We start from the raw sequence: 279,918 nt of genomic DNA on the forward strand, positions 1-279,918 counted from the left end.
CTTCAAAGAAGGAATTCAGTCAAGAGACAAAGTGCAGCAACTAAGTAAGAATTTATTGTCTGTGCGAGAATCCACTCCAAAGGGACTGGGCAGACAGCTCACTCCAGAGAATGAGTGCCCCGATGACAGAGCTTGGGTATTTATGGGTTTTTACTTCCTGGACTGCCCTGTTCCCATTTTTCCAGCTTCTCCCTTTCGCTTAGCTGTTTTTGCCATACTGTGCATGTGCCCTCCCATGAAAGATCTAGTCTTTTATTGGGTGTTGGGAAGAGAGGGAGCACTATCTTCTTGGCCACACCCCCAGAGTAGAGCTACTATAGCACTGAGCTGTGTGTCTGCGGGAACAGAGGGATAGAGAGAAGATAAGTTGGGCAGAAACTACACAAACTTTTAATGTTCTTACAGAGATTTAGGTTTTCCTGAATGTTTCATTTGTTGTATGTCCTTAGTACAATATGCAGACTTTAAATGGTGGTGTAAAAATTTTTTTTTCACCAGTTATGGTAGCTAAGGAGGTGAACAGGTCGGAGCTCCTTATGTAGCGATTCCAGAAGTCAGGTCCACTTATTAATATTATAGCTTATCTCACCAAAAATAGTTTAAACCAATGGAAATCTATTCACACCCCTTAGGATATTTAAAAATTGAAAACTTGTTAATTTCAAAACCGAAAGTACTATTAATTTAGTTATCTATTTTTTTATTTGAGAGGAGGGGAGATACAGACTGATTCCTGCATGCCCCCTGACCAGAATCTACCAGGAGATCCTCTCTGTCTGGGCCAATGCTCTGCCCATCTTGGGCTATGCTTGCAACAGAGTTATTTTTAAGCACCTGAGGTAGAGGCTCCAAGAGTCATCCTTAGCACCTGGGGCCAGCTTGCTTGAACCAATCAAGCCATGGCTGCAGGAGAGGTAGAAAGAGGAAGAGAAAGAGAGAGAAGAGGGAGGAGAGGAGAAGCAGATGATAGCCTGTCCTGTATGCCTTGACCAGGACTTGAATCCAGGACTTTCACACTTTGGGTTGATGCTCTACCACTAAGCCAACCACTGGCTAGGGCTGCAAAGTACTATGAATTTAGAAATGAATAAAAATTCTCAACAGATTTTTAGAAATTAAAAAATATTTATCATTAAGAAAAAAAATCTCAGTAGAATAAAACCACATTCAAGGTAAAGATATGAAGACATGGAACTATAAGAGAATATTACTTTGAACAAACTTTTCCATTAAGTACAATAACTATAATTGTTCTCTTGCTTGTTTGCACATTAGTTTGCTCTTTGATTTTTTTTTCACATCAAAGATTGTATTTTAATACACACTGTATTAAACCATAATGTCCAGAAACAAAAGTTACATCAGACAAGAATAATGCTCTTCACTCCCCAATTATCCAATTCACTCCCCAATATTAGAAAGAGTAATACCACTTTTTCTCCTTTAAATGCTACCCATGGCTGGCTACCTTTTAGAAATTCTGGAATACAAATGGAGTTTTCTTTTTACAGGTCATGTGGACTTTTAAACACATTACTTTATGTTGCTTACTACTGGTTTTATAAAAGCCATAGGTGTTGGGTATGTATATGTGTGTATAATTTTTTTTGATAACTAAAGATAATCAGAGAATATCAAATAAAACTTGGATTTGCTTTCACTATTATTATACTTCTAAGAAAGGAATTACACAAATTATTGTTAAAGGAAACAATCTCATGTACTTGGATTTCCAAGTAAAAAGTTTTGCTAATAACTTTAGACACCAGTTTCTTTACTGCAACGACAGAAATATTTTTAGCACACATAACAGGTATACAATTAGTAAACATTTAGATTATTTTACAAGAATTTAAAACTCCTGTAATTTGGAATTTGACAGTTCAAACTATGCAGCAGTTCAAAGTGAATATTATATTTGTATTATAAACAAGTAAAAATAGAATGGCAAATACTTCTATTCTAATCCAGAAACCCATTTCAAAGAATCTAAGTAGAACTGTTTAAATGTAAATGGTAAACAAAGAGCAGATGACCGCTGTCAGAGATATTTTACAAGAACATTTCTTTAGAGTTTAGAGGTTGCAATAGTGTTCAATAATTTCTAAGAAACTTCTAATTCTAAAATTCTAGTTTTCCTAGCAGTTCTATTATGAAACAGTATTTCTTCTCACCATTATTGCCAGATTCTATCACACACAGGAGTAATTTTAGTATGTTAGTATATGTGCTTAAGATAAATGTCACCTTTCAGAATATGCTGCAGTTCATGAGTCCGCTCCCAATTTGTTTCAGATTGAGACCTTGTCCCTGTTTCAGAATAAGTTTCACTATGCTTGAACAGACCTTTTTTTTTGTCTATGTCATAAATACTACAACAGACAAAATGAATTTAAAAAAACACTCAACAAATGTTAAATCTCACATTCAGAAATAAGCACCTGTACCTCAAAATCCCTATGTTAAACTATGATAAATTATACACAAATAGTTGGTATACATGTTTCATGTGCAGTTCTCTCCAAACATGGATTTATATCTGTTATGAAAAAAGAATAGCTTCAGGTTAGATCATAATGTTAAGATGCTATGGAATTATTATTACCACTTTTACAATTCAATGTTGGATTATTGTTCTGGGGACATGGACACACACACACACACACACACACACACACACACACACACACACTTTCTTTTACATAGATGACCATTTAGATAAAAAATACATACTTTGGCAAAATATTTACCAACATATCTTCCAAAACTTGCTAGAGATGAAATGTAAAAACAAACTACTTAGAGTATTTGCAACTTCCAAAACCAGTAATGAGATCCATTAATAACTAGAAAAAGTCTTCTGATTCATTAGTTTGTTCTAAATGTTATCAGACTATATAACTTCACCTTCTAATCGAAATTTTTTATTTTTGAAATACTTGTTCATCAAAAGGAAATCTTCATGAATCAAAGTACTATCCACTGGCAGCACGGCAGTGAATTACATCTAAAAACAGGTCTACAAAAAACACCTTTTGAACATCCTTGTCTCATATCTTTAATACTGCCATAAAAGGTCTGTTATTCTTCAAATACTCAGTGTACTTTGAAATTTAAAATAAGTATAGGTAAAAGTTACTTTAAATCTAAGTAGATAAGTCCTATGGCAGTATTTGTTTACTCACTCTCTCAGAACATATTTCAAATATACGTAAAACTTATCACAAAGTCAGAATACATTCACAGTTTGAACAGAAACCTCAGTGTTTTAAGTCTCAACATTCAGGAAAATAAACATAACATCTTAGGTTGCTTTTGAATACAAATGACTCATTTAAGTAAATGGGATATAATTTCTAATTCACATTAAAAGTGATGACATCTTTATTTATGTGAAGCCTTGACAAAAATCAATTAGTCAAGTTCAAGATTACCATATTATGGTACAAATGAAACTATTGATGCAACATATATATTTGTTAAGAGATTTGGATGCAAATATAACTACAGTTGAGGAACTGGATGTCCCTTACTTAGCTCAACGGTAATGAGAAAAAAAAGCATACTACGAATTGAGGCCCCATTTTTATTACTTCATTGATAACAATACCTACTTTGTTAAACATTGTTTCTTCCACTGGAGGAACATTTTTAATTTTATCATGCTAGACAGTGGAAGGAAAAAGAAGAGGGGCCCACTTAAAAAAAAAAATCCAGTCTTTATAAAGTTATTTGTGTTAATTAGGCATGGAATGGCTCTTCATTCTCTACTCTGAAGATATTCTATCTTTTTTTTAAAGTATTGACTTGCCAATTTATCTTGGACAAGTGATTAAAGAAAGATAAATCTTCTGATTTTACAAATAAGAATGTGTGAATAAGATTATATATACCATACTCTGAGAAGTTACGTCCCATAATCTAAGCCATACTTCATTTAAAATATAATCAAGTTCTTTCAATAAACTAAGGTCATTTTAAACTTAAAGCATCCTTACTATACTGTTTTCATTCTCTTTCCTTACTTTTACATTATTTCTATAAATATGCAAATTAAAAAACAAAAAACAGTCTTGAAACCAACTTAATTAAATCGGAGCTCTGAGGTTAATTTATAACTTTTAAAATATTTTGTTAAAATGTAAAAACCCTGAAATTACAAACCAAAAATTAACAATTTTACAGTATCTTACTTTTTTAAAAAAATATTCTGAATTGATTTTATACAAGTGTTATTTTTTTTTTTCAAATGAAACTCCTTTATAGGCTAGAAGAGGGTATGTGGTATTGCCCCATTAAAAACTAATACAAATTTTTCTATGCTGGTACTTCAACTATTTCAAAGTAGTTTTCTGGTAGAATCACATAACCTCTCTCTGAAATGTCTTTCTCTTTCTGGAAGTGTACGACCTCCTTCAATTTTTCAAGCTGTCGCTCTTGTCTTCTGCATCGCTGCTGTGCAGTCTTGAGCTTCTTTCTGAGCTTTTCGACTTGCTGTTCTAGCTGATGAATCCTTTTTCTCTGGTGCATTGTGTCCTCCACAGTGTAGTTGTGATCACAGAACACTGAGAGGTTATCAGGGGTCTGAAGAGGAGGCATTAGTAATCCAATAGCAGCGTCAGCCTGGGAAACGGGAGGTGTTAAAGGAGGTGGGGGAAGCTGTTCTTGCGGCTCCAGAAGGTCGTCCTTCTAAAACAATAATGCAAAGTAGGTTTGAATTTCATAACTAGAAATAACACTTTAAAAGAATTCATCTGTGGAATTTAAGAATATTAAGACTTTTTAAAATGAATCCTGGTCAAGAAACATTCCAAAATGAGAAAATAGTTTAAGTTTTAATTATACCTTTTTACCTAAAATAAAAATGAGATGCAAGAGACAGAATGATTAACAAAATGTACTGAACTACTAAGTATTTAAAACTGAGGGGGAAAATACTTTGAATCTGAATCACTAAAAAAGAAAAACCAAAACTGATCAACATACAAGGAGGGGTATAGAGTGATCTCAAAGTAAATCATAAAGCCTGACTGAGTTTCTTAGTGTGAGGATATTTAACTTTAATAATCTGCATTTTGTATTTTTTAAAGGTATTATCAACTGTTATCAGTGGTTATTTACCAGTGATAGGTTCCAGGTAACATTTATTTTCTTAACACTACTCTGAATTTTCCAAATTTTGTACAATAGACACATTAATTTTAAAAACAGAAAAGAAGCCAATATTTTAAAACACATATTACCTTGTCATGTGGTTCAGTATAGAGAAATATTGTGGGTACAGCATTCTCTTTCAGTAACTTGTTGTTACACTCCCTCTTAAAGCAATCTGGAGTAAAGTGTTCTGAACAAATACTGCTATACTTGGTGGGTTTAAAATTTTTTCTTCTGACAGCTGCCTCCCATTCTTTACAAAGACTGGGACGAGTAAGAGGAAACCTAAGGAGATGACATAATTCAGTACTCTGACCTTATTTAAAAAACAAAAACCAAAAACATGTCAAACTTGCCTGCTTCGGAAAGAACTATCTTACATTGGTGTTAGTGCACTAAGGAGTGTTTGATGAAAACACTAGTTCTGCTCCCCCCCCCCCCTTTTTTAAATGATTAGTTGTACCTTTAGTCACCTTAGTTCGTTCACCTTAGTTCATTAAAACTGTGCTTGTTTTAAAGACCCTATAAATAAAGTGACCACCACTAATATGAGATAAAAGTCACCCCTCCCAGTACAGTATTTTTTATAGAAATCTTACTGATGACAGTAGTTTTAAGAATGTCAGCTGTAATTACATATATAATCTAAAGAAGACAGCCCAATAAGAATTTACAGAATGTAACAATATATTGCCATGTTGACAGATGCATGCAGTGGGAAGAGTAGGAAACGAAAGGTTGAGTGTGGACGGTCCATATGCATAATATTGTTCCCTTTCTTCCCCTGCATTGCAGTAACTTTCACTAGCAGATACAGGTACTCCACACACATCTAAATACACAAGGGTAAATTGTGTAGCTCTCTCATCTAATTTATTATTGTTTAACTTTTTATATTGAAGACACTAAAAGTTTCAAATAAAATACATACTATAAGGTGAATTTATATTCATTTTTTTACCAGTGATTTTCTGTATACTGTAGAACAAAACTGCACGTTAATAGCTACAGGCTGAGAAAAGCTTCTAGTTCTCTTAAATTCGGCCTGACAAATAGAATTAATCAAAGGATAGTTAAATCACAATGATAAAGAAAATTTAAAAATACTTATTTTAATGTACTTCTTTTTTTTTTAAGATTTATTGATTTTTGAGAGAGAGGAAAGAGAAAGGGGTGTGGAGAAGCAGGAAACATCAACTCATAGTAGTTGCTTCCCCTCTGTTCTTTGACCCAGTAAGCGGAGTGCTCTGAACCAGTGACCTCAGAGTTGCAAGTCCACACTCTATTCACTGCTCCACCACAGATCAGACTGATTGACTTCATCTGCTGAAATATGTTCATTAGGTCCAGATAAAGGGAGGCAGGAAGAGTTTAAATTGATTGTGATTTTATTTTTCCAGGTCAGCTGGGAGGATTAGAAAGAAGCTAAAGAAGGATGTTCCTACGTATGTTCCAGTTTCTCTCCCATGTAAGGTATGCTTGAGCCTGTCTCTGCTATTATCATGAAGAGCTAACAGATCTTTATGGCAGTCCCCTTGCCCAGCATTGCTCTTCCCACAGCCACCATGTAGAAACTGGGGAAAGACAGAAGATCCTTGCTCGAAATGGCCTTAAAAGTACAAACTCTGGTAGCAATCAATCACTGGTAGAATTCAGCACCTAGCTGACTCAAGCACTGCAAGTGCTCAGGCTGTGAGGTACCGTCAAGCTCTTTCCCATCTACTCCCGAACAACTGTTCTTTTAGATAAAGGATGAAATGTAGGTTAGTTCCTCTTTCGAATCAATTAATTTTTTAATAGCTAGCAGAAAACTCTATTTCTGATGCGTGAATGTCATCCTTAACTCGTTTCCAGTGTCAATGAAGGATTTCCCTTATTTTTAGATACCTTCTGTGGTATCATTAGAATGGAGAGATGGAGAGCTGAATGAATGTGAGAGCGTCACCCACCACCTCCTGACCGATTCATACACTGAAGCAGTCAATTAATCTGTCAGAAATTCCAATAATCAAGAGGCAATATTAGTATGTACTGAACCGTGAAAGTGCTAAGTGTTCCATGTCCTTCCGGGAAAAGGGGAAACCACCCACTCGTGAGGCACTCGTATTTCTATATGGTCCCTCTCATACTGTATTAAAAACATAAAAATGCATTAACACCCGCTGTTACACATAAATGACCCTACCAACAAAATGGGAAGAATATTGACATTTTGCTTGTGTAATTATTTAGCTACGAATAATTCATGTAACGTACCACTGGTCCCAATGTCTTAGCTATCAACCTTTATAGTTGGGAATTCTTGCAAAAAAAAAAATTATTGTAAATGTAATAACATTTGTAAATACTGTACTGAATGAGACTGAAAATGATACCGTGTCACAATTGCTGACATTTAATTATCATCAAGTCATTCCCCCTTTGCGTTTTTTTTATAAAGAACACTTTTCCTCTAAGCCTCTGCCTGAATACCTAACGGATGAAACAGTCCTGAAAGATGTGGGGCATGCTCTTCTCCAAGGACTTTCCTCCATGCCTTCATTATGGCACTCCGTATCGCTGTCCATGTCACTACTGTGTGCTGGAAACAGACTATTCATCTTAGCAGTACCAGAAACTCTAAAACTTCAGAGGTCCTTAAAGGCCGGTTCCTAAAAATTGGACCATACACATCCTCCCTGAAATCCTGGCCAAAAACCAATCCTTAATTATCCTGACCTCCCATCCACAGCAAGAACGAAAGAGTGGCATTTTTCCCCCCTAAGATCTCTGTTTTTATTTCAAATTTACTTCTAAAGTGTTATCACCACCTGGCTTCTCCAAGAGCTGCGGGTGAAACCCAGACGCCTCCGGGTACTACCCGCGGGCCCGGAGCCCGCCAACTCCAGGAGACAAGTAAGCCTCGCGCCGGGGACAGAACTCGAGCACGAGAAATGGTCGCGGGCAGCAGCTGCGACGCGCGCCGAGAACGCGCAGCCCCGGGCGACGGGTCGCGGCCACCGACAACGGGCGGGCACGCCCACCGCCCGGCCCGCGGTGGACCCGAGGAGCGCTCGGCCGCGCCCCGCCCCTGCCTACGCCCCCTCTCGCTGTGTCTCGCGCGGACACGCGCCTTGCTCCGCCCCCGAGCCTAAGCGGCCGCGCGCCCCCTGCTCGAGCGAGGGTCGGCCCCGCTAGGCGGGAAGGGTACTTACTTGTGAAAAGATACTGGCTTGTCTTTATCATATCGGTTCTTGCAGCCGTAGGCGGAACAGGACTGCACCATCCTTCCGGTCCTCAGTCGTTTCACTTCTGCCGCCGCAGCAGGCAGGTGAAGCTGTTATCAATGTTGCTTCTCTCGGCTTTGACACCCTCGCTTCTTCTGTAGCTTTGGCCAGCAATTACAGTGATGCCAGCCTCACTTAGGGGTGCCTAATGTGCCCGTTTTGTTGTTTGCATTAGCAGAGGGACCACAACCATCTCCCCTCTCCCATCTCCAAGATGGCGGAGGCAGCTTCAACCTTACCTCTCGCGATGAGTTCGTCCTGCAGTCTCTGATTGCCTTGAGGTCAGAGGTAACGTTCCCTGGAAAGCAGGCCATTGGCTGAGGACAATGGGTGCCGTGTGGTGCGGCGGGCTCAGTGTTGCGGAAGTGGGCGGTTCCTCGACCTCCGGGAAAGGAGAAAAGAACTGCTGGGAGAGGAAGCGAGGAGAGCGCTGTGTAACAGGCCGGATCCGCCTGCGGTGCTTTTCTTGCGGTCATTAGGGGCGAACAATGACCTGGAGAACAATCCGATATTTCTGGCGTGAAGGAAGTCAGGTGTAAAGCTGAGGTGATTGTGAGGAATTCTTTAAAAGGGCGGGCACTTAAATGATTTGTAGAAATGCTCATGGAAACAACCCAATGCCCATTAGTCGTTGAATATACAAATAGTCGTGCAATGGAACACTACATAGCAGTCAACATAAAGAAGCTATGATCTATACAGTATGGATGTGCTTATATAATGAATAAGTCAGAGGCAAAATGTACTGCATGATTCTATTAAAAGTAGGTAAAAGAAATAGGTTACTTTTCGGGAGAGTAGCAATGAAGGGGGACTTAAAGGATGGTGGTAATGTGTTTTGACTGAAGTGATGGTTAAACTGTTCACTTTATGACAATCATGACCTTTAATGATGTATAAAATGTTTGGTGTCCTACTTTAATAAAAGTTTATTAAATAAGGGCCGCTTAAGATATGCAAAACTGCCTCTTTTTTTTTTAAGAGAATGAGATGTTTATAAGTTCATTTGACCTTATTTGACCCCTTCAATAAGTATCAAAAATAAATATACATGTATGTCTTACTTTTATATGACCATTTAAGGGAAAGACAACGAATAGGGAAAAACTGAAGAAGGGTAGTTAGAAGTTTGATGTTTTTCAAAGTCTTAATTCATTTATCATTATAATACTTCATAAGGAAAAAAAAGTTTAAACCTTGACATTAAAAGAGTAAGTTTTCTTACAGTTATTCTAGGATAAACTTTGTCTTGTTTGATGAATTGAAGAAAAACAAGCCACTTGTTTTGCCATGGGAGGGGGCTAAGGGCTAGAGATATTTTTAACCCTTTGAGTAGTAAGAACTGTCGTGTATGTCCTCTTGGGAGGTATGCGAGAATTGCATGAGATAATAAAAACTTTTATTTTTAAAATGTGTAAGGCAACATTAAAAAAAGACATGTATGTTTTTCTTGTTTCCACAAATTGGTTATCAAACATGATTTTAAGTTAATAAAACTGGAACTGGAACTAATTTCATTTATTTTTATTTTTTATTTTTATTTTTTACAGAGAGAGAGTCAGAGAGAGGGATAGACAGGGACAGACAGACAGGAACGGAGAGGGATGAGAAGCATCAATCATTAGTTTTTCGTTGCACATTGCGACACCTTAGTTGTTCATTTGACTGCTTTCTCATATGTGCCTTGACCGCGGGCCTTCAGTAGGCCGAGTAACCCCTTGCTCAAGCCAGCGACCTTGGGTCCAAGCTGGTGAGCTTTTTCTCAAACTAGATGAGCCCGTGCTCAAGCTGGTGACCTCGGGGTCTCGAACCTGGGTCCTTGGCATCCCAGTCTGATGCTTTATCCACTGCGCCACCGCCTGGTCAGGCCTAATTTCATTTTTTAACAACTCACTTCTGGGGGTCATTGAGCATGAAAAAAACTTACTACTCAAAGGGTTAAACTCACTGATATCTAACAGTTTAGATTTTCAATTCTACCCTACTGTGCTTTTTTTCTTAATCTAATTTTTATTCTAAAAAATACTTTAGCCTGACCTGTGGTGGCTCAGTGGATAAAGCATCCACCTGGGACGCTGAGGTCGCTGGTTCGAAATCCTGGGCTTGCCTGGTCAAGGCACATATGGGAGTTGATGCTTCCTGTGCTCCTCCCCCCTTCTATCTCTCTTCTCTCTAAAATGAATAAATAAAATCTTAGAAAAATAAATTAAAATAAAAGAATTTAAAAAATACTTTAGCATTCATTCCTTATATTCATTGGTGGAGTAAGGCTGTTGGACTAAATGAAGAATTCTTGGCCCTGGCCGGTTGGCTCAGCGGTAGAGCATCGGCCTGGCATGTGGGGGACCTGGGTTCGATTCCCGGCCAGGGCACATAGGAGAAGCGCCCATTTGCTTCTCCACCCCCCCCCCCCCTTCCTGTCTCTCTCTTCCCCTCCCACAGCCGAGGCTCCATTGGAGCAAGGATGGCCCGGGCGCTGGGGATGGCTCCTTGGCCTCTGCCCCAGGCGCTGGAGTGGCTCTGGTGGTGCGACGCCCCGGAGGGGCAGAGCATCGCCCCCTGGTGGGCAGATCATCGCCCCTGGTGGGCGTGCCGGGTGGATCCCGGTTGGGCGCATGCAGGAGTCTGTCTGACTGTCTCTCCCCGTTTCCAGCTTCAGAAGAATACCAAAAAAAAAAAAAAAAAAAAAAAAAAAGCTTAATTTGGAATCCATAAATGCTCAGATCTTGAATCCCTTGAAAAGGAATCAAAAGTATATATACATGTATGTGTATGCATTTTTCTGGGGAGCTATCCATAGCTTTCATTTGATTTTTGCAAAGACAAACACAAGCCAATATGTAGGGACCCTTTCATTTATAATATTCTAAGATTAATGAAACAAGATTAATTTGCATGTAGCTATCAATTACAGGTTTTCCCTAAGACCAATTAGAAGGATGAATGTTTTAATATTACTATCAGGTATTTTTAAATAGTTTTTTAAATTTTGTGCTTTTAATCAAATTAAAATCTAAAACACTAGTTGCTGGTGAGTTTCAAACATCTTTAGCCCTCTCCTACATCCTATATTATACTCCCCTCAAAAGGCCTACCTCTAAATACCACTAGTCTGGCATAAGGAAAGTATCCAAAAATGCTCAATGTTTTGTTCGCTCATGCACCAATCGGGGACATGGGACTAATCAGAGGATGCAGATGAATGAAGACAACAGTGGTTGGTTACATCTCAAATTTGCTCGCAGTCAAGGACTCGACGCTTAAAACAAATATTGATGCCATGAAAATGGTCTGGTTCTGACAGAACAACAAAATCTCAAAGATTGTCTTTGTCTCTGTGATTGTCAGCAGCTCTTAAAGCCTACTGGCCTATGTTGGGAGACAAGTCTTAGGGCCTTTGAACCTTGAGTGCCCTTTCCTATTCTGACCAGTCCCCAGGTTCATGGGCTGCTGTTTAGCAAAACAGAAGAGCCTGGAGTACATTTAGTTTTCAAAGAGAAGGGAAAGAGTGTTGATGCAGATATAAGGGCTCAGTGTCAGAAAAGATCATTTCTGTTACCGACTGCAATTTCAGTTACCAAGCATACACTCGAGGCGTGGGGACTCAGGATACAGGCCTAAACATACATTTCAGTTCCACCCTTCTTGTCCAGAATTAGTCTAGATCACCCGGATCAAGTAATTTTCCTCCAAAAACAAAAACATTTTACTTTAAAAAATTTTTAAACATCTGAGCAGTGGTCGGCAAACCGCGGCTCACGAGCCACATACGGCTCTTTGGCCCCCTGAATGCGGGCACAAAGGCCAGCTTAGCAGTACCCTAATTAAGTTAATAACAACGTACCTACCCATATAGTTTAAGTTTAAAAAATTTGGCTCTCAAAAGAAATTTCAATCGTTGTACTGTTGATATATGGCTCTGTTGACTGAGTCTGCCGACCACTGATCTAAGGAAAATTAATTAGAAATTAATAATACTGGATGTCCACTAGTGACAAAGAAAGCCACTGCAACCATTATATTGAGTGCTATTTCAGGAGTTCTGAATTTTAAAGGAAACAATATCAAAGAAACAGGAAAAATAACAGCTATTTTTAGAGTTTAAGTATTTTGCTTTTATTCAAAAGAATAAGTGACAAATTCTTAAATCACAAAGTTGGACCAAACCATCAGTCCTCTGCGACAACTCTGTGAGGTAGGTATCTGCGCAGCCACAGGACCAACAGAGTCCTTTCTTCCCCTGCTGCTTTCAGACGCTGAGAACTGGAGGAGCTGAAAACACTGTTCTAGTGGGCAGAGGGAACCGCTGTTGCCTTGTCCTGTTCCCTACAGACCTATCCAAGTTACCTGCTGCTGGGGTTGCTCCATCTGTTTTTGTGAAAGTTACAATATTGATGTTTACAAAAACCCAAATTGTTTGCTTTGATTTATAGGATCTCACTCTGAATCAGAGCATTTACTATGTTTAAAACACTGATTGACTCTACTTGCTTTAAATACTCCCTCAGATACTGTGTACATTTATTATTCATGATCAATACAGATGACACAATAAACAAGTCTAAACTGCTGAGATTTCCACATGTTCCCTTTTCAACTTAACAAGCCTTCATTCAGATCACACAGTGTTTCTGTATGTTATAAAAGTTGGTATAATACACTTCTACCAGTAAAGTCTTATAAGGAATTCCAAATATTACAATAAAATTATTGTAACTAGAAATGTGACACTTGAAGCAGAACATATGCACAGAAAATGAAATATTTTCAAAAATGACAGTGGTATATAACCCCACATGAAATTTGTAATTGGTAGGAAATGCATTCCTCCTCTGGTGTAACCAACTCCTACTCATTAGCTTTTCAAGTTACTAACTACAGCTGAAATTTTTTGTTTTTGTTTAATTGTTCGTTGCTCCACCCATTTACACATTCATTGGTTGATTCTTGTATGTGCACTGGCCAGGCATTGAAGCTGCAACCCTGCTGTACTGGGACAATGCTCTAATCAACTGAACAATCTGGCCAGGACCTGAAGTGTTTGTGTGTGTTTGTGTGAAGTATGCCCCCCTATTAGACATCTGACTTAGAGTTTTAGAATTAAGATTCACGAACTCTTGGTATGTCCTCTTCTGGACCCTAGGAGCACCTAAGCTGTTCTACTCTAGTGTGTTCCAGAAGATTCCAAAGGACCCTCATTTTCCTCCAGCTTCTCTTCATTAGAACCTTCACATTTATCTGAACCCATGCAGGAGTACTACTCAGTGTGATACCAGTTCAGCGACTTATCTGTATGTGGCTTCAGACAAAAAACACCCTGTCATCTGTAACAGGGATTTCACCTATGAAAAGGAAGACAATGCTTGCCTTCTTCACATAACTGTCTTATAAAACAAGAAGTATGTGAGAAACTGCTTTAATTATAATGTGCTATATTTAAGTGTTATTGTTTTTTCTCTCTACAAGCAACAGCTTTGTTCCCAGGCCCAAATTAGAAAACACTATTTTTGATATTCAGCATCTTATTAGTTGATTGTTAATCTCATCAACTTGGGAGACTGTTAGAGATTTCTCTCCCCCCCCCCCCCACTTATCTGTACATAATGAGGCTAATACATGAATAGACAGTATGAATATCAGTGATTGCAGGTGACAAAGCTAATGCCCCTGAGCATCAATGGCCACCCTGCTATCCAGTTCGCTAATGAGCAGTGCCAGCTAAGGGAGTTAGGGTTTCATTATACTTGCGGTTTTGGTTCTTCTCAAACAGAAAACTGTAGAAGACAGCGTTAGATACTTAGGTATGGCCATAAAAAAACAAGATAACGTTCCTGTTGAATCACAGGACATTTGCTCATTCTGCATACAACCTAATGAATCTAGGCTATCTGCTGCCATCTAGGGACAGTATTACAAGAGAAAACTAACCGAATTTGCCTACTCTGTTACTAGTCTAGCTCATCAGTAGTTTCTCTTGTCAAATTTAAAGTGTTCCTACTACCCTAAGGTCTTTTAGGCTTAAGCCATGAAGAACTAGTTTCCTCAGAAATGCATCAAACTACTATGCAGTATCACCCAGGTTCTGGAAAAAAAAAAATCCCTTTACAAATTACTTTGATACACTGTTCCTATAAAAGGCCCAAACTCTTGTTCAGATGCCATAACTGAGAACACAAGTGTGCCCCCTGGAGATAAAGGTCATATATCTTATTGATTCTTCTAATGTTCTGTAAACCAGAATGTGAATCAGATTATAAAGTTCAAGCTTCTTCATTGACTTTCACCTGATTACAAAGATATATCAGAATGGAAAAGCAGAACTGCTCCAAATGCACAAAACTTAGCTTGTACTAAAACACCGAGTCTCCCCCGATATTGTGCAATATTTTATTATAACAAAAATATTTAGATGAGTCTTATTGCAATATATTATCATATAGGTACTCACTGAGAAGGAAAAATTGGATAAAATGTACATTTAACAATATCTTATACATCCAATTAATCTGAGTAATTTTTGGGAAAAGAAAAAGATATAAAAGCATCCCTTTTAATATCAGTCCATGTTTTTTCCAGAGACTTGACAGACAACACAATCAAGATAAATTATTATAATTCTAACTTTAATATTAGAACCTGAAACATGTAAAAATTCCAGTCATCTATTGCTAGTTATTTGCCAAATGATAGTCAAATGTTTGTCATTCCATGGTTTTAAGTTTGTAAGATAATATTCAAATGCTTTATGTTGCCATGGGTCCTTTTGTTTGATTTTACACATGAGCTCATAATTTAGTAAATGTTTTTTTTCACCTGTTTAGTCTCTGTGTTATCACTTCTCGATACATAATAGAGATGTAGATAAGCAACAAAAAGATGACAAAGAAATCATCTAAAAAGCCTAGAATTCCAAACAAGGCTTCAGGTACAAAATCTAGAGGTGATATAAGATAGAAAAAAGCTCCCATTAAACAAAGTATTATCCTGATACGAAACATCCAGAAAAGGCCCCCGACTGAAAACATTTCCCTGAATGCATGTCTCAGTAAAGTGGGTAGATCCATAATTCTTTCCATAATCTGGTAGGGGGAAGAACAAATATGATTTGGCATCTAATGTATCAGACTTCAAAATATTATACTTTTCTTACAACATGCAGACAAAATCAGTTAACATAAATAAAGGAGTTTCACATATTGCTTGAACATCATATTTTCTAGTTATCCATTTTATTTAAGAATAGTTCTTTGGTTAATATGTTCTTATAAAATAGGTCTTATAGCAGATAACTGAAAAGCAACTAAGAGGTCAACAAACTTAAAATACAGGATGTGCTAATGTAAAACTTGAGTTATCTCTCATTTGAGTCAGTAAAATAAATGAAATGAAGACCTATTGTATGGGATTAGAGTCTGAGGTTTGAGCTCAAGTCTAAGCTTTAAAGTTAGATAGATCTAGGTTTGATTTCAAAGTTAATCACTTATTAGCCAAGTGACCTTGGGGAAAACTGTTTAACCTTCTAGAGATAAATTAACAGCTAATTGAGTATTTATGTACCAGGAGGACTCTGAAGAACTAAAAAGAGGTATTGTATATAAAAGACTTTTATAAATTGCCAGACAATATGTAAGTATTATATATTAAAGGCACATCAACCTTATTGCCTTTGACAGTCTAAGAACAGAAATGAAACTGATCCCTTCTTAGGATGTTTATTCTGCTCAGCTCAAGTTTAAGGGAGCCACAAAGATTTTTGGAATGCCAAGCCCTACCTTTCTGAAAATGATTAAGTTTCTGAATATGTACAGAAACATACATTAACCACTAGGTTTTTACATAAATGAGCATAATTTTCACAGCTGAAATTTAACAAATGACAAATTTTTAAAAATTCAAGGATGTGGAAACATTGGAACCCTCATACACTGTTGGCGGGAATGTAGAGCCCCTTTGGAGACAGTTTGGCAGTTCCTCAAAATGTAGAGTTATAATATCCAGCAAATGCACAATGAGGCATATGCCCAAGAGGAATGAAAACATACATCTACACAAAAACTGGTATATGAGTTAATGGAAGCATTATTCATAATAGCCAAAACGTGGAAATAATTCAGATGTCCATCAACTCATGAATGGATAAACAAAATGTGAAATATTATTCAGCAATAAAAAGCAATGAAGTACTGAATATAGTCAATAATATTCTAATGACTATGTATGGTGTCAGATGGGTACTAGACTTACTGGGGTGATCACTTTGTAAGTTATGTAAATGTATAATCACTATGTTGTACACCTGAAACTAATATAATATTGTATGTCAACTGTAACTGAAAAAGAAAAACAAAAAAAAAAGTACCACAGCAACAAAAAAAAGCAATGGAGTACTGAGACATGTTACAACATAGATGAATCTTAAAAACTGTATGCCAGCCCTGGCCGGTTGGCTCAGCGGTAGAGCGTCGGCCTAGCGTGCGGAGGACCCGGGTTCGATTCCCGGCCAGGGCACAAAGGAGAAGCGCCCATTTGCTTCTCCACCCCTCCGCCGCACTTTCCTCTCTGTCTCTCTCTTCCCCTCCCGCAGCCAAGGCTCCATTGGAGCAAAGATGGCCCGGGCGCTGGGGATGGCTCTGTGGCCTCTGCCCCAGGCGCTAGAGTGGCTCTGGTCGCAATATGGCGACGCCCAGGATGGGCAGAGCATCGCCCCCTGGTGGGCAGAGCGTCGTCCCATGGTGGGCGTGCCGGGTGGATCCCGGTCGGGCGCATGCGGGAGTCTGTCTGACTGTCTCTCCCCGTTTCCAGCTTCAGAAAAATGAAAAAAAACAAAACAAAACAAAAAACTGTATGCCAAATGAAATAAGCCAGAGACAAAAAGCCACATATCATGTGTTCCCATTCAAATAAAATGATGAGCTATCCGTAATAGCCAAATCTATAGAGACAGAAAGTGGATTAGTGGTTACCGAGGACTGGAGAGAGGGGAGGGGACGGGACAATGGCAAGGAACGGCTCTAAAGCTTTTGGGAGAATGAATATTCTAAAATTATATCATGGCGGTAATTAGATTATATTTACTCTATACTCTCATACAAATCGAATTGTATACTTTAAACCAGATGCATTTATGGCTTGTAAATTACATCTAAACAAAGTCTTAAAAACAAAATATAGTACTAACATCTACAGGGTGTGGCAAAAGTAGGTTTATAGTTATGAGTACACAAAACAATTTACTCTTGTATTATTTATTATTGTATTATTTCCATATGAACAACTGTAAACCTACTTTTGTCTCACCCTGTATTTGTATGGCCTTGAGCAAGTCAGTTTTTTCTCTGACTGCGAACCTCTCATTTGTACAGTATAGTTGTTAGCTGACTACATGTCTAAGGCCCTATTAGTAACGATTTACCATGACTCTTCAATATAACAATTATCTTCTTTCTCAGGAATTGGTAGATGCAAGATAAACTGACCAGAGGAACTAAATCACTTCCTGTGGTCATTCTACTGCCCACCACAACTCAGCTATTTTTTTTTGAGGGGTAGGAGGGAGAGAGATGAGAAGCATCAACTTGTAGTCATGGCACGTTAGTTGTTCACTGATTGCTTCTTGTACGTGCCTTGACTGGGGGACTCCAGCTGAGCCAGTGACCAAGCTCAAGCCAGTGATCCCGTGCTCAAGCTGGTGAGCCCAGGCTCAAGCTAGCGACCTCAGGGTTTTGAACCTGGGACCTCAGCATCTGCACCACCACCGGTCAGGCCACTCAGCTATTTTTAACCATCTGTATAAATATCATAAGTTGAACTCTCTCTATATATTTTACTTAAGAAGTGCCAAACTGAGAGGGAGATGAAGACAAGAATGGGAATAATTGTGCAAGTGATGAGAAAAGTTTTAAAAACACCAGATAAAGAAAATCTTTTAACTCCTTCTGGAAAACAGGTCACAAAAGAACAAAAATGGTCTTTTTAAGAATCACTTGCTGCCTGACCTGTGGTGGCACAGTGTAAAGCGTTGACCTGGAACACTGAGGTTGCTGGTTCAAAACCCTGGGCTTGCCGGTCAAGGCACATATGGGAATTGATGCTTCCTGCTCCTCCCCCTGTTCTCTCTCTCTCTCCTCCCTCTCTAAAATGAATAAATAAAAAATTGAAAAGACAAAGAATCACTTCCTATACTAATTTTATATTCTCTATGGAAGAAACTAATATTTAAAGCAAAACAGCTATACAGTTTTCACAAGGTCTATAGTAAATTACTTTAAATATTCTAACAATACTTTTCTGTCTATTATCAGAGCTAATTTTCACTGCTCATATGGTATACTTTATACAAAATCCTTAGACAAGAACTATGAAATGAGTTACTAAGAAACATTTGTCTAGTAATCACAATCTCACTCCAACTTTGAATGAGGTGGAATATCGAAGTCAGAGCTAAATGTCTTTATCATACTGGCATTTCTCTTACTCATTAAATATATATTTCACACACACACAAAAATAAGAATTAAGCAATAGTATACTTCACACTTGCAAATATAAATCAATATCTTAAAATGATTTTTTTTAAAGTTCAGTGGTAGTTCTTAAATTTGAAACGTTGATTTTGAAAGCATCATCCTATTGTTGTCAGTGGAGACACATTAAAAAAAATTGCTGGATCAAAAATAGCAGAAGCGACTCCCAAGTAACCATGGAGAACAACAATGACTGGGTTAAGTTTTCATGTTGCCTAAACATCTAAAAGATCTACTCATTATCACCCACAAAAGATGAAACTATAGCTTTAAATGTACATGACGTTATGGAATAAGGAACATGAACAAGGGAGCAGAGCACAGAGTTGTTTGTTACTAAAGCACTTTAATAGCTTATATTCTTGGCTGGTAGTAGCAGTATCAATTTTATCTTAAGGATAATTCATTCATTTACTCAGTAAACATTAAGGGCCTACTCTATCCTAGACACTGAATTTCACAATGAGAATCTAGTACTGACAAGATAGACAGTTTTCGTCTATGGAGAGAAAGACAGTAAATACGATCTGAGTGCGTTTGTGACTGATGTTATAAAGGAAATGTGCAGAGGGCAGTCCCAGAGGAAAAACTCTGGAGGAAAGTCTAGTAAAGAACTATCTGAAGGGTGAGAAGTCATCCATGAGAAGAGCTGAGGGACGAGTATTGCAAACAGGAAACGGCACTTGTGAAGGCATTAATGTGGAAAGACTTGGAGCTATTCTGAGAGCTGAAAGGAGGCCAGCGTAGCTGCAGCATGGTGAGGAAGGGGTGACACAAGATGTTAGGGAGGGAAAGAAGGAAGGAGGGAGGGAGGGAGTGAGAGAGGGAAGGAGGGACTAGGTCACGCAGGACCTTGTAAGCCACAATAAGGTGCTGGAACATTACCCCCCAAAATTGCAAGTTTAAAACACAAGGGCATCATGGCCTTGCTTATGTTTTCAAAATATTACTCAGGTGGCTGTGCAGAGAAAAAAGTCAAAGTGAAGAGGCCATGGCAATTGTTCTAAGCAAGAGATCATGGTGATTTTGATTAATATGATGGCTACAGACACAGGGCATTTTTATGAGGTAAAAATGACAGCATCCCCCTAGAAGAAATGCAACAGTACAACTTACAGATCAGATGAGGGAGAGGAGGAGCTCAGTAAGAGAAAAGAGTTAACTGAGTTAGGGAGGGAATCCATTTAATATTATACATGTTAAGTCTGACAGCAGTGGAACATCCAGGTGGAGATACAAGCTAAGCAGTTGAATATAAAGTCTAGAGCTTGGGGGAGAGGTCTGGGCTTTCCGCATATTAGATTTGTACTTAGTATATTCGGGTTTTTGAAATGCATATTCAGTTACACACACACTTCTAGAATTCTTTGTTAGATTTTGAGAAATATGGAATGAGATAATAAAATGTTACAGTTTAAAATCTATCAAATGCCTTTTTTTTAGGGGAGGGGTCAACTGTAGAATTGATGTTATTTAAAAATAGAATGCTTTTGAATAGCTAACATGGCATACAGGGTTACATAAGGGAAAATGTTGAACAGGGCCAGTTAAGTAACTTAGAGTAAAACACAATTGCAAAACTTCCTCCAGAAGGTCTCAGAGGTAAGTTTCTCATAAAACAAACCCGATTTTAAAATCACGTCAGAGTTGATCATTTTACATTTCCCTCCAATTTTTTCTTTTCTTTTTTTTTTTTTTTTTTTTGCTGGTATCTCTTTCATAAAAAATTTTTACAATGCCTTTTCTAAGACAGAAAAATTAGTCCTTAGGAAAGGCCTAATACTGTATTTACTGGAACTCAGTAAATAACAAAAATGATGAAAGTAAAAACTTAACACACATAAACAAGGAGGTGAATTATCATATCATTATGCTTTAATTGTGTTCCCTCTACCCTTGTACGTTCTATAATGTTACTTACAGATCTGGGCTGCCCTGAGAATCTCCGGTTATAATCATTAATATCTTGATGCAATGATACAACATACTGAGACTGGTCATTTTCACCAAATACTGGTAGCAATAAAGTTACCTGTATATTACAGAAAAAAATGGTTATACCTTTCTGCAGCATCAGTTTTTTCATATTGTGATAGTCAATAAAATAAGGGAAGCTTCTGAATTTAAATTTCACTCATTTCCTTTAATAAGGGCAACATGGGAGGAAAAGATTATTGCCTACAATAAAATTCAATGCAAAATGTAATCTGAAATCTGTAAAATAAAATGGGCACCTTATCCAAACACTGGTTCTAGTATTTTCCAGTCCACACCAAGAAGAAAGTATTTCTTTAGAGCTAAAGATATAAGAATGATGAGAAAACATGCAGGAGCAAAGTCACATAAAAATATCTATTACCTCGAGAGAGAAAAATAGGGATTCTCTTCTTTGATTAAAATCGTAATTCCAATCCTCACTGGCATTTGAAGTATCTTTGACTATTACGACCATAATACAGAGATTAATTTAGTGCAATGACTAAGGCTCTTGAGCCCCTATTCCTCCTATATTCAAAAAGGTAATTCTTGATAAATAATGTAATACATTTAACCCATTTTCCTCCATGGTAGAGGTAAGGACACACAAATGTCCCAGACCACGTTTGGGTAAGCTGAAGATGAGAGGCCTTGAAAAACCCTGATAGAAATGATCGCTGTAAAATGAGAGGAAGATGGGAAGGAGTATTGACAGATTAAATCATCTAGCTGTCGCTTTTGTCCTTCTTCAGGTCAGCTGTAAAACTAGGGCTTCCCGCTGCTCCAAACAGATAAAGGAGTGACTAACAGCAGTAGGTGGCAGGAAGAGCAGATCAGCATTATCTTTTTTATGAATTTGTTAATATAAATGGATTCTTCCAGTAAATATTAATTGAACACCTACTGTGGGCAAGGCACTGTGCTAAGTGCTTGATATACAAAATAAGAAGACATGGCCTTGCCTGTAGGTGACCACAATCCCAAGACAGACGGGGAGGCAGACCTGTTCATCAGCCTGTTCTAAGGCGTGGTGCTAGGTGTTATAATGATGCTTGAAAGCAAGGACTTCTCCCTAGTGTCCAGAAATCTTGAAACTTAAGCTAGCCCTTGCAATGCAGGCAGGACTGCTGGTGTGTTAGTGTATGCATCCACAGAGGGAAGCGGTGAGCTTGTCCTAGTCAGGCATCAGCCTAGGCATTATTATTTCCAGTGAAACAGGAGGCACAGCATGTACTGACCACCTGTTTTGCCTCCAGGATGAATTACTCTTCAGTTAGAAAACCAAAAGCTATTACATTAATACAACTTTAACTCCACCTTTCTAGACTCTAGCCACTGATGAGGGGTCCAAAGGATACCACTTGATAATGTATATATACCCTATGAAACGCCGTGGACGGTGAAACTAATTCTTCAATGCAAGCCCCTAGGGTCAGGTCTCAGGGCGCCTGGCAGATAGCTAAAGATGATGAGAGGTGATAACTGGCCAATACGTTTCATTGTTGACTGCGTTGTGTCAATAAAGAATCATCCAGGGAGGCAGTACAAAACAAAACCTCACAATTTTCCACCTGACCATGTGATAAAGAAGTAAATGTGAAAGAGACAGAGTTTGGGAATGTAGAAGGAAGAAGGAAAGAGAGAAGCCCTGAACCTTTCTCTACACCAAAAAGAAGGCAGCGATGGGGGGAAACAGCTAGAACAAAGGCTGAGAGTTAGTCAGGAGTGGGCAGAAGTAGGTTTACAGTTGTGAGTATGTGAGACAGAATGTATTCTTGTATTATTACTTATTATTGTATTATTTTCCATACCAACAACTGTAAACCTACTTTTGACCCCTGTATATCTCTGTGTGTATATATTTGTATTTAATAATACATACCATATGGTTTTATTTATATAAAGTCCAAGAATCAGGCAATACTAAACAATTTTAGAGGTGTACGCTAAGGTAATAAAACCATAAAGAAAATCAAGGAAATGCTTATCCTAAAAGTGAAATAGAGGTTAGCTATAGGAAGGGGGGGTGTGAAGATTTGAGAGAGCTCCTGAGGGGGCTTTTCTGGGGCTGTTGGCTAATTTCTGTTTCTTCATCTGAGTGATGACTGCTTAAGTGTTGCTTTGTGATAATTCAATGAACTCTAGTTTGTTTTGTGTGCTTTTCTTTATGTCTGGTTATATTTTACAAATTTTTGAAATATCATTTTGGTTTGTTTTTGGTTTCTGCAGGTTGATGGCTTTACACAAAGTCCTTTACTGTTGTTTTAGTGGGGTTGCAAGAGAGAGCAAAAGTAAGTACATGCCTACAATCTGACACCATTACTTGGAAACTACCCTTTTTAGGCCTTTATTTGGCACACGGGAAGAGTTCGTAAGGAGATGCTGTCTTTTTACATGTTTGTAACTCATCAGAAAGGTGTGTATTTTTATTTTAAGTGGGAAATTAAAAAACTATAAATGAAATGATTAAAACTCTACACACAACTGAGAGAATGTCCTATTTTGCTATATTTACTAACTGAAAAACTAAGAACTTTTTGTTGCTTTTTCCACTTTGTCAAAGAAATTGAGAAAATTTGGCAATCCCGTTTGTGCTGACATTTCAGTCTTCAATATGTTTATAAAAATTGACTGCCTCCCTCCTGAGGTAGCTTCTAGACTAACTATAATGGTCAAATCTGTTCTGAATAATTCAATGTGCTTATGTTTCCAAAAAAGACATTATAAAAATTATTTGTTATTTAAAGCTATCTGGACCCTTACCAGAGAAGGGCAGATTAAAAATAAGTTAAATTAAAAAAAATAATAAATTAAATAGGAAAAACAATTGTTTTTTCAAAAGAAGTACAGTGGATATTTGCTTAAGGCTGATTAGCTAGTTCAGTTATTCCTTTGCTGATATAACAACAAAGACTTTCTGGGATCTGGGAGAGGATTCATTTACCATTTGTTATTCCTACAATTGAAGGAGTTCAAAAGGAATTCCCTTTTATTTTGAGGTATCTTAAAGACATTTAAAAAATGGAGTGACATCATTGAAGCTTTGAATGAAGGCAATTCTGCTAAAAATATCAAAATAATTCAGAAGTCAGATACAGAAACTATAAAGATTTACAAAATGAACTCGTATAAACGATGCTTTCTGGATACAAACATTACCGTTTGTCTACAGATTGGACAACTGATGGCCCCAAGCCATGAACCGTATCGCCAGTACGCAATAATGCAGGTACCTAATAGGAAGAAAAAAACCCATTAGTACTGATTTTTAAATATCTGATATATTATAACAGTATCATCTTATTTTAAAATATTTTTTACTTCATCCAACATCTCTTTGGCAAATTCAATTCCCAGCCATTAAAAAATAACAATTCCCAGCCATTAAAAAAACCACTTTATTTAAACTACCAGTTAAGATATAAATATTTTTAGACAAAAGCAAGATTACTTCTATGCTATGAATCTTTCTAGAAAATACTACATTTCCAGCCCTGGCCGGTTGGCTCAGTGGGATAGCATCAGTCTGGTGTGAGGATGTCTCGGGATTGATTCCTGGTCAGGGCACACAGGAGAAGCAACCATCTGCTTCTCTTCCCCTCTCCCTCCTCTTATATCTTTCTCTCTCTTCCCCTTCTAGAGCCATGGCTCAATTTGTTCAAAAGCACTGAGGATAACTCCGTGGCCTTCACCTCAGTCACTAAAAAATGGCTTGGTTGCAGAGCAGCGGAGCAAGGGCACCAGATGGGCAGAACATCACCCCCTAGAGGGATTGTCGGGTGCATCCCAGTCGGGGTGCATGTGGGAGACTGTCTCTCTGCCTCCCCTCGCTCAGTAAAATAAAATAAAAATTAAAAAAAGAGAAAACACTGCATTTTCTATGTAAAATAAAATAGTAAGTAAACATCACTATATAAATGACACCAACAAATCACAGCCTAAATTTTGTTTGAAATTTCATATATATGTTATAAAAACATAACCTCTACCATTTTATGAGTTTAGAAAGTCAAGTTACTTAAGTATCAATAAGAGAAATTAAGTAGTGTGAAAAGGAACCAAAGTAAATATATAAAGATTACATGCTGTCTGCTTTAATAAAGTTTATAATACAGTTCAATTACTGAATCAACTTTTGTACTGGGTGGGTTTATTTTTCTGCTTGAAGGTGTTTATCAGCAGCAAAAAAGTTATACACAACCTAAAGGAAGCTCTCAAAAAGTAGTTGGTGAGCTAAGTGTAGAAGCACTAAATTTTAGCTCAGTAACAAATGAATAAGACATATTTTTAAATACTGTCTGTTGTTTAAGGGGCCAATTCATTTTCCTCTCTGCAGGACACGTGTTTTCAAAACATCCAGGTCCCATTGTGAATCTGAACTAAGTGCTTCCTGTCTCCTCCTACTGCCAGGATTTTCTCTGTGTTCTTACTCTTGCTTTGACAACCTAGCTCTCATATGTTCCTTATTCTGATTCTTCCAGATCAAACAAATGTCCAGAATTCGGAAGAAGCAATGGCAATCAAAGGTAACATACTTAAATCAATCAGAGGGTAGCTAAATCTTGAACTGTGTAATATTAATTTTAAGTACAAAAGGAGTCCAGGCCCTGGCCAGTTGGCTCGGCGGTAGAGTGTCGGCCCGGCGTGTGGGGGACCCGGGTTCGATTCCCGGCCAGGGCACATAGGAGAGGCGCCCATTTGCTTCTCCACCCCCACCCCCTCCTTCCTCTCTGTCTCTCTCTTCCCCTCCCGCAGCCAGGGCTCCATTGGAGCTGGGATGGCCCGGGCGCTGGGGATGGCTCCTTGGCCTCTGCCCCAGGCGCTGGAGTGGCTCTGGTCGGGGCAGAGCGTCGCCTCCTGGTGGGCAGAGCGTCGACCATGGTGGGTGTGCTGGGTGGATCCCAGTCGGGCGCATGCGGGAGTCTGTCTGACTGTCTCTCCCCGTTTCCAGCTTCAGAAAAATACAAAAAAAAAAAAAAAAAAAAAAGGAGTCCAGAGAGGGAGAACACTTGGGGATGTATTAGAGAGTAAACTTAAACTGCAAAGGAGAAAGGATTTGAACTTTGTAGGATAGCAAAAATTTAGATAGGCAGAAATCAGGAGAGAGGACACTCCAGGTTTTACGAATACCAAGAGCAAATGCCAGGGCAGAAAATAAATGGTATCTGAGGAAACTGGTGAGCAAACCAATGAGCTAAGCAAAGGCTGTCCAGAGGTGACCGTGGGGAAAACTGGTTTGACAATTTAAAGAGGAATTTAAAAGCTAAACAATCTTTATCTGATATTCTGTCCCTACTCTCAGAGTGTTGTGTTAATTAGATAATATTAAGTACTCTGAGTAATCTAATTTCATATAGACACTATATGAAAGCAAAACTTATTATAAATCTGTTAGTATTATTACTGTTTGTAATGATGCCTTAGATTTCTCTATTACCTTCTAACCCTAAAGTTCAGTGTGTTTTGACATATATTAATTTATTTAATCCCACATCCTTTTTTTCACAAATTGAGGTATAGGTGTCCTTGTATTGTAAATTATGTAACGGCCACTTCCTGCACTGAGAAACTGTGGTCCAGCAAATTAAACACGTCAGTTTATACACAGCTGCTATGAAAAGCTAGACCTGTTTCCTTTTCCTCAACTTTCTCCCTCTTTAAAAAGAGAGATCCACTTAAATAGGACAGTGAGCGAGATGACTCAATGACTTTAATCTTGGTCACGATCTCTCTAAATTTGTTTATATGTAAAATGGGACTAACACCTCATAAGACTGCTGGAGAATTAAATAAAATAATGAGGGCTACAACTGCAAGAAAGGTGAGGTCTGCTGCTGCATCATTCTTAACTCCCTGTAAAGGAACAGAACTACATAGTTCCATGCACAGAAATTGAGCTACAGTGCTCCTGATACACATGGTATCAATGTATTTTGAACTACTATTCAAATAAATACATTTCCGTGTATTAAGAACTTGAATAACTAGTTTTTTTAACCTTTGAACCTACAGACAGTAAATAAAAGTGTCTAACAAGTAGAGCAGGATATCACAAGCAATCTGCCCTATTACCTCAGACCCAAAGGTAAAACTAAGAACACAATACAGCCATCTTTCAATTGCCTGGGTTATCCACTCAGTGAATTACTTAAGCCCGGGTTGGCAAATAGAGTTCACCTTGCCTGCCAAACCTCAAAGATTCCTAACATTTGCCCGGAATACTGTGTTAGATGATGGCTGAGTCCATAGCCAGATTCAGAGAAAAGAGTGTCCAATTGATGAGGAATCTCTACCAGAAGTTTGACAGTGAGAAACATCAGCTTTCTCTGATGGCCATTTAATTCTCCCTATCTGATCTTTCATTATTTTGCTCCTCATTAGCATTTCTAACAGATAATTATAATTTGTTAGCTACTTAGGCAAAAACCTTAGGAAAGAGGTTGGAATTACTGGATGAGGCAATAACGGGGTTGGTCAGTACTTCCTAAATGAGCACAAGGTACAGAAAATCCTGCATTGCATGGATTTCAAGTATATAGATATGTCACTCCCAACAGCATAAACAGTAACACTATATGTCTAAGAATTCTATATAACGAATCTCAGACAAAAGTCATTTATAGGGTCATTATATGCTACATTTTAAATTAGTCTTTATATGGAAATTGTGTGCATTTTGGGAGCAAGTAGAACCCTATCTTCAATACAGCTGTTGAAACAGAAAGAAATGCAATGAAAAATTAAACAAATCTTCAGTAGAGAGTAGTTGTATAAGCCACCAATCAAAGAATAGAATTGAGCATAGGGTTTGAGGTTTAAAACCTGCCTCTGTCCCTTAGCAGCTGGATACCCTTTGTAAAATTTCTTAACATCTCTGAACATGGGTTTTATGTGGATAGATGAGATGAAGTCTGTAAAGTGTTGTGTAATAATTGAATCTCCCCAATCTCATATGACCATAACAAGCAGTGACTATACGGTATCTCATTATTCTCTATGAAATCTTTCTAGAGGGTAGAAAGCATCCCTTACTAATAATAAGTGTGAAATCAACATTCCCTTTTTGTCCCACTATATGCTTTATGTTTCTCATGAGAGGCTAAGAACTTCTGTGCTGACTCAAGAGTAAGAAAGAGTTAGCCGAGCTAAGGGAAGGTCTTGGACAGAGTCCTTTCTGCCTTAAGAAGGATGAATAATAAACGAAATTACTACAAAAGTGATGAACAATGAGTCAGTCAATCCATCATGGTATTGGTATACCTGAATTACTAGTCAAATAAACACATTTCTGTTTATTGAGAAGTTGAATAACTAGTTTTGTTTTTTTTTAATCTTTGAACCCACAGACACTAAATAAAAGTGGCTGATAAGCAGAGCAGAATATCAGGAGCAATCTGCCCTAGTCACGAAATGCAAAATGTGACAAAGAGAGAATTAGGAATCCAGCCTGTGTACCCACATGGGTCTTGGTGCAAACAGTCATTGTTACCAAGTGTTTCGTTTCCTTACCGCAGAAGAGATGTCCGCAGTTTGTTTCCACTGGGAAGGAGGCTTGATGCAAACAGATCGGACAGTACATGTCAGTGTAAAACTGCTGCCGGGCAGCAGCAGGTACATCCTGATGAGAAAATACGTGTATATATTGATACATGACACACAGGCTTTTCAAAGTTATCTTTATGTCAAACTATACTTAAGAATATGGCCAATACTTATGTAATCCTCATCAAATTTTACATTTGCAATAGTTTAAGATCTTTTAAGTTTGATAAAAGTTATAGTGTTGTATTATTTATAAACTGCATGGTCTCTACCTTCCTTTTTGAACACAATTTAAAAATAAAAAATCTAAAATAATTTAGTAGTTTCTCTTTTACTCCATTAAAATGAGTAGATTATTCCAAATAACACAAGACTGAGCTAATAAATGCACAACTAAAGAATAAAAAATGTCTATTTCCAAAGTATTAGCTTTTTTTAAATGCTTTTCCTGCTTTATTTATTTATTTATTTATTTATTTTACAGAGACAGAGAGAGAGGGATAGATAGGGACAGATAGGAACGGAGAGAGATGAGAGGCATCAATCATCAGTTTTTCGTTGTGGCACCTTAGTTGTTCATTGATTGCTTTCTCATATATGCCTTGACCAGGGGCTACAGCAGACCGAGTAACCGCTTGCTCGAGCCAGCGACCTTGGGTCCAAGCTGGTGAGCTTTGCTCAAACCAGATGAGCCTGCACTCAAGCTGACGACCTCAGGGTCTCGAAGCTGGGTCCTCTGCATCCCAGTCCAACACTCTATTCACTGTGCCACTGCCTGGTCAGGCCAAAGTATTAGCTTTTTTTCATTTTTCATTCCTGACAAGTGTTACATGTGTGCTGTATCTTACAAAAGACCAGAATTAAACTTTCAGAGAAGAATATTGGTCATTTTGGAAGTAGAAAAATGTAACACCACTGGTAACTTGAACTTAAACCCTCAAATAGTCATTATTGAATTTTAATGTATCTCAGTTATATCACTGTTGTGACTTAATAGAAATGTTATTAAACAGAATTATCAGTATAAGAAGCATCCAGATATCAAAATCCCATTAGACTGTAAGTGTTATGAGGATAGGGACTTTAATCTATAGGACTCATAGTAGTCCTACAAGAACTACAAAATTATGTTACTACAATGCAATATATATCTTAAAATATTTACCAAAACCTGTTTTTATAGCACCTGGCACACATATTATAAACAAAGTAGCTGGTATTAAAAACATCAAATTACCAAAATAAAAGTATCAAATTCACTAAGTATTAGTTAATTAGTTATAAACTAAATCAAAGATTTTTGTCACCCCAAATTAATAAATCATAATTAAAATCCAATGTCCTATGACAGTCCTAAAATACTAGAATATTCTATAAGCCAAGGTCGCACTTGATGTTATAGTCTTTTGTGTCAATTTTTTTAAAGACTTAAAAATTTATTGATTTTACAGAGAGAGGAGGGCAGTGGGGAGCGAGAAATGCCAACTCATTGTTGCTTCACTTTAGTTTTCATTGCTTGCTTGTTGTATGTTCCTTGACTCAGCAAGTCCAGGGTTTCGAACCACTGCACCCCCACAGGCTAGGCAGATGTCATTTTTAATGGTGCAAAAAAGAAAAACATAGCATTTAATCTTCCCGTCTTTACCTTTTCTCTTCACTACTATTCTTTGGAAACTAATTGACAAAAAATCAGTTACCAGTGCTATGCAACAGAACTTTATGCAATAATGGAAATTTTCTCTCTGTGCTGTCCAATATGGTAGCCACTTGCCACAAGAGGCTATTGAGTACTTAAATGTAGCTAATGTGCCTGGCCTGTGGTGGCGCAGTTGGACCTGGAATGCTGAGGTTGCCAGTTCAAAACCCTGGGCTTGCCCGGTCAAGGCACATACGACAAGCAATCAATGAACAACTAAAGTGAAGCAACTATGAGTTGATATTTCTTGCTACACTCTCCCCCCATAAAATCAATAAATAAAATCTTTTTAAAAAAATGTGGCTAATGTGACTAAAGTACTGAATTTTAAATTTTAGTTAACTAATTAATTTAATTTTGTTTAATTTTTTAAAATTTACTTTTAGCCACATGTGGCTAGTGGCTACCATGGAGGCAGCACAGTATAGGCTAAGTCACTAGCTTTATCCTAACTAGAACTATATACCATGTGTGAGGAAAAGCATGAGGTAGATGAATGGGACAGTGGAACAAAAAAAGTGGAAGATCCCCCTCAATTTGGTACTCTTGTGTATCTAGACCTAGTCATGCAATTCTAGTGTGAATTTAAGCAAATCTTAGTGATCTAATATGTTAAATGAGAATAACAGTTGCCTTACTATGTTTGAAGATTAAATAAGAATAGTGTGTGTGTGTGTGTGTGTGTGTGAGAGAGAGAGAGAGAGAGACAGAGATAGGGACAGACAGAAAGGGAGAGAAATGAGAAGCATCAATTCTTTGTTGTAGCAACTTAGTTGTTTACTGATTGCTTTCTTGTATGTGCCTTGACTAGGGGCTACAGCAGACCCAGAGACCCCCTGCTCAAGTCAGTGACTTTGGCCTCAAGCTGGTGAGCCTTGCTTAAACCAGACGAGCCCGTGCTCAAGCCAGTGACCTTGGGGTTTTGAACCTGGGTCCTCTGCGTCCCAGTCCGATGTTCTATCCACTGTGCCACCAACTGGTCAGGCTGAAATCATTTTGTAAATTAAACATTATTCCAGCATGAACTATTGATAACAAAAGCTCTGGAACAGAGTACTACTAACATGCTTAAACTATTCTGCATCAATGAATTTAAGTTCTATGAAGCAAGAATTCTTGTCTGTTTAGTTTACAACCGAATTCCCAATGCCCATTAGAACACTGGCATAAGGTAGATTTTCAATAAATATTTGGTGAGTGAACAAATGATAAAACCCTCTCTAGAGGCCCTGGCCGGTTGGCTCAGCGGTAGAGCATCGGCCTAGTGTGCAGAGGACCCGGGTTCGATTCCCGGCCAGGGCACACAGGAGAAGCGCCCATTTGCTTCTCCACCCCTCCGCCACGCTTTCCTCTCTGTCTCTCTCTTCCCCTCCCGCAGCCAAGGCTCCATTGGAGCAAAGATGGCCCGGGCGCTGGGGATGGCTCTGTGGCCTCTGCCTCAGGCGCTAGAGTGGCTCTGGTCGCAACATGGCGACCCCCAGGATGGGCAGAGCATCGCCCCCTGGTGGGCGTGCCGGGTGGATCCCGGTTGGGCGCATGCGGGAGTCTGTCTGACCGTCTCTCCCTGTTTCCAGCTTCAGAAAAATGAAAAGAAAAACAAAAACAAACAAAAAAACCCTCTCTAGAATTAAAGTTTGATTGGTTTGTAGGAAATAAATTTAAAAATTTTGTTTTTTGATGTTAGCTATCTTGGCATAATGGTGTATAATATCCTACTTAATCCAGCCTTCATAAAATATATTTCTGGTTGTTAGAGAGACCATCTGGTAATTTATTTTATTTTATTATTTTTTTTTTCTGAAGCTGGAAACGGGGAGAGACAGTCAGACAGACTCCGGCATGTGCCCGACCGGGATCAACCCAGCACGCCCACCAGGGGCGACGCTCTGCCCACCACGGGGCAATGCTCTGCCCCTCTGGGGCGTCGCTCTGCTGAGACCAGAGCCACTCTAGCGCCTGGGGCAGAGGCCAAGGAGCCATTCCCAGCGCCCGGGCCATCTTTGCTCCAATGGAGCCTCGCTGCGGGAGGGGAAGAGAGAGACAGAGAGGAAGGAGAGGGGCAGGGGTGGAGAGGCAGATGGGTGCTTCTCCTGTGTGCCCTGGCTGGGAATCGAACCCGGGACTTCTGCACGCCAGGCCGACGCTCTACCACGGAGCCAACCGGCCAGGACCCTGAGAGACCATCTGTTTAAAAGCAAAGAAGAGGCAGATGAAAAAAGTTTTCTTAACTTTGACCATTAAAGAAAAAGACCCCGGCTGGTTGGCTCAGTGGTGGAGTACTGGCCTGTATGTGGATGTCCCAGGTTCGATTCCTGGTCAGAGCACACAGGAGAAGCGACCATCTACTTCTCTACCCCTCCCCTTTTCTCTCTTTCTCTCTCTCTCTCTTTCTCTCTCTCTCTCTTTTTCTCTCCTGTAGCCATGGCTTGATTGGTTTGAGTACATAGGCCCTGGATGCTGAGGATGGCTCTGTAGAATCTCTACCTCAGGTGCTAAAAATAGCTCCGTTGTGAGTTTGGCCCCAGATGGGCAGAACATCGGACTTAACGGGGGTTGCTGAGTAGATCCCAGTTGGGGTATATGAGTGTGTCTGTCTCTCTATCTCCTCTCCTCTTACTTGGAAAAAGAAGAGAGAGAGAATAAAAGCTACCCTTTATAGTAATTTCTTTGTAGAAAGAATAGTTTTTCCACTACATTTCATTAAAGACAATTAGACTGATTATTTTCTCAAAAGTAAATAATAGGAAAATTGCTTTTTTAAAAAAGATTTTATTTATTCATTTTAAGAGAGGATAGAGAAAGAGAGAGAGAGAGATAGAGAGAAGGGGGCAGGCACAGGAACCATCAACGCTCATATGTGCCTTGACCAGGCAAGCCCAGGGTTTCGAACCAGCGACCTCAGCATTCCAGGTCAATGCTGTATCCACTGTGCCCATAGGTCAGGCCTGAAAATTACTGTCTTTTAAAGTAAGTTTCAGAAAAAATGAAAACATCTGAATATAATGATTAGTCATTTGCCTAATCTGAAAATATACAACTGATAGAATAATTTAAGGTAATTTAAAGTAGGAAAGAAAATTATGTTTCCAAAAAGTGATTTATTACTATTTCATCACAATTTCATATGCAAGGGGAGCAATAACATCTACTTCTTATATACATGCGCATGTTTACATAAATAGTACCTGTTCTGTTTGAAGTTGTTCCCGAAGCACCCTTACTAGTTCTTGGTTTTCTGGGTGAATGTTTTGATGTGCATTTCTGTTGAATAAAATATAATAAACTTTGAATATAAAATATTTTCAGATGAATCCGTTTTCTTTGTGGGTCTAATTTTTTACCTAGAACTAGTGGTAATTAAATAAAGTAAATTATGGCATATAACTGTACTCCAATTCCAGAACTCAACACTCTAGGCCAGGGGTTGGGAACCTTTTTGGCCGAGAGAGCCATGAACGCCATATATTTTAAAATGTAATTCTGTGAGAGCCATACAACGACCCGTGTACCTTACGCATTATCCAATAAAAATTTGGTGTTGTCCTGGAGGACAGCTGTGATTGGCTCCAGCCACCTGCAACCATGAACATGAGTGGTAGGAAATGAATGGATTGTAATGAGAATGTTTTATATTTTTAACGTTATTTTTTTTTATTATTGAAGATTTGTCTGTGAGCCAGATGCAGCCATCCAAAGAGCCACATCTGGCTCGCGAGCCATAGGTTCCCAACCCCTGCTCTAGCCTATTCTGAGATCAGTGATTATTGGCTCATTTTAGGTTTAACTGGTGAATGATGAAATCTAGAGACCTAGTACCTTGGGGATTTAATGTAATTTTAGGCTTACAAACAATAAAAGAATAATGAACATATTTAATTCTTTTGTACAATTTCTTCAAAATATGCAGCATACATTTGAACACTTTCCCATATCTAATTAGGTCCTTCTTCCAACTTTTTACCTATGAGGGGAGGGGGACAGAGGAAAAAAACTAAAATTATATAATGGAGACATGCCAAAATGTTAACAATTAAGTGGAGAATCAAAGGGCAAGAAGACAGTGGCTGATAGACTACATGTGAGTCTGAAAGTTAGAAGTGGTGGTTAGATGGGTAGGGTGGGGTGAATGTTTATATCTGAGTCATGGCTTAATTTCATTTGACTGTAGAAGTTTTTTCTGAACTGCACCCTCTTAACAGCAATATTTAAGTCCACACAATCCTGGTATTACTCTATGGAGAAGACTTTACTCTGAGTGAACCAAATCCCAACAGCAATAAGAATCCTAAATTAATATTATAATGGATAGGGAAAATTAAGGAACGCTATCCTACGATTATTCAATTTTTAGTAAAAATTCAAATTTTAGAAAAGCTGAAAAAATGTAATCATCAGTTCAGAGAGGACATAAAAGCAATTTCGAGTCAAATACCTAATCAGAACTTCAACATAAATGTAATGGAACTACTTGAGCTCCATTTAAACACCTTGCTTTTTGGTACTTTTTTCACTGGAAAAACACAGTCATAATTTTACAGAGCACAGATACAAACGATGTGACTGGAAGGTCTTTAGTTTCTTTCCATCAAAATTTAAACTTATATGCATCAAAGGACACTACCAAAAAGGTAAAAAGACAACCAACAAAATGAAAGAAAATATGTGTAAATCACATATTTAATAAGTGATTAATGCTCGAGTATAAAGAACTATTATAGCTCAAAAACAAAAAAAGCAAACACCCAATTCAAAGATGGGCAAAGGACTTGAATAAACATTTCTCCAAAGAAGATATACAAATAGTTATTAGTGAAATGCAAATCAAAACCATATTGAGATATACTTCATACCTATTAGAATGACTACTATAAGAAAAAACAGAAAGAAGTGAGTGTTGGCAATGATGTAGAGAAATTTGAACCCTATGTGTTTCTAGGAGAATGCAAAACCGCAACTCTGTATTACTGTGGACAACCACTGTAAAAAACAGATTGGAGGTTCCTCATAGAGTTAAACATAGAATTACCACATGACCCAATAATTCCAATGGAAAGCAGGGACTCAAGAGAGATACTTGTACACCAGTGTTCACAGTAGCATCATTCGCAACATCGAAAAGGTGGGGACAACCCAACTATCCATCAAAATATTGATAAAATGTGCGCGCGCACACACACACACACACACACACACACACACACACACAGGAATATTATTCAGTCATAAAAAGGAACAAAATTCTGATACATGCTACAATACACATGGACCTTAAATACATTATGCTAAGTGAAATCAGTCACTAATGGACAAAAATCATGTAATTCCACTTTACAAAGTACATAGAATTATACAATTCATTGAGACAGAAGGAGCAGGTGTAGGAGGAATGGGGAGTTACTGTTAAATTGGTAGAGTTTCTGTTTGGAATGATGAGAAAGCTCTGGAAACAGTAGTGATGGTTATAGGACATTATGAACATACTTAATGTCACTGAATTGTATACTTAAAATGGAAAATTTTATGATACATATATTTCCCACAACATAAAAAGTTATAAATTACAGAAGACAAAACATTTCTTTGTTTGAATTTTATTTTTTTATTAATTTTTAGAGGGGGAGAGAGAAAGGAGGGAGAAGCAGGAAGCATCAACTTATAGTAATTGCTTCCTGTATGTGCCTTGACCAGGCAAGCCCAGGGTTTCAAATCCACAACCTCAGTGTTCCAGGTAGATGCTTTATCCACTGCAACACCACAGGTCAGGCCTTTGTTTGAATTTTAAACTATACATGTTACCCTTCCCTCAAATCATCAGTAATTGATTACTTCAGTTGAAGTAACAAGATTACAATTGCCAATTGAATTTGAATCTTTTTTTTAATTGATTTTAATTTATTGTGTTTACACAGATTCTAGTGTTGCCCTGAATGCATCCCCACTCCCCGTATTCCCCTCAACATCTCCCTTGCCCCCCTTGAATTTGAATCTTAAGAGCTGGAAAGGAACTTAAACTGATTTCCTACTCAGTCATATGACAAATTCAAGACCATGTCCAATTAAGAGGGAGCAACTTATAGAATTGGAAAAGTTATGTCTTAGGTTTCACCAAAAATCTCATCATTTAGCGCTATGTATTGGCCCTGTGTGAGGTAACAAAATATAGTGATCTCTGTCCCTAATTCCTCACATAGAGCTCTTGAAACCCTTATAATTTCCTGGGGTTAGGAGTGTCTTTTGTCCTAATAAGGTGACTCTGAGTGTGCTCTTGAATGGCTCCTGTGTAGAAGTAATCAGCAGAAAGACCAAGTCACGATTAGCTATTATCCTCTACACCCCTATCTTCTACTCTAGTCCTAAACAAGCACTAATCTACTTTTATCTCTATGGATTTTCCTACTGTGGACGCTTATGAAGACTCTTATCTGGCGTTTTGTGTCCAGCTTATTTTACTTAGCATAATATCTTTTTTAAAATTATTTTTATTTTATTTATTCATTTTAGAATGGAGAGAGAGAGGGAGAGAGAGAGAGAGAGAAAACAGAGAGAGAGAAGGGGGGGAGGAGCTGGAAGCATCAACTCTCATATGTGCCTTGACCAGGCAAGCCCAGGGTTTCGAACCGGTGACCTCAGCATTTCCAGGTCGACGCTTTATCCACTGCGCCACCACAGGTCAGGCCACTTAGCATAATGTTTTGAAGTTTCATGTGATATAGCATGTATCAGTATATCGTTCTTTTTTTTTTTTTTACAGGGACAGAGAGAGAGAGTCAGAGAGAGGGACAGATAGGGACAGACATACAAGAATGAAGAGAGAGATGAGAAACATCAATTCTTCGTTGCGGCTCCTTAGTTGTTCATTGATTGATTTCTCATATGTGCCTTGACTGGGGGGCTACAGCAGACCGAGTGACCCCTTGCTCGAGCCAGCGACCTTGGGTCCAAGCTGGTGAGCTTTTTGCTCAAGCCAGATGGGCCCACGCTCAAGCTGGTGGCCTCGGGGTCTCGAACCTGGGTTCTCCGCATCCCAGTCCGACGCTCTATTCACTGCGCCACTGCCTGGTCAAGCTCATTCTTCTTTATATATAGTTGAATAATATTTCATTGTATGCATATACCATATTTTGTTTATTCATTCATCTGTTGGATATTTAACTTGTTTGTACCTTTTGGATATTAGGAACAATAAATTCTACTATGAACATTCCTGTACAAGTTGTTGTGTAGAAATGTTTTCATTTCTCATGGGTATGAATGCTCATGATTATATGACATTGTGAAATTGCTAAGTCATATGGTTATTCTATGTTTAATCACTTGAGGAACTGAGAGTTTTCAAAATGGTTGCACCATTTTTCCATTGCCAGCAGCAGTGTATAAGGATTCCAATTTTTTCACATCCTCAACAATTGTTATTATGTGACTTTTTTATTCTAGCCATCCTAATGTGTGTGAAGTTGTATCTCACTGTGGTTTTGACCAGTATTTCCCTGATGACAAATGATGTCAAACATCTGTTTCTGTGCTTATTAGTCATTGCATATCTTCTTTGGAGAAATGTCTGTTGAGATCCTTTGCCTGTTAACTGGGTTATTTGTCTTTTTATTATTGAGTTTTGTGTTCTTCACATATTTAGATACAAGGACCTTATTAGATATATATTTGAAATATTTTCTCCCATTCTGCAGGTTGTCTTTTCACTACAGAAAATAGTGATATTTTATTCAAAATATGGATAATAAATTTAAATTTTATGTGATAAGACAGCTGATGTCAGGAAAAATGTATGGTAGCACTTAGAGTCCAGTGGAAAATAAAAAAGCTTAGTAAATACATAATCACCGAGATCTATTACTTGCTTTTCTTATTAAGTACTAAACATCACTAGAAGCAGTGAGAAAGTCAGTGGCCCTTGGACATATATTTTATTTCAATTCTTTTGTCCTTTAGTCTCACCTGAAGAGTGCATATACCAGGGTAGCAATCAAAGCGAAACTGACCACAACTGCCACAAGTACTTGGTCACTTACTCCTTCTATGACTGAATCATCATCCAGTTTCAAACTTTGAACTTCACCCTGATATTTAGCCATTCCAGGTCTAAAATATAAATAAACAAGATGAAAGTTACAAATGATATACTGAAAAAAAAATTTACTAAAAAAAATAAGTATTAACTGACTTATAGTATATATATTCCATATTTTTGTAGTACCCACTTACAGTAGGTTGCATTAAGTACAACTCCAGGATGGACTGTCCCTTTAATGAGTTCTTTTAAATTTGCCAGACATTAGTTTGGAAAGTACAGAATTCTATTTCCTTCAAGGAAAACAATTACTTAATGCATCATCCATTTACATTTTTAGAAAACAAAATAAAAATATAGCCTTTTCTCTTCAAGCTTAGCTCCTTTAAGAAATAAAGACAGCCTGACCAGGCGGTGGCGCAGTATATAGAGCGTTGGACTGGGATGCGGAAAACCCAGGTTCCAGACCCCGAGGTGAAAGCTCACCAGCTTGGACCCAAGGTCGCTGGCTCGAGCAAGAGGTTACTCAGTCTGCTGAAGGCCCGTGGTCAAGGCACATATGAGAAAGCAATCAATGAACAGCTAAGGTGTTGCAACAAAAAGCTGATGATTGATGCTTCTCATTGCTCTCCGTTTCTGTCTGTCCATCCCTATTTATCCCTCTCTCTGTCCCTGTAAAAAAAAAAAAAAAGATATTCCTCATGTCCAACTGCTCTTTTTTCTTTTTGTGTGTGACAGAGACAGTGAGAGAGACAGAGAGGGACAGATAGGGACAGACAGACAGGAAGGGAGAGAGAGGAGAAGCATCAATTCTTTGTTGTGGCACCTTAGTTGTTCATTGATTGCTTTTTTTATGTGCCTTGACCAGGGATCTACAGCAGAGCGAGTGACCCCTTGCTCAAGCCAGAGACCTTGGGCTCAAGCTGGTGAGCCTTGCTCAAATCAGATGAGCCCGCATTCAAGCCAGCGACCTCAGAGTCTTGAACCTGGGTCCTCCGACTCCCAGTCTGATGCTCTATCCTCTGTGCCACTGCCTGGTCAGGATTCTTATTCTTAATACTAAATAAATTCTGCAGTAGATCAGATCCCTCTTCTCCTTCATAGCACTAAATGTACATCATAGAATTTATCATGTTTGTATCCATGATAGAGAAGGAAATTTTGTCTTTTCTGTACATAGACATATATTACCTAACGTAGTGCCCTGAACACAGTAGGACCTAATAATATATATTTTAAAAAGAGTGACTTGCCTTACTTAGAGTGTTAGTAATTTGAAAAGTGAATGACAATGAGGCTATAGGAAATTAATATCTATATTAAGCCTACTTGAATTCATGAAAATTCTGGTGCTTGAAAAACTATTAGCCCCACCTGTGACTAAGGTCAGCTTATGATTCAGAATTCTTTGAACTGCCTGGAATATGGAATCACTCTCAGACTGCATTTCCTTATGAAGAGAAAAGGGAGGATATGTAATGCTCCTTCTCAAAGACTAAACTAGAGAGAAATGGTAACACCAAATTTCCATAGGTATGAGGGGAGACAGCCCAACCACAGTGGAGGCCAAATACCACAGGTAATTCATGTTTTTCAGATGGCAAAACAGTCAAGTTAAAGGTTTATGAGATACCTAAATGGAAATAAAGTAAATACACATTCAATTAAGTGTATGAGTATTCATAATTAAAATAAAATTCTGTATTTATTTAACTTACTGCAGTGAAAAGAGTTTTATTCATTATCGTTAATCAGGATATTCTGGTAAGACGAATCTTTGAGTGTGCAAGTCTAAGACCTTTGAAAGAATCTGAACTGGCTGCTTGTTAAGAAAATTACCTCACTGAAGAAATTTAAACAAACAGATCAAAGGAAGTTTTCATCAGCTTTACACATAGTAATGGCCTGATATCTGAGGAACTTTCTAATTACAGGTTTCAAATATTCATGATGAAGGTTCACACTAGGAAACTAGAAAAGAGCCTTCAGTATTTTTATTCAAAAGAACAAATAAATTGCAAATTGAAATTGAAAAGCCTCATATGATCTAGGGGTGGGCCATGTAGTTAATGTAGATTTTTAAAAATTATTTATTTATTCATTTTAGAGAGGAGAGAGAGAGGGAGAGAGAGAAAGGGAAGAGCAGCAGGAAGCATCAACTCCCACATGTGCCCTGACCAGGCAGGCAAGCCCAGGGTCCCGAACCAGCGACCTCAGTGTTCCAGGTCGAGGCTCCACCCACTGCGCCACCACAGGTCAGGCTAGATTTTTATTTTATCAGGTTTCCTCTTTTTAAATCAGAGATGCTATGGCTGTGTCAAAAGTCCTTAGGGCAGTGAGAACTACTTGCATCTGCCCAAAGACAAGCAAAATGTTATCCACTGTGTTGAGATTCCCAGCCTGTAATTACTGAATCTAATTATTTCACAGAGTTGTGAGGATTTTCTCCTATGCAATACATTTAGGGAGTTTACTAATTTGTACTTTTTTTTTTAATAGGTTACATTTGTTTCTATGTCCTTCCAGGCGTAATTGGTGGTAATGTGACTATATTCTATTGTTCTAATTATATGTATTTATTCTAATATATATATATATATATATATATATATATATATCCATAACTACACCCTTAATATGTTATTTCATGAACATTTCCAAGAGCTCAGAGATCCAGGATATGTTAAGTATTGCATAGCTATATAATGTTATTTGCTATCATTTTATACAGACGTTCCCAATGTCGTTGAAATGAAGTTAATTTTTATTTCCACAAATTCTACAATCACTGAAGAAGGTGATTGGGCTGAGGAAAGGTAGGAGGGGAGATGGCTGATAAATTTCAGAGAAACAGAGAGATCAGTAGCATTTTCCTGTCATGTAGAAATCCTAGCTAAACCTAGGGGCTCTCACATGGAGAACTACTAATGATGACTGACCTACTTGTTGGGAGCTTCAGTAGTTCAATTCCATCAGTAGTTCTGCATATCATCAGGGTATAAAAGAGGAACTGTAGGAGCTAGTGGCTCAAAAATGAGGTATTATAATGCCCCCTCAGTTTGGAAAGAGGCCACTCTAAGATTACAGGGGATAAACAATAAAATTTTCTTTTTCTACTTGAGATGACAATATACCTCAATTTTGCAAATGAATTCCAAAGTCGATCTGAACTTCAACTGTCCAACTTTTGCTTTTCACAGTCAGTTTTTATCTTGAACAGAACAGAGCTATTGATTGTGTTCAAAATCACAGCCTCTCAACTGAAGCCCAAGCATTGCGGGGAGTTTAGCTCCAATTCTGCTACTACAACTGTGACCCCATTTATCTCATAGGACCTCTCATTTTCTGCAAAGTGTAAAAGCTGGACCTGAGGATTCCTTCGGTTCCTTCCACCACTACATTTCTCTGATCCAGAGGGGGTTTTTTGGAATAGAAACAAAAACAAAAACAAGGATCCAGAGTTTTTTAGATTAGAAAATATTCATGACTATAAATACCAAACTTTAAAGTAGCTACAAGTGGGGAGCAGGACTGGAAAAGCCGGATCTTCCCCTTCCCCAGGAAACGGTTTTATAGTCTGGGTTCTTTCCAAGCACGTATTACTTTAACAACAAAAATAAAAACAAGAGCCAGTGCCTGCTTCCTCCCGAGATGAAAGTTAGGGTTCAGTGCTCAGATTTAAAATGCCTGTCTCAGCTTCATTCTTACCTACCACCTGTTTCTGGATGCTGCCTTATAAAGATCTCAGTGAGTGCACGAACTGCAGCTTACTTCAAACTCAGAAACAAGGTTATTAAATTTATAGATAGAACATGGTACCCAATCTATTTCATAGAATCCTGTCAATTATGAAAATGTGTTACTAGTACTGTTTTGAACTATTAGAGATTTACAGAAATAAAACACTGTATATCTTGGAAACTGAGTTGATAATTGATAGAAGCAGAACTGGTTTCTAGCTTTGGCTTTGTTTTTGCTTAGCTTGCCAAGTCTTAGTGAGGAATACCTTAATATATCAAAGAAGCGTAAGCTTTGGAGTCAGACAACTGTATACTTATGTAAAATATGGGCCTCAGCTTTTATATATGTAAAACACATATTAATTTGAACCATATCAAACTGCCACTTTTTGGCAAAAAAGTTTTATGGAGTTTAGGGAATAATGAAGAAAAAAATACTTAGCATATTGCTTGACACATATAGGCTCTCAGTAAATGGAAGTTGTAATATTTTGATTACTGTTATTAACAACTGTCAAGGAATCAGCAGAACCATGATAAAACATAGCCATACCTTCCCCATAGTTGCACAGTGTAGCATCTTATACTATCTTTAATCAAAGCTTTAATTATATATTTCCTGGCAAGACAGGATAAACTTGGGAACATTGTCACGCAGGACACCACCATGTTTACTTGAATGTCATAAACAGCTATACATAAGAACTAGTCTCCAATTAACCAGAGTAAGTAGAGACAGCTAAGTTCTACTCACCTCTCTCTGCTCTTTTCCAAAGTTTTCAGGAAACACGCACGCATGCACACGCACGTGCGCACACACACGAAAATAAGGGAAAGTTAGGAAATTCCATAACTTCAAAGGATAAACTCACTGTCTTTGTACCCATGTAGGAACTCATGTAAAAGGTCATGTAGGAACGTGATGGCCACATGGCTCTGGAAACAATTACTGACGTCTAAGAAGCTTATAAAATAATTTCCTTCTTGGAGGGTAATTGGAGCCACACAATGAAACTGTCAAGAGCAGTGCAATATCATGCACACATCCATTAGGACAAGCAATCTGTCACGAAAAAGGAGGCCTAACTCAATTGTGTCAAAGCCTTGAAAACTTGAGCAGCTGGAGTTTAGGGGCTCATTATACCACAGTCCTTCAAGAAAAGGTTAGTTAGCATCTTGTTCTCCTCCACATCCAACAATGACTAGCTATAGGGGAGTCAGCTCACCTACTGACCTTGCTTGCCTAAAAAAGGTAATAGTCACTTAAAGTGAAAGAATTCTACAGAAACAACTTATTATTGAATGTAGGAAATCTGGTTTAACAAGGAATCACAAAACACTGAAGGAAACAAAGGCAGGTGAGACACATATTTATCATTTCTAAAGGTTTCTTGCCCTGGCTGGGTAGCTCAGTTGGTTAGAGCATCGTCCACATATGCTAAGGTTGTGGGTTTGGTCCAAGTCAGGGCACATACCAGAATCAAACAATGGACCCATAAATAAGTGGAACAACAAATCAGTGTTTCTCTTTGTCTTTCTCTTTCCTTTCCTCTCTCTTTAAAATCAATTTTTTTAAAAAAAGGTTTCTCTACCCTTAGTGTAGAAAAAGAATGTTTAAAAGCAAGACCATTGAGGAGACTTCAAGTAATATTTTTTTTTAATCAAGTGAGAGGCAGGGAGGCAAAGGGACAGACTCGCGCATGCACTCGCATGGCAACCCCTATCTGGGGTCCCTGCTCTGTTGTTTGGCAACTGAACTATTTTAGCTTCTGAGGCAGGCCATGGAGCCATCCTCAGCGCCCAGGGCTAATATGCTCATTCGAGCCACGGCAGTGGGAGTGGAAGAGAGAGAGAGAGAGAAGGAGAAAGGGGTGGGGTGCAGAAGTAGATGGGCGCTTCTCCTGTGTGCCCTGACCAGGAATCAAACCTGGGACTTCCACATGCAGGCCTACGCTCTACGACTGAGCCAACCCACCAGGGCCCAAGTAAGATTTTTTTACATTCACAAAACAAAAAATCGTCATATGAACTGTTAACTGGTACTCTATATCATTTTTAAAAAGTCAGTATCATCCTGATGGTTCTGAATGCTCACTGACAAAACTTACTTTTACTACGGAAAGAAAGGGCTCCAGGAACTGCAAACCAGAGTAAAATATGTGTCCTGGGAAATTAAATTTACTGCACCTCCAATAAGAGTTTGGCGTTATTTTGTAAAGTTACGCATACCCTAAGACTCAACAATTCTCCTAGGACTCTAAAGAATGCGTTCTAAAAAACTTACATAGTTGCACAAGTATGTACGTTTAAGAATGCCTATAGCATTGTTCTTACTATCCCCAAACTAGAATAACTAAATGCCCATCAACAGTAAAACGGATAAAGTTATATTCATACAATGTAATACTAGACAACAATAAGAATTACCTACAGATATACGCAGATTCACCATTAGGTCAAAGCCACAGAGTAACACAATATGATCCCACTCAGAAAAGTCCCAAAACAGGCAAGTAAAACTATACTGTTTAGGCATGCGTACCTAGGTGGAAAAGCTATAAGGAAAAGCAAGGTAAGTCAGTCTAGGGAGGAAATTGAGCTCAGCTGGGAATGCAAGGTGTGGGTGAACTCCTGTGGAACCAGCAATGTTGTTTTTACGTGGGTGTTTTATTAATCTTTAAATATGTATGTTGTATGCAATTTCCCTCATGTCATATAGCATAAAAATTTATCGGTAATCCTGCAGAGACTCACACCTAAGGTGAGAGCTTGCGGACCATCCACCCAGGTATTAAGGAAGAACGTCAACGCTTCGCAGCAAGACACTGGAAGAAAACAGGCCCTTGCAACTGTCGGTCCTCAAAGATCGGCGAACTGGGGCACACCCTATCACTACTTTAAGTCACTCAAGTTTTCAGGGGGTCGAGGATCCACGAAACCCAAGAAGGCTGGCAGGCTCTCCTCGCCGGCTGTCAAGCCCACCTAGAGTACTGAGACGCCCGCCACTTCGGCCCTTCCACCGTCTCCGGGGTATTCTGGGTGCGACCCGGCGACCCCGGCGCTTCGCCTAGGTATCCCGAAGGAAAGCGGGGTCCCGGGGCCCGAGGAAGCGACTCCCTAGCTCCGAAAAGCCTCGGGAGCGCCGAGGCGACCCCCAGCAGTGCCGCCCACGCCCGACCCTGCAAGCAGCTCCGCAGGCGGGGATTCGGGAGGGCGTGGGCGGTCGCGGCGCTGAGGCCGGTAGGGGTGGGGAGGGGGCGCGTACCTCTCCACCGCAGAGGATACCTCGCCAACTCCCGGTGACTGAGGGTACAGATTATTTCCGGGGACTGCCCCCGCCTCCCCTCCCGGGCAACCACTAGCTGTCTCCTTTCCACTTTGGAGCGCGGGCACAGGCGCACGCGCATTGCCGCGCTTCCGTGAGGACGCGCGCGAAGGAGCCGCTGTCGCCGCTAGGGCCCGGCACGCGCGCGCCGAGACACGCAGGGGCCGGCGTCGGGGCGCGCGCGCGGCGGCGGCGGGGAGGCGGGGCCGGCCGGAGCGCGACTGCGTGTAGTGGCCGGTAGGCCGTGGCTCGGCCTGGGCTGGGGGCGGGGACGCGGAGCTGCGGGTGTGGCCGGGGGCGCGCGCAGCGGACGCGCGTCCTGAGTGAAAGGAAGGAGGGGCACCGGGGCTGACGGTGCGGGAGCTGCTGCCAGCGCCGGACCAGAGTCGCCGGCCCGGCCCGAGGACAAGGTGGGCCAGAGGCCAGATCCGCTCCCCGAACCCTCCGACGCGGCACCAGCCCGAGCGGCAGCGGCTTCTGGCGAGGTGGGGAGGCGCTGCCAAGCCCCAGCAGGGGAAGATGTTCAACGTGGAGTCTGCGGAGCGGGTGGAGCTGTGCGAGAGCCTTCTCACTTGGGTACGTGCCGACCGGCGAGTCGGAGGAAGACCCCCTCCGTCAGGCTGCCTTTCCGGGATCCCCCCCATGCTTGTCGCGGGGGGCGAGCGCCCAGGACAGCGGTGCCGTCACATCCGGGGCCTGGGGCGGGCGGAGCCCGCGGACGCCGGTGCGGGCCGCGACTACCCCCGCTGCCGGGCGGGGGTCGGCGGGGAGCCGCGGGGCGCGGGAGGTTCGGCTCAGGGTCCGAGGTGTTGGCCTGGGTGGAGGCTAATGAGGAGGTGCAGGCGACATTGTAATTACAGTTGTTTGCAGCTGATGAGGCGCTGGCGCTTCTTTCTTTCGGCTCCCAGGGACACAAGCGTTGCTTCTCCCTGCCTCCCAGGCAGCCGATAGAGGCACTCGGGACCCCTGGTTACGACGCTCCTCGCCTTTGTTGTAATGTTCTTCGTGGATGGAGCGCAGCCCCTTGAGGGCTGAGTCGGCCCACTGGAGAAGGAGAAGTACTTTTAAGGGAGGGTAGGAAAAATGCAAAAAGGCACCTAGAAACACTAAAATGCGAGATGCACTTGAGCGATTAGAAAGCAAGCGGTGTGGAGGTACTTAATAAAGGTTGTGAAGATGAAAAATTTGGGAGGTGTTTGGGATCAGTAATGGAACCCGACATTTTGGGGGCAACGTTGTTTGATTCCAATGTTAAATTACTGAACCCTTATTAAAATCCTCACGTTTTAAAATAAGTATGTGTGTTCGATTCTGGTGCCAGCATTCGCGCCTTTAGCAGCCTCGTCAAGAACAGGACATAAAACCCATGCTTGTGCGTTTCCCGAACTGTGGTGTCAGTTCCTGTTACGTGCATGTATGTAGAAGTCTTCAGAGCCACGGGATAAACCTAGTGGTTCTTTCGGGAGCATTTGTTTTATTCATTGCTAAAAATGTTAAGTATCGTTTCTAGAATAAAACACTAGTACATTTATGGGGATGACTACTTAATTTGTCTTAGTGTTAAAGGTAAAACAAATGTCAAATCTTTTAGCGGTGCCTTGGGTTACAAGTTCAGATGATCCCTGGCGGGTGTAGATGTCACTCGCCTATGTCGAGGTACTTTGGTGGAAAGGTTAGAGAAGCATTATTACCTTAGGGTGGTTTTACCAAATATAATGAAAATACTCTGAGGTTTTCATAATTTGGCTTGTATCATGAATCAAATTATGTTTTCTGAAACAGTACATCCAATGGCAGAGCTTGATAATATATATTAACTTTTATATTAGCCAATTGTTGTGATTTCAGATGGTTTACAATAATAGCATACAGCTTACAACTGTAATGGGTTCCAGCTTGAGGCGGGGAGATGGATTTTAGAGGAGAGAAAAACTGATAAGCTGCACAATGTGGCCAAGGTTTGACTAAGCAGAGGAGAGATAAAGGAAAGAATTACCACATTCTTTGACACTGTGGAGGGAATAGGTTTGGCAGAGGTTGCAAACAGAAGATTAAGGATCTTGAAATGTGCGGTTTTGAGTCTGTACAAAGTGGAGCCTCTCTCCATGCTAGGGAAAGGGGCAGGAGGGCAAAGATGAAGAAACTAATTGAGTGGGAAGTAGGGCTACATTATTTAAAGTCTAGAAAGAGGAGTCATAAAATACACAGAGGTGTGTTTCAAAGCCCTCTGTCAAAAAGACAGTAGTGCAGTTATTTGAGTGAGAAATGCTAATAAATATAATTTAGGAAGAATCCTAGAGGGAAATTTGAAGGGATACTAACAGAAACACAGAATGTGAGAGGATCTATTTAGAATCTGGTAAAACGGGGGTCCGGAACCTATGGCTCGCGAGCCAGATGTGGCTGTTTTGATGGCTGCATCTGGCTCACAGACAAAATCTTTAATAAAAAAAAAAATAATGGCCCTGGCCGGTTGGCTCAGCGGTAGAGCGTCGGCCTAGCATGCGGAGGACCCGGGTTCGATTCCCGGCCAGGGCACACAGGAGAAGCGCTCATTTGCTTCTCCACCCCTCCGCCGCACTTTCCTCTCTGTCTCTCTCTTCCCCTCCCGCAGCCAAGGCTCCATTGGAGCAAAGATGGCCCGGGCGCTGGGGATGGCTCTGTGGCCTCTGCCTCAGGCGCTAGAGTGGCTCTGGTTGCAACATGGCGACGCCCAGGATGGGCAGAGCATCGCCCCCTGGTGGGCAGAGCATCGCCCCTGGTGGGCGTGCCGGGTGGATCCCGGTCGGGCACATGCGGGAGTCTGACTGTCTCTCCCTGTTTCCAGCTTCAGAAAAATGGAAAAAAAGAAAAAAAAAAAGAAAAAAAAATAACGTTAAAAATAAAAAACATTCTCATGTATTACAATTCATTCATTTCCTACTGCTCATGTTCATGGTTGCAGGTGGCTGGAGCCAATCACAGCTGTTCTCCAGGACAAAACAAAATTTTTATTGGATAATGTGTAATGTACATGGTCCTTGTATGGCTCTCATGGAATTACATTTTAAAATATGTGGTGTTCATGGCTCTCTCAGCCAAAAAGGTTCCCGACCCCTGTGGTAAAATGTCCAAACAGGTAATCCAAGTTATCAGTTGTAGAGGGAGGACAAGGAATATGACATTGTAGAAAAGGCTTTTTGAAATGCCACTGGAAGGCTCATCAGGCAAAAAAGTTCTGGAGAAGATAAGATTAGAGATTACCAGGGACAAAACTGGAGAGCAGAGTTCACACAAAGATGTACAATTCTAAAATTTGGAAACATAAAAACATTGAACATTGAAATGTTTCAAACCAAAGGAGTTTAAATGCTAGGTTTGTTCTCTTTTGGTTGTCATTATAAAAAGCAGAATGTTTATGTGGGAAATGTTTGAGGTAGCTGAAAATATACATTTAGTCTCATAGCTCCCCTGGTGTCTGGAAGTCAGGTTAATGCTGAACACAATTCTAAAATTAAATGGAAGGGGAAATATATAATACACTCCAAAGAAAAGACTCCCATTTAGAATAATTTGCTTTATTTTACACAAACTTACAGCCAAGTTGGTCGTGTGGTTTCTTTGCACACAGCAAGTTAGAGAGTAACTGGAACATTTGGCAAAATACAGACAGCCAGCTGTCAGTAACATAGAAGGTGCACGAACTCCAAGTTCAGCCTGGGTGACTCGATCTTTGAGCTGACAGCTTTAGATACTTCAAGATTCAAGAGCCTCTGTGTTCAGTTATGAAGATCATAGTTATAATCCTGAATCTCAAAAGTTTATTTTAACTATATACCATTTAGTTTGAGGTAAGAGGTATATAATATAATTTAGATATTCTTCCACTAGTAAGGGTAAAGCACTTGAAGGGATGAGTTAGTGTGCAGAATTCATTTCTGTGAAACATCTCATTGCCCTAAATGCCAGATATATTGATTGCTGTTGTATCAGAGAGCATACTAGCCCAAGAACCAAATGTTTCAAATTTTTGTTGAAAGAGATATGCTTATGAAAATCAAAGTATCACCCCACCAATGGGAAACATCTTAAGCTTAAATTCCAAATCAAAGTTTATGCTTCAAGCAAGTTCAGCAGGATGTGCTTGAAAATTTCCACTCTACCTCCTTCCCCACCCTCTGAGTCAAAAATGGATTCTTACCTGTTAGAAAACTCGCCCTGCCTATTACATCTGTTAAGCTTAATTTCTTGAACAGTACGTGAAAAAATTGCTCTTTCCTATTCATCACATATGCTCAGTACATTTCTTCTGGGAAGCCAGTAACATTAACATGTCCTTACAGTTTTCCTATTACTTACTTAGCAGCCTATAAAATGTACACTAGTGTGTAAAATTAAGAGAGGGTATAATTTTTTATGATGATATCTTCCCCATTCCATTCTCTGTGCTCTGCCTAAATTCATTCTCCAACAATGTTTTTTTCTTTATTGAACAAATAAATCAGATATACAAAAGTTAAAGCATCTGTTTTTTTTAAGTTTTAATATATTTTTTAATCGAGGGTCAATATAACGTGATAGTTAAGAATATAGGTTCAGAAATTAGACCACTTGAGTTCAAATTTTGATTTTTGTTTCATACTAACTTTGGACAAGGGATAACACCTCTGTGTTTCAAGTGCATTCAGCTTAGAACTAAGAAGTGGCACTTAAGCTTTAGCATTGTTAACTTCATCAGAGGACTTGTTAAAACACTGATAGTAAGGGTAAGCCCCATGTCCAGAGTTTGTAATTCAGAAGGTCTGGGCTAGGGCCTGATATTCTGCATTTCTAACAAGTTTCCAGGTGATGCTATTGTTAGTGGCCTGGATATACCACACTTTGAGAACCTCTGCTCTACAGTTGTACCAACTAAAAATGTCTCATAGGGAGTAAAATTGCCCCTGGTTAATAATCACTGCTTTAGAAATACTAATTCCAGGTGATTTCATGCTTTACTCTGCTCCTGCTTTTGTCAGGGGAGGGTGATAGGAGGTTGGGTGGTGTTAAAACAGCTTCTTGAAGTCAAAAGAGAGGTTATGACCCTTCAGGTAGAATATTATACCTCAATGCAGTAGGTGCAATTATCCTTAAATGTTATTGTGCTGCCTTCCTGAAATATATAGTAGATACGTAAGCTAATCGATCAAGGTCACTGCAAGGTGAGCAACAGCAAGAATTCATTTAATGAAGATACTGATTGTCAACAGAATCAGTGTGATCTTTATACAGGGGTGGGCAAAAGTAGGTTTGCAGTTCATATGAGAAATAATAACTAATTAATAAGTAGTAAAGCATAAAGTTTTGTGTATTCACAGCTATAACCCTACTTTTGCCCAGCCCGGTACAGTGCAGATCTCATAGCCCCACTCTCCTGCTTATGCCCTGTTGCTTTTAGGATAAAGTCCTAACATGGCTAATGAGGTTTTTTGCACAATAATGTTTCCTCTTTAACTCTATCTTTTACCATTTTACTCTTTTCCCTGTTTTATCTCTTCTTTCGTTTTCTAACCCCCACCCAGTCCAGCTGCTTTTCATTCCCGGATTGTATCCTTCTCATTTCTAATCTTTGTGCTTGCTGTTTACATTTCCAGTGATACTCTTTCATTTTACTAACCAATAAACTGACAGCAGGGCCTGTATCTGTCTGTCCTCGGTGATTTATTTCCTTTTGAGTCCTGGTTGCACTTCTGGGTGTAATCATTGCTGGCTCAGCTATATTATCTTACTCATGGAAATGATTTCTACTGTTTTTTGGCCGCATCAAGATGATCAGTACAAAGTTAGTTCTAATTCAGAATACATGGAAAATCAAAGTGAATTAAATGTTTAACCTAACTGTAGTGTGACTTATACATTTGTATAGATATTTTTGGCTGTGAGTAAAATAAATCTTAAGAGATTTATCTCACATAACAGGAGACTGCAGGGTTTTTTAATTCTAGTGGCTCAGTTTTGGCCTTCAGGACTTAGTTTTTCTGTAACTCTCCTCTGCATTCCACTGCATTGGCCTCATCCTAAGAGAGACTCCCTTAATAGTCATAAAATGACTGTTAGTGGCAGTTGAGGCAATATATTTATTCACATCAAGAGGAGATAAGCTCTTCTTTCCCAGAAGTTCAAGTAAGCATTCCCTTGCATCTCTTTGGTCCAGATTGTCTTTGCCTTGTGCATCCCTGTGTGAGTCATTGGTAGAGGGAATAGAGATACCATAACTATCTTAGATTGATCATCTGTGAGTAGAATGGATGTTGGGAAGTCACCTAGTGTCCTCCACAATTTCTTTTTTGCCAAAAGGAAAAACAATTACAGTAATAACCTGCAGGAAATTTCCCATAAGGGAAAATATTTCCAACTCTTCTGCCTTCTAAAATTTATTACAACTCGCAAGATGTGAGACTCACAAAAAGAAGCCTAAGCAATCTTCTATATAGTTAACCATGAAATATTTTTTCACTTCAGATCCAGACGTTTAATGTGGATGCACCATGCCAGACTGTGGAAGATTTAACGAATGGGGTTGTGATGGCCCAGGTTCTTCAGAAAATGTAAGAGGACATTCCTTTATCTATTTATGTGTGCTAATACATGGATATTCGATTCGATTAAAGAAGATGGACAAAAATAAAGTGCTTACATGGGACGTGTGTTGCACATAAAATAAGAACTGTAAGCAGTAGTGATAATTTTGATGGCATGTACTTATTTAGGTACAGATTAATTGGCTGTAAGTTTAATTAGGGCTCTAAAAATTATAATACTCCAACAGTTTTAGCAGAATTATTTGTTCTTATGTTTTTCAGTATAAGCTTGGTAGAAGTTTTCTTTAAAAAAAGTTTTTTTAATGATTGAATTTAGAGTGAGAGGAGGGGGAAGAGAGAGAGAGAGAAACATTGATTTGTTGTTCCATTTCCTTATGCATGCCTTGGTTGATTCTTGTATGTTCCCTGACTGGAGATCAAACCCGCAACCTTAACATATTGGGACAGTGCTAACCAACTGAGCTACGTGGCCAGGGCAGAAGTTTCATGTCAGTAACCAGATTTTGCCATTGTAGAAAAATCTAGGAGGCTTACTCCTAGTAATAATACAGTGAGGTCTTCTTGACCACCCATGTGAAATAAGCAACAACCACCCCCCTATGCTCTGTATCCCTTTTAACTGTTTGTACTCTTTGCAGTTTGTTAACACCATCTGATAAACTATATATTTGCTTGTTTATTTATTTGCTGCCTTCCCCCCCCACACACACACACAAGCTCCCCTGAGAGTCAGGGTGTTTATTTTGCCTAGTGTTGTGTCCTAGCATCTAGGGCAATGCCTAGTGTTTGTTGAACCATATGAAAATGACCGTTTTTGTAAATAAAAAATGGTCAAATATCAGCAATTTCTTATGGTCAGTCTGCATCATAGGTGCTCATTTTTACTGAATGACTGTGGAAATTAAATATTTATTTGGGATATTTAAGACATACCCGATTCTTTCCTTCTATGTACTTTGAAAACGTAATAGTTACATGGCTCTCATCTTTTGACCTGGGAATTTTTCAACTAAAGGATCGCCTGTGAATTGAAGAATTCATTAGGTTTGATGCAACTGGGGGATACTTTTGTCTTCTGAAGCCCTGAGTGCTTGTCAGCTTGATATGAAGAGATTTGCATATGACTAGCTAGGATTTCTTGCAGTTCTTTTGAGAATAGTTTCATTATTAAATGAATATATGCTGTTGCTCACCTTACAGTGCGCTGTAAACAGTTGTCCCTCCAGAAAGCAGCTCAAATACCTGCATTTTAGAGACTGTGTGCCTTTAGCCCTGGGGACTCATGCTTGAGAACCCGAGCTTGCCATTGCTTTCTTCTGTAACTTACATGGCACTTCTTTCCAGGCATACAGGCTCAGAGACTGTTTGATGGAGCTCAAGAAGGCTCATTTGAAACCTGACCAGAGTGATCTTGTGATTTTCATGGTCACCTCTGACTGGTGCCTAGTAACTTTAGCCTTTGAGTGGTCCATAGCAGTGTTTTCAACCGCCAGTTCATGGACTGGTTCATGAGAAATTTTGGGCCGGTCCACAAAAGAATTAACTACCCGGATGTTGTGTGAAGATTATAGACCCAGTGATGTTAGTCAAATTTGCTTATGCTCAGGGCGAGTCTGCCTTAGCAGTCCCCAAAATAATTCTCCTGTTTTCACTGATCCCCAGGTATAAAAAGGTTGGAAACCACTGGTCTAGAGTTTTACTAAAGTTCTTAATAAAAATTATGTGTCGCATGTGGACAGAACTAAGTGAGCTTTCTAGGTATATGTCAATAAGTGAACTTTTTGTTTTGGTAGGAAATGCCAATTTGGGGCTAAGATTTCTCTCACTTGCAGAAACCAGAAGAAAAACTGTATTGATCTACCAAATTAGGTCATAAGAAACCATTATGGCCTGACCAGGTGGTGGCACAGTGGATAGAGCATCAGACTGGGATGCTGAGGACCCAGGTTCGAGACCCCGAGGTTGCCAGCTTGAGCGCGGGCTCATCTGGTTTGAGCAAAAGCTCACCAGCTTGGACCCAAAGTCGCTGGCTCAAGCAAGGGGTTACTCGGTCTGCTGAAGGCCCATGGTCAAGGCACATATGAGAAAGCAATCAATGAACAACTATGTGTCGCAATGCGCAACGAAAAATTAATGATTGATGCTTCTCATCTCTCTGTTCCTGTCTGTCTGTCCCTGTCTATCCCTCTCTCTGACTCTCTCTCTGTCTCTGTAAAAAAATAAAATTAAAAAAAAAAAAAAGACAGCTTCAGAAAAAAAATACAAAAAAAAAAAAAAGAAACGATTATGTTCTACAAAATGCTTATTTTAATTTACCAAAGTCTTGTGGGCGTATTTCTCATCAATACTTATATTTTCAACTTTTTTCTAAGTGCCTTCTCTTTTCCCTTTTGTTGAGATACAACATCATACTTAAAAAGTGATGAATTTTGATACGAAGCGAAATAAGTAAATCAGAAAAAACCAGGAACTGCATTATTCCATACGTAGGTGGGACATAAAATTGAAACTAAGAGACATTGATAAGAGTGCGGTGGTTACGGAGGGGAGGGGGGAAAGGGAGAGGGAAAGGGGGAGGGGGAGGGGGCACAAAGAAAACTAGATAGAAGGTGACAGAGGACAATCTGACTTTGGGTGATGGGTATGCAACATAATTGAACGACAAGATAACCTGGACTCGTTATCTTTGAATATATGTATCCTGATTTATTGATGTCGCCCCATTAAAAAAATAAAATTAATTTTAAAAAAAGTGATGAATTTGTATTTGTGTATATATGTGTATGTTGTATGTATGCATCCATATTATCACCATTCAGATTGAAATATATAACATTTTGAGCCCCAAGATTCACTTCATATCCCTCCCTAATCTATACCCCTGGCCCCAAAGATGATTCTGACTTCTACATCATTAGTTTTTCTTGTTGTTGACTATCTTATACTGTAATTTGAATCAAACAGCGTATACTTTTTTGTGTCTGACTTCTTTTACTCAATATAATGTCTAGATTCATTCATATTTGTGCATATCTTCTATTTTAAATAATTATATAATATATTCAACTTCACCAGAAGTTCAGTTCCTCTTTTGCCAGTTTGATATTTATTGAATGGCTACTTTGTGTCAAACACTAGTGATAAAAAGATAAGCCGGCCCTGGCCGGTTGGCTCAGTGGTAGAGCGTCGGCCTGGCGTGCAGAAGTCCCGGGTTTGATTCCCAGCCAGGGCACACAGGAGAAGCGCCCATCTGCTTCTCCACCCCTCCCCCTCTCTTTCCTCTCTGTCTCTCTCTTCCCCTCCCGCAGCTGAGGCTCCATTGGAGCAAAAGATGGCCCGGGCACTGGGGATGGCTCCTTGGCCTCTGCCCCAGGCGCTAGAGTGGCTCTGGTCGTGACAGAGCGACACCCCAGATGGGCAGAGCATCGCCCCCTGGTGGGCGTGCCGGGTGGATCCTGGTTGGGCGCATGCGGGAGTCTGTCTGACTGCCTCCCTGTTTCAAGCTTCAGAAAAATACAAAAAAAAAACCAACAAAAAACAAAACAAAACAAAAAAGATAAGCCATGACCTAGACCCACTGGATTAATTGCCTTCAAAGGGTTTATAACCTGGGGAAAAACAGATTTTAAATAACCATGAAAACAAAATTGCTACTAAAACAGGTTCTGCAGAGCAGAAGTATATAGTGTTATGAAACTTTTTTGTAAGAGGCATATTTAACTTAGTCAAGGAAGTCCTGAACATTTTACCTGAGTAAATAAAGGTAAACCTGGGAGATGCCTGGTAACAGATTTCTTAGCAGAGGGAAGAGCATATGCAGAAGCCTTAGAGGCTAATGGGATATGGTGAACACTACCATAGAAAGAAAGAAGGTTTGAGTGGCAAAAGCAGAGAGGGGGAGCGTAGTACCAAATGAGAATCGAGAGGTAGATAGAGCTAGATCATGTAGGACTTTGTGTCTTTATTTCAAGGGGGCTATGAGAAGCAGTTGAAGGGTTGGTTTGTTTTGGTGGGGGGATCAGGTTTTAACATGGTCAGATTTATATTTTGGAAATATTCTGGGCCTCGGCTCTTTAAGCTCAGTTGGTTAGAGTGTCTTTCCCAAATGACAACGTTGTGGGTTCGATCTCAGGACAGGGCATACATGGGAAGCAACCAATGAATGCACAACTGAGTGGAACAACAAATGAATGCTTCCCTTTTTCCTCCCCTCCCTTTTCCTTCCTCTCTCTGTTCCTCAAAAAGAAAAAGAAAAAGAATTTAAAATCAATAAAATATTAATCCCTGGCCGGATAGCTCTGTTGGTTGGAACGTCATCCCAAAGCACAGAGGTTGCTGGTTCGATCCTAGTCAGGACACATCCTCTATGTGCCTGTCTTTCTGTCTCTCTCTTAAAAAAATATTCTGGCTGCAGAAATAAAATGAATTGGAAAAGACCATAATGATGAGGATCGATCAATTGGAAAAAAATTTCTAATAACTCAAGGGAAATGATGGTACTTTGGAGTAGGAGGTGGTGAAGAGGGTGGGGTTAAGTAGATGAACTCAAATGGTATATAAAATCAAATTTTGCCTGACCTGCGGTGGCACAGTGGGTAGAAGTGTCGACCTGGAACACTGAGGTTGCTGGTTCGAAACCCTGGGCTTCCCTGGTCAATGCACATATGGAAGTTGATGCTTTCTGCTCCTCCCTCCCTTCTCTGTCTGTCTGTCTCTCTCTCTCTCTCTGTCTCCTCTTTCTAAAATGAATAAATAAAATCTTTTAAAAAATCAAATTTTAATGATTGATATGGGGTAGTTTGTAAAAGGTTGGTATCAAAATTGATACCAACTTAAGCAGATACGCAGAAGAGGGTGCAAACCACTGGTGTGGGGACACTAAAGGAGGCCTGCTATGGAGAAGTGCTGCGTGTATCATGAGTTAGTTTGGGGACATTGAATTTGAGTGGTGTTGAGACATTAAGAGAAAATGTCAAATTAGCAGTTGACCATAGAGATCTCGAGTTCAGAAGAGGAGTCCAGAACTAATCAGTTTGGGTATTTTTTTCATTGAAGCTGTGAGTGTGGATCAGATCACTCAAGGAAGAATATAGGGTGAGAAGAAAAAATGTGTAGCCCGAGCCTTGATGAACTTTGACATTTAATTGTTGGTAAAAACATGAACTCACAGGACCGGAGAGGTATGAGGAAAGCCAGTAGAGTATGTGTGCCAAGAAGAGAGCTGCATTGCAAATAGCAAATCTTTTCATTTTGACCGACTCGAGAAGTGAAAAACTATATATTTTTGTAGTTTTAGTAGAAACTTTATCAAATAAGAATGGCTCTAGCCTGACCAGGTGGTGGCACAGTGGATAGAGCATCGGACTAGGATGCGGAAGGACCCAGGTTCGAGACCCCGAGGTCGCCAGCTTGAGTGAGGGCTCATCTGGCTTGAGCAAAAAAGCTCACCAGCTTGGACTCAAGGTCTCTGGCTCCAGCAAGGGGTTACTCGGTCTGCTGAAGGCCCACGGTCAAGGCACATATGAGAAAGCAATCAATGAACAGCTAAGAAGTCACAACGCACAACGAGAAACTAATGATTGATGCTTCTCATCTCTCTCTCTGTTCCTGTCTGTCTGTCCCTGTCTATCTCTGCCTATGTAAAAGAAAAAAAAAAAAAAGAAAAAAAATGGCTCTAAGTAAGCTTATTGTTAGTATAACTTATTTTTTTTCTCAGGTTTTAAGTCATTTTCTGTTCATCTGCTTTTCAGCTTCCCAAATGTTGTTATTGTTGTCTTCTCTTTCTTTATGTTCATGTAGGTTCATGTCCCCCTACTTTTTCTTTTAAAATTAATAGACTTAGTTTTTTAGAGCAGTTTCAGCTTCACAGCAAAATTGAGTGGAAAAGAATTTTAGTGTGAAATGTTGAAAAGGTTCTGGAGGTAGATAGAGTGATGTTTGCTTAAAATGTGAATGTACTTAATGCCACTGAACTTAAAAGTGGTTTAAATGATAAATTTTGTTATTTATATTTTACTACAATAAGAACATTTTTAAAAATTGAGCAAAGCCTAATCAGGTGGTGGCTCAGTGGATAGAGTGTCGACCTGGGATGCTGATGTCCCAAGTTCGAAACCCCTAGGTTGCCTGCTTAAGCACAGGTTCATCTGGCTTGAGCACAGGTTTATGAGTATGGAATCATAGACATGACCCCACGGTCGCTGGCTTGAAGCCCAAGGTCACTGGCTTGAGCAAGGGGTCACTGGCTCTGCTGGAAACCTCCCCCCCTTCAAAGCATGTATGAGAAAGCAATCAATGAACAAGTGGTGCAACTATGAGTTGATGCTTCTTGTCTCCCTTCCCATCTCTCTGTCCCTGTCTGTCCCTTCTTCTCCCCCCCTCTCACACACACTAAAAAGAATTGAATAAAAAGTTGGCTCAGTGGTAGAGCGTCGGCCTGGCGTGCAGAGGTCCCAGGTTCAATTCCCGGCCAGGGCACATAGGAGAAGCACCCATCTGCTTCTCCACCCCTACTCCTCTCCTTCCTCTCTGTCTCTCTCTTCCCCTCCCGCAGCCGAGGCTCCATTGGAGCAAAGATGGCCCGGGCGCTGGGAATGGCTCCTTGGCCTCTGCCCCAGGCGCTAGAGTGGCTCTGGTCGCGACAGAGCGACGCCCCGGAGGGGCAGAGCATCGCCCCCTGGTGGGCAGAGCGTCGCCCCCTGGTGGGCGTGCCAGGTGGATCCCGGTCGGGCGCATGCAGGAGTCTGTCTGACTGTCTCCCCCCGTTTCCAGCTTCAGAAAAATACAAAAAAAAAAAAAGTATGACAAGTTCCTACATATTCCCTGCTCCACCACACAAGGAGTACCCCCTACTAGCAACATCCCCACGGTAGTGATATGTTTGTTACAATTGATGAACATTGTTACATAGACAAATTGTTATCACCCAGTGTTCCTAATTTAGAGTTTGTTCTGTGTTGTACATTTTATGGGTTTTGACAAATATGTAATGGTGTGTATCCACCATTATAGTATGACACAGAATAGTTTACTACCACAGAAATCCCCTTTGCTCCTCCTAATCATCCCTCTCCTCCTCCACCCCTTGCCAATCACTGATTCTTTTACTTACCCATAGTTTTGTCTTTTCCAGAATGTTAAGTAGTTGGAGTCATAGTTTATATAGCGTTTTTCAGGTTGCCTTTGTTAAACAAAGGTTTTAACTTCAGTGGCTGAAAGTTTTTTTTCTAAAATAAAGGGTTTATTAGGCCATTGCTAGCAAAAAGGGAGGCCAGTCTTGGGGCATGGAGTCTAAACCATGAGCAGCATGGCTAGGAGAAAAGACAACATATCCCTGGCTGGAGCTGAGCAAGCATTCTTACACAACATGGTGGTGGTGGGGGGGCAGATAGAAGCTGTTGGGAAAGAATTGACTCTCACTGTAGACAGAGGGGATGGGAGTAGTTGGAGCAGGGCTAGTTCAGCAGAGTCCATAAAGCTCATGTGCAAACAAGAAGTGCAGTCTCCTGGGTTTGACAGTGCCTGGCTATTCTCCCTTTTTAGAAATAGCCACCTGAAAGTTAATTTAATAATTCTAATATACACTACGGAATGTGAGCGGTCTTTTCTTAATTGCACTGCAGTTCTTAACTGATTAACCCCTTTTGTCTTTTCCTTCCACCCTCTAGCCTGTAATTTAATTTAGGACCTCTCAGAATTTGGTCACCTTCTTTTTTACTTGGCAATATTGCATTTAAGGTTTTCCATGTGTTTTTGTGGCTTTTTGAGCGCTTCCCATCCTCCTCTTTTTCACAGCTTTAGCGATATGAAATTGACATACAATAAATTTCATATTTTATTAATTTTATTTTTTTAGTGAGAGAGATAGACAGGAAGGGAGAGAGAAGAGAATCATCAACTGGTAGTTGCAGCACTTTAGTTGTTCATTGATTACGTCTCATACTTGCCTTGATGCAGAGCTCCAGCCAAGCCAGCAGACCTTGGGCTTCAAGCCAGCAGACCTTGGGCTTTACGCCAGCGACCTTGGGCTCAAGCTAGCGACCTGGGGTTCCAAGCCAGTGACCTTGGGCTTTAAGCCAGTGACCATGGGATCATATCGATCCCATGTTCAAGCCAGTAACCCGTGTTCAAGCTGGTGAGCCTGTGTTCAACCTGGTAGCCCTCGGGTTTTGAACCTGGGACATCAGTGTCCCAGGTTGATGCTCTATCCACTGCATCACCACTGGTCAGGCCGCATATATTTAAAGTATAGAATTTAATAAATTTTTACCTGTGTAGATGCCCATGGGACTTATCACCACATTCAAGATAATGAGCATATAAATGACTTCAGAAAGTCTCCTCAACCCCTCCTTCCTGCCCCCCTTTCCCATCTCCAGGCAACCACTGATTTGCTTTGTATCACTGTAGAGTCATTTGCGTTTTCTAGAAATTTATATCAAAGGACAGTGTATTTTCTTTTTTGAGGGAAAGGCTGTGGCTTCTTTCATGCAGCACAGTTACAACTGCTCACAAAAACGAGGGGATCAGGGAACGTGCAGATACTCCAGTGCTTTCAGCCTTTTGCATAAGCATTTTCACCAATGAAATAAAAGTTGACTTTGCATAATCAAACAACTTTCTTTGACTTGTCATTTGCTTTTCTGATGTTCTTGTTTAATAAAAAAAAAGTCAAATGCTTTAATTGTTTCATATTCATTTTGAAATATCCCCTATTTTTTGTAAGCAGTATATTTTAGGATATGTTCATGTGCTTGCCTGTATTTATAATTTGTCCATATTTCATTGTATGGTTATTGCATAACCTATTTATTCTTCTGATGAAGATCTGGTTTATTTTAGTTTTGGCCTATTACAAATAAAGCTGCTAGGAACATCAGTATACAAATTTTTGTGTAAGCCCTGGCCAATTTTCTCAGTGGTAGAGCATCGGCCCAGCATGTGGAAGTCCTGGGTTTGATTCCTGGCCAGGGCACACAGGAAAAGTGCCCATCTGCTTCTCTGCCCTTCCCCCCTCCTTCCTCTCTGTCTCTCTCTTTTCCCCTCCCGCAGCCAAGGCTCCGTTGGAGCAAAGTTGACCTGGGCGCTGAGGATGGCTCTATGGCCTCTGCCTCAGGTGCTAGAATGGCTCCAGTTGCAACTGAGCAACGGCCCATATGGGCAGAGCATCGCCCCCTAGTGGGCATGCTGGGTGGATCCTGGCCAGCTGCATGTGGGAGTCTGTCTCTCTGCCTCTCCACTTCTCACTTCAGAAAAATACAAATAAACCCCCAAAAAACATTGTGTAGACATCTGCTTCTTTTTACCTTGGGTATAGCTAAATCTTCAATACACATTTAATGGCAGGGAACCAAAATATTTTTTTATGCAATTAAAAGATTATTAGAAAATAGACCTAAGAAACAAAATATCTAAAAAATATTAAGGTTTATTAATAAAAATGCCCTAGAAAGAAATGGAATCAAAATACATTGTTTGTTTTGGACTCCATCTTAATCTGTGGGAGTTTAGTAAGAACTTTACAGTGCTTATTTATTTATTTTTTTTTAGAGAGGAGAGGGAGAAACAGAGATGGAGAGAGAGAGGAGAGACAGAGAGAGAGAAGGGGGGCAGGAGCTGGAAGCATCAACTCCCATATGTGCCTTGACCAGGCAAGCCCAGGGTTTCGAACCGGCGACCTCAGCATTTCCAGGTCGATGCTTTTATCCACTGCGCCACCACAGGTCAAGCTTTACAATGCTTAAATAATTTTAGCAGTAGAAATAAAATATTGTGTTCTTTTTTTTTTTTCTGTGAAGGCAGATGACTAAAGGCAGACAATATATTTCTGAAATTATATTAAAGATTGAAATGAAAGAGTCTATCCTTCAGCTTAATATATGACTGTTATATAAGTTACAGCCAAATATGATGTTACTGGAAAAATCTAAGGAAATGGTTTTGTACGTTTCATTTTTATTTCTTTTTTTAATAGCAGGACTCAGGACACACAGTAAAGTATCTTTAGTGTCTATACTCCCAGTAAGATTATCTGTTCTTTCCATATCTCTGCAGAACTGCAATCTGTTGAGATTTTGGGGAAAATTACTTTTATATTTTATCCTAGCTTGAGAGCATCAGTTAAGGGCTACTTAGAAAACATTGCTGAAATTGTAACTACTTATCAAAACAGTTATGGCTAGCTGCCTTCATAATGAGTCAAAGTTTATTACTAGGAATAGTCACACTGAATATAAAAAGGCGGTAGCCTACTACTCTTGATATATTCTACCCACATAGTGTAGATTGAAACTTGTTAAGTGAATGTGCTATCACTTTCCAAATTCATTTCAGTCTACAAATATTTATAGAGAACTTGTTATGTGTCGGACATGAGGTATTGAGCAGTACCAGTAGTGAATGAGAACAGAGACGAACATTCTGTGGTCTTGAACAAATCGTTTTGGGTTTTTTTTGACAGAGAGAGAGAGTCAGAGAGAGGGATAGATAGGGACAGACAGACAGGAACAGAGAGAGATGAGAAGCATCAATCATCACTTTTTTGTTGCAACACCTTAGTTGTTCATTGATTGCTTTCTCATATGTGCCTTGACTGCGAGCCTTCAGCAGACCAAGTAACCCAGGTGTAGTCAACCTTTTTATACCTACCGCCCACTTTTGTATCTCTGTTAGTAGTAAAATTCTCTAACCCCCCACCGGTTCCACAGTAATGGTGATTTATAGAGTAGGGAAGTAACTTTACTTTATAAAATTTATAAAGCAGAGTTACAGCAAGTTAAAGCATATAATAATAATTACTTACCAAGTACTTTATGTCGGATTTTCACTGTTTGGCAGAATAAATCTTTATAAAACAACTTACTATAGTTAAATCTATCTTTTTATTTATACTTTGGTTGCTCTGCTATTGTCCACCATGAAAGCTGGAATGCCCACTAGTGGGCGGTAGAGACCAGGTTGACTACCACTGGTTAACCCCTTGCTTAAGCCAGCGACCTTGGGTCCCAGCTGGTGAGCTTTGCTCAAACCAGATGAGCCCGTGCTCAAGCTGGTGACCTCGGGGTTTCGATCCTGGGTCCTCCGCATCCCAGTCCAACGCTCCATCCACTGTGCCACCTCCTGGTCAGGCAAACAAATCGTTTCTTAGAGCATCGGTTTAAAAACCTTTCAAGTGAGGATCATGCTGGACTGAAAAGTTTTTTCCCCCCTTCCTAGTGTTTATAGAAGTTTGGGAGGTTTTCCTAAGAAAAATAACCATAACTATATTCAGGTTTTATCCTGTTTCAGTTTGTCCACACCAATGTTATCTTCAATTTTAAGCGTTTTGCAAACAAATGGTGTCCAACTTTGTCCAATGCCTAGTATTATTTATATACTAGGTATTAGAAATAGAAAATAGGGTCTCAGTTTATATTATTTTTAAAAAATTGGCCCTGGCCAGTTGGTTCAGTGGTAAAGTGTTTGGGTTTGATTCCTGGTCAGGGCACGTAGGAGAAGTGACCATCTGCTTCTCCACCCCTCCCCTCCTTGCCTCTCTCTCTCTCTCTCTCTCTCTCTCTCTCTCTTTTCCCCTCCTGCAGCCATGGCTTGATTGGAGCAAGTGGGCCCTGGGCGCTGAGGATGACTCCATGGCCTCTGCCTCAGGTGCTAAGAAGAGCTCCATTGTTGAGCAAGCCCCTAGTGGGCTTGCTGGGTAGATCCTGATTGGGCTGCATATGGGAGTCTGTCTCTGCCTCCCCTCCTCTCACTGAATTAAATAAGTAAATGATAGTTTAGAAACTATTGGTGACATTTGAAGTATTTCACCAATTGAAATATTAATTGAATAATTTATATTAACTGAAAACTTTAACCTTTATATTTCTTTTGTCCATTTAAAGTTTTTAGATATTAATTTGGTGTCTACAAGTTATGATAATTCTTTTAGCTTATCTATAATTTATTTTTTAAATATATTAATTATTATTATTGTTCATCTTTTAGTTTGTTTCCTGATAAAATATGTATGTTTTTTAATGAGCTAATAGCAGTCCAGTTGGTTTTAGAAAACTATAATTACATCCATCTCATGTACTGAGTTATTCAGTGGCTGATGTGTGGCAAATACATTTTTATGTTGCAGTTAGTGATGATATTGGGTGGGCTTCAGTATTCTTTCTTTTTTGTTTTTGTTTTTTAGCTTATAGCTACATGATCTTAATATACTAGCTTTTTCTTATTTGTAGAGATCCTGCATATTTTGATGAAAACTGGCTAAACAGAATCAAAACTGAAGTGGGAGATAATTGGAGGCTAAAGGTATTTTCTTTTTATTTTTCTATCTATAAATCTTTTACTTGTGTGTATATAGAATTTGTTGTTTTTGGATTAGATGTGTCCAGTTATCTTTAGAAATTTGGGAAGTCTTTAGTGAAATAATCTAGAATTGAAGATTGGAGGTAACTGGAAATTGCTCACCAAGATACAGTGCAAGTTAGTAAAACATAGTGACTGAGGCATGAACTCTGGAGCCAGAGTGCCTGTGTCCATATCACACTCTGCTATTTACTGTCTGTGGGGAGGTCTTCTAACCTTTCTGTGCCTCAGTTTCCCCATTTGTGAAACAAAAATTTTGATAAGATCCACCTCATAGAAATAAGTGAGTTAATATATGTAATGTACTTAGGATAGTGCATAGCACATGTAGTGTTAGTTGCTAATGTTATTAATAATGAGAAAATTTGGTAAATAAGCTACCATTTTAAATGAACACATTGATTTTTAAGACATTTGATATAGGTTAAAATATGAAAAAATGAATATACTGGAATAAAGGAAATAAAATATATATTTTCCATGTCTCCAAATTTTTCTAAAAGTATAAACATTATTTATGAAATATGTTAAAATACAGTTTTCATTTTTTGTTTTAACAAATGTCTTTGATTGCCATTGGACACAGCACTGTGATTCAGCCTCTTTTATTTGATGGCCACAGGTTCTACTGTCTTCTGCCATAGGACATCTTCAATTACTGACATTGGCTTAGAACAGCTGGGTAGATGATCAACAAAATCAAATTCTGTGGACATTTCACTTAACACAAATGCTGCAACCATATGAATTGAGTAAAAGAAAAAAAACAGATGAAGAAAATAATGGCTTACAATAAATAGTGCAGGTGATTCTGTCTGTCATTTCACCCAGATAACATTTGGCCAGAGAACCTGTTCTCTGGAGTGAGCTGCAGACTGGTCCCCCAGAAACTTCATGCCTGTCCATGAAAGAATTAACCACCCTGATGTTGTATGAAGATTGCAGACGCAGTGATCTTAGTTGAATTTTCTTACTGCTCAGGGTGATTTATGCCTTAGCAGTCCTTGACATACTTCTCTTATTTTAACTGGTCCTCAGTATAAAAAGGTTGAAAACCGTTAGCAGTTACTTTAAGAGATTTCCAAGGGTAATTTTGACTATAACTTTTGCTTACTGCCTTTAACCTTAGAACTTAACCTCTATATAAGATGAAACTCCGTTTCTAGGAAAAATGGCACTGAACTCAAGTCTTCATTAAGGATGGTACATTTTTTCTTCAGCTGCAGAAAATCTGAATAATGTAATCTTACTGTTTAGTCTTAAGTTACCCTGCAATTTTTGTCAGTGGCCATAACATTGAAAATTTTACATTATTGGAAGCTTAATTTCTTACATAAATATCTTAGATTAAATAAATTAGGTCATGGAAAGTCCTTTTTTGATGGAGATGATGATTCAAATGTGCTGTTAAATTTTATTCTTTATATTTACTTTGTAATTAACTGGATTAATTAGTTGATTTAGAACTTTTTAACCTGTATTTCAATCAGTGTTTGCCTTTTACCCAGTTGTTTTCTCTCTCTTTAAACAGATAAGCAATCTAAAGAAAATTTTAAAAGGAATTCTGGATTATAATCATGAGGTAAGGACTTTTTCCTCATTCTGCTTAGAAATATTGCTATAAGATAGTTCAATTTTAGGCCCTGGCCGGTTGGCTCAGCAGTAGAGCATTGGCCTGGCATGTGAAAGTCCCGGGCTTGATTCCAGCCAGGACACACAGGAGAAGTGCCCATCTGCTTCTCTACCCTTCCTCCTCTCTTCCCCTCCCACACACAAGGCTCCATTGGAGCAAAGTTGGCCCAGGTGCTGAGGATGGCTCCACGGCCTCCGCCTCAGGCTCTAGAATGGTTCTGGTTAAAACAGAGCAATGCCTCAGAGGGGCCGAGCATCGCCTCCTAGTGGGCATGCCAGGTGGATCCCAGTTGGATGCATTCGGGAGTCTGTCTGCCTCCTCCCTGCTTCTCACTTTGGAAAAATACAAAAAAAAAAAAAAAAAAAAAGGACGTCAGAGTAATGGCGGGGTAAGAAGCGATACCGATAAATCTCCCCCAAAACTCAACAAGATCTTCAACCAGAAACAGAAAAACCTATACTTGGAGCCTCCAGATGCTTCGCAATACACTCGAAGGTATGGTCGAGTGAAAAATTGGCTAAATATATAACCAAACCCCGAAGGAATTAGGGAGTAAGAAATGCTCCGCCTTCCTCACTAACCTAAACAGGGCGGCTTTCTCTGGTAACTGTGAATATAGAAACTGAGGTGGGCAAAGGGGGTGAATAGATCCAGGCCGCGGCACAAACGGCCGAACCAGGCTGTGGCACGGAGATCCAAGCCGAGGAAAAACTGATCCTGTGGCAACCCGGGCAATACAAGCTAACACTCGCGCCAAACCCAAACAAAGAAAGACAAGCGGAGCAGCCATTTTACCCGATCTCCTGGTCGGTGCACGCGCAGCTACTGGGCGAGAGATTTCTTCCTAAGCCCCGGGAGTGGGTGCCCATGTTACCCCACAGAGAGGCAGAGTCAGGGGCCTTTCTGTGGGCCAAAAGCAGAATCTCTGGGCAGCCCCAGCGCCCTGGGAAAGCCGCGCACGGGAGGGAGCGAGAACTAATTCCAACGGTGGAAATTTTCCGTGCTGGTGGGGGTTTCACTCAGAGGGAAACGTGGCCGGCCTCATATCCTGGTTTGCGCACGCAGATAGTGAGTGAGAGATTCCTCCGAGTACCTCGGCAGTGCGCGCCCGTGTTATCGCACAGAGGGGCAGAGTCAGGGGCCTTTGTGTGGGCCAAAGCGGAATCTCGGGCCGCCCCAGCGCCTTGCAAAAGCTGCGCACGGGGACGGAGCGAAAGCCAATTCCAACGCTGCAACTTTTCCATGCGGTTGGGGGTTTCACTCAGAGCATGAGATTGCTGACCGGATATCCTGGTCTGCGCATGCAGATACTGAGCGAGAGTTTCCTCCAAGCGCCCCGGAAGTGGGCGCCCGCCTGTGTTACCAGACAGAGTGGCAGAGCCAGAGGTCTTTGAGTGGGCGGAAAGCCTGCCTGATTATGCTAGCAGCTCTGACTGACTGAGCCTTACCCAGAGCCCTGTGCTGAGTGGAAATAGAGTGGGGAGTTGCCAGCTCTTTAAGCCTCTTACTATCCAGGCAGAGGCAGCAGCAACCCCATAGCTGGATTATCAGGCTACTAATTGAGGAAGGAAAGACTAGGAGAAAAGCTCCAGGAACACGGACTCTCTCACTGTCGGAGCCTATAAATGCTAATGAGCCTCGACTGCCAACGAGACTAAAGCACAATACATGACATTGCCATAGAGACTTATCAACTGCAAACCTCTACCTGAGCGTGCCAAAGGGGCAGAACCCAGGGTACAGAGTCACCGACCAGGAAGAGGGAGAGAAAAGAAAAAGCAAGAAGATAACCTCTCAAAATCAAGAATAATCTGCAGACTTTATAACCTATCCCATTTTATTATATTTGTTCGTCTATTTCTCTTATCTTCATTCTTGATACTTTTTTTCCTCCTCCAATTTGGCCGATTAACTCTCTGCCAGTCTTACTCTCTCCTCTCCTTGAACTACACTACCCATAAGTGTTACATCTCCCATTATCTTTTCTCTCCTCTTCCTTTCTCTCTATGAGGGTTGCACTCCAAAACCCTTAACTCTCTCTCTCTCTCTCTCTCTCTCTCTCCTTTCTTTTTTCTTCTTTTAGTGGTTCCCTCTTTTTTTCTCTCTCTCTCTTTTCTTTTCTCCCTCTATATTAGTTTCTTCCTTTCTCCTTTACATCTCCTCTCATTCAAACCTCAATTACAAACAAATTATCTTATCTGGGACTCAAACTTATGTTTGTGGCATTTTGGGGGGTTTTTTCTTCACCTTTTTAACTCACTAGCAGTGCTCCCATCCCTGGCTCTCCATTTTATCTAGTTCTTGTTCCACTAAATACAATAGTAATTTTTTAATTTGTCCCCCCATTTTTCTGTTTTCCTCTTATTCCGCTCATCATAATTCTTAGACAACCAACACCTAAAAGCAAATCATTTTATTCTTGACCCAAATTTTTTCCTTATTTGCTTTTTGTAGTTCCATACCCCCTTTTTTTTCTTGGTTTTTTTTTCTTTTTCTTTTTTTTTCTTTTTTTTGCCCCTTTATTACTTTTCCTCAATTCAGGCCCTCCATCACAGGCATTGTTTGTTATAATTCACAGTTCACCACAAGATTTTCTCAAGAAAGAGGGGAGAGGAGAGGAGAGGAAAAAAGGAGGGGGGGAATAATTTCCTTTTTTTAAAATTTTTATTTTATTTTATTTTTCTTTATTTCATTATTAATTTTTAAAAAAAAAACAACTCTTTTCGATTTTTTATTTTTTTATTTTTTTTAACTTTTTATTCTTTATTAAATCTCATTAATACTATCAACAAAACCACCCTCAGATGCCATTAAGGAAGAGAAAATCAAATATCATGGATACAAAAGAAAGAGAGGTAACACAGCTAGATGAGGAAAAATCTATGGAGAAAAAATTTAATATATTGGAAACCTTGGAGCTAAATGACAGAGAATTCAAGATAGAAATCCTAAAAATCCTCCGAGATATACAAGAAAACACAGAAAGGCAATTTAGGGAGCTCAGAAAACAACTCAATGAACACAAAGAATATATGTCCAAGGAAATTGAAACTATAAAAACAAATCAAACAGAGATGAAAAACTCAATTCACGAGCTGAAAAATGAAGTAACAAGCTTAGCTAATAGAACAGGTCACATAGAAGAGAGGATTAGTGAAATAGAAGACAAGCAACTTGAGGCACAACAGAGAGAAGAAGAAAGAGACTCAAAAATTTAAAAAAATGAGGTAGCCCTACAAGAATTATCTGACTCCATCAAAAAGAATAACATAAGAATAATAGGTATATCAGAGGGAGAAGAGAGAGAAAATGGAATGGAGAACATACTCAAACAAATAATAGATGAGAACTTCCCAAGCTTGTGGAAAGAACTAAAGCCTCAAGTTCAAGAAGCAAACAGAACTCCGAGTTTTCTTAACCCCAACAAACCTACTCCAAGGCATATCATAATGAAATTGACACAAACCAACGGCAAAGAAGAAATTCTCAAGGCAGCCAGGGAAAAGAAGAATACAACATATAAAGGAAGGCCCATTAGATTATCATCAGATTTCTCAACAGAAACTCTACAAGCTAGAAGAGAGTGGACCCCAATATTTAAAGTCCTGAAAGAGAGGAACTTTCAGCCACGAATACTATACCCATCAAAGCTATCCTTCAAATATGAAGGAGAAATAAAAACATTCACAGATACAGAAAAGATGAGGGAATTTATCATCAGAAAACCCCCACTCCAGGAATTACTAAAGGGGGTTCTCCAATCAGATACAAAGAACAAAAAAAAACAGAGCCACAAGTAAAAGCTCCAAGAAGAACACAATAAAACCAAATTTAAACTGTGACAACAACAAAAAGAAAGAGGGGGAGAAGATGGAGATTAACAGTAGCAAAGGACGATGGAGTGCAAAAGTACTCACAAAATAGTTCGCTACAATGAACAGGGTAGGGACCCTTTTCATTACTCAAAGGTAACCACCATTGAAAAAACCACCACAGAAGCACATGAGATAAAAAAGATATCAACAGAGGAAAGATGTATGGAATACAACCAAATAAAAACAAAAGATAGAAAAACGAAAGAGGAGGATCAAACAAGACACAAAACTAACAGAAAACAAGATATAAAATGGCAAATGGGAACTCACACGTGTCAATAATTACACTAAATGTAAACGGATTAAACTCACCAATAAAAAGGCACAGAGTAGCAGAATGGATTAAAAAAGAAAATCCAACTGTATGCTGCCTACAGGAAACTCATCTAAGTAACAAGGATAAAAACAAATTCAAAGTGAAAGACTGGAAAACAATACTCCAAGCAAATAACATCCAAAAAAAAGCAGGTGTAGCAATACTCATATCTGACAATGCTGACTACAAGACAGCAAAAGTACTCAGAGACAAAAATGGCCATTTCATAATGGCTAAGGGGACACTGAATCAAGAAGACATAACAATTCTTAATATATATGCACCAAACCAAGGAGCACCAAAATATATAAGACAGCTACTTATTGATCTTAAAACAAAAACTGACAAAAATACAATCATACTTGGAGACCTCAATACACCGCTGACGGCTCTAGATCGGTCATCCAAACAGAGAATCAACAAAGACATAGTGGCCTTAAACAAAACACTAGAGAACCTGGATATGATAGACATCTACAGGACATTTCATCCCAAAGTGACTGAGTATACATTTTTCTCCAGTGTACATGGATCATTCTCAAGAATTGACCATATGTTGGGCCACAAAAACAACATCAGCAAATTCAGAAAAATTGAAGTTGTACCAAGCATATTTTCTGATCATAAAGCCTTGAAAGTAGAATTCAACTGCAAAAAAGAGGGAAAAAATCCCACAAAAATGTGAAAACTAAACAACATACTTTTAAAAAATGAATGGGTCAAAGAAGAAATAAGTGCAGAGATCAAAAGATATATACAGACTAATGAAAATGACAATATGACATATCAGAATCTATGGGATGCAGCAAAAGCAGTGATAAGAGGGAAGTTCATATCACTTCAGGCCTATATGAACAAACAAGAGAGAGCCCAAGTGAACCACTTAACTTCCCACATTAAGGAACTAGAAAAAGAAGAACAAAGACAACCCAAAACCAGCCGAAGAAAGGAGATAATAAAAATCAGAGCAGAAATAAATGAATTAGAGAACAGAAAAATTATAGAAAAAATTAATAGAACAAGGAGCTGGTTCTTTGAAAAGATCAACAAAATTGACAAACCCTTGGCAAGACTTACCAAGGAAAAAGGAGAAAGAACTCATATAAACAAAATCCAAAATGAAAGAGGAGAAATCACCACGGACACCATAGATATACAAAGAATTATTGTAGAATACTATGAAAAACTTTATGCCACTAAATTCAACAACCTAGAAGAAATGGATAAATTCCTAGAACAATACAACCTTCCTAGACTGAGTCAAGAAGAAGCAGAAAGCCTAAACAGACCTATCAGTAGAGAAGAAATAGAAAAAACCATTAAAAACCTCCCCAAAAATAAAAGTCCAGGCCCTGACGGCTATACCAGCGAATTTTATCAAACATTCAAAGAAGACTTGGTTCCTATTCTACTCAAAGTCTTCCAAAAAATTGAAGAAGAAGCAATACTTCCAAACACATTTTATGAGGCCAACATAACCCTCATACCAAAACCAGGCAAGGATGGCACAAAAAAAGAAAACTACAGACCAATATCTCTAATGAATACAGATGCTAAAATACTAAACAAAATACTAGCAAATCGAATACAACAACATATTAAAAAAATAATACATCATGATCAAGTGGGATTCATCCCAGAATCTCAAGGATGGTTCAACATACGTAAAACGGTTAACGTAATACACCATATCAACAAAACAAAAAACAAAAACCACATGATCTTATCAACAGACGCAGAAAAGGCTTTCGATAAAATACAACACAATTTTATGTTTAAGACTCTCAACAAAATGGGTATAGAAGGAAAATATCCCAACATGATAAAGGCCATATATGATAAACCATCAGCTAACATCATATTTAAGGGCTTTTCCCCTTAAATCAGGAACAAGACAGGGTTGTCCACTCTCTCCACTCTTATTTAATGTGGTACTAGAGGTTCTAGCCAGAGCAATCAGACAAGACAAAGAAATAAAAGGCATCCATATTGGAAAAGAAGAAGTAAAGGTATCACTTTTTGCAGATGATATGATTCTATACATCGAAAACCCCAAAGAATCCGCAAAAAGACTACTAGAAACAATAAGTCAATACAGTAAGGTCGCAGGATACAAAATTAACATACAGAAGTCAATAGCCTTTCTATATGCCAACAATGAAACAATTGAGAACGAACTCAAAAGAATAATCCCCTTCACGATTGCAACAAAAAAAAATAAAATACTTAGGAATAAACATAACAAAGAATGTAAAGGACTTATATAATGAAAACTATAAACCATTGTTAAGGGAAATCGAAAAAGATATAATGAGATGGAAGAATATACCTTGTTCTTGGCTAGGAAGAATAAATATAATCAAGATGGCTATATTACCCAAAGCAATATACAAATTTAATGCAATTCCCATCAAACTTCCAATGACGTTTTTTAAAGAAATAGAGCAAAAAATCATCAGATTTATATGGAACTATAAAAAACCTCGAATAGCCAAAGCAATCCTAAAGAAAAAGAATGAAGCTGGGGGCATTACAATACCTGACTTCAAACTATATTATAGGGCCACGACAATCAAAACAGCATGGTATTGGCAGAAAAATAGACACTCAGACCAATGGAACAGAATAGAAAGTCCAGAAATAAAACCACATATATATAGTCAAATAATTTTTGATAAAGGGGCCAACAACACACAATGGAGAAAAGAAAGCCTCTTCAATAAATGGTGCTGGGAAAACTGGAAAGCCACATGCAAAAGAATGAAACTGGACTACAGTCTCTCCCTCTGTACAAAAATTAACTCAAAATGGATCAAAGATCTAAACATAAGACCTGAAACAATTAAGTACATAGAAGAAGACATAGGTACTCAACTCATGGACCTGGGTTTTAAAGAGCATTTTATGAATTTGACTCCACAGGCAAGAGAAGTGAAGGCAAAAATTAATGAATGGGACTACATCAGACTAAGAAGTTTTTGCTCAGCAAGAGAAACTGATAACAAAATAAACAGAAAGCCAACTAAATGGGAAATGATATTTTCAAACAACAGCTCAGATAAGGGCCTAATATCCAAAATATACAAAGAACTCATAAAACTCAACAACAAACAAACAACCAATCCAATAAAAAAATGGGAAGAGGACATGAACACACACTTCTCCCAGGAAGAAATCCAAATGGCCAACAGATATATGAAAAGATGCTCATCTTCTTTAGCTATTAGAGAAATGCAAATCAAAACGGCAATGAGATACCACCTCACACCTGTTCGATTAGCCATTATTAGCAAGACAGGTAATAGCAAAAGTTGGAGAGGCTGTGGAGAAAAAGGAACCCTCATATACTGTTGGTGGGAATGTAAAGTAGTACAACCATTATGGAAGAAAGTACGGTGGTTCCTCAAAAAACTGAAAATGGAACTACCTTATGACCCAGCAATCTCTCTACTGGGTATAACCCCAAAAACTCAGAAACATTGATACGTAAAGACACATGCAGCCCCATGTTCATTGCAGCATTGTTCACAGTGGCCAAGACATGGAAACAACCAAAAAGCCCATCAATAGATGACTGGATAAAGAAGATGTGACACATATACACTATGGAATACTACTCAGCCATAAGAAATGATGACATCGGAACATTTACAGCAAAATGGTGGGATCTTGATAACATGATACGAAGCAAAATAAGTAAATCAGAAAAAACCAGGAACTGCATTATTCCATACGTAGGTGGGACATAAAAGTGAAACTAAGAGACATTGATAAGAGTGTGGTGGTTACGGGGTGGGGGGGTGGGGGGAATGGGAGAGGGAAAGGGGGAGGGGGAGGGGCACAAAGAAAACAAGATAGAAGGTGACAGAGGACAATCTGACTTTGGGTGATGGGTATGCAACATAATTGAACGACAAGATAACCTGGACTTGTTATCTTTGAATATATGTATCCTGATTTATTGATGTCACCCCATTAAAAAAATAAAATTAAAAAAAAAAGAATACAAAAAAAAAAAAGGTTTAATTTAGTTTCAAGTAAAGGAAAAATTACCTCAAAGTTAACAGTTATTTTATTATTGTCTAGTTTATAGGATGTTGGTTCAAATAACCATCTATTGGCCCTGGCCAGCTGGCTCAGTGGTAGAACCAACATGTGGAAGTTCCGGGTTCGATTTCCAGTCGAAGCACACAGGAGAAGCAAGCATCTGCTTCTCGACTCCTCCCCCCGCTTTTTCCCAACCTCCTACAGCCATGGCTAGAGTCTGGCCCAGGGCTCTGAGTCTGGCTTCGAGGCTTCACCTCAGGCACTAAAATAGCTCTGTTGCTGAGAAACGGAGCAGTGACCCCAGATGGGCAGAACATCATCCCCAGACGAGGATTGCTGGGAGGATCCTGGTCAGGGTGTATGCGGGAGTCTGTCTCTCCACCTATCTGCCTCTCACTTGATTAAAAAAATATTTAAAAATCTATTATATGGTTACTAGAGAAATAGCTTTTACTATGATATGGATAATTTGTAGACAATACTAATTTCTGTTAATCTTGACTTTCTGCTGTTACTCTCTCCTTTCTTCCCTTACTTGTGACCATAGTTTAGAGTCCATGTATAATTAAAATCAACTCCCTTACCTACTTCCATTTTATTCCTTGATAAACACCCCTCCATTGATTAACTTAGTTTATCCACTGAGTCTGCATCAAAACAGTCAAGACATTGCTGAGGGGGAAATCAGACTGTGAAACTAGTTTTACTCTAAAATTCTAGTGGACACAATACAGCCTAGAAACCTATGTGTTTTCTTACTGGTTTTTTCCCCCAGAAGCTTACCTGCATTTATACCTACATTTATATTTATATACTTTCATCATCTTAGTATGTGACCCTACCATCTGCCCAACTGCTCAAGCCCAAACCTACAAATCATCCTATAGCCCTTTCCTTCTTTTGATGTCATTAGCAAGGCTTACTAGTTAAACCTCTAAATTATAGCTTTCTCCCTCGCTGCAGCCACTACCCTATACCAAGCCATTATTATTAGCTCTTGCTTAGATTCCTAGAGTAGTCTGACTGGTGACATTGATTTTACTCTTGCTTCTGTACAGTCTGTTGTCCACTCTAAAGCCAGGATTTTTAAAAATATAAATCTGATTATATCACTCTCTCCTCAAAATCTTCTAGGGTTTCCTATGGCATTGAGAATCAAATCCTTACTTCTTAGCATGAGCCCCCAGGTACTGCATGACTCCTCTGACTTTCTCTTACATTGCTCTTCCCTGGCCCATAACACTGCAGCCATATTCATCCTGCTTCTGTGCTTTTTCACTGTAGGGTTATCAGTCAGAGACCTACCAGTTTGTCTGCATATAAGTCATTTCATTGGGGCCACTCAGTTTCCCCATAAAGGAATCTTCCATTCTCCTTCCTGATATAGGTGTCTTGCTATCAGCATTTTGGAGTCAAATAGAATGAAGGTGGCTAGAAGGAATCTTACCTTTGGGAACATGAAACTTTATTTATTTATGTATGTATTTATTTATTTATTTAGAGAGAGACAGGGACAGACAGACAGGAAGGGGGGAGAGATAAGAAGCATCAACTCATAGTTGTGGCACCTTAGTTGTCCATTGATTGCTTTCTCATACATGCCCTGACAGGGTTGGGGTTTCAGCTGAGCCAGTGACCCCTTGCTGAAGCCAGCAACCTTGGTCTTGAGCCAGTGACCTTGGGCTTCAAGCCAGTGACCTTAGGCTTTAAGCCAGCAACTTTTGGGCTCAAGCCAGCGACCATGGGATCATGTCTGTGATCCCACACACAAGCTGGTGACCCCACGCTCAAGCTGGCAAGCCCATGCTCGAGTCATATGAGCCCACACTCAAACTGGCAACATTGGGGTTTCAAACCTGGGTCTCAAACCTGGGTCCTCAGCGTCCTAAGCCGATACTCTATCCACTGCGTCACCAATTGGTCAGGTTGAACCTATGTTTAACATCCACTTTTTATGGTGCCCTCTGGTTCAGAACCTCACTGACTCTAGTTTTTCAGAAAGTGCATATCTAGCTTTTCTGGGGGTGATGGAGGGATATCAGATTAAGGCCCAAACTTACTGTGACTCAAGATAGTTATTATTTAGGTGTATGGGAGATTGACATGACTCTATCCTTAATAATGAGTTTCTGTTGCTGACAATCTAATCTCTGTCATTTACTTTATTTGGTTGTATAAATGTAAATGCAATTCTAATCCTTTTTATCTCCATTCAGATTTTAGGACAGCAAATTAATGACTTTACCCTTCCTGATGTGAACCTTATTGGGGAGCATTCTGATGCTGCAGAGCTCGGAAGGATGCTTCAGCTCATTTTAGGCTGTGCTGTGAACTGTGAACAGAAGCAAGGTAATTTATTTGAAGTTAGTGTATGCATTTAAAATAATGGAAGTAATATATATTGTAATATAGAAAATGTATAAAAATATATGTAATATATTAGTATGCATTTATAAATATATAATATATATTTAGTAATATGTTTTAAAGTTATATATGTTGTTAATATATTTATAAGTCACCAGTGTAAACACTGACATCTTTTAAAGACTATTCTCAAAGAATGCCGTTTTCCCTGCTGTTTCAAGCTTAAAAGGGTTTTTGCAAGTTAAAATAAATTTGATTGCAATGATACTCTTTTTCTTTCTGCAAGACTACATAATTCTTTGAGTAGGTTATTTTTAACTACACCAAATGTGATGAAGTTTACTCTTAATTGGATAAGGTCCAGCTAAGTTAATAAATATAAATAATGATATACTGGATTGGTTCAGCTTTTGGAACTTAAAGTTAGGTGTTTTAGATTGCAAGTGTGAAGGATTTATCTTTAAAATATTTGCTGAACTCATGCAGTATGCTGGGGCTAGGAACCCAGTGTCAGACAAAGCAGACATGGTACCTGCCCACATGGAACTTGTACTTGAGTGGAGGTGAGGGGCAGTGAAGAACACCACACAGAACTAGGTAAGCTAAGTAATGATGAATGCTGTGAAGATCAAGTGTAATAGGGACAGTCTAGGCTTGGGTCAGGGAAGTTATTTAAGCAAATATATGGAGAATATGAGTTAAGAGTAATCTAAATAGTAGAAATTGAATGTCAGAAAGACCTACGCTACAGTTGAGGGATTAAGAAAACAACAATTAGAGTAGTGAGGAGGACAGAGGGAGATGAAGCGGAACAACGGTGGATGGGGACTGTTCTAAATGTGTTCATTGTTATTTACGTGACCCTTGAAGAAGGTGGATTTTTTTAAGCCAAAAGAATTTTTTTTTTTTTTACCATACCCCACCTGTGGTAATGCAGAACAGCTTTTTTTTTTATTTTTTAATTTGCTGTCTGTAGTTTTTGTTTTGGTGTTCTAATTCTTTTTTTTTTCTTCTTCTTCTTTTTTTTGTATTTTTCTTAAGCTGGAAACTAGGAGGCAGTCAGATAGACTCCCGCATGCGCCCGACCGGGATTCACCCGGCAAGCCACCAGGAGGCGATGCTCTGCCCATCCAGGGCATCGCTCTGTTGCGACCAGAGCCATTCTAGCGCCTGAGGCAGAGGCCACAGAGCCATCCCCAGCGCCCGGGCCATCCTTGCTCCAATGGGGCCTCGGCTGCGGGAGGGGAAGAGAGAGACAGAGAGGAAGGAGAGGGGGAGGGGTGGAGAAGCAGATGGGCGCTTCTCCTGTGTGCCCTGGCCAGGAATCGAACCCAGGACTTCTGCACACCAGGCCGACGCTCTACCACTGAGCCAACCGGCCAGAGCCTTCTAATTCTTAGTTTAATAACAATCAACTTTTTTAAAAAATATATGACTAGTTTTATTGGTTTCTGATTCAGGAACTTTTTCTAACAATATTTATTTGTCCCTAGCCCCATTCCTTTTAGATTTCAGCATGCTGTATTCTTACAGGAAAGTTGAGCTCATTTATTTAATTTAACTTGATAATTACAATAGAGAACTTTCTACATTTTGATTTTTATATATTTCTGAAATATCTAAATTTCTGTTAAAGATGAGAAGATTCTTATTAAATAAGAAGATTCAAGATATATTAAATATCTAAGTAGATACTTTGATTTTAAAAGGTGGATGAAAAGTTATTTAATATAGTTTATTGAATTGAGATAGTAGCTTCTTATATATTTATTCTATAAGGTGATTCATCATCCCTTGGAATTATCTTTAGTACATAGCGTCCTTGGAAGTGTATAGCTGTTATATGAGTTGGCTAATCATATATATTACAGGGTAAGAGTAGGAAAAGACAAAGATTTTACATATATCCATATTTCTGTGGAAAAGAAGACAATTAGAGTATTTATCAAGTTTCTTGAACAAATGAAGTGTTCTGTTTAAAACCTAGTTTCAGTTTTTTTCCCTGAAATTATATATAAATGTTGAAAACTTTGGACAGTATTGTAATACCTCAGTTATCCAGAGGTCATTCTCTGCTCCCTGGAACAGTTGAGAGTTAAATTAATTGCTGAATTGTTAAATAATATTTGTCACTGCACATTTATTATACTAATGTAAGGCTTTCTAAAGTGACTGCCATTTCCTGCCTGACCAACATTGAACAAGACACTTAGCCTGTTTCCTTATCTACAGAATGAGCATACAAAACCTGACAGTCATGAGAAGTACATGATAATTGTGTATTTGTATTTGCTTTGAAATCCACAAAGCACTATAACAAAAAGCAGGGCTTCGTGTTCCAATGATTTCTTTAGTTAAGACGTAAGGAACAGTTGCCCAGAACATTGACTTAACCTGCATTTTTCTCGGCTGTCTGCCTTCTCAAATTGGAGCAAATAAATGGTGGTAAACTTGAAGAAGCAAAGATGACTAATGGAAAACACACTAATAAATAATATTTACTGAGTGTTCCTTTCTGCTTGGTGCTCTACTAGGTGCTAACAGAATGTAAAATACTTTTTACAGATTAGGAAACTAAGACTCATGACTGTTATATGGCTTACCCAAGGTTTTTGGCTTGTGAGAGGCGAGGCAGGGACAAAAACCATTATCTCTTCTTCCACATTCAAACTTAATACTATTTATACTAAACTATGCTGTAAATTTTGAACCTAAAAGATAAGTTTTTAGGATCAACTCCCTGACACAGCACCTCATTCTTCAGCATCGCCTCATAGATCTGCACCCAATAATCATACATACTTGCATTTGGACTTTAAGATTTGTAAATTATTCCTTATTTTTCAAATATTGTACATGAATGTAGTTCTCATCATCATTTCATCATTTAGCATTTTACGGTGTTCGCGGGGAAGGGCCTTGACGTGGCAACACCGCTTCTTAACTAACGCTTCCCCTCTCACACCTTACTAATACCTCTGGCCTCACTGCCTCACTGCTGCTCTCCTCACTTCCATAGGCTGCCATTAGCTGTCCTCCATTATCGTGCCTCTGCTTCTCTTCCATGTTCACAGTCTTTTATTTTGAGGGTTGTTTAGTCATTCTAGCTGTGTCATTTTCTCCAATTGCCTGGGAATTCTGTGTTTGGTACCTTTGGACAGAATATTTAAAAGCACTCCCTTGCATTTCAACACTCATAGGATGGTCCTCATTGACAAAACAAAAAATTGAACTTAGACTAAAGCACTTGCTTTCTTTATTTTAATTAAATAGTGATTAAGTTGTGATATATCCCTACTGTTGGCCTAAGAATAATGCCTGTGATTTAAGTGTGGTGTGTATGTTTATGTTTAACCACACATTTGATTGGGTATAAAGTGTCCTGAGGACAATACTTCTTTATAAACATGTTTGGGGTTTTTTTTTTTACAGAGACAGAGTCAGTCAGAGAGAGGGATAGACAGGGACAGACAGACAGGAATGGAGAGATGAGAAGCATCAGTCATTAGTTTTTTGTTGTGCATTGTGACACTTTAGTTGTTCATTGATTGCTTTCTCATATGTGCCTTGACCGCGGGCTTTCAGCATACCGAGTAACCCCTTGCTTGAGCAGCGACCTTGGGTTCAAGCTGGTGAGCTTTTCTCGAACCAGATGAGCCTGCGCTCAAGCTGGCGACCTTGGGGTCTCGAACCTGGGTCCTCGGCATCCCATTCCAACGCTCTTTCCACTGCGCCACCGCCTGGTCAGGCTATAAACATGTTTTTGATTAACTAAAAGCTTTGGCATTCAGAAACAGGTCAGAATATCATAATTTAATAGTGCTGTCAAAAACCTCTTCTTATTTTTATTTTTTTGTATTTTTCTGAAGTGAGAAGCAGGGAGGCAAAAAGACTCCCACATGTGCCTGACTGGGATCCACCTGGCATGCTCACTAGGGGTCTATGTTCTGCCCATTTGGGGCATCACTCCATTGCAACTGGAGCCATTCTAGCACCTGAGGCGGAGGCCATGGAGCCGTCCTCAGCGCCTGGGCCAACTTGGCTCCAGTGGAGCCTTGGCTGTGGGAGGGGAAGAGAGAAACAGAGAAGAAGGGGAGGGGGAAGGGTGGAGAAGCAGATGGGTGCTTCTCCTGTGTGCCCTGACCAGGAATCGAACCCGGGACTTCCACATGCCAGGCTGACGCTCTGCCACTGAGGAAACTGTCCAGGGCCAAAAACCTTTTTTTTTTTTTTTAAAAACAAGTTATCTGTCAAGCAAAGGATTATGGTTTGGCATCCAAAGATATGCATCTCTTGCCAATTTCACAGTAAGACTCCTTCATGTACTCCTTGGAGTGCCAAGACAAGTTTTTGGTGTTTGTTTTTAGATATATGGCATGTTGAGGCTAAAGTTTTCTAATTATTTATCATTTTATGTGTTTCTTATTAAAGCATGTTTACTGTATTTGATGGAATCCAATTGGTCTATTGACCTTTTTTAATGTTTAGTGTCATATTTGTCATTCAATGTTGAATTTGAAAATAATAAAAAGTACTTCCAGGACTTTTTTAAAAGGCAAGAAAATTTTTTTTCTACTTTATCACTATTGACATCTCAGATTCTTCTTTTTTTGGCAGAGGTGAGGGTAAGATTGATGAAGGTGGTGCTTGAGTTTATTAGAGGTATGAATCTTATTTTAAAGTCCAGTGTTATCCAATATTCATTTACCTATAGTATCAGTTTCTATCTAAAATTCATCTTAATTCTTTCTTCTAAGCAGCTCTCAAGTCCATTAAGATTTTTATTTCCAATAGTAGAAAATGTCAGTGTTGAAATGATACACAATTCAGTGCTTTGATGTCACATAAGAATAAAGCACAGACTTCAAAGTTTTTAACATGTAGCAAAGAACAATGTAAAAATAAGATGACTTTTACATGTATATTTTAAGACTAATAATATGGAGTTTTTTCACTCTGGCTTTAGGTTTTACTATTTTATTGTTTTATATTTCTAGGGTCCTATGTCTATGTGACTGTTAGCTGTAGCCTCAACTTTCTAAGGACTGGTTGGGGATGGGTTTGGGTGACATATTAAGGAAAGATAAATGTGGTTTGTAGCCCTTACCTTTGGCACATATGTTCAGTCCTACTTGAGAAATGCCCAGGAAGAAGCAGAACACTGGGAACGACTTATAAGAATTCATGGTTACCTTTACTCCCTTGACTCTGTTTAACTTGAACAGTGACATTCCAGGTTGTTCTTGTTTTCAGAGTACATCCAAGCCATTATGATGATGGAAGAGTCTGTTCAACATGTTGTCATGACAGCCATTCAGGAGGTACGTGGGAGCTTTGTGTTTACCGTTTGTGAGAAATTAAAGGAGCAAACATGAGTTTAAAATTCTCATTAAAATTTTTTTTTTCTTTACACTTACAATATAGCTTGTTTCATTTTTTTTTTTTAATTAAGTGAGAGGCAGGGAGGTGGAGAGACAGACTCCTGCATGCACCCTGACTGGGATCCACCCAGCAACCCCCATCTGGGGCTGATGTTTTGCCCACCTGGGGCCACTGCTCTGTTGCTCGGCAATCAAGCTATTTTAGCGCATGAGGCAAGGCCAGAGAGCCATCCTGGGACCTGGGGCCAACTTGCTCATTCCAGCCGTGACTGCAGAAGAGGAAAAGCGGTGGGGGGGGGAGAAAGAGGTCGAGAAGCAGATGGTCGCTTCTCTTGTGTGCCCTAACCAGAAATCAAACCTGGGACTTCCACATACTGGGCTGACACCCTACTGCTGAGCCAACCAGCTAGGGCACTTGTCTCATTATTAAATAAAATCATATTCATTTAAATTTATCATTTTTATTTAAATCTTAAACATTTATCTTGCAGGTATAGATATTCAGTAACTCTTCCTAATTTTTAAAAATGCCCTAATGAACTAGGAATTATAGATTGATTCTTAATGTTGGTATAAATAATTTCTATCTTAAACCAACAGTCTACCTCGTACTTAACTATTGGTTTCTCATTAAGCAGAAAATGGGTCTTGAACCCCTACCAGACCCAAATCAATTTCTAAATGAATATTTATATTAAAACTATAGGGGAGGAAAATATCTTTTTCTTCCACCCTTCTAATTCTCTGGTAGAACCTCTATAACAAAAGACAGATTGACAAGAGAAAAACATACAAATTCATTTAATGTAAGTTATATGACAGGAGTCTTCATAAGGAAATTAAAACCAAAGAAGTACTTAAACGTGAATGTTTTGATGCTGGGTTTGATGAAGAGTGGAGATTCATGGAAATATGTAATAGGGCAAAAAGAGTGTGAGTTAAACTGGGGGGAAAAGCAAGTCCTGTTCACTCAGATCCCTTTTAGCATCCTCTATGGAGATAAGGCTGCTTCTTTTCACTGACTATAGAAAGGGCACCTCTCACAGGGTTTCATGACCTGCTGCAGGGGAAGGGCAGAAAATCCATCCTGTACCCACTGTTTCTCACGTTCTTTGGCTTGAAAGGTTTTATATGTCAAGATGCCACATTTTGGGGTAGCATGTCTTGAACTTCAGCAAATGTAAAATAAAACTATAAAAGTAGAAATAAAATATAGATTAATAACTTGTTAATTTCAGGATTTGAGAATGTTTTTAATCATAAAAGCAATAGAAGAAATCCTTAAAGGAACTAGAAAACAGTATAGGACATGAATATGCAATTAACAGAGGAAAAAAATAAAACAAATGAAAAATGCTGTATGCAGATTAAAACTTTTTTTTTTTTTTTTTTTTTTAACTGACAATAAATCCAGGGATGCCCACTACTTCCTCGGGGTTTTTTTTTTTGGGGGGGGGGTTGGTATTTTTCCGAAGTTAGAAACGAGGAGGCAGTCAGACAGACTCCCGCATGCGCCCGACCAGGATCCACCTGGCATGCCCACCAGGGGGCGATGCTCTGCCTATCTGGGGCATTGCTCTGTTGCGACCAGAGCCATTCTAGTGCCTGAAGCAGAGGCCATGGAGCCATCCTCAGCGCCTGGGCCAACTTTGCTCCAATGGAGCCTTGTCTGCGGGAGGGGAAGAGAGAGACAGAGAGGAAGGAGAGGGGGAGGGGTAGAGAAGCAGATGGGTGCTTCTCCTGTGTGCCCTGGCTGGGAATCGAACCTGGGACTCCTGCACGCCAGGCCGACGCTCTACCAACTTCCTCAGGTTTGATAATTCATTAAGATGACTAAAAATTCAGGAGTGATGACAGTTTCATTATAGCAAAAGAATATAAATCAGAACTACCCCCACCCCCACCCTTAGTGCATAGACTGAAGGCCCCAAATGCAAACTGTCTGCAGTTTCCTGCCCATGGAATCAAGACATGTCACCCTTCCAACACATTAATGAGCAATAATATGCAGAGTACCATTAACCAGGGAAAATCTTTTTAAGTTTTAATGTCCAAAGTTTTTCTTGGGATTTCATTATATAATAAACATGATTGAGTGGCCATGAGGTTGAACTCAATTTCCAGTTCCCCTTCCTCAGAGATCAGGCTGATATCAAGTGGCTCAAAGCCCCAACCTTCTAAACCATGGTTGGTTTTCCGGCTTGGCCAGCCCCCAACTAAGTCGTCCTGGTTTACACTATCTAGGGGCCCACCTGGATAACAAAGACTATCAGTGAGGAAATTCTGGAGATTTAGAAGCAACCTACCAGGAACTGGGGACTAAGGCCAACCAAGTTCTTTATTATGCAGGACCTTTAAAAACAGAGCTTTAAAAAGATATTTTGACATTGAACACTGATGGTGGGAGGGAAAATTGGTACATCTTTTTTTATTATTATTATGTATATTAATTTCATTTATAGTGGTGCATCTTTTTAAAAAATGTTATATTCTTATATAAGATATAAGGTCATGAATGTTAACATTTCAAAAATTTACTCTTAAGTGGTCCTGGGTTGGCTCTGTAGTCACCAGAAACCCAGCTTTCTTATATTTTATTGTTTGCCATCTTTAATAAATGATTCTCTAGCCTGACCAGGCGGTGGCATAGTGGATAGAGCGTCGGACTGGGATGCAGAGGACCCAGGTTCGAGACCCCGAGGTTGCCAGCTTGAGCGCGGGCTCATCTGGCTTGAGCAAAAAGCTCACCCACTTAGACCCAAGGTCACTGGCTTGAGCAAGGGGTTACTCGGTCTGCTGAAGGCCCACGGTTAAGGCATATATGAGAAAGCAATCAATGAACAACTAAGGTGTCACAATGCGCAACAAAAAACTAATGATTGATGCTTCTCATCTCTCCATTCCTGTCTGTCCCTGTCTATCCTTCTCTCTGTCTCTGTAAATAAATAAATAAATAAATAAATGATTCTCACCTAGTGGTTAGCAATGGCTTCTTAAGCTCCAGCATCATTATTAGCATTCCCAGCCAGCAGGAAAAATTGAAGGGAGCGTTATATGCATCACTCCTATTTGTCAGATAGTATTCACATAGCCACATAGATTAACTGGGAAATGTGGTCTTTATTCTAGGAGGTTATAGACCTAGCCAAAATTTGAGGTTTCTGCTATTAAGCAATAATAGGAAAAAGAATAAGGGGCCACTAACAGTTTTTCCTTACTGTAATTTCATTTTTAGGAATTTATCATATGGAAATTGAAATACAAAGATACATAATAGTAATAGTGATTAATAGCCAGTTTACTTCCAGCACTTACATGTGTTAAGATAGTGTTGGTACTTACTAGGCACATTACATCTGTTAGCTGTTAAATTCTTTAAAATTCACTACAGGCCCTGGCCGGTTGGCTCAGCGGTAGAGCGTCGGCCTAGCTGCGGAGGACCCGGGTTTGATTCCCAGCCAGGGCACACAGGAGAAGCGCCCATTTGCTTCTCCACCCCTCCGCCGCGCTTTCCTCTCTGTCTCTCTCTTCTCCTCCCGCAGCCAAGGCTCCATTGGAGCAAAGATGGCCCGGGCGCTGGGGATGGCTCTGTGGCCTCTGCCTCAGGCGCTAGAGTGGCTCTGGTCGCAACATGGCGACGCCCAGGATGGGCAGAGCATCGCCCCCTGGTGGGCAGAGCGTCGCCCCATGGTGGGCAGAGCGTCGCCCCATGGTGGGCGTGCTGGGTGGATCCCGGTCGGGCGCATGTGGGAGTCTGTCTGACTGTCTCTCCCTGTTTCCAGTTTCAGAAAAATGAAAAAAAATAAATAAATAAAATAAAATTCACTACAGTTTTAATTAATGCTACTGAATGAAATGTAACTTAAAAATTGTTAAAATGTCAAATTTTATGTTGGATATATTTTACCACAATAAAAAAAGAAAAATTAACTATAATTCTTTGAATTATGACTGTTATTATTGCCATTTTCTAAAAGAGGAAACAGGCATAGACAGTGTGAGTAACTTGCACACACAAGAAGTAGTGGCAGAGTTAGAACTCAAATCTAAGCAGTCTGAATTCAGAGCTCGCACCCAGAACCAATAGGCTGGGTTGCCTCATGTTTGTTTATTTCAGCATTATTTCCTAGTACTGAAAAATAAGAAAAAAATCAAACTGCCCAGCAATAGAGGAATGGATAAATAAATTATGTTACAATACATTGGCATATTATAGACAATAGGGCATATTTTTTTTAATTTTTTTTTATTTTTTATTTTTCTGAAGCTGGAAACGGGGAGAGACAGTCAGACTCCCGCATGCGCCCGACCGGGATCCACCCGGCACGCCCACCAGGGGGTGACGCTCTGCCCACCAGGGGGCGATGCTCTGCCTGGACCAGAGCCACTCTAGCGCCTGGGGCAGAGGCCAAGGAGCCATCCCCAGCACCCGGGCCATCTTTGCTCCAATGGAGCCTTGGCTGCGGGAGGGGAAGAGAGAGACAGAGAGGAAGGAAGGGGGTGGTGGACAAAGCAAATGGGCGCTTCTCCTATGTGCCCTGGCCGGGAATCGAACCCGGGTCCCCCGCACGCCAGGCCGACGCTCTACCGCTGAGCCAACCAGCCAGGGCCAGGGCATATTTTTAGAAATTATATAATGACAGGAGAAGGCTTGTAGTATTTAGGAAAACAGAACACATGAACAGCATCATGCCATTTCTGTTAAGCATTAAAATTAAGATGAGGGAAAACAAATTTGTCAAAATGTTAACCATCACCAAATGGTTGAATGTTCTGTCACTCTTTTCTATATTTTCCAGTTTTTCTGTAATAACAACTTTTGTAACTATAATCAATAATATATATTTTTAAAATTAAAATCTGTCACCAAATTTTTTTAAAATCTATGACTCTAGCCTAAGGAATTATTTAAAAATTCAGGCCAAGATTGGACACAACAGTGTTTATCAGATTATTTTATATGATAGAAATGTGGGGGGAAAATGTCTATCCATGGGTAAGCCAACTGTTTAAAATATGGTTCTTTCATTGTTTGAAATATTATATATAGCTGATAAAAGTTTGTAAAAGGAAAAAAAGGTTACCTTATGACAAAAGAAAAATATTTAAAATGCCAAGTAAACAAAGCAACATATAAAATACTGTATGTAAAAAAATATATACGTACAATTAGATTTAGGAATAGATTATATGTTTACTGTGTGCATCTTCTTTTCATGCATTTAGTAAATACTCACTGAACAACTTTTATGTACCAGGAAGTGTGGTAGGCAGTATGGATACAACTATGAAAGAAGTAGACATGGTCTCTTCATGAAGTGTAGGTCACATGAAAGAAATGGCTAAACAAGCAATTCAGATACAGTCAGAGCACGGGAAAAGTGCCATGATGGGAAAAAATACAGAAGTACCTCAAGGGAGTGTCTAACTGAGGTTGGGGACATTAGAGAAGGCTTTTCTGAAAAAGTGGCATCTAGACCAAGCATGGAAAGATGAAATAAGGTAAAGAAGGGGCAGAAATTAGATTCTAAGTCCAAGAGACAAGAGAAAGCCAGACCTTCATGGTATGCTGGAGGCATTAAAAGAAGAATGCCAGGCCCTGGCTGGGTTGTTCAGTAGATAAAGCATTGTCCCTGTGCGCCGAGGTTGTGGGTTTGATCCCTGGTCAGGGCACATATGGGAAGCAATCAGTGAGTTAACTAAATGGAACAACTAAGTGGAGCAATGAGTTGATGCTTCTTTCTCTCTCTCTCTCAAATCAATGGAAAAATTAAAATATAAAAAAGAAGAAGAATGCATATAGCAAACTTTGTGAGTTACAAACAGGGATGAAAGAAAAGACATAAGATCGTTAAGATATTAAGCAGTTTTGTTAAAGAAGTTGGAATTTTAGAAAATAATGAATAGATTTTAAGGAGAAAAGACATTGAAGTCTGTATCAGAAAATCCATGCAATGAGTAGAGTGGGTTAGAGAAAAACAAGGCTAGAAAAGGGAAGAGCAAAAGAAAAATAAGAAAAAAGGAAGACCAGCTAAGAGACAGTGGATGGCTCGATAAAATTATGAGACTGAGGAAGTTTTTGTAAGATAGAAGACTTTTTATTTTAAGGTCTATTCTATTTATAACTTTTATTATTGTGAAATATATATAATATAAAATTTGTCATTAGGGATATTTAGTACATTTCATAATATTGTACACACATTACCACTGTTTAGTACCAGAACTTTTCATTGCCACAGAAAGAAACCCTGTGTCCGTTAGCCCGGCAGTCCTCATTTCCTCTTCCCTCTAGTCCCTGGTAACCAGTGATCTGCTTTCTGTCTCTGGATTTCCCTATTCTGGATATTTCATTTAAATGGCGTCATTGGATATGTGCCTTAGTGTGCCTGGCTTTTTTCAGTTAGCATAATATTTTCAAGGTTATGTTGTAGCATGTATCAATATTTTGTTTGGGTTTTTTTATGGCTGAATAATATTTCATCATATGAATATACCACATTTTATCTATTCATTCATTAGTTGATGGACATTTGGGTTTTTCCCACCTTTTAGATATTGTGATGTTGCCCACATTCCTTCTTTAGAAATACTTAGTGTTGCCATTTTTTACTGAAAAAAATATTTTTAAGTATTTAGCCACATTTTAACTTATAGACTTGTCTTTTTAGTGATAAGAATAAATAATACTTGATTCTGTGACTGTGCCTACAGAGAAAATGAGCATTAGAGTTTAGACCTGTAATTTTTAACTTTTTAAAGAATTTATTGATTTTTTTTTAAGAGAGAGAGAGAGACAGGAAGGGAGAGGGAAAGTGTGAGAAGCATCAACTTGTAATTGCTTCACTTTCAGGTGCTCATTGATTGCTTCTCATCTGTGCCTTGATCAGGGGGCTTCATTTAAATTATTTTATTGAATGATTTTAGAGACGAAAGGGGGGGGGGACATTGATCTGTTCCAGGTGTCCCTTAACTGGGGATTGAACTGGTAACCGCTGTGCCTTGGGGCAACACTAACCAACTGAACTCTCTGGCCAGGGATAGACCTGTAATTTTAAAAGAAGGCATTACCTTGAAGTGACAAATAAACTTCCAGACTGAAAAGCTTTAACATATAAGAAAACGTTTCTTTTACATTTGTGTTTTCATTTTAATTTTTATAATCATATAGTGTTTGTTATGTATCATGTAGAATGCCTTTTCTTGCTTCATAGTTATAATCGTTTAAATCTTAATTTCAGCTGATGAGTAAAGAATCTCCTGTTTCTGCTGGAAATGATGCCTATGTTGACCTTGATCGGCAGGTATCTAATTTGCATTGTTTTTATCCATGCAAAGATTGAAAGGGATAAAGTTTAAATATTAATAAAAAGAACGTTTCAGTTGAAATTGCTTATAGAATATATTGGTATAATTTTTTATTTTTTGCCAAATATTTAAGAACTTGAACCACCTTACTTATGGATATTTCACATTTGTAATTAAATGTGTAATTTGTAAATAAAGTATGGTGGCACAACCCACTTTAAAATAAGTTAACTTCTTTAATTTTTTGTAATTTGTGTTTTCTAGTCTTAATTTTTCTTTTTCTATTAACAGTGTTTTTCTGTATATCACATTTAACACAATAGATGCTTTTCTGGAAAATTGCATGCATTTTTTACTGGAATAAATCTTAATGGTTTATTTATGATAAAAAGGTAGTTTACCTTTTATTTCACATTATTCTTCATTGAAGATGTCTTCTCTACCTTTCATACTAAAATGCCCTAAGGAACTTAGTCTTTTTTTTTTGCAAGAAAGAGACAGAGACAGGATGGGAGAGAAACGAGAAGCACCAAATTGTAGTTGTGGTACTTTTGTTGTTCATTGATTGCTTTCTCATATGTGCCTTGACCAGTGGGCTTCAGTGGAGCCAGTGATCCCTTGCTCAAGCCAGCGACCTTTGGGCTCAAGCCAGTAATTATGGGTCATGTTTATGATCCCACGCTCAAACTGGCAACCCCACACTCAGCTGGTGAGCTCATGCTCGTGCTGGCGACCTAAGGGTTTCAAACCTGGGTCCTCAGCATCCCTGGTTGATGCTCTGTCCACTGTGCCATCACCTGGTCAGGTTTAGTCCTACATTTTTAAAGGAACTCTACAATGTATTTTTATTTTACTGGGAAGGTTAATTTGTAATTTTAATTGTTGCTTTTAATAAAATACTGTTAGTTACATGGTCAGTTTCTATGTCCCAGCTCTTCTGAGACATCTGTTCCAAAGCATGAATAGAACTCTGTGGTCTTTGCTTCTTTCATTTCTTCCCATGGTTTCTAAATATTTTGCAGGAAAATCTTTTGACATTCTGTAATTTAACCCAAATTGTAATTTGTCTTTCTCTTACTGTGTGGTGTGTTTGGTTTTAAAGCTGTTACCCTAAACGCATTTTTTTGTATTTATATTATAGAGAGGTTTGGTCACATGAGAAGCCAGTGTAATTTTATTTTAATCCATTTTTTTCTTTTTAAAAATTAAGTGATTCATTAGTTGTAATTAATTAATTTGTTCATACTTTGTTAATTTTGAGTTTATATAATTATGCAACACAACTTAGGAATGTTTAGTTTATTTTGAGGATAGAATAATACAAGTATTTTATTTTAAAACTGGTACAAATTAACATAAAGGTTTAATATGACTAACAAACTTGTATTGATATACACTAACTGCATTTTTTAACAATTGAAACTCTTGTCCTCTAGCACATACATATTTTAGTAAGGTAAAACCTCTCAGTTATTATAATCAACATTATCAAGAACCAAGTAGTCCAGATAGAAGATGTGTAAGAAAACTTGATATGAGGAAAGAACCAAATTCAAAGTACAAAAAAGACAAGACTTAGAACTAAAAGGTATTCCGAGTTAGAAGTACCTTTTTACTCTTACACAGAAGGGTTCTTGATTTCTCCCTGTCCCTCATATAGAAAAAGGGGATAATGTTTAATTCCATATTGTACAAATGTAATTATTCATTGTTGCCACTTCATATTGAAATGTTTATTGTATCTCTTGTTTTCTAACCAGTTGAAGAAAACTACAGAGGAACTAAATGAAGCTTTGTCAGCCAAGGAAGAAATTGCTCAAAGATGCCATGAATTGGATATGCAGGTAATTGTATTGCTATAAAACCATGAAATGTCCTGTGTATTGCCCTACAGTAGCTTGTCCACAGTGCAACCCTAATTAAAGAAAAAAAGGAAAACATTTCTGGTTAAAGATAGTAGACCAAGCAAATATATTCATTTCCTTTCCTGAGTATTTTCAACAGTCAGCTTGGTTACAACTAGCAACAGCACACCACTAGTCTTCGTCAATCTCTGAAAGCCAGAAAGCAGTTGGGAAAGTCCCAAATGGCTAAAAGGAATAGAGAATGTAGTGGCCAAGAGCCACTCTGGGGGGCGGGGGAGCTGCTGCAGCAGAACCCCAGAGAGAGCACAGGTATAAAGGGAGGTGGAGTGGGGCTACAACTAGAGGTTTCAGTACTTGCCACCAAGACCTATGGGTCTCAAAGCATAAAATATTCACTATTTGATTTTTTACAGAAATGCTTCCCAGTCCCTGGTGGTACAGGAACCCCAGTGTTTCTCCTCGAATCCACCTGCCTGCATGCACTGGCCCAAAGAAATGCACGAGCAGGAGTGCACAGTGTAGAAAGAAAAAATAGTTCAATATTGAGTTAAACTATTCAATACAGAGATAAGGAGCTTATGTTCTAGAAAGCCTACTCTCTGAGGCTGCATAGATTCACAGAGTATATAAGGTAAAATGGCAGGTTTAGAGATTTGGGGGTCATGCTAGGGACTGATTGGTTGGAGATGAAGTAAGGATAATAAATTATCTTTTCAGGACTTGAGGACAGTTCTGAGATCTTTTCCAGCTACATCTGTCTGTTCTCTTGGGAAAGTAGCCAGGTGGTCATTCCACCTTAGTGCTCCGGAGCTGAAACATAGCTTAGGTTAAGATGGACCTTAAGACCATTAGTCAGGTCCAGGCTACTGTCTTCTGCTGCTTCCGGTGGTGCTGGTTAGCGGGCGAAAGGCTGGGTCTCTGAAGGGTATATTTAGAGTCATAGGGACCCGCAGATTCACTGGCATAGACAGATTTCAAAGTGAATAGCAGTGTTGCAGAGGGCTTATGAGAAGAGAAGCGGTAGCCTTATAGCATACTTCACGCTGCAGAACACAGTAGTAACAGTCACAATAATGTGATCTCTAATGTGAACTTTATTGATTTTCAACATTTATAATTGTTTTGAAGAGAAATGTTCTTGTAAAAGTAAAGGTACAGATGATAGAGATTAGGAATTAAGATAATCCAGGAGCGATGAGGGAAGGATAGGGTCACTAATGTTCTTGTCTTACCGAGAAGGGAATCAAATACCACTTGTGTGGGGCAGCAGTCATTACATGGCTGGCTCCTTCTTGTCATCTAGTCTCTGTTCAACACCACCTGATTTATTTGTCATAAAATATTTATTGGGCACTTAGATGTGCCAGGTACTAAATTAGACCTCCTTGAGAAGTCCTTCCAGGGTCAGCCAGTCTAAAGGAATCATCCAGACTCATGTTATTCTTATTTTAACCCTCTGCATAGGCCTTTGCACTCTGGTTTCAGCATGTATTTATTAGTTTACTTACTGTGTTTTTGTTTATATATTTACTGTGATTTGTTTTGAATATATTATTTTGTAGGAATAAGAACTTTCTCTGCTTTATTCATCACAGTATGCCTTCCTTGCACCTAGAAAACTGCAACAGTGCCTACCATGTAGTTGGCACACAGTGAATATTTGAGTGAATGAGTGGATGATTGAGTAAAACGAGTCAGTGAGTAGTTGTTTAAAACTGCTGTAGTGACCAGAAGGAAGTGAAAATAATGATATAACTATTTTTTGAAATGAGAGATGGCACAAGTTGCTGCAACTTAACATGTCAGAGAGTCACTGATAATGTCTAAGGTTGATAAATCAAGAAATAGTGATGTATAACATTAAGAAATGTAAAGTTACTGCTGAAAGCGATAGAATTTAGAACAGTTAAAACTTGTCTTTTGGAAGTAGAAAATCTCATCAGGAAAACTAGCTTTTCATTATAAGCCATTTTACCGTGTTTGTTTTTTCTAAAATCATATTTGTGTATTATTTTTATTTATTTTATTAATCTGTAAGAAAGAGAGAGAGAAACAGTAATTTATTGTTCCACTTATTCATGCCATCTTTGGTTGATTCCTTCTTGTATTGTGTCCTGAACGGGAATTGAACCTGCAACCATGTCGGGACAGCGCTCCAGCCAACTGAGCTACCTGGCCAGGGCCTGTATTATTTTTAATCAGTCTCCTTTTTTCTGTGTTTGTGAAAAGGATTTCTGCCAAATATATTGGATTAAAATATTTTAGCAACATTTGTTAGACTAATAAGTTTCATATTAAAGTTTTGCATTGCACACTCAGCCTTCTTATTAACAGACCACATACCAGGTTATAAAGCAATTCTTAATAAAATTTCAAAGAATCTGTGTCTTTGGATCATGCTCTGCATGACCAAGATGCAATTAAAGTCAGAAATTAGTAGCAAAGAAATGAGTTTTTAAAGTTTGAGTTTTTAAAATTAAATTTTAAGCCTTAAATATGTATTTTAAAAAGAAGACTGAAAGAACAGAAATGAATAAAATGGAACAGTGGCATAGAATAGTCATTGCTTTATTCTGAGCAAAGACTCATGTATTTATGAATATCTGATAAATTATAGAACTGGCATTTCAGATTCGTTCATTTATTCAATAGATATTTATTGAGTACCTGCTGTGTCCTCAGTACACTATTCCACTTGCTATGGATACAATGAAGATGGGGGGAAATAGGCAAATAGATAAAAATATTCCTGCCCCCAAGGTGCTTACATTCTAGTAAGGAAGACCAACAATAAACAAAATAAAAATGTAGTCTTAAGTGGTGACCCATATTCAGAGAAAAATAAAGCAGAAAAGATAGATTAGGGAGTTTAGGATAGAAAGAATTAGTAGTTTTAAGACTTTTTTTTTTTTGAAGAGAGAGGAGAGAGAGAGGGAGAGAGAAAGAAAGGCGGCGGGGGGTGGAGAGCAGGAACATTAGCTCTTAGTTGCTTCTGGTATGTGCCTTGACCTGGCAAGCATGGAGTTTTGAACCGGAGACCTCAGCATTCCAGGTCGATACTTTATCCACTGCGCCAGCAAAGGTCAGGCAAAATTAGTAATTTTAAATTGAGTTGTCAATACAGATGCACCAAAGAAGGTGAAATGTTAGTAACATCCCAAAGGGTTACAGGAGTAAGCTTACAGGTGGATCACACACAGGCTCTGAGAGGGGAGTGTGGCTGGTGTATTCAGAAACAGCAGGAAAGTGAGGATGGCAGGAGTACGTAGGAATGTGGAAGGAGGAACTCAGTCTGGAAAGGCCTTGTTAGCTTTTGTAAAGACTTGGACTGAGTAAATGGGAAGCCATTGGAGGATTTTGCACAAAGTAGTTCTGTGATCTGAGTTTGATTTAATGGGTTATTGTGTCGGTTGTGTGGAGAATAGACTAAAGGAAAGAGAGGGCCTAATCCAGGAGATTAATGAAGTAGTCATTGTAGTAATGCAGGCAAAAAACTACGTTGGCTTGATTCATCAGAATTTAGAGCTGATGAGAAATGATCAAAATATGTTTGAAGGTAGAGCCAGTGATATTCGCTGACAGATTGAATGTGGCGTGATGGAAAAGACTTATGACTGAGCAACTGGAAGGATTGAGTTACCATTTACTGAGATGGGAAAGACTGTGGGAGGACTGGAGAGGTGGGATTAATTAAGAGTTCATCTTGGACAATTTAAATTTGAGACGTCTACTAGACATCCAAGTGGAAAGACATCCAAGTGGAAATGATATCCAGTTCAGGGTTTCAGGCTAGAAATAGAAATGTGTGAGTTGTCAGTGAATGGATGGTGTTTACAGCTGTGAAACTGGAGCCATCCAGTGATTTAGAAAAGAAAAGCTGTCGGTTACTCTAATGGCAGGGAAATTAGGAGGGATTGGTTAAGGAGAAAGAGAAGGTAAGATCAGTGTGTTAGTACAGAAACCAAGAAAGAAAGATATCCTGGAAGCCAAGTGAAGAAAAGATTTCAAAGAAGAGGATGTGATCAGTTGAGTCAGATGTTCTGGGTACATGCAGTGCCTTAGCAGTCAGCAGTGATCCTGAGGAGGACGCAGTTTGGATGGAATGGTAGGGCCAGGAGTCCAACTAGAACCAAGTTCAGAAGGAAATGGGGGATGGAGAGGCAGAATTAGAAATGGCAGGCAACTTTTGTTTTTACAGCTGTATTGAGATATAACTGACAGAGAGTCAACTATTCATATTTAAAATGTATAATTTTGGTGCATATTAACATATATGAACAAGTGAAATCACCACAATCAATAGAATGAACCCATCACCCCACTAAGTTCCTTGTGATTCTTTGTAACCCCCCTTCCAGTTCCCAACTGTGCTTTCTGTAGCTATAAATTAGCTTATATCTTCTAGAATTGTATATAAAAGGAATCATACAGTGAATGTATACTTTTTTTTTTGGTCTGACTTCTTTCATTATTTTGAGATGCATTCATGTTGGTAGTATCAATAGTTAATTCTTTGTTATTGAGAAATACTATTCTGTTTTATGGATATACTACAATTATCCATTTACTTGTTGATGAACATTTGTGTTTCTAGTTTTTCTTTGTTACACATGAAGCTGCTGTACACATTTTTTTATAAGTCTTATGTAGAGTTATAATGTTTTTTCTCTTGAGTAAACACCTAGGAGTGGCTGGGTCATGTGGTCATTGAATGTTTATGTTTTTAAGAAAATGCAAAACTATTTTCCAAAGTGCTTAAAACATACATTGTCACCAGAAATGTATGAAGCTTCCATTTGTACAGCCAATCTTTTCAACTTCAACCATGCTAGTAAGACTATACTGGTATAACATTGTGGTTTTAATTTACATTAAATCATGAGTATCTTTTTGTATGCTTAGTTGCCATCTATCTATATATATATAATATATTTGTTTAACTATCTTTCCAGGTATAAAAATAATGAATTCTTGCATACTCTGACATATTACTCTGCCTGTGCAGTATTCCAAAATAATGTAATGTAAATGTTTTAAGTGGAGATTGATTGTACTTTTTTAAAAAACAGGCTTTAATTTATAATGGTAATTCACTGGTGATTATGCCAATGCCAGTGTAATTGGAAGAATAACTACTGCCTTCCAATATTCTAACAGGTTGCAGCATTGCAAGAGGAGAAAAGTAGTCTGTTGGCAGAGAATCAGGTATTAATGGAAAGGCTTAATCAGTCTGATTCTATAGAAGATCCTAACAGTCCAGCAGGAAGAAGGCATCTGCAGCTCCAAACTCAATTAGAACAGCTCCAAGAAGAAACATTCAGGTAAAAGACCACTCACTAAAATCTGGTTTTTAAAAATTTAGTAACTGTCTTTTAAAGTTAAGAATATATTAGGACTTCTGGGCAGCTGCTGACCAAGGATGCTGTGTAATAAACAACTTTCCAGAAACCTTCCCACATGACATGAAATAACTTCACATCTAGGAAAAGTGCTATCAAAGCTACACCTTCAGTATTATTTGAAGACAGAAGGCCGCAGCTGAAATATAACTAACTGTAAGTGAAAGGAAGAAAACAAACACCAGCGCCATCCCACACTCTGTCCTACCCCTATTCTGTCAGGCGCTTTGAGGCAAGTGAAGGAGACTAAGGAAAGAATTAGAGGAAGACAGACAAACACTAGTGAAGGGGCCTGTGGCTGAGTTGAAACGAACACCAGAAAGATTAACTTTACTCAAAATCTGAAATCATTTTTAAAACAAAAAGGGGATTAGACTACAAACTACAGGGAACAGATTTCAAACTAAGTGCATCTTCTTTTAAAGGGCCCAACGCCATAAAAAGATACTGGCACTGAATTGAAAAGAGATTGGTGCCCTTTTCAGGCACTCAGTTTCAAGAGACACACTCCAAATGCCAAGTGCATGATTTCTAGAGACAGCCTTCAAGAGCAAACTTATATAAAGAGACAGTCTTCTACACCTATCTTCTGGGAGAGAAAAAGGCCAAAGGAAGGAAGAAGGAACCAATAGCAATTGGATAGTGAAAGAGAAAAGAATAAAAGGAGAAACCTGGTGTCCTTCAAGACAAAAGAGAACCTCAAAATTGAAGAGCTTAGCAGTATAATAAAAAGTTTGTTATGTACTATAAAGTATGTTAAGACCCATTTCTTACCTAGCCGTACCTTTAACACCTAGCCAGTGTTAAAATAGTAAGAGAAATTAAATAAATGCTAGATTATACTTTATCGACTTAGTATGGTAACATATCCTTTATTATTCCTTAATGGAATGTATCGGGATTTTTTTTTTCTTTAGTCTTCTCAGAAACTTTAGAAACACTCCATTCCCTGTGGTCTACATCCGCAGTCCGAAGTGTGGTCTGAGGACCCCTGAGGTTGTCTGAGGCCCTCTTCGAGAATCTTCAGGGTGCTGTCTTTTCCATCTACGTGTCTGGAAGGCTGGATTTCCTACATATTCTTTAGTTTCAATCCATAACAACAGCCCTGGCTGGATAGCTCGATTGGTTAGGGCATTGTCCCGAAATGCAGAGGTTGCTGGTTCCATCCCCTCTGAGGGCACATACAGAACTAAATCGATGTACCTGTCTCTCCCTTCCCCACTCTCTAAAATCAATAAAATAAACATTAAAAAAAATCCATTAACAACAGATAAATATAGAAACAGATATGACAACCCTGCTGTCTTTTATTAAACTAGATTATTTGAATCATAAAAGTGTAAAATGTTACCACTTTTCTCACTATATGTTTTGTTTTAGAAAATAATTTAAAATAAACTATGTTGTCTGTGTTAATATAATGGGTTTATTATATGTTGATAGATAAAACCTATTATATAAACAAAAGTTTTTTTGAATCTTGGTAGTTTTAATACTCTGAAGGAATTCTGAGATCAAAAACTTTTAGAACCCTTAATTTGCATCTTGACTTTCTAAGACTGATTCAGTGGATAGTATAATTTAAATATGACTTTAGCTTTTTGTTTCTAAATTGTAGCTAGCTTTTTAAAATTATACTTGACATACAATATTATATTAGTTTCAGGTGTACAACATAGTGATTCAACATTTGTATCCCTTACAAAGAGATCACCACAGTAAGTCAGTAACCATCTGTTTTTGTATGCAGTAATTATAATATTGAATCTAATGCTTATACTGTACCTTACATCTCCATGACTCATTTTATAACTGGAAGTTTGTGCTTCTTAATCCTTTTCCCCTTTTCTGTCCATCCCCTCACCTTCTCCCCTCTGGCAATTATTGGCTTGCTCTATGAGTTTGTTCCTATTTTGTTTTGTTTCTTCGTTACTTTCTTTTTTAAGATTCCATAAATAAGTGAAATCATACAGTACTTGACTTCCTCTGTCCAACTTATTTCACTTAACATGATACTGTAGGTCCATTCATGTTTCAGATGGCAAGATTTCATTCCTTTTTATGGCTCAGTAATATTCCATTGTACATGTAGATGTACCACATCTTCTTTATCTATTCATCTTTGAAAAGACACTTATGTTGCTTCCCTGTCTTGGTTATTGTAAACATGCTGCAGTGAGCAAAGGGGGCCTATATTATTTCTAGTTGTTGTTTTCGTATTCTTTGGATAAATACCTAGGAGTGGAATTGCTGGGTTATATGATAGTTATTATTTTAATTTTTGAGGAACCTCCATACTGGTTTCCATAGTGACTGCACTAGTTTACAATGCATGAGGGTTCCTTTTTCTCCACATTTGTTCTTTTTTATTTTGATAATAGCCATTCTGACAAGTATGAGGTGATATCTCATTTGGTTATGATTTGCATTTCCCTGATAATTAGTAATGTTGAGCATCTTTTTATATGTCTGTATGGCTTTGAAAAAATGTCTGTTCGGATTCTCTGCCCATTTTTAATTGGATTTTTTTATGTTATAATGAGTTTTTAAAATATATTTTGGATGTTAACCTCTTATCAGATATATTTCTACATATATCTTCTCCCATTCATTAGATTGCCGTTTCATTTTGTGGATAGCTTCCTTCACTGTGTAAAAGCTTTCTAGTTTATGTAGTTCTATTTGTTTATTTTTGCTTTTGTTGCTTTTGCCCAAGGAGACTTATCCAAAAACTATTGCTAAGACGAATGCATCTTTTCTTCTAGGAGTTTTATGGTTTCAGATCTTACATTTAAATCTTTCATCCATATTGAGTTTATTTTTGTATATAGTGTGAGAATGGGGTCTAGTTTCATTTTTATGCATATATGTTTTTCCAACAACATTTATTTAAAAGACTGTCTTTTCACCATTGTATATTCTTGCCTTCTTTGTCATGGATTAATTGACCATTTAAGTGTGGGTTTATTTCTGGACTTTCTATTCTGTTCCATTGATTTATGCGTCTGTTTGTGCCATCACCATACTGTTTTGATTACTATAGCTTTGTAGTATAGCGTAGTACCTCCAAATTATTTTTTCCTCAGGATTTCTTTGGCTATTCAGAGTTTTTTGTGACTCTGTATATATTATAGGATTTGTTTCAGTTCTGAGAAAAATGCCTTAGGTATTTTGATAGGGATTGCATTGAATTTGCAGATTGCTCTGGTTATTACAGACATTTTAACACTAATAGTTCTGATCGATGGGCACTGTTTATCCTTCCATTTATTTGTGTCTTCAATTTCTTTCCTCAGTTTCTTGTAGTTTTCACAGCATAGGTTTTTTGCAGTATTGGTTAAATTTATTCCTAGATATTTTTCAATGCAATTGTAAATGGAATTTAAAAACAATTTCCCTTAGATAGTTCGTTATTGGTGCATAGAAATGCAACAGATTTCAATTTTGTATCCTGCAACCTTACTGAATTAATTTACTAGTTCTAATAGTTTTTTGGTGGAATCTGTGTTTCTATATAATAGTATGTCATTTGCACAGTGACAATTATACTTCTTTCCAATTTGTATACTTTTATTTTTGTTGATCTTTTCTATAGTATTTTTGAGTCTATTTTTTATATTTCTGCTCTTCTTTATTATTCATTCCTTCTACAAATTTGGGTTTAGTTTATTCTTCTTTTTCTAGTTCTTCTAGATGTAAGGTTAGATTATTAGAAATTTTTCTTGTATCTTGAAGCAGACCTGAGTTGTTATGAATTTTTCTCTTAATAATGCTTTTGCTGTGTCTCAAAGATTTTGGATTATGGTGTTTTCATTTTCATTTTTCTCAAGATATTTTTTAATTTTCTCCTTGATTATATTTCTTAACCCATTGCATGTTTAGTAGCATGTTGTTTTGGCCTCCATCTGTTTGTATTTTTTCCAGTTTTCCTCTCGTAAATTGATTTTTGGTTTGATATTATAATAAAAAAAGATCCTTGGTATGGTTTCAATCTTGTTAAATTTACTGAGACTAGTTTTGTGGTCTAACATGTGGTTTATCTTGGAAAATGGTCCATGTTGCACCTGAATAAAATGTGTATTCTGCTGTTGAAGTCTTTCTGGTTTAAGGTATCACTGAAGGACACTGTTTCTTTGTTGATTTTCTGTCTGGGTGACCTATCCATTGATGTAAGTGGGATATTAAAGTCTGCTACTATGAAGGTAGTACTACCAATTTCTCCCTTTATGTCCATTAATGATTGCTTGATATAATTTAGTGCTCTTCCATTGGGTGTGTATGTGTTTAGAAGTGTTATATCCTCTTATGTATTGATCCCTTTATCATTATGCAATGCCCTTTGTCTGTTGTTGCAGTCTTTGTTTAAAAATCTATATTGTCTATCCCTGGCTGGTTGGCTCAGCGATAGAGCGTCAGCTGGGCGTGTGGAAGTCCCAGGTTCAATTCCTGGCCAGGGCACACAGGAGAAGCGCCCATCTGCTTCTCCACCCTTCTCCCTCTCCTTCCTTTCTATCTCTCTCTTCCCCTCCCGCAGCCAAGGCTCCATTGGAGCAAAGTTGGCCCAGGCACTGAGGACAACTCCATGGCCTCCACCTCAGGCACTAGAATGGCTCCAGTTGCAGCACAGCAGCGCTCCAGATGGGCCAAGCATTGCCCCCTGATGGACATGCTGGGTGGATCCGGATCTGGTACATGCGGAAGTCTGTCTGTTGCCCCCCCTTCTCACTTCAGGGGGGGGATCTATATTGTCTGATCTAAGTATTTCTACCCTAGCTTTCTTTTTGTTTCTATTTACATGAAATCTCTTTTTCCATCCTTTCACTTGCAGTCTATGTGTCTTTTGATCTGAACTGAGTCTTTTGTCAGCCAACTATCTATGGGTCTTGTTTTTTGTGTGTGGGTTTTTTTTATTTCTTTAGCCACCCTCTGTCTTTTGATTGAGTCATTTAATCCACTATATGTAAACTGTGAATATGTATGTACTTATTGTCATTTTATTATTTTCTGGTTGCTTTTGTAGTTCTTTGTTTCTTCTCTTGCTCTTTTGTACATTGATGACTTTCTTTAGTGATTTATTTGTGTTTCTTTTATATTTATCTTTTGCGTATCTATTATAGGGTTTTGGTTTGTGGTTACCATAAGATTCATATATAACATATAAGTTATGTCTATAGGAATCTATTTTAAGTTAATGGTTGCTTAAGTTCTAATGCATTCCAAATGCACTACATTTTTTACTCATATGCTCACAGTTCTGTTTTTGACATCATATTTTACATCTTGTGCTATTACTACTTTTTTAACCTTTATACTAGCTTGATAATTGGTTAATAAACTAGATTTACTAAATGTTTGCATTTTTGTTAGTAAGATTTTTCCTTTTCCTATATTTTCTTATTTTTAGTTTTGGCCTTTTCCTCTTAAAGAAGTCCCTTCCTTTAACATTTCTTGCAATGCTGGTTTAGTGGTGATGAATTCCTTTAGCTTTAGCTTGTTTGGGAAACTATCGCTTCAGTTCTGAATGTTAACTTTGCTGGGTGGAGTATTATTGCCTGTAGGTTTTTTTTTTCTTCTCTCACATTGAATACATTGTACCATTCCCTTCTGGCCTGCAAAGTTTCAGTTGAAAATTCAGCTCATAGTCTCTTGGTGAATCCCTTGTATATAACTATCTGGCTTTCTTCTGCTTCTTTTAAGACTCTCTTTATTTTGAACTTTTGGTATTTATTATGATGTGTCGTGGTGTGGGCTTTTGTGGGTTCATCTTGTTTGGGACTCTCTGTGCTTCCTGGGCTTGGATGTCTCTATTTACTTAATCAGATCAGTGAAGTTTCCTCTATTTACTTAATCAGCTCAGTGAAGTTTCCAGCCATTGTGTCTTCAAATAGGTTTTCTGTTCTTTTCTCCTTTTGGGACCCCTATGATTCAAATGTTGGTATGCTTGATGTTATTACTTAAACTATCTTCATATTTTAAAAATTCTTTTTATTTTTGCTGTTTGATTGGATGATTTTTACTGCCTTGTCTTTCAGCTCCCTGACTAGTTCTTCTGTGTCAGCTAATCTGCTGTTGATTCCTTCTAGTGTATTTTAATCACGTTATTGTATTGAGTTCTCATTGTTCTCTTTTATATTTTCTCTCTGTTGAAGTTCTCACTGAGTTTGCCCTCCTGAGTTCATTGAGTATCCTTCTAACCAGTGGCTTTAACTCTTTTCTATTGGTTGCTTGTCTTCAGTTCATTTAATTCTTTTTCTGGGATTTTATCCTGTCCTTTTATTTGGAACATATATATTTCTGTGTCTCATTTTGGCTATCTCTCTGTGTTTGTTTCTGTGAATTAGGCAAAATGGCAACTTCTGGTCTTGAAGGAGTGGACTTGTGTAGAAGCTTTTCCTTTCCAGGGTGCCTTTGGCAGGTTAGCTGGAGCTGGAGCATGCTGGTGAGAGTTACCATGGCAGCCACTGTGGACCAGCAGTGGCTGTCACTGGAGCTAGCTAAGGTTGAGGTTATGGGTAGTTCTGGGGTCAAGCTGCAGGAAATTTTAGGGGCAAGCCACCCTAAGGCTTCCTTGTCAGGCCAGCTGTAGTTGGAGAGGGCTCAGCCCAGGGGAAGTCCTAGGGGCAAGCTGTGCTGGGACTTGCAGCTATAAGTGAAGTAGCATGATCTGCAGAAAGTCCTGGGTACAAGCTGCACCAGGCCAAGAGCTATGACAAGGGTGGATTATAACTTGGGGTATCCCTGGGCAAGCCACTGGAGGGGCGCCATGGCAGATGGGCTGGAAGCTGGAGCTAGAGAAGGCTATTGGGAGACTCAGGTAGGCCAAGTCAGGGCCCAGGACTATAGTTGGAGTAGACACAGGACCCAGAGGAATTCTGGGGACAAGCTAAGCTAGCATCTAGAGCTGTGGCAGGAAAGGGTAGAGGCTGTGGGAGTCCTAGGAACAAGTCAAGGAGCTGGTGTGGGCCTAGGTCCTGTGCCCTAACAGCCTTGGCTGACTGGCTAGAATACCTGGAGCATGCTCCTGTCAAGAGATTAGAATGCAAGGGGAGTACAATAACAACAAAAAAGAGTTTTCACATCTCCCTTCTGTTTGGCTAATGCTCTAGGACTGTTAAATGGATTCCCTTCCTTTGTAGTCTAGGTGTACTTTAAACCACTCTTTTTTCACTATGCCCCAGAGCAGGTGATTCCCTACCTCCTGCTAGTGGTGCATCACCAGTGGGCTTCCCACCATACCACGCCTGAGTTCCTCCTACCCATTTCTCTGTGTTCTCTCTTTCTCATTTGCTATGCAGAAGCTGTTCAGTTACCCTCAATTCTTCTCCAGGGGGAATTGCTCTGTAGGTTTAAATTCAGTGTATTTATGGGCTGGGTTATGTTCACTGTCTTTCTGTGCCACCATCTTGGAAAGAAGTCTCTAAATTGTGGCCAATTTTTAGAGTATGGTTTTGGGAAAGTAGTATTTAGAATTTCTTACATTTTTATTTTAAAGGAAATAGTTCCAGAATATATATTACAGTATTATGTTTTGAAATACTTTAATAATTCAAATATTTAACCATACAGTTTATTGATATAGCAGAGTATTTTTTTATTTTATAGTAAGATATAATATGAGGATGAATATTAATATATTTGACATTTTTCTAGACATTTAAAATACTCTGGCTTTGCCACTTACTAGCTGTGTAGACTTGGGCATGTCTGCATTTCCTCCACTATAAGATTGCCTAATAGTATTATCTACCTTTGAAAATTTTAAATGAGTATTAAATGAGTTAAATATTAAATGTTAAGATATGTAAAGTACTGAGACTATTGCCTGGCACATAGATGCTATATAATGTTTAGCAGTTATTACTTTTCTAAAGAATGCAGTAAGAAAAAGAAGTGAGATGGAAATATTGGAGAGTCAAAATGTTTGTAGGTTTTATGTTTGTCCTAGAACATACATAGAATCAACTGAAAAATTCTTAGAACCAATAAACATTTAATGAGAGGATAACTATAAGACATTTCATTATCATAAAACTTTTCTAACAATAACCAGTTAGTATCACCAGGAAAAACTTTCATGTATAAGTACCCAAAAGTAAAAATAAAAAGTAATAAAAGTATAATAGTCCCACCTTATCCGCAGTTTGACCTTCTGTGATTTCAGTTATGTATAGTCAACTGCAGTCCAAAAATATTAAATGGAAAATTCCAGAAATAAGTAATTCATAACTTTTAAATTGCACACTGTTCTCAGATGTATGAGGAAATCTCATGCCATCCCACTCAGGACATGAATCATCCCTCTGTCCAGTGTACCCACCCTGTATACACTACCTGCCCTTTAGTCACACTATCGCCGTCTCAGTTATTGGACCAACTGTCACAATATCACAGTGCAAGTGTTCGTGTAACTTTTATTTTACTTAATAATGGCCCCAAAGTGCAACAGTGATGATGTTGGCAATTTGGATATGCCAAAGAAAAGCTGTAAAGTGCTTCCTTTAAGTGAAAAGGTATGTATATATAGGAAATAACAGAGTATAAATAGGGTTTGGTACCATCCATGGTCTCAGGCATCCACTGGGGGTCTTGGAGTGTTTCCACTGTGGATAAGTGGGGACTACTGTAATATTAGGGACTAGTATGACAAAAACTTCTAAGTTAAACATTGAAAATATTTTAATATGTGGAGAGGATAATGTATTTTTGCTTGTTTCTCATGAGCTTTGTAAGAATGTCATTTTCTATTAAATTGTTATATAATTTTAACTGGATTCCAATTTGAATTTTATGCTCATCTAGAAGTGTTAATGAGTAGGAGATTCCATTTTGAGAACAAAGTTTAATGAGGGAGATTTTTACCATATTCAGTGTTGAAATATGCTATAAACCTATACTAATTAAAGTAGGTTGGTACTGGTGCAGTTGATTACAGACAAACCAGTGACACAAATGAAGGTCCAGAAACCCAAGTGTATGTGAAAATGTGTAATACGATGGAGGTGGTATTTTTCTAATCAGTAGAGAAAGGTTAAATAATTTGTGAAATGGTTGGGTACAGTTGATACATATTTAGGCAGTAAAAGTTAGATTTCTACATCATAAGCCAAAATGAATTCCAGAGAAATTGAGATTTTTTTCTTTATTATTTTTTTTTTACAGAGACAGAGAGATAGATAGGGACAGACAGACAGGAATGGAGAGAGATGAGAAGCATCAATCATCAGTTTTTCATTGTGACACCTTAGTTGTTCATTGATTGCTTTCTCATATGTGCCTTGACTGTGGGGCTTCAGCAGACCGAGTGACCCCTTGCTTGAGCCAGCGACCTTGGGTCCAAGCTGATGAGCTTTTTTTTGCTCAAGCCAGATGAGCCCGCGCTCAAGCTGGCGACCTCCAGGTCTCGAACCTGGGTTCTTCTGTATCCCAATCCAATGCTCTATCCACTGCACCACTGCCTGGTCAGGCAGAAATTGAGAATTTTAATGTTAAAAATGTTAAGAATGAAACCATATAAATACTAACAGACAGTATTAGATTAAAAGGAAAAAAAACCTTTCTAATCACATGCTAAAAGTTGAAATTATATATGTAGTATAAGATTCATCACTTAAGTTACATAAAAACTAAGAATTTCTGTACATTAATACTTACATAAATAATGTTAAAAGTATATAATGATAAATATTTGTGACATGAGAGATAAAGAATCTTATAATTTTAAATGAAGGAATATGTTAAGCAAAACAAAATAAGTAAAATGCATTATTACCATTGTTTGAAGGAAAAACATCTAGGAATAGAAATTGGACTGGAGGATAAATTTCAAATTTGTTAACAGTTTATTTAGATTAATACATGATTTTTATCTTTTTTGCTTTTCTGTATTTTGTGAATTTTCAACAAAGTATAAATTTCATAGTTAAAAGAAGTTAAAGAATTGTATTTGTTATATTTTGAAAAATATAACTTGGTGTCTTAAGTTTTTGAATAAAAGATTGGTACTTAGTTTTTTATCTTTTCACAAGCCTCGGAGTATTGAAATCCATTTTTAGGATAATTAAAAGTTAGAATTATAGTTCATGGTCACAAAAAGTAGGAGACAAATCCAGGAAGAGTTTATTCTCATGTTTTGTTTTGTTTTTATTTTCATTTACTGTTTTAAGGAGAATTATTAGACAGTAAATAGTCCTTTCTTGGTTTATTTTATTTTATTTTTTTGGTTACAGACTAGAAGCAGCCAAAGATGATTATCGAATACGCTGTGAAGAGTTAGAAAAGGAAATCTCTGAACTTCGGCAACAGAATGATGAACTAACCACTTTGGCAGATGACGCTCAGTCTCTAAAAGATGAAATAGATGTTCTTAGGTAAACAATCTTCCCATCTTTGTAGCATCTCAGACCTGTCATCACCTAGAGCAGTCCTACCACCAGTGTTACAAATTCTAGGACCTCTGAGCATAGCAGGGTGTGTAAGAGCCAGACCACCTGGGGTTAGCTCTCAGTGCTATCATTTATTTAATTTCTGTGTAACCGTTTTTTCATCTGTAAAGTAGAAATAATACACATTCCTACTTCAGATTTATGTGGGAATAAGTAGTTATATGTAAACACTTGGTACATTATCTGGCACATAAGTGCTATATAAATATTTGTCAAGTAGAAAGTAATCTCTGACCATCACTTTATACTTGTATAGCTCTGGAGCTTTTCTTGCTACTACTACTTTCCTTTAATTTGGAGTCCTGCAGTCGCTTGGTCTTCCTTTTTCTCAGATACTGTCATACCCGACAAGGCTTCATTTCCTTACTGGACCTTTTTGTCTTCATCTCAGGTATTCTCTCTCACTAGGCACCTCACTCCCTGCCACCTCATTTTTCCCTCTTTCCAGTTCTTGTTTAGTCTGTCCTTGTTGGAGCATTTCAACCATCTATATTTTACACTTTTGCTCTTTGGATACTAAGAATAAATAGAGAAAAGCACATAGTGATACTACAAACGAATGAGCTTCACTCTTCACTGGGCTCTTACCACTGGTGCACCATTCTGCTGCTCATCAGTAGTAGCTCTGTCTCCCATTTCTGTCCTAGTTATGATGTATTTTCATAACTCTGCCCACCTGCATGCCTGTCCCCCGCCCCTCCCATGCCTTGCTTAGTCTTACTTAGTGGATGACATTGTCTCTTGCTGCATAGAGGAAAGAGGCTATGAACTATGGGACCCTCCATGTCCTTTATCTCCTGCACCTCCTAACTTCCCTGCATTCCCACTAATCTTTTCCTTTTATGCTTCAAGAAATTAGACTTGTTCTTCCTCCTGTCTAGAGCTAATTTCCTCTTCAGTGTTCTGAGTCTCAGTGCTTCTCGCTTACACAGGGACTGTTACATCAGTTATCATTTCTCAGCACATTTGAATTGTCCTCTTCAGCATATACTTATGTTTAGCTTTCTCTCATCTTAGAATGAGAGAGAGACTTATTACTCTTTCCTCTAAAACGAATTTAGATCAAATCTAGATTATACAGGGTAAAATTTATGTTTGCTCCTTAACCTCCTAAAATTTGCCCCTACCTGTCCCAACTACTCCAGTGAAACAGGTGTTCTATGGTCACTAGTAACATTCGAATTGCCAAGTCATTTTGACACTGCGCAATTTATTTTGCTTTTATACTACTACCTGTGTGTCTGCTGGCTACCCCCCCCCCCCACAGACTTGCTTTCCTTATATAATGTTTGTCAATATAATTTTCACTGTAATTTGGTTGTACTTTTTAACCTGAGCAAAAAATTAACCTGGAATCACTTTTATTCTTATCATTTCATTAGAACATGTTATTATCTGGCAATCCCTTTAGGTTTAGCTCTATCTAAAACAGCTTGAGAACTGTGGACGTGTTTCTGATTTCTGATTTCCCATCTTATTCTAGACATTCTTCTGATAAAGTGTCTAAACTAGAAGGCCAAGTGGATTCATATAAAAAGAAGCTAGAAGATCTTGGTGATTTGAGGCGGCAGGTTAAACTCTTAGAAGAGAAGAATACTATGTATATGCAGAACACTGTCAGTCTAGAGGAAGAGTTAAGAAAAGCTAATGCAGCTCGAAGCCAACTAGAGACATATAAGAGACAGGTAAAAGAATAGTAACAAAGTTTCCTAATTGCATTTTCAAGCACTTTCTCCATTTTAACACTATGGCTTATCAAAAATCTGACTTTTGTTTTTATGGTATTTTGATTTTTACCTGTGATACTTAGTTCTTCTACAAAGCTAATTGGTATTTATAGAAGATCCTTTATTGATTTTTATTTTTTAATGTATTACTTAATACTTAAGAAATACACAAAAGTAAAAACAAAATGCATTATGTGTCTAGCCTTAAAAAATAAAACATACTCTTCCCTTTGCTATAGTAACCACTGTGCTGTTTTGTGGTTTCATTCCTATGTATCTCTCTATTCTAGCGATTTTCAACCTCATGGCACATATAAACTAATTACTAAATTCTGTGGCACACCAAAAAATATATTTTTTGCCAGTTTTTCAAAAAAATAGGTATAATTTTGATTCATTCACATTGGATGGCTATTGTGTTGGCTGTTGTCATTTTTTTTATTTGACAATCTAAGGAAAAGAGGTCAGTGCCCCTGATTAAATAGTCAGGTGTGGCATGTTTTAAAAATTCTTGCATCACACCAGAGTGCCGCAGAACACTGGTTGAAAATCACTGGTCTGTTCTTTCGCTGCATATGTGTATTTATTCCTGTGTACATATATAAAATCTATAGCATTTTGACATGTTTTAAAGCTATACAGTATGAGGTAAAAATAGATTTACAGTTATTACAATGCAAAACAATCGATTCTTGTATTATTTATCTATTACATTATTTTTCATAAGAATAACTGTTCATCTACTTTTGCTCCAGCTTATATAAATGATAAAGTGAAAGAACTCTACTACAGTTTCCTTTTGTTCAGTCGTATGTTTGCAAGATTTGTTTATGTTACTAGGTATATAGCTTTATTCCATTCATTTGTATGGCAGTATAGTATCATGTTAAATGTTCCACAGTTTATCCATTTTCGTATTAAAGGACAGGATGTTTCAACTTTTTATATTACAAGAAATGACACTGTGAATAAGTAGTATTGAACATTATCTCTTCTATATGTGTGTGACAGTTTTACAACTGTATGGAATTTCTTAGAATATGTTCATTAAATTAAATATTGCCCAATTATTCTCCAAAGTGATTGTAATACCAGTAAAAAGTTTACGGGAATTTCTGTTTCTCTAGATCAGTGGTCCCCAATCCCCGGGCTGCGGACCGGTACCGGTCCATGGGCCATTTGGTACCGGTCCGCAGAGAAAGAATAAATAACTTACATTATTTCCGTTTTATTTATATTTAAGTCTGAACGATGTTTTATTTTTTTAAAAAATGACCAGATTCCCTCTGTTACATCCATCTAAGACTCACTCTTGATGCTTGTCTCGGTCACGTGATACATTTATCTGTCCCACCGTAAAGGCCGGTTGTGAAAATATTTTCTGACATTAAACCGATCCGTGGCCCAAAAAAGGTTGGAGACCACTGCTGTACATGATTGCCAGCAATAGTACTATCAAACTTGAAATTTTGACAGTTGGATGGATATGAAGTGGTCTTTTTATGATTATACATACTTTGTTTTACATTACTCTAATTACAAATATATTTACTGTTCACGTTTCTTTTGTGAATTGCCTATTTTTATTTTCATTTTTAAATTGGATTATTTTCTTATTGATTACTAAAAGTTATTTGTATGTTTTTATGTTGATCTTTTTTATACATGCTGCATTTATTTCCTACCAAATCTGTGACCTTTTACACTTTGTGAGATTGATCATTTTTAAAGTAATGAACTTTAAATATCTTTTTTAAGATTAATGCATGCTTTGCCTTGTTTAAGATATCACTTCCTGTAGAAGGATATAAGACTAATCTTTATTTTCTTAACAAAGACTAAAGTTTCTTTTGCACATTTAGGTCTTTAAGCAATTTGGAATTGATTATTGTGTAGGGTGAAAGGTTAGGGATACTTTGTGTAGATAAAGTGAACCTAGCAGCACTTACAACACTCCCTTCTGCAATGGATACAAGTCTACCTTATCATGTACCTAAAGTTTCCATGTCGTGTCTGGGTTTTGTTTCTGTGCACTCTCTTCTGTTTCATTGGTCCATTTATCTTATCTTACACCAGGAACCACTGTCTTATTATCTAGATATTTTTATTAATTTTGGGATTTGGTAGGGCAGCACCTTGTTCTTTTTTTCAAAATTGTCTCTTAGACATTTTCTTTCCCTCTATACCCAAAACCTTTGGGAATTGGAATTACATTGATTCTGTTGATTAATGTGGGGGATAATTGAAATTTTTATAACAGTAATATTCCTTTTAGGAAATAAAATATCCTTGTGTTTATTTAGGTCTTCAATATCTTTTAATTAAGTGTTATAATTCTAAATATCATACACATATTTTGTTATATTTACTCTTGGTGTTTTATGTATTTGGTTTTTGTAAATCCAGTTAGCAAAAGAAAGGATATCATTTTCAGTTTGTTGCTAATTTATCTGTTTGAAATTGATTTTTATACACTGATTTTGCAACCTTACCAAATTCTCATATTACTTCTACTAATATCTGCTGGATCTTTTGTCAAAAGTGATATAAAAATAAAAGCAGTTTTGTTTATTTCTACTCTATACTCTTTTTCTTTTTTTTTTTAAATATATTTCCTCACTCATCCCACTAGTATTTTTATTTTATTTTATTTATTCATTTTAGAGAGGAGAGAGAAAGGGAGAGAGAGAGACAGAGAGAGAGAGAGAGAGGAGAGAGAGACAGAGAGAGAGAAGGTGGGGAGGAGCTGGAAGCATCAACTCCCATATGTGCCTTGACCAGGCAAGCCCAGGGTTTCGAACTGGCGACCTCAGCATTTCCAGGTCGACGCTTTATCCACTGCGCTACCACAGGTCAGGCCTCTTTTTCTTTTTAATTAGCATGTCTGACCTTCAATACAGTTTTAAATAGAAGCAATAATAGACAACCAGTTTTTGTTGATTTTATACAGCATGCTTTAAATGGTTTACTAGTACATATAAGGATTGTGCCTGACCAGGTGGTGGCACAGTGGATAGAACTTTGGCCTGGGACACAGAGAACCCAGGGTCGAAACCCCGAGGTCGCTGGCTTGAGCGCAGGCTCACCAGCTTGAGCACGGGGTTTAACCAGTTTGAGCTGGCTTTACTGTGGGATCATAAATATGACCCCATGGTCGCTGGCTTGAGCCCAAAGGTCGCTGACCTGAAACCCGAGGTCTCTGGCTAGAGCCCAAGGTCACTGACTTGAGGAGCCCACCATATCCCCCATCAAGGCACATATGAGAAAGCAATCAGTGAACAACTAAGGTGCTGCAAAAGAAGAATTGATGCTTCTCATCTCTCTCCCTTCCTGTCTGTCTGTCTCTCTCTATTTCTATCTCTGTCTCCCATTTTAAAAAAAAGGGGGCTCCTGTGGTGCTTCTCTCTATTAATGTGACAAATTATATTACTGCATTTTCTATGCTTAAATCATCTTTGCATTCCTGAGATAAATTTAATTTAGTCACAGTGAATTTATTTGTTTTCACATTGTTAGATGTGCTTTGTTAATTTTACTTAGAATATATTTTGACTCAGAGATTCATTTGAAGTTTTCTATTTAATCTCTCCTTGTCTGATTTTGGCATCAAAATTATACTAGCATAATAAAATGAGTTGGAGAAGTTTTAGTAGAATAGTCCTGGCAGCTTATTTTGGTAGATATATTTTCCCTCCAGCATTTTATTATGAAATATTTAACATATAAGAAGGTTGAAAGAATTTAATGAACTTGAGTGTGAACTGAGAAATTACCCAAAATAAATGCAGATGAAGGAAATTACAAATGAGATGAAAAGGTGTTAAATTAAAAGGAGAAAAGATCTGATTAGAATCTAGAGAAGAAAACAGAAATTGTAGAAAGACACTATTTGAAGGAAAGACACTATTTGAAGAAAAGGATGTCTAAACATTTTACAGAAAGAACTAATAAAGGATATCAGATTTAGTACTAACAATGAGTTGTAAAGTACAGTAAATACAAAGATATCTATACCTAAAAAATACTGTAGTGAAATTGTATAATTCACTAATTCTTTGTTTCTGATTTGAAGCTTAATATACTGTATTTTTTAATATTTTCCTTTCTATAGGTTGTCCTTGGGTGTACTTTAAAACCAGCCTGATCATTTTTAATGAACTCTTACTCCTTTTAATTTAAATTTTCTTCTTTATTTTTCTTTAAAGAATTAAATCCAGTATTTTATATCTGATAGTTATAATCTGTTTTGTTTTTACTTCTGTTAATATTTTTTCGTTGTTCATAGTGGCTTATTTCCTTTTGGTCTTTGTTCTTTCATTTGACTCATCTTTGTCTTTGGGAATACTGGAGGGGCTGGGTTGAAGTGGTATTCCTCCAAATGATGTATGTTGCTTATGCCAGATTTTCCATAGCATTTACCAGGATTTGTTTATTTATTTATTTGTTTATTTATTTCAGAGAGCAAGAATCAGAGAGAGGGATAGATAGGGACAGACAGACAGGAATGGAGAGAGATGAGAAGCATCAATCATCAGTTTTTGTCGCAACACCTTAGTTGTTCATTGATTGCTTTCTCATATGTGCCTTGACTGTGGGGCTACAACAGACCGAGTAACACCTTGCTCGCTCGAGAGAGCAACCTTGGGTCCAAGCTGGTGAGCCTCGCTCAAACCAGATGAGCCCGCGCTCAAGCTGGCGACCTCGGGGGTCTTGAACCTGGGTCCTCCGCATCCCAGTCCAATGCTCTATCCACTGTGCCACTGCCTGGTCAGGCAACCAGGACTATTTTAAGTTAAGTGCTTGGTTTAGGATTTTCCAGACAAGGCATGTAGCAAAATTTTAGAAAACAAATCCATGCATTTAGCATTTCATAGTTACAAATTTTCAAGTTACATTTTTTAAGCCTAGAGCATTCACTTTAGGAAAGGGAAGATTCTCTATTGATTTTTCTAGCTGATGGAATTTTTCCTTCCCCATTTACTGACTCACATTCTTTTAGAGCTCAAAGTGGTTTAACAACTACCTATCTCCTATTAAATTCCAAACTCCAGGTTCTCACCTGACTAAGTTGTGGCACAATGGGTAGAGCATTGACTTGGAATACTGCGGACCCAGGTTCAAAACCCTGAGTTCACCAGCTTGAGTGTGGGATCATAGATGTGACCCCAAGGTTACTGGCTTGAGCAAAGGGCCACTGGCTTGGCTGTAGCACCCCGCCTGCCCTGCCCCATCAAGGCATGTAGGAGAAAGCAATCTGAACAAATAAAGTGCCACAGCTATGAATCGATGCTTCTCATTTCTTCTTTCCTGTCTGTCTCTGTCTCTCTGTGTCTCTCTCTCTTAAAAAACAAACAAACAAGACCTCTGGTTCTTGGCTTTCACAGTTCTACTTCTCATTCCAGTGACAATTTTACTTTGTCTTATCAGCCTTCCTATGGCAATTGGATTTTTTTTCCTCTAGCATTTCTTTTGCTTTATGCTAAAAGGATTTCAGACTATATAGTTATCTGTGCTATAAGAAATAGAAATCCCCTAAATTTTTTTCATAATTTTCAACATGTTACTCTAGATCAGGGATCGGGAACCTATGGCTCGCAAGCCAGATGTGGCTCTTTTGATGGCTGCATCTGGATCACAGACAAATCTTTAATAATAATAAAAAAATAACGTTAAAAATATAAAACATTGTCATGTATTACAATCCATTCATTTCCTACCGCTCATGTTCATGGTTGCAGGTGGCTGGAGCCAAGCACAGCTGTCCTCTGGGACAACACCCAAATTTTTATTGGATAATGCGTAAGGTACACGGGTCGTTGTATGGCTCTCACGGAATTACATTTTAAAATATGTGGCGTTCATGGCTCTCTCAGCCAAAAAGGTTCCTGACCCCTGCTCTAGACGATCTGATTTTAGAACTCATGGTGGCAGATTTTTGTTCCTGGTTCTTTCCATTCAGTTAGGCTGCTATATTATATACATTTAAAATATATATATTTGTGGGGAAGGGAGATTTCATAGAACTGTAAAAGAAAATAGTGGTAATTTTTAATGTTTCAAATTATTACAATTAATGGTGCCTTTCTGTATCAGGTAGTAGAATTGCAAAATAGATTATCTGAAGAATCGAAGAAAGCAGATAAATTAGATTTTGAATATAAGCGGCTAAAAGAAAAAGTTGACAGTCTTCAAAAAGAAAAGGATGTAAGTATAAAAATTAGGCATTTTGATTTTAAACATTACTAAAATTAAGACTGATATTTACATTTTGACTATATTCTATTATAAATTTTAAAATTAGATATCCTTTTTTTTTTAAATTTAAGATTTACATTTGTTTCAGAAATAGATTTAAAATAAGTTACTGTTTCTACTGCCATTTCGATTTTTTATATATATTTATTTTTCTACCAGTTACTTCTTTTACATTATTTTGCTCATGACTTTCTGTAACTTTTTCTGTTTTCCGTATGACCATTATAGAAGATGCAGTCCTTTTGTTGTTCAGTTATTTTAAATTTTTTAAAAACATTGTCATGATTTTGAATATTTAAATCTTTTTTTTTTATTTTTGTGTGTGTGTGTTTAATGAAAAGAATGTTATACAGATAGGTTCTTTTGTTAGGGGTAGTGTAGACAGTTGTATTTCTTATGTTTAACTGTGGATAGCATATTGCCTTGCACATTGTAGATATTCAGTATTATTAAGTGGGAAAAGATTGTTGTAATCTTTTACCTTCAATGATCTTTCTTTGAAAGATTAAAATGTCCATGTTCCTACTGTTTATTATTTTTTTTAGGTAAGGCAAAGACCACTAATGAAAATAAATTCATAAAACTTGCAGCTAACTTTCCTTTTTTAAAAATCTCTGCAGAGATTAAGAACAGAAAGGGATTCTCTGAAGGAAACCATTGAAGAGCTTCGTTGTGTACAGGCTCAAGAAGGGCAGCTCACAACTCCAGGTAAAACTGTTTCAGCAGCCTCAGCAAGACTATTTAGTGCTAATAGTATCAGTGTAAAAACTATATTCATTCTAAGATGGTTAGATCAACAGATGAAAATGAAAAATTGGTGAAGAGGCCATGAAATTGATACAGATTTTAAACGGTTACCCAGATATTGTGGCAAATAATCTGTAGTTATTGGATCAAATTTATTTGCCTACTTTACCCTTAATTATCTTTAAATATTTGATTTTATTAGGTCAAAAATACAAACATTTGTTAAATCATCTCTGTTATTTTTTATTTTTTTGTGGCAGAGACAGAGAGAGTCAGAGAGAGGAACAGACAGACAAGAAAGGAGAGAGATGAGAAACATCAGTTCTTCGTTGTAGTTCCTTAGTTGTCCATTGATTGATCTCTCATATGTGCCTTGACCGGGGTGGGGGCTATAGCAGACCGAGTGACCCCTTGCTCGAGCCAGCAACCTTGGGCTCAAACTGGTGAGCCTTGCTCAAACCTGATGAGCCCGTGCTCAAGCTGGCGACCTCGGGGTCTTGAACCCGGGTCCTCTGAGTCCCAGTGACGCTCTATCCACTGCGCCACTGCCTGGTCAGGCAAATCATCTCTGTTATTAATAAACTTGGAAAGTTTTATTCTAAAATGTTCTTCATAACCTTTTAAAAAATATATTAAACTTTTGTAACCAATGATTTTATTTCCTACTGCTGTATGGAGTTGGTATCAATTTATTAAAGGACTTTTGTCCAAAGAGAAAAGTATCTTTCTGTAGGGAATCATTCAATCTTTCATATTGTTAATATGATAGTACCACTGAAAATAGTCTACAGATTTAGTGCAAACTTTATTAAAATACCAACAGTATTTTTTTCATAAATAGAAAAATCCATTCTAAAAATTCATATGGAATCTGAAGAACCCCAAGTAGCCAAAACAAAGAAAGAAAACTTGTAAGACTCATTCTTCCTGATTTTAAAACTTAATATAAAGTTAGCAATTAAAACAGTGTACCAGAGGCAGAATATATAGACCAATATATATTGGACAGACATATATAGACCAATGGAATAGAAAAGAGTGACCAGGCCCTGGCTGGTGGGTGAGTAATAGAGCATGTGGATGTTCCAGGTTCAGTTCCTGGTCAGGGCACACAGGAGAAGCTACCATCTGCTTCTCTACCCTCTCTCTCTCTCCTTCCACAGCCAGTGGCTCGATTGGTTCAAGCCTGGCACCAGGTGCTGAGGATAGCTCTGTTGGAGCACATTAGCCTCAGGTGCTAAAAATGGCTTGTTACTGGAACATTGGCCTATGATGAGATTGCTGAGTGGATCCTGGTTGGGGTGCATACGGGAATCTGCCTCAGTATCTTCCTCCTCTTACCTAAAAAAAAGAAAAAGTTCCCAGAAATAAATCCTTACATATGTGGTCAATTGATTTTCAACAACAGTGTTAAGGCCATTCAATGGGACAAAGGAATGTCTTTTCAACAAATTGTCCTAGAAAAATGGATATCCATATCCAAAAGCATGAAGTTGGGCTTATACTGTGTACAAAATTGAACTCACAATGGGTAAAAGCCCTAAATGTAAGGGTAAAGCTATAAACTTTTAGAAGAAAACAGAGGAAAATCATCATGATACTGGATTTGGCAGTGATTCCTTGAATTGATAACAAAAGAATAGGCAACAAAAGAAAAAAAATAGAGAAATTAGGCTTCATCAAAATTAAAAACTTTTTTGCCTGACCAGGCAGTGGCAGAGCATTGGCCTGGGATGCTAAGGTCCCAAGTTCAGAACTCTGAAGTCACCGGCTTGAGCACAGGCTCATTGGCTTGAGTGTGGGCTCTCCAGCTTGAGCACCGGGTTGTTTGGTTGAGTCCAAAGTCGCTTGTTTGAGCAAGGGGTCATGGATTCGGCAGGAGCCCCCCCCCCTTCGTCAAGGCACATTTGAGAAAGCAATGATCAACTAAAGTGCTGCAACTATGAGCTGATGCTTCTTACCTTTCTGCTGTCTGCCGTCCTGTCTGTCCCTCTATATCCCTCCCTCCCTCTCTCTCTCTCTCTCTCTCAAAAAACAACAAAAAAAAAACTTCTGTGCCTCAAAGAACACTAGCAACTGAGTGAAAAGTCAACCCACAAAATGGAAAAAATATTTGCAAATCACATATCTACTAAATGATTGATATCCAGAATATATAAAGAACTTCTGTAACTCAACAACAACAAAATTCAGTTTACAAATAGGCATAGGTAATGAATAGATATTTCTCCAAAGATATGCAAATGGCCAATGAGCACATGAGAAGATGCTCAACATTAGTAGTCATTAGAGAAATGCAAATCAGAACCACAATGGGATATACTTTATACACATTTGCTTGGCTGTTACCAAAAAGGGGGGGAAAAGGAAAATAACAAGTGTTGGGGAGGATGTAGAAACATTAGAAACCTCTTATATGGCTGACGGAAGTGTAAACTAGGGCAGCCACTGTGGAAGAATTTAGTACTTCTTAAAAAATTTAAAACATAAAATTATCACATAATTTAGCAATTCCATTTCTAAATATATGCTTAAAAGAAATCAACACAAGGGCTCAACCAGATACTGGTATACCAGTGTTCATAGCATTATTCACAATAGCCAAAACATAGGAACAACCCATGTGTTCATCAACAGATAAAAGGATAAAGAAAATCTGATATGCACATACAATGGCATATTAACCATAAAAAGGAATGAAATTCTGATAAAAGCTGCATGGATAAATTTTAAAACATTATGTTAAGTGAAGTAATAAGCCAGACACAAAAGAACAAATATTGGTATAATTCTGTGTCATGAAGTATCTAGAATGGGCATCTTCATTGAGACAGAAAGTAGAAGTTTATGAGAGGTAAGGGAGAAGGAATGGGGAGTTACTGTTTAATGGTTAAGAGAAATTTATGTTTTGGGTGATGAATTTTGGAAATTGGCAGAAGTGGTGGTTCCACAACATAGTGAATGGACTTACTGTCATTCAGTTGTACACTTAAAAGTCGTTAAAATGATACAATAACAATAATAATGTAAGACAACTGTGACATGATCTTATACTTGACTAAACAAAGATATTAGCTGTTGAAATTAATGCTCAAGGTAGGATTTTATGTAGAAATTAAAGGAAATTGCTGTGCTGTCTCTTACCCTTGCATGCATGTTTACTTATTTATAGGGTTAATGTCGCTGGGAAGTCAGGAATCTTCAGATAGTTTGGCAGCAGAGATTGTTACACCTGAAATCAGGTAAGATTGTAAAGTTCACAGCACACTGCACTGTAGTTCTAAAGAAAACTTACTCTTCTGTGATACGAAGAGGGTCGTTTTCTTAGTCTTTATTACTAACACTTTCAGCGTGAACTCATGCTGAAACGTCCATAATTTGGGCCCTTTTTCAACTGGCCCAAGATACTTGATCTTCTTACTTCAGTAGGACATTGTTTCACACGTACAAAACAAACTGATGGCTCTCTGCTTGGGTACCCTTAGCAAACATTTAGCAATAGAACCACTTAACCTAAAAACAAAGGTTATGTTTAGCCATCAGCCTGCAAAATAATTATTCACTAAGATTTATATTTTAATTATGTAGAATGGTCTGGGAAAGACATAATACACAGGAGGAAATATCTCCCCATCTCTACTGCTCTTCCTTCAATAGTACCTTACATTTTTATTTAGTCAGCATTTTAAAAATTCCACTTATTTTATTTACACTGGCCTTGATTCTTTATACTATCCTGGGGGTATTAAGTAATATAATGGTTGGTTTAAGAGTTTTATAGCCTGACCAGGTGGTGGCACAGTGGATAGAGCGTTGGACTGGGACATGGAGGACCCAGGTTTGAAACCCTGAGGTCGCCAGCTTGAGCGCAGGCTCATCCGGCTTGAGTGGGGTCTCACCAGCTTGAGCGAGGGGTTGCTAGCTTCAGTGTGGGATCATAGACATGACCCCATGGTCACCGGCTTGAGCCCAAACATCGCTGGCTTGAAGCCCCAGGTCATTGGCTTGAGCCCAAGTTTGCTGATTTGAGCAAGATGTTTCTTGCTTTGCTTCTGGAGCCCTCCCCTCCCCTTGTCAAGGCACATATGAAAAAGCAATCAATGAACAACGAAGATGCCACAAGAATTGATGCTTCTCATCTCTCTCCCTTCCTATCTGTCCCTGTCTGTCTCTTTCTGTCTCTGTCACAAAAACCAAAAATAATTAATAATAATAATAATTTTTTTTTTTCTGAAGTTGGAAACAGGGAAGCAGTCAGACAGACTCCCGCATGCGCCCGACCGGGATCCACCCGGCATGCCCACCAGGGGGCGATGCTCTGCCCATCTTGGGGTGACGCTCTTCTGCAATGAGAACCATTCTAGCGCCTGAGGCAGAGGCCACAGAGCCATCCTCAGCGTCCGGGCCAACTTGGCTCCAATGGAGCCTTGGCTGCAGGAGGGGAAGAGAGAGACAGAGAGGAAGGAGAGAGGAGAGGGGAAGGGGTGGAGAAGCAGATGGGTGCTTCTCCTGTGTGCCCTGGCCGGGAATCGAACCCGGGACTCCCGCACGCCAGGCCGGTGCTCTACCACTGAGCCAACCAGCCAGGGCCTTATAATAATATTTTTTTTTTTTAATTTTTTTTATTTTTCTGAAGCTGGAAACGGGGAGAGATAGTCAGACAGACTCCCGCATGCGCCCAACCGGGATCCACCTGGCACGCCCACCAGGGGCGATGCTCTGCCCACCAGGGGGCGATGCTCTGCCCATCCGGGGCGTCGCTCTGCCGCGACCAGAGCCACTCTAGCGCCTGGGGCAGAGGCCAAGGAGCCATCCCCAGCGCCCGGGCCATCTTTGCTCCAATGGAGCCTTGGCTGCGGGAGGGGAAGAGAGAGACAGAGAGGAAGGAGGGGGTGGGGGTAGAGAAGCAAATGGGCGCTTCTCCTATGTGCCCTGGCCGGGAATCAAACCCGGGTCCCCCGCACGCCAGGCCGACGTTCTACCACTGAGCCAACCGGCCAGGGCCATAATAATATTTTTTAAACTGTTTACATGTGTGTTCATATACATAAGATTAAAAGACTTATTTCAGCAGTAATTATTTTGTACCATAGGGTTATTGAGGGTTATTTTCTTCCCTTTTTTTTTCTTTGAAAGTCTAGAGGAGCAAGAGTTCTTTATTTGAGGCACAGTGTATAATATCATCATTATGAACACAAGTTTGTGAAAAAGACATATTCCAAAAGAAAAAATTCAACAAGAAGAGAGCGTGTCATCCAGGTTGTGAATCAAAATTAGGAATATTCACAATGGAGGGTTCCTATTTTCTTTTACTCTGTTTGCCCCTATAATGAATGTATTTTACTTGTAGTTGAAATATATGTTAAAGTCATTGTTGTCCATACATAAAATATATCAAGTTCTGTGTAATTGCTTGAGTTGAGCCACAAATTTGACTTTCATCCTTTTCAACAGCAAAAGTAAAATTGCTTTATAAGATTTACAGGGTTTACAAAATAAGAGCAGACTGTTTTGTGTATGTGTTTATCTGTTTTTGTGCTTTCCTTTTCCATGAGAAGCACAGCTCTTCATAGTATCTGGTATGAGTACCTTCATGGGACCCTCTAGAGAGGACCTTATATAAGGAAAGAATGAATTATATTTTCAAGATGTAGATCTTCAATGATATCTCCATATACATTGATATTCAATTTTATCATCCCTACAGTAAATGTAGCAGCAAATTTTGTTTGGCTATTGCTTTTAGCATCCCTCAGTGTAAGCTTTTGACATACCACAGGGAGCCCAAAACAATGCAGTCCCATATTTTGATTCTGATAATCTGGTATGTTGCAAAAATACAATTCATATCTATAGGAATGGGTGGACTGCATAGCTTGAAGGCATTCTTCCTTGGATATTATGTCTTGCTACCAAATAATTAGTACTAGAGCATGGTATTAGAGGTCATGTTTTCTGATGAGAACTAAAGGACAAATATATAAATGCAATCTTAGCTTAAATATGTAAATCTGAAAGGAAATACGTTTGAAATCTCTTTCATTAAAAATCATGATATTGGCCCTGGCCGGTTGGCTCAGTGGTAGAGCGTCGGCCTGGTATGCAGGAGTCCCGGGTTCGATTCTCGGCCAGGGCACACAGGAGAAGCGCCCATCTGCTTCTCTGCCCCTCCCCTTCTCCTTCCTCTCTGTCTCTCTCTTTCCCTCTGTAGCCAGGGCTCCATTGGAGCAAAGTTGGCCCGGGCACTGAGGATGGCTCTGTGGCCTCTGCCTCAGGCACGCCAGGCGTCCCCAAACTACAGCCCGCGGGCCGCAATGCGGCCCCCTGAGGCCATTTATCCAGCCCCCACTGCACTTCTGGAAGGGGCATCTCTTTCATTGGTGGTCAGTGAGAGGACCACTGTATCTGGCAGCCCTCCAGTGGTCTGAGGGACAGTGAACTGGCCCCCTGTGTAAAAAGTTTGGAGACCCCTGCTTGCAACGCCCCAGATGGGCAGAGCATTGCCCTCTGGTGGGTGTGCTGGGTGGATCCTGGTCGGGTGCATGCAGGAGTCTGTCTGACTGCCTCCCCGTTTCCAACTTCAGAAAAATACAAAAAAACAAACAAACAAAAATCATTATATTTGGAGAGTTATCTTCAGATTATCCATTCCAAAAATGCAAGTATTTAAAAAGACCTGAAATATAATGTCCCAGCCAGTTACAACAGGAGTTACATTCTTTGCAGGAACATTGTTTTTCACTCTGTTCTATGTATATATTAAATCTGACTATGCACAGCTGGATTTTGGTAACTATGTTGTAGTAATATACCATATAATCACTTTTTCTTTTGCTTACTAGGGAGAAACTAATTCGTCTTCAGCATGAGAATAAGATGTTAAAACTTAACCAAGAGGGTTCAGACAATGAAAAAATTGCCTTATTGCAGAGCCTTCTAGATGATGCAAATCTACGCAAGAATGAACTGGAGACCGAAAATAGGTAGGGATGTAGATAGGAAGCTGCATTAGACACAGGTTTTTTCTGTTTGCCGTGATTTTGATTCCCTTAAACAGTGGTGTGAATTGTATTTTGAGAAGTGGTAACATATTATTCCATTTCCTTTTAAGAGCACTTTAATCCATTTCTCCATTTATGAACAGACTTGCCAGAAGTATTGTGCCACTTTATAATAATTTTCCCCACTTCATTTCTTTAGGCAACATGATACCAAAACCCTACCCTTCCCCCATTCTGATCATGAATTAAAGCTACTTCAAACTTTAACAATTTTATTACTATGTTGGCTTGTCCATTCCCAATTACTAGGCTTTTGAATTGCTTTCAAGTCTTTCCAAGGAACATCTTGGTATGGACTGATTGATCATGTCTTATGACATTTACAATGACCTCCACGTATAGGCTTGCAATATTTGTTGACTAAGTAATTTTAAAAATGGCTAAGATTGATAGTCTTAGAGTTTGATATATATTTCTATATTGCTTTCTGAAAAGATTAGACAAAATTACAGTACCAGTAGTCATGTATTCATGTACCTTTTTTGATATTGCATATGGATTTTCAGATAATTCTTTCACTATTGAAAACCACTCAGATATTATATTTTCTGATGTGAAAAACATCAGTTACTATAGATTTGATTGCGTTTTACTGTGATTTTCACAAAATTATAGATTGTAGGTTTATGATCAGAATTTCTTATAACTTCTTAAGTAAAAAAATGTTTTATTTAACTTTTTGTCTGTTTGGATTCTAAATACTCATTGCCCTGTTTTGTCCTTAATTTGGGGAGGTCTGTCTTTTACTACTGAAGTATTTCTTACTGAAATAACCAGTCATCTGTTAAATGGCCAATCCAGTGGGAGCAATCAAAACTTTGTCTTTCCTCATCTCTCTGCTATTTTCATTGTTGCTGATCATTTCCTCCTTCCTCGAGCTTTTTTTTTTCAAATTTCAGTAACACCCCTTCTTATGTTTCTCCCAATTCTCTTATTATTCTCCAGGTTGAAGTTCCTCTTTCTATTCCACTTGGTGATCTGCCATCTTCCACTTTTCTGCACGTTCTTCCTAGTCAATATCCTAAGTATTATTTTTTGTTCTGGGTGTTCTTATGCCTTCCCAATACATTTCCTCCTTTGTTCCCGTCTGTTTCAAACATATTTGGTAATTATTGTAACAACCTCCTCCAGGCCGTCATGCCTCCTCTTTGACTTTTTAATACATCTTCCAATGTCAGACCAATGTGATCTTTCTGAAACATTATCTGATCATATTTCTTCTTTCTTGCAATCCTCAATGTTACCCAAGACCTAGGGAACCAAATTGGCCTACTGAATGTTGCATCATACTGACCTAGAGAATTTACAAAGTTCAAGCTTCAGAATCAGCATTATTAAATGCTGGCTGAGTTATTCCATTTCCAGCCAAATTTTAGCCCAGATCATAGGATAAGTTTCAAGAACTTTTCTATATTACACATGGCTGCACCAACCTCTCCTTTTCTTCTCTGATTTCATCTTCAGCTGTTCTTACCTCTCATAGTCTATTTTTCAGCCATACCATTCCTAAACTCACTCTACCTCTCATTTTTCTATGTACTTTGTCCTGAATCCCAATTTTACTCTTAACCACATATTTTATTTTTTGTTCTAGTTTCAGTTTAAGTCAAGCCTATCCTAATTTCTCTACATAATTAGGTACAATTCTTGCTTCTTTGAGCCGTCATCATTCTTTTGTATACATCTGTGCGCTATGTTGAAGTATTTATCTTTTATTTTTACATTTTGGCTCCCAACTAAATTTGTTGAGTGCACAGATCTTTTAATACTAGTGCTGAGTATAGTGCCTGACACATAGTTTAAATAAACATATTTCAAAGTGAATCTCAGATAAGTAGATACGAATATGTACATCAGTTTGATAGAATGTGTCCATAAAGTACTACATTGGAAATCATTATAGAGATTTCAAGAACTATGAAAAATAATTTTAAAAGTGAGCTACTACTATAACCTTAGGCTTTGTTTTGCTAATTATACTATCTCCCTAAACAAAGTGACAATCTAAGGAAAAAGACCTAAGTTAAATCAGAATTTGACAAATTAATGTACATTTTTATTTCTAGGCTGGTGAATCAGAGACTTTTGGAAGTACAGTCACAAGTTGAAGAACTGCAAAAATCTTTACAGGATCAAGGATCAAAAGCAGAAGATGTAAGTTTTAATATGTACCAACCATGGTCCACCTGTTTCTTAGTGTAACAAAACTGTAATTTTATTCTTTTACTTGATGTTCTCTTCAGAATAATTTATAATTCTGTTGGTTATAGAAAAGCAGCAGTGTTTGCCTTTCCCTAGCTTTCCTTATAAAAAGCCAGATGGTATTTTACTGTCTCTTTCAGATTTACTCTGCTGAGAATTAAAAGCTCATTTGTAGTTATCAGCTAAGAAATTAATTGAGATTTATGTTTTACAAGTAATCAACTCAGTATTCAAAGTATAGGGTTTTCCCCTATGACCAAAACAAAAAAGTGCCGGTAGAAACTTAGCGTGTTCATGAAGAATTTTTTATGTAAAGTCGATTTCTTTTGTGTGTGTGTGTGTGACAGAGAGAAAGAGAGGGACAGATAGAGACAGATAGGCAGGAAGGGAAAGAGATGAGAAGCATCAATTCTTAATTGCAACACCTTAGTCTCCTTAGTTGTTCATTCATTGCTTTCTCATATGTGCCTTGAGTGGGGGGGGGAGGGCACTCACTACAGTAGAGCGAGTGACCCCTTGCTCAAGCCAGCAACCTTGGGCTTCAAACCAATGAAGTGACTTTAGGCTCAAGCCAGCGACCATGGGGTCATTATGATCCCACACTCAAGCCAGCGAACCCACGCTAAAGCTGGTAACCCCGCTCAGGCCGGATGAGTCTGCGCTCAAGCCGGTGACCTCAGGGTTTCAAACCTGAATCCTCTTTGTCCCAGTCAAACTCTGTCCACTGCGCCACTGCCTGGTCAGGCGTAAAATTGGTCAGGCGTAAAATTGATTATTAAGAAAATAATGTCATCCCTAGAATTCCATTGTCTCTAAATTCTGAATCCCGCTTGCTACCCCCAGTACACACTCAAGTATGATTTCACTGACCTTTTAAATATTTCCTTCGCACTCTGTGTCTGTCATAGCCCTGCCTGCTTGACTGGCATGCTCAAGTCTAGAATACAGAAAATATGTTGAGCCAGCAACTGGGCCTTTTTTCATCTCCTCATGCTCACTGTCTGTCACAGTGCGGATGCAGCACCGAGTGGTCAGTCTCTGAGGAAAGTGTAAATGAATCATATTTTTCAAATTCTTTGTATTTAATGAGCAGTATACAATAGAGCTGCGACTATAAAGTGCTAAAAAGTAATGTAAAGAAGGGGGGAAAACCTAAATTTTAGTGACCAATCATGGCTTCAGCCAGTTGGTTTTTGTTTTGCTTTGTTTTTTCCTGTTGTCAGTGTAACTTGATGTAAACTGTCTCTTGAATATAAACCTACATATTTGGTTGTTCCCACTGGTAGAGTTATTTTATCAGCACTAGATATATCCAGTTTCATCAGCCTTATTAGCATAAGAAGGTATAAGGACAAGAGGAATCAAAGAAGGAGAGTTTAACTAGTACAGTACTTCAAACCTGAGAATATTAGATACAGAAAGCCCACCATGCCCTAATTTTAGTAGTTCTGTCAGATTTAGGAGCTTACAGTGGCAGGATGCTCTTCTCTGTGGTGATTTTAATTCATCCTTTAATTAATGTGTTGATAGTTCTTCTTAGATTCCCAGGTTGATTTTCACGTCTTCAAATTGTGACCAACATTTAAACTACCTATTCCTTTCTTAAAATGGAACTAGTTTGGCCCCTGGCCAGTTAGCTCATAGTCAATTAGAGAGTCATCCCAAAATGCCAAAGTTGCCGGTCAACCCCCAGTCAGGGCACATACAGGAAGTGACCAGTAGATGCACAACTTAGTGGAACAACGAGTGCTTCCCTATCTCTCTCTGTCTCTAAAATCAGTTTAAAAAAAATGGAACTACTTAGAAATGTCATGGTTTACTTTTAAACCATGCTTTTATCCAGAATGCTAAATTATAAATGGATGAAGCAAACGCAGCACTTGTGTATTAAAATATTAGTTAGCCTAACTAAGAGTCTCTTAGAAATTAACCAAAGTGGGTAACATTTTTTAGTTCAGTGAAATGTCTAGGTCTCTCTCCCCCTGCGGTAAATGTATCCTTAGCTTCGGTCTCTGAAAGCTCACCGTCCTTGTGTTGATTTGCTGTGGTAGAGAGGGGCTGGGGCCCGGTGGTACACAGGAAGTAAAAATGGTGGAGCATCGCTATCAACTCGGCCTTAGTGCTGTAGTGATAACCTTTGTACTCGATTCTCTCACTTACATTAAAATATACATAAAGAAATATATTCTGTAAAAAATAATTTTACAGGATCTGGTTAGATATCACTGTAGTAATCAGATCTAATTAAATGTGCTGTATGCCATTACTTTAAGAGAACATATTTCAGAAGTGAAATGCAAGCCCTGTAAAGTACTATTTGCATAAATTAGTCAGTTTGACTGCCCAGATGCTCAGGAGATGTCTTGTTCTAAATTCTTAGGGATTCTCTTAGATATTTTTTCTACATATAGGAAATATTCAGCTAGAAACTTTCTTTCTTCTGATGTTGTGCCTCCACATGGTTTAGAGAAACAGCATGGTACGGGATATGTGGTTCTTTCCCCAGCAGACTTTTGATGTTCTGGTCTTCTCTCTTCGCTGACCCACAGTGTTGCTTCTCAGGAATTTGTAATGCGTAGAACAATCTGCCAAATGGAATTGGTCCCCTCTGAAGAACAACATTAATTTCTACCTATTTCTGTTATCAAAAGCACAGTCCTTTCAGAAACCTTAAGTTAGAGTAGGATGGTTTGCACATTTTTATTATTATTTTTATGTCATTTATTTTTAGCATGGAAGCAGAAAAGCATTGTTATATCCAGTCATATGGCTGTTTTGAGCTAGCCACAGTGTATAACACTCCAGAGAACAAGACAGGATGAGGAGACCATAGAAGAAAGAAAAATGTACATTTTTGAAAAAAATGCATATCTTTTACTTCTATTCATAAATTACTAAATCGTTCCTTCTATTGGCTGCCGTGTTTGCTTCATACTAATATGTCCTCTCTGTCTCTTGGCATGGTTTCTGCTCAAGGCTATTGTAAGTATGGCTTCCTATTTGTTTCTATATATTAAGCAATTTTATTATTTATATGTTATTTGCCATCGTAGTTGATGGTAATAAAATTTTAGATTGCAGGGACTTTATGCAAAATGAACATACCAATATTATTTGCCTTATAGGTTTCTGCGCTTTACAGTTAAGATGCTTTAAGATGTCTGGCACTTGAAAACTACTGAATGTCTCTGGGCCTCACTTCTTCAGCTATAGGATGGGCTAATATTACTCAGTGTCGTGAGGTTAACATAAGACAGTGTATATATGACATGCTTTAGTGCAGTGCCTGGCATATTAACCCCTCATTAAATCATTATTTTATTATGTATTATCACAGTTAAAATAAATTTTGTAGAGCCTAATCAGAACATAAGTGCAAAGTTAAAGTTAAGGTATTTAGAAAGTATTTTCATTTTACCCCTTGCACTAGAGAAGGAGGAATAAGCATAATCAGAAGTTAATAGGGTTATGACCTTTTTTATATTTTGGGGAAGCAGTGATGGAAGACTGGCCCACTGATCTAGCTGTAGTTAACTTACTGAGCAAAGAAATAAATTTGAAATATTCCAGAGCTGTGTTAGAATGGACTTGAATAAATAGTTATGGTAATCGTTACCGAATAAGCTAACTGAAAATCGAAGAACTTAGTGTGCAGTTTTCTCCTCATCACTGCTATTGATTGATTGATTGAACAGTCTGTTTAATAAGCCTATATTAATTGGGTTTGACTGAATGAATTATATAACCATTTACCTCAAATGAAGTATTTCATAGAATTCACTAATTGTATGTCCCTTACCAGTATTAAATTTAGATATGGAACCTAGCCGTCCTATGTAGAAGCCACTATTCTTTTTTTTTTTTTTTTTTTTTTGAAGCCACTATTTTTTATGATTATTTTTAGGTCATTTTTCATTTCCTGCTTTTCAGGAGACTTTTTTTTTTAAATACCCAGTCAAAACTTCATTCTCGAGCATATTAAGTTCTGTGTCTATATCATCCTTCATATTCACATACTAGCACATAAATTGATTACAGTCTGTGCATATTTGTAAATCACTGATTCAGTCATAAGTACTTATGGAAATTGATCCCAGACTTTATCATGATGCAAGGGAAACAATATTAAAAAAATGTCTTATGGAAAGTACTATATTAGAGTTCTGCCTACCAAGTCCAGAATATTAGGTCTGTACATAAGTGGCTTTTTTACTTATTTCCTGACTATAAGTAGAGAGTTCAGATATGTAGTTTCTGGGTATTTTATACTGACTGCTGTCACTTACGGGCTGCTCTCTCCCTGTCAAAGTGAAATCAACTTGGGTACATTGTATGTTTTGAGCTCTTTGACCAGAAAGATTATTGAGGGCTCACTCCGAGTTAGTTACTACTATGCTCTTAATTTTTAGAAAATAATTACTAGTAGTAAAAATGGTTTTAACTAATAAATTTTATTTTTCCATTTCAGTCAGTTCTTCTAAAAAAGAAACTTGAAGAACATTTGTAAGTATAAAAGCTATAAAGGCTCATTTTTATATTATCTGGTGAAACATAAGTATTTTATGTTAGGTAGTTACAGAATGTCTGGGCTATGGCATGTGTGTCCCTTGAAGATATAGGACATTATAAGACATATATTAATAGTGTCTAACGGGTCTTCTCGACCCAAGATCCTCAAGTCAAAACAATGACTGCTTTAGAACTACTATTTTCAAATGAGATTCCAGGGCTTTATAACTTCATGGTAGGACTTATAGCCATAGTTAGGAATTTGAGACACTTTAGATCAGGGGTCCCCAAACTTTTTACACAGGGGGCCAGTTCACTGTCCCTCAGACTGTTGGAGGGCCGGACTATAAAAAAAAACTATGAACAAATCCCTATGCACACTGCACATATCTTATTTTAAAGTAAAAAAACAAAACGGGAACAAATACAATATTTAAAATAAAAGAACAAGTAAATTTCAATTAACAAACTGACCAATATTTCAATGGGAACTATGCTCCTCTCACTGACCACCAATGAAAGAGGTGCCCCTTCCGGAAGTGCAGCAGGGGCCGGATAAATGGCCTCAGGGGTCCACATGTGGCCCGAGGCCTTAGTTTGGGGACCCCTGCCAAGAGTCAGAAAACTTGTTTTGTAAAGGGCCAAATAGTAATCACTTAAGGCTTTGGAAGCCATTGTCTTTGCCACAACCACTTAGCTTTGTAATCGGAGCTTAAAGACAGCATTGGATAACACAGAAACTAATGTTGTGACTATGTTAAAACTCGGTATAAGAAAAATTAGGCAGCAGGCTGAATTTGCCGGCTCTTGGGGTATGACCGGCTGAATCTTCCTTTTTAAGTAAAAGTTTTAAAAAATCTCTTATAAAGTTTGTTAGTAGCAGATTATCTAACATTTCCTTGAATTGCAGATATATCTGAACATGACTTTTTAAACCAAATGATGAAATAAATTTCAAAATAATACATTTGTTTTCTAATGAAGAAGAAAATCTTCATCCATCATTATCTTTAGCTAAGGTTGACAATGTTAGGAATGTTTCATGATTTTTCTCACACCCAGTAACAAATTTAACCCTGTCACTCTAGCAAAACTCTCTCCTTGTGCAAACATTGAGTACAGGGTGGCCAGGAATTACTAACCTGTTAGAATGTTATAATGTTACACTATAGTAAATCAGATAGCCTCAGTAGATAATTTTGACTTTTTTTACTAAGATTGGGAAGAAATACTGTAGTCTGGCAGTTTACCTCATGCTAATTTATTTTTTTTAATGTGGAGAAGGTGAAATACTCCTTGCTGCTAACTCTTGGTAGCAAGTCTAACAATAGGCAGATTTTTGACGTAGCAGAACAGAAAATGTTACCTCCCAGACATTGTAGAGTAACCTAGGTTCAGAATTTAGTACTGAGTTCTGTCCTTTCCTCATTTCCTGTTCCTTTATTGGAAAAAATAGAATACCTGTCATTTATGGCCTGACCATTTTTTGTGTTGTCACTTATATGGTAATAATTGTCATCAAAAAGAATTTATTAGAGAGACCTGTGTTCATTTACTGTGGTTGCTATAACAAATTACCACAAACTGGGTGGATAAAAACAATAGAATTTTACTCTAAAACAGAAATCTGAAATCAAAGGTGCCAACAGGATTGGTTCCCTCTAGGTTCTGAGGGAGAATCTGTCCCGGGCCCTCTCCTGTCTTGTGGCAGCTGCCAGCAGTCCTGGGTGTTCTTGGCTTGCAGATGCGTCAACCGCTCCAATCTCTCTCTTCATTTTCATGTCATTCTCCCCTCTGTATGTCTCTTTTCTTATGGCTTTCGTGGATACCAGTTGTTGGGCGTAGGGCCCTGCCTGATCCAGTATGACTTCATTTTAACTAATTACATCTGCAAAGACCCTGTTTCCAAATGTCACATTCATAGGTACCAGGGATTATGATTTCACCATATCTTTGGGGGAGATGCAGGGCCCATAAACATTAAAATAATGGTCAAGTCTATACAAGCTTAAAATGACAAGGGAGACCATTTTACATACACCAAACTGGTAAAAAAAAAAAAAAAATTTGTATTTTTCTGAAGCCAGAAACGGGGAGGCAGTCAGACAGACTCCCGCATGCGCCCGACTGGGATCCACCCGACATGCCCAATAGGGGGCGATGCTCTGCCCATCTGGGGTGTCGTTCTGTTGCGACCAGAGCCACTCTAGCGCCTGAGGCAGAGGCCACAGAGCCATCCTCAGCGCCCGGGCCAACTTTGCTCCAATGGAGCCTCGGCTGCAAGAGGGGAAGAGAGAGACAGAGAGGAATGAGAGGGGGAGGGGTGGAGAAGCGGATGGGCGCTTCTCCTGTGTGCCCTGGCTGGGAATCAAACCCTGGACTTTTGCACGCCAGGCTGACGCTCTACCACTGAGCCAACTGGCCAGGGCCCAAATTGGTAAAATTTAAGAATCAGATGTACTAAATATTGCCAGAGATGTTAAACCACGGCTGGGGAGTACAGTGTTCTTAGTAAACTTGAACATGCACATATTCTGTGACCCATCAGTTCCACTCCCCTGTATATACCCGAGATCAGCAATTTTCTTTCTTTCTTCCTTTTTTTTTTTTTTTTGTGGCAGAGATAGAGTCAGAGAGAGAGAAAGACAGACAGACAGGAAGGGAGAGAGATGAGAAACATCAGTTCTTCGTGGCGGTTCCTTAGTTGTTCATTGATTGATTTCTCATATGTGACTTTTTTTTTTTATAAATAAATTTTTATTTTAATAGGGTGACATCAATAAATCAGGGTACATATATTCAAAGAAAACATTTCCAGGTTATCTTGTCATTTAGTTCTGTTGCATACCCATCACCCAAAGAGAGATCGTCCTCCGCCACCCTCTATCCAGTTTTCTTTGTACCCCTCCCCCTCCCCTTCCCCCTCTCCCCCCTTCCCTCCCCCCACACCCTGTAACCACCACACTCTTGTCCATGTCTCTTAGTCTCGCTTTTATGTTCTACCAATGTATGGACTCCTGCAGTTCTTGTTTTTTTCTGATTCACTTATTTCACTCCGCATAATGTTATCAAGGTTCCACCATTCTGCTGTAAGTGATCCGATGTCATCGTTTCTTCTAGCTGAATAGTATACCATGGTGTATATGTGCCCCACCTTCTTTATCCAGTCTTCTATTTTTTTTACAGTGATTAAAAGCCTTTAAGCAAACTCTTGGCCAGTACAGCAAGAATCCATAAAAGAGTAGTGTCCTTAACATGTTCACCAAGTCCAAATTGGCCCCATCACCATGCCAAATCCCTGAAAAATGCAACCCAACCACAGTTCAGTCTGTTAGGAGCTGTCACAGGGAGCAGGAGTCCAGGAAAAGTCCGCATGGCACTGGAATTGTTGTCACCATTCTATACTTTGCAGCTCATGTCCAAGTCCCAATGACCGCTGCTTCTAGCTGGTAATGATTCAGGTAGACTGGAAAAGCCATTTGCAGCATGCGTGGATATGGAGCTTCTGTTCTCCTCTGCCTGGAGAGTTGAGACCAGGTTGCTTTTCCCTGGAGCTCTGCGACTGTGGCATGGTAAAGTGAACCTTGGGATACACTAAGCTGGGTGGCAAAGGTAAATTCATAATACAAGTTGGCAAAAGGGGGAAAGAGAGCTCTAAATTAGGAGTAGGTCCCAGCCTGAAATATGAGTGGGACGTTGAGGTAGGAGGGATAAAGGAAACACTATATATTAAGCAAAGCAGCAGAAAATAGGACTATCAACACCCACAACAGAGATCTTCGAGGGAAGAATAAAAAACCTGACTATTCAGGCAAAACATAGTTAAGTGGCCCTTGTGCAAATGAGATCAGTTTACCTGCTTCTTGGAAGAAATACCCTAGGCTCGTCCACAGTGTCGTAGATGGGGCCAACGGCCCTGGGCACTTTCAGCCTTCAGTGGCAAACCCCAGCTTTCTGGGCAAGGTTAGGTCATAGGTGGCTGGAGCAGGGCTGGAAGAGACTGAACCCTCCCTTAGAGGAGCGAGGGGGAAGCCTACCTTCCAGTGTCCCTGTTTCCTCACAGCAGAGGCATGTAAGCCTGGCAGGCTTTAGCTCAATGACCTTCCTTTCCACTATTGAAGCAGGACCCAGATGGCATCCTATGAGACCCCTTTGGGGCGTTGGAGCCTTTAAGGGTGTATCCTAAAAGCTGGTAGTTCCCCTGATCTCTATTGGGCTTTTTCTGCCTCTAGATATCTTAAAAGCCATGCTCAGAAGATCTCGCTGAGAGGTTTGAGGATCCCCATTCGCCTCTATAAATCTTTTCCTTATATCTGGAGCTATTTGGAAAAAGACAAAACAGTGTTATTAGCTGGATCTAATAAAGAAGGTAGTAGTTTGCAGGCGAAAAAGATTTGGTGTCTCCTGTTCATCAGCCTTTAAAAGAAATGTAAAATTTTTTTTTTAAGTAAAAAGCATGATATGGTAGACCCGTAGGAGTCATTGGCCTGGTGTGCAGGATTCCCGGGTTCGATTCCTGGCCAGAGCACACAGGAGAAGTGCCCATCTACTTCTCCACCACTCCCCCTCTCCTTCCTCTCCGCCTCTCACCTCCCCTCCCGCAGCCAAGGCTCCACCGGAGCAAAGCCACCCCGGGCACTAAGGATGGCCCCATGGCCTCCACTCCAGTCGCTAGAATGGCTCTGGTTGTAACAGAGCAACACCCCAGATGGGCAGAGCATTCCCCCCTGGTAAGCATGCCAGGTGGATCCTGGTCAGGCGCATGCGGGAGTCTGTCTGACTGCCTCCCCATTTCCATCCTCAGAAAAATACAAAAAACAAATAAATAAATAAATAAAAATACAACCAAAAAAAGGGGGGGGGCATTTTCTTGTGTTAAAGCTCCAGGGAGCATGGAGTGAGCTTGAGTGTGTCCTATGAAACATGGAGCTCTATGTTGACATATAAGTCTTTGAAGAAGGAGGAACTGCTGAAATAGTTCATCAGCATTTGCCCCTAAGACAGCAGTCTTTATAGTGGAAACACCACAAGTAAATATTTGCTGTCTGTCTATAGATTAAAGGGGGAATATGGCAAATGCTGAAAAGCCATGCTCTTTGTGTCCCTCCCCTCCCCCAACCCCCTCCCTCTCTTCCCCCCACCCTGTACCCCCAACACTGTTGTCCATGTCTCTGAGTCTCATCTTTATGTCCCACCTATGTATGGAATCATATAGTTCTTAGTTTTTTCTGATTTACTCCTTTCGCTCAGTATAATGTTATCAACGCCCATCCATGTTGTTGTAAAAGATCCTATGTCATCATTTCTTATGGCTGAGTAGTATTCCATAGTATATATATACCAAAGCTTTTTTTTTTTTTTTTTTCTTTTTTTGTATTTTTCCGAAGCTGGAAATGGGGAGAGACAGTCAGACAGACTCCCGCATGCGCCCGACCAAGATCCACCCGGCACGCCCACCAGGGGCGAGGCTCTGCCCACCAGGGGGCGATGCTCTGTCCCTCCAGGGCATCACTCTGCCGCAACCAGAGCCACTCTAACGCCTGGGGCAGAGGCCAAGGAGCCATCCCCAGCGCCCGGGCCATCCCCGCTCCAATGGAGCCTCGGCCGCGGGAGGGGAAGAGAGAGACAGAGAGGAAGGAGGGGGGGTGGAGAAGCAAATGGGCGCTTCTCCCATGTGCCCTGGCCGGGAATCGACCCCGGGTCCCCCGCACGCCAGGCCGACGCTCCACTGCTGAGCCAACCAGCCAGGGCCTATACCAAAACTTTTTAATCCACTCGTCCTCTGATGGACACTTGGGCTGTTTCCAGATCTTTGCTATTGTGAACAATGCTGCCATAAACATGGGGGTGCATTTCTTCTTTTCAAACAGTGCTATGGTGTTCTTGGGGTATATTCCTAACAGTGGTATAGCTGGGTCAAAAGGCAGTTCGATTTTTAATTTCTTTTTTTTTTTTTTTTTTTTTTTTTTTGCATTTTTCTGAAGCTGGAAACAGGGAGAGACAGTCAGACAGACTCCCGCATGCGCCCGACCGGGATCCACCCGGCACGCCCACCAGGGGCAATGCTCTGTCCACCAGGGGGCGATGCTCTGCCCATCCTGGGCGTCGCCATGTTGCGACCCTCCTGGGCGTCGCCATGTTGCGACCAGAGCCACTCTAGCGCCTGGGGCAGAGGCCACAGAGCCATCCCCAGCGCCCGGGCCATCTTTGCTCCAATGGAGCCTCGGCTGCGGGAGGGGAAGAGAGAGACAGAGAGGAAGGCGCGGCGGAGGGGTGGAGAAGCAAATGGGCGCTTCTCCTATGTGCCCTGGCCGGGAATCGAACCCGGGTCCTCCGCACGCTAGGCCGACGCTCTACCGCTGAGCCAACCGGCCAGGGCCTGATTTTTAATTTCTTGAGGAATCTCCATACTGTTTTCCACAGAGGCTGCACCAGTCTGCATTCCCACCCAGCAGTGCAGGAGGGTTCCCTTTTCTCCACATCCTCACCAGCACTTATTCTGTGTTGTTTTATTGATGAGCGCCATTCTGACTGGTGTGAGGTGATATCTCATTGTGTCTCATATATGTCTTGACCTGGGGGCTACAGCAGACTGAGTGACCTCTTGCTCGAGCCAGCGACCTTGGGCTCAAGCTGGTGAGCCTTGCTCAAATCCGATGAGCCCGTGCTCAAACCCGATGAGCCCGTGCTCAAGCTGGCGACCTCGGGGTCTCGAACCTGGGTCCTCTGCGTCCCAGTCTGACGCTCTATCTACTGCGCCACCACCTGGTCAGGCGAGATCAGCAATTTTCAACCTTTCCATATCATGGCACGCAAACTAATTACTAAAATTCTGTAGCACACCAAAAAATATATTTTTTGCTAATCTGACAAAAAAGTATAATTTTGATTGATTTACAAAAAAATAATAGTAATTACCTACCCTTTTGCTTCAAAATAACTTTTTGAAAAAGCAGATGCCTATACTTGTATATAAGGATTTCTAGTACCAAGAATTAACCAATCAGATGCAACCTTATTATGCAACATGACCAGTAAGATGCAACTCTTATTATATGGCCTATATATTTTATGGTTCCTGACAGAGCATTCACACCGGACAGCTATTGTGTTGGCTGTTGTCATTTTTTTATTTGACAATCTAAGGGAAAAGATGTCAGTGCCCCTGACTAAATAGTCAGGTGTTGCATGTTTTAAAAATTCTTGCAGCGCACCAGTTCAAAATCACTGCCAAAGATTCCTAGCAATGCTGGTGTCCATGTGTACCAGGAGACATGTAGAGGAAAGTATGGAAGAATGTTGTAATCACAGAAAAGTAGAAACAATACAAATACTACCAATTGTAAATATAGGATGAGGTATATTCAAACAGTAGAACACTATACAGTGGTTAATATGTATACACTGGGGCTAACACAACAAAGATGAATCTCAAAAACATAATGTTAAGTAAATGATAGAAGTCACAGAATAATGCATATAGTATATGTAATGAAATAGAGTAAAAATTGGGCAAAATTAAGCAGTGCATTTGGGTGTACAAAGGCCTATCACAAAAATCATGAGAGTGATTGAAATTCTGAATTTTGATTACCTCTAGGAAGGTAATAGGGACACGGTTCTGGAAGAATTTGTTCCTTAATCTATTTCTTCACTGGGCTTAGTTTTTCTTGTTCTTTAAACTATATGAATTTTGTGTGTGTGTGTGTGTGTGTGTGTGTATGTGTGTAGGGTGGGGAAAATAGGTTTACAGTGGTTCATATGGGAAATAATACAATAATTATTAAGTAATACAGGAATCAACTGTTTTTCATTCAACTGTAAACCTAGTTTTTTATGTCGTGCCCCCCAAAAATTGTTTAAAAAGAGATTTATTAAAAAAGAGAAATTTATTAATATATTATGCATTGAAAAGACTAGAAATAGAGAAAACCAAGTGTTCAATTTTCTGTATTTTGGCAGCCTTTTTTCCCTTTCATATTACAGAATGCCACACTAAATACTAAATAGGGATAATTATATATTTTCTAAATTTTCTAAATACCAGGAAAAAACTTACTTTTGGCTAATTCGTTATTTTATGTTTGTATTGGAACATAAATTAATACGGTAAAGAACACAAATCCTAATTTCCTGAGTCTACACTTAAATGAGTGTTTTCTTACATACATAGGTAACCCAGATCAACATATAGAATATTTCTGGCAACCCACCAGGATTTTTTGTTCCTCCTTCTAATTGATTGATTACATCCCCAAAGTAGCCACTGTGCTGATCTCAATCACTTTTCATTAGTTTTGACATTTTCTGAACTTCATATAAATGTAACCATTCAGTATTGTCGTACTGTGTCTGCCTTTCTATATTCAACATTCTGCGCTATCCATCCAGGTAGTAGCTAGCACGCATCATTCTTTTCTATTGGCATAGAGTATTTTCTGTTCTTATATTTAAAACTTCATCTTTTTGCAATAAGATTTTGCATCGTAAAACCTCTGCAAAGTTTTAAATTTAATTTTTACAATATCCTTATCTCTAGGAAAAAGTAAATGTCATTAAGTTCTTTGTACTGTCTTGTGCATGTTTAAAAGAATGACAACTATTTCAAACTCTGAGATTTTGTCTCTTTTTAAACTTATTTTAAAAACTCATGTTGGATTAGTCTTTTCACCTTTGTTTTATAGCATTATGTGCTATGCAAGCATATCCCAAGAATAAAGAACTTATATTTTTCATTTGAAATGAAAAAAATACATAATAGTAGATGACACAGCATTATATATTTTGTTACAGAGAGAAGTTGCATGAAGCCAATAATGAACTGCAGAAGAAGAGAGCCATTATTGAAGATCTTGAACCAAGATTTAACAATAGCTGTAAGTTTTTCCTGATTAACAGTTTTCTTACTTTTGCTTCTAAGTGAGAGGAAGGGAGGTAGACAGACTCCCACATGGGCCCTGACCAGGATCCACCCAGTAACCCCATCTGGGGCTAATGCCCTTCCCTTCTGAAGCCATGCTTGCAACAGAGCTAATTTTAGTGCCTGAGACGGAGGCTCCACAGAGCCGTCCTCAGCACCCAGAGCCAATGTACCTAAACCAATAGAACCATGGCTGTGGGAGGAGAAGAGAAAAAGGAAGGGGTGGAAAAGCAGATGGTCACTTCTCTTGTGTGCTCTGATTAGGAATCGAACCTGGGACATACACACACCAGGTTAATGCTCTACCACTAAGCCAACCATCCAAGAACTGATTAGCATAGTTTTTGATAGGTTCATTTTATGATGAGTTTATGTAAAATTTTTTATTTTAGAAATAGGTTCTATTACATATTCTAGCTATTAAAGGATTGCTTTATTTATAAAAAGTAGTATATCATCTTCACAATATTTCTTTTTTTTTTAAGTGAGAGACAGATAGACACAGACAGACAGGAAGGGAGAGAGATGAGAAGCATCAAGTTGTAGTTGCAGCTCCTTATTTGTTCATTGATTGCTTTCCCATGTGTGTCTTGACCAGGAGGCTCTAACTGAGCCAGTGACCCCTTGCTCAAGCCAACAGCCTTGGGCTCAAGCCATTGATCCCTTGCTCAAGCTGGTACTGTTGGGGTTTTGAACCTAGGTCCCCGTTGTCCCAGAACGACACTCTCTCTACTGTGCCAGCACCTGGTCAGGCTCTTTTTTTAAGTTAATTTATTTTTAATTTATTGGGATGACATGGTTCACCAAACCATACAGGTTTCAAGTGCTCAACTCAGTATAACACCATCTGCTCACCATGTCGTGCACCTCCACCCAAAGCAAAGTCTTTCTGTCCCTGTTTTCCCCTCCTTTGCCCTCCTCCCCCTACTTCCATCCCCTGATATTTCTTAAATTTCTAATTGTAGTTTTGTTTTTCCTTAAGTATGGATGCCAATGAATAATTTATGTAATTAGTTATTTTCGTAGTGTAGTCGAAACTTCTACTTCCCTTGAAATTTAAACATGTGTATAGCTTGACTTCATTAATTCTTTTGTATGGAAGGTGGAGCAAGACACAAGCTTTTCCTTCTTTATTGCAATAAAATATACATAACATAAAAGTAACGGTTTTAACCATTCTATGTATGCAGTTCAGTGGCATTAAGTATATTCACATTGTTATGCAACCACAAGCAGTCACTCAGCTTTCCAGTACATTGATGTTTTGCAACTACCATCATCTCCAGAACTTTCCATCAGTCAAACTGAAACGCTGCCCTCCCAGCGCCTGGTAACCACTCTTCCACTTTCTGTCTCTGCGATTTTGACTATTTTAGGTATTTCCACGCATACAAGTGGAAATATATAATATTTGTCCTCTCATGTCTGGCTTATTTCACTTAATATAATGTCTTCATATTGTAGCATGGGTCAGAATTAAGGCTGAATAATATTCAATTATATATGTATGTATACACATACACCACATTTTGTGTATCCATTCATCCATCAATGGGTAATTTTTAATTTAAGCACTTCCATACTGAAGTTTTTATTTATAAGAAAAACTTTTTGGCCTGACCTGTGGTGGTGCAGTGGATAAAGTGTCGACTTGGAATGCTGAGGTCGCCGGTTCAAAACCCTGGGCTTGCCTGGTCAAGGCACATATGGGAGTTGATGCTTCCTGCTCCTCCCTCCCCCTTCTCTCTCACTCTCCCTCCTCTCTAAAAATTAATTTAAAAAAAGTAAAAAGAAAAAAAAAAGAAAAAAAAAAAAAACTTTTTGTAAAAAGAAATTTTTTTTTTTTTTGCCCATTGCCAGGGGCTTTATGAATTGTTTTTAAAGAAGGAAATTATAGAAATAGAACTCTCAAAACTATTAGCTACTTACTATTAGCTGAAATATTTTTAAGTTGTTATAATCTGAAAAACTTTTTTACTGTCTTATTTGCAGCCTTAAAAATTGAAGAATTACAAGAAGCTTTACGGAAGAAAGAAGAGGAAATGAAGCAAATGGAAGAACGATATAAGAAATACTTAGAGAAAGCTAAAAGTGTAAGTATGCCCTGGTGGCAGCTCACCTCACTTTTTTTTTTTTCATTGGGAAAGTTTACCCTTATATACCCTTATATTTTTTATAAGTTTACCCTTATATTTTTTTCTTTCTGTACTTTTCTGAAGTGAGAGCAGGGAGGCAGACAGACTCCCACATGCGCCCAACCAGGATCCACCTGGTGTGCCCACCAGGGGGCGATGCTCCGCCCATCTGGGGCAATGCTCCACTGCAACCAGAGACATTCCAGCGCCTAAGGCGGAGGCCAGGGAGCCATCCTCAGTGCCAGGGCCCACTTTGCTCCAATGGAGCCTTGGCTGCGGGAGGGGAAGAGAGAGACAAAGGAAGGAGAGGGGGAGGGGTGGAGAAGCAGATGGGAGCTTCTCCTGTGTGCGCTGGCCAGGAATCGAACCCAGCACTTCCGTATGCCAGGCCGATGCTCTACCACTGAGCCAGCCAGCCAGGTCACCTCACTTTCTGATCATGTTTCAGTGACTTATGAAAATAAGGTGTAGGAACAGTGACTTCTCATGCAGAATTAGGAGAAGACCAAGAAGTACCAAGAGGAAAATGTACCTTTAAATAGAAAATAAGTGGCAGTCATCACCTTAACTAGTAATCAGAATTCCCTGTGCTAATGATAGGACAACCAATATCTTGTGCCTCCTGATGAAGTATCACTGCCAGTATTATTTAACCTGAATCTAAGCCATCTTCTAGACCTAATTTTCAGTTGCCAGGGAAAATGAGGTTAGTGGAACAAGTTTAACACTTTCAGGAAGTCATCAGATAAATGTAGAATTTGGGATAAAAGTCAATGTTATGAAAAACAAAAACAGGCATTCATTCGGTGTGGAGGAACACAAGAGACTGTTGTAATTTTTATTTTTTTATATTATTTTATTTTTTTAGAGAGGGGGAGAGACAGACAGGAGAGAGATGAGAAGCATCAACTCGTAGTTGCAGCACTTCAGTTGTTCATTGATTGCTTTCTCACATGAGCCTTGACCAGGGGGCTTCAGCTGAACCCCTTACTCAATCCAGAGACCTTGGGCTTCAAGCTAGTGACCACTGGGCTCAAGCCAGTGACCACAGGGTCATGTCTGTGATCCCATGCTCAAGCTGGATGAGCCTGCGCTCATGCCGGTGACTTCAGGGTTTTGAAACTGGGTCTTCAGTGTCCTAAGTTGATGCTCTATTCACTGCACCACCACCTAGTCAGGCAGAAACTGTTGTAATTTTTAAATGTCCAAAGCAATCAGGACCAAATATAATACATTAATGTTTGGGTCTTGGATTGGGTGCAGAAGGGCAGTTAGAAAAGACATTTTGGAATCACCTGTGGAAATGAGGATTTGGACTGAATAATGATGATTTGTAAGAATTGTTTTACAGATTATAATCTTATGATTTTGTAGAAGAATGTCAGTCTACAGAGATGCATGTTGAGGTTTAAGTGTTATACGTTATGAGGTCTGCAGATTGCTTTAAAACAAGCAAACGTGTGTGTGTGTGTGTGTGTGTGTGTAGAGAGAGAGAAATCAAATGTGATAGTGCAATAAATGGTGAATATGTATTAAAGGAAATGGGTTTTTATTGTTTTGCTCTTTCAAGTTTTCTCTGGGTTTGGTCATTTTTAATAGTAAATGTATTGGGCCAAAAAGCAAAAGGACATTCCCAGAAGACCTCTAGTTGGCCAGCTAGAATTGCATCACATGCCCATGCCTAATCCAAGCCACTGGCAGAACAGGAAATGGGTCACAATGATAGGCTTTGAAACCATCAGGACCCTTTTCCTAAGTACATGCCTGGTCAGAGGCAAAGGGCTAGCTGTACCAAATTAGGGGACGGGGACAGAATAAATAGCTTTCAGTAGAGGCAGCTGTAGTAAAATTTATTAATTTTAAGCAAAAATTACTCATAATTGATTCTTTTACATAATTAAAGTGTTTTCTATAATTAAAAGTTGTAATGCCTGACCAGGTGGTGGCGCAGTGGATAGAGCATCGGACTGGGACACAGAGGACCCAGGTTTGAAACTCTGAGGTCACCATCTTGAGCGTGGGCTCATCTGGCTTGAGCGCGGGCTCACCGGCTTGAGTGCAGGGTTGCTGGCTTGAGCATGGGATCATAGACATGGCCCCATGGTCGCTGGCTTGAGCCCAGAAGTTGCTGGCTTGAAGCCCAAGGTTACTGGCTTGAGCAAGGGGTCACTCGCTGTGCTGTGGGCTCACCTTCCCCCCATTAGGGCACATATGAGAAAGCAATCAATGAACCACTAAGGAGACTAAGGAGCTGCAAAGAAGCATTGATGCTTCTCATCTCTCTCCTTTCCTGTCTGTTTGTCCCTATCTGTCCTTCTCTCTCTGTCCTGTCACACACACACACAAAAATGTTGTAATAATTGAGTATTATTTCATGCATTCAAATTTTAAGGTGTCCTTGTAAAATAGCTTTCATTTTCATAATGTTTCTTTAGTTTTTTTTACATAAGTGCTTCCTTGGATGTTGCATTCTTTCAGTTTGAGACTTTTAAATTTGCTTTGTTTTTGTTTTTAACTGAGAGGAGAGACAATAGTGAGACAGACTCCCACATGTGCCCAACCAGGATCCACCTGGCAACCCCCATCTGAGGCCAATGCTTGAATCAACTGAGCTATTTTTAGGGCCTGAGGCTGACACTTGGACCATTGAGCTATCATCAGCACCCAGGACTGACTCTTGAACCAATTGAGCCACGGGCTGCGGGAGGGCAAGATGGAGAAACAGAAGGAGGGGGTAGAGAAGCAGATGGTTGGTTCTCTTATGTGCCCTGACCGAGAATTGAACACTGGACATCCATACACTGGGCTGACACTCTATACATGGTTAAATTCTTTCTTTTGTTACGTTTTACAGGTTATCCGTACTTTAGATCCTAAACAGAATCAAGGAGCAGCACCAGAAATACAAGCTCTTAAAAATCAGCTTCAGGAGCGGGACCGAATGTTCCATTCACTAGAGGTAATTTGCTGTAGTATACAATAAGATACTTAGTTTTTTATTCTTTTTTTTTCCTAGAATTTTTACTATATATAGTTATATCCATTAATTTCAAGAGTTAATTCTATTTTATTGATATTGAATTGTTTTTCATCTTTACATGTTTACATGTGCTTGTTTCTTTAGAAAGAATATGAGAAAACAAAGAGTCAAAGAGAGATGGAGGAGAAATATATTGTTAGTGCCTGGTACAATATGGTAAGAAAACAACACTTCAAAACATACTGCAAAGTTCAGTGAATATGTAATATTTATTACACTACCTTTACCATAGAAGTAATTCTACCAAATGAATCTGAAAGTAATTGTTGTCCTAACACACACTAACAAAACCTTTTTTCAGTATTTTTTCCTAGACTTTTTGTCTTCCTTTCCTTCTTTGTTCTTCTTCCCAGTAAGACCACTTCTCTCTTTTCAAAGTGTTAATTGCCTGAGAAAGGTAGTTAAACTAGATTCATTTCATCAACCTTCTTCGACCCTATAGTTGTGTTACTGGCACAATACCATTGTTTCTGATTTATAGTTACAGTTGATACTGTCTTAAAGGTTAGTGTCCCAGACCTCTTGATTATGTGATTTGATCTTTGTCAAAAATTCATACAATTTCATGACATGTCCACATTTATATTTGCTTTGCTTAAAAGTACATATTTTTTTAATTATGTATTTAAGATGTTATCACAATTTAAAAAAACAAAAGAGGAAATCATATGATTTAGAATACCATTACTGTAACAAGTATATGTTTCTTGAAAATTAAAATTAAAAAATAGGAAAGAAAACCAATATATTTAAGGAAATTCTCTCTGAATTAGTCTTGACTCCACTCGCCTGTTCTGTTGTATCCTCCCTTAACGTTAGTAATAACCATCTTGGCACTCTGCCCCTCAATCCCTATTAGTAATTTAAGTTTATATTCTTGATTAACTTCTTAAGACTTCACATACTGTGTTTCTTATGGAACTAAATTTATTTATTCTGTGATATATTACTAAAGAATAGTCCTAATTTTCAGCTCTCCAGAGAGTGAATGGATAACTCTGAGTAGACTTTACACAAGGTATATTCCAATAAGATAGCCAGTGACAGCTTCATACATACATTCAGAAAGTGCTGCATGTCATTCAGTAGAAATGGAAGTAAAGATGACGAGGGCTGGGAGTGTCTCAAAGAATGGCCTGGTCGTGGGTACTGAGGCCTTAAAACTGTATGAAGAATTTGAATAAGTTGCTTGGAATGTGAAAGTGAAAAGAATAGTATATTTTAAATAAACTGTAATTGTTAATGTATGTAGTCAAGTTAAAAAATGAAGATTACGCCCTGGCCGGTTGGCTCAGTGGTAGAGTGTCGGCCTGGCGTGCAGGAGTCCCAGGTTCAATTCCCGGCCAGGGCACACAGGAGAAGTGCCCATCTGCTTCTCCACCCCTCCCCCTCTCCTTCCTCTCTGTCTCTCTCTTCCCTTCCCACAGCCAAGGCTCCATTGGAGTAAAAGTTGGCCCGGGCGCTGAGGATGGCTCCATGGCCTCTGCCTCAGGCCCCAGATGGGCAGAGCATTGCCCCCTGGTGGGCATGCCGGGTGGATCCCGGTCGGGCGCATGCGGGAGTCTGTCTGACTGCCTCCCCGTTTCCAACTTCAGAAAAAACAAACAAACAAAAAAAGATTACTGATAAATACTTGTCAGTTTTATTCAAATCATTAAAGGCTTTGATTTCAAATCGAGTAAAAAACCTGTCCTGGATTTTCTTACAGGCAAAATGGAGGAATGTGTTAATATGTTTGGGTATATATGATAGACTGCAATTCTATCAAAAATGCAAAGCCATGACCAGTGTTTTTCCTAGAAGTGGCTAGTGATAGAATTAATGTTTTAGTCTTCTGTCTTCTGTGCCAGTTTGTCCAATTCATTCTGGGAAGGCTTTGTGTCTTTTCACATAGCTTATCTCTCCTCCTGGCTCCCAATGGTCATTTCCTCCTTGTGTCCTTCCACTTCCTCCCATCAGTTTACATGTATCAATCACTGATGAGATTAAACAGCCACCATCAGTGTGTAATGTTTGTCTGGCGAGGGTTTTTTACTGGCTCATTAAATGAATACCAAAACCATTCTTTTCCTGATCTACTCATAGGCTCATCGTTGTGGTTACTCCTTCGTGTTTAGACAGTGTGCCCCCAAACGTTACTTCCCTCCTGTTAAGGTGCTCTGGGCTCAGCAATTATGGCTCCTCTCCTTTCTAAGCTAGTAGGCCATCCTCCAGTCTTCAAGAAAGACCCCCTGCTCCCTGTTGGTCCCTCTGTTTTGGGCTGTCAGGAACTTTTCTTAATTTGTTTTGAGAATAGAAGTCTGCCTGAAGTGAAGAAAAACAGCATAGTGGTATGTATTATATACACCTAGTGTGCCTTTCCACCTTAAGAAACAGCAAGTGCATTTGTGGTTTTCCATTCTAAATATGCCCTGCGGTTTCCACAACCTCTGTGAATCAACTGCAACAATCAATTGCACTATTTTTCTTAGAAAATCACTTCATACATTTGATTTAAAAGGGAAATATATGTGATTGAGAATGGGTACTGTATTTCAAAAATCTGTCTATTATCTATTGTTCTGGTTATTATCAACTCAGAAAATTAAGCCTTAATTTTCCCAAAGGATGATTTTGTACCTAATTGTTGGAATCTGAAATGTCTATTTTAAGCTATAATGAGCAGAATTAACATTCCTAATTGTGCCTTATGATGATGCAATGTGTAACAAAATCCGCATGATGAAATTGTCTTTTGTGAGAGTATGTTCCACTCTATTTTCATTGACTACCGTTTTTTTCTACATGATACAGGGAATGACTCTGCATAAAAAGGCGGCTGAAGATAGGCTTGCTAGTACAGGTTCAGGGCAGTCATTCCTAGCGAGGCAGAGACAAGCGACCAGCACCAGAAGATCCTACCCGGGCCATGTGCAGCCAGCCACAGCAAGGTAGACCAGTCTTGCCATTAGCATATGAAACATCCTGCATTCAAAACATACTTCTGTTACACATAACACCATTTCAGGAAAGTCAGCAGCTTATTTTTTTGTCTCTATGTTATGCTGATATTTAGTGTATCTCATTTGAGAACTTTCTCTCTGTATCTATAAAGTTCTAGTTTCTTGGTCCTTTATTTTGTAGTCCTTTCAGTTCCTTTTAATGTGCCAAAAGTTTTTTAAATGCCCAATTAAAAGTGTTGTATAATAGTGTAGTACTTTTCTTTGTATGGAAAACGTCCTCTCCTCTGGTGTAGGCTTTGTAATGAAGTAGATTTTCTGCCAATAATTGATATACAATTTGTATTCTTTATTGTGCCTCTGTGTCACCATGCTTTATAAGAATGTCTTTGTTTAAAGGGAATTAATCTTTTTATGATGTATTAATCTGTGTTTTCAATTGTTTTCCAAATGCACTTCAGATAACTTGCATATTTACTATAGAAAATGAATGGTTGGCAAGTGCACTTTTTGCAAAGACATAAATACATTGGCAGAGGTGCTAATCAGATCTTAGGCACCTGACAGAATTATTTAGAAGGAAAAAATTAGTTTTCACATTGTTTTATAGGAAATTAAATTTGTTCAAAGATTTGGAAACTTTTTAAAACATAAATACATAGAATTTATTATTTCTTGCTATCTTGTTGCTGACAGAAGTGAATGCATTGCTTAGGTCCTTGGTCGGCAAACCGCTGCTCGTGAGCCACATGCGGCTCTTTGGCCCCTTGAGTGTGGCTCTTCCGCAAAATACCACGTGTGGGCGCTACCTCGATAAGGAATGCACCTAACTATATAGTTTAAGTTTAAAAAATTTGGCTCTCAAAGGAAATTTCAGTCGTTGTACTGTTGATATTTGGCTCTGTTGACTGATGAGTTTGCCGACCATTGCTTAGGGGGAAAATTACAGAAGAGAAAAAGTCTGGCAGTGCATTAACTTTGTCTTGTTTTGGAATATTACAGTCACTTGGGATCAGAATTTGGCAGTGTGGCTGATGATAGTTTTAATTGCCCTACACATCTTAGAGACCTAATTTTCATATACTTATAAGTAATTGGTAACATTACCTTTTGGGCAATTTCCTTGTTGACTTGCATCTCATTTGTTTTACTAATTTTTAATATAAACACTTCTATTTCTCAGTAATTCCTGATACTTAACATCTTAATATCAGTCATTAAGATCAATAAGTGACTTCTGACATGTGATATTGTGACAGGTCTCTTTTACATTTTTTCTTAATTCTATGTATTAGTCCAGAATTTGCTACTGAAAAGATTATTTTAGGTATTTGGTTGCATCAAAGTGTTTAGGTTTATTGATAGATTGATTGTAAACTATGTTTATTTACACTGATGAATGGTTGTCACTGATAAGTAAAGCACTTTGACTATATAAGGTGCTATATAAATGTAAAATATCATTTATTTGAAAATGAAATGCCTGTGCCTGACTTTACATATCAATGTAAGTATTTGGACCCCAATATTATTTAAATTCCCCTCCAGCCTTTTTCTTGCACCATAGCCCATTTCTTTAAAAACAAACAATTACTGAAATTGGGTTACTTTTTTAAATTTGTTTTTTTTTTACAATAGGTCATCCAATAAGAGGATTTTATTTCATGTACTTGCTCTTTGGAAATTCAAGTTTCATTTAGTTCTATATATTAAAAACAAATTAGTAACTTTAAATCAAGCTAAATATAACTGAGAATTTTCAGAAATTGTATTCAAATGTTTGATTTTAAATTCCTCCATTTTCTATTAGAAAATTGATCTAAAAATTAGTAATGTTTTCATTTGTCCTCAGAAATTGTGTTTGAAGAAAGTATTAGACTATACACCGAAATGACTTCATGCATTGTCCTAATTTTTACATTAAGTACAGAAATCTAGGAGCAATGTGAATGCTTCTGCTTGATATGACTGTAAAGAAGGAAGAATTAGTAATAATGGAGAGAACCACGTGAGTAGAATGCATTGTGGGGTTTCAAGAGGCTAAGCAGACCTAAACAATATAGAAAGTTTTGACAATAAAACATCAAAAACTATTAAGGATGGTTCTTACCTCCAGCCCCTCATTTTACAAATCACATAAGGATTCAACTGTTTTAAAACAGAAGGTAAACACTAACTTGGTAAAAGTAAAATAATGGGGAAATTATTACTTTTTTTAATTGGGAAAATATACCTGCAGAATAAGGTGGATGAACATGAAAGAGCCTATAAACTATATTAAAAGAATTGTATCCCACAAGATAAAAGGTTTTAATTTTACTTCTCTATTTATTTCCCTAGTCCTGGTATCTGACCCACCCACCTACTCAGAGGTAGATCTCTAAATGGGTTGGAAAGGTACCAAGCTTTTATTTTTTTTTAGGTGCCAAGCTTTTAGAAGAAAGTTTTACCTTATTTTTATTCAGTATCTGTTGCATGCTATTATTTTGGTGTTTTACATCTTAACTTACACTCTCCTTTACTATACCTTTAAAGTTTAGTATATTACTTTTATCACATAGAAGAAATTATATTTCTAAACATCCTACAATGTTTAAAAAAAAAGACAGGAATCAAACTTAGCTGTGACAGTGACAACCCCATTGCTCTTGCCCAGCTTTTTACAGGACTCATAAAATTTCTATTTCTCCTGAAATGATTAAGAATTTCTCAGGAGGTTTGTGCTGACGCACAGTCTGTCTGGAAGGTAAAAGACATAACAGACATTGGGTGCTTTATCTAGATGTGAGCTATGCTGTGCTATGTTTTCACAAATTCCCTAGATACATTCGTTTCATGACGCCACAATCCACTAGGACAGTGGAGCTAGTCCTGGCCTCAGCGATGGAGTAAGTAAGTACAGTGTTGTTATATATATTAGCTCAAGGTGACCCATCAGCCTAGTGTTTGAATTCTTATAAACAGAAACCATATTTGCTGTTTTCCTTCTAACCAGGGTAAGAAAATACAAAGTAAATGACTAAGGACTATTAAAGCATAACATTTATGTTCTGCCATGTGTATTTAAGAAGTTCATAATGGGAAAAAGCCCCAGCAAACATTGTAGCTTACCACATCTAAAAAGAAAATAATATAGTTAGTTGTACTTTTAAAAACTTTCAAAATTTCAATCATGTCTTTTTATAATTTGGCTAATTACTTGTTAATAACCAAGAAAAAGAAGTCCCTAAGTAAAGGACCTATGTTCCAAAATTGATCGAGATTGAATTATTTCTATTAGATAGCCCTAGCCTGGCAAAATTGGCTTCATGAGATACTTAGATTGTAATAAGGAAATAATTATCCATAATATTGTTAAGGTTGTATTGTTTTATTTCTACAATAAAAGCTCAATTGTACAAAATTAAGCTAAATGTTATCTCGTCAGAGATATCAGCCTACATATTTCATTAATCTTCAGAAAGGCATCCTGTCCAAACAGATCAACAATAAGTTGTAAGTGAAAATGAGTTAGGTTGAAGAAAAGACATTTTATTTATACGGTACTTTACTCACATCTTCTTTTGAATAACAGTTCTGTCCATTCCTGTTAACTAATGACATGAAATATTTTTGAGTGTCTCTTGCTCTCAGATCAGCATTCATTTTTTTTTTTTTGTATTTTTCTGAAGTGAGAAGTGGGGAGGCAGAGAGACAGACTCCTGCATGCACCTGACCGAGATCCACCCAGCATGCCCACCAGGGGGCGATGTTCTGCCTATCTGGGGCATTGCTCGGTTGCAACTGGAGTCATTCTAGTGCCTAAGGCGGAGGCCCTGGAACCATCTTCAGCGCCCGGGCCAACTTTGCTCCAGTGGAGCCTTGGCTTTGGGAGGGGCCCATGTGATAACCCCAAAGTAGGATGAAAGAGTAAACTCAACAAAATTAAAATGGGATGTCAGAAACTTTGAAAATGATTTTAGCATGTTTTTCATTTTTCCCTTTTTAAAATTAAGAGGATTTTCCATTCAATAATGATCATCTCTTTGTATTGGCAGCTTATTTTGGTAGTTGTACAACCCAGTTTCATAACATTTAGAAAATGGTTTCAAAGCGTATTCTTTGTAACTAACGATTTCAATATTTTATATCATGAAGTTTTTATATGAAGAAGACTATTTTCAATGTATCTGTCATCCAATTATTTTTCTTTCTATAAAGTATATTTAAATAATAATTAGTGTATATCCTTTTATTGAAAAATTTGAAATTTTCTAATTTCAGCACAATAATTTTAGGGTCTAAAGTTTTGCAGTAAGTATCATTCATTTCCCAGAAGCCTAAAAAGCAATGAAATAATTTGTTACTAACACAGCTAATTCCTAGCCTCATGCTCTCATTTTCTCTTTTTTTTTTTTTTTTTTTTTTTTTTTTTTTTTTTTTTTTTTTTCATTTTTCTGAAGCTGGAAACAGGGAGAGATAGTCAGACAGACTCCCGCATGCGCCCGACCGGGATCCACCCGGCACGCCCACCAGGGGCGACGCTCTGCCCTCCAGGGGGCGATGCTCTGCCCATCCTGGGCGTCGCCATGTTGCGACCAGAGCCACTCTAGCGCCTGGGGCAGAGGCCACAGAGCCATCCCCAGCGCCCGGGCCATCCCCGCTCCAATGGAGCCCTGGCTGCGGGAGGGGAAGAGAGAGACAGAGAGGGAAAGCGCGGCGGAGGGGTGGAGAAGCAAATGGGCGCTTCTCCTGTGTGCCCTGGCCGGGAATCGAACCCGGGTCCTCCGCACGCTAGGCCGACCATTTTCTCAAATCATGGAAGCATTAATATTTACCTTTCTTTTTATAAAATGAAGGAAGCGCAAATGTAATGACATTCATCTCTATTTTTTGTGACAGAGACAGAGAGAGGGACAGATAGGGACAGACAGATAGGAAAGGAGAGAGATGAGAAGAATCAATTCTTTGTTGAAGCACCTTATAGTTGTTCATTGATTGCTTCCTCACATGTGCCTTGACCCTGGGGAGGGGGGACTACAGCAGAGCCACTGAGCCCTTGCCCAAGCCAGCGACCATGGCATCATGTCTATGATCCCACGGTCAAGCCAGCAACCTTGGGCTCAAGCTGGTGAGCCTTGCTCAAACAAGATGAGCCCACGCTCATGCTGGCAACCTCGAGGTTTCGAACCTGGGTCCTCCGTGTCCCAGTCCAACACTTTATCCACTGTGCCACCACCTGGTCAGGCTCATCTCTTTTAAATCACTGATTATGTTCTTGGGAAGTATGTACTGATTATTTTGTTTTTAAATAGCCTTTTATCAATCTATTCACATGTATTATCTTTCCAATATAAAAACTTTAAAAATGTATACTTAATGTTATCTTTAAATACACTTGGATTCTTCACATTGCACTTAAACGATAGAGATATGGGACATTAGTTATTGAAAAACTAGAGGCCTGAACCAAGTTATGGCAGATGTATGAGTTTTAGCAATTGTGGGGGAATCTATAAACATTTTCTAACAATTATATATCAGCAATTACATTATGCTTCTCTTCAGTATTTTTCTGTTTTCTAGTATCTTCCAATCATATTCTGTAAGATAAGTTGGTATGCTGTATAGAAATGAGCACAGAGATCTGAGCAAGTAACAGAATTGCTGGTAAGGCAAATCCATTCCTAGAGAGTGGAGTAGATTATTAGGATAAGAAATGGTCTAGTTATAAAGCATTTCCAGGCAGATGGAAGTATTAATACAATTAAAACTTACACTGCCTTAACAAATGTTCCTAAAGTAATAGTTTACATAAAATATTCTGACGTTATTATGTGATCGTTCAGTAAAAGAGTAGACAAAAATATAATTTATTTTCTAATTACCCTTCCCTTTATTGGGCATTAACTGGGTGCACAATGTGTTATCATTGGAGGGGGAGGCATCTATTTTCATTTTGAAATTCTTAACCCATTACTAAACTTAAGATAGTGATTTAAGTTCATTAAGAATACTGTGATTTTGGCCCTGGCAGGATAACTCGGTTGGATAGAGCAACCTTTATGTCTTGATACACAAAGGTTGTGGGTTCAATCCACAGTCAGGACACATAAAGGAACAGGTTAATGTTTCTGTCTCTCCCCCTTCCTCTCTCTCTACAATCAATTAATAAAAATAAAATACTGTGAGTTGATGAGAAGAATATGTAGAGCTGAAAATCACTACCAACTTCCCAATAGTTATCTGGATCTGCTGCTTTATCTAGTTTACAAACCATAGGCTCAATTTTATGTCCTCCGTAATTATACATAGTAGCCCCACAGAAAATTTAAAGTGAAGGCAAGAGTATACATTTTTTAAAAGTATATTCAAGGAGAGCCATTTTGTACCTGATATATTATTACCAGGCTCTGAATAAGGTGGTTAGGGTCAGAAGATGAAGCCCTAAGAGAATGTATCCATAGTCTCAAAATTTCAGGCCCCTGGGGCTATCAGATATCCTGTATTACATTATACCTATTCAGAGCTTAAAGGAAAAATTAAATGTCATGAGAAGAACAACCTAAAAGTGAGAAAAAGAAACCGACCAAAGCACACTAAGGCTCTACTAGTGTATGTGGGAGAATTCCGAGCAGGCATTACCACTTTAGAGACCTAAATTGGCAAAAGAAAATAATTAGCAAATATATTGTGAAATTAATAAAAAGGACTTTTTTTTTTCTTGGTGCATTTGCCAACCTGTGGTCAGTGGTTACTATATATGTATATTCCATCATGTGTTTATTTTATATATGTCACTACTAGAAATGAGTATCTTAATATTATTTACTATTTTAACCATTTATGTATTATTTATACTTCATTGCAAGATTCACAGCACTTTACTCATATTGATTATTTTCCTTCTATCTTTCCGTGGCATGTTTATTTATCTTTTCCACCAGGGTTCTTTTCCTTATTTTAGAACACTCATTAAGAAAAATGTAAAAGATTACCCAAATAAGTTGTGGTTTGTACTCTTCCTGAAATTTTTAAAGTCAGATCTGAAGTTCTAAGTCTGAAAATCTATTTGAAGCTAGGTTGGGACTACTAAGCATGTATGACATTTGTAATTCACATTCATAAGACTCATTTATAAGTTAAGAACTCATGAGACCACATTCTCTCAAATGTAAACACCCTTGAAACATTTTGTTTTCTGGAGTTGGCAATAGTTGGTGAATCAGAAGATGTTCTTAACTTTGGTTTCCTAAAATACAAACCTACAAACTGTCCCTAACGTTCATTGTTTCTTTATCATTGCATATATATGCGTAGCCAGGAGAAAGTCGAGTTTAGGAGCTATCAAGTCAGAGAACCTGGAAAGTGGTGGAGGTGAGGGGAGGGGAAAAGGCTGACCCTAAAGATGGCAGAATGCTACATGAATATTTTTAGTTCTACTATAACAGATATAATTGGTCATTTTCTTGAGTTCAAATATAGCAAAGCTTTTGTCTTAGTAAGATGTTTTTAGGAGTCAGGTCTCTTCCAGTAGGTTTTATTTTAAGGACTTCCACTTACAACTTGAATAGTCAAAAAGTACCAAAATATTTGTTGTTATATAAGCATCGACACATACGATTGCTGCCAAAAAACAGGAAGATTTGCTCATAAGAACATTCCCTTAAATTTTTGTATTATTTTGTGTTTCCTGATGAGAGAAATGTCTTCATAGTATGAGAAATTTCTGTAGTATTTTCTCCTGCAGTGCCCTCTATTCTGCTGTTGTGCTTTGCTTAAGCAGGTCACCTACAAGAGAGCAACACTGAAATAGAAGTCTAGACTCTGCTTTTTGTCCTCCCAGTGTAAAAGATTAAACACTTGCGTATGCACGCGGGCGCGTGCACACACGGACAAAAATATGTTTTGGATATCTACTAATTAGTTTGTTGAGTGAATTGGTCTCCTTCTAATTGTTTTTATCATTTATTGGTTTCTTGTTAATCTAGTTAAGAGTAGATTTTAGACCTTCATTGTCCAGTTCACTAGTTGCTAGCCACATGTGAATGTTAAAATGGAATTAAAATTTTGGTTCCCCAGTCACTCAGCTCCACTTAAATATTTCAGTAGCCACGCATGGGCAGTGGTTACCGTACTGGACAAAACCCGTTTAGAACATTTTTGTCATTGCAGAAAATGCTTTTTGACAGTGCTGTAATACCCAAAGGGAAAATAAGGACAAAATAAAGCTGTTCAGTTAATGTATGATAACACTTAGACTTTACCCTAAGAGTTAAATAAAGCTATTTTCTTATTAAAATTAATGCCTGCCCTTTTTAAAGACCCTGGAAAAATCAAAATTCCATTCTTTGAAACTAGTTTTCAATATATTTTTAAATAGATTATCAGCACTTTACTTTTCAAATGTTTTAATTATATCGTTTCTTAAGTCATAACTTAGTATCTTCAGTTTTTTCTTTTTTAAGTACTGTTTTAACATAGATGATAGTCTCTAACACTTATCAAGCAAAAACTGATGAATGTTTAATTTATTTACAAGTAAAAGTGGATAAACACAATATTCTTCTATTTTGTTACTTTTAAATCTATTTAGAACTAATGAGAGTTGCCAACAATTCTTTTCTGTCCCTAAGGTCATATTCTACCTTCAAAGTACATCAAGATCCAAATAATTTATTTGGTCTTCTTCAGCTTCTTGCACTTAATAACTTGGGTAATGATCAAGTTAAATTTTATGTATGAAGCAAACATTTTATTCTAGTTAACTAAATTTTTTTAACATTAATTAGTTGGCCTTTTACTAAAGCGCTTAACATAATAACTAAAAGGATCTATACAAATGCATTGTTGAGGTTTTTAATGAAAATAAAAGACTAATCATAATCCTTTGAGTCCAGTTTGGTACTTAGTTAACCTATCCTGTTAGGAAGTCATGATGCTTTCCTCTTCCTTTTAAAATGTTTTAATCAAGCAATAGATTTGTCCCAATAGTATCAAATTCCAAGCAAATCATGGTGAAATTCTTATTATTGATCAAGTTCTGATGAGTAAACGCTGTGATTTGAGTTTATTATTTACTTGGTGGCCTAATGTGTTCTACAGAGACTCATGTTAAGGGAAATTTTCAATATGCTTGAAATAAATAGCATTTTAGTATAAATACAGGAAATGACTGTACACATATATCAATCAATGATTTGAGACCTTCTAGTTTTTTAATGGTAGCTTTTTGTCTTTTAATAGCCTTAGTTATTTAAAATCCAAAATGCACTAAAATGTCATTGCTGTCACTAACTTTGCTGTTTACAGGTCATGCGTAATTCCGAATGCTTTGTACTCAGAATAATTTCCAGGTTTGTCTTGTTTTGCCATGTTCATGTTTTGACAGTTGCCCCACCATTTATAACACCCAATTTTTGGTTGTATAATGAATGGTAAAATTCAGACAGGTCTAATAATTTGCCTTATTTTGATTAATAAATTCTATCAAAGATTTGGGGATAGAAAGCGGCTTTCCTCCCCCCCTAGAGTATTTTTTAAACTTTTCAGATGAGCTGGAAAACATCATACTACAATAGAGTTGGAGTTGTATTGATTACAATCCCAGCTCTAAAGCCTTATACTCATGTCTTAAGTATTGATTGATCTGTGAATTGTTGTTAGTTTCATATTTGACACTGTAGTTATCTATTGAAGTTTAGCCTTTGCAAAAAGGATATTGCTAGGTATATTCTTATGTCTGATTGACTATTGAATTGATAATATCACAATTTCATTCTTGGTCATTATAATCCAAAATGAAATCCAGATAGGACTAAATTTCTCAATTCCAATTTAGCCACATTACAAGTAAAATCAATACAAATTTAGCAACATTGGCGTCCAAGCATTTTTCCATGTTTACCAACCATTTACTGTGTGTTAGATTGGTGGATTTTCTCACTTTTTTTTTTGAGGTGAATGAGTTGGTAGAGAACCTTATTAAGAAATTTTTACTAAAGTCACAAAAATATAAAGTCCAAGAAACCACCAGAAGACAGGTTTTTAATTTTTTTGAAATCTTATATTGTATTTCCTTTTGATATCACTTATTCATTTTAATTTTATGACTACCAACTTGTTATGGTATTAATTATATGTATATGTTTATATGTATGCATATAATATATGTATATGTATATGAAGAATAAAGTTAAGATTTGGTCAATCTATATTTTCCCATTCAAGTACAAAAATGTTTTCAAGGCTGCAAAAAAGTAAAAAGTGTACAGTTGTTGTTAAACAAGTTGTAAATAAAGACTTGTATAAAAATTGAGATGAGGTTGTTTTTTTTCTGCCCTTAAACCATGACAGACACATATCTAATAATTGTCATCCACCTGCCTTTGACACTTGACAAAGTATCCTATCAACTTAAAGATTATGCCAGACTTAGTGTAATCAGGAATGTTCCTTGAGATTTTTTTCTAGTACCTATGATAGGTTTTGTTTTGACTTAGGCCTGTACTTAATGTTTGTCAACATATTGTCCAGAATTCTTAGAGGTGAACGTTAACACATGGCATCTCCCCTCTAAGAGTTATCATGTTAGTATTATCAGTCTTACCACAGACAGTACAGCAAGAACCAATAGTAGAGTATTTACTTTGTTTAACATATAAAACATTATTGGTGGCATTCTATTTAGGCAATAAGGGCCCTTTTCCTGCCTTGTAGACCCTTACAACTCACCCTTTTTCTACTCTATCCTAAACATTATTGAAATATGGCACCCTTAGTGTTAAAATTTTAAGTGGTAGCTGCAGTGTGAAAATTGATTATACTTATGTTTAAAATAATCAGCTAAGTAATTCAAAAGTGAACTTAGCACCAAGATTTAAAAAGCTAGTATGCACATAGCTCATTTTCATGTCAGGAAGACATATGTAAGTTTTTGCATATATATATATTAGCATGGAAGTAACCATATTAAGTTTAGTGTTTATTTTTGTGTCTGTCCCAAGTAGTTAACATTGAAGCACATGAGAAGGTAGGCTGAATCACAAAAATAAAAATAAAATATGGCCCTGGCCAGGTAATTCAGTTGGTTAGAGCATCGTTCCAATATGCCAAGGTTGTAGATTTGATCCCCGGTCAAGGCACATACAAGAATCAACCAATGAATGCATACATAAGTAGAACAACAAATCGATGTATCTTTCTCCCTTTATCTTCAAAATCAATTTTTAAAAATGTCTTTGCCTTCAAAGATTTGTATGATCAAGTGAGGGACAACACAGAAAAGTGTCCCAGCTGAAAGTCTACCAATTTGCTGTAAGAACATTTATGCTACTGTGCTGCTTATTGGTACATCACAACCCACTCCGAAACTTAATGGCTCTAAATCAGGGGTCTCAAACTCGCGGCCCTTCTCTCTCTCTCTCTCTCTCTCTCCCCCCCCCCCCTCTATAATGAGTAAATAAAATCTTTAAAAAAAAGCTCACCAGGTTAGACCAAGGTCACTGGCTCGAGCAAGGGGTTACTCCGTCTGCTGTAGCCCCACGGTCAAGGCATATATGAGAAAGCAATCAATGAACAACTAAGGTATCGCAATGCGCAATGAAAAACTAATGATTGATGCTTCTTATCTGTCTATCCCTGTCTATCCCTCATCTCTGTCTCTGTAAAAAAATTAAAAAATAAAAGCCTTTCTGACTATGTGAAAGGGTGAAAAATAACTTTCCCTCTACCCTTCTGAGTTCTTGGCTGAGTCCCCTTTAATAAAAGGTTAACAAGAGAAAAATAAAAAGGCTTATTAACATGTATACTTCATGTGTACCTGGGAGAGACAGAAAAATTAGTAATTCCCTGAGGTTGCCTAGAATTCAGGCTTAAATACCATCTTAATGGGAAAAACGGGGGGGGGGGTGCATGTGGGCCTCTTAGGGGAGAGTAAATGATTTTTAGGAAAGATGAATGAGCCCTTAGAAGAACTGATGGGAGACATGATAGTTTGTGATGACATTTGTCTGGATTTGGTGTCTGCTTCTACTCTCAAAACTCCTGGGGAGAGGATTTATGACAATTGAATTCATTTTGGAGGATCTGTCTTTAGACAGATAAAGGAAAGAAAGCTCAGAGAAAGCTTGCCCATGCATCTGCTGTTTTGCAAGTGCCTACATACAGCTCAAAATAATATGTCAAAGTTTATTTTGGAGTAGCACACCCTGAACACCTAGACGTATATTAGGGTGATGCTACCCAGCACCAGAATGACACTCTATGACTAGAGGCTTTATTTACTGCCATGAGCAACCCTAGCACAGGATAGTAAATAGTTGTTAAATGCTTACCTTTTCTGTAACATAACTTGTATATTAGAACTTTCATTTCAAAAGACAAAAACCCTGAATTAAGTTCTGAGATATAAACACAAGCATCCAAAAGGAGGGAAAAGTGTACAAGGAACATAAAGATCCTTAAAAGATTAATGTGGAGACCAGCTCCCCAGAGATGGAGGGAGTGGGATTAGGTCTTGAGCTGCAGGCCAGCTGCCCTATCCATTGCTCCTTAGACTGCTAACAAAAGGAGAGCAATCTGTCCTACTGAGGGAATCTAACAACACCAGCATTTTTTCAATGGCCAACTACAAGCATTTGGAAAGTCCTACAAATGGGATGACATAGGAAACCTGGAGACTTGACGTCTGGGGCCCAATCTCGACCGTAAATAAGTATCCACCCAGGTCAGCCAGGGTTAGGATGCCGGGCTGGGACCCTCTGGCCCTCGTCTCTATGGTTGGAAAGCCAGAAAGCCGGAAATGGGACTCCTGCGGGGGAAGAAAGGGAGGGGCGGGGCCTTGAAGGGGCGGGGCCTCCGCCGCCAACTGGGCTGCGGACCGCTGCGAGATGGCGGCTACTGAGGGGGTTGGAGAGGCTACGCAGGGCAGCGAGTCCGGTCAGCCGGAGCCACCGCCGCCCCAGCCGCACCCCCCGCCGCCCCAGGAGCAGCAAGAAGTGATGGCAGCCGAGGTCGGAGAAGCGATGGCATCTCCTATGGACGATGGGTTCCTGAGCCTGGACTCACCCACCTATGTTCTGTACAGGTAACGCCCACAGCGGGGTCGCGCGGCCTGAGGCCCTTCCCAGGAAGGCGGGGGCTCCCCACGGACGGCGGTTCCGGCTCCGCTCGCGCTGCCTCCGCGTGTCCGGCCGAAGTTTCCGGGCCCTCGCGGTCCGGCCGGCGTGGGGCGCGCTCGGCGGGGTCAGGGCCCGGGCCGCCGCCGTCGCGCTCCCCTAACCCAGCGCTGTCGCCGAGAGTCCGGGGGAGGCGGGACGCCGAGCCGCGGAGAAACTCCCCGACACTGGACGGCACTCTGTTGGGTTGTGTGGGTGTCGCGGTGCAGGAATTGAAGAAATCGCGCGCCCCGTCCCATGCTCTCACTAAGAGAGCCTGAGAATAATCTGCCTGTATGCCGAAGGGTTTGGGCGCATTTTGATAACCTGGCTGGAAATAATGATTTAAATAGGTTTAGATTTGCTCACTTGAAAAACAAGGAGTAAGGGCTTCCCGTGCTGAAATAGAGAGAGCTAGTGTAACATCTTGAAGGACTGGGACATTTTCATCCTACATTTTAGCGCCTTGCATCAGCTAGGCGCCGAATTAGGGTTTAAAGATGTAAAGATACGTGTTCCCTAAACTCATATACATATATTCCTGCATCATCTCGTACATAATACAAGTGAGATGTAGTAGGCAGCGTTGGGTACCGCTGAAACTCTCTTGCCTTTTCTGCCCGTCTTTGCCAACACCCGGTCCCATCTCGACCAGCTCTTTGTTTTCTTATAGTATTGCTGGCTCCTTAGCTCTAGTAAAAAACCCGCAGAGACAAGTGAAAAGTCCTTATTTCATATTTTTCTTTTGCCTTATTTTTTTCTCCTTTAGTTCTAGGTAAATGCATTCAATTGCTTATTTGCCTTGCATTTATGAATGAGTGAAAGTCAGTATCCAGATTTTGTTACTGTTTTATTGTTAATGTTTTACTGATTTAAATTGGTTCGAGTGGCCCCATAACTCTCAAACCTCCTTTCTGAATTGTGAAATGTTCAGCTTATTCACTCCGCTCTTATTTCCCAGTGTCTAAATAACAGCCTTCCCTTTCTCCTGCGCTCCCCAGGCCCTAGGTCTCACACCCCGGGAAAGGGCAATTCTCTCCTGTGTGTTGCCCTCATGTAGCCGGAGAACTTTCAGGATTGTCGGGATTCCACAGAATCTTGGCTGTCAATAGCTGATCAGTGTAGAGAACTAAAAAATGGGTGAAAGGGAAAGAACATAAGTAAAAGAGTGGTTAAATCAAATTTGTTCACACTGAGCAGTTCACATAGAAAGTCTGTAGGTACCCATTGTACCCATTGTTGCCTCTATAATGGTCCTTTAGCATATTGATAATGAGAGCATTCATTGAATGCTGTCTATATGCATTTATTATGTGCTATATTTGTAACATACTGTGTAAATATTTAAGCATGGTAATATATAGTATGTTTATGACATACTATATGCTTATTATTATGCAGATTTTAAGTGTTTGACATGCTGTCTCACTTAATCTTCCAAACAACCTTCTAAATTTAGTTGGTAATATTATCTTCATTGTATAAATGAAGAAACTGAGGCCCAGAGAGGTTAAGTTAGTGTTTACTTTGATTTTAAAATGTCAGTTCCTGGTGACTTGTTATTCAAGTTTTTAAAAAATACTAACTCCAAAGAGTCATATTAGACCAATGAATTAGATTGATTTCTAATGTAAAACTATGGTGTACATGCTGCAAAAAAATGGTTTTTCCACTTCTGTTAAAATTTTAAATTTGAAAACGATTTATTTTATTTGGAAAATTATTCATTTTATTTTAAAGTTTAATGTAAAGCAAAGTGGCAAGATTTGGTCATGAGGAATCCAACCATGGTTCCGTAAGATATTTATAAACTGTTAGTATTATTGTAAGTGTAATTGTTGCAATTTCTAAAAACACCAGAGTTTTATTCTACTTACGTATTTGAATAGAATCACTGAAAAATATATATATTTTTCAGAGACAGAGCAGAATGGGCTGATATAGATCCAGTGCCACAGAATGATGGCCCCAATCCAGTGGTCCAAATCATTTATAGTGAAAAATGTAAGTTTATTTTTATTAGAAAAAGGTCTATAAGTCAAACTTAGTAGCTGAGTTGAAATTCACAACTATATGGCTAGGTAGGTGACAGATTTTTGTCTAATAAAGATCTAAATGACTGTGATAAGTTAACATTGTGTATTTTTGTAATTTATTTTCATGATTAAAAGTTTTATTTTGGCCTGACCAGGCGGTGGTGCAGTGGATAGAGCGTCAGACTGGGATGCAGAGAACCCAGGTTTGAAACCCCGAGGTCACCAGCTTAAGCGTGGTCTCATCTGGTTTGAGCAAGGCTCACCAGCTTGAGCCCAAAGTCACTGGCTTGAGAAAGGGGTCACTCTGTCTGCTGTAGCCTCCCAGTCAAGGCACATATGAGAAAGCAATCAATGAATAACTAAGGTGCTGCAACGAAGAATTGATGGCTTCTCATCTCTCTCTCTTCCAGTCTGTCTGTCCCTATCTGCCCCTCTCTCTGTCTCTCTCTGTCTCTGTCACAAAAAAAAAACAAAGTTTTATTTTGTCCAAAGAGTAGACATAGTCTAAGTCATGAATATTACTTCATAATGCATAATAGCTACTATGTGATCGTGTTTTTTCATTTACTACTTAATCTACAACATAAATGAGTTACTGTTTTATTTAAAATAAACTTGGGTTGCTGAAACAGCGATTTGAAATATATTTTAGCAGTGAGTGTTAGGCTCAGTTGGAATATATTTACTGATATTGAAATGAGTGGATTATTTTCTTTGACAAAGTATTCTTTCAGTAATGAATGTGAGAATACTTTTGCAAATTGAAAGACATACAAATGTTAATTGTTCTTCTAAGAAAGAATAATGAAATGAAATGCTAGTTGTGTGTGTGTGTGTGTGTGTGTATATTTAAATATTTTTCAGTTAATGCTTTGTTACCTGAGATCATTTCTCTATTACAAAAGTCATTAATTGTTTTTTTCTGATTATAAAGTAATGCCAAGAAATGTTTGAAAAGGAAGAGTAATGGTGTGAGGGTTTATCTTACCAAATATGAAAATGTACTACTACAAATAACATGTGCCTGACCAGGTGGTTGCGCAGTGAATAGAGTGTCGGATTGGGATGCGGAGGACCCAGGTTCGAAACCCTGGGGTTGCCAGCTTGAGCGCGGGCTCATCTGGCTTGAGCAAAAAGCTCACCAGCTTGGACCCAAGGTCGCTGGCTCTAGCAAGGGGTTACTCGGTCTGCTGAAGGCCCACGGTCAAGGCACATGAGAAAGCAAGCAATGAACAACTAAAGTGTCGCAACAAAAAACTGATAATTGATGCTTCTCACCTCTCTCCGTTCCTGTCTGTCTGTCCCTCTCTATCCCTCTCTCTGACTCTATCTCTTTCCCTGTAAAAAATAATAATAATAATAATAATGTGGAATTGGAACAGAAATAAGATTAATAAGGAATCTAAAAATACATCATCAGTATAAATGGAAACTTAATATTTGATAAAAGGACATCTCATACCTATATGAAAAAGATAGATTAATTAAATAATGGTTTTGTAACAGTTTGCTATGTCTTTGGATATAAACAAAATTATATCCCTTTCTCCTACCTTACATGAAAATAAATTACAGATGAATTAAAGTTCCAGGACAAAATTATAAACATACTAAGAGCAAATATTAGAGAATAATCTTTCATTTTTGGTTCTGTAAACTTGAACAAGTTAATATTTAACTTCTTGTGTACCCTGATTCCCTCCTCTATATCCATGTTTTGGAGAATGGGTAAATAAAATGTATCATTGCCATACAGTTTAAATACTCTATAATTATGAAGAGGATCTAGATTTGTTACAACATGGACAGATCTCAGAAACAGTGTTCAGTGAAAAAAGACACAAGTTTAAGAAACTTCAGAAACTAAATCATTATTATTAAGGTGAAATTTACAGTTATTTACTTTTGTTTATTCTAAATAATGCAATAAAAATCTTTTTTTATAAGAATATAACAATATTTTATGTTATAATAGTAGTTTTAAACAAGGAAGACAGTCCTAATGCAGTTTTATGCCGTTTACAGTTAGAGATGTTTATGATTATTTCCGGGCCGTTCTGCAGCGTGATGAAAGAAGTGAACGAGCTTTTAAACTAACCAGAGATGCTATTGAGTTAAATGCAGCCAATTATACAGTGTGGTAAGTAATACACATTATTAATATTTCTTGTTTAAATGTGTTATGTTTTAGTTTGAATGGCTTTTTTCTTATGTGAACTTTAGTATCAAAATAATAACCACATAAGAGTGTAGAAATCAAAGACTGAATGAAAAATAGTAACCTCTACCACATTCCTTCTCACTACCAGTCTCACTCCCCAGAGGCAGAAACTCATAGCCGTTTTTTATTGACTTAAATTGTATATTCTTCTCCTGGCCGGTTGGCTCAGCAGTAGAGCGTGGACATGGTGTGTAGAAGTCCTGGGTTCAACTCCTGTTCAGGGCACACAGGAGAGGCAACCATCCGTTTCCCCCCATCCCACTCCCCCTTCCCTCTCACTCTCACTCTCTTCCTCCCTCTCTCCCTCCCTCTCCTCCCCCTCCTACAGCCTTGGCTCAATTGGTTTGAGCACATCAGCCCTGGACTCTGAGGATGACTCCGTGGAGCCTCTGCCTCAGGCACTAAAAATCATAATAGCTCGGTTGTGAGCATGGTCCCAGATGGGCAGAGCATTGCCCCAGATTAGGGTTGCTGGCTGGATCCCAGTCAGGGCACATGCGGGAGTTTGTCTCTGTATCTCCCCTCCTCTCCCTTAAAAACAAACAAAAACAAAACAAAACTGTCTATTCTAAATAATATGCTTAATTGTTTTACTTTCCATTTTAGACATTTATCTATTCCTTCTGGGGAAGATACAGAGTTCACTCTCCACTACACTTGTTTTATTTTTAAGTAGCATTCTTGTAGTGGTTTTAAAAGTAAAATTATCATAATGTTTATAATGGAATTTATTATATAAATAATTATCTAAATGAACAGGCTGTACTGTACAGGGAAAAAGACATCTTTGATTCTTGTATAATACAACACAGGTAACCCCAGAGTATTACCTGAAAATAATCACTAGTTGGTTGTTTTGTATTTCACATTTGTTGCCTTTTGCTATTTTTACTTCAAAATGTTCCATTCTTACGGAGTATCTTCAAAAAATTAAATATAGAGCTGCCATATGATTCAGCAATTCCACTTCTGGATATTCAAAGAAAACAAAAACACTAATTTGAAAAGACATATGTGTCCTTACAATCATTGCAGCATTACTAATAACAGCCAAAATATGGAAGCATGAATGGATAGAGATGTGTATATACAGTGTGGGGCATAGAAGGGTTACAGTTGTGAGCATATGGAACAGTTCATTCTTGTACTATTATTAATTATAGTATTTATTTGTATTACAACTGTAAACCAACTTTTGCCCCACCCTTTATATGCATAATGGTGTATTATGCAGCAATAAAAAAAATGAAATCTTGCCATTTGTGACAGCATAAATGAACATAGAGGGTTTTGCTCTACATGAAGTAAGTCAGACAGAGAAAGATAAGTACTATAGGAATTTATGTATATGTGGAATCATAAATGAATAAATAAAACAGACCCATAAATAGAGAAAACAAACTAAACAAACTGATGGTTGCCAAAGGAGAGGGAGGATGGGAAGGAAAAAATATTTTTTTTGATGTTTGATTCTTCCAATCACCAGATAGTTTATGAGACTGGACAACCACCAAAAAAAAAGTCTAATTATGTTGTTGTCTTGTAGCTTTATTTGATACCGTGGCTAGGCAATTTATGTGGAGTCATGAGACTTTGAATGCTTGATGTTTACTATAGGCATTTCCGGAGAGTTCTCTTAAAGTCTCTTCAAAAGGATCTACATGAAGAAATGAACTACATCACTGCAATAATTGAAGAACAGCCCAAAAACTATCAAGTTTGGTAAGATGAAAATAGGAAGGAGACGTCACTTTTCTAATAGTACCCACCAGTGGGTGATAAGAATATAGGAAATTGTTTCTTTATCATTTTAGTGCTTAGCATTGGTGCTGATGTTATCTGTCTAACAGGGTTGTTAGGAGGTCTAAATGAGAATTTTGTTTAATCTTAAAAGTGGTGACTGACCCTTAATTAACACTCAGATGTTTTCTACTCTTATTATTTAAAATATTAACATTAGCATGTAATACTGCTAGAGTCAGAAAAAATTTTGAGTAAAAAATTTGAAATGTTTTCAGTGTGTTAAAAAATGACTTTCTGGTGTTTGTTTATTCAAAATATTTATACTGATGCCAGAGATACAAAGATGAACCACATACAGTCTAAAAGGAAAAGCATATAATAAAACCAGGTATTTTATAGTGCAGTGTGAAAAGCATAATGGTAGTTTTTCACAGAGTGTATTTGTTCTAGAAATTAAGCCCCTAAGTTAACATAAGCAAGAGGATGATTGTTATTTGTGGGGAGAGCAGAACACAGTGGGAGAAAAGAGAAATGAGGGAGCAAGAGGACCGAGAGGTCGAGTTTGCACAGTCCCTGGGATAGCAGTGAGCGCCCCATGGAGGAAGCTCTGTGGCTGCTGTTGTGGAGAAGGAAGGGGAGGCACAGTCATGGTGGTGGAGGACAAGAAGGACGTGCTGGTGGAGGTGGTCGTGGTGGTGAAGTTAGTGAAGTAGAAGCAACATGGTGTGCCCTCAAGCACTGTCCACTTTTCTGTGCCACTCAGTGCCTGTTCATTATGTGGGAGTTTCCACCTTTTTTTTTTTTTCAATATAACCACTAACATAGACGCCTATCTTAATGCCTGAGATTTTAGGATGATTTCTGAGAAGAACGACCTCTGAGGCAAAGAAAATACTCTGGGGAGATGCATGAAAGAGAGCACAGTGCTCTCAGGGAATTGTGTAATTCCATGTGATGGAGTAAATTTGGGAATCATGGGATAAGATCATAAATTGCCTTATGAACGTGGATGAGGAGTGTGGACTTGATCTTAGGGTCAGTGAAGAGCTGTGGACAAATTTTAATTAAGAAAGTAACACGATTAGATTTATCCTGACAGCAGGGTGGAGTGTGGGTGGAATAGGTTCATTGCACTGGTATAAGCTAGGGGAGAGTGTGATGGCCATGTAGGAAAGATAAGGATAAATTTGAGAGAGGTTTTAAACACAGAAGCAACAGGTATTGAAGTTTCATTTACTGGAGGAATGATAGAGAACAGTGATGTCTAGATATTTGTCTTGACCACTGAGTGAATGGTGGTGCCAACCACTTGGGGAATTTGGGAGATAAAGCAGCACATTTCTGGGGAAGACGGATGGATTCAGTATTGGATAAATGGAGTTTGGTGTGCTTATGGAAAACCTGTGTAAAGTGGGCCAGTATGTGATTGAAAAATGTTCACCTGAAGTTGAAGTCAGAGCTGTGGATGAGGATGCTCAGGGAGAAGTAGGGTTCTGAGGTGGAGGGTAGGACACTGGTGAACGTCATCATTTTAAGAAGTGTTCCAGGATGACTAAAGAAGGAATCTAAGTTATCACAGAAACCAAGAGAAGAGAGTTTTAAGAAGAAAGGAGTGGATGACAGTATCAATTCTGCTGAGAGGTCAAGGAAAGTATGGACTGAAAGATGACCAGTGGATTTGTTAATTAGGTGGATGTTAGGGAGTGATTTTGGTATGAGCAGCCCTCCCACCAGGGGTGGAGTGGTGACTGTGGGCAGAGGAAAGTGATAGGAAGAGAAAAGCCATGCAGTCGGTTGAATCGTAAATGGGAGATGAGAGTTGGCTGTTGAGAAAATAAGGCACATCAAGTAGCAAGTCAGAGATGTGTTTTTTGTTTTGTTTTTCCAATGTGGAAAACTCCTCTTGACAAATTTGTAACTTATCATAGCTACTTGCCAGAGTAGAAATGAATTCAGTTCCTCCCACGAACTGGTGAAGTGAGCATTTGTTTGTTTGGACTTAAGGAAAACTGACAGGCTATTTATAACCAGAAGAGCTTCCGTCCAGGAATGTTTCAGAATTCCTTGACAGAATTTTGTGGTTGTCAAAAAAACTATACTTCCAAATTTATCTTGAGATAAACCTTCTTTAAGCTATAAACTATTTGATATGTTTTATTTCACTTTACACAAAAATCACAAATCACTGTTTTATGTTTTCCAACTTAGTGTTCTAAAATTTTTCTTAGTGTTTCTTTTGTGTTATCAATTCTCTCCGATAGTTTTGATGAATTAGAGGTGAATTTCTCTTTCATAAGCATTCTTCACATCACCTAGCACAGCATATGCAGCTGATACTTTAGTTCTTGGGTAAATTAACACAAAACTTCTCTCTCTTCTTCACCCGGCTTTAGGCATCACAGGCGAGTATTAGTGGAATGGCTAAAGGATCCATCTCAGGAGCTTGAGTTTATTGCTGATATTCTTAATCAGGATGCAAAGAATTATCATGCCTGGCAACATCGACAGTGGGTTATTCAGGTATTGTTTTTTTATTACAGTGTTTTCCAGATTTTAATTTTTTGACTGAAATAATTAAAATTACTGTTAAATTATAAGTAGACTTCTGAACCAAAACACACATATTGATTGTTACAATATGTCTATAATTATTAATAATTAAGATACTTAATTATTTGACATCCTTAATATTGGTTAACCTTTACAATTTCCTGAGATATATTGGTGAGTAACTTCACATTAAAGAAAAATAATAGTAATTTCTTAATATTTTTAGATCGAATTTGCATCAGATCTTATATTTGCAAAAAAAAATTAAATGGAAAAAGTAGTTGTACCTGACCAGGTGGTGGTGCAGTGAATAGAGTATCAGCCTGGAACGTAGGCAGTGGACCTGGGTTCAAAACCCTGAAGTCGCTGGCTTGAGCACAGACTCATCCGGCTTGAGTGTGGGCTCATCAACTTGAGCATGGGGTCACCAATTTGAGCATGGGATTGTAGACATGACCCCATGGTCGCTGGCTTGAGCCAAAATTTGCTAGCTTGAGCAAGGAGTCACTGGCTCAATTGAAACCCCCCAGTCAAAGCATGTATGAGAGAGCAATCAGTGAACAACTAAGGAGCCACAACAAAGAATTGATGCTTCTCATCTCTCTCCTTTCCTGTCTGTCTGTTTCTCTCTCTCTCTCTCAAAATAACAAAAGCAATTGTAATTTTTTAATACAGCTGTGTTGTTTTAATTAAAAAGGGCATAGTATACACTAAGATTTTTGCATACATAAACTCTGAAATAGGATTTTACAGCAACTATTATTTCTACCCACTTGTTAAACTTTTATGCTAAATCTTAAATAGAAGAGAATATTATGACTCCCACTCTGGGCATTTAATTTATTCTACCAAACAATTCTTGTGTTGTTTCCTGTGCATTTTTTTCAGTAATTGTTACTTTCTGCAGTATTCATTATACCAAGAGTATTTCATCAAATTTTTTCTTTTTATGTAAGTAATTGTAAACTTTTCTATATTTGAATAAAGGGATACATCTTCTAAAGGTATTCAGTATTTTAATTCTTTTATGAAATTCTTTTTTGCTATTAGCAAAAATAACATATCTCCACTATCTTTTTCATAATGTCCCTCACTTTTTCAGTATCTGTACATTTGATCATTGTTTTTTTTCAAATTGTCTTTATTGGTTCACTTCTCTCCATAATTTAAAAAATAAGACAGCTTTATAATGTAAAAAATTTATGTCTGAATCTAATTGTATATATTTCCCTATGTGTATTTTCATGTAATTTCATCATATATGTGTATTTTGAATATTTCTTATTGAATAGTATGTGTTAATATCAGATCACATCAAATTAATATACTATAGTTAATTTTCTTTTTTCTAAACTTAGTTAAGTATGTATATTTTTTTGTTTTTGATTTAGTTCTTTAGAATAATTCTTGGCTCAGATAGTATGAACATGCCTCTTTTTATCTCAGTTGTTCTCAAGAAGACAGTACTGAATTACAGGCCACTTTGTTCTCTCGTCCTCATTTTTTTCCTCCCTCATGACTGTTCCCTTGTTTTTGATTACCAGTACTTTTTCCCCCACTCCATTTGACCTACAACTATCATTCTCTTCCAGGTGTGTGCTGAGTCCTACATCTTCAGTTCAATCTACTTAGCTTTGCTGAGTTTGATTTATTTATTTTTATTATTTATAAATAATGGGACATTTCTAATTAGGTATTTTATTATTTATTTTCTTTTAGGAATTTAAACTTTGGGATAATGAGCTGCAGTATGTAGACCAACTTCTTAAGGAGGACGTGAGAAATAATTCTGTCTGGAACCAAAGATACTTTGTAATTTCTAACACCACTGGCTACAATGATCGTGCTATATTGGAAAGAGAAGTCCAGTTAGTAGTCTCCTTTACTTCACTCATTAAAAGACCATTTGTGCCCTGGCGGGATAGCTCTCAGTTGATTAGAGAATCATCCTGATTTACAAAGGTGGTAAATTTTATCCTTGGTCAGGGCACATACAAGAACAGATTGATGTTGCTCTCTCTCTCCCTCTTCTCCTCCCCCCCCCCCAAAACCCAATAAATAGAAAAAAATTTTTAAGTTATTTAAAGAATATTTGTGTGCCTGCCTTATGTCAGATATTGGGGATACAGCAAAGATCAAGACTGTCCCCAGTTCTACCCTCATGGAACTAATAGGACAGAACACTTAGATGGAATCAATAACAATAAATTTACAAATATGTAGTATACCTCTATTTTGTAATGTCTTAACTTTCTTGAAATATTGTTGCTAGTACAGATTGAGAAGAAATCAGATTTCATAGTGTCTAGGCAGCTTCATTTTAAAACTATTTTATTAAGTTCTTTTGTATTTTGGATAATAGTCCCCAGATGCCATGTTATTCTAGTGCAGGGTTTTGGGCCAGATAAATCTTTGTTGTAGGGAGCTGTCCTGTGCATTGTAGTACATTTAGTAGCATTCCTGGCCTTTATGTCCTATACAGGAATCCTCAACTTATGATGGCTTCACTTATGATTTTTTGACTTAAAGATGTTGTGGAAGCATTACATATTTAGTAGAAACCAGCTAGGCTAAGCTATGATGATGCTTTGTAGGTTGGGTGTAGGGTGTGTTATATGCATTTTTGACTTATATATAGTATTTTCAATATATGATGGGTTTATCAGGACATAACCCTTTTGTAAGCCAAGGAGCATATATATATGCATCAGTAGTAGCCCTCTCCCCATTTGTGACAACCAGAAATGTCCCAGCCATTGCGAAATGTCCTCTCAGGAGCATAATCGTCCTCAGTTGAAAACTACTGGTCTAACAAGCATAAAGCTAGAAATCTCTTGAGTTGGCATGAATTTCTGTATTATAATAAAAATTAATAGCCAACTCCTTTCTGATTTTTGTCTATTTTGTCTCATCTAAATTGGAACATTTGTTTTTATAGCCTCATGAAACCATAGTTATAATTTTAATTATAAAAGTGCTTAACAGCTCCTTTTTTCTTTAATAAGTATTCTGTTGTGAGGATTAGAATAAAAAATTTTTTGAAGGAAAGTGAAGTGTCATCCTTCAGGAAAGCAAAGCGTCATCCTTCAGGAAGCTCTGTTGCTTCCCTGCTAAGTTAGAGTGCTTCAGATTATTCTACCTTGAATTAATCCTATTAATAATTAGGAATTTCAAAATGTGTATTTCTTATTTACTGTGGTCTATCTACATCAGGTCAGGTGTAATAAGGTATTTAAAAATTGACATGAAGCATTTTGGAAAATGCAGATTTCTCATAGCCTTTAAAGGCAAATCGCTGGCTTTCTGTTACCAAATAGAAATAAAAATAATCAGCCAAGAATCTTTTCTCTATTTAATGTTTATTACACTCTTCAGTTAAGTAAAAGAAATAAATTTAAGATGCTAAGAGTAGCAGTAGTTATCTCAAATTTAGTTTGTTAACTAAATTTTTTTAACTCTTAAGAATACAGAACAATATAGCTGATTATTTCTGAACTTTTTTCCTTTTATTATAAAAGTAATGCAGTGTCATTGTGGGAGAATTGTACTGAATTGTATAAATAAAACATCAAAATCTCTTGATTCTCCCTCTTCCCACATCCCATTCTTTAGAGTGAGCTACAAGTCGTGTGAATCCTTCCAAGTCTTATAAATACATTTGCAAACATGCACAGCAACATAGGCAATCATATTAGACACATTTTTTCACTAAATATATCATGATCATATTTCCATTTGAGTACAAAATCTACTAGCACTATTAATAATATTTACCATTTATCAAGCATTTACTGTATGCCAGCACTTTCTGTTTAATTCCCATAACAACACTGTGAGATACCTGATGGAGAACTTGAGGTTCAGAGTAGTTCTGTAATGTGTGTAAGAGCACGTAGATAATAACTGATGAGGCTAGCGTTGATGCCGAGCCATCTGACATCAAAGTCCATGTTTTAACCATTAAAATAGACAATGCTTTGTGGATGTATGTAAATAATTTTTTAAATGTATTGACTTACTTTTGACGAAGAAGAAAGGGAGAGTGAAAAAGAGGGAAGCATTCATTTATTCTACTTAGTTTTGCAGTCATTGGTTGCTTCTTGTATATACCCAACCAGGGATCGAACCTGCAGCCTTGGCATTTCAGGATGATGTCCCTACCCACTGAACTAAATGAGACGAGGCCTACAAATAAAATTTTTTAGGTTTGCCATAATGAAATTAATCTTCTACAGGGACTAGTTAAGACCTGCAGAGACGTGGTTTTACAAATAACTGAAAACATTAGGTCATGTAAAAGTAATTGGAAAAATACTTTTAATAATGCTGAATGAGTTTATTAATATTACCTATGAAGAAAAAGTGCTATTAGCAATGTGACAAAACCAAGATTACTAAACTTTAATCAGTGACTTACTCATTTGAGCAAGTATATAGTAAAGCAACATTCTACAATTTTATTGGAGTTTTTTGTAACTGGACCTCGATTATATGTAATAATCTGATTCAGGGGAAGAGAAAGATAGGGAGTATTTATTTTGACTGGGAATCACATAATAGTTCGCTGGTAATCTTGTTTTAAAATTTAAAGAATATACATTTGTATCGGTTTCTTATTTTTATTTATTATTTATATAATTTCCATGCTGCACATTTTTTATTATAATCTATGTTCCTAAGATTATATACTACTCCTTTTTCAGTGACTAAGGATGTAACAGGCAGAAGTTGATCTTAGACTTCCCCCAAGATTGCTTTCCCAGTGAAAGGAAAATCTCCTTTTTTTAGGTGACATTTCCTTCAGAAGGAAAGCCTAAATTAAAGGAAATCTGCCACACTAATTTCTTTTTCTATTGTGAATTGAGCCTTTATATTGTGTCCTTCCCCGGAAATGGATACAAATACACAATAGGGAAGAGCTATGTAAATAAGAATTGACAGCTGTAGGCTAGAGCGCTGTAGATATGACCTGGAGTGATACCCAAGTCCACTAAGAGAGAGATGAAAGCACACATCCGAGCTGTGCCAGTCTTACAAACACTTTCTAATTACTTCACTGTTCCCAGAATTATACACATATTCATTTGCGGTCTTTTCTTACAGGTACACTCTGGAAATGATCAAACTAGTGCCACATAATGAAAGTGCATGGAACTATTTGAAAGGGTAAGAGGTTTTTGCTTGTTTTATATAAAATACAAGCTATTAATATGATGCATCATGGAATATGTTCCATAATCAGAATCCAGAAGGACACTAAAGAATTTTCTGTTTTCCTCTGAGAGAAGTGTGTTATGACACCTGTGAACAGTGCCTTCTACCCTTCTCTTCAGCTTCCAAGCCCATACAGCACAGTGTTTAGATTAGTCCATGAGTAAACAGTAAACAGTTATAATTGTGTTTATGAATCCTGCAGTCTTATGTCAAACAATGGAGTACACACACTCAGTTTATGTTCAGCTGAGGAACACAGTAAGGCAACGTCAGCTGTTTACAATCAGATTGCACAGACACATAGCTAGCCTTTCTGTTTTTACTTCTAGAGATCTTGTTACAAGTCCAACTTGTTAAACTGACAAGGTTTCACTTGTGTGGCCACTGACATAACCAGGCTCCTTGTCAAACTTAGAGGTCTCCAAGAGTCAAAAGTATGGGGCCAGTCACAAGGGGAAGTGTGTCCAGGGTAGGGGCCTGAAATTCCTGGAGAGCTACAGGGATAAGGAACCATCTCAAGAAGAAACAAATATCTCTCCTGTGTTTTCCTTCACTTTAGAGTTTTAAGAAGATAATTTATTTTCAGTTTTAATTTTGTATGTTATAGTTTGAATTATAAATGATCACTTTTACACTTCATTATTCTTTTTTTTTTTTTTTTTTTTTGGTATTTTTCTGAAGTTGGAAACGGGGAGGCAGGCAGACAGACTCCCGCATGTGCCCGACCAGGATCCACCCGGCATGCCCACCAGGGGGCGATGCTCTGCCCATCCAGGGTGTCACTCTGTTACATCCAGAGCATAGCTCTGTTGCATCCAGAGCCATTCTAGTGCCTGAGGCAGAGGCCATAGAGCCATCCTCAGAGCCCTGGGCCAACTTTGCTCCAATGGAGCCTTGGCTGTGGGAGGGGAAGAGAGAGACAGAGAGGAAGGAGAGGGGGAGGGGTGGAGAAGCAGATGGGCTCCTCTCCTGTGTGCCCTGGCCGGGAGTCGAACCCGGGACTCCTGCACGCCAGGCCGACGCTCTACCACTGAGCCAACCGGCCAGGGCCTCATTATTCTTTTAAACTAACTTTACTCAGCTCTGATTCATCATGATAAAGCTCATATTATTTAAACATTTAATTTAGCTTTAACCTCTTTCATTAACAATAAGTCTCCTTTTTCTGCTTATGTCATAGGGGCTATTTCCTCTTAATCTTTCTACTATTTTCTTCTCAAAATTTAGAATAACCTGTTTTTAGGATTTTGCAGGATCGTGGTCTTTCCAAATATCCCCAACTATTAAATCAGTTACTTGATTTGCAACCAAGTCACAGTTCCCCCTACCTAATTGCCTTTCTTGTGGATATCTATGAAGATATGCTAGAAAACCAATGTGACAACAAGGAAGACATTCTTAATAAAGCATTAGAGGTAAGTTGGTGGAACTCAGTGCTTTTCTTTCTGGTTTCTCAGAGTTGGGTCAGCCTAGTACCACTATTCATGGCCCTTTTCAACATGTTACTCAGAATTCAATGCAGGGCGATTTCTGCTGTTCAAAGCAACACCCATGTCACTGGTGAACATAATATGTGACTCTAATGGTATATGTCATTTGAACATGATCTGAGTTAAACTGTATTAGCTCAAAAGCATTTGCATTAAAGATTGAATTACGCATTTTCTTTAATGAAGTTCTTGTTTTTCATTTTTAGTTATGTGAAATCCTTGCTAAAGAAAAGGACACTATAAGAAAGGAATATTGGAGATATATTGGAAGATCTCTTCAGAGCAAACACAGCACAGAGAGTGACCCACCAACAAATGTACAGCAATAACACCAACTAGAAGAACTTAATAGAATGCTTTTATTTTTTTAAGAGACTCTAATACAGGAGTTTAAAACTAGAGCGATCATTCCTCTGCCTGAGGCATAAACATGCATTGCACAGGCACTGCTTTTTAACAAGAACTAAGTGTGATGTTCCTTGGCTACTGCTGCTATTCAGACTAGCTCTGAGAAATTTGATTTTTTTAAAGCAGAGTAATTTGTGGGGAGGTAGAAGAAACAAAGTCCCACAAAGGAACTTTTATCTTATCAACATTCACTCTAATCCCTTATCATCAACTCCTCCCTAAATGGTATATGCATCAGGATTTGCAGCATTAATGATTGCAGATAACTTGTATGTAATGGACATGAGGTAACTTAAATTTCGGTTCAGGAAGCAAGAAATGAAGTTATTACATTGGAGCTGCCATGCCACACTCACAGAATCTTGCTATCACTGTAACCAACTAATGCCAAAAGAATGGTTTTGTAATAAAATTATAGATGTATCCTAAAACAATGCTGTAGTAGTTTGATTTTTTTTTTTTTTTTTTTTTGTATTTTTCTGAAGCTGGAAACGGGGAGAGACTGTCAGACAGACTCCCGCATGCGCCCGACTAGGATCCACCCGGCATGCCCACCAGGGGCGATGCTCTGCCCACCAGGGGGCGATGCTCTGCCCCTCCGGGGCGTCGCTCTGTTGCGACCAGAGCCACTCTAGCGCCTGGGGCAGAGGCCAAGGAGCCATCCCCATCTGCCGAGCCATCTTTGCTCCAATGGAGCCTTGGCTGTGGGAGGGGAAGAGAGAGACAGAGAGGAAGGAGAGGGGGAGGGGTGGAGAAGCAGATGGGCGCTTTTCCTGTGTGCCCTGGCAGGGAATCGAACCCGGGACTTCTGCACGCCAGGCCGATGCTCTACCACTGAGCCAACCAGCCAAGGCCTAGTTTGTTTGTTTTTTTTGTTTTTTGTTTTTTTTCATTTTTCTGAAGCTGGAAACGGGGAGAGACAGTCAGACTCCCGCATGCGCCCGACCGGGATCCACCCGGCACGCCCACCAGGGGCGACGCTCTGCCCACCAGGGGGCGATGCTCTGCCCATCCTGGGCGTCGCCATGTTGCGACCAGAGCCACTCTAGCGCCTGAGGCAGAGGCCACAGAGCCATCCCCAGCGCCCGGGCCATCTCTGCTCCAATGGAGCCTTGGCTGCGGGAGGGGAAGAGAGAGACAGAGAGGAAGGCGCGGCGGAGGGGTGGAGAAGCAAATGGGCGCTTCTCCTGTGTGCCCTGGCCGGGAATCGAACCCGGGTCCTCCGCACGCTAGGCCGACGCTCTACCGCTGTGATTTTTTTTAAGTAGCATTTTACTACTATATATACAAGGGACATTGTCTCAGCTTAGAAAAGCAATTGAGGAAGAAAGTATTGATATAAAACTGTAGAAACCTGAAACATTATGTTAAAGGAAATGTTATTAAAATTTTAAATCAGTACTTGACTTCATGTAACAAAATCTACTAAAGGTAGATTAAACCCTAAGGCAGGGTCCCCAAACTTTTTACACAGGGGGCCAGTTCACTGTCCCTCAGACCGTTGGAGGGCCGGACTATAAAAAAAACTATGAACAAATCCCTATGCACGCTGCACATATCTTATTTTAAAGTAAAAAAAACAAAATGGGAACAAATACAATATTTAAAATAAAGAACAAGTAAATTTAAATCAACAAACTGACCAGTATTTCAATGGGAACTATGCTCCTCTCACTGACCACCAATGAAAGAGGTGCCCCTTCCGGAAGTGTGGCGGGGGCTGGATAAATGGCCTCAGGGGGCCGCATGCGGCCCGCGGGGCCGTAGTTTGGGGACCCCTGCCCTAAGGGTTTATTAAGGTACCTAGGTAGCTCACAGAATAATTGCCTGATCTTCCCAGAAATATGTCCCGAAGTCATACTACAGAACTGGACCATGAAGTTGCTGTTGCCTGTGTTTGGATCAGGAAACTACTAAATGAGCCTGTCCACCTCTGTCACATTCATGCAAGCACATCTGCTTCCTTTCCCGGTTAATGCAGCTCCAAATTAAAGGCTCACTTTAGTGCATCTGATTGGAAAGAACCTAAATGGCATCTAAAAATTGAATTGCAGAATCTGGGAAATGTAGTTTATAGCTTTCCAACTTCTGCAATTCATGCTAGGAAGAAGTTGGAGTATTAAACTAGTTCTCTACCTGCACATAATTAAATCTCATTTTATCAATAAAGTATTTTTGTTCAATGTTCAAAGCAGCAAACTGCAATTAAAATTATATTAAGTGGAAAAATTATCACTTATCAAGAATTCAGAAAAAATATTTAATACTTTCTGTAGAAAATATGGCATATTTTTAACATTTTACATGTTTTTGTTGTTTTTAAATTCTGATTTTACGTTGAATTTGTCATAAAGAATCATCCCTATGTAAACAATTTCAAAAGTTTATAAAGTACAAAACTACAGTTTTCATAAGATAGCATTTCCTCTCGGAAATGATATAATCAGTGTCCCCAAATTGACTGGATTTAAGCCTGCTGACTCAAAACAAAGCTCATAGAGACTGTTTAATAAAAAGCCTAATGGCGCCTGACCAGGCGGTGGCGCAGAGGATAGAGCATCGGACTGGGATGCCGAGGACCCAGGTTCAAGACCCCAAGGTCGCCAGCTTGAGCACGGGCTCATCTGGTTTGAGCAAAAGCTCACCGGGTCCCTGGTGAGCAAGGGGTTACTCAGTCTGCTGAAGGCCCGCGGTCAAGGCACATATGAGAAAGCAATCAATGAACAACTAAGGTGTCGCAATGTGCAAAGAAAAACTAATGATTGATGCTTCTCATCTCTCCGTTCCTGTCTGTCCCTGTCTATCCCTCTCTCTAACTCTCTCTCTGTCTCTGTAAAAAAAAAAAAAAAAGAAAAGAAAAAGCCTAATGGCAGTTTGCCAATTTGTATTGAGAAATGTAACTGAAGCAAACTAAACAGTAACATTAGCCTAGCCATTTGGCATTTTCTGCCTTAAGTTTAACAAGGTGGCAGGCAGTTCATTTATCAAAAAGATGCTTAGTGAGCATGGAATCAAGTGAGGAGGAGGCTCCATGATATAAATGTGTAATGATTGATTTTAGGCTTTGATATTCCTAATGAGGACGGACTCTTAATGGGCAGCTTTCATTGAACGAACAATTGAAGTGTGGCCGCTTTTCATGGAATGCCATTTTTACTGGAACAACCAACTGAAAACTAGTTGTTCATACTTTGGATAGCTGGCATACATTTTCTCAAAAATGAATGAAGTGAGTTTGTCACTACAAGGAAAACAACTGTTTTGCTAGTGATAAAATTTGAGCTTTCAAGTAAAATTTGTAATCTACCGCAGTGAGCTAGGCAGCTTCCTAATACCTACACACTTTTCTAATTAAATCAAACTACATTAATGAGTGCCATTTTTGATACTGTATAATGAAATACGTCAACAATTGGGGTATCTGCATAATTCAACAAACCAATATTTTCCAAATGACATGTCTATGATATGTACATATTTACATTTAAAATCCATCAATTTTATACTTTTTTAATTCTACCACAAACATTTTTTAAAGAACTCAAGAAGAGTAGTTTTTTATGTTTACCCAGATACTTACTATTTCTGCTACTATTCTTTCATTCCTGATATTCCAAGTTTCCCTGCCATATCATTTTCCTTTAATCTGAAGAAATTTCTTTCAGTGATTCTTTTAGAGTTTATCAGCTGGTTGCAAATTCTCTTTGTTTTCCTTCATCTTGAGAATGGTTGGCTCAGTGGTAGAACATTAGCCTGGCATGTGGAAGTCCTTGGTTCAATTTCCAGTCAGGGCACACAGGAGAAGCTACCATCTCCTCCCCCTCCCCCTTCTCTCTCTATCTCTTCTCCGCTCCTGCAGCCATAGCTTGATTGATTTGAGCACATCAGACTGGGCACTGAGGATGGCTTCGTGGAGCCTCCACTTCAGGTGCTAAAAATAGCTCAGTTGCAAGCATCGGCCCAGATGGGGCAAGCATTGTCCCCAGAGGGGGGTTAACAGGTGGATCCTGGTTGGGGCACATGTGGGAGTCGGTCTCACTATCTCCCTTCCTCTCACTTATAAAAAAAAATGTTCACTGATAGGTTAGGCATCATTTTTCTCTGGCTGATTTCAAAATTTTTAGTTCGTCATGCGACCCCCTGAGGCCATTTATCCGGCCCCCACCACAATTCCAGAAGGGGCACCTCTTTCATTGGTGGTCAGTGAGAGGAGCATAGTTCCCATTGAAATACTGGTCAGTTTGTTGATTTAAATTTACTTGTTCTTTATTTTAAATATTGTATTTGTTCCCATTTTGTTTTTTTACTTTAAAATAAGATATGTGCAGTGTGCATAGGGATTTGTTCATAGTTTTTTTTATAGTCCGGCCCTCCAACGGTCTGAGGGACAGTGAACTGGCCCCTTGTGTAAAAAGTTTGGGGACCCCTGCTGTGAAGTGACAGAAGGAGCGTTATCTGAAATCTATCCGAAGTGGATGGGTGTGGCTCAAACACAGGCAAGGAACTGAAGACACTGAAGATACGGTAGATGCTGAGGGGTGTGCACCTGTGTGTTTTGGTCATTTCTGTGCAGTGTGGCTCAGCTGGTGCAGTTTTCTGCATTCACCTAGTTTCCCCAGGACGAAACCACACATTTAAACTAATGGGAAATCTGTGCAGTGCTCACATGATTTCCCAGTACATCTATCATACTGAAACAAATTTGGTTTGTTTGTTTTTTATTCATTTTAGAGAGGAGAGAGAGAGAAAGGGGGGAGGAGCAGGAAGCATCAACTCCCATATGTGCCTTGACCAGACAAGTGCAGGGTTTTGAACCAGCGACCTCAGTGTTCCAGGTCAACGTTTTATCCACCACGCTACCACAGGCCAGGCCAAATTTGTTTTTTAAAAAATGCATTATAGCAGAACTGAGTGTGCTTCACTTTATTCCTTCCCTCAGTTTCCTGTCTTGTCAGTTAATTTCTGATTATTTTTCTGTTCAAAGTTCCTCATATCTCACCCATTTCCTTTAATGTTCTTTTCTTTCTTTTTTTTTTTTTTTACAGAGACATAGAGTCAGAGAGAGGGATAGACAGGGACAGACAGGAATGGAGAGATGAGAAGCATCAATCATTAGTTTTTCATTGCACATTGCAACACCGTACTTGTTCATTGATTGCTTTCTCATATGTGCCTTGACCGCGGGCCTTCAGCAGACCGAGTAACCCCTTGCTCGAGCCAGTGACCTTGGGTCCAAGCTGGTGAGCTTTGCTCAAACCAGATGAGCCTGCACTCAAACTGGCGACCTTGGGGTCTCGAACCTGGGTCCTCTGCATCCCAGTCTGATGCTCTATTCACTGCGCCACTGCTTGGTCAGTCCTTTATGTTCTTATAAAAAATTGTTTAATAAGGTTGTTTCAGGATCCTCCCTCTAACACAGACCACATATTGAAACCAGGCTCATCTTTCATACTCATGTACACATATATGAAGTAATACATATTAATTACATAAACATTAAGAAATACATAAAAACCAAAAAAAATTTAAGTTGCCCAAAATTCTATTTCATATATAGTGGTTACCATCAACAAAATAGAATTGTATATATAGTGGTTATATAGAATTAATAAAATTAATTGATGTAATTTTATATATAGTGGTTATATAGATTAGAGCTAATTAATATAATTTTGTAATGTATATAGTGATTATATTTTTTAAATGGGTTTGCTTACCCACCCTTAGCGATGTTATAAATGTCCTTTCATGTCAATACATATACATCTATAGCATCTTTTCTTCTTGAGGTAAAATATACATAAAAATAAGTTGACCATTTTAATCTTTTTGTGTGTGTGACAGAGACAGAGAGAGGGACAGACAGACAGTAAGGGAGAGAGATGAGAAGCATTAATTCTTTGTTGAGGCACCTTAGTTGTTCATTGATTGCTTCCTCATATGTGCCTTGACCATGGGCCTTCAGCAGACTGAGTGACCCCTTGCTCAAGCCAGTGAGTCTTGCTCAAACCAGATGAGCCCGCGCTCAAGCTGGCAACCTCGGGTTTCGAACCTGGGTCCTCTGTGTCCCGGTCGATGCTCTATCCACTGCGCCACTGCCTGGTCAGGGCATTTTAACCATTTTTATGGGGCACCATGTACGTTTACAGTACGTTTACATCACCCTCATCCATCTCAACATTTTCATCTTCTCAAACTGAAACTCTGTACCCTTATACTGCATCTTTTTTCTTTTTTTCTTTTTCTTTCTTTTTTTTTTTGAGAGAGAGAGAGAGGCTGGGAGACAGATGAGAAGCATCAACTCATAGCTGTATCACTTTAGTTGTTCATTAATTGCTTCTCCTAGGTGCCTTGATGGCGGGGTGGGGGGCAGAGTGAATAGGAGGGCTCAAGTGGAGCCGGTGACCCCTTGCTCAATCCAGCGAGCTTGGGCTGCAAACCAGCGACCTTGGGGACATGTCTGTGATCGCAGGCTCGCCTGTGTTCAAGCAGGATGAACCTCGCTCAAACCTGCAACCTTGAAGTTTGAACCTGAGACCTCAGCCTCCCAGGTCGACACTCTATTCACTGTGCCACCACTGGTCAGGCTATACTGCATCATTTTTAATGGTTGCATGGATATAATTTCTTTTAGAAAGCCCTATTGTTAAACATGTTTTTTTTCCTACTATAAACATTCTTTATCAATAAGACTCCAGTGAGATCTCTTGCATATTCATCTTGCACATGTGTTCACTTACTTCCACATGGTAAATTCCTAGAAAGGGTATTTAGGGCCTTTAGACATGGGTGGAGCTGGTACAGGTTATACAAATTTACACTCACGAATGGGTGTGGGGAAACGTTTCGTGGAACTCGGCTTTCCCGCTCCGGCCTAAGCCTCTGAGATTCCCTTCCACCAGTGGTTCTCAACTTTCTGGGCATCAGAATCGTCCAGAGGCCTCGTTAAGCACAGATTGATGGACCCCACCCCTTAGATGTGGGATGGAGCCTAGAATGAGCACGTCTAACAGTTTCCCTGGAGATGTGAAGCATCAGCTTTTGGTTTGAGGACCACCCTTTGAAATCCACCGTTTTGCACTGACCGGGAGCTTTTTGAAAGGTCTAGAACTAGATGTTACCAGCATCAGGCAGGGCGTCTGGACTGAAACAGTGATAGGTCAACACATACCGTCCTCCTACGCTCTCATAGAGAAGAAGTCAGAATAGGAGCCTGACCGGTTGGTGCACCTGGGCCTGAATCTGGCATGCACTGAAACTTGAGCTTTGTGCGGCAGCGTGGGGCCTCCAGCTGTCCCTCAGGCGGCGGACACCAGGGGGCAGCTTCGCGCTCGCCCAGCAGGAGCTCGTTTCCGGCCGCGCAGTCGCGGGAGGCCGCGTTCCCGGCCGCAGAGCGCAGGTAGGTGCGGCGGGAAGGGTCCGGGTCAGGGTTGGGGGGCAGCACGGAGGGAAGCGGCTGGGCACGCGGCGGGTGAGAGCCAGGGTGCTGCGGGCGGGCGCGGAGGGTGGCTCGGCCTCATACGGGGCCTGTTCCTGGCCCAGCCCGTGTCCTCCAAGCCCAAGCAGCCCCGCCGCGCCTCTTGGGCGGCTCGCCCGGAGTCCAGCCGGAGGCCACGCTGGCGCGGAGCAGCCGCGTCCACCGCCTGGCCCCCTCCGCGTCCTGCCCGGCGGGCGCGCGAGCCGGACATTGAGTAACAGACTCCAGCTCCTTCTCCCCGGCGTCGATTCTGCACGCGATCGCTGGTGCAGAGTATCTTAGCACGCTAGCCGCTTCTCGGTGCAAGCTCTCTGTTAGGTGTAAAACGTATGCTGCTATTTTTTAAAAAGCAGAATTTAGCTATTTTGCTTAGTAGGCCTGTCTTCCCTATCCTTTCTTTTATATAGAACCTTCAGGCGAATGTAGTAGCATCTGGAATATTTTTAAACAATTATTTTAATGGGAGTCTAGTCTAAGTTGTATTGAGTGACACTGATCTGTTTATTCTCTGGTTATATAAAATATTTTGTAAATTGGTAAAAAACTAATTTTGTTCCGTTTTTTTTGTTTGTTTGTTTGGTTTTTTTTAGCCATGAGTGTAGAGAGCAGTGGTTTCTATTTTTTTTTTCCTATCAGTGTCAGGATTCCTTTGTGTCTAAACAGTGCCTCAATTTCTCCTACTCAGCTGGCCTCACAACCAGTAACTTTCGGTGGCTTTTTGCTTATTCCTGGGTAAGAAAGTTACTTCAGCCACAGGGCCTTATCCCAGTCGGGCGCATGCGGGAGTCTGTCTGACTGTCTCTCCCCGTTTCCAGCTTCAGAAAAATACAAAAAAAAAAAAAAAAAAAAGAAAAAGAAATGGGTTCATGTGGTGAAAACCTAAAGCACATGTATCGGAACTGAATGCACCAGTGATTCTCACCTGAGTGTGCATCTGAGTCACCCGGAGATCTTGTTAAAGTACAGATTTCTGGGCCCTACCTTGGAGTTTCTTATTCAGTAGGTCTGGAGTGAGGACTCAAGAATTTGCATTTCTCACCTGACCAAATGTGGCACAGTGGATAGAGCATCGACCTGGGACGCTGAGGTCCCAGGTTTGAAACCCTGAAGTCGCCAGCTTGAGCATGGGCTCATCCAGCTTGAGTCACCGGCTTGGAGTATGGTATCATCAGCATGATCCCGTGGTCGCTGTCTTGAGCCCAGGTTTGCTGGCTTGAGCAAGGGGTCACTGGCGCAGCTGTCAATAAACAACTAAAGTGCTGCAAATACAAGTTGATACTTCTGATCTCTCTCCCTGTAAAAAAAAAACCCAACTTGCATTTCTCACAAGTTCCCAGGTAGTGCTACCGCTGCAGGTTCAGAGACCACAGTGTGAGAACTACTGACATACACCAGCTTCTGGCTGGTGATTACATCCTGGGAGGGAGCAGTATAGGATTGCGAGGGGCCCACAGGCGCTTCAACTACATATATATGTATATATGTAGTATTTTGTCTTTAAAAATGACCTTGAAAAATGTGATGCACTGTTACCTGACAAAGCTGAATGTATATGTTCATGATATTTTTTAGGTATTTTTTTCTGTGCTTGAAACATTTCAGGAAAGAAGAAAAGATCCTGTTTTGTGTGTGGAGAATGGATTGGAAAAGAAAAAGTGGGAGATCATGTAGGCAACTGTTGCAGAAGCCTAGGTAAGAGATGCGGTGGCTTAGACCAGGGTGGGGTCCCAAGGAAGGGGAGGCGTGAGCAGAGTTGAGAGACATTTGGCTAATAGAATTGATTGTACATGGTCATTGGTTGGTCACCTGTTTTGTGACTTGAGGGAGCAGGTGTGTTGTGTGCCTGTCACAGAGAAAGGGACCCTGGAGAAAGGTCGTGCTGAGAATAGGAGAGACACATCCCAGACCTTGAAGAGCCAGCAGAGTGAAGTGTAAGAGAAAGATCTGGGCCACAGCAGAGACTTTGAAATCCGTGTTTACATGGCCATGGAAGCCGTGTTTGTGGCTGAGATTATATAGAGGTTATACACAGAATGGAAACGGAGCCTGCAACAGACCCAGAGGAATAGCATCTCCTACAGCAGGGCATGGCCAACCACTGCCCACTTCTGGTTTCTGTATGGCTTGTGAGCAAGGAATGCCTTTTTTTTTTAACCTTTTTAAATATTGGGGGGGGGGGAGGATCAAAAGAATAATCTTTTGTAACACATGAAAAACTATGAAACTCAAATTTCAGTGTCCATAAATAAACTTATTATAATAAAGCCATGCACATTTATGTAGTATTGGGGCTGCTCTTGCATTCTGGTGACAGAGTTGAGTAGCTGTGACAGACAATGTGTGGTTTTTCATCTCTTTGCACTGGTGTTCAGTGTCCCCCACGTCACAGTGATGTGGTTATCTCAATTTCAACTTCTGACCCCTAAACCTAAATATTGATATATACTATCTGAACCTTACAGGAAAAGTTTGCTGGTCCCTGACCTAATGTCTGAGTGAGACATACTTGATCAACTGTTTTTAAAAAATATTTTTATTTACTCATTTTAGCTAAAGGAAGGGAGCAAGAGACGGAGACAGAGACAGGAACATTGAGCTGTCCCTGTGTGTGCCCTGACTGGGGATTGAACCAGCACCCTCTGTGCTTTGGGACGATGCTCCAACCAACCAAGCCATCTGGCCCTGGCTGTGGTCAACTTTAAATGTTGTAGAAGAGAGATGGCAATTATTTTATCCATTTCTTTTTTTTTTTTTTTTTTTTTGAGGTTTTTAAAAATTGAATATATCAGAGTGACACTGGTTAAAAAATGATATAGGTTCAGGTGCACAGTTGCATAACACATCATCTGTACACTGTATGGTGTGTTCACCACCCCAGGTCAAGTCTCCTTTTATCACCACTATTTGTCCCCCGGTGCCCACCTCCACCTCTCCCCACTCCTCTCTTGATTTATCCATTTCTGTAAGAGCACCTTCTAAGCATCAGGATTAGTAAGGAACAGGACTCAAGAGACTGTGAGGCCTGAGTGGTCAGTCATTATACCCTCAGTTGAAGTCCCTGAAGATGACAGAATCACACTGGAGGAAGGTGGGGGCCTGAAATCTTTCTGAGAGAGGGAAGCAAGCCGCCATCAGAACCAGAACGTTGTGGGCATAGCTGGAAAGTCCAGGGCGGTGTGGTGAGTGGATGGCATCATTTCAAGAAAAGGAGGTTGTTGAGTGGCACTGGAGCAGCTCAGCAGAGCCAGGGTTACTGGCACCTCTGAATGACAACAGGGATTAAAGCAGCCTTTCCTTTAAGGAGTTAGGAAAAGCACATGGAATTGTGGAAGTGTCCATTTCTAAAATGTCTTGCTTACAGAGGAGTAATGTCACCCTGCTGACCCTTGACCTGCAGCTTCCCTGGCCTGGGAAACTAGAAGAAGAGAGTTGTCCTTTGCTGAGATGGCGAACACTGAAAACAGTGACTTGAGAGGGAAAGAACAGGTGCTGAGTTTGGGACGTGTTTTTATCTCTTAAAGTTTGGACACTCTCTATAAAATTTGCTGTTTTAAAGTGTATAATTAGTAATTTTTAGTACAGTCACAACCATTACTACAAATTCTTTTTTGTTTTCATTTTTATTGAATTTATTGGTATGACACTGGTTAACAAAATTATATAGGATTCAGGACCACAGTTCTACAACACATCATCTGTGCACTGTGTTGTGTGTTCAGTACCGCACATTACTACAAATTCTTGAACATTTTCAATCCAAAAGGAACTGTCGCACCCATTAGCAGCCACTCCCCATTCCCCGTGTCATCCAGCCCCTGGGAGCCTCTACGCTGCGTTCTGTCTCTATGGATTCACCTGTTTGGGGCATTTCATAGAAATGGAATCAAATGATATGTGGCCTTTTGTGTATGGACATTTGGGTTATTCTACTCTTCGGCTATTATGAATAACACTGCCTTGAACATTCATCTACAGCTGTTTATGAGTGTACGTTGTCTTGGGCATATGCTGAGCAGTGAGTGGATTTACTGGGTGATATGGTAACTTTTTGTTTAACCTTGTAAGGAACTGCTGGACTGTTTTCTGCACTGGCTGCACTGTTTTGCATTCTCACTAGCCATGCATGAAGGTTCTTCTTTCTCCACGTCCTTGTCAACACTTGTTACTGTCTGACTCTTTTATTACAGCCATCCTAGTGGATATGTGGTGGGATTGCATTTCCCGGATAACTAATGAGGTTGAGCATCTTTTCATGTGCCCATTGGCCATCTGCACATCTTCTTTGGAGAAATGTCTATTCAGATTTTTGCCTGTTTTAAAATTGAGTTATTGTATTTTTTGTTGAGAAGTATTTTTGTGTTGTTCTTCAGATATCTCAGTAGAGATGTCAAGGAAGCAGGGTAGGAGTCTGAGGAGGCTGGACATTGGGGAGCCATCAGCAGGTGGAGATGGAGAGTCATGAGTCTGGATGGCTCATCTAGGGAGGGAGTGGAGAGGTCAAGTCTGAGTCCAGCATTTACAGTCAGAGGCTGGAGGAGCCAGCGGAGGGAAGTTTCCTGGAAACGAAGTAAAAAAAGCATTCGAAGGGGGAGGAGTGATCAGTCATTCCAGCTGCTCCTGAGAGGTCAAAACCAGAACTGCGAGTTGACCGTTGTGTTCATTATCAATGCGGAGGTCACCTTGATAGGGTCAGTGTGGGTGGAGAAGCAGTGAGGTCAAGAGAAATGGAGGAGAGAACTGGAGAAAGTAAGTATGGCTAGTTTTTCAAGGAGTTGGCAAAAAGGGAAGAGAGAAGCAAGGCAATAACTGGAGGAGAGCCTGACCAGGCGGTGGCACAGTGAATAGAGCCTCGGACCAGGACGCAGAAGACCCAGGTTCAAAACCCCGAGGTCTCTGGCTTGAGTGCGGGCTCATCCGGCTTGAGTATGGGGTCACTTGCTTGAGCGTGGGATCATAGATGTGACCCCATCTCACTCATGGTCGCTAGCTTGAGCCCAAGGTTGCTGGCTTGAGCAAGGGGTCACTTGCTCTGCTGGAGCCCCCTAGTCAAGGCACATATGAGAAAGAAAGCAATCAATGAACAACTAAGGTGCCGCAACAAAGAATTGATGCTTCTGATCTCTGTCACTTCCTGCCTGTTTGTCCCTATCTGTCCCTCTTTCTGTTCTCTCTGTCTATAAATAAATAAATAGCTGGAGGTTCTAGAAGTAGGATCCAGAGCAGGTGTTTGAAGTGATGGGGGAAGTGAGGGCAAACTGGTTGTGATTCAGGAGATGAGGGGAGACGCGCAGGGCAGTGCTGGGAGCAGGCGGGAGGGCGGGTCTGTGCTCAGGCCCAGCTGGGAGCCAGTCCACTTCTTTCATAGTCACAGGTCCGGGGAGCAGGAGTCTGCTGTTGGGGTGCTGGGGGCTTGTGGCAGTGCGCGATTTCTTCTGTTTTTTTTGTGGGATTTTTTTATCAGGAATATAGGAAATAAGCTCATCAGCTGAGGGAGGGGGGGGCGGAAGTGACACAGTGGGAAGAGAGGGGACCTAGGCCACGGAACAAAGCTGTCAGGTTTATTGACCCAGTGCACTGAGTGAGCCTGCACAGTATTGGAACCTGGCGTCTCAGAGAAAAAGAGAGGATTGTTACAGAATTCGGGGGACAGGTGGCATTTAGGCAAAGTTGAAATGAAGCTTTATGTTGATGGGCTCAAAGGCAAAGCAGGGCTGTTAGTGGAGAGGTGAAGATCCCATCTGACTTGCAGAGCAGACCCCGGGGTCTGGTGTCCGGGGAGCCTGCGCGGCTCACGTAGACAGATATGCGGCATCTTCTCCAGACCAGCTGACAGGCCTTCAGTGACGGCGGCCGGGCTGCAGGAGGACTGACTTCCCTGCAGCTGCCGCGCCAACCTGGAGTCAAGGGTTCAGAGACGACACCCAGACACCAGCAGGGTCCTGAGGCTGATGTGCCATTTGTGCTGTTGCCACTTGTCTGTGGGCAGAGTTGCAATTTCTGTTTAACAAACTTTTGTGGTCCTTTGTGGCAGAGTCGCGTCACGCCAGTGCCCGGGACCAACCAGAACCCTGACTGACCCCGGTGTCTGGATGGAGACCTGAACCCCAGACGGGAGATGTACCAAGAAGGTAACGCTTCATGTCACAGGCGGCTCAGACCCGGGAAGTACAGGGGCGGGGCTGTCACTGATGTCCCCCATGCATCCCAGGGCTGATATCCCGCTGCCACACACTGGTTTGGCCACATCCCTTGTCAAAGTAGTGACACAGTTCCATTCTGGTTCATGAACAGCCTCTGTCTCAAGCACCCTGAGTGTCGAGCACCTGCTGTCCAGGGTCCTTCCCCAGCCCTGCTCCCTCCCAACCCTTCTGCCACCTAACAACTAAAGCTGTGATGCCTGCCTTCGCCACAGCCCTCGCACTGGCCCTGGTGCTAGAGCCAGAGCCCACTCGTTTGGCTAACGAGCACGCCGTAGGGTGTGCCTTCGTGTGAGGCCCAGCTCAGCGGCACCCTCTCCGTTCTCACCACCGTTCTTCTGGCTCGCAGACCATTAGCCACTCTCCCGGTTATTGCCCGGGCCTCGGAGCAGGCTCCCGGCCCCAGTCTCGTCCACGCAGGGCACGTTCACATCTCCTGAACAGTGTGGCCTTTGCTACTCTAAAAGCCATCAGGGAGCTCTGAGTACCTTCCGGGGAGCACCCGCTCCCTGGCTGGGTTCACGAGCGTGCCAGCCCGCGCCCGCCCCTCTGTGGCTCCCTGTCCGTCTCCTGTCCCAGCCCCACGGGGTACATCCACAGTTTGCTGTCCTTTTCTAACTCCTCACTGAATGCTCAGTGCAAACGCTGTAGGAGAGTCGAAGACAAAGTCACTGATGCCTCCCTTCTAAGTGACGCTAACATACGTGGACCCAGACTGTGGCTTGTAATAAAAACTGAGGATGAGAGCAGCTGACCTGGAGCATTCAGTGTGAGCCTAGCACTCCATCCGCTTTCATCCTCACCGCGACACTAAAGTGTAGATCCTTGAGTACCTGAAACAGAGGGTGTGTTCCCGTCATCAGAACGCCTTAATGGAAATAAAAAACAATGATTCATTTTCTGTTTTAGGAGATCGCTGAGGTTAGCGACATGGAAAGGAAGCCCCCGGATGGCAGGAAAAGCCCCCCGCGCAGAGCAGTGCCCCCGGTGGTGGGGCTGGTGCTGGGCATGGCCCTCATGAACGTGCTGCTCTACCTCTGCCTCGACCGGTGTTTCGTTTCCCCTCGACGTCCCGCCGAGGACCCCAGCCGCTGCCCCTATGGTTACTTCCGTATGAGGCAGATGAAAAACTGCTCACCGTGGCTGTCCTGTGCAGAGCTGAGGACAGAAGTGAGGCAGCTGAAGCGTGTCGGGGGAGGAGCCGTGAAGAGAGTGAGTTCCTGATCCACCTGGGTTACGTCGTGGAGTAACATCGCGGAGTAACGGGGTGGCCTTTGGGAAAGCAGCGTGGCGCGATGCGTTAAAAGCCATCGGAATGTTCCTACCCTTGAGCCCAGTAATCTCACATCTGGGACTTTAATAAAATAGTACAGTGGAAGGAAAAGAAGCGAAATGGTTAAAGGAGTACTTTACTTCTGTTTTTTTGTGTGTTTTTTTTTACAGACAGGGATAGACAGGGACAGACAGACAGGAACGGAGAGATGAGAAGCATCAATCATTAGTTTCTCATTGCGTGTTGCAACACCCTAGTTGTTCATTGATTGCTTTCTCATATGTACCTTGACCACGGGCCTTCAGCAGACCGAGTAACCCCTTGCTGGAGCCAGCGACCTTGGGGTCAAGCTGGTGGGCTTTTGCTCAAACCAGATGAGCCCGTGTTCAAGTTGGCGACCTCGGGGTCTCGAACCTGGGTCCTCTGCATCCTAGTCCGACGCTCTATCCACTGCGCCACCGCCTGGTCAGGCTTTACTTTTGTTTTTTTTTTTGTTTTTCTTTTTTTTGTATTTTTCTGAAGCTGGAAACGGGAAGAGACAGTCAGACAGACTCCTGCATGCGCCCGACCGGGATCCACCCGGCACGCCCACCAGGGGTGACACTCTGCCCACCAGGGGGCGATGCTCTGCCCTTCCGGGGCGTCGCTCTGTTGCGACCAGAGTCACTCTAGCGCCTGGGGCAGAGGCCAAGGAGTCATCCCCAGCGCCCGGGCCATCTTTGCTCCAATGGAGCCTCGGCTGCAGGAGGGGAAGAGAGAGACAGAGAGGAAGGAGAAGGGGAGGGGTGGAGAAGCAGATGGGCGCTTCTCCTGTGTGCCCTGGCTGGGAATCGAACCCGGGACCCCTGCACGCCAGGCCGACGCTCTACCACTGAGCCAACCGGCCAGGGCCTACTTTTGTTTTTTATAGTAATAGAAAACTAGAAATAATAACCATAAGGGGAAGGTTCGTTAAATTACAGTCCAGCTGCTTGATAGAATATTCTGTAACCATTAAGTTGTTAGGAACCTGGGCAGCAACATGAAAGCAATTTACAATAAGAAGTGGAAAAAAGCAAAATACAAAAATTGTTGAATATACTGTTTTCAACTGAAAAATTACATATAGAAAAATATCAACTATAAAAATGATAGAAATTGTGCTACAATGAAGGAGGATTATGGGCAATTTCTTTCATTCTTACTATTCAAAACTCCGTGATGCTGTATTGATTGTTTTTCAGTTATTTTATTTTATTTTGTGACAGAGACAGAGAGCAACAGAGAGAGGGACAGACATACAGGAAAGGAGAGAGATGAGAAGCATCAATTCTTTGTTGCGGCTCCTTAGTCTCCTTAGTTGTTTATTGATTGCTTTCTCATATGTGCCTTGACTGGGGGTTTACAGCAGACCAAGTGACCCCTTGCTCGAGGCAGTGACCTTGGGCTCAAGCTGGTGAGCCTTGCTCAAACCAGATGAGCTGGCGACCTCAGGGTTTCGAACCTGGGTCCTACACTTCCCAGTCCATCCCTATTCACTGCGCTACTGCCTGGTCAGGCAAGTTTTTAATTTTAATAAGCCAGAGGTGAATTCAGTTCACACATAGAGGCTTTAAGAGCCCTGTCTTATCAGCTAGGAGTATGTGCTGTATTCTGGTTTGGTGCTCATCATTTCTATGGTAACTGAGGCTTACTGATAAAACAGAGTGACTCTAGAAGCCAGTTCAGTATTGTTGAACAAAGACATGCCTTTGTGAGGACTTATTGAATGATTGATATAAGAAGAGGAGGGAGCCCTGGCCGGTTGGCTCAGCGGTAGAGCATCGGCCTAGCGTGCGGAGGACCCGGGTTCAATTCCTGGCCAGGGCACACAGGGGAGGCGCCCATTTGCTTCTCCACCCCTCCAACGCGCTTTCCTCTCTGTCTCTCTCTTCCCCTCCAGCAGCCAAGGCTCCATTGGAGCAAAGATGGCCCGGGCACTGGGGATGGCTCTGTGGCCTCTGCCTCAGGCGCTAGAATGACTCTGGTCGCAACATGGCGACGCCCAGGATGGGCAGAGCATCGCCCCCTGGTGGGCAGAGCGTCGCCCCATGGTGGGCGTGCCGGGTGGATCCCGGTTGGGCGCATGCGGGAGTCTGTCTGACTGTCTCTCCCTGTTTCCAGCTTCAAAAAAAAAAAAAGAAGAAGAGGAGGGAGCAGAAAATACATCCATGGGCCTGTGGCTTGATAAAGTGCTTGTCTTTCTTTTGTTAGGAAGTCATTTAGAGAAAGAGAAGGCACAAGACTTTATATAAAGTAAAATCATTAAACAAGGTAACTGGTTCTTTTAAAGATTCATTCATTCATTGTTCTGGGTGTTAAGGGTGCAACAAAGAATGAAACAAAGACCCTTGAAGCTTGCTTTTTAGTTGGGGAGTCAGACAGTCAAGAAAATAAGAGCCTGACCAGTTATGGTACAGTGATTAGAGTGTTGAGCTGGGATGTTGAGGACCCAGGTTCGAAACCCCAAGATTGCTGGCTTGAGCGCAGGCTCATCTGGCTTGAACACAGGCTTACCAGCACAGAGTCACCAACCTGAGCATGGGATCATCCACATGACTCCGTGGTCACTGGCTTGAGCCCAAAGGTCGCTGGCTCGAAGCCCAGGGTTGGTAGCTTGAGTCCAGGGTCTCTGGCTAGAGCAAGGAGTCACTGGCTCAGTTGGAGCCCCCCCTTCCCCCCCGCAAGGCACATATGAGAAGCAATCAAAGAACAACTAAAGTGCCGCAACTACGAGTTGATGCTTCTCGTCTCTCTCCCTTCCTGTCTCTCTCTTCTCTCTCTCTCTCTCTCTCTCTCTCTGTCTCTCTCTCTCTCAGTAAAAAAGAAAAAAAGAAAAAGAAAATAAACAATATGGAATGAAATATGTTCATGACATGCACTGTGAAGATGAATCAGGGCAGGTGACAAGCTTGTTACTTTAGGTGGCCAGAACCATCTGAGAGCGAGCTGTGTACGTATTTGGGGACAAGATGTTCCAGTAGGAAAGATGGCACCAGCAGAGGCCCCAAAGTGAAGGAGCCAGTGTGCCCGAGGGCAGGATGAGAAGGAGAGAGAGTGCACAAAGTCAAAGAAGGACCTGTGGTGACCGGGGCCTGCTGGGCCTGGCAGGACCTGGAGAGCCCGTGGAGCGATTTCAGTGCAGGAGTGACGTGACCGTCTGTGTGCAGAGTAGGTTGAGGCACGGCAAGGGTAGAGAATGGGGTAGGCTTTGCAGGTGAGAGATGGTCACAGCTTGACAAGGGTGTTAGCAGTGGATGTAACGAGAAATCACTGGATTGAGTCCGATATTTTAAAGGTAGAGGCAACAGGACTCCCCAGTAGATTGGATGTGGGCTCTAAGGGGAAAGAGGGTGACAGGAAGAATAGGATCATCATTGCTCCATACGGAGAAGATGGGAAGGAACAGGTTTTGTGTGTACGTAAGGTGGACGTGCTGAGGCTGTTTAGATGTCCACTTGGAGATGTCACACGGGCAGGTGGTTGGATGTATTGTATAAGTCCAGCATTTGGGCCAAGGTCTTGAGGTGGAGAATATAAATTTGGAATGGTATTGAAAGCATTAGGATGTGAAGAAATCACCATGAAGGGAGATAGGCAGAGAAGAGAACTTAGCAGTTCATTTGTCCCCTCAGAGGTCAAAGGTTACCACTAGTTTCTCTGTTATCGGAATCACTTGGAACACTTGAATCTTTTTATTTATTTACTTATTTATTGGCATTGCTTTTTACCTTGAAGGATATGTTTTTGAGTAGTTTTGATGGTGGCAAATTATTGTTGTATGAGAACAGACTTGATTTTAGGGAACTTCTACAAACCAGGCCCATCCAAATATGGGATTTAATAATGTGGGTCCTAACTCTGAGGAATGTAGTTTTGTTCATTAAGTGTGGCTAAAAACGCTAATAACATTGATTTTTTATTTTTTTTATTTTTTTTATTTTTGCATGTTTGGTCAAAACTTGCTCTCAGGGCAAAAGTATCTTGAGCACTGGATGTTAGCGTGTTGGGGTCCGGAGCCTTGCCTGTCTGGCCCCCTGCTGAAACCTCGCACCTGTGCCGGTTCTGGCCGAGGTAGACTCACATTATCCTCCACAAGGCCCTTATCTGAACAACTCCTGCAGCCCTGAGCTTCCTTCCTTCGTACATGGGCACTCTCGTCACCAACACCCCAAGCTGGGAGGCGTGGGTTTCTCGTGGGAGTTTCTGCAGCCTGAGTTCTTGCCATCCCTCTGACCACCCTGCCTGCATCCTGGCCTCACTGACCCCATGCGATTTTCACTTTGTGACGCTCTCCTGTCCGCACTCCCCGATTTACCCAACAGCAGAGGTTCCGTGGCCGCTACCCTCATCACTCCCGCACGAACACCTGCCACACTCCTTTGCATCATTCTCCATCATGCCTGGCTGGAGAGCCCCAACACCAGTTGACCCCACTGCGCATCTGCACTTGAGCACAGCATGTGGTTGAATGCATGACTGCAGCCTAGCGGGCCTGCTCTACTACTCCCTTAGTAAGTGTCCCATCCCAATCTCTGAGACAGGTATTTCCCCAGCAGCCCCGACCTCTGTCTCAGCAGGTGATCTTTTTTTTTGTATTTTTCTGATGTGAGAAGTGAGGAGGCAGACTCCTGCATGCGCCCTACCACGATCCACCAGGCATGCTCACCAGGGGGTGATACTCTGCCCATCTGGGGCATTGCTCCATTGCAACCTGAGCCATTCTAGCACCTAAGGCGGAGGCCATGGAGCTGTCTTCAGTGCCCGGGCCAACTTTGCTCCAATGGAGCCTTGGCTGCAGGAGGGAAAAAGAGAGATAGAGAGGAAGGAGAGGGGGAGGGGTGGAGAAGCAGATGGGCTTCTGTGTGCCCTGGCCGGGAATCGAACCCGGGACTTCTACACGCCGGGATAACGCTCTACTCCTGAGCCAACTGGCCAGGGCCTCAGCTGATGATCTTCTTACATAAGTTATTATAAAATAGAAACCAACCAAAGGGCATTTCCTCATCTTCACACCACTAGACCTTGAATCTTCCAGCTCAGATGTGGTCTCTGACTCCTCACGACTCCCCTCATCTGAGCGTTTCCCTCTCTTGTATCATCAGTCCTTCCCACTCGGATCGGTCCTACTGGCAAACACACACTTTTTAAAAAAGAACATCTATTGATTCCTTCTCCCTCTCATTGCTAAAAGTCTCTACTCGTTGCTAAAAGTCTCCATGGAGCAGAATGGCCTCTGATTGAAAAGTGCTGATTTGGAGGAAGATGGGAAACAGGGCAGGAAACTGCCACAGCTCTGTCTCTCCTTCCTCTTTTCCCATTTCTTCTTCTTTTTTTTTTTTTTGTGACAGCCAGAGAGGTAGTGAGACAGAGAGAGGGACAGATAGGGACAGACAGACAGGAAGGGAGAGAGATGAGAAGTATCAATTCTTCTTTGTGGCACCTTAGTTCATTGATTGCTTTCTCATATGTGCCTTGACCAGGGGGCTACAGCAGAGTGAGTGACCCCTGGCTCAAGCCAGCAACTTTGTGCTCAAGCCAGTGACCATGGGTCATATCTATGATCCCTCACTCTCAAGCTGGATGAGCCCGTGCTCGTCGATGACCTCGGGGTTTCAAACTTGGGTCCTCTTTGTCCCAGTCCAGTGCTCTATCCACTGTGCCACCGCCCTGTCAGGCTATTCTTTTTTTTCTTTTTTAACTTGTCCATTGATTTGAGAGAAAGAGGGAGAGGCGAGAAGGGAAAGACAGCTGGAGAGAAGCATCAACTCATTGTTCCACTTAGTTCCATCTAGTTGTGCACTCATTGGCTGCCTCACCTACATGCCCTGACCAGGGATAGAACCTGCGACCTCTGCCCACAGGGACCACGCTCTATCCATTGAGCCACCTAGATAGAGCCCCGTTCATTCTTCCCTTTTCTCCCCTATGGCTTCCAAACTCCACCACTGCTCTTATTCAGATACCAGTAAATTTCAGACTGGACGTTTCTCTGTCTTCCTCTTATTCCTTCTCGCAGCCCTTAATCCAGTTGACCCCTCTCTCTTTGCAGCCCTGACTCTTCGAACTACCGCACTAGACACTCCTGATTACTCTCCTTTCCTGCTCTGTTTCCCATCTTCCTCCAAATCAGCATTTTTCAATCAGAGGCCATTCTGCTCCACGGGGACTTTGAGCAATGAGTAGAGACACATTAGAGGTTGTCACAGTGGGAGCCAAGGGGTTGCTACTGGCATCCAGGGGATGGAGGCCAGGGATGCTGCTGGATGTCCTGCAGTGCATGGCCCCGCCCTCCCCCTCGACAGGTAATACCGGGTATGGAGGCCAGGGATGCTGCTGGATGTCCTGCAGTGCATGGCCCCGCCCTCCCCCTCGACAGGTAATACTGGGTATGGAGGCCAGGGATGCTGCTGGATGTCCTGCAGTGCATGGCCCAGCCCTCCCCCTCGAGAGGTAATACCGGGTATGGAGGCCAGGGATGCTGCTGGATGTCCTGCAGTGCATGGCCCCGCCCTCCCCCTCGACAGGTAATACCAGGTATGGAGGCCAGAGATGCTGCTGGATGTCCTGCAGTGCATGGCCCAGCCCTCCCCCTCAAGAGGTAATACCGGGTATGGAGGCCAGGGATGCTGCTGGATGTCCTACAGTGCATGGCCCTGCCCTCCCCCTCGACAGGTAATACCGGGCCCCAAATGCCGGTAGTGCTGAGGCTGAGAATCCTTATTCCTCTCGGTTCCTGCCTGGATCCTCTTCCTTTGTCTTCTTTAGATACACTGTGAAGTGATTTAGTCCAGTTCCATTGCTTTAAGTACATTTTACGTGCTGGCGACTCCCAAATATATCTCTAGCCTGTACCTCTCCCTTGAGCCACAGATTTATAAATCTATTCCACACCTCTACTTGGATGGAGGTCTCTTGAGCATCTAAGTACAACCAGCTTGAAATGCTTGATAATTTCCAGCTCTGAAACCTGTTCTTCCCCCAGCCGTACAATTGCAGTAACTGTCATCACTTCTCACCTAGTTACTCGAGCGAAAACCTGGGAGTCATCTTGAGTCCTCTCACCTACTTGCCCTTAACTAAGCCAGGAGCAAGTTCCATCAGTTGTATTTTGAAAACATGTCCAGACTTGTTCGATAGCCTCTGTCTCCAGACCCATTTTAGTTCAGCCGCAGTAGCTCTGGCCTTGGAGAAGGCACCCGGCTCCACTTTTGCACTTCACCACACACCAGGCAGAGTCATTTTCTTTTTCTTTTTTTTTTTTTTTTTTTGTATTTTTCTGAAGCTGGAAATGGGGAGGCAGTCAGACTCCCGCATGCGCCTGACCGGGATCCACCCGGCACGCCCACCAGGGGGCGATGCTCTGCCCATCTGGGGCGTCGCTCTGTGGCGACCAGAGCCACTCTAGCGCCTGGGGCAGAGGCCAAGGAGCCATCCCCAGCGCCCGGGCCATCTTTTTGCTCCAATGGCACTTCGGCTGCGGGAGGGGAAGAGAGAGACAGAGGAAGGAGACGGGGAGGGGTGGAGAAGCAGATGGGCGCCTCTCCTGTGTGCCCTGGCCAGGAATCGAACCCGGGACTTCCGCACGCCAGGCCAACGCTCTATCACTGAGCCAACCGGCCAGGGCCAGAGTCATTTTCTAAACACAATTCAGAACACGCCACTCTCTGCCTTAAAATCCCTCCTGTGGCTTCCCATTACCCTCAGGGGAAAATATCCAAACCTCCTACCATGATCTGCCACACTCCCTGCTCTGGGCTCTGCTTCCTCCTAAACTCATCCCAGACATCCTCACGCCCTACCCTGCACTCACCCTACTCTTTTCTTCCTTGATCGAACAGCCCTTTCTCAACTCGGGGCCTCTGCAGTTGCCTTTCTCTGCCTGAAATACTCTTCCTTCACCTCTGACATGGCCAGCTCCTTGTCATCCGGGCCTCAGCCTGGATCTCCTGTAAGGCAGTGGTCCCCAACCTTTTTTGGGCCACGGACCAGCCTTTAGAGTGGGGCGGATAAATGCACAAAATAAAATTATGCGGCTGGCGTAAAAACTGTGGCATTTTAAAATATAATTGTCAAAATTACGAGACAAGCGTCAAGAGTGAGTCTTAGATGGATGTAACAGAGGGAATCTGGTCATTTTTTAAAAATAAAACATCGTTCAGACTTAAATATAAATAAAATGGAAATAATGTAAGTTATTTATTCTTTCTCTCAGAGAAAGAATAAATGGCCCATGGACCGGTACCGGTCTGTGCCCCGGGGATTGGGGACCACTGCTGTAAGGCACTCCCTGACACCCCATCTCAGCCCCACCCCTCCTGAGCGTCTTATCATCTTATCGGTCTCATTCCTCTTCTGCTCTGTTGCCTCTTCTGTAAAAGTTCCCTGAGGGCTCAGAGGGAGTGTCTTCTACTTCTAGCCCAGAGCCTGACTTAAAGAATACTTCTTTCTTTATTTTCTCTTTTTAGTCTTTATTTTTATTTTTAAATTAATTTATTTTTCATGGAATGCATTGTAGGGCCTGGAAGTCAAAGGTCCATGTGTTGAATCCTCCAAACATTGGCTTAACTATGATGGTTTCATCAATATACAAGCATTACCACCACCTTCTTTCCCCAGACTGCGTATTGTTTTATTGTGTTGTAATTGCTGGGGACATAGGTCCTCTGCCTTGAGCGGAGGTCAGTTGCTACACAAATTATATATTTCGAAGTACAGTATGAAATAACAGTGTCCATTTCTCCGTCTCCTTTGCAGGGCCCACCTCCTCATCTATCCTAACCTTAGACTTTTTTTTCTCCTTGGGTGCTTGCTCCCTGGGTGGCCTCATCCAATGATGGGCCTTTGTCTGCAGCTGAGACCTCTCTCCTGAACCCTCTAAACTTTTTTATCCAGTGCCAAGCCCACATCCCCACTTGCATGTCTGAGAGGTGTCTCAAACTGAGAACATCCCAGACGGTCCCCCTCAGCCTGCTCCTCCTTCATTCTGAGAACATCCCAGACGGTCCCCTCAGCCTGCTCCTCCTTCATTCTGAGAACATTGCAGACGGTCCCCCTCAGCCTGCTCCTCCTTCACTCTGAGAACATCCCAGACGGTCCCCCTCAGCCTGCTCCTCCTTCACTCTGAGAACATCCCAGACGGTCCCCCTCAGCCTGCTCCTCCTTCATTCTGAGAACATCGCAGACGGTCCCCCTCAGCCTGCTCCTCCTTCACTCTGAGAACATCCCAGACGGTCCCCTCAGCCTGCTCCTCCTTCACTCTGAGAACATCCCAGACGGTCCCCCTCAGCCTGCTCCTCCTTCACTCTGAGAACATCGCAGACGGTCCCCCTCAGCCTGCTCCTCCTTCACTCTGAGAACATCCCAGACGGTCCCCCTCAGCCTGCTCCTCCTTCATTCTGAGAACATCCCAGACGGTCCCCCTCAGCCTGCTCCTCCTTCACTCTGAGAACATCGCAGACGGTCCCCCTCAGCCTGCTCCTCCTTCACTCTGAGAACATCCCAGACGGTCCCCCTCAGCCTGCTCCTCCTTCATTCTGAGAACATCGCAGAGGGTCCCCCTCAGCCTGCTCCTCCTTCATTCTGAGAACATCCCAGACGGTCCCCTCAGCCTGCTCCTCCTTCATTCTGAGAACATCGCAGACGGTCCCCCTCAGCCTGCTCCTCTTTCATTCTTCCCATCACAGTTAACGACCACTCCATCAGTTCATCTGCTCAGGCCTCCAGCCCGGGCGGTGTCCTTGACTTCTCTTTCTCTCCCCCACATCCATTCCACTAGCAAACTGCAGTGTCTGTACACTCAGAGAGACCTGGGGTTGGACCCCTCAGACTTCTACCCGTACCCTTTCCTCCCCATCCAAGCCGCCATCCCCTTGTTCCTGGGCATGGCCAGCTCCTCCAAAGTGGCCTCGGCTTTCACACTTGCCCTCCTCCCATGCCCTGCAGCCCATCTTAACGCAGCAGCAAGAATGCTGCTATTAAATTACTAGTCAGAGGGCGTCTCTCCTGTGCTCAAACCCTCCAGGGGCTCTCTGTCTCACTGTGGGTAAAGCCAGAGTCCTTTCAACAACTGAAAAGCCTCTCACGGCCTGTCCGCTCCATCGCTCGTTCCAGCCGCCCTGGCCTTGCTCACTGGCAGCCCTGGGCACGCTCCCTCCCCACAGCCTTTGCTGGCTGTTTTTTCTGCCTGGTATGTGGGTCCCCAGAGATCCTATGGCTCCTTCCTCTCCCTCCTTGCTCAGCCATCACCACAGCAAGAGCTTCCCTGACACTATATCAAATTGTAAACTTCCGTCTTTTTTTCCCAAAGCACATTTTACCTTCCGATACACTTTACACATTTCCTGTTTGTTTTCTTTATTGTCTGCCTCCTGCACTAGAATGTAAATTACAAAAAGGTTGGGATATTTTTTTTCTGCGACAGACAGAAAGACAGAGGGACCGAGAAGAACAGACAAGAAGAGAGATGAGAAGCATCAATTCTTCATTGCGGGACCTTAGTTGTTCATTGATTGCTTTCTTATATGTGCCTTAACTCAGGGGCTACAGCAGAGTGAGTGACCAGAGACCTTGGGCTCAAGCCAGCGACCATTGGGTCATGTCTATGATCTCACAGTCAAATCAGCAATTTCGAGCTCAAGCTGGTGAGCCTTGCTCAAGCTAGATGAGCCTGCACTCAAGATGGCAACCTCAAGGTTTCGAACCTGGGTCTTCTGTGTCCCAGTCTGACGTTCTGTGCACTGCGCCACCACCTGGTCAGGTTATTTTATTTTTTTAATTGACACGGATACAGTTGACTGTTGAACAGTGCAGGTTTGAACTGCATGGGTCTACTTAAATGTGGGGTTTTGTTTTGTTTTGTTTTTCAATTAATTCATGCTGTTCAATTGGCCGCATGTTCTAGGATCAGTTGGCAGTTGGGAATCTGTGTATGTGGAAGGTTGGCCTAAATTATATGTAGATTTCCGACTGCATATACCTGATTGGTGATTCTCATCTCTTCCTTGTTCAAGGTCAGTTGTACTTGGTAAATGGAGACAGATTTGACTGCATAACAGTAGAGTTCTTTGTATTACAAAAGACCATATAAACTGTGAATTATTTTTCTAAAACTTGTACTTTACATTTATAATAAAGGACCACCTAGATAATATATAAAGAGCTCCTGGAAATTAATAAGCACAAAGCAAACAACCTTATAGGAAGTTGGATAAAGGACAATGAACATCTTTCTACAGAAGACATCAGAAATGCCCATAAAGATGAAAAGCGGTCAGTCTCAGTAATCAGGGCAATTGGAACGGTAAAATTATTTTTATCCATCTGGTTGTCACTGAGTACAAAAATGGATTACATCTAGTGTGATTATGGCTATACAAAATAAGGTTCTCATACATGATCGGTGAAAGTGAGCAGTGGCACCGTCTTTGGAGGGTATCAATGGCAGTACACATTCCTCATTCAGGAATCCACCTGGCTTGCCTAGCCTATGAAAATACTTGCAGAAATGTAAATATAAGGCTATTCATTGTAGCACTGTTGTTAAGAAGAATATATGGGATATAATTTATATATCCAACAAGTCTTTAAAAATAGGTCACATAAGATCATATAACAGGTCTGTACAAAATTATAGAGGTAGAGGGGGAAGAGAAGCCAGCCCATCACGTAGGTTTTCCTATTGAATCGCCCTTCTCAAGAGCTGAAAGAAACCCCCCCACCTCCATTGAATATAATATTTCTGAGTTCTTTTTTAAAGTGTTCTTGAATATAAAAGTAATGTTTATTCATTCTGAAAAGATGGAAAATAACAAGGTATTAAGGAAAAAAAATCATCTAGAGTGTACCTTATAAATGAGAACTGAAACATTGCTTATTTCCTTCCATTTCTATGTAATTTTGTGTCCTTTGTCATTTGTAGCATACTTTATCTATGAAAACTATCAACCTATGCATTTTGCTGACCACATACTGTTCTTTGGAGTGTGCTCCTACCATAACTGAACTATCCTCATTCTCTGATTGATGGACAGGTTCCAGTTTATGTTTCTAAATGATGCCAGATTTGTATTCCTAGAGCTGTGTAGATAGATTATAGACTTAGACGTTAAAAGCTCTTGATAAGTACTGCCCCAGATTGCTTTCTTACTCTAACAGTTGAGAAGCAGCAGTCCGGAGAGACGCAGCTAGTGCCCGCCACCAAACACACAGAAGTAGCCTGGGGCAGTGAGCTGACCTCTGAGCCTGTTTTCTCTTCTGTGCTCTTCTGCCTGTCCTTTGGAGACTTAGCAGAAGATCAGAGGTTCTTAATTACAGTGCTTCCTGCAAGCCTTTCCTAGTTAATAACAATTGAGAATCCAAGGCAGCCCTGCAAGGTTTCTGGAAGCTGTGTACCAGAGCGGGCAAGTCTAGTTTCTGTGGCATTCAGCCCCTGCTTTGACAGCCGAAGTCACACAAACCCACAGACCATGTCAAAATGTTTACCTTGCATAGGACTGTTCCTATTGGTGGTTTACTACGCTGCCTTTTAGAATCAGTGAGTAACCTTGTTACTTGTGATGGGCTGGCTGGGCTCGACTTCCTTCCTAGGATTTTCCAGTCTTCTCTCCGCCTCTCCCCCTCCCACTCTGTGCTGCAATATTTTGGAACTGGCAGTCGGTTTGCCACACGGTGCCTCATATGCACAGTCCCCTCTGCTGGGAATGCGATTCCCATGCTCCACACCCACCCTGCAAGCCCTGGTCACCCTTCAGAGCAGTCCCTTCGGGCACCCTCTCAGATGGCCCAGCACCTGACCAGCGTCAGTCCCTCCTGCCTCCTCCCGCCCTAGCCTTAACCTGCTGATGTGGCGCTGGCCTCGCGGGTATCTGTGTTTGCTCCTAAGTGGAGTTGCTCCCTGGCTCCCGAACCCAGGTGATGTTCTCTGGCTGTTTCAGGTCTTCCTGTCGGAGTGGAAGGAACGCAAAGTCGCCCTCTCGCGGCTCACCCGTCTGGAGATGAAAGACGACTTCCTCCACGGACTGCAGATGCTGAAATCTCTGCAGAGTAAACACGTTGTCATGCTGCTGGGCTTCTGTGAAGAGGACAACACCATTCTCACTGAGTATCACCCCTTAGGGTCCTTGAGCAACCTGGAGGAAACCTTAAACCTTTCCAAGTACCAAACTGTGAACACCTGGCAGCAGCGGCTGCGACTGGCCATGGATTACGTGGGCATCATCAACTACCTGCACCACAGCCCCCTGGGCACCCTGGTCATGTGCGACTCCAGCGACCTGCCCAAGACGCTGTCCCAGTACCTGCTGACCAGTAACTTCAGCGTCGTGGTGAACGACCTGGACGCCTTGCCCCCGGTGCACCGCAGCGCGGGCACGTTGGTGAAGTGTGGCCACAGGGAGCTTCACGGGGACTTCGTGGCCCCAGAGCAGCTGTGGCCCTACGGGCAGGACCGGCCTTTTCACGACGATCTCATGCCTTCCTATGACGAGAAGGTCGACATCTGGAAGATTCCAGACGTCTCCAGTTTCCTTTTGGGGCACGTGGAAGGGAGTGATATGGTCCGATTCCATTTGTTCGATATTCATAAGGCCTGTAAGAGCCGGACTCCTGCAGAGAGACCCACTGCTCAGGACATTCTGGACACTTACGAGAAGGTCCTGAATTCACTCAGGGACACGGTGATGTCTCAGACGAGAGAAATGCTGTAAAAACTAGTCCAGTCAGTGGGGGTGGGACTGAAGGAGCTAGCGGAACAGCCCCCGCAGTTCTGCGCTGCGGTGAGCTTGTCACTGTGTAGCGCACGGCTCCTCTGCATCCCCGGGCCCAGGGCCGCGCCCTGCCTCTGCTGGCCACCGGGGCCAAGTTGCTAAAAGCCACCCAACGTGATTTAAGTTTGGCTTCACTTCCAGTGCTGTTGGCTCCCAGGTGAAATGCAGAGAAGCAGCGAATCTAGCCTGTATCTGAAGAAAGTAACAAAACTGTAGATAAAGAGCCTTCCCCTACCCTACTAACTGAGTATGTAAACTCGTAAGAAAGGTGGATAGAGAAGATTTTTAAATGGCAGTATAAGAAAGAAACAGAGTAGGTCTCTGAAGAAAAATTTCCTCATTTTTTTAGACAATAATGGGAAGATCTCTGGTCTTTTTCACTTGGCATCAGCGAGGCCATCTTTTCTGTTTTAAATGATTGATCTGTGAAGCTTCTGTGCCATCCTCCTTCCTAGGAGCTAAAGGAGAACTATGCTCTTGGAAATTTTGAATGGATAAGGATATTTAAAACAACAAGTATGAGGGCAATGATCTGTGTACTGCCTCAGATGGTACTTGTGAAATTCCTTTTTACCTTCCTGCAGGGTTTCCTGAGTCCAAACTTACTTACTGTGAACATTTTACATCAACAGTGTCACTCATTACTGGACATTCGAGTTGCACGACTGAATCCTTCAAAAAGTTCTTTCCTTGCTCACTATCATCATTTGCAGAGGATGATGGGTTGGTGCATATTAATTGGCCCTAATGAGGCGATCAAAGCTGACATGGAGGGTAGGATCACTGGAATCACAGGGACGTGGGCCTCACCACAGAGTCTCTGACTCAGTAGGTCTGGGGTAGAGTCCGAGATTTTGCATTTCTAGCTGGTTCCCAGGGCGGTGAGAACCACTGCCCCTAATCACAGGCAGCAGGATAGGGCAGTGTTATCAGTCTTAACCCGGAGTCTACTGCCTGTGGGTGATTGGGTCCTGTGGCTGATTAGAGAATATGCTTGCCCACAGTGTTGTTTTAACGGCTGCTTTTTGTTATAAAAACGCCACCAAAACCCACTAGGATGGCTGTAATCAAAAGGATGGAGAGTAACAAGTGTTGGTGAAGATGTGGAGAATTGGAACCTCATACCTTGCCATGGGAATGTAAAAGGGTGCAGCTGCTTTGGAAAACAGTTTGGCATTTTTCAGAAAATGAAAAACAAGAGTTCTTATGACCCAGCAATTCCACTCCCAAGTATTTACCCAAGAGAACTGAAAATGTGTCCACACAAAGAACACCTCATGTTCAACATTTCCCAAATAACTTCTCTGCTCCAAATTTGCTGCTTCTGTGTTTCCTACATCTATAAATGGCATACCATCTGATTTTCCAAGGCGAAACCTGCTTTGTATATAATAAAATGCAACCATTTTAAGTGTACATTTCAATGAGTTTTGATGCATTTATGTACTCATGTCACTACCCTACAGTTACAACATAAAACATTTCTCTCTCCTGGAATTTCCTTTGTGTCCCATCCCCACTGCTGGCCTCAGGCAAATGACTCTGCTTACATTTTAGAAAGATTAGATTTTTTTTTTTCATTATTTCTTATCATTGGAGCCACATAGTATGGTATAAACCTTTTTGTGCCTGTCTTTTTTCATTCCTTGTAATGTTTTTGAGAGATCCACCTCTGTTGTTTGTATTAGTCATTTATAGCTTTTTATTAGTGAGTACAGTCGTTCCTCGTCTATTGCGGGGATTAGGTTCCAGAACCCCCCGTGATAGGCAAAAATGCGTGAAGTAGCGACCTTATATTTATTTTATTATTTATATGTATTTTAAGGCTTTATAAACCCTCCCTACACTCTTATAAACCTTTCCCACACTCTTATAAACACTTCCTATGATTATTTTACTGCAAAAATGATTAAATATATAAAAATATCTATATATACCGCAAAACCCTGTGATATAGCGAAATATTCACAATACAAAATTAGATAAATACAGTTTTAAAATCCATGATACCGTGAGACTGCGAAAAGTGAACTGCGATATGGTGAGAGATGACTAATATTCCATTGTATGAATGTACCACAATCTGTTCATCCAGTTGTCTGCTGATGGATACTGGGTTGTTTTCCAGTTTGGGGCTATGATGATTTAAAACTGCCCTTTAAATACAAGTCTGAAGACTTGGTTAAATACCTAGGGGTGTTCCTATGATCATATGTCGTATATGTTTAACTTTATAAGAAACTTCTAAACTGTTTTCCAAAGCATCTGTGCCGTTTTACATTCCCATTAGCGATGTGTAAGAGCTCCATTTGCCCTACACATCTTAACCAACACTTGTTTATTATAAGCCTATTTAATTTGAGGTATCCTATAGGTGTGTAGTGTCATCTCAGTGTAGTTTTAATTTGCATTTTCCCAAAGATAAATGATGCTGAGAACCTTTTCATGTTTATTGGCCATTCACATATCTTCTCTGGGAAGAGTGCAAATCTTTTGCCCATTTAAACTAATTTGCTTATTACTAAATTGTAAGAGTTCATTTTGTAACCTGGAATTAAGTCTGCTACCAGATAAATCTTCTGCAGTCTTTTCTCACAGTCAGAAGCTTGTCTTTTCATTTCTTAACAGTGTGTTTTATTCATTTGTGTTTTTAAATGATTTATATACTGTTTAAGAAAGCTTTGCCTAACCCAAAGTCATGAAGATTTTCTCCTTTATTTTCTTCCAGAAGTTCTATAGTTTTAGCTTTACATTTAGAGACCTAAATGTAAAAACCATTTTTAGTTCAATTTTGTGTATGGTGTGAGGTAAGGGTTCAGGTTCACTTTTTTCCAATGTGCATTTCTAATTGTTCTACCATCATTGATTGAAAAGATTATTCTTGCCTGACTGGAGGTGGCGTGGTGGATAAAGCATCAACCTGGAATGCTGAAAACCCCAAGGTTCAAAACCCCAAGGTTGCTGGCTCTGAGAACGGGTTCGTCAGCACAGAGCTCGCTGGCTAGAGTGGAGGATTGAACACGCGAACCCAAACTTCACCAGCTTGAGCCCCAAAGGTCCTGTCATGAAAAGCCCAAGGTTTCCAGCTTGAGCAAGGGGACACTGGCATGGCCCCAGTCAAGGCACATATGAGAAGCTCAGTGTACAACTAAAGTAAAAGCAACTATGAGTTGGTGCTTATCATGTTCTTTCCCCCTCCCTTCCTGCCTCTCTCTCACTCTTACTCAAAAAAAAAAGAAAAAGAAAAAAGAAAAAAAAATATTATCTTTTATCTTTCCTCCATGAAATTGCTTTGGAAACTTGGTGAAAAAATAGTTTGTGTGGGTTTACTTTTAAGCTCTATGTCTTATTTTATTGACCTATATTGCTACCCTTATGCCAATAACACATTATCTTGATTGCTATAGCTTTATGGTAAATCTTGAACTCAGGTAGTATAAGACCTTCAACATTGTTCTTTTTCAAAAAGTCATTTTACAGTTCCATATAAATTTTAGAATCACTTGTCAGTTTATATACACACAACAACAACAAATAACCTGCTGGAGTTTTTATTTGGATTGCACTCAATCTATACAGGTTAATTTGGGGGAAACTGGCATCTTTTTTTTCTTTTTAGCGCGAGAGAGACAGAGACAGCAAGAGGGCCAGATAGGAAGAGAGAGAGATGAGAAGTATCAATTCTTTCTTGCAGCACCTTAGTTATTCATTGATTGCTTTCTCATATGTGCCTTGATGGGGTTGGGGTGGGGATTTCAGCTGAGCCAGTGACCCCTTGCTCAAGCCAGTGACCTTGGGCTCAAACCAGTGATTGTGGGGTCACATCTATGATGCCATCCCATGCTCAAGCCAGCTACCCCGCGCTCAAGCCAGCAATGTTGGGGTTCCGAACCTGAGTCCTCTGCGTCCCAGGCCACACTCTGTCCACTGCGCCACCACCTGGTCAGGCGAAAACTGGCATATTAACAGTAATGGTTCTTCTAATCTATGAATTTGGTAGGTAATCTTTCTTTTTTTTTTTTTTTTTCAGATGTTTCTGAAAACAAGTTTATTTAAATAAGGGTTTAAATACATTACATAACATTAAAACTGAAGGGGGGAAAACCCAAAAATCAGTTTGTTATTTCACATGGCCTTGGGCAGCTGTTCCTAGTAAGTTGCAAGCTCTACACCTAGCTAAGTGACTGACACATCGGCTTGAAATTTGTTCCCTTGTCAAAAGTTTAACTCTGATATAAGGTTGGCCTAAAATTCTGGTGTTTGGACATCAATTAGCCAGGATATGTCTGGTCCAAAAGACCTTAGTGGCAAGCCAGATATCCTCATCACCTCACTCGAGGAAAGGTAGCTTTTCAAGTTCATCCACCCAGTCCTGTTGGCGATCTTTTGACTACCAAAGGCTCCCTCTAGTGGCACAGAAGCCGCTGCTGCCTAACCCCTGGCCTCTCAGCTTCACTGCAGGGTGTCCTGGTGGTGACATTCTCTGAGGGCAGGGGACTCTGGAGAGGAGCCAGACATAGCTGTCTGGAACCTTGGGGCTTGGCTGAAACATCACATTACTGCTTTGTTTCAGGCGGGACACTGCCAGGCGCCTACTGCTTGACCTCTGTTTAAATGAGGGACTTCAAGACTAGACAGCATGGTTCTTTTCAGTTTATTGCATGAAGGAGTTACACTAGTCCAAGTTAAAAGCAGACCCCAAATGGTTACATCTCATAAGCTGTGAGGTTTTTAAACTTGTGACAAGGGACAGAAGGGAAATGCTACTCATGCAAGGAAATCCTCACTTAAGCTTCAGTGAGCCAAAAGCACTTAAAACCCATGAACCTTCAGCTGGTCGTCCTTAGCCAGTCCAATCTCTACCAGGAACTGGCATATGTTCTTGCGCTGGTCACCCTGTAGCTGAATTACTTCTCCATATTCTGGATGCTCAATTACAGTACCATTGCAGGCAAATTTCTTCTTAAACGCCTTCATTAGTTTCTTTTTATCGTAATCATCAGCGATCCCTTGGACAGTAGTAAGGGTCTTCCTGCCGTTTCTCTGTTGAATTCTTATATGGATATAATCCTCAGTGCCAGCAGGAAGCAGATCATCACCCTTACTTGCATCAGCAAAGGGGTCGAAAGAGTGGAGGTTCTGGATAGCGGACATACGATACGATTCCTTTTCCTCAGTGGAAACGGCCTGCGGAAGGCTGCGGCGGGAGAAGGCGGGCAGGGGGGACGGAGCGTCGGGAAGCGAGGGGGGCTCAAGGGGGAGGTTGCTGAGTCCTCGGCGGCGGTTCAGTGACTGGGGCCGGTAGGTAATCTTTCTATATTTAAAATTTTAATTTCTCTCATTAATGTTTTGTAGTTTTTAGTGTTTATGTCTCATACCTATTTTGTTAAATTTATTTATGTATTAATTTAAAAAGTTCTATTGTAAGTGCTATTTTTAAAAAGTCAAGTTCCAATTTTGTTTATATCTTGGATATGAAAATACAATTGTTGTATGTTGACTTTGATTTCTGTGACTTTGCTAACACTTAAAAGTTCTTGTAGTTTTGGGGGGTGGGAGAGATTCCTTAAGATTTTCCATGCATACATTCATGCATGCTGTATATGAATAAAGCAATTTGTATGCTTCTCCCCTCCCCCTTTTCTTGCCTTGTTGCACTGACTAGGACCTCTAGGACAATGCTGAGTTGAAGTGAGGACAGATATCCTTGCCTTGTTCCTGATCCAAAGGCGGAAAACATTTAGCTTTTCAAGTGTCATGTTAGCTGTAAGTTTGGTGTTCATCTTTCTGTATGTGTCTTTACACTTCTACTACATATGCATATATTCCTAAACAATATATAGTATTATTTTTCTTGGCTTTAAATTTTACATGTAATTTATTCTGAAGGTATAGCTGCAACTTGCATTTTCTTCTGTCTTATTTTGAGATTCATCCTTTTCTATACTTGTAACTCTATCAGTGATTTTTCAACTTTTTTACACTTGGGCACTGGTTATTATTTCAGGGACCGCTAAGGCAGAAATCACCCCAAGTAAAAGCAAATTTGACTAAGATCATCAGGTCTATAACCTTCACACACCATCATGTTGATTAACTTCCACAGACCAGCAGAAAATTTTGGACTCTCTGTGAGCCAACTGTTGTTGAAAAACATGGGTCATTCATTACTACTGCTGTCTATATTATACCACAATTTATCCATTTTCTCTACTGATGGACATTTAGATTGCTTGCAGGTTTTTGCAATTACAAACCACTCGCTACAAGCATTGTGCATGTCCCTTTATAAATATGATAGCTTCTCCAGTCAATAGCTGGAAGTGCAACCGTGGGGCCATGTGGCTGCTCGCCTTGAACTTGATTAAATACTGGCAAAGAGCTCTTCAAAGCACATGATGGCTTTTAAGTCTCATCTCTCTGGATAGTGAACACCTTGGGATTGGAACTCTGCCTGACTTAACCATTATTTCCAGAAGAGTGGACAGAGGACACTTCCACCCATGTATAGTGAATGGCTGGACGCAGGAATTTGGGAGAACGTCGCTCAGGAGACGGATCACAGACTGGAGCAGTGGCGTGTGGCCTGAGGAAGACCTCTCTTTTGGATGTTTCCCCAGAAAAGTACTACGCAACAGGAGAGAATCTTGGTTCTTTACGTGGCACGCTTTCCGAGCCCAGGGCCGGGACTGGCCCGGCCCCTTGGCCCTTCCCGTACCGGCCGTCACCGCCCAGGCTCCAGCATTCCCCCGCCTCGCGCGGGTGACTCAAGCAGCGGTGACGGCATTCGAAAAGGAGGCGATGACGGGCGCGCGGCCGCGCGCGGCGAAGAAGCGCAGAGCTCGGGAGCGCGGCGGCGGCGGCGGGGGAGGAGCAGGAGCGGCGGCCGAGGCGAAGCGGCGGCCCGTGGCGGCGGCGGGCGGCATGCTCTGGTCGCGGGCCGCGGGCCCGGCGCTGGCCGCGCTGCTGCTGCTGGCCGCGTCGGTGCTGAGCGCCGCGCTGCTGGCCCCCGGCGGCTCTCTGGAGCGCGGCGCCGAGGCCGCGCCGCCGCGAGGTGAGTGCGCCGGGAGGCCCCTGCGCCCCTCTGGCCGTCGGGCCCGTGGGGCGCGCGACTGTCCCCTCCCTTTGGGCGACGCGACGCCCCCTCCCGGCTAGGGACGCTCAGCGCGCGAGCTCTCGGAAAAGCAGTTCTCCCGGACTCGAGTTTTTGTTCCCACTACGCGGCGGTGGGCGCGCCAGGGCCTGGAGCCGGGCATTTGGCTGCGGTCGCTGGCGCGGGCGAGTCAGCATCGCGCAGCGGGGTGGGAGCAACAGCCCAACCGTACCCGCCCAAGGGCGAAGGCACGGGGAGAGCGGGCGGGAGGGGTGCCCCCGCCCGAGGCTGCAAGGCACCCAGCCTGTGCAGGCGACTGGATCTAAGTGTGCCTTTGATGGGGAGACCTGTTCCTCCCCAGGTGCAAAACTAGGTAAGAGGCGGACTGACCAAGAGGCGTGCACCCGACTCGCTTCGCTCTTCTAGTCCACTGTATGGCGGTTCTTCCGCACGAATGAAGTCCCTTCCCCAGAGGACAGAGGGTTTGGCGGGCGCCGCCCTGCCTGGTGGCTGCAGCTGCGGGGCGCCCGCGCGCGACGGCCCGAGTCCGGAGCCGGACCCCAAAGGCCCCGCTCGGCGCTGGGATTACGCTGGGGAGTGAACGACCGACGGGAATGAAATTCAGCAGGAGGCGGCGCGGCGAGGGCGGTGATTGCAGGATTTGGTCATTAAAACTCGAGGTCCAGTCTCGAGCTAACCTCCCCTGCAGTTTCCCTTAGGATAGTTTTACTTGCGAAGTGGCGAGGAGAAACAATCGAGGTTGTGGTTTGCGGGCAGGCACTCTGTGGTTTGCGCGGGGATGCCACAGAACGGAATTGGCAGCCTGGAGGGGCCTGGAGGGTATATTTGCCGGGAAAGGGAGTGATTATAATGTGCGGCGGGTACTGTTTGCCTCACTTACCTGGACTCCGAACTCACCAGGGGTAATGGTGAAAAAACACAAATTTCTAGACCCTGAACCAGGATCCTAAGCCTTGTCCAGGTGCTTCTTTGGTCAGGGATTGTGGGCTCAGCCAAGCACAGCAAACCCTGACCGGGCAGCGTTTGGATAGGTCAGAGGATCCCCCTGGGAAGTTACCTACCTCTCTTTGCCCTCTTGTCATCCCTATTCTGTATCAGAACAAGGGGGTTTTGGTGTCAGGGTGAAGTTCAAACAGCCACTCCTACCCAGTCAGAATCTTATAGGGCAAAGACAATAAATTTTGAAAAAGCATTTCAGCTGGTTTTGTTTTGTATGCTGCCCCCCCCAACCCCGGGGTCAGTCTCATCCTCTCCCCTGCTTTTATAATTGAGGAAACAGCCCAAGAGGTTACATCTGCACAGTCACAAATTGTCAGGGACAGATCCTTACAGTGCTCTTTCTTTGTATTTTAGGACCAATTCATCAAGATAATTATTTTAGGAAAAAAGTAATTGCATATAGTGAGAGAGAACATAGTATTCTTAAGCGATGCACACCAGAATCTTCACCAAGCTGTGTTGAGAGGACAGCTAGACTTTCAGTGCCTCCTGGAGTCCAGGTTTAGGCTGGACAACTTCCTGTTAAGAGCTCCATCTTCCTAAGAATTGAGGACTCAAGTTTACATCAAAAGAGAAAAGAAAAATTATGAAGAATATGTCCTTTAAAATATGCCCAACAAAGACACTCCAGAGCAGAGAGCTAGAACCAGAAGTTAAATATTTGGAAATTGAACAAAAGTCTAATATACAAATAGTATGGTTACCCTAGGAATATTGAGAGGTGAATTTCTTTAGTTTATTTCCTTACCAAAACATGGCAGACAGGAAGAAGAGGAGGAGTTGTTCTTTTGTAGATAATGCTTCTTAGATGTTACCCTGGTATTTCTAAAGTCACTGTGTCAAAAGTTGGCATCTTTTTCTCGAAACTGAGCGTCAGGTTCAATTTCATTGTCATATCAGATAGCTTAGGAATTCCACCCTTTGTGTGTTTGAGTGATACAGACTCACTGGTTTAAAAATTAAAAAAAAACAAAAAAACTTATAATGCAAAGAAGTCCAGTTATCAAAATACCCTGGGTTTTCTCACTGAAACTCTCTAGCTGTTGTTTTCAGCATTGGCTGCATATTAGAATTAACTTGAGGAAGTGTTTGTTTGTTTAGGGAGGAAATTTTAAAACTCTTCTTGCTGGTTGGATACAGATTCTGATTTAATTGGTCTGGAGTGGGGGCCAGGGCTTCAGTATTTTTTGTTTTAGCCCTGAAGGAAGCTTCCAGATTATGAAATAAAAGAGGCCAAATCATGACCTTTTTAGTTTCCTGTAGTTTTCCCTTTGCCTAGAAGCTAGAGTGTAAATTAGTTTCTCCTTCATATACTACAATATAATAGATATAAATGGCCCAGTTGGTCTCAGTGCAACATTTTGCTTTAACTTTAGCTAATAATAGTCCACTTTGTTTTTCTCCAAATTTGGCCAACTTAAATTTAGAATGTGCATGTCCTGGTGAACTTTAAGAGCATCTAATAAAGTGAGGAGCTGTAAGCCAAGGGAACACGGAGCAGTGGGGTCCTGCCCATCAGACAGACCTGTCCTCTTCCCTTACTTGCCCCAAATCTGCTGTGGAGCTAGGAGATTCAGAATTCCAAACCAAAGTGGTATAAATTAGGGCTTCTCAGTCTTTCAAGAGCATGCAAATCCCCCACAGACCTTGCCGACCTGCTCATCCTAACCCAGTTGGTCTGGGGTTCTGCAGGTCTCATGCTGCCCACAGCTGAGTCAAGCGGTAGGAGAAACTTTGGACTTTGGAATCACACAAATTGGGTTCAAAACAACTCAAAACATTTCACAGAAAAACTCTGTGGCCATGGGTAATTTTCTAATTCTTGTGAACCTTAATTTTTTTTATCTGTAAAATGGAGAAAATACCTAGCTAGTTCATGAGATTGTCTTACAGTATTATCAAAATAGAAGATACCCTATTTCCCCAGGTATAAGACGCACTTTTTCCGAAAAATTTGGAGTCTAAAAACTGGGTGCGTCTATACAGTGCTTGTAGTTTTTTTACTTGCATTTCCCGCCTTTTCGTGCTTGTTTTTGCGCTTGTTGAAGACAGTGATTCGTCATCGGACACAGATGAGGACAAGCTTAATGGATGGGAGTTTTGACAGTGATGAGGAGTCGTATGAATTTTATGATGAATAAAACTTGAGTTCAATAACTTTATGTAATACATTTTTTTTTTTCAAATTTAATGCTCCAAAATTTAGGTGCGTCTCATACATGGGGAAATACGGTACATGGAACTGACCTAATTCATGTGCCTGTCACATCTTAGCACTTGATGAGTGTAAGGTCCTTACAGAGTCCTTTTACATACTAGGTGTGAATGGTGTTGCCTGAGTCCTCATGTGTGGAGAGGCACCTGTGCAAAAGGGGATCTGGATGTGTGTGCACACGTGAGCGTGCCTGCCTATCTGTGCATACAGCGAGTAAGGACCCAGAGGCCCCAGGGTGCAGGCACTTGAGAAGCACTTCTGTGAAGCCACCATTCACACAGTGTACTTTGTCTCTAACATATTTTTCTTCTTTTCTTCCTAACACATTTTAAAGGTGCTTTGTTTTTCTTTTATTTTTTAAACTTTTTTTTTTTTTCTAATTCTTGCCAGATTTGGACCAAAAAAGGCATGTCGAGCTGAAGATGGACCAGGCCCTGCTGCTCATCCATAACGAACTCCCTGGGACAAACTTGACTGTCTACTGGAAGTCCGAACGCTGTTACCACGTATGTATAGTGTCCACACTCACAATTCTCTTTGCTTTGGGAATAGTTCGATAGACCCTTGATGCTTCACACCTGCAGTTCTTCACATGTTAACTTCAGTTTTAAAGGTAAGGAGACAAAAAAGCTATCTAACCAGGGAGAATGCCTAGCAACGAGCAACATTTGTTTATCTTTTCCACTGCCCATTAAAAAGAGAAAAAAAAAAAGAAAAACACCAGTTCTCAGTGATGGCAAAATTACTAGAGGTGTTTTATTTTACTCCTTTGCCTAATGCCAAACCCTCTTGCTGGACGAGGAAGGGAGTGAGACGCACGGGTGTTCTTCAAGGGCAAGGGCGGTAAGGACGGTGGGGAGGCTCGTGCTGAGGCAGAGTGGCAGGTGTTCCAGGGATCTACCTCTCTGATGGTAAAGAATTTATCTGAAGGTTTTACTCCTATTCTAGGCCTTTTTGCTTTCTAAGGACGAGGCTGTTCTTCCATGTAGAACAAAATATTCTTTATTTCTAAATAAAATGGAGAGTTTCAATGTACCACCTTTAGAGGAAGAATTTGAAGATATAGTGTGCTTTGAGTATGGGTACCAGCCGAAAGCATCACAGTTCTAGCAGGTAAAATAAGTTAGCATATTGAAAGATTTATTTATGTTGACATTTTTATCCTTGAGGAATCTTTAGAGCTCATCTGAAAAGAAAATGATGAAAATTTCCTGGGAAAAATAGAGGTTAAATGGGGTGATGGTTAATGCACTCTGATATGAAGACTAAACGTAGGAAAAATGGCAGGACTTCCCAAACTCATTCATTCATTTAACACAATTGCTGTTGATGTATCAATGGATGCTTTATAGAGTCTGCGTAAATAATCCCAAAATTTGTATGAAAAAGTAAATGAGCAAAAGAATCAAAGGACAGCACAGGAGGAGAATGGGCATCATGGAGACTTGCTGGACCAGGTCAGGTCGATTACAGAGCCACAGCTGTTCATGTAGCCCGAGAGAGAAATGAAGGCCAGGACCAAAGTGGTATGAGAAGCAGAAGCTAATTAAAGAAGAATTTAACATGCTATAACTAAAACCACGGGTAAAGGTATTTTGAATTATCGTATACCATCTATCAAATGCTCCAAGTGGATTCAAGTTTTAAAAAAACCTCCACAAACTTAAAAAATACCAAAAAAGGCAGATTACATTTTTAAAGTAACGAAGCAATAGAAGAAATGACAAGCCAGATTAACATGACTATATAAAACTTTAAACACTTGTAATTAAAAACAACAGAATATAACAAGATGAAATGGAGTGCATTCAAATGGGGAAATACTTGAGAGTTAAAAATTTAATACTACAATATATGAAGGTGACATATTTCTACCAGTATGTTCAAGAGAATATGGTGTCTAAAAGATGGCTTATGCCATAGGAAACAAAACAGAAAAAGAATATTGAGTTATTTAATCTACTGATCATTTTTTTTAATGCTAGGATATCATAAAGATCTAGTATATGAACAAAAGGAAGGATGACTTTTAAATCCTGGGAAACTAATGAAAAATATATTGTAATATATGTTGTAATTTTTCTTACTTGAGTGCTATTTGGCACATGTAATAGGAACCACTAAAATGATTATTTTTTATCCAGTAATTTCATTTTTAGAAATTTATCTTAGGGAAAGAATTTAAATGAATAAGAGCATCATGCCTGACCAGGCGGTGGCTCAGTGGATAGAGTGTCGAACTGGGATGCGGAGGACCCAGGTTCAAAACCCCGAGGTTGCCAGCTTGAGTTCAGGTTCATCTGGTTTGAGCAAGGCTCAGCAGCTTGAGCCTAAGGTCACTGGCTTGAGCAAGGGGTCACTGGTCTTTTGTAACCCCCCCACCTCAAACCCCCCCCCCCCCGTCAAGGCACATAGGAGAAAGCAATCAATGGACAATTAAGGTGCCCCAACGAGGAATTGATGCTTCTTATCTCTCTCCCTTCCTGTCTGACTCTCTCTGTCTCTGTCAACACACATAAAAAAATAAGAGAATCATGTGTAGATCTTTTAAAACAATGTAACTTATATAAATTATAAATGTATTTATTTATAACTAAATTATGTTTTTAAAACAACATATTTTATACAAATTACATATAAAAAGATACCACAATTATAATATTTGATGGAATATAATACAGTCATTAATAATTATAAATATGCAGATTGGGTAGGATGGTGAAAATTTATTTGTTAAATAATAAAACAATAGAAGGCAGGACTTAATATATGCCGTATTTGTTCATTTTGTGGAAAATTTATTTATGAATGAAGGTTGTACGGCTCCATAACAACACAATTATTTATATGGGCAAATTTTATCTAAATTACTGAAATTTAAGTTTTTTTCCTAAGTATGAAAGGAAAGGCATGTGGGGATCTTCAGCTGGATGTTCACGTCCAGCACCCAGCGGACTCCCAGAACCCCTGACGGTGTGCGTGTGCTCTCCTGTTGCAGTGCTTGCTTCAGGTTCTGGCGGCGGTGCCCAGGAGCGGAAAGCCCGGGAAGCCCAGCATTGCAGCTGTGGCTGTGAGCACCCAGCACGGATCCATCCTGCAGCTCAACGACACGTCGTCTGAAGAGAAAGAAGTCTGTAGGTTTGTACCTGCTTTGCTGTGACCTACTCAAGTCTGTTGTCTCTATGCTTTTCTTCTTCCTTTGTTTTTAGCCTTTTCTTCCTTCAAAATATTTTCCTCTGTCTTTTCTGATCTGCACCCAGGAATGCCTGTCACTCTGCCTTCATGACATAATGAAAACCCAGCTCCTTTTTGCCCCTAATCTAATCTTCTTCTTAATTTTACCTAATCTTTATAGGCTGGAACACAAGTTTGGCGAATTTGGAAACTATTCCCTCTTGGTAAAGCACGCCCATAATGGAGTCAATGAAATTGCTTGTGACCTAGTTGTCAATAAGAATCCAGTTGACAGTAACCTTCGTATGTATATGTTCTTTGCTGATTTTTTTAGTTTGCATTTTCAAATGTTTTAGTTTTCGAATAACTGTTTGCAACACTTTGTGTAACTTAAAACCTAGATTATAGTTGTGGTACATTTAAAATGTACTTATTGTGTCATTGGTCTTTTGGTCTTTAAAATATCAAGATCATGTGATATATAAAAATGTTATATATCAACATAGTCTCCTAGTTGTTAAATTGTGAAGCATAAATAAGCCAAAATAGTCAATGCAATGAAAAGAAACTAGAAATAGAGCACTCAACTGTCAAGTATCTTTTCTTGTTTTTGGGTTTAGGGTACAAAATTTGGGTTTCCTATAGGTGTCTTATGTTGAAGGTCCAGAATTCCCCTTAGTTTAAGAAGGGTCTGTTCAATCTTTAATAACTCCACTGAGGAAATCTGTCACTGAGCCCTCCATTAGATAATGTAATAAGTCCCTAGATCATTAGTAAGTGCTGTTCACAGTGAAGCTATGAAAGACTGTGAGGTCATGTCAAAAGAACCGGAGCCAACATGGAAGGGCCAGTGTGGGACAGTTTAAGTATTTCAAGGAATAATGAATGGAACTGATGGAAACACAGGGAGTATACAAAACCCAGTAAGTTTATTGTGAAACTAAAATGGGCAAGGCCCTTCGACCCAAACAAAAACACTTGAGTTGCCTTTGGCGGTAACAGGATACATGAAATTGACTACTGTGACTTAAAATTGTCAGTTGAAAGGAAAGATTTAAGTATTTATCCTGTTTTATTTCTGTTTTAATTGTAACTTAGGATAACTAAGTTGTCCTACATGAGGAGGATAAATTCTTTAGAGAAGAATTTCAGTTAATACGTGGCAGAATGGCAGAATATTTTGCAGCCGCTAATGAAAGAACTGCTTTGGGCAAAAAGTCATGAGTGGATGATGCCATCAGATGAAGCAGGAACTTGACACAGGAGGGGTCAGGCTTTCACCAGCTGAAGGCATACCTCGGCACACGGTCATTCTCAGGAAGGGCTCTGACATGGTCAATGGGAAAGGCTCAACACTACCTTTAAAGCATTCTTCCCCCCAAAAGTTGATTACTCTTAGTTAAGCCTTTACAGCTAATTTGCCATGTACAGAACACTTGAAGGATAGAAGAACAAGTTCAGCGATACATGAGGAAGCATACTGACAGATGTATCCATGAGACATACTGACAGGCAACACTGACCTGGTGTTTAAATCAAGTTAATGACCGCTTACGACTCAGTGGTATTTAAGAGACAAAATATGCAAATGCAAGACACAAACCTTGTTTGGATCCTTATTTGACCGTATTAACTACAAAAAACATGTTTGGGACTAGAAAAATTTGAATACGGATTCACTGTCAGCCAGGGAATTATTATTATGTTTGTGTGACATTGTGATTGTATCACAAAAGGTCCATCTTTAAGAAACTTTCAATTCTGAAACAGGTTCAGATTTCTAGACAGTACAAAAAAGAGTTCCCATACACTTTTTATCCAGCTTTTCCTAAACCCCTAACCTGTATCATCATACAAAGATCCTATGTACAATTATTGAAACCAGGAACTTAATATTGACGCAGTGCTGTTAACTGATCTACAGCCTTTTCAGTTGTCTACAGTTGACCCTTCTAATTTCTTTTTCCTGGTCCAGGATCCAATCCAGGATCCCCCAGTGCACTTAATTGTCAGACCTGTTACCCTCCTTTAAAATAGGACAGTTCTTTAATCATCCTTTGTCTTTTATGACCTTGACACTTTTGAAGAGGACTGGCCAGTTAGTCTGTTATTTGGATTTACTTGCTGTTTTCTTTCTTTCTTTCTTTCTTTCTTTCTTTCTTTCTTTCTTTCTTTCTTTCTTTCTTTCTTTCTTTCTTTCTTTATTTATTTATTTATTTATTTATTTATTTTTAACCGAGGCAGAGATAGACAGGGACAGACAGACAGGAACAGAGAGAGATGAGAAGCATCAATCATCAGTTTCTCGTTGCATATTGCAACTTCTTAGTTGTTTATTGATTGCTTTCTCACATGTGCCTTGACCGCTGGCCTTCAGCAGACCGAGTAACCCCCTGCTGGAGCCAGCGACCTTGGGTCCAAACTGGTGAGCTCTTTGCTCAAGCCAGATGAGCCCACGCTCAAGCTGGCAACCTCGGGGTCTCGAACCTGGGTCCTTCCGCATCCCAGTCCGACGCTCTATCCACTGCGCCACCACCTGGTCAGGTTACTTGCTGTTTTCTTTTGATGAGGTAGGTAGGGGTCATGCATTTTTGGTCGATTTCTACCAAAGTGATGTTGTGTGGGTCATGTCAGGAGTTGCGTGAGGGTGATACGTCTTTAATGGGACTGTTGCTTTAGAGATACAACTGAAGATGTAAGGGTGAAATAACATGGCTTCTAGGATTTGCTTAAAAACACTATAGGCAGAAAAAAAAATAGCAGAGAGGAGAGTGTTACTAGATAGAGGAAGAGTGGCAATATTTAGATAATTCTAGAATTTAGATGAGTTTATTATACTGTTCTCTGTATTTTTGTGTAAGTTTAGTGTTTTTCATAATGAAAATGAGAACTTCTTTTATGAAGTGTTCTCAGTTGTTTATAGAAAATTTGGCTTAAGGATATAGGCTTTGGCCCTGGCCAGGTGGCTCAGTGGTAGAGCGTCAGCCCGGCATGTGGATATCCTGGGTTCAGTTCCTGGTCCGGGCACACAGGAGAAGTGACCATCTGCTTCTCCACCCTCTCTTTCCCCCTTCTCTCTCTTTTTCTCTCTCTTCTCCTCCCACAGCCGTAGCTCAATTGGTTTGAGCTCATCAGCCCTGGGAACTGAGGATGGCTCTGTGGAGCCTCCACCTCAGGTGCTAAAAAAAAAAATAACTCAGTTGTCAGCATGGCTTCAGATGGGCAGAGTATCAGCCCAGACAGGGGTTGCTGGGTGGATCCAGGTCAGGGCACCTGCCGGAGTCTGTTTCTCTTATCTCCCCTCCTCTCACTTGGAAAAGAAAAAGAAAAAAAGAAAAAGAATATAGGCTTTTCCCTCATTTGTTTTGATTTTGATTTTTTTGCCTTTTTTGTTTATAGATTAAATGTAATAATGTGACAACCTTGATTCTTATGGTGGCATTTTTGGTGCTAACATGTGTTCTGTTACTTTTACAGCTGTGTGTATCGCGTTCCTTGTTGGCCTGGCGGTCGTCATTGCTGTGTGCTTGCTGAGGTTCTTGTTGAGGTAAGCACAACTGGGGGAAGTAGAAATGGAAAAAATATATGCAGATAGGGTAGTTTGACTCATTAAATGGCCAGTATTCTTTGGTTAAAGGAAGACTTACTGCGTGCGCTAGGCCCCCCCAGTCTGAGGCGCTAGGGATTCAGTGTAGCATAAGAGATGATATCCTGACTTCAGGGAAACAGTTTCTTAGTTCTGATGGGTCTCTGCCTTCCGTCCTCCCAAATGGCTGAAAAAGTAGAAGCACATGCTTTCTGAAAATAATTTCTTGAAAGAATCTCACATCCTGTTTCATAGCAAGTAGAGTTGGGCTGTGATGATTTTAGGCTGCCATGCTGGACTGTTCTTCCTTCTGTGTGGCTCTGGGCTGGGAGACCACCCCTCTAGTCCAGTTCCCCAGCTCCCCGCCAGCCTCCGTGTCTGGCAGCAGAGGTGCGGATGGGGTGCGGTACCTCAGGACTGCAGCGTGGACTCCTTCCGTCAGTTGGGTTAGTAACTGGAGGAGAAAATCCTTTGTATAACAGTGATTCTGGTGAGAGTTAATTAGTAGACTGGACAAGAAAAAGAAAGTAAAATAGATCCAGGCCTGGCAAATCACCTTTTTTTTTTGTATTTTTCTGAAGTTGGAAATGGGGAGGCAGTCAGACAGACTCCCGCATGCGCCCGACGGGGATCCACCCGGCATGTCCACCAGGGGGGGATGCTCTGCCCATCCGGGGCATTGCTCTGCTACAACCAGAGCCATTCTAGTGCCTGAGGCAGAGGCCACAGAGCCATCCTCAGCGCCCAGGCCAACTCTGCTCCAATGGAGCCTCGGCTGCAGGAGGGGAAGAGAGAGACAGAGAGGAAGGAGAGGGGGAGGGGTGGAGAAGCAGATGGGCGCTTCTCCTGTGTGCCCTGGCCGGGAATTGAACCCAGGACTCCTGCATGCCAGGCCGATGCTCTACCACTGAGCCAACCAGCCAGGGCCGGCAAATCACTTTTCAAATGAAAGTTCATGTGTGTTTTAAAGGGAGGAAGATTGATTTTTCACATGCTTAGCCTGTTAGGGTTTCAGGAAGGACCACAAGATTTTATTGGTGAGCTGTATTCAAATTGGAAGAAAGAGAACTGAGTGTTTAAGTTTGCTATGTTGAGGAACCCCTGCAACTTTGGGGAGTTTATGCCTCTGATGACCCTCTGCCTTTATGCATCCTAGAAATATTTCCAGCCAAGGAGGGATAGCTCAGTTGGTTAAAGCAGCATCCCAATATGCCAAGATTGTGGGTTCGATCCCCGGTCAGGGTACATACAAGAATCAACCAATGAATGCATGGATGAGTAGAACAACAAATAGATGTTTCTCCCTCTCTGTCTCTCCCCCTTCCCCCTGCTCTCTCACTCTTTCTAAAATAAAAAGGAAAAAAGAAAAAAAAGATTTCCATATAGGAGAAACCTGACTGTGTATAGGGGTAAAAGAATGACTTCCTGCTCAGAAGCAAATGTATAATCTAACTGCTTTTTTAGGGACAAGCATAATCCTAGCAGAAGCATTTCATTTCTTTGAATTAAAGTATTATCTTGTCAAAATTTGCATAAGATACAAATTCTGTTCCAATTTATTAGGATTGTTTTCATTTGGTGCTTTTAATGTGAATGTATCTATTACATCACATTCTAAAGTAGTTGGTAGCTGATATCAAGCTCTTGCCAACGGAGGAAATAGCATCTTACCCCGGAGGAAATAGCATCTCGCCCAGTTGTGGAGTTGAAACTCTTCTTTGCATGTGATTCTGCCTGCTCAGCCTGCAGGCAGAATGCTGTCCTTAGCAAAGCAGGAGCCCCATGTCCTTGCCCTCTTTCCAGCATGCCCATGACAGTCTGGGGAGCTCAGGTCTGTCCGAAGCAGAAAAGACTGAGAAAGTAGTGAGAAGACAGCTTCTCCCCTTTCACTTGGAGACAAGCATGTACAAGAAACTTGAGTGCTTTGTAAAATCTTTTAAATTTTAAAATACTTTAACGTCTCCTTTTCACCTTTCCTTAGCTGTCTCTATTTTAATGTTTTCATGTAATAGTGATGTTATCAGTGCTGAATAAACCAGAAATAGGAGTTGAATTGTGGGGGTAAAAAAATAAATTAAAAAGTATATGCATTGGATATATGGATCATGTTTGAATACTAATTAGAACAATGAAACTGTAAGAAAAACTTATGAGATAGAGAAATTAAACTGGTTACTTGATAATATTAAGGTATTATTGCCCTGGCTGGGTGGCTCAGTTGGTTAGAGCTTCATCCTGAAGCACAGAGGTTGCTGGTTTGATCCCCAGTCAAGGCACATACAGAACAGATTGATATTTCTGTCTTTCTCTCACCTGGTCAGGCTGAATACATGCATTTTTATTTAGTTCTAATCTAGTCTGTGTGTGTAGTGGGTTTTTTATTTAATAGTTTATGTTTGTATTCTTTTATATGCACAGAGCACACTTCCTTGTTATTTTAATAGCTGTATCACATCCTGTCACACAGTTGTTGTTCACTGTGCATAGTCATTTCTGTATTGACTGTACTTGTTTGAGAAATTTTGCTATTCTAATTTTTTTTTTTTTTTTTTATTTCCCTGAAGCTGGAAACGGGGAGGCAGTCAGACAGACTCCCGCATGCGCCCTACCGGGATCCACCCGGCACGCCCACCAGGGGGCGATGCTCTGCCCATCCGGGGCATTGCTCTGTCCTGACCAGAGCCACTCTAGCGCCTGGGGCAGAGGCCAAGGAGCCATCCCCAGCGCCCAGGCCATCTTTGCTCCAATGGAGCCTTGGCTGCGGGAGGGGAAAAGAGAGACAGAGAGGAAGGAGAGGGGGAGGGGTGGAGAAGCAGATGGGCACCTCTCCTGTGTGCCCTGGCCGGGAATCGAACCCTGGACTTCCGCACGCCAGGCCGACACTCTACCACCTAGCCAACCGGCCAGGGCTGCTATTCTAATTTTAATAGTGTTATTAATAAGAATTTTATCCACAGGGAGTAATCTTATTAAACCCTCACAACAACTCTTGAGTGACGGCTCTATCTTTATTCCTATTTTTATTGATGAGGAAACTGCTGTAAGGTTGGTCATATAAAAATAAGATCATATAAAAATATGGCTGCTATAAAACTGATTTCTATTCTTGTTTCATTCAAAAGAGCTAAAATGTTTAATTCTTTGACTTTTATGGAATATGATCTTTAAACAAATTTTCTTTCATTATGATAGCTGATAATTTTGGAAATTTTGCCAAAGAAAATAAATTAACTGAGCCTTTATTTATTTACAGTTTGGATGACTTTAATAATTGGATTTTTAAAGCAATAAATTCTCGGGAAACTGACCGCCTCATCAACTCTGTGAGTTATTAGAATGTATCATGTGTGGTCTGGGTGATTTTGTTGATTTGAAATTTATAATTTCCTATGTAATAATAATCTTTAGTATCTGGTTTCATTAACCTTATCAGTAGTGTAGCAGGCCAGGTCATGTGTCCTGTCTGCCTAAGGGAAGCCTCCCCTCAGCGCCTGTGAAGGGCACTGTCCCCTTGGTTTCCTCAGTGCGGGTGGCCCTCTGGACTGCCTTGTGACGCCCAAGATGGGGACATTCTTTACTCTGCAGGCAGCACTATTCAGCCAGTCCAGTTAAATAGAGAGTGTCAATATTACAACAAAAGGGACATTGAATCTATAAATGCAGTGGCCTACTGAGATGATTAAACCTGTTATTTGTGTTAATAAATCCATTATGGCATACTTCTGTCTGCTTACGGTCACATTTGCTTGTACACTTATACCAGGTGCATGCAGGGACCAGTTTGTGGTGGTCCTTTATCAACACAGCACTGCAGGCTCAGCAGAAGGCCCAAAATCAAATAAAGTGAGAAAGCAAATCTCTAGATGGGATCTTGACAAAAGCAATTTGAATTGTTGTTCAGAACAATAATCTTTAGCTTTCCACTTGGTTAATTTCTCCCTAAACAATAGAAAAATGAAATTTACTTCATCGCATTATGAATTGTCTTGTCCTTTCCCCCATTTTCCTGAAGGAGCTGGGCTCTCCAAGCAGGGCAGGACAGCTCGGTGACGATGTCCACCCAGAGGCATGGCGTCCGTCGACTGTGCCTCCACGCCTCCGCTGCGTGGACACCTTCAGGGGGTACGTGGGCTCCCTGGTAACACATGGGCACAGGTAGCCTAAGGTTACATGTTTACTCATAAACATGCTTTTAAATTACGATTCTTTATATGTCTTTTACTTTCTAGGCTAGAAAGGATTTCTTGCTGTAAAAATAAAGTAACAGTTTCTCCTTACTTAAAAACTGTCACGATGCCCTGGCCGGGTAGCTCAGTTGGTTAGGGCATTGTCCTGGTACACCAAGACTGCAGGTTCAGTCCGGGTCAGGGCACAGACAGGAATCAAACAATGCATAAATAAATAAAACAATAGATTGATGTTTCTCTTTCTCTCTCTTACTCTGTCTCCCTCCTTTCATCTATATCTCAAATCAATCAGTCAATATATTTTTAATTTTTATTTATTTATCTTTATATTTTTCTGAAGTGAGAAGTAGGGAGGCAGAGAGACAGACTCGTGCATGTGCCCAACCAGGATCCACCCGGCATGCCCACTAGGGGGCGATGCTCTGCCCATCTGGGGCGTTGCCCCATTGCAACCGGAGCCATTTTTTTTAACACCTGAGGTGGAGGCCATGCAGCTATCCTCAGATTCTGGGCCAGCTTTGCTCCAGTGGAGCCTTGGCTATAAGAGAGGAAGAGAGAGAGAGAGAGCAAAGAGAGAGGGAAGGGTGGAAAAGCAGATGGGCGCTTCTCCTGTGTGCCCTGGCCAGGAATAGAACCCGGACATCCACACACTGGGCCAACACTCTACCACTGAGCCAACTGGCCAGGGCTTCAATATATTTAAAAAAAATTTTTTTTTTAAACTGTCACGATAGCCAATGTATGTACTATGTTGCTAGAGAGGAGTAGTGGGGCAAGACCAGAAGCAGGTCCCACGGGTGGCAGGTTGTCCTGAGGTAAGGTCATGGGCAAGTAGCTGTGTGTGGGGCCCCCGTGTCCATATGCACCCCCATGTCTGGTCAGCAGCCTGACAGATGAGAAGATGGGCCTGTCTGAAATGACAAGCCTCATCCTTCACCGCTGCTAGAACAGCTAGAATATCAGGCCTTTTTGATAAATCCACAGTGTCATTGGCAAACTGTTATTTTATAGTTCTGATAGAAGAATGAAGATCAGGCTCAAACTCCAAAACTAAAGTATAAAACTATATAGCTGAAAATAGCTAGGTATCAGGTCTTCCATTTCTACTGATTGGGGTCCTTTAAACTGCAGTGATAACCTTAGTCATCCTGTCTCAGCCTCATCGGAGTGCTCAGTGCTCCTGGTGTGTATGTCTGAAGCGGGTAATAATAACAAAAATGATAGTAACGATAATAACAATTGCTAACCGTTTTGAGGTCTCACCAAGTGCCCAGCATTATTCTAACTTGTCTTGATTTTATTTATTCTCTTAACAATTCTCTGCGGTATATACTTTTAATATGCCTGTTTCACAGATGAAATTGAACCACAGAGTTAAGTAACTTGCTCAGGTCACTCCAGGACTGAGACAGCCAGGATTTGATTCTAGCCAGTTGGGCTCCAGAGTTCCCACAAATTACCCTGTTAACCTAGCAGAGTCATTCCCTGCATTCTGCAGAATTGGCATCAAACAGTAGTGTATCCAGCATCAATTTTATTGTATTTCTCTTTCTGATTCTCTTTGCCTCTTTGGGAGATGAAGTGTTCACAGGTAGACAGGAACTAACGTTTATTGAGTGCCCCAGACTGCCATGCACTGGTTAGGTGCTGTTATGTACAGAGTTCTCAAGAGTCCCAGCGGTTCCCACGTGAAGTGCGTTCCCTCGAACGGAGAAGCACACCGCAGTAACTGATGAGAGCCTTGCCCGAGGTCTTAGGGCTCATTAGAGAGAAGGACCTAAGATCTGAACCCTCGGCTCTGGCTGTAGCGACTGTATGCTGTCTACTACAGTTACTTTAGCTTGAGACACCTAAATAAGTAGCACAAAATGGAGAGATTGGAAATGTTTTGCTTTATTTTCAGGTTATAGTTTGCTGTGATGGTAAATTTTTCTTAAGACTTCATCGTGTTGGAAATGTTGGCAGCAAAAGGGATTTTGGTGTAGGGTCCTAAATTGTAGTGGTTAGAAGTAATAATTCCGTGCTCTTTAAGTGTCCCCTTAAAGACGCTTGCGCCGTGCGGGTATAAGTGTGTCTTTCACGTGCAAGCCCTGAGTGTGTGCTCTGTCTTGCTTTACAGGATCGCGCTCACCCTCATGGTCTTCGTTAATTACGGAGGAGGAAAATATTGGTACTTCAAACATGCAAGTTGGAATGGTAAGTTATTTCCTGAAGGTAGCTTTGCTTAAGTAGGACCCATTCAAGGAACTATGGGCAGGAGAATCACTCAGCATCCCCCTCCACATCCCCCTCCACCCCGGAGATCCAGAGACGAGGCCCCAGCAGCCTCCTCGGAGCTACGCCTGCCCACACAGACCAACCTTTAGAGTAGTGTGTAGTTTGTTGTTTCATGCTCTGTGGCTCTGCAGGAATTCACTCTGATCACACGTAGACCCCAAAGGTCTCTGCTGTAGGACTGTGGGCTGGGCCGAAGATGTTAAGGTCTTAGTTGTAAATGATCCTTGTCCTGTTAGTATAGCCATGTACGCACCCTCTAAGACTCATGGTCCTCCTTGGGGTGCCGTGACCTGAGTGAGGGTGGTCTGAGTGGTGCTGAGTGATGGCTGTGAATCTGCCTTGGTGGTTGGTTTAGGAATAATTTTGCATAGCACTTCTTAGAGATAACGTGTCCACATACTTCTAGTTTGCTTTCCTGGGCCCAGCTGTGTGCTTAGGCAATGTTTAAGACCCTGTGACAGGTTGTAGAGTCCCCAGGGAGTGTCTGTGTGTTACTGACAGTGTTTTCCTTCCGACTCTGAGTTTACTTTCTAAATATATCAGAATATAATCGACCTGTTCTAGATTTAGGAAGTATTTACATCAGAGTCCTTTTCCTTACTCACTGTGTTTGTGTTTTTCTGTAGGACTGACGGTGGCTGACCTTGTATTCCCATGGTGAGTTGACAGTCTACCACCAGCCCTTCCATAGGTCATCTTCAGTTCTTTTTCTTTTCAGCTGACACTGGGGCCTTCTCTGAGGCCAAATTTCAGTTCTGGGCCACGGGCCTGTGTAACTCACAGGCCTCTGTTGTTACGAGGTTCTTCCAAAACTTGTGTTACTAATTCTTATGCGTGGCATAGTGCTTACCTAAGACATGTGCGTACGTATAAAAGATGAAGGATTTCAGAGGGAATGTTTCATTTCTTGTAGATCTGATCTACAGAGTACTGGAATCTTATAGGAAATTATAAATTCTGAATATGAAAATACCACTAACCTTGAAAATACCTATAAAAATAATTTTTTAAAAAAAATTTTATTTATTGATTTTAGAGAGAGGAGAAAGAGAGAAAGAGAGAAAGGTGGGTGGGGTTGGGGGAAACAGGAAGCATCAACTCGTAGTAATTGCTTCTCACATGTTCCTTGACCAGGCAAACACTGGGTTTCAAACTGGCAACCTCAGTATTCCAGGTCTATACTTTATCCACTGCACCACCACAGGTCAGACATAAAAATCATCTCTAAAAGAAATGCAGTGTATTGGTATTGAGATTCTGATAAGTATTGTACATCCCCATATATAAAACGTACCCTTTTTCGCAAAATTTGGGGTCTAAAAGCTGGGTGCGTCTTACACAGTGGTTGTGGCATTTCAGATGCCATAGATGGAACTGAGGACGAGGCAATATATGAAGACAGTGATTCGTCATCAGACACAGATGAGGACAAGCTAATGGATGGGAGTTTTGACAGTGATGAAGAGTTGTGTGAACTTTATGATGAATAAAACGAGTTCAATAACTTTATGTAATACCCTTTTTTCAAATTTTGGGCCCCAAAATTAAGTTGCTTCTTATACGTGGGGAAATACGGTATGTAACAGGGCAATAGTAGAGTAGCCAAACACTGTCTTGACTCATCTGTGGCTTATTAATCTTGTTGGGGATCCTGACTTCCTGAGCAATGTGGAACTTGTGTCTTTGCTGTGACACTTGGAGTGACTTTGCTCCATCATCAGGAGGTGGTCCTGGCTATTAGTTTATGTCCTTGGCCTGCTGTGTTTCACTGCTAATATATAACTGCTAATATAAACTTGGGGCTTTTAGGAGGGAGGGGGCTGGGGGTCATTTTTTGAGACGGGTTTGAGTAGGAAGAACTTTTATAAGCCTGCAGACCTGGTAATTACTTACATATTTTCTCTGTGAGGTTCCCTGAAAAAGAGGGGTTTGATTTCTGTTCCTGTTACTAGAGGCTAATTTATGTGACCTCCCCCCAAAAAACGAAGGCAGAGGACACCGAGGAGTACAACAAGAGCAAACTCATCTCTGTTAACCCTTTGCCAAATGTTTTGAACAATTACTGTTCTAATTTATTATTAATTTTTTATTAAGTGAGAGGTGGGGAGGCAAAGAGAGACTCCCACATGTGCCCTGATGGGGATCCACCCAGCAAACCCCCTACCAAGCGATGCTCTGTCCATCTAGGCCACTGCTTCGTTGCTCAGCAACTGAGTGCCTGAGGGAGGCCGTGGAGCCTTCTTTAGGACCCAGAGCCAGCTTTTGCTGGAACCATTCGAGCCATGGCTGCCATTTGAGTAGGAGTGGGGGGGGGAGGCGTGGAGAAGCAAATGGTCGCTTCCCCAGGGCCTTGATTGAGAATGGAACACAGGACTTCGACACACCAGGCCTATGCTCTACCACTGAGCCAACTGGCCAGGGCTCTGATTTATTTTTTAAACTGAGGTATTTTTTTTTGTATTTTTGTTTTTTTTTTTTTTTTACAGAGACAGTGAGAGTCAGAGAGAGGGATAGATAGTGACAGACAGACAGGAACGGAGAGATGAGAAGCATCAATCATTAGTTTTTCGTTGCGACACCTTAGTTGTTCATTGATTGCTTTCTCATATGTGCCTTGACCATGGGCCTTCAGCAGACCAAGTAACCCCCTGCTCAAGCCAGCGACCTTGGATCCAAGCTGGTGAGCTTTGCTCAAACCAGATGAGCCTGCGCGCAAGCTGGCGACCTCGGGGGTCTCAAACCTGGGTCCTCTGCATCCCAGTCTGATGCTCTATCCACTGCGTCACCGCCTGACCAGGCCTGATTTATTTTTAAGAAGTAATTTAGTATGGTAAAAGAAAGGAAAGAAAAGATGTGTGGTTTTGGCCCACATACTCTGTCAGGAGCAAGAGTGAAATTAGAAATGATTGAAGTGTGTGGTTTATTTCTCAAGGACTTTGAGGGCGTGCTAGTGAATGTTGAGCTGTTTGGATTTTAGCATCTTCCTCATCATTTCTCTCTGATAATGCAGTGAGCCCGTCGTCCTTGGACAATGCACTCAGCACTGGCGAATTCCCACTATGGCAGGACTCAGAGGCGCACAGACCTTGCAGCCCAGCGGGGCCGCATTCTGATGTTTTCTCCACCATTTACCAATGTCATTTCAGTAATTGGTTGCTTAATAAAAAATCATGTGTTCTCTTATGTAGTAAATTATAAAATATTCATTAATGGTATAGAGACAAAAATATTGGAAATGGTCACCTAATAATAGCTGTTTGTTTGTTTTTAGGTTTGTATTTATTATGGGATCTTCAATTTTTCTATCGATGACTTCCATACTGCAGCGGGGATGTTCAAAATTCAGATTGCTGGGGAAAATTGTGTGGAGGAGTTTCCTGTTAATCTGTATAGGAATTATCATTGTGAACCCCAATTATTGCCTTGGTCCGTGTAAGTATTCCCCCCCTCTGTTAGAATATACAGTATTTAGGTTGAAGTGTGGGAGCTACATGTTGTAATTCAAAAGGAGTATAATTTCTCCCTCTCAGGTACCTGCAAAAAAAGAACAGTTCTTAGAAAAGTGTCTCTAACACTTGTATAACTTTGGGCATTATTGTTGTTATGTTGGCATTCTAGGCCTGGGAGGAGTATCCAAGACCACCCAAACCCATCTCTTTACACAAGAGATTGAAGTGCTTTCTCCAGAAATGAGGGCAGAATAGGGACCAGACCAGTCTCCTGGTTCTCAGACCCTGCCCTCCTGCCACGTAGGTTTCCTCAACTTTTGTAATAAGGCTATTGTGCGGTGGTTCAAAAATTCACCGTTGTCACTCCAGCTGGGTTGCTGGGAAGGAGTGATCCCTTTGTTGTCATTGTTATAGAGGAGTGAGCGAGACAGAAAAGCTGAAGGGAGGGTGTCAGTCCTGTGGATGGGACACTGGGAGCGTCAGCATCGAGGAAAGTGGTGGTCACTGTCCTCAAGGGGCATTAGAAGAAGATGGCACAGATGTCTAGACACTGGCCAGGTGAACCTCAGGCGACACGCACTGAGATTTTAGGCGTTCGGAAGAGATAGAGGGCATTTCTGGATGGGGTCATAAGGGAAAGTGTTACATAAAATTGATTCAGTGGATCTCCAAAAAGGAGTCCACTGCTCACAGGAGGATACAGTATAGGCTTCACAGTTCCAGCGATACAGTGATGTAGCCTGTAGGGCAGGGAGAGTCAGTGGCCTGTGCTGGACCTGCACGTACCTGGTGGGTGAGCGAGTTGAATTCATATTCTGATGAGGAAGGGCCAGGAGGTGAACTTTCAGGGTCAAGGGCAGTCCCTGGTTCCTCCCCACGCCCTAGGAAGACCCTGTTCTCACTCCCATCTCCCGGCCAGCCTGCTTCCTGCAGTGGGTTTGAGCCATGTCTCCTGACCGTATAGTATTTCCATCTCCGAGAGCTTAAAGAAGACTCACTCGGGTGCAGTGTAGGCGTGTCTTCCCACTTTGAGAAAGAAAGGTCACGTGGTCTTGGGGTGAAATGGGATATGCTGGCTAACCGTCCCCTAATTTCTGCCTTCCACAGTGTCTTGGGCTAAGGTGCGAATCCCGGGTGTGCTCCAGCGGCTGGGGGTGACTTACTTTGTGGTCGCCGCGTTAGAGCTCCTCTTTGCAAAGCCTCTGCCTGACAGCTGTGCTTCGGTGAGAAACCCTATTTTTAAAAAAATGGAAGGGGGGGAATATCACTGTATAGTTTTCAGAACTCTCTTTCCTTCTGAGTGCAGTACTGTACTTCTGTGAATCTTAATGCTGCCATGCCACTACATTCTGTTTTCCTTCCATTATTTTTATTTAGTTTTTATATTAGTCATCTTTTTTTATTGTGGTGAAAAACACATGCGCTCTACCCTCTTCACACATTTTTAAGTGTACAATAATCAAATGCATTTGGATGGTGTTAAAATAATCTCACCGTCATCTGGTTTGCTAGTTCAGTCTTCCAGTTTCCTTGTGGTGTAAGATACATGTCTAAAAGAACTTACACAATGTATCAGTACCTGTACGAAAGGCTGCAAAGGTTTCACTTGGAGGAGAAGTGCCAAGCGAGGGCGTGGGAGAACGACAGTATGTCCTTGGCCGTTTCTCCTTTGTGAGAAGTATGTCAGTCGCGTCTTCTGTGATTACTTTCTGACTCACTGTAAATTGCTGAGTTTACCCACGTGACAGCTACTTCTTTTTCCCTAATGGAAGTAGAAATTCAGTTGGAGATGTTTAAACCCTTCCATTGGGTTTGTTTAACCATATATATATATATATTACCTTTTCTTCCCTCTTCCTGGTCTGTGTACCCTCTGTTACAGAGTTCCTTAATGTGCAGTCAGATAGACATGTGCAGGTAAACACGGGCTTGGTTAGCCACATGTCGGACTAAGGGGCCGTGGAGGTTGTTCAGGGTCTGTCATGGGCCACCACGATGGAGCGAGGGCTTGGGTGGGACACCATGAATAAGTGGGTCACATCCTTTTTCCTTCAACTGAACAGCTCCAGAAGTTTACATTTTATTTTTCTTTTTTAAAAAATTATTTTAACTTTCTTTTTTTTAGAACTTTATTGAGCTATATTTTCATGCAATAAAGCTGACATGGTTGACTTGTACAATTAAGTGATATTTTAGTTTATTCAGAGTTGTACACCCATCACCACTATCCCATTCTGGAACATTTCCACTACCTCCAAAGAAACCGTGTACTCACCACTAGCTACTCTCTTCCCCTGCAAGTCCCCTATTCTAGGCAACTTCTAATCTCCTTTCTCTCTCTGTCGAGTTGCTAAATTTGGACATTTCATATAAATGGAATTATGCAATGTATGGCTTTTTGTGGCTGGCTTTCTTTGCTTAGCAAAACATCTTTCGAGGTTCATCCACGCTGTGCCGTGCGTGTGTTAGTACCTGATTTCCTGTGAATCGGATTCCATACTACTCGTTTCCGCCTTTTGGCTGTTCTGCATTTTAATGATTCTCTGTACATTTGTGTACAAGTGTTTGTACGAACATCTGTTTTCAATTCTCTTGGGAGTGCGATTGTCCACTGATTTCTTTTTAACTAATGTTTTATTGTGGTATTTCATAGAAAAGGAACATCAGGGTCACATAATCCATACGGGACAACCAGGCATGTATTTTGGTATTACTACAATCAAGGCCAAGCAAAGAGTCACAGGGAATTTTCCAAATACATAGACTGTGTATTGCTTCCCATTCTGCTTGCATTTAGTTTGTATATATTTTTTTTGTGCCCCTCACTCAGGAGAGACGATGCTCTTCTCTTCAAGACATCCTGTCCAGCTGGCCACAGTGGCTCTTCATTCTGGTGCTGGAAAGCATCTGGCTGGCCTTGACGTTCTTCTTACCTGTCCCTGGCTGCCCTACGTAAGTGAGCCCTTCCTTTCCGTGGGGCCTTCTCTGCTCAGTCGGACCTCCTGGGCTCTACTTTCAAATGCTCCCGTCAAAGAAACCCTCCTTCCCCCTTTCTTCTCCTTTGGGGCCTACTTTATATTGGGGGACGAGTCCGGTGTGTGTCCCGAGGGGTGTTCCTATGAGGTTTTTTCCCAGGGTCAGTTTGACTGGAAGTTGCCAAGCCTTAACATGTGGCAGGGCAGTCAGGTCAGAAGAGCAGTGATGGTTCAGAGCCTCGTCCCGGAACACCAAGGTTGCGGGTTTGATCTCGGTCAGGGAACATATGGGATGCAGCCAGTGGAGGCGCCACCAAGTGGAGCAACAGATGAACCCTCTATCTATCTATCATCTATCTATCTATCTATCTATCTATCTATCTATCTATCTATCTATCTATCTATCATCTATCTATCTCTATCTATCTATCTATCTATCTATCTATCTATCTATCTATCTATCATCTATCATCTACCTATCATCTATCTATCTATCTATCTATCTATCTATCTATCTATCTATCTATCATCTATCTATCTATCTATTTATCTATCTATCTATATCTATCTATTTATCTATCTATCATCTATCTATCTATTTATTTATCTATCATCTATCTATCATCTATCTTATCTATCTATCTATCTATCTATCTATCATCTATCTTATCTATATCGCCCCCTTCAACTACTCCGCCTTCTCCCTCCTTTCCTCTCTCTCTCTAAAAATAATCAATAAATAAAAAAATGGAAAAAGAAGAAGGAGCATGGGAGAGAGTGTATGGCACTGCAGGGTCCCAGGCTTGTATACGTTTGAGCCCTCTGTGGGGTTGCATATGTAGCCAGTGTGTACTCATCCCCTCTGGAGTCTTGTCAGGTAAGCACGTGTTCTCACTTCCACAGTGGCTACCTCGGCCCTGGCGGCATTGGAGACCTGGGGAAGTATCCGAACTGTACTGGAGGAGCCGCTGGCTACATAGACCGCTTGCTTCTGGGAGATGATCACATTTATCAGCATCCATCTTCCACTGTGAGTGACACGGGCTTGTACCGAGACCTGGACAGGAGGAGCTCTGAAGGGAAAGAAAAGAGAAAGGGCAGGCCAGCTTTCAGCTATGTCCGTCTAATAAGCTAGATGGGATCTAGTTTTTATTTGAAAAAGTGACTGACTTGAGGGACTTCGGTGTTCATTATGGGGCAGTAGGTAAACCTTACTCTGGGTCTTAAAGGGCAGATGTCTCGTATCAGCTGTGCAGCACAGTGGTTTCCTGTGTGTCTCAGGTTGGGCTTCCTGGCAGCAGATTCTGAGGCAGGTTCACGTACAGGGAGTTTGTCGGGCAGTCCTCGGGGATCAGCGCCCGCTGGGCCGTGAAGGGCAGAGGGGGCGGCTGAACTGCATCTCAGTCACGAAGGCCTCAGCTGATGTTATGCGGACCGGCGTGGGCTGGGGTGGCCCTTCAGCATTGTTCTGAATTGAGGGAAGGGATCTGATTGGATGTGGACTTAACATCCCTGATTGGATGTGGACTGCCCCCAGGGAGGGGGTGTGACTCCTGGAGGGGCAGCTATTGGTCAGTCAAGGACAAACCCGGAAGAGAGACTTGGCTGAGAGCTATTGGCCAATAATACATACATACTTGTTATAGCAGCTGGGGAAGGAAGGCTTTAGACCTCAAAGGGGTGGGAGGAGGGGGTATGTGGGAGTATCTGGCGGTACACTGTAGCATCCACTGACGGTATATTTCCACATTTCTACAGTTTCCACAATAACTTATTGTATAAGAAAATAATACACCTGTGTTACATGTTATTTCTCTTTTAAAAAAGAAAGATAGGAAGCAGTTGCTGTTATAATAGGGTTGACCCAAAAGAATTAACTTTAAAACTATAAAGGAATTCTACGTAGTGTCTGACACTGGTTAGGGATGGTCGTGTTGCTGGGCCACCTGCAGTCGAAACGAAAGGGCTGCGCTGGACCTTGGTCTCTGCGTACCCTCCCCAAGTGTGACACAGCGCACACTGTGTTGGGCACGAGTGTCCTGCTTATAATCCCCGCAAGTTGGAAGCGAATGTCTGCAGTAGAAACAAAACACATTAAATATTGGAGTGTACGCGAGTGTGTGTTTAGTCTACGAGTTGTTTGTTTGTGGGCGTTTCCATGGTGAAAGCTGAGAGCCGCCTTCTCGTTCTGTTCTCTGAAAGGTGCTCTACCACACCGCAGTGGCCTACGACCCAGAGGGAGTCCTGGGGACCATCAACTCCATTGTGATGGCGTTTTTAGGAGTTCAGGTATTTGTTCATTTCATTAGGAGACATTTTTTCTGACAGTTTGTGATTATTGATTCATCACTAATTCAAAAACTTTCGTTAAAGTCATTGGAAACGTAGCCTCTGCTGTGTATTACAGGTCTAAAAATGTGTTTGTATTTGACAAATGGTCAAAACTAGAGGTTGCCAAAATTCAGCACATTCAAATACTTGGGCATAATTTCTATATTCTCAAAATAAATTCTTGTTATTCATAGGGCTTATCTTAGAAACAGGGGCTGCAGTTTCTGGGTGAAATACCCCCCCTGGGGACTGTGCAGAATGTTTGGTACTGGTGACATTGGGAGGTCCCTGGGCCACTTGTCACATTTCCTTTGTGTGACACAGCGCACACTGTGTTGGGCACGAGGTTTCAGTTTATGACAAAGTCAATACAGGTTATTCTTGGTTTGTTGCACATGTTGAAATTCTGAGCAGTCTAGATTTTCTTTCCAAAATTCTCCTTACTAGTATTTGAACTTGTTATTTGAGGGGCGCTCCCTGGGAGAGGGAAGATGGGCAGAGTAGCACCAAAGGAACTCTGTGAAGATGCCGACAGTCTGCATCTGCGCTCCCCATGTGGCCGCTCAGTGCTTGAGCTGGGGCTAGTTTGACTGAGGAGCTGAATTTTACATTGTGTTTAATTTTAGATTTAGTTTTAAGTAGTCATGTGTGGCTAGTGGCTCCTGTATTGGAGAGTGCAGGTCTAAAGTGTATACCTTTTGGCGATTGAATAACTTCTTATTTAGAAATACGTCCTTTATCGCTATCCCACTTTATTGTTTTGCACTGTGCTTTCATTTAATCCCTACACGGCTCCCGATGTCAGTCGGTGCCTGCGGGAGCAGCGTAGCGCAGCAGCTGAGCGTGCAGACCTACAGGGCAGCGTGGCCTGTTTGAACGCAGCTCTGCCACCTGAGCTGGGTGGCCGAGGGCATGTTACTTGACCCCTCTGTGCTTCAAGGTGTTGAGAGGATTAACTAACTCAATATATATCAAGTTCTAAGAACTGGCACATAGAAAATATTTATAAAACTTAGCTATTACTATATATAAATAACATTTTTTATAGTTTGATGTTTTCAGACATTAATTCCTGACTTGGGGAATTTTTATGCCAAGTTCAGATTTTATTTACAGTTTTTAAAATCTTCCCTGCCTCCAGGCCCCTCCTGTCCCTGTCCCTCTTCTGTACCGCTGCCAGGCTGGCCGTCTAGCAGGCCATGCTGAGCCTTGGTCCTTGGGACTATTTTGGGGGGGGAGGGTGGCTTTCCTTGGCTCCCTGTCACCTATGGGAGAAAGCCAGTGACTCTTAGGAAGGTCTGCAGTTCAACCTGCCCGTCACCTCCTCAGCCTGCCCACCTTGCAGCTTTTGTGCATTACCTGCAGTACGTCAGGGATGCTGGGCCTTCTCGCCTCTTTTGACCCGCATCTGGCATGCTGTTCCAGTCTGCCTGGATGCTCTTCCTGCTTTACACGCGTAGCCTCACCTCCAATGCCTTCCTCCCCCCAAGTGGTCCCATTTGCATCTCAGTCTCCACTATTCAATGTGCATCTTCCCTGTGCAATCCCAGTGGCTAGCAGTGTGCCCGGGAGCTGTGTTAGTTGAGTGATCAAGAAAACCGATGAACAGGAAATAGTATACCTGAGGTGGTTCTCTTGGTCATACTGTGTATTTTCTTTTCCAGGCAGGAAAAATCCTCTTGTATTACAAAGATCAGACCAAAGGCATCCTGATCAGATTCACTGCCTGGTGTTGTTTTCTAGTGAGTAATCAGCGTCCCTATCTGAAATGCCTTTTCTTCACACATACATATTTAACAGGAAAAAATGTCTAGCAACAGTGGTATATCAGCTGTCAGCACATTGCAACAGGTAGCATTCTTCGCTTGCATAACAGAGAGGAGCTAATCTTTACACCTAAATTCTCGGGTTAATTTTTTTAGGAAACTGTCTCTGCAGATAAGTCAGTGTTGGCATCAGCCAGCCAGCCTGGGACACAGGAGGAAGTAGAAGCGAGGTGTGGGTCTTGGTGGGGCGCCATGTCAGGATGGCCAGGCGAATGACAGCCGATTCCCTGACCAGCGTCCAGATTCATGGGGGACAAAGAGGTTGTAAGATCGGCTGTTCATTTCACCTCTGACTTTGCAATCATGTTTCCTCCCAGGAGTCACTCTGGTTTATCATTTATATCGTTTACCCTCAACCCAGAGAATTGCTGAAAAGATATGTTTAGAGGATATTCTTAGTTATGCATCTTAAAAAAGTTTTTTTCCAGTTAAAAGAATAAGACATGACACCATTTTCAGCCCTCCCTAAGCAATGAAATAACTAACATTTTTCAGTTTGGAAACGTAATTGTTTTTTAAGATCATATAAACTGGAACATCTTTCTCTCATTGTAGGGGCTTATTTCTGTGGCTTTGACGAATATTTCTGAAAATGATGGCTTTATTCCAGTAAACAAAAATCTCTGGTAAGTAGAGAAAACAGGGCCCTGTGGATGTCGACGCCTGGGCCTGCTCACGGCAGACGTGCTCTCGGGAGCCCTGACAGACCTCGTTCCCTCCCTCCAGGTCCATTTCGTACGTCACCACGCTGAGCTCCTTTGCCTTCTTCATCCTGCTCATCCTCTACCCCATTGTGGATGTGAAGGGAGTGTGGATGGGAGCCCCGTTCTTTTATCCAGGTAAGACGCCTCTAACCCTAAACCGAGTCGATGGTAGTGACCAGCTGGACTGGCCCAGGGACCAGCTAAGCATGACCAGGGCTGGGGTCCTGAACCATGGCCCTGGGGGCTTGTTTCCAGGACGCAGGCTGAGGGAGAAAGCATCAGGGGCCGCTCAGTCCCACGCCATGCAGTATGTCGCAGGCCTGTTTCAGAGCCGTCCATGCTTTTTACCTGCTTAGATTGGTATTTGCTGTTTCCTCAGGCAGTGAATCCGTGTGTGCCATCCAGTTTCCAATGCTTCAGAAATGGGGCATAATTTCTTTCTTAGTGTAAATGCACGGCCTTCCAGGTGACACATAAGCAGTGTTGAGAGACAATATCAAGAGATAAACAGATGGTTTAAATGCAGTTCTGTGGAAGGAAACTTGACTTGGGGTGGCGAACACACTGTGCAGTGTACAGGTGATGTATTGTGAAACTGCACCTGAAATCTACATTTTATTAACCAGTGTCACCCCGATAAATTCAATAAAAAATCTTTAAAACATGCAGTTCTTCCTGGAGACTGAGATAGACCAGATAACTTTAGTGACTCGTTTTAGCCCTCTGATTCTAGTAATAGTTCCTACCTTTGGCCTCAAATATTCTGTGAGGATTCAAGTAAATACTTTCAGGTTTCCTTTCAGATTCAGTATTCAAGAATTACTCTGTTACAAAATGAATATTTTATAATATTTTTTTGTGACAGAGAGACAGAGAGAGGGACAGACAGGCAGGAAGGGAGAGAGATGAGAAGCATCAATTCTTCATTACAGCTCCTTCATTGTTCACTGATTGCTTTTTCATATGTGCATTGACTGGGGGCTACAGCAGAGCAGAGTGGCCCCTTGCTCAAGCCAATGACCTTGGGCTCAAGCCAGCGACCTTGGGCTCAAACTAGCAACCTTGGACTTCAAGCCAGTGACCATGGAGTCATGTCTGTGATCCCATGCTCAAGCTGGTGACCCCGCACTCAAGCTTGTGAGCCTGTGCTCAAGCCGGATGAAGTTGCACTCAAGCCAAAGGAGCTCGTGCTCAAGCCAGTGACCTCGGTTTCGAACCTGGGTTCTCTGCGTCCCAGTCTAATGCTCTATCCATTGTGCCTGGTCAGGCTATAATGATTTTTTATATAGTTTATACTGTGTCACTTATTTTTGGTAGTAACTTTTGGTTTTTTCACTGAACTAAAGTCCTGTTTCAGGAATGAACTAGGTGAGGCCCTGGCCGTTTGGCTCACTGGTAGAATGTTGGCCTGGCATGTGGAAGTCCCTGGTTCAATTCCTAGTCAGGGCACACAGGAGAAGTGACCATCTGCTTCTCCACACCTTCCCCTTCTCTCTTTCTCTCACCCCTTAAGCAAATTGGCCTGGGCACTGAGGATGGCACCATTGGCTCACCTTAGGCACTAAAAATAGCTCAGTTGTTGAGCAGCAGCCCAAGATGGGCAGAATATCACCCTGTAGAGGGCTTGCCAGGTGGATTCTAGTCATGGCACATGCAGGAGTCTGTCTTTCTGCCTCCCCGTCTCACTTAATAATAATAATATAATAAGTAAACTAGGTGAGCCAAGGTGACTCAGGAAAATGTGATCATCTGCGTCTCCCCTTCAGGAATGAATTCTATTCTGGTGTATGTCGGCCACGAGGTGTTCGAGAACTACTTCCCCTTCCAGTGGAGGCTGCAGGACGCCCAGTCGCACAAAGAGCATCTCATTCAGAACATTGTTGGTACTGCCCTCTGGGTGCTCATTGCCTACGTTCTCTACAGAAAGAAGGTTTTTTGGAAAATCTGATTGCCCCAGCTGATGACATGGTCTGGCAGACTCTGGTAGGCCTGGCGAGGCACGAGTGCTGAAGCAGCCTTTATTAAAGGGAACTGCTAATTATACAATGAATGGCTGTGCTTTTCCAGATTATTGGGGAAGACGCTGTTGTTCTTGGGCTAGTGACCGTCACAGGGCTCGTCAGAGCTCTCTGCCTGCGTGTTTGGGACTTACGCGTTTAGAATGTAACTGTCCTTTGTCTCCATCTTCTGTGTAAATGGATGGATTTGGAACCCTATTCTAAGGATTTCTCGGATGACTTTTCAAAAGGGAACTACCATGGCCATTTGCTTCCGTGATGGACGAGGCAATCTGAGGTCTGATTCTTGCTGACCTTCCTGCACATAGCCTTTCCACGGGTGTACGTGCCAACCACGAACGCACACCGTCATTTCTGCTGTGGCTGACTGGAAAGCTTACTGGATGTGATGTGTAGTAATATAGTCTAATATTTTGTTGTTACTGTTAAGTGTGGTTAAATATTTCAAGAGAGGATAATTTCTCTTTCAGGTCTGTAAGGCCTTGGTGGGTCCAAAAATATGCCTGTCAGAAGCCATTTTCTCCTTTTCCTACTGGAAAAAAAAGTTAAAATGTAGATGTGTTATTCTCAGCCGCTCTTGCTTAATTATCTACTTATGTAGCTCTATGTTTCTCTGTTTATCAGCCACCTATCTGCACCCACGTACTACCTGTCTGTGTCCCTGTGTTACCAGGTGGTGACTGGCACCCAGGGGCACAGCTGTGGCAGAGAGAGGCGCCCGTCTTACCCGCGGCCCCAGCTTTGCTGTGCTTGCTGTGCCGGGCAAGGCCCTTGGCCCATCTGAGTCTTCGTTTCCTCGTCTGTGAAATGCGGGGCTGGCGCTGACCCCTCGGGTCCCTCCTGTTCTTAGACTCCGTGAGCTGGGGTATATCCATAGCTTTTCTGAAATCCTTAGAAAAATAACTTTATTACAGAAAACTCTCCAAAATAAGGGATAATGAAAAGTTTTAAAAAAACTCTTATTGGAGTAAGTCTTTCCAGAATGACCCTCCACAGTGGAGGCACCTTTCTTGCTTGGAATCATAAAAGTGAAAAAGTTTCTCTGGCACAAGGCGGGACGAGCACATGGAGAAACAGCACTTGTCCTATGATGCATCATCATACTTAGGAATTTTCTGTGAGAATTCCATTTGGAAGGAAAATGTGACAATAGCTTGGACTTGAGAGCACCCTTCTGCGGTGAGACGGGGCCAGCTTGGGGTTGCTTCCCCTGTCGCCACGGCACAGACGACCTCCTCCCCTGTTTCCGGCTCAGACCTCTACCCTTCACTCTCGTCCCAGCTCCCAGCTGCCCACTGCGCCCTCCGCCCGCGTGCCCGCCAGCCTCCAGGCTCGCCTTTGTCCTTCCCTCCCCCAAACTCACCTTTCCCTCTTGGGATGTCCCTGGCTCTGTGAGTGGACCGTTCTCATCTCCAGGTACAGAGCGGCTGCCATCTTTCACCCGCCTCCCTCCACTGGCCCCGCTTTGTCCCTATTTCATCATGGCCAGCTCTTGTCTACTGTCTCCACCTTCCCCTGTATCTTCACTCCTGTGGTCATGACCTCAGTGTGGTCCAGACTCTTGTGGTTCTTCTCAAACTGGCTTCCTTCCCTCAGCCCCTCCCTCTGCAGAGTCACTAGCCATGGTCACTGAGTTAAGCTTTATGAAGCAGAGCTCAGAGCACATCCCCTCTTGATAAAAACTTCCGGTTTCCTTCCCGACCCCCTGCACCCGCCCTACTTATTCCAGCCCAACCAGACCCACCCACCCCCATCCCAGCCGGGCCCTCCTGCTTCTGACTTTGATTATAGTCTTCCTGGACTACTTTTTCCTCTTCATTTTCTCCTATCTACATTTAATCTCTTACTGTAGACCCCTCCTTCTGAGGCATCTCTCTAATCTCTTAGTCTCATCCAAGAGTAATCTTTTCTTTAGACTCTGGATTCTCTTATCAGGATCGATCTCATGCACATTATGATAGTTATTTGTATACATGTCTAGTTTTTTGTGTGTGTGACAGACAGAGTCAGAGAGAGGGACAGATAGGGACAGACAGACAGGAAGGGAGAGAGAGAGATGAGAAACATCAGTTCTTCATTGTGACACCTTACTTGTTCATTGATTGCTTTCTCATATGTGCCTTGACTGGGGGGCTACAGCAGACCGAGTGACCCCTTGCTCAAGCCAGTGACCTTTGGCTCAAGCTGGTGAGCCTTGCTCAAACCAGATGGGCCCACGCTTGGGGCCTCGGGGTCTCGAACCTGGGTCCTCCGCATCCCAGTCCGACGTTCTATCCACTGCGCCACTGCGTGGTCAGGCTACATGTCTAGTTTTCCATGCTATAAACCGTGAGCTTATTAAGGGCAAGAACGACGCCTTGTTTGTTTGCATATTCTTCCCGGCACAAACACAGGGCCTCGTCCATAGCAAGCATTAAATAAAAACATTTATTAAAGCAAAGCAATGGTGGCTGTTTTTATTGTCAATATTTAAGTGCTGATAAAATGAGTGTTTGGAGTGCTGCATGAAAATGTCCATGGAGCTGATGTGTCTGGGAGAGTCGTCTGAGGAAACTGCTGCTGCCCTGCTCTTGAAATCAGTTCTCATGGGTGGTCACGGCTACGTCATTCAGCTCTCAGCAAGTCCAGCTGGGTTGGGCCACTCCAGGTGAGTCATCCAGAAGTATTTCTTATGTTGGGGAGTATATCAGTTTGTCTTGAACTGGAAGGAACGGGGTCCTGATTCGGCCTGGCTCTAAGGAGAGTTGATCTCACACGAGAAGTCCCGAGGCAGGCGGGATGCCACCGCTCCGCTTGGTTCAGCCGGTGCACGCCACAGCGGGGGAGGACTCCACCGTGACAGCCGCCTGCTCGGCAGATGAGACCCCTCGGCAGGGGAGGAGGGCCATCCCCTCTGTGTGCCTCTTAATTTTATCAGCCAGAAAACCCTCCCCAGCAGCCCCTCAGCAGCCTTCGCCTCTTGTCTCATTGTTAGCACGTGTCTCACTTATAAAACCAGCAGTGACAAGGGAGCCGGTGAGACCAAGTCCATGGCTCTGTGGAGGACGGTGATTATCTCCTTCAGAAGGGGAAGGAGGGTGAAATCAGACGGGGCAGCGCGTAGCCACTGCTTCTTTAGTTGCATATTTGTATACCCTCTTTTTCCCCAGGGTAGCAAGTCAACATTTTTCTCTTGGTGTTGGGAAAACAGCTGTGTTAGGCTTGCTCGCTTGTATTTTGCATGATTAGTGCGTGAGCACGCAGCAGAGCCACGTGTGCATAGCCTGTGTAAGGCTACGGGTGCGTTCCCTTGGCGTCCATTGCTCGCCTGCCACTGCGAGGGGCCATTTAGCAGATCACTTGCCCACCGTAAGGAGCTGTTTTCCTACTCACTTGCCTGCCACTGCAAAGGGTGATTTTCCTGTTTTCCTATTCACTTGCCTGCCACTGCAAAGGGTGATTTTCCTGTTTTCCTATTCATTTGCCTGCCTCTGCAAAGGGTGATTTTCCTCTTTGCTCACCTGCTGATGTGAGAAGCAGTTTTCCCCTGCCTGTGTGCTTCTCTGCTGTTTGCGAGACTTTATTAAACAGGAATGGCCCCACACTTCCTGCTCCGCTCCGCAGTTCCTCTGCTGTCTGCCCACATCCAGTGTGAACCTGCCCGGCCTCAGCCACTGGCATCACACTTGGTAATCAGTATGTGTTGGGTGCTAGTTCCTAAATGCTTCTCTTCAGGCTACGTGCACTTCCAAATGCAAAGTTGATAGAAATGCTAGATATTGTATCTAGCATTTGTATGCAAGCACTTTGCATGACTAGTGCGAGAGCATGTGTGTCATACAGTGCCTCAGACTTCAAAATCCTCTCACCTAATCGTGTACATCAGGGGTAGTCAACCTTTTTATACCTACCGCCCACTTTTGTATCTCTTAGTAGTAAAATTTTCTAACCGCCCACTGGTTCCACAGTCATGGTGATTTATAAAGTAGGGAAGTAACTTTATAAAATTTATAAAGCAGAGTTACAGCAAGTTAAAGCATATAATAATAATCACCAAGTACTTTATGTTGGATTTTTGCTAAGTTTGGCAGAATAAATCTTTATAAAACAACTTACTATAGTTAAATCTATCTTTTTATTTATACTTTGGTTGCTCCACTACTGCCCACCATGAAAGCTAGAACGCCCACTAGTGGGCAGTAGGGACCAGGTTGACTACCACTGGTGTACATCAAATCACTATGGTAGACAAGGGATGCCATTAGCATGCTGGCTTTCCTTTGTAGAATTCCAGCCCCAAACTGCTGGCTGTGAGGACAGTTAGCCTTGCTCCTGCAGTGCCAAGCCGATGGCTCCCCAAAGTGTTACCATTTTGGGTTCTGGTGGCACTTTTTTATGACTACTGGGGCTTTCTCTTCAGAAAGCAGTTCTTTTCTGATTTTCCCACCTTTCGTGGTGTGGGGAAACAGCTGGGTTAGGCTTGCTTGCTGGTTTCCTGGCTGCAGGCACTTTGCATGATTAGAGTGTGCACTTGAGGCACAAAGCCGCGTGTCTATGAAGAGCTGTGGGCGCTTTCCCGCAGAGGCGATTCTCCCAGATCGCTCTCCTGCCACTGTGCGGTGCGGTTTCCTGAGTCTCTCAGCTGCCCCCAGGAGGGGCAGTGTTCCTGCTCCCTTGCCCTCCACTGTGAAAAGCAGGTTTTCCTTTGTTTATTTGCCCGCCTGTCTCTGCGAGCCTCCGATAAACGGGAGTGGCCCAACGCTTTCCAGCTCGGCAGTTCCTCTACCGTCTGCCTGAACTCAACACCCGCCTGGCCTCAGCCATCAGTATTACACGTGGTTAGATGTTTGTTCTTCTCTCTTATCCTATTTGTAGTCATACCCTCCCATTTCCCCTGAGATTTGGAGCACAGGAGTGGCATCACTCAATAAGTAAATGAAAGATGATTCTTTTTTTATCTGGTGCTTAACCACTTGGGTATTAGAATATTTTGTTTTGATGTCTGCTGCCTCCAAACACCAATATGAGGAAGGTGTTATAAAACCAAAAGATAAGAGGTGTAATTTGAAAGCTCTTTCGGGGACAACGCACCCCATTATAAAAGCAACAGGGTGGTTTATGTATTTGTAATTGTAGGGAAAATAGCTGTGGTTAGGTTTGCTCACCTGTTTTCCGGCTGCAAGCACTTTGCATGACTAGTGCGAGAGCGTGTGTGAGGCTCCGGGTCCTTTCCCTCGGGCGGTTTTCCTGATTGCTGGCCCGCCACCGTGAGGGTGGTTTTCCTGTTTGTTCGCCCACTGCCCCAAGAAGCGGCCTTCCCAACTGTTCGCTTGTCCACCGTTGAGTCTAATAAACGGGAATGGCCCAATGCCTTTTGGGTCCACAGTTCCTCTACCATCTGCCTGAATCCAATGTGAACCTGTCTGGCCTTGACCACCAGCATTATGGTGATCAACTCATATTTCATTGATAAACACTTTAAGAGTTAGAGGAAATATATTCTGAGATCAGGTGTATGTTAAACTGTTTTATTGATTTCAATATATCTATTTTAAAAGGGCCTTATTTAGAAAAGATTTCTGAAACTTTTTATACCAAGTAACTGAATAACTTCTTAGCTCTTTCATTCTTAGAGTCTCTAGAAACAAATGTTTATTTGCTGTTTGCTGGTGTGTTTCTGGAAGAGCAAAAGAAAAAACAACAAACCTGATGACTAACACGGCTGTGGGAGGCACTGTCCGAAACATTTCACATGAAGTAGCATTCAATCTTCACAACAACACCTGTGAGGGAAATGCCACCATCGTTGTTTTTCCAAAGACAAGCTTGAGGCACAGAGAAATTGTCCCTGGCCCATGGCAAAGTGAAGGGCCACAGAGCTGTGGTTGGAAGCCAGGCCATGTGGTCCCACAGGGCCTGGGCAGACAGCACAGGCTGCCCGCTGGCCTGTGGCCCCAGCAGGGAGGAGCGCCTTCCCTCCCCCTCACCCATCCAGGGCTGTCTGGCAGCCATTCCCAGCCCTATCCCCAACCTCCATGGCTCCTTTAGCAGAAATTCACTCAAGTCAGGCCTTGGCCGGTTGGCTCAACCGTAGAGCATCGGCCTGGCGTGTGGAAGTCCCAGGTTTGATTCCCGGCCAGGGCACCCAGAAGCACCATAGCGTCTTCCCTCTCTCCTTTCTCTCTCTTCCCCTCCTGCAGCCAAGGCTCCATTGGAGCAAAGTTGGCCTAGGCCCTGAGGATGGCTCCATGGCCTCTGCCTCAGGCGCTAGAATGGCTCCAGCCACAACGGAGCAACGCCCCAGATGGGCAGAGCATCGCCCCCTAGTGGACCATCCGGGTGGATTCTGGTTAGGCTAATGCGGGAGTCTGTCTGTCTGCCCCCCACCCTGCTTCACACTTCAGAAAAATACAAAAAAAAAAAAAAAACCCTCCAAATTTAGGATGATTTTTATTTACAAAACAGGTTGATTCTTTTGTTTTACAAAAGTTACAAAAAGCTTTTAAAAAATAGAAACAGCTTCTCAGGCTCTTGGGAACTATATATTTTTGAGCAACCAAAGCATCAGTACTCAGGTGGTGGTCTTCTTCCTCAGCGGGTACTGCAGCACTGGTCCTGCTCCATGTCCCCCGGCCCCATGGCCAGGGTGCTGGCAGCGGGCTCCCGGTACTGCAGCACTGGTCCTGCTCCATGTCCCCCGGCCCATGGCCAGGGTGCTGGCAGCGGGCTCCCGGTACTGCAGCACTGGTCCTGCTCCATGTCCCCCGGCCCCATGGCCAGGGTGCTGGCAGCGGGCTCCCGGTACTGCAGCACTGGTCCTGCTCCATGTCCCCCGGCCCATGGCCAGGGTGCTGGCAGCGGCTCCCGGTACTGCAGCACTGGTCCCGCTCCATGTCCCCCGGCCCCATGGCCAGGTGCTGGCAGCGGGCTCCCGTCAGGCCAGGGTCTGCAGCAGCAGGATCTTCTCGTTGATGCAGAACCTGTGCAGCACCACCATCAGGTTCTCGCCGCAGCGGGACACCTGGCGCTCCATGGCCAGGCGGAAGTCCTCCTTCACGCCCTTGGTGATGCCCCGTGTGACCGTGTGGTGCCTGAGGGCAGCGACAGGGAAACAGATGGACATCGTGGTTAGCACAGGTATCACAGGCCAGTGTTTCTGGGGTAGGAGTAAAGCCTACCTCAAATCTAAGTATAGGTAAACATTTTTAAAAAGAAAGAAAAGCCCTAACCAAACCACCCCCTTTGCCCATTCCTTCTCAGAAAGACTGAAAACTAGAGAGACACCTTTCCCACTCAACAAAAGAATACTTAAAGATCTAAATGTCTGGTGAAATGTCACCTGTTTTGCTTTTTACCTCCTGTAGCTTTGACACTATGCTTCCCTGTGCTGACTTGGGCACAGTTCAGTTACTCTGGGCCGCCTGGGTCCAGCCCGCACTGGTCACACAGCTCGTGTCCAGTCAGGCCAGCTAACTGCGGAGGCAGCTGTAGGGACAAGCCCGTCACCTGACTGAACTCAGGCACCTGGCTCCTTGGGCTGGTGCTCCGTGGAAGGCTCAGGGGCTGCGCACGGCCCCGGTGACAAGCACATCCCTGTCCCCGTGCTGCCAGAACAGGACAGCTCTAAATGCTGAGCCCGGCCAGGCTCAGGTCTGCTTGAGAAGCAGGAGGAGCGGGTGCTCCTGAGACAAGAGAGGCACAGGTGGGGGACAGGGGCCGTCACTGAGCAGCAATCAAAGGCTTTCAGAGGCCACTGAAGATCAGATCTGGTCCATGTGCTCAGGAGATGTGCATGGAGGTGGGCGGGTCGGTGGGAGCACAAGCAGGGTGTCCAGTGACACTTGAGGTTGTGCTTTAGAGAGAAAAGTCCCACAGGAAATGCCAGGAAACTGAAGACACCAAAGTGAAGAAAGGAAAAGAAAAATCTTGCAAAATTCAGTGGCTTCAATTAAAAAAAGTTTTAACAAGCTCAGTAATTGGGTGGACTAGAAGCCGTCTCTGCCCCCATCTCTACAGCCTCACTTCCCTCAGACACAGTCACAGGGATTTAAAATTAGATTTTTAGGTATTGGCCAAAATAAAATTCATATCATTCTATAAAATTACTACAACAAAGTCATAAAGTTGCAATGCAACAGAATAAAAAGACGCCCCAGCTTTGTTGAACTAGTAAAGGTTATTACTGGGAATTCTACAATTCCCATGAACTATGCAGTAAAACAGCGGAGCCATAGAGAAAATAGTTCTTTGTCGACACTTCTAGTCAAGTCTGGCTGACTGATTGGTCATTAGGGCAGTGTCAGCGAGGCCGAGGCCATGAGTCCCCCTGGGATTGGACACAGACTGTTTCAGGCTGTCCTGAGATACTGCATTTCTGGGAGCAGACTGCAACTCCAAATTGGAGCTGATCCTCTGATCAATTGAAAGTTACTGGTATTTGCAGATAGTAAGCTAAAGGGCATTGATGGGTCAAAGCAACCTCTTACTCAATACTAGTAAAAATATAATAAGCTGCATCCTGCTGATCCTGGTCTAATTTATAAAGAGCATTGTCTCCATTTATAAAGAGCAGCACAACTCAGTTATATTTCTATCAGAGCCTCTATCCCTCTGGTAAATTTGGATAAAGGACAGAATTAGATTTTGTGGTTTATGAGCAGGATAAATCAGCTAATAAGCGTGACAATCTAGCCTACCAAATATTTTCAATTCAGAAAGGTCAAGTCTGAGAAAAGTGTCAGTGACAGGCAAATGCTGTGCTAATGCTCATTGAGACCAAAATCTTAACTCTGGTCACACATATAAAAATTTCAGAGTAAACATTTACTTAAAATAAGCTTCATCATCCTTCAATATTTATAACTGAATGCCTTATGTCTTCTCGAAAGAGAGTTCAGCGCCTAATGTGCACTTAATCTGACACTTTTATATAACTTTCATTTTCTTTCCAGATCCATAATGATTTTTAAATCGAACACAAAAACACTGGCAACTTATGTAACAAAATAAGAAATGTTTACAATATTACAACCAGATGGTTTGCCGAGGAATGCAGAACAAATTAAAAAATAAAGAAAGCATGAAAAAGAGCACTGAGGAACAAAGAGCTGAAACCATGGGCAGTACACATGTTGACAAAACAGCACACTATGAGCAGGTGTTTCCACTTGGTACCTGTCAGCAGTCTGTATGCTGGGCGGAAGCACAGGTAAGAATTCCTGCGGCAGTAACCCCGTGGGAGGGCTAGCAGGCCTTTAAAAAACAGCAAACGGCAGCATTCAAACACCCACACCGACTCACCCTGCACTGCAAAAACAACACGCCAGAGAAAAGGCACAAGACTGCAAGCAGACTGTACAGAGGCCCTCTGACCGCCGCAGGCCCCAGCGCAGCGTCCCGGGAGAAGCTAGCCGCCCTCTCCCTGTGCGCCACGGGGGCGTGTCCAGAGGCATCCTGGTTCCTGGTCCCCGAGCTCAGCCCACTTGAGATTTGGCATAAAAAGCAACCAGTAAGGAAGAGGACGATGAGATGCAATTGAATGGCAGTAGGGAGAGGGGTTAACACTTGAGAAGACGCGTTCAAATCCAGCCTCCTTCACTCTCCACTCTTCTCATGCTCACGCCAATCCTAGAAGTAAGCCTGGTGACATTTTGTAACCATCCTTGACGGGACTGAAGCCCCAACTTGAAGGGGCCCTTCCAAGAGGACTAGAGGGGCTGGGAGTGTTTTTGATAAAGAAAGGTTGAGTTTGAATTTCAAAAAGTATTGAGAAAAGGGAAAACGAGGGAGGAAAGAGCCTGGGCCCCATGGCTTTGCAGAATTCTGTAACAACAAAGATTGAGTACATTAGCGGGCGATCACCTCAGAGAATATGATTATCCACCCTTTTCAGAGCAGACACTGGGCACCATTTCCCATTTCATCCAGTCTAATGCAACTGAGACACTGCAACTATCAGCACAGCCATTTGTAACTATTTTAAAATACGTAAGAGCAAAGTGTCTACGCCCCAGTGCACGTACCGTACCTGCTTGCATCGCGATGCCACAACTAGGACGGCCTCACAACCTTACCCAAGGAGAGGGGCTGCACACTGCTCAACAGCTCTGCCACTCGGCTGCAGGGGCACCCAAAGCTCTGCAATGGCTTCAGAGGATTTGTTTACAACCCAGAGTGAAAAGGAATACAGATAGTTTTACCCGGGATTTCAATCATACCTCGATTGGCAAGAGGGCTCTGGCTTATGCAGCTCGCTTCTCCCGCTGCAGGGTAGGCATAAGGAATTTGAACTGCAGGCTTCAAATGAACTCTGAGACTCACACAGTGAAGGCTGGGCACATTCCTACAAGGTCAGCTCACTAAGTAACAGTCCTTATTCCTGTTCCAAACTGATGAAAGAGCAGGTTTCCTATGAACTTTACTGGTCTAGACATGAAAGGTTATATTGACCAAGGTGGGGAACACGGAATTATCTCCCAAAATCCTAGAAATGCATGCGTGTACCCTTGCCTTGTCCTGAACCCCTTTACAGCACGGTGTGGGTGTCCACGCCCCTTGCTCTCACTCCGTGGCTCAGGGGGTGTCTGCATGCATCTGTCACTGCTTAGCTCAGTAAAAACTGGCTGAAAAAGAAGAGTTTAGTATACTAAACTTTCAGATGTAACTGTGGATGTTTTGCTAATCCATCCTCTCCCACTTCCACAGACAGGTGAGCACTATCTGAGCAAAGTGAGTCACCGTAGGTTCAACCTGAAGTGACTGGAGTGGGTTCTACTAAGGCTGTCTGTCTCTACAGTATGATAATCGTTTGATGAGTGTTAATGGGAATTAACTAAAAAATTATTCAAGGTATGTTTGTATACCCAGCCTCAAAACCTAGAAAAGAAATCATAACACAGAAGGGGTTACCTAGGCTCCCACGTCAAAAGTAGTCTTTACTCAAACACTGTTAAGACTATTTTGAACCATGCGATTATTTTCCCAGTTTGCATTCAGTCTTAGGAAAGGAGATGGGATGGGAAGGTGAGCATGTCCAATCCATCTTGCTGAAGCAACCTGATGCATAAAGGTCTCGTGTTTCAAAATAAAAATTAAAAAAGCATTTCTTTTATTTTAAATGTTTAGAATATTTAGTAACATTTATCAGATGAAGGACAAGAACCCCACTTAACCTTCCCATTCTTTAGACTGGTCCACGAGGCCCTCGTGCTGACAGCATGTCTGCTGTGCACCAGTGACTGAGCTTACAGAAATCCAGATGAAACCTCTGACTTCCCTCTCAACACTTCTAGGACTGCAAAGAGAACAGGCTGTGGGTATTTGTCTTTCAACAACTGAAAACTCGTTCACTTCACAACCGAGGGAAAAAGGAAACTGTTTCCAGCCTTAGCAGCACTTCCTTCTCCCTCTGGGTCCAGTCTCCTGCAGTGACTCTAACACTGACTTAGACATGCTGAAGCTGAATGCGCAGGACGCAAAGGAGGAGGAATGCAAATCAAACTACGGGCGGCATTTACAGCACAGAGGATATATTATCCGAACTACAATGAGGCTTGAAGAAGAGAAGCAAGATTCATGAGCTATTTAAAAATCATAAATGGTCACTAACTTCCTCCAGGTGTGGGAGGGCATGCCTGAGACCAAGCACCCGCCATCATTTCTTGGGGCAGGCGTGTCCTTGGAGGCTCTAGACTGGGCTATTTTTCTTTGTGCTGTATAAACAATGAGGACTGCTTAGGTGGGCTTCGATTCAATACTGAAATCCAAGCACAGTTTATAAATTAAGTCTATAGTTCCTAATGAAGTGTCCTGATCTGATCCTTTAATTAAGCATGGCTTTTCTTAATTAAAAGCACTCTATTCAGAAATTTATAGACTCAGTCTGTGAATTTTGGAAAGGAAAAGATATCATAAATGAGACTTTGGTATAGTAAAAAAGTTTCAAAAGTGACGGAAACACCCCAATTTAAATACTATTTGATCAAATGTCATTAAGGAAATGCCAATCTTTCAAAAGTTACCCAGAATCAAATCTCTCAAAAACAGAGACCAGGTTTGGATTCCTTTCTATTCAATTTTTTGAAAGGTACAGAAATTTACAGATATTTCCTACAAGCACACAAAAGGTGAGCACTTCGCGTGGGAGAGAAAAGGACAGTCTGCTTACTTGATCAGCATTCCTTGATTGGGTAGTAGCTCCAGATGGATTTTCCCACCTTCCTGAGTTCTTAAGTAGGCAAATTCCTCCAGCATGTCAATATCTGCGGCCAGATTCAGGTTAAACACATGTAAGAACAAGATGCCCTGGTCTCTCGGATGAGGAAACCGGCAGGTACTGATTGAGGAACTAACATCCCACTAACAGCTTATGAGTTGGTACTGGAACCGGGTTGGCCTGATTCCAAAACTAGTAATTCTTTTAAAAAAATTGTTTTTTCTATAATTTATTGATTTTAGAGGGAGGAGAGAGGGTAAGAGAGAAAGAAAGAGAGAGAAACATCAATTTCTTGTTCCACTCATTTATGCATTCACTGGTTGATTCTTGTGTGTGCCCTGACCAGGGATAGAACCCTCAATCTTGGCGTATCAGGACCACACTCTAACCAGCTGGGCTACCCAGGGACCCAAACTAGATCCTTATACCAACCAAAGATAAACGTTTTCATGGGGATGACAATTTAACATTCTATATGATCATAAGAGCAAAATCTTTTGTCTTCCTAATAAGAAATGAAAGAGGCATTGCGGGTGTTGTATCCCCAAAACAGTTAAGAACTATTGCTCTAGGCACTTGGACAAGGATGCTAGATTCCTTGCAATCAAAAATAATGTACTGAGATAAGCAACAAAATGTAAGAGCAAATGGATGGATACATAACCTTCAGTTCAAAGGTGGTCTGGTCTTTCCCTAACGAACAGTATGAAATACAACACATCAGTGAAAGTAACTGTCGGGTTGGGCAGCATCTTTGGTGAGTACTCAGCAGCAGCTAGGACAGCTACGGTGGTCCCAAGGGACAGCCAATGCCCTAGAAGAGGCCCCAGGAGTTTCTCTTCTGAAAAATGAAGGCCAGTGAACTAGGATATTCTATAGCCAAACCAACCACTCTGGGCCTGTCAGGAACCTGTGGGCTATTACTTCAGGCATCTTTGGTACCTCTGCAGAAGTCTCTGGAAGTAGAAAACGCAACAGGGTTGTTGATGTCCCTGATTTACCATTGCCTCTTTGAAGCCTTCTATGGCTTTCCCAAGACCAATGGCCACTGTCCCACTTTTGATCCTCATTCCTTCTCTTTTTCCCTCAAATAGTGAAAACCATTGTTTCTACCCAGAAGAGTTCACTCATGTGTGTAACATGCATTCATTAAAAAAAAGAGGCTCCGACCAGTTGGTTCAGTGGTAGAGAGCTAGCCCAGTGTGTGGAAGTCCCAGGTTCGATCCCCAGTCAGGGCACACAGAAGAAGTGACCATCTGCTTCTCCACCTCTCCCCCTCCTCCCTCTCTCTCTCTCTCTCTCTCTCTTTCTCTCTTCCTCTCCTGCAGCCATGGCTTGACTGGTTCAAGCACATCAGCCCTGGGCACTGAGGATGGCTCCATGGAACCTCTGTCTCAGGTGCAAAAAACAGCTCCGTTGCGATCATGGCCCCAGATGGGGTTGCCGGTGGATCCTGGTAGAGGCGCACATGGGAGTCTGTCTCTCTATCTCCCCTCCTCTCACTTGGAAAAAGAAGAAAAAAACTTCTTATGCTTAAGAAAAAGGATACTTGTGACATAATTGAAAAAGTTCTCATATTGGAAATTTCCTTGTTGGCAAATCTTATTGACAGCTTTCAAGAAAAGATTCTCTCCCCGTGGCCACTCTTGCTGAAGCAATATGATCACGTGCCCCAGCGCCATGTCGTCCCTGCTGTCCGTGAAAGCTCTAAGCTGCAAGACAGCAGGAAAAGAAAATCAATCTCGGGGTAATCTAAAATACACCAAATAGCACTTCCTTAAAGTGAAAATGCACAATAAAGCATTTTTGCATTAGCATCCCACAACTGTCTGCTAAGGAGGGTGGGTCCTAACAAGAGGCGCTTCGGCCCCACCCCCAGCCACCCCCACACACCGTGAAAATGTTGACCCGCTGTGTGTTTACATAAGCATCTTGATGAGACCTGGGCAAGCCTGGTGAGCCTGAAGCTTTTGACTTTGGGAATATGGGAGAGAAAGCTGAGCGATCTGGATAACAGAGAGACTAATTAGAGGATCTCTTGAGGAGACAGTGGGGGGAGGACAGTGAGCAAGAAGCCCTCTGGCAGGGAAGGGGCTGAAGACACAGACTGTGGGCGGCAGGAAGAGAGAGCGGTGTGAGCCGGAGAAACCAGCAAAGGACTCTGTTCTGAGGGACAGTGCCCCAAATCACACTTTATATTGTTTCTTTCACCCACGTGATTCTGATGAGTTGAGTTTGGAATTCCTACTCTAAAGTGGAGACCCAATATGGTTGTTTTCTTGCTAATCACCCTGTCTCCTCCAAGGCTCCACAGTGCCTGCAGCCAAGGGCCTGGCGTTCTTTCAAGTTCCTAACTGTCCCCAGCTCTGCTGACTTCGCTGGCCTTCGTCCTTAAACCTAAACTGTTTTCACTCACCATTTCTTTATGGTAATAAACTCACCATCCCTCTATGACAGTGGTTCTCAACCTGTGGGTCGCGACCCTGGCGGACATATTTTATTTAAAAATGTATTGTATAATAAATATGTATTTTCCGATAGCTTTAGGTGACCCCTGTGTTTTGGTCGTTCGACCCTCGCGGGGGTCGCGACCCACAGGTTGAGAACCGCTGCTCTATGAATCCAACATTTATAATCCCTTCTTCTGTAGCTAATATATCCTGAATTGCTTATTAATTCGTAAAATATTCACCGAACACTGCTATAGGCACGGTTATTTGCATATCCGCCCACTATTATTTGTAAACTCTTCAAGGATGGGGATCACTTCCTACTCATCTCCGCCTTGTGCAGTCAATTAAGTATTTGTTCACTGCAACCCCATGTGCTCTCCTCACTAAACCAACCTGCTAAACTAACAGTTGTTCTCAAAGTTCTCGATATTCCAGGTCTTCAGAACAATATTCCAAGTTAAAATTTTTCCACCCGAAATGAACGTTCCCAGGATCACCCTGAAGCTCACCTTGAAACACGCTAACATTAAATGCAGGCAGTACGGCATGATGGCCTTGCTGGTACAGGGCAGAAGCTTCAGGTCGGAACCTAACGAAAGTCCACAACATGCTCGTTATTATCAGAGAAACCAGCTTTGAAAAGTAAATGCTTAAAATGCTTGCTCTCCAAAAAAAAAAAAAAAAAGCAACAGTCACATGATTTTGTAAACAGTGAAACCACAGTTATGTTTAGTGGAGGTGAAATTGGTTTTTCAATGGTCTCTGGATTTCATTTATGAATCTTCTTTCCTAAACTTGTCTAAATATGTTTTATTGGAAAACATTTCATATAGAAAATGATAGCAAGAATATTACAAACACCAGTGCAGTCACCACTCAGTTTTTTTTTTTTAATTTAGAGAGGGAGACAGTCAGACAGGAAAGGAGATGAGAAGCATCAACTCCTAGTTGCAGCACCTTCATTGTTAACTGATTGCTTTTTCATATGTGCCTTGAGTAGAGGGCTCCAGCTGAGCCAGTGATCCCTAGCTCCAGCCAGTGACCTTGGGTTCAAGACAGTGACCCTGGGCTTCAAACCAGCGACCTCTGGGCTCAAGGCAGCTGGCGACCCCACATCCAAGCGGATGAGCCCGTGCTCAGGCCAATGACTCAAGAGTTTCAAACCTGGGTCCTCAGCATCTCAGGTTGATGCTCTATGCACTACACCACTGGCCTGGTCAGGCACCACTCAGCTTTATAAAATGTTAACATTTTGGGGTTTTTTTTTGTATTTTTCTGAAGTGAGAAGCAGAGTGGCAGAGATAGACTCCCACATGTGCCTGACTGGGATTCACCCGGCAAGCCCAGTAGGGGGCAATGCTCTGCCCATCTGTGGCATTGCTCTGTTGCAACCGGAGCCATTCTAGCACCTGAGGCGGAGGTCATGGTGCCATCCTCAGCGCCCGGGCCAACTTTGCTCCAATGGAGCCTTGGCTGCGGGAGGGGAAGAGAGAGATAGAAAGAAAGGAGAGGCCCTGGCCGGTTGGCTCAGTGGTAGAACATCGGCTTGGCGTGCAGGAGTCCCAGGTTCGATTCCCGGCCAGGGCACACAGGAGAAGCGCCCATCTGCTTCTCCACCCCTCCCCCTCTCCTTCCTCTCTGTCTCTTCCCCTCCCGCAGCTGAGGCTCCATTGGAGCAAAGTTGGCCCCGGCGCTGAGGATGGCTCCGTGGCCTCTGCCTCAGGTGCTAGAATGACTCTGGTTGCAGCAGAACAATGCCCCAGATGGGCAGAGCATCGCCCCCTGGTGGGCGTGCCGGGTGGCTCCCAGTCGGATGCATGCAGGAGTCTGTCTGACTGCCTACCCGTTTCCAACTTCAGAAAAAAAAAAGATTAAAAAAAGATTAAAAAAAAAAGGAGAGGGGGAAGGGTGGAGAAGCAGATTGGTGCTTCTCCTGTGTGCCCTGGCCAAGAATCGAACCCAGGACTTCCACACGCCAGGCCAATTTTCTACCACTGAGCCAACCAGCCAGGGCCAACATTTTGCTTTTTAAAAAAATATAAATTATCAAAAATTCAGTTGAAGTCCCTTGCATATCTTTTCCAATACCATTCTCTTCCTCCCTCTCTCCCTAGAGGTAACCATTATTCTGAAGATAATGTTTATCATTCCTATGCATATTGCATACTTCAACATAGAAATCTGTTCCTCTTTTTCAAAACTGTTTTGGCTATTCTAGATTGTATTTCCATATAAATTTTAGAATCAGCTCTGTCAATTTCTACCAAAAAAAGTCTGCTGGGCCTGACCTGTGGTGGCGCAGTGGATAAAGCGTCAACCTGGAAACGCTGAGGTTGCCGGTTCAAAATCCTGGGCTTGCCTGGTCAAGGCACATATGGGAGTTGATGCTTCCTGCTCCTCCCCCCTTCTCTCTCTCTCTCTCTCTTCCCTCCCTATAATGAATAAATAAACTCTTAAAAAAAAAAAAGTCTGCTGGGATTCTGACTGGGATTACACTAAATCTATAGACACATTGGGGATAACTGGCACCCTAACTATGTTGAGTCTTCTGATCTACAAACATGATTTTGCACATCTCTCATTAAATTTATCCCTAAGTATTCTATGTTGTTTGATGTTCTATTTGGAGATTTCTTGGGCTTTTCTATGTAGCTGTAAATAAAGGCAGCGTTCTTCAACCTTTATGCCCTTATCTATTCTTCTTGCCTATTGTGTTGGCTAGATGCTTTTGAATGAGGTGGTGGGAACAGACATCCTTATATTGTTGCTGATCTTGGAGAGCATTCCATATTTCATAGTTAAGCTGAAGGTGAAGAAGTTTTATTTTTAGTCTGCTAAGATTTAAGAAATCAGGAATAATAAATATAAACATAATTAAATTCTGCCTATTAAGTCAATCATATGATGTTTTCCTTTTAAACTGCGAATGTGGTGCATTACAGTTATTGATTTTGGAATGTCAAAACGACTTTTGCGTTCCCCGCAATCTCGGTCATTTGTATTACTCTTCTTATATATCGGCTATATTTTATTTGCTGGTATTTGGTTAAGAATTTTGGCATCCATGTTCAGGATGAGTAATGGCCTTTAATGTTCTTTTCTTGTGATGCTCCTGTTTGGTTTTGTTATCAGAGTTATGTTGATCTTAAAAACTGAATTGAAAAGTATTCCCTCTTCCTATTTTTTCAAAGAGTGCAGGTATGATTGGTATTATTTCTTCCTAAATACTTGATAGAATTCATCAGTGAAGCTGTTTGGATCTGGAGTTTTTTCTGCGCACACATTTTTGATAACAAATTTCTTTGAGAGATATAGGAACATTCTGATTTTCTATCTCATTTTGTGTCTATTTCGGTAAGTTGTGTATTTTTAGGGAATTTTCCCATTTCACCTAAATTCTTGAATTTATTGGTATAAACTTATTCATAAGTTACTCTCTTAATGTCCTCTGGATTTCAGTAGGCTCTGTTGTGACATCCCCTCCTCCATTCCCGATATTCGTGTTTATTTTCTTCCTGATCAGTCTTGTTAGGAGTTTATCAATTTTATTAATTCTTTTGAGAAAACCAATGGTTGGCTTTATTAATTTTTCTACTTCACTGAGTTCTGCTCAAATCGTTATTATTTCCTATCTTCTACTTTCTTTGACTTTAATGTGCTCAACTCTTCGGACTTGAAGGTGGAGATTTAGATCAGTGATAGTGAATCTTGCTTCCTTTCTTATATAAGCATACAACTAAACGTAGGTAGTTTTCAGGTACTGTGCAACTTGAAGTAATGCTCAAAATAGCCCAAGCAGGAAATGTATGAGATACATAACTAACAATCTACACGCTTCCCTGGAATTGGTAAAGGAAGGGAAAGGAGTTCAGAAGTGAACCCACTCAATGATGAGAACTTTGGAAGAAAGGCACATTTACAGCTGTTTATGAAATCAGAGCCAAGAAAAAACTTGGCGAGAGATTAATTCTTTACACATTTTGTCACGCCCTGCAGATCACACAGTATTATCTTATAAGCAATTATAAAAAATTTCCCAGCCTTGGGTCCTAAAGCTATTTTTACAAAATAAAAATAAAATTTGTCACTGTACCTTTTCTAAATTTGGGCTTTATTTTGGAAGGTTCTTCCTGTGACTTGCCTCCATCCTGAATGGGGAGCACCATGTAGCACATCAAGTCGAGGACTTTCTCACACGTCATCTAAAGAAGGTAAGGCAAGGCAGCTAACCTGAAGTTTTCTGAAACTGAAACCAAATCAACGCCACACGAAAACATCTGCACACAGCTGGCAGCATGTGCACACAGAATCCTGTAGCAATGCCTTAATATCCTTTAAGTGATCCTTTAAGTGATCACTACTGTCTGCTCAACAGGGCATGCAGAGAAAGTAACAGTAAGATTAAATCTATGCACTAGACCTTTGAGGGAACAATAACTCATTCTCTGCTGTTAAGAAAAAAGAACTTATGAAGTAATCAAGTACTAATTAAACTACCAAGGTGTTAGCATGGTGGCATCCAAAAGAAGTATGTCTCTGTCTTACAAACATTTACTAACTCACCAAATAGAAAAATTAACAAAATTAACACATGGTAGAGAACTAAATGGTATAACAACAGATTTAAAATGCAGTGGCAGGAAGGTTATCCTGACCTAAGCCTTAAAGTGGGGTAAGAATTTGGAATGGGGAAAAGGGGAATATGGGTTTTCAAAGCAGGAGAGAAAGCTGAGGGAAAGGGCTGTGTGTCTGGTAAGGTGATTTACTCGAGGGGAAGGAGGCTGTGGTCCAGAAAATATGGATAAAACACTGGACAGGTGCAGCGCTGGTGGACGAGGCAGGCCCCAAGGACCACACGGAACAGTATCACTCCACAGGGAGCAAGGCATCACCACCTACCACCCACCTTCGGTCTGCCTAGTCAGACTCTAATGCTACCAATCAGATCCCATTTAGGCAGCATTCTATGTGTCAGGCACAACCTTCGTATAAGTTCCATTTTTCAGATGAGGAAGTTAAATCTTGAATCCATGTCTCTCGGCCTTTATCATGTCTTGCATGTAACAGAAAAAATACTGATGCGGCTGCTCAGAGTGGCAGCCACTGCCCTGGGCTCTAGCTGCCCGAGCCCCAGCTACTGCCCCGAGGACTGAGGGCGCATGCTCTCCCCGTGGCCCCAGGGTCGGGAAGCCCGAGGACTGAGAGCGCATGCTCTCCCCATGGCCCCAGGGCTGGGAAGCCCGAGGACTGAGGGCGCATGCTCTACCCGTGGCCCCAGGGCTGGGAAGCCCGAGGACTGAGGGCGCATGCTCTCCCCGTGGCCCCAGGGTCGGGAAGCCCGAGGACTGAGGGCGCATGCTCTCCCCGTGGCCCCAGGGCTGGGAAGCTCTAGCTTTGAGAGAGATTAGCAGCTTGATGAAGATCTTGAACTTGAGTTAGTCCTGGTAAAATTAGCGTGTCCAGGTCACAGAATTTGTACTCTAGAGTCCCATACTGCCACCCATCTATGCTCACCTCCTGCCAACTTTTCCTACAAATCTTTCCGTGACTACCTAGAGCCTGGTGGAGACACTCTTCCTAATGCCATCTGTGCGTATCTGAGGGATACCACTTCATATGTGATTTTTAACTGTCTTGCACTTTTCTCTCCAACTCAAATTATATGCCTTTGAATGCAGGGATCCCATATTCCCCCCACCACTGCCTGTACTCTCCACCCCAGCATAAGGGTCAAGTCTGGGCATCTGGAAAGTCAACCTTTCAATTAAGTGGAATAATAACAGCAATATTATAGACCGTAATTTATAGGGATAGGAAAAAGGTTAAAGGCAAAACAGTCAGTGAAGGCCGTAGATTGGGGTGGGGGCAGTGGAGATAAAAGGCACTACACCAGATACTGGTAGCGTACTCGGAGAGTGAAGGAGCTCAGTTAGAGGAGGAGTCCACCATGACTTGGCTGTTTCACGTCTAAGGGCCAGAGAACTCAGGAAACTCACATCTGGACATGGTGAGTTTCAGCCGAAGACAGGCAGCTAGACTGAGATATCAGGTCCGTGAGAAGCAAAGCAGGCCTCACAGTGATCAACTCAGAGGGGTAACAAGCTCTCGCAGAGAAAGAGTTTGCCTGGCTTAATTACACTGGCCAGTTTATTTCACGGCTCCTACCACAGTGCAGAACAGCAGTGCCCTGGCTGTCTGATTCTACAGGACACATGTTTATCTGTGGGGGTAAACACATGCTCTCTCAAGTGCTTGGAAGGAATTAACTGAAACTTAGAATTAGGTAGCTGATAATACATAAATCATGGTAGAAATGCATTCTCAATTTTAAATGCACATATACCACACTCTTAATTGTTCCTTTCTAAAATTCATGGCAAATTATAAATTACACTTCAAAGTTCATGTTAAAAAACCTTAATTTAGGGTTTTTAATTATAAAGTAATCAATTTAACATATTAGACAGATGAGAATCAGAGTTTGTGAGTGAGGCTGTGGCCTTAAATTTATATAGTACCTACGTAAAGTATAAAAAACGTACTTACCATTTGAATTGAGTTCAAGCATGTACTGAGTGTGGAAGCTGTGCAAACTACCTGACAGGTTCTGTGAGAGATACAAGGCAAAGAACACTGTCCCCCCCCCTGGCAGGGCTCACCCTCACAGAGGGAACATCTGCTCAGCAACGCCCCCTGAGGTGTCATCGCCGTGAAAGAGAGAAGCTGAGGTTCGGATTAACTCATGTAAATCCTCACTTCCACTCAGTGAGAGCCCCTTCTGGCCAGTACAACAGGACTGATTCCAGGCACGACAGTAAAAAGAAAAAAGATCATCCTCCAACAAAATGAAATAATAATCAAGCACCAAAGCCCAATTTCATTCAGGGAAGCTATAGTAAGGAGAAAATTAAACAAAATCACCATGATTTTCCAGAAGATTAGGTAATAAATCTAGGCAGAAAGACCAGATTTCAAGTAAATATGCACAGAATTAAAAAGCCACTGTAGGAAGAGGAGAAAACCCAGGGCAGCCAAGTGCACCAAGGATCCGGCGGAGCTGGGCAGCACTCACCCTGTACTCTCCCAGCGCGAAGTGGCACGTTGCCAGCTGGATGAGCGCCCGCTGATGCTCCAAGGTGCCCGGCCCCGCGATCGGAGGCAGCGGAAGTGCTCCCTGGAGAGCTGCTAGATGATGCAGGCTGGCGATGGCCTTTTTATACTGACCCTTAGAAAGACACAACAAGAAGAAGGGAAAATGTACTGCCATTAAAACACAAAACAAAATAAAACAAAAGAAAACCCCTCCTGAGTCGTCTAAGCCACCGGCAAGTAACTACAAATAAGGTAATTCTGCTTGATCGTCCAAGGAGGAAAGAAGACTTAGCAACAGTCTTTTGGTCTTAATGCTTAAGATGAAATAAAATAACACAAGCCCTTTGATAAAGTACTTTTTTGAATGTACCATTTCTCCATAAATATTTTATTATTAATACTACTACTCTTTTATGAAGGCCGGAAGCAGCAACCTGTCCATTTCAACAGAGGCTGGAAGCTCTCCATCCCATTAGGGAATGATCTGCTCCCTCCGTTCTGGGCATAAGCAGCTCAGGAGCAGAGCACGGCAGAAAGACTCTACGAAAGGGGTGGGGGTGGGGGTGAGAAGTATCCATCTTCTACTGAAACGTAAAACTCTTACTTTAATGAAGAAATGGAACTGGACATACCAAAAGTAACACAGAAGATGCAGCCTTGCCATTTTGGAGTTACTAGGAGATGAAAGTAGACTGTAATTCCTCAGCCACTGCTGACAGAACACCTGCCCCCAGAGCATGGCTAATCATCGACAGAGGGACACACCCCCCCTGCAGGCTGACGGTTCCCACCACATGCATCCTGCACAGACACAGGTCCCAGGATGGACGTCGCTCTACCTGATAGATGATCATATCAGTAAGGAAGATCCTTAACCAGAGCCAAGTCTCCGTCTTCCATGTCAAACAAATTCTGGTAAATTCTGAGAGAGAATTCAAAACAAATTGACCAAAAAAATGTAACACAGAAGCAGAAAACAAAACTAATAAGCCCAACAAGAGACAAATTACCAAAACATGGATAGTAACTTTAGAGTCTGATTTCTAAAGCAGCGGTCTACAACTTTAGTTCGATAGTAAAGTTAGAACATAATACTTATCCGTGATACACAAGCACGTTTTTATTAGGCACTCACATTTACTAAGAACATACTACGTGCCAAGAACTACTCAGAATGCTTTTCATGTATTACCTCAATTATCTTTTATTTTTTAATTTTAATTTTTAATGATTTCAGTGAGAGAGAAACACAGAGAGAGAGAAAGAGAGAGACAGGAACATAGATCTGCTCCTCTATGTGCCCTGACTGGGAATCAAACCAGCAACCTCTGTGCTTCTAGACTACATGTTCAATAACCAACCTGCTAAATAACCGAGCTATCCGGCCAGGGCCTCATTTATCTTTTAAATTACTTTGCTCTACTCCCCAACCCCCTGCCAAAAAAAATCTTTTATTTATACCCAGTAAAACTAATATGTGACTCTAAGAGTTTTACTCATTTTTTTTTTTTATTACAGAGATAGAGAGAGAGTCAGAGAGAGGGATAGGAACAGACAGACAGGAACAGAGAGAGATGAGAAGCATCAATCATTAGTTTTTCATTGCGACACCTTAGTTGTTCATTGATTGCTTTCTCATATGTGCCTTGACCGTGGGGCTACAGCAGACTGAGTAACCCCTTGCTTGAGCCAGCGACCTTGGGTCCAAGCTGGTGAGCTTTGCTCAAACCAGATGAACCTGCGCTCAAGCCGGCGACCTCGGGGTTCTCGAACCTGGGTCCTCCGCATCCCAGTCCGACGCTCTATCCACTGCGCCACCGCCTGGTCAGGCTTTACTCATTTTTTAAAAAGACAATTAGTAGCTAAAGGAAGTCACATGCATGCTCACAATTCTCGATGTGACAAGGAGAAACAGAGTGATGCTATATTTACTTAGAAAGCAATCTCCAAAGGCTCCGTATGAGCATGTGACAGAAGCAGGCCAGGGCACGAATGTCCACTGGCTACAAGGAAGCAATGGGCCTTGACTCCGAAGTATAGTAAAAATACTTCGGTTAGCAAAGTGCTGGCCATTTCTAAGAAATGTTGAAATATTTAATAGTTTAATATTATTCAAACAAAACACCCTTGTTGTATGTCTATACCGAAAAGAAAACAGGTTTCCTGTAGCATTTGGATTTTGAGGTTTTTAGGCAGCAGAGTTATTGCAGATAAAATATAGCATTACCTTTTGTATTAGGTACATGTGGCTTAAAGAAGATACAAAGCAAAAGGACAGGACTATTAAAAGCACAAAACAAACAAACCCGGCAAGAAAAAAAAAGGCCAAGAGTAAAAATTTTTAAAAACCAAAAACTCTCCCTCAGACTTTACCCCAACACAGATTGTAATATACCCTCAGAGGGGAAGCTAAGAGGTAAATGATTATTTGAATATTAATAACTGATATTAATAGCCTGCTTGAAAGAATCCTAAGCTACATGTGAACTACTATAATCAATTTAATTAGCCATTAGGACTTGACATTTCAAGTAGAATCATTTTTAGCATAATGATTTTATATAAAAATTTAAACAGCACTAATACAATAAGCACATTCTTACCCTTGTCAAGGAATTCTAGGGAATAGAGCAACTCCCAGCTCTCCCTGGCCAGTTTAAAGCTCTCTAGCACTTCAATTGAGTTAGCAAGTTCTGCCTTATTGATGATGATGTGACGGTTCCTCCCTTTGACTGAACAGTCCTCATCGTCTGAACTCTGCTTGGAGAATGTGAAGAACACAATTCATTTAAAATTAGAAATATGGTTATATAATGAAACATTCTTACGTTTATTTCTGTGTTTATGATTATCATATGGATTTTCTATGAAAGGATACTAACGAGTTTAAAATTTTTTTTGGAATTTAACACTTTAGCTTTAAGAATTAATATAAATTCTAAGCTTCTGTTGGCTTCAGAGTAAAGTTAAGGAGTTAAAACTTTCGATAATTTAAAACTACATTAATGTTATAAAAGCCAAAAATTACATTTTTACACTCAAGTTACAGCTTAAGTAGCATGTGTTTTATAGTTCATTTTCTTTTCAGTATGTGACATTATTTAGTTTGCTTCATATAATAGCTTGTCATGTATAAAATTAAAGTCTGAGTCCCCTATAACTAATTCAGAGAAACGACTATTGTTTCTATTCACTGCAGATAAGCTGTCCAATGGCCACCCCTCTCTCTAGCTCTGCTACCCCCGTGCGCGGTGGCCAGCCAGGAGTCACACCTGCCTGAACTTACCAGGAGAGTCCCACTTCTCTTGCTCTTCATCTCAAGTCATACAAAGCCAAAGAAAAAAGAAGGCCTCAGAGAAAGGCAACTATTGTAAATGCCAGACATTTTGCCGAAAATAAACAAATAAAGCAGTAAAGGTAAAGCAACTCCACTTAATTTTATTTTACTGAATATTTCTTGACTATTTTATTCCATCTAGGACATTTTTATTTATTCAATGACCCAAATTAAAGCTTCCCTGCATATTTTTACCCCACTAGGATTATTTAAGAGAAGGCACAAATATTTTAGCTAAAAGTTCCATCCCTTAAGATAATCTGAGACCAGTCAGGCTGCTGGGTAGAAAAAACAGTGTGGGAATCAAGAATGAAAGCAGGGAGACAAGCTGCCGACTCCCACGATCTGAAAAGAGCCTGGAATGGCTCAACAGAGGAAGTGAAGGACACACCGAATGGGCGGATGGGGCTGTGTTATGTATACTGAATTATATGGGGACGTTTCATTGCTTTTGGTTAACACTAGTAATATACAACCTATTATCTACATGGGAGGAGGAGGTCTTCTGTGAAGTACTTGAATAAACCACACACCCTTGGAAGTCAGGAGAGCTAACGAGAAGTACCCCACCTGGAAATGCGGGGTAACCCAGCAGCCTTAGTGACCTTTTTAAACCATGACTTAGAGGGCATTCGGGAAAACCTGATGAGCATGGAGTGCTCAACCTAGGGGTTCATGGTTGGATTTTTGGATTTCAAAGCATGTGCCAAACTCTGAAGTTATTTGCAAAATTGTACATATATGCATTTTTCTGTGGGAGGAAACAAATTAGTTTGTTAAAAGGGTTAATAATTTTCAAGCCTTCATCATGGCTACACCTTCCCTGCTCCAATCCATTCTCCATTATACAGTCCATAGAGACATGAGACTGAAGTGGCTTTAAGGCACAACCCTCATTGTGCCTGGGTCTAGTAAAATGTCACTTGAGAACTGAAGAGGAGGGGTCAAGGGGACTGAAACTGGGAGAGGAGAGGGTGAAAATGTGGGTGAGACTCCAGGCTCCCTTTGGGTCTTAGCGAACTAAGACCTATGGGGCAAACCCTGTTTTTGTAAACCAAGAATTACTAGAACATGGCCGCGTGATCTGTTTGCCACTGTCTATGGCTTTTTTTGCACCGTATGAAGAGACTCCGTGGATTGTACAGCCTAACATACTTACTAGCTGGCCCTTCAGATCTCCGCTTTTGCATTGCATGTTAAGCTCCCACTGAAGAATTTTCAGAAAGGAAGGATTCCTCTGCTTTAAAAAAGTTTGCAAACCAGCGTCCCGCGCAGGCCGGCTGCCTGGCCGAATGAGAGGACTGCTGGTTCTTCACTCTCTCCAGCCTCCGACATCTTTGCGCAAACTGTGCCCTCCTGACAAAATCTACTTCTCAATTCCAAATGATGAAGCCCTGTACATCCTTCAAGGTGGATCTGACCTCTTTCTCAAATCCTTTCCAACATCTGCCCTTGGGCTATGATTACTGCCCACCCGAGCGCCCAGGCACCTTTTCTTTGGAGGCCAGTGCTCGCCACAGCACCCGCTCCGCTATCTAAGGAAGTTTGTTTGATTTTGCTTTTTCATTTAACGATGCCATTCAGTCAAAAGAGGTATAAATAACTCACACTAGAGTTTCTCATCCTTGGCACTATTGGCCTTTTGGGCTTGATAACTCTTTGCCGTGGGGGGTTTACCCGTGCCCTGTAGTCCCTGCCTTCTACTTACTACATACTAATAGCAACCCTTCCCCACCCAGCTATGATCATCAAAAATGTCCTCAGATATTGCCAAATGTCCATAGGGGGCAAAGTCACCTCTAGTTGAGAACCACTAATTTATACAATAATTATGTTTTATAATGAAAGGGCCTAAGCTTTATCAATTTAGCTCCAAAGCCATATTTATAAACATTCATTTCTTGCAACCCATAAACATATATCCTGTTAATAATCATATTGGAAAGGATTACCATGGTTTTTTCTCTTCCCTCAGCCAGTTTCCTCTTTTTATGTATGTGTTTGTTGCGATCGATTTCTACATCACCGTACACGTTTGCTACGTCCTCCAGAAGAACCAAGGGGACCTGGCTTGGCGCATTAGGACCTATGGGTGGGGGTGGGGAAAACACCAACACTTAAAAATGCAGCAAGGAAAAGAACGCTTAATATCAGGTGAAAGTTCACCCAATTTCATGTGAAAATACAGGCCATTAAAAAATATGTTCAGGCCCTGGCCGGTTGGCTCAGTGGTAGAGCGTCGGCCTGGCGTGCAGAAGTCCCGGGTTCGATTCCCGGCCAGGGCACACAGGAGAAGCGCCCATCTGCTTCTCCACCCCTCCCCCTCTCCTTCCTCTCTGTCTCTCTCTTCCCCTCCCGCAGCCGAGGCTCCATTGGAACAAAGATGGCCCGGGCGCTGGGGATGGCTCCTTGGCCTCTGCCCCAGGCGCTAGAGTGGCTCCAGTCGCAACAGAGCGATGCCCCGGAGGGGCAGAGAGTCTCCCCCTGGTGGGCGTGCCGGGTGGATCCCGGTCGGGCGCATACGGGAGTCTGTCTGACTGTCTCCCCGTTTCTAGCTTTAGAAAAATACAAAAATATATATATATGTTCAGTGTGACCCCAATTAGAAAAATGAGTATATATGCATAAAAAAAAGACTGTATAGTTATACACCAAATTGTTGATAGAGGTTCTCCCCTTGGTGGTGGCTTACAAATGAAAGTTCCTTTTTGGCATTTGATCTTATATATCTGCAAATTTTTAACAGTAATCATGAATCATAAAATTACCAAAAAATGGCCCTGGCCGGTTGGCTCAGCGGTAGAGCGTCGGCCTAGCGTGCGGAGGACCCGGGTTCGATTCCTGGCCAGGGCACACAGGAGAAGCGCCCATTTGCTTCTCCACCCCTCTGCCGCGCTTTCCTCTCTCTCTCTCTTCCCCTCCCGCAGCTGAGGCTCCATTGGAGCAAAGATGGCCCGGGCGCTGGGGATGGCTCTGTGGCCTCTGCCCCAGGCGCTAGAGTGGCTCTGGTCGCAATATGGCGACGCCCAGGATGGGCAGAGCATCGCCCCCTGGTGGGCAGAGCGTCGCCCCCTGGTGGGCGTGCCGGGTGGATCCCGGTCGGGCGCATGCGGGAGTCTGTCTGACTGTCTCTCCCTGTTTCCAGCTTCAGAAAAATGAAAAAAAAAAAAAAAAAATTACCAAAAAATGGTAAGGCTACTAAGTTACATTATGGTTACAATTCCAAATAAATCTAATATATGATAAGGCTGAAAGGCAATACACAAAAATGAGAATTGTTGTTCTGGAAGAATTATGGGAGATGTCACACTTAATTTTCTATTTTTCAAATTTTCCAGAATTTATATGCATATATTATTATTTTTTTTAATTTAATTTATTTTTTACAGAGACAGTGAGTCAGAGAGAGGGATAGACAGGGACAGACAGACAGGAATGGAGAGAGATGAGAAGCATCAATCATTAGTTTTTCGTTGTCAGTTGCAGCACCTTAGTTGTTCATTGATTGCTTTCTCTTATGTGCCTTGACCGCGGGCCTTCAGCAGACCAAGTAACCCCTTGCTGGGGCCAGTGACCTTGGGTCCAAGCTGGTGGGCTTTTGCTCAAACCAGATGAGCCTGCGCTCAAGCTGGGGACCGCGGGGTCTCGAACCTGGGTCTTCCGCATCCCAGTCCGATGCTCTATCCACTGTGCCACCACCTGGTCCGGCTCATATATTATTATTATAAAAAAATCTTTGTCTAGGCCCTGGCCGGTTGGCTCAGCGGTAGAGCGTCGGCCTAGCATGCGGAGGACCCAGGTTTGATTCCTGGCCAGGGCACACAGGAGAAGCGCCCATTTGCTTCTCCACCCCTCCGCGCACTTTCCTCTCTGTCTCTCTCTTCCCTTCCCGCAGCCAACGCTCCATTGGAGCAAAGATGGCCCGGGCGCTGGGGATGGCTCTATGGCCTCTGCCTCAGGTGCTAGAGTGGCTCTGGTCGCAACAGCAACATGGCGACGCCCAGGATGGGCAGAGCATCACCCCCTGGTGGGCAGAGCATCGCCCCTGGTGGGCGTGCCGGGTGGATCCCAGTCGGGCGCATGCGGGAGTCTGTCTGACTGTCTCTCCCTGTTTCCAGCTTCAGAAAAATGAAAATAAAAAAACAAAACAAAACAAAAAAATCTTTGTCTATGGCAAAGTCTGTAAAATTGACTTCAGAACTTTGCTACACCTGCTTTTTCAAAATAGAGGCTTTCAAAATCTGTATTTAATTCCATAGTACCACTATATCCCTTGATATAGAAAAGTTTAATGTGGCCCTGACAAGGTGGCTCAGTGGATAGTCATCCCAATGCACCAAGGTTGTAGGTTTGATCGTGATCAGGGCACATACAAGAAGCAACCAATAAGTATACAACTAAATGGAACAACTAAGTGGAATAATGAGTTGATATTTCTCTCTCTCTTTCTCTCTCTTAAATCAATGGAAAAATTTGAAGAAACAAACTGTTAATGAAAATGGATTTACATAAAAACCAAGAATAACTAAACAAACCACTAACATCACCCAACAATGATCTGGCTCCAAAGGTAAGCATTTTCACCTTCCTCACCGCCCCCGCTGAGGCCAGAATTTGGGACACTCTAAACTTCCTAAACCAACCTTGGAAGAGAGATGGCTGTATGCTGTTGACGTACTGGAACGCATTCTTAAAGAAGACCAACATGGTGGAGTAAACCACTTGGTTTTTATACTTCGCATGAGCTTCATTATCAAAGTTGTTCATGTATCTGCAGAGATCCTTCATTCTATGCAAGATATCACCATAGCTTCTGAAAGATGAAGAATGACAAAACTTATTTAATTACTCGAGGCTTGTCAGCAAAAGGTCTAGCAGTGGTCGGCAAACTCATTAGTCGACAGAGCCAAATATCAACAGTACAACGATTGAAATTTCCCTTGAGAGCCAAATTTTTTAAACTTAAACTATATAGGTAGGTAAGTTCCTTATCAAGGTAGTGCCTGCACGTGGTATTTTGTGGAAGAGCCACACTCAAGGGGCCAAAGAGCCGCATGTGGCTCGTGAGCGGCGGTTTGCCGACCAGGGGTCTAGAGAAATACCCCAATAGAACCATTACATTCACCAAATGTAGCTTTAGGCACCTGAAACCATTTTTTATTGTCTGCATATCAATGTAACTTCTCCTTCTGAATTGGAGCAGTGATCAGACCAAGGCTTTACGACACAAACATGCCAAGTAGCTTCTCTCTCCTCTGAACACCAAGGAGTACTTCAAACTCAGCATCATCTTAAGAGTTCATATTTCTGTTGGGAATCCTTTTTTTTTCTTAAATTGATTTAAGATTTATTTATTGATTTTACCAAAGTGGAGGGAGAAGGGTGGAGAGGGGCAGAGAGAGAGCGAGAGAGAGAGAGGGACAGGAACATCCATCTCTTCCTGCATATGCCCTGACTGGGGATCGAACCAGCAACCTCTACACTTTGGGACGATGCTCTAACTCAAGGGTCGGGAAACTTTTCAGCTGAGAGAGCCATGAACACCACATATTTTAAAATGTAATTCCGTGAGAGCCATACAACGACCCGTGTACATTACACATTATCCAATAAAAATTTGGTGGTGTCCCGGAGGACAGCTGTGATTGGCTCCAGCCACCCGCAACCATGAACATGAGCGGTAGGAAATGAATGGATTGTATGTAATACATGAGAATGTTTTATATTTTTAATGTTATTATTTTTTTTACTAACGATTTGTCTGCAAGATAGATGCAGCCATCAAAAGAGCCACATCTGGCTCACGAGCCATAGGTTCTCAACCCCTGCTCTAACAATCGAGCTATCCAGCTCGGGCTGTTGGGAATCTTTTAATAAAGTGAAAAACCACTCTCTTTTCATAAATACTGCACATTACAGAATTTGCCAAAAGAGAGTTGTGCCTGTATGTGAGAGGCTTTGGGGAAAAAAAGTGTTTTTGTTTCTTCGAATCCTGAGATTATGCTATCAAAGATTTGTTAGGCAACTCTAGAAATGAACAATTTTTTACCGTCTTCCTTTGTCCATCTGCCATTCACATCTCATTCCAACAACATTCAAAATCTTAAACAACCTCTCCCAAGGGTCCACAATTTGGGACGATTTTTCAGTCAGTCCTTCTATTATGTACTTCTGAGAACTACGTTTTGTAGGCGACATTAAATCAGATGTTTCTTGGGCACCTGAGGTATGAGAAAAATATAACCCCCAATTAACATTACTACTTAACTATTTATGTGGTACTTGATAGAGGAAAGAAGTCTGGCTCCCCATTCAGAAAGCTAGAGCACAGAATTTCAACATCTCCTGTGTTTTATCCAAAGACCCACACTGGCCATTAGTATAGTAGGAGGTGACTTTTGAGCTGTGGTTTGTATATATAAAGCTCCTGTACTAACGTTACAGTTTAGCAAGTAGACTGTTTCAATTAAGGGGTAAAACTGGTTCCAGAAAAGCCTCACCTCTTGACTGCACTATTTGTTTTCTAGAAACACTATCAAACTGGCATGTATCCCAAGGAGCGTAATCAGAATGATGAGGGGTTTCTGACTCTGCAATCTCACTGAAGTCTGTCTAAACAAAGTTGTAGGACATTCTCACTTACCTGGATGCTGATTCTCTACCTGAGTAGACCTAGTGACATAAGTGATATAAAATTCAGCTGCTCTGTTCAAGTACTTGTATAATAAATTGGCAGGCAATCGAACATCATGGTTGTTAATTATTAGAGGAAGGACATCACAAACTGTTGAATAAGAAAAAAAGATTAAGTCATCTGTCTATCTTAAGGTTCTGACAAAAACAAAATTTATTTTTGAGTTCACTAAAATGTAAAGGGGGAAAAAAAACCCTCTGACACATTTATTTGAAAATTGCAGTGCAGAGGCCCACCAGTGGATGAAGTCAGCGAGGAAACAGGCAGGTTCTACATTGTGGGTAAGGGTCTGTTCTCTCACATGGGATGGTCACTCAGATGTTTCTTTATTCTTATGCTTCATACTTAAATATACAAATACACATATTCTTTTGGAGATATAAAATATTACATAATAAAAATTTAGAAGTGGTTTAAAATGCTTTCTTGATGTAGACCTGGGGTCCCCAAACTTTTTACACAGGGGGCCAGTTCACTGTCCCTCAGACCGTTGGAGGGCCAGACTATAAAAAAAACTATGAACAAATCCCTATGCACACTGCACATATCTTATTTTAAAGTAAAAAAACAAAACGGGAACAAATACAATATTTAAAATAAAGAACAAGTAAATTTAAATCAACAAACTGACCAGTATTTCAATGGGAACTATGCTCCTCTCGCTGACCACCAATGAAAGAGATGCCCCTTCCGGAAGTGCAGCGGGGGCCGGATAAATGGCCTCAGGGGGCCGCATGCGGCCCACAGGCCGTAGTTTGGGGACCCCTGATGTAGACATTGTTCCGGCACACTAATGTCACGGGTTTGATCCCCAGTCAGGGCAGATACAAGCAGCAACCAATGAATGCACAAGTAAATGGAACTATGTGGAACAAATTGATGCTTCTCTCTCTCTCACACCACCCGCCCCATACTCTCTCTCAAATCAAGAGAAATATTCTTTTAAAAAATACTTTCTGGACTGAAAAAATAAAAATTTAACTTTCATAATATAAAAAGTTCCTCTGCTTTCCACAAATGGCCTGGTCTCTGAAATGATACTTACTCCTGCATATTCTTACCATAGGAATTAATACAAAATACAATTTCTCTTACCAAATAATTTTCTAAAGCAGTTAACAGGAGATTCTTGTTCTTCAATAGTTTCGGCCTCTAGCAGCGCCTCCCCGAGGCCGACCTGGTTCAAAAGACATCTAATCATTTCAACGTTATAGCTTGAGATGTCAGGATCATCCAAAGAAATGGCATTTACTTATGTACCGCATAGTTTGTATATTCAAACTTCCCCAAGAAACAAATTCTCATTCTAAAGACTAGAAAACAAAAGAGCATCCCAGAAGGGAACCCCACCTTGTCAGGGTTCTTCTCCCCTGAACGGGTAAAACTGAAACGCTAACAAAATGTGTAAGAAACTTAAAGCACTGGAACTAGAGTTTGAATGATTAAAATAGAGATGTAGAGATTTTTCTAGAAACGTGGAAACTAACTTTAGTATCTACATCAAGATGTATTATGTAGATGAAACTGGTCACTTTCAAGAGTTGTCTCGAGTAGCCAGTCGCACAGCCTGGGTTAGGCTGGACAGAGCTGTGGAGCTGTAGGCTCCTTTCCATTACCAATGCCCTAGCCCAGTGGTAGTCAACCCGGTCCCTACCGCCCACTAGTGGGCGTTCCAGCTTTCATGGTGGGTGGTAGCGGAGCAACCAAAGTACAAATAAAAAGATAGATTTAACTATAGTAAGTTGTTTTATAAAGATTTATTCTGCAAAACTTAGCAAAAATCCAACATAAAGTACTTGGTAAGTAATTATTATTATATGCTTTAACTTGCTGTACTTTATAATTTTTATAAAGTTACTTCCCTACTTTATAAATCACCATTACTGTGGAACTGGTGGGCGGTTAGAAAATATTACTACTAACAGCGATACAAAAGTGGGTGGTAGGTATAAAAAGGTTGACTACCCCTGCTAGCATTAAGAGAAAGTCAGCTTATCAAATTGCACCAAGATGTTGGTATTATCTTCCTTGCGACCACTTGGGATGTGCATGGTTGGGGTGGGACAATGTGAAAGATTACATAACACAGAAAGTTTAAAGTCAGAGTAATGATCAGGGAGTGTACTGGGTTCAATACTGTCCCCCATAAGTTCATGTCCACCCAGAACCTCAGGATGTGACCTTTCATAGATTTTACTTTATAAAAAAGTAAGCTCTCTGTAGATACAGTTAGTTAAGATGAGGTCATACTGGATTAGGGTGGGACCTAAATCCAGTGACCTTCTAAGAAGATCATGTGAAGACACAGGGACACAGACACAAGGGGAAGGAGGCCATGAGACAATGGAGGCAGAAACTGGAATGATGTAGCTGCAGGCCAAGGAATGACGAAGACTGCCAGTGACCACCAGAAACCAGAAAGAGCAGGATGATTTGAATCCTGACTCGCACATTTACTGGCTATGGGGAAGTTACTCGTCATCTGTAAAGTGGATACTATCTTCCACAAGGGGTCTGTGTAGAATAGGAGATTCCTGACGCTTTCCAATGCCTGCCAGTAGCACTGTTATTATGATATAACGTAAGGAAAGGACACCAACAGAGAGAAGGCAGTGTCCATCGGGCAGAAGCACAAGAAAAACATGCCTGTTAAGAATATAAGCTACGGCTCTCATATTCAAACATACTGTTGAATGTAATGGAATAAGGTTATTTAAAAAAAATTTTACTATACTTTACAGACTGCAAATAAATAGCACTGTCAAAGCTTGGTGACTGTTTCCTTACACTGATAAGACAACTTCTATTGGAACTGCGCAGTTTGATAACAGTGATATCCTTTCATCTTTACTGACAAAGATTCCCTGATTTACGTACAATGTTACCCAGTGTTCCTCAGAATTTCTGCTTTACAGAAATACCCACTATAGCACCTAGCCATCCTGATGAATCTGTTGAATTTTATTTTCTCTTAAGAAAAAGGAAAGGACCAAATCTTACCCCATGTTGCACTACTGTTTCAGGGAAGCGTCTCAAAAGTAGAAGCAACATTTCTGATCGTTCCAATGTGTTGAAGCATTGTTCTGTTACCTTTAGTAACATTTCACACTGGACCCGACCAGGAAGAGTTTCAAATAAACCTGTACACAATACAATACATTTTAAAAAGTTTCTTTCAGAAAGAACACTGAAGCAAAAGTGGAGTAAGGCAGTTTTATATACAGAACAGTAAACACTATATGAAGAATCAGTTGTTAGGTTTCACCTACAACCTGAAAGGCTTTTGGGTCAGATAGCATTGGGTATAAGATGTTTGCTGAATGACCATAAACGATCTTTTTGGGATCCAGAAGACAAGAATGATATATGTGAAGGATCACAATAGTGCTTGCTGCTGGCTGAGATAAAGAACATGCACTTGTTTAAGTTGAAATGACCTAAACTGTCCACTTTGTTTTTTTATCCAGAATTTGAAATCCTTGGCTGTCTATAGCAACTAACATAGAGTAAAGGTTTAGTCATCTTTTTAAAAAAAATTTATTTATTCATTTTAGAGAGCAGATAAAGAGTGAGAGAGAGAAAGGGGGGAGGAGCAGGAAGCATCAACTCCCATATGTGCCTTGACCAGACAAGTGCAGGGTTTTGAACCAGTGACCTGTGTTCCAGGTCGACGCTTTATCCAGTGCGCCATCACAGGTCAATAGAGTAAAGGTTTAAAAAAAGGTCATAAGTTATTAGAAGTGTCTTGTTATGTGTTAATCTGCCTAATCTACAGATGCTGTCTGATTACTGTAAAACCTGTTAAAAATACATTCAGTTCCCTGGGCTAACTGATAAATCCACATCCTTTAAGGAAGCTTACAGGATTCTAAGCAAATACTTCAGGGACCAAGTGACATCATCCGTACAGACTTCAGCTGCCAAAGATAAAACACACATGGATATCAATACTACAAGTGTGACTTTTTTCTGAAATTACTATATTTAACTAGGTATTCCAGAAATGGTAATTTATACACCATTAAGTTATTACTCCATTCTTACTTCTTAAAAATTGGGTTTGTTTATCCTGTGAATCGTTCCTTAATGCTGATGTAATAATGCTGATTTCTCTCCATACCACCGGCTGATCTGGGAAATTCACAAACCTAGTTTTAAAATGAATGCATTAAATTAAAATGTCAGATTCTATATAGTATAAAACAAAGAAAGTAAGAACGTTAACATTTGGCTAAAAACACATTTTTCTTTATACCAAGTGAATATGCAGACATGTGCCAAAACAAACCAAAATAAAGATTAAAAATAAAAACTAATTTGAGCCCTGGCCGGTTAGCTCAGTGTTAGAGCGTTGGCCTGGCGTGCAGGAGTCCCGGGTTCGATTCCTGGCCAGGGCACACAGGAGAAGCGCCCATCTGCTTCTCCACCCCTCCCCCTCTCCTTCCTCTCTGTCTCTCTCTTCCCCTCCCGCAACCAGGGCTCCATTGGAGCAAAGTTGGCCCAGGCGCTGAGGATGGCTCTATGGCCTCTGCCTCAGGCTCTAGAATGGCTCTGGATGCAACAGAGCAATGCCCAGATGGGCAGAGCATCGCCCCCTAGTGGGCATGCCGGGTGGATCCCGGTCCGGCGCATGCGGGAGTCTGTCTGGCTGTCTCCGCATTTTCAACTTCAGAAAAAAAAAAAAAAACTAATTTGAAAAAATGAAGGTACCCACAAGTTTTTACAGATTTTCTTGAAGTGAAGAGATATGTTATCATAATATGTAAAGTATTTCTAAACAGCAACAAGAAGAAAGAAGTACCCAAAGGAAAAGTGGTAGTTAGACAATGGAGTCAACTTTTTAAAAAATAGCAAAATACCACTTTTTCCTATCACATTGGCAAAAATTTAAATCTGACAAAGTCTGATAATATCCACTGCTGGCAAAGGTGTGGGAAAACAGGCACACTTATACCCCACTTGTGGAAATGTAAATTGGAATAGTATTTTTGGGGAGAGTAATTTGACACTGTATCAAAATTTTAAATGTGCATACCTTTCACTGTGAAAATCCATGTAGGATCTATTCTACGGAAAACACCAAAAATTGGTACAAAATTGCCTATGGATACTGTAATGTCAAATAATTGGACATTACCAATAAAAAGAGTGGTTACCAAATACTACACAGACAGGAATGGATCTTTACCTATTAACATGGAAAGGGCCCCATTACAGTGGGTGAAGAGAGAAAGTTGCAGAATATTTAGTATGATCTCACTTTTGTAATCCCCCCCCCAACTTATAATATGCCTTGTGTATGTGTAGACCACACATACACCAAACTTAACTAGACCACACATACACAAAACTTAACTAAGGCTGAATTTAGGGGTGACTTTCATTTTATTCTACATACTTAAGTACTGTTTTAACTTTTACATAGAGCACGTATTGTTTCCACAGCAAAGTTTTCACAAGAAACATAAGACTTCTCTCTGAGGAAGGCATGTCAGCAATGAACGGAAGGGATAGCCTCAAGTCTAAGGAATTAAGGAAGCTTTAGACGCGAAGAATGTAGATGAAGTTGAAGGTCTTTCCCCGATGGCCACTTCAGACAGAAACAAAACCTCAGAAGAGACCCAGTGCAGTAAGAGCTGAAGTCCAGACTCACATGTCGTACAGCAGTCTCCCCGCGGTGGCAGTGCGCTCTGCATTCCGCTCGATGGTGTACATCTCATACTGCAACACAGATCGGACCCCGGGTCACAGCCTCCGCGGGGGCTGCAAGAAGCTCTCCGCCGTCGGCATTCGCAGAGCACGCCCCCACCCCCGCTGAGGGATGGTGTGCCCGAGAATAAAGTATTGCCCGGTGAGCCAGGGCCACGGCACTTAGGACTGTGGCCACAGGCTCACTTAAAAACCCTAGATTCCCGGGATTGGTGGGATAACGTCTTAAAAGTAACAGGCGAGGCCCTTGCCGGTTGGCTCAGCGGTAGAGCGTCGGGTTCGATTCCCAGCCAGGGAACATAGGAGAAGCGCCCATTTGCTTCTCCACCCCTCCCCTCCTTCCTCTCTGTCTCTCTCTTCCCCTCCCGCAGCCAAGGCTCCATTGGAGCAAAGATGGCCCGGGCGCTGGGGATGGCTCTGTGGCCTCTGCCTCAGGTGCTAGAGTGGCTCTGGTCCCAACATGGCGACACCCAGGATGGGCAGAGCATCGCCCCCTGGTGGGCAGAGCGTCGCCCCTGGTGGGCGTGCCGGGTGGATCCCGGTCGGGCGCATGCGGGAGTCTGTCTGACTGTCTCTCCCTGTTTCCAGCTTCAGAAAAATGCAAAAAAAAAAAAAAAAAAAAAAAGTAACAGGCGCTGGGCAAATGGCTGCCATCACGATGAATGAACGATCGAAAGGCCCTGCCTAGTGGCGCGGATGTGCCGTCGGGGCCACACTGTAGCCATAACACGCGCCACGCCTCCTGCCAGACCCGACCTCGAACAGGGTTCGCTGGGTCTCCAGGTGCTGGCCTCGCTGGGGAGCTGGGGAGAAGTCTTGAAAAAGGTGTGGGAGAACGGGGCGGGGGGTCGTTAAGAGAAAGGGGGAAAAGAGAGAGCGGGGTGGGCCGGGCAGGAGTCGGCCAACCCCGGGCAGCCGGGAGCTGCGAGAGGCTCACACCTCCACGCAGGCGGCCACACGCAGGGCCTGGCCTCACCTGGATGTTAAAATCGGAGGGGTAGAGGCTGCGGGCCGTGATTAGCCAAGCCTTGGCTGCCCAGAGGTCCTGCTGCACCAGCTCCCGGGCTCGCTGCACCAGGAACTCGCAGTCACCCTGGGCAGACATGGCCCACGAGGTATCGGGCCGTGGGTCTGAAGTGGCCGGACCTTCCGGCTTCGGAGACGCACCGCCACTGCCACTGCTGCTACCGCCGGGGAGGCTACTGCGCATGTCTGGGTTGCAAGTTCTTCAGCTGGATGGATTGGCAAATCTGTTCCGGGTTTTGTGAGCAGCCTCCTCCTGTCGGCTCTCAGTTATCGCCAGGCCCCTTTCTCCTTTGCGGAGCTAGTGTTTTTGTCCAGATTCTTCCAGGTCACCTGCAAAGTCTGGATAACTGGATTACCACCCTGGCGGGTTTTACCATCACCCTGGTCAAGGCAGAGCGCATGCGCAGGAGTTTGCGGCCGTCCGGCTGCCTGTCGGGTTCTCTGAATTTATCCGTGCGAGCAGGTTTCGGAAGGCGCGGGGCGGCGACAGTCCCGGGTGGCGGGCGCCCAAGGCTTGGTTCCCAGGACCAAACCGGGGAAGCAGCTTGAGAGGAAAAAGCAAAGGGCGGCCCGGGAGGCAGCGGGAAGGGTCCCTGTCCGGCCGGGCCGAATTAGCGACCAGTGTAGGTCACTGCCTGGGAGGAGATTTAGGAGTAAAATCCCGGGCCCAGCTGCGGTGCGGGGCGCAGAGGGGAAGGT

The 279,918-nt window shown here is 41.1% G+C and overlaps 7 protein-coding genes and 1 pseudogene across 19 annotated transcripts; 4 read left to right on the forward strand and 4 right to left on the reverse strand.

Moving 5' to 3' along the window:
• Positions 1–1,484: 1,484 nt before the first annotated feature.
• Positions 1,485–8,600, reverse strand: THAP1 (THAP domain containing 1). Of its 2 annotated transcripts, none has more exons than XM_066380432.1 (3): positions 8,349–8,600; positions 5,244–5,439; positions 1,485–4,686 (listed from the first exon to the last, which is right to left on the reverse strand). In XM_066380432.1, exons 1-3 carry the CDS (start codon positions 8,417–8,419, stop codon positions 4,318–4,320), a joined length of 636 nt encoding a protein of 211 aa, XP_066236529.1. In that variant the 5' UTR covers positions 8,420–8,600; the 3' UTR covers positions 1,485–4,317. The 2 variants fall into 2 exon arrangements, with proteins under 2 accessions (XP_066236529.1, XP_066236528.1); XM_066380431.1 differs by having other exon boundaries at positions 1,485–4,689.
• Positions 8,601–14,795: 6,195 nt separating this feature from the next.
• RNF170 (ring finger protein 170) lies at positions 14,796–45,365 on the reverse strand. Of its 5 annotated transcripts, none has more exons than XM_066380434.1 (7): positions 45,190–45,322; positions 38,112–38,255; positions 33,344–33,419; positions 28,430–28,538; positions 24,080–24,153; positions 20,865–20,975; positions 14,796–15,499 (listed from the first exon to the last, which is right to left on the reverse strand). In XM_066380434.1, exons 2-7 carry the CDS (start codon positions 38,246–38,248, stop codon positions 15,230–15,232), a joined length of 777 nt encoding a protein of 258 aa, XP_066236531.1. In that variant the 5' UTR covers positions 38,249–38,255; positions 45,190–45,322; the 3' UTR covers positions 14,796–15,229. The 5 variants fall into 5 exon arrangements, with proteins under 5 accessions (XP_066236531.1, XP_066236532.1, XP_066236534.1 ...); XM_066380435.1 differs by having other exon boundaries at positions 38,186–38,255; positions 45,190–45,258; XM_066380437.1 differs by lacking the exon at positions 45,190–45,322 and adding an exon at positions 44,907–45,175.
• Positions 45,366–45,452: 87 nt separating this feature from the next.
• On the forward strand, positions 45,453–147,961 carry HOOK3 (hook microtubule tethering protein 3). Its single transcript, XM_066380433.1, has 22 exons — positions 45,453–45,825; positions 51,730–51,815; positions 64,034–64,106; positions 65,695–65,745; positions 76,251–76,383; positions 81,655–81,722; positions 89,024–89,086; positions 90,851–90,934; positions 96,113–96,276; positions 106,581–106,721; positions 108,280–108,481; positions 114,617–114,727; positions 115,399–115,486; positions 118,698–118,767; positions 122,368–122,508; positions 124,653–124,740; positions 129,257–129,291; positions 138,091–138,173; positions 140,210–140,310; positions 143,207–143,311; positions 143,477–143,548; positions 146,186–147,961. Exons 1-22 carry the CDS (start codon positions 45,769–45,771, stop codon positions 146,324–146,326), a joined length of 2,157 nt encoding a protein of 718 aa, XP_066236530.1. The 5' UTR covers positions 45,453–45,768; the 3' UTR covers positions 146,327–147,961.
• An 11,200-nt stretch (positions 147,962–159,161) lies between these two features.
• On the forward strand, positions 159,162–175,563 carry FNTA (farnesyltransferase, CAAX box, subunit alpha). The gene is made up of 9 exons (XM_066380439.1): positions 159,162–159,397; positions 161,386–161,471; positions 163,529–163,643; positions 165,342–165,446; positions 167,861–167,987; positions 169,737–169,885; positions 173,121–173,183; positions 174,475–174,646; positions 174,928–175,563. Exons 1-9 carry the CDS (start codon positions 159,201–159,203, stop codon positions 175,048–175,050), a joined length of 1,137 nt encoding a protein of 378 aa, XP_066236536.1. The 5' UTR covers positions 159,162–159,200; the 3' UTR covers positions 175,051–175,563.
• A 6,929-nt stretch (positions 175,564–182,492) lies between these two features.
• POMK (protein O-mannose kinase) lies at positions 182,493–209,487 on the forward strand. Of its 4 annotated transcripts, none has more exons than XM_066380442.1 (6): positions 182,493–182,528; positions 184,179–184,298; positions 188,638–188,734; positions 189,713–190,015; positions 203,030–207,860; positions 209,166–209,487. In XM_066380442.1, exons 4-5 carry the CDS (start codon positions 189,734–189,736, stop codon positions 203,798–203,800), a joined length of 1,053 nt encoding a protein of 350 aa, XP_066236539.1. In that variant the 5' UTR covers positions 182,493–182,528; positions 184,179–184,298; positions 188,638–188,734; positions 189,713–189,733; the 3' UTR covers positions 203,801–207,860; positions 209,166–209,487. The 4 variants fall into 4 exon arrangements, with proteins under 4 accessions (XP_066236539.1, XP_066236540.1, XP_066236541.1 ...); XM_066380443.1 differs by having other exon boundaries at positions 203,030–207,856; XM_066380444.1 differs by having other exon boundaries at positions 182,495–182,528; positions 184,209–184,298.
• Positions 208,224–209,162, reverse strand: LOC136402736 (eukaryotic translation initiation factor 1 pseudogene; annotated as a pseudogene).
• An 876-nt stretch (positions 209,488–210,363) lies between the features above and the next one.
• On the forward strand, positions 210,364–241,196 carry HGSNAT (heparan-alpha-glucosaminide N-acetyltransferase). The gene is made up of 18 exons (XM_066380446.1): positions 210,364–210,914; positions 214,579–214,694; positions 217,187–217,326; positions 217,544–217,665; positions 220,840–220,909; positions 224,202–224,271; positions 224,961–225,070; positions 227,255–227,331; positions 228,039–228,069; positions 230,684–230,844; positions 231,969–232,084; positions 233,692–233,813; positions 234,740–234,866; positions 236,039–236,125; positions 237,832–237,909; positions 238,549–238,619; positions 238,720–238,832; positions 240,464–241,196. The coding sequence occupies exons 1-18, from the start codon at positions 210,662–210,664 to the stop codon at positions 240,643–240,645; spliced, it is 2,046 nt and encodes a 681-aa protein (XP_066236543.1). The 5' UTR covers positions 210,364–210,661; the 3' UTR covers positions 240,646–241,196.
• Positions 241,197–247,131: 5,935 nt separating this feature from the next.
• On the reverse strand, positions 247,132–279,384 carry INTS10 (integrator complex subunit 10). 5 transcript variants are annotated; one of them, XM_066380448.1, is made up of 18 exons: positions 279,170–279,384; positions 278,138–278,205; positions 276,529–276,632; positions 275,485–275,624; positions 273,580–273,661; positions 272,434–272,574; positions 271,840–272,011; positions 270,434–270,603; positions 267,743–267,876; positions 265,057–265,210; positions 263,293–263,375; positions 262,434–262,586; positions 259,455–259,563; positions 255,871–255,950; positions 254,458–254,620; positions 252,861–252,954; positions 249,869–249,946; positions 247,132–247,785 (listed from the first exon to the last, which is right to left on the reverse strand). In XM_066380448.1, exons 1-18 carry the CDS (start codon positions 279,296–279,298, stop codon positions 247,629–247,631), a joined length of 2,211 nt encoding a protein of 736 aa, XP_066236545.1. In that variant the 5' UTR covers positions 279,299–279,384; the 3' UTR covers positions 247,132–247,628. The 5 variants fall into 5 exon arrangements, with proteins under 5 accessions (XP_066236545.1, XP_066236544.1, XP_066236548.1 ...); XM_066380447.1 differs by having other exon boundaries at positions 265,057–265,213; XM_066380451.1 differs by lacking the exon at positions 249,869–249,946.
• Between the last annotated feature and the right edge of the window lie 534 nt (positions 279,385–279,918).

The sequence above is a fragment of the Saccopteryx leptura genome, chromosome 4 (assembly GCF_036850995.1).
Source record: "Saccopteryx leptura isolate mSacLep1 chromosome 4, mSacLep1_pri_phased_curated, whole genome shotgun sequence".
In the NCBI taxonomy this organism is placed as follows: domain Eukaryota; kingdom Metazoa; phylum Chordata; class Mammalia; order Chiroptera; family Emballonuridae; genus Saccopteryx; species Saccopteryx leptura.

Coding starts and splice junctions, on each gene's coding strand:
- THAP1 (XM_066380431.1), bottom strand. CDS start 8,419: ATGGTGCAGTCCTGTTCCGCCTACGGCTGCAAGAACCGATATGATAAA. Junction 5,440..8,348: donor AAGCCAGTATCTTTTCACAA/GTAAGTACCCTT, acceptor TCATCTCCTTAG/GTTTCCTCTTACTCGTCCCA. Junction 4,690..5,243: donor ATACTGAACCACATGACAAG/GTAATATGTGTT, acceptor TTATTGTTTTAG/AAGGACGACCTTCTGGAGCC.
- RNF170 (XM_066380434.1), bottom strand. CDS start 38,248: ATGGCTAAATATCAGGGTGAAGTTCAAAGTTTGAAACTGGATGATGAT. Junction 20,976..24,079: donor GTCCAATCTGTAGACAAACG/GTAATGTTTGTA, acceptor TGTAATATACAG/GTAACTTTATTGCTACCAGT. Junction 15,500..20,864: donor TCTCAGGGCAGCCCAGATCT/GTAAGTAACATT, acceptor TCCCCCTACCAG/ATTATGGAAAGAATTATGGA.
- HOOK3 (XM_066380433.1), top strand. CDS start 45,769: ATGTTCAACGTGGAGTCTGCGGAGCGGGTGGAGCTGTGCGAGAGCCTT. Junction 115,487..118,697: donor AGGGCAGCTCACAACTCCAG/GTAAAACTGTTT, acceptor ACTTATTTATAG/GGTTAATGTCGCTGGGAAGT. Junction 143,312..143,476: donor GAATGTTCCATTCACTAGAG/GTAATTTGCTGT, acceptor TTGTTTCTTTAG/AAAGAATATGAGAAAACAAA.
- FNTA (XM_066380439.1), top strand. CDS start 159,201: ATGGCGGCTACTGAGGGGGTTGGAGAGGCTACGCAGGGCAGCGAGTCC. Junction 161,472..163,528: donor AATCATTTATAGTGAAAAAT/GTAAGTTTATTT, acceptor TGCCGTTTACAG/TTAGAGATGTTTATGATTAT. Junction 167,988..169,736: donor ATCGACAGTGGGTTATTCAG/GTATTGTTTTTT, acceptor ATTTTCTTTTAG/GAATTTAAACTTTGGGATAA.
- POMK (XM_066380442.1), top strand. CDS start 189,734: ATGGAAAGGAAGCCCCCGGATGGCAGGAAAAGCCCCCCGCGCAGAGCA. Junction 190,016..203,029: donor GGGGAGGAGCCGTGAAGAGA/GTGAGTTCCTGA, acceptor TGGCTGTTTCAG/GTCTTCCTGTCGGAGTGGAA.
- HGSNAT (XM_066380446.1), top strand. CDS start 210,662: ATGACGGGCGCGCGGCCGCGCGCGGCGAAGAAGCGCAGAGCTCGGGAG. Junction 217,666..220,839: donor TCCAGTTGACAGTAACCTTC/GTATGTATATGT, acceptor TTACTTTTACAG/CTGTGTGTATCGCGTTCCTT. Junction 228,070..230,683: donor GCTGACCTTGTATTCCCATG/GTGAGTTGACAG, acceptor GTTTGTTTTTAG/GTTTGTATTTATTATGGGAT.
- INTS10 (XM_066380447.1), bottom strand. CDS start 279,298: ATGTCTGCCCAGGGTGACTGCGAGTTCCTGGTGCAGCGAGCCCGGGAG. Junction 272,575..273,579: donor CTGCTTTAGAAAATTATTTG/GTAAGAGAAATT, acceptor CTTATTCAACAG/TTTGTGATGTCCTTCCTCTA. Junction 249,947..252,860: donor AATCAAGGAATGCTGATCAA/GTAAGCAGACTG, acceptor TGTTTTTTAAAG/GCCTGCTAGCCCTCCCACGG.